The following is a 234377-nucleotide window of genomic DNA, read 5'->3' on the forward strand; positions in this document are numbered from 1 at the left end:
TTTATTGCCAAGAGTTGCTGAATTTACATCTGTTTTAGTTTATGTTTGAACTGTGTTATTTTTCTGCTTAAAGCTACAATATGTTTGACTTCTTTTAGGCACGTTATGTTCTTGATTACCCACATAATTGTCTTGGTTTCTTGTCTTCTGTTTTTTTTTTTTTTTTTTCAAAAGAGTTCAAAATCAAAAGCATTCACAAACCACATTTCCATATGAGTTGGGACACTGTGTAAATACAAATAGGAAGAGAGTGCAATGATTTGCAAATAATTGGATTAACTTTTAATTGTAAAAATCTAAATCAACATTTCAAAAGGTCAAAAATTTCAAATGTTACTTGCTCTATTTGAATATGATGTCAGCAGCATCTTTGAAAAAAGCTGGGACAGGATCATAAACACCACTGTGATGTACTGCATTTCTACAGTTTCATTTCAGTACTACGACACTCGTAAGCGTTTGAGAACTGAGGAGACAATTGCTTTAATTTTGATGGCGATTGATATAAGAGGTCAGCTGTGTAACGGTTTGGTGCTTTTCACTATAATCTATCAAATGTTTTGAATGGGTGACAAGACTTGATTACTGAGCCATTTGGTCGTAAAATGTGCAGAATGCATCACCACTTGTTGCTCCAAAACTTATATTACTAACTTATTATATACTGTATATATTTGTCTAAATTGTGCATTGACACTCAGGCTCAGAGAAAGTCATTTGCTTCAAGTTCGACCCGATGTTTTTATGCAACTTTTCAGTTTTGTTGCCCCTGTCCCAAAGTTTTTGAAACATGTTCCTTGCATAAAATTTAAAATGAGCATATTGAAAAAAACAACCCCAAATCATTCTCAAATAATTTTCTTTTCATTTCTTCACATTTTATACATCTCATTCTTTTTTAAAGGACAAACTATCACAAAGCAACAATTAAATACAACAGACAGCAAGGGGGGGTTATGTGATGAAGTGTGGGTGAGAGAGAAATATATCTACCTTTGTTCAGTCCTTGCTGCCAACAGGACACACAAAGACTTGCATTGTCCTTGCACAATAAAAGAGCTGTGGTCACGAAGATCAGTTCTTAATCCAGTGGAGGTGAAGTCATCTCGTTTCTAGAGGTGTTGTTCTCCTGGAAGCAACAGAAAGATGAGGCACAGATGACCTGCTGCTCAAAGATAAATCCTAAAACATGGATGTGTATTGATTTTGGTGTGAATGACGATCAGCGTTACATCTCACCGTGAAGCTGTGAGAGCTGGCTGAACTGCCAACAAGAAAACTCAGATAAAAACAAGAGAGGACAAAAGTTCAGGTGACAGATGAGATATGAACAGCAAGTGGCAAGAAACAGCAGGAAAGGAGGAACAGGAGAGAAAATTATAGTGGTTATACTGTCTGTGGTCGCAGTATGGGGCCATGGGATCGGGCACATCCACGCAAACACACACCCAGAGACCGATGTTCCTTCTCCACAGTCGCTCACAGCAAAGGTCTCTTTCACACATAGTGGTGCATTAAATGGGACTTTCTGAATGCGGCCTACAGCATGCAATCTATAAACCGAACAGCAAGACAATGTCCCGGAAATGTGTTTGGGACTTTGCGAAGAAGGCTCCCGAGTCTCATCTAGCAGCAGAGGAGCGACTGCGAACAGTCAGTGTGGGGGCTAAGGTAATAAGCTCTTTATTAAAATGCATCAAAATATTGTGGTTACACAAGAGAGGCTCTGAGGCTGCAGGCCGTTTGGAATGTATTATTGACGAGGCAGTCAGCCTAGGATTTCTTCTCAACTCTTCCTTGCTGTTTATTTCATCTTTAAATAGATAGGAGTGAACGGCGTCTGCGTACAGCACCGACTGTTACCGCTACGGCTTCAAGTTCAAAACAAAAATCTGTGTGAGGTGCAAGTTGGTGCTTTGCTGAGGTGCATGGCTGATGCAGAGATGGAAATGGAGAAGTAATAAAGTGCTGGCAAGTTTATGTTAGGAGCATAGAAATGCATCCTCTCCAGACGATAAATCGTTTCTATTGCAGACACTTTTTGACTTTGTCCTTACCAACACTGAGTGGTCAAAATCTGAGACAGTGAATCTCATAATCTAATAGCCAGACGACTATGAAATTAGCTGAGAAAGTTCTTGCTCATAGAGGATAAGTAGGACTTGGTTGCTCGTTTTCCAAAACGTTCTCTCTGTGGTGTGTAATGGACCATGCTTCCTCTTGGAGCTGCCATTGGGAGCTTTAAACATTTAATAAAGTGCCTCAATTACTTTCTGTGAAGAGTTTAGTTAATGAACGGTTTAGTTTATTAGTTTCTGTTTAGTTTAAGTTTTTTAAATAGGCATAGTTTTCATTTTATTTTAGTCAAAAACCTTTGTGTAGGGGTACAAAGCACAATAGGTTCCACTGGGACTAACAGCTCGCTTTGTTCTCCAGAACTGGATTCATGTCTTCAAATCACAGTTTTAATTCTTCCAGGTATATAAAAATATTTTGTAACTTCTTTGTAGTCTATTTAGCCTCAGGTAGAGAATCCGACACTGTACATCAGAGGTATGGAACTTTGTGAGTGTGAATGTACAGGTCTTGCACGGAGCCACCGGAAAACTGTTGCCCTTCTTGTTATTAGTTTTTTCCAAAATCTGTTGCTTACTATTGGACTGAAATTTCTCCAGATATATTCTCATTTCTTCCCACTTCCCATCTCCATACCTGGTTTGGTTAAACCAGTTTCATGCTTTATTGTTTTTCTCACTTGTTCCCTCTTCATGGTAGGGGGCAGTTCTCCAGCCATGCCACTTGGCCTCCACTCCCCACCTGCTCCACCTGCACAGTTTTTCCTCCAATTCCACCCCCTTACTCTGCCCACCACTTTGAACTCAATTCCCCCTCATTATTCACATTATATATGTCTGCCAGTATCCTCAGCTCTCAGCCAGGTTGGTGGTGTTTGTTCAGACCTGTATCTGGGCCTCAAGAAGTTGACATTCTGTACTTGCTTGAATCCTGTTTATCCTGGCTGTTCTGGACTCTGCCCTTGTTTGATTCTCTTGGATTTGGTCACTGATTATTCATACCACCTGCTTGTTACACACTGCTTCATGGACTCTGTTCTTGCCTGTGGATTTTCTCTCAGTATTGGGCCTTCTCTGTGGACCATGTGTTGGACTGTTTGACAGAGGGAGACCACCATCCAATGGCTGAAAACAACACCTGTTGTTCCGTACACCTTATTAGTATTTTCACATTTTTATGTTAAAAATATTAAGGTCCATTTTAAATCTTATGCCGAAATGTAACTTTCTGCTTTGTTGGGTCATTGCAGAGTGTTACTTACCCTAATGGGATCCATGATTTGACTGTTTGGCTTCGGCTTCACGCCTCAAATCCCTCTCATCAGCAGTGCCCGAGGCGAAATACAGTCAAACACAAATTGCTGATGGACACAGAATATGAGGAGGAGAGGGATGATGCTTTATTTGGGGATGTTAGGGAAGACAGATGGGTTACATCAAGCAGATGTGTCCAGAGTACTAACATACTGTATTCCCCTGAACTTAAAAAAAGAGGATTTATGTCTTTCAAAGTAAAAGTGGTGCTTCTAGGAAAACTCATCCATATTCTATTCAGCTGCCTTGGTCCATAGGTGAGGATATTGTGAATATGAATATTTTAAAAATGAGCAGATGGCCTTAAATCCTTTCCAATTATTCCATTGTGGATTTTGCTTGAAATGCACACTGCAGCCAATGAAATGCAAAACAGTCTATGTAGGGCGGATATGTATATTTTCCCACAGCTGTTAAAAGCTGCATAGTAAACCGCAGCATTATCTGATGTGTGTGCGTGTGTGTGTGTGTGTGTGGATGGAGGAGTAGTAAGGAGCGCATTGGACGGTGGGAGTGGCCACGTGACAGTGACAGCATGTGCGATTTAAAAGAAAGGAAAAGAAGGACTTGAGCATCAGATGCGTCCGATACTGTGCCGTATCTGAGCGATCCTGAACGGGGACAGCGGGAATCCGTTTTTACCAGTCGCTGTTCGGGTTACTGTTCCACCCATGCGTCAATGATGTTCCCCCTTTAGCTTCTGCAGAGTTAAAAACATTTACCACCCACCTTTTCACGCGTTCATCTTCATCCTAACAGCGAGGGAACGCGTCCAGCCAGAACCCCCCCCCTCATCGATCTCCGAAAAGGTAAGAGGGTCTTAACTTTTTACTCCATCATTGACCCATAACTGTTGTTGCTTCTGTCTGTAGCTGTAATGCATCACACCCAATATCTAATGGATTCGCAGAGGAGTTGGTGCTTGTTGCAATAATTTATATAAAAAAAAAAAAAAAAAAAAAGACACAACCCGTTGCTCCCTGACAAAGAGAGATACAGCTTAGTCCAACATGTAATGTAATAATTGTGCATTTGTCAGTAAATCCAACATTCCCATTTCCAAATCCTCAAATGAGTAACTATGGGACTCGTTGCTTTAACATTGCATGGTACTCGTATAACAAGAAGATTTTTCTAGTCTGTAGTGAGATTAAAATTCAGGACAAGTCTGCTTGTTGCGGAGATTCTTAGAAAAAAACATCACACTTTCTTTTTAGGATTTTAATTTTATGACAAACGTCACCACTGCTCTGTGAACCTGACAGTATTGCCTCTCTGAGCAAGGCAGTCAACAGCTGGTGAAGAGCTGTGACATGAGGCACTGTGAATATGTTTAACTGTGTGGATGTCTGAAATCTGGGTTGTGGAAGGCATTGTCACATAACAGCGTGGCCATCGAGCACATCTCTTGTCTCATCAGCACAGCCCCTTTTCATCTCATGTTCCCCGCAGCAGTTACTTCACTGATTGGCTGGACACCATCGGCCAGTGAAGGAAAGTGTGTAGTGGATGTGTCTCTCTGCATCCTGATGATGACCTGGGAGGTCCAACATTCACTCTTTGTGTCCCCCGCTTTAACATTGTTACACTCTGGATGGTGAAGTTCATCACCTTTGCACGATGTCAAACCTGCTCTGTTTTCTCAGGGCACGAAAAGACAGGAAAAGTTGTGTATCGTGACTGTGTTTCGAAATAGCATGGCAATTTTTTAAAAAAGTTAAGATTGGGCCACATTCATCACTCTGTGAAACAGTTCGTGGGTAAACAGCTCAACAATTTAAGAATAATCTTAAAATTGCAAATTTGGGGATATCGCCAGCTTTTACATTACATAACCATTAAAAGATTTTGAGAAATTAAGAATCCTCTGTGCATCCTGTAAAGGACAAGGCCAAAAACTAACAGTGAGTGACCATGATCTTTTGGTCCTCAGGCAGCACTGCAATAACAACATTCTGTAGTGGAAGTCACTGCGTCGGCTCAGAAACACCTTAGTGAGCACACTTTGTTGCTGCACTACCACGCAAAGAAATAACCAAGATCCAGACATGTCAACATGCAACATATCAAATGTTAAAACAAATTAGATTTTTTTTTGTTTGTTTGTTTTTTGAAACAATGTGCTCATTTTATATGTCATGCCAGGACCATTGATGGGGGGGCCACGAAAAACTGGTGGACCATCCGAAGAAAACCTGCACGTCTTACGATAACTGCAATGGCTCCATAGAAAAAGAGGTCCAGTACTTAACTGGCCTGCCAGCAGTTCAGGTCTGTCGCCCAGTGAAAACGTGTGATGAGACGGAGAAAACCCAAAGAGCCACAGTGTTGTGGGAATAGAGTAGTATATGAAGTGTAGTATATGGGCGCATACAGTATATATAACCCAGTTTAAGAACAGTTGAGAATCTATTACCTGTGTGTGACTCTGCCAAGTATTGATAAATGTTTCTTTCCATATGTCGACGCTAACGGAAACTGTTGCATACGGACATTGTTATTTTTAGTAGCAGAGAAATATGTTCTCTCCTCAAACTCAAAATGTGTCTAAATTACACACTTGAATTCTTGAATCATGTTTTTCGGGAATTACAATATCTTGCAAGTAGATGGTGTGTTTGGCAAAAAAAAATTAATTTCTCACCTTCATTTGTATATATACTGTAGAAAAACAACTTTGATATTAAACAGGTAATTGTCAAACCAATGATATCATGGACTCGAGGACAGTGATAGATTTTTGTTTCGTGGTACATGTTTGGAATCCACAGATCCACATGGAAGAAATTAACTTAACGTGGTGTAACATCAAACCCAGGACTGTGTTCCTGCAGGGAGCAATGCAATCATTTGTAGGGGATGTTGTTTAAAAAAAAAAAAAACATGGACGCGTAGGAGCCTATTTATTTTTCTCCATTTTCTCTATTTTGCCCTGTAGTTTCTGCTCATCCAGGACTCCACTGAAACCAAATTGACCTTACAACCAGAAGATTATATAGCATTAAATGATTTTAATCATGCAGCTCAGAAAATGCCATCGGTCTGCCCAGTAGCTCCTGTGGCCTAAAATCCAATGATGAAACGTAACGCCAGCATTGGGTTTAAATCAATTAACACTGACAGGAGTCATTGTCATTTTCATTCTCATTCTGTGGCACGAAACAGGACGACATTCACAGCAAACAATTTTCCACTGTGAAAACAAGTGGATTCATTTGTCAGAAACCTTTTTGTTTCAGTGGAAGCTCACATTCCTCCTGCTGTCTGTAGCTTCTTGTTAACGTTGCAGTTTCCTCTCTATTGACACGTCTTTATAATAGGTGGTATAATAAGTGACTACTGACTGTAATAAATAAAATCAAATTATAAAGTTTCTACATAGTGCAGATCTTCTGACAGTGTTATATACATAACAGCAATAGGACTTTCTGTATAAATTGTGAACAGTAAAAAGGTGCCAAAATACTGCGACAGTACAGAAATACTACTGAGCTGCTCGGAAAGAACTGGGATGTTAAAGGGTGTTGTCCTGTCAAAATGGATATTTCTCACTTGAAAGATGTGGAAAATCAAGGCACTGTCACTGTACTCTGGCATTTACATTTTAAAAACAACACAGATTGGTGGGTTAAGGTTGCGGTTCTGAATGTGAGACTCTTAGAGGCTGGAACTGACACCACGGGTCTGATTCTTGATGAATTGGAAAGAAAAGGTGGCTGTTGTCACTGACCGGCTGAAGGTTTTCCTGCATTATTCATGAGTGATACTACATTTTCTGTTAGTTTTGTTATAGTATTTATAATGTCACAGAAGTGGACGACGTGCCAGAGATGATCTGGGATTTTTATCCTTGCATTTAACTTTAATTAGACAATCAGATGTTCAATCAATTTAACAATTTGTGTCAAAAAAAAAATAAAATAAAAAATCAACACTCTGTCTAACTGATGGAAGCTCTACGATGTTGCAGGTGTCTCTCAACACAAGTCTGTTTGTGTAATCAGGTATAGTGATCTGGCTCTTATCACATGTTCATACACACACACACACACACACACGGCTCATGTTACAGCATGTTGCATCAAACAAATCTCAGTGTGCTTCATTCTGTCGGCTGACATTGATTTTCACCAAGGATGAAAAGACGAAAGGGACATTTTAGTATGTTAAGCCTTTAAGCCGTAGACGGGAGACAGTCGAAATGGAGGAACGATGCACAGCTGCTATTGCAAAGTTCCTGTAAATTCTTTAATGTTGCACCACTGCTGCTGAGACCCCGAACTCGTGTTGTCCTCAGTTTATTCTTGGTCCGCTATTGCCATCATCTCTGGGTTTAATGTTGCCTGACGATAAACAAAATGGTGAACAAAAGTTAGACAAAGCACTGTTTACATTAGAGTAATGATTAATGAGTTCCCACATTAATTCCCCTGCATGAAGCTCCCGCTGAAGGGGGATCGATTCCCCTGTCTCACAGCAGGAAATCCATTGCTTAACAGCAGTCTGCTAAAAAGAATTCCACAGGCCGGTTTATGCCTTTCCTGCTACAAGCACCATATGTCATAGGGTAAACCTACAGGACTCGTCTGTGCCGGGAAAAGCCATTGCTTTTGTGCCAGACTTACAGATTTGCTGGGATTTCTCCCTTGTAGAATGACAGCTCCGAACAATAAACAGCCCCTTATTTTCACATTCGTATGTAAAGTTCTCAGAGAAGCACAAACATGTTTTGAATACATGGATGGATAGTTTGGCACCAGCATGTACACAAGCTGACATTTGTCAGTTGTCCCCACTTTGGATAAACAGCTTGAACGTAGCTCAAAGTGTTGGGTAAATGATTTTACCAGAAAAATGACCGGAGTGACTTATTAGCCTCACGATCTGCACCGGCACAAACGTCACGAGCCAAAAGATGATGCACTATGATCCTTCTGTCTTAGTATGAACAAACGTAACTGTACTTTCCCGCCTTTTTTAGACATTCTGACGTACAGGAGGGAAACGCGGGCGTTGCTAACATTAGCAATGTGCCAGTACCAGTGAGAATAACAGACTTGGCTGTTATTTACTGTTCGTACTGTGTCATAGTGCGTTAAGTGAAAATACACCTATGATGAACTATTAATTCGAAGTTAAAAGTGCTGAATACTGCTGTTGAAGATTGGCTAAAACACGAAAGTCTGTAGGTTACAGCAGTGAGCTATGTGTCCCGAAAAGGCTAGTTTTGTCTTAGCTAGTAGCTAACTGTGGGTCGTCGGGTTTTGTAATTTGCAGTTTAAAGGTTTTGCTTTGGTTATGAACAGAATTCGATAAAGGCACGTTGGGAAATTCCTCGACGGTCACAACGGTCAAATTTGAACAATCTTGGTTGAACATTAGGCCAAGAAAGCTAAGTTTTTCGATAAATGCGTGCGTATTGCGTTGGCTGAATGTGTAGCTAGAAAGATACAACGTTGCCAACCTGTTAATAATTGTATAGTTTAGCATTTAGAGTATTCAGCTGTGAAACAGGAAATGTGGCCTCTGTAACAGTGCATAAGAACGTTTGACAATAAGTAAAAAAATATCACTAACAGACATTTGAAATGTTAATGTGAGAGTGCAGCACTTTGCGATGGAAAGTTAACAATTTTTCTCTGATGCAAATGAGTTATGCTAACAAATTCAGGGGGTGCAGCGTTGACAAACTGTTGCCCACCAGCCTGTATAATTAGAGACACGTACGTGTAGGCTAATTGACCTAATTGGGTATCTCAGTGTGTGACTCCATTACTGCGTGCTGGCCAGCTGCAGCTCTGGTTCCTGAAGATGCGTCTTCATAAATTGCTAATTTTAAACCTGGAATTGTTAGACCACAGACAGCGGGTCCCGTAAAGCTATAGCTTCTTTTGTCCTGATTCTCACACAGCGTTTTCCTTATCTTGGTTATGTAATTTATTTCAGAAACCTACAGTGGGAAATGAAATGCTTACAACATAATGGCTGTATTGTGTTAATGTTATGCATTTCTGTTTTGAGTGTTTTGCTGTTTTGCTGTTTTGACGGATTGTACAATGTCATAATTAATTTTTTCTGTGCTCTATATATAATGCCAGCAGACGACCTATAAGAAAGAGAAGGTTTAAAGCTACCAACATTTAGCAGCAGTAGTAGTAACTGTAGTGCAGTCTTCAGCTTTGTGTCCGGCTGCAACATCACCAAGGACAAAATGTGTTAATAAAATACTCACCTAAAGAAAAAAAAAAACTATAGAACTGTAATGTCCTCTTTTTTATCTGTAATGCCTGCTGGTGTTGGAGACATGGGGGCACTCCGAGCTGGGAAACTCGTTTGGTATTCTCCTGTTTCCTGTAACGGCTTTATTGTCAGATAGAGGCACTAGATGGGTCTGGTCAGTTCTCTGTTTTGATAAGAGTAAAGCTGTTTTTGTCTGCATGCGTAATTAATGCCTACCAGCCAACTTTGCAGTCACTCAAAGACAGGTCTGAGATAAGCGTTTTACCGAAGGACACTATATTAGTTTTTCCTTGTGCCACCTGTTTGTTCTTTGCTTGCCTTTGCCACTGTACTTGACATGGAACAAGAGAATCCATTATCCTTCAAGTGTCAGCAGCCTAGTAGAAACGGAGCATGTTCTAAAAAAATCCACTCCACTTTCATAACATTCCTGTTTACAAGGACAAGGCATCATACGCCACATTAACACACTTTCATATTTTTCTGAGTTCAACAAATCCCTCAGTGTTCACAGTCTCATCACGAAAACGCTTAGATATGAGGTTTTATCCTGAAATACAGGATTGTCATATCCTCTGTCCTCCCCTGACAAACCTCAGCCACGATGCTGAGGGAGAGAACCAGATTCTAATTTCTGAGATACATTTTCTGGCGACGTTTCGAGGAGCAGCAATTCATTAATTTAATAGCTAAGATCCTCGGGCACAATGTTAACTGGGCGAAAGCAAGTTTTTGTAAAGGCTCAGTCTGGGGCACTGGTCCTATGAAAACTCGTTCATTCTCTGTTGACAATTCAGAATAAAAAAAATCTACATATAAAACTGTGTAGCTCATCATCCAATGGTTGTGCAGCAAATATTACATTCAGATTTGAGCAATTTAAGGAAAACAAAATATACACATTTTCTAAACATAATTGTGAGATTGCCTCTATTGCTGTTATTGTTACCCGTCAATCAACACGTGAACAAAAAGGGATTTTTAAGACACACTACAATTTCTCTGTGGAGAATTTAGTTAATTTAGTACCTACAACCAACCCTAATGTCTTTGTGCCGAGCACCATCCAAGCTGCTATGTTGTAACCCACTATTTCTGAATGTTTACGGCAATAAATGGTGTTACATTGTTTTGGTGCCATCGCGAGTTTCAGCAGCTGCAAACAAACAGGCTTGTTACTGCTTAACTGTTCTGAACCCAAGAGGTCTCAATTCAGAATTTTTTTTTTTTTTTTAAGGTGATCACTTTAAACCGACAATATGATTTACTTAAAAGTTTCACTGGAAGATTCCAACAGCGCTGTCCACCAGCTGGTGGTCCTTTACGATTACATTGTTATATATAGTGGCTAGGTCCAATCTGAAGATTTTAGCTCCTGCCTGACAGGTTGCTGTCCACTTTCGAGTGATATATTTCATTTGATAAACTTTTGTGCCAAACGATTTGTGTGCTTCAGCATGTACATTACGTCTAACCAAGTCAAATTTACTTTACCAGTAAATGTTAGCTTAAATAGCTGAGAGGGTGCATGTGACTTGGTTCTATCAGTGAAGTCATGACATGCTTTGTTAATATGTAAATTATCTTCACCCTAAGGGCCATGACCCTCCAAACCAACGTCAGCCAAAGTCGGTCCATCACGTCTGTCGGCCAAGTTTTTGCAGTGTGTTTTGAACCGTTGCCACTATAGTAGAACCCTCGGGAACATTTTATTTTTCAGGCCATTCAGCATGTGGACTCTGCTGTGGTCCCGTGAGCGAGACAGACTACTCTGATTGACTGTTCAGCTCTGCCAGTTGGTGCATGATGCTTTCCATCTTGACTGTGAGGATCATATGAAACTTTAGCAGCCACACTAAACAACATTGAGTTCCAGAAACCTCCTATAATATAGAGAAGCAGTGTCTTGACTTTCTAACAGCTAAATACTGCACTGGCTAGTTGCAAATTTTGTCTGCTGTTTGGTGCATGGTAGATCTGCAGTTCATCTATTTAGACCAAAGGATTTCGCACTGAAATACGATAGATAGATAGAAGCTGAAATATGCTAACCCAACCGATCAATGTAGGGTCTGAGGAGAATTCTCTGTGGGCGCGTCAGTGGGAAAACTACTGTATGACAAAACATTGCACTTTGCACTGCAAAAGACTAAGGCCACAAGAATTTCATCTTGAATTTGCACTAGAGTGGTTCGCTCTCTTCTGAAAACTGCTCAGTGTTCATTGATTCAAGCAGTATCTCTGAGCAAAATTCTCTGGGCCAGTTATGAAAAGGAAGAATAGTGGCTTGTGCTGTATGTCTGTGGAAGGGCAGAAAGGGTAATGGATGACTCTGGAACTGCTGAAAGGTCAGGATGCAGGAATGGCTACCGATAAGAGTCATCATGTGCTCTAGGGCTGACAGGCAATGGTGTCTGCCCAGTTTCTTCCATTACTCATGCAACAGGAAGCTCATGGCTTTCTCACCTCTGTAATTAAAGTACCATAATGACAGCGACCTGCTGCTACTGCTGGGTCACATAGGTGCTTACCTGCTAGCCATCAATTCCACTATTGTTATTTTTTTATTGTTATTGTATGGAGTATGACAGGGTTTTGCATCATTCATGAATTTAACCTCCTGATTTAGAAGCTTCGGCTTTGTACATATTGAACATCACTGGTAAAGGCTGCTGCACTAATTTAAAACCAACTGAAAAGCACTCACTAAACTTTTGTAAGAGCATTCAATCTACACCTCATACATTTCACATGTGCTGGGGGAACTGTTATGAAACAAAATCGCATCAACAGAGAAAAAAGAAGTCCCCGAATTCTGATTGGAACTTGGCCACAATGAGTAATTTTTTTTCTGTTACTAAGGCCTGAAGTCAGATTTTATTACTTCTGACAGTGTTCCTAATACATACAGGGTTTATAGCAGCATGTCACCTTAATTCAAGAATTGCTAAAATCAGGAGAAATTACAGCATTTTCATTAAATTTTATATTATTTTGACTTTGAATTGCCCGTAGGAGTGAATATGAGTGTGAATGGTTGTCTGTCTGTGTACGTCTCTCTGTGTTGGCCCTGAGATTGACTAGCAGCCTCTCCAGAGTGCACCATGCCTCTTGCATAATGAAAGCTGGGATAGGTTCCAGCCCCCCACCCCACCCCTGAACACGATAAAGGGTTGATAATGGAGAATAATGGATCGATGCATCTGTATTATTGTTTCTCTTAAGGAACAACGATCAGTGGCACGACATCAATAGCAAACAGCGAGAGGCACATAGTATGAGTTAAACCATAATCCAGTAAAAGCATTGGTAACGAGATGAGGACATTAAGACTTGCATTCTTCTTATGGATGTTCACACGTTCAAATTCAAAATGCTGGGCCTGGGACAGCTGTCATTCATTGTCAGTGAAACCTGGCTTCGCACCCACGTGCCTCTTACTGAGTGTGACACTTTCAAGAGGAACCTAGCTACGCTGCAGGGGAAAATTGGGAAAGACTCAACATTAAATTATGCAAATATCCACTTACACAGTGGGAGCTACAGCGGCACACGGGCGAATTTTAAACATAACAGACGAAAAACTGATTGTCACAGTCTAGATTTACTAATGCTTTCAAATATGTTTTTGACACGTTGGTTATGGTAATTAACTGGAACAGAAAAACCGCCATTGTTGGCAGATACGTCAGAAAACAATTAGTGGAGACTATGTAAATTATACTAAACTGGGTCGTTATCAGGCGGTAGGAACAAACAACCTACAGTACTTCTTAGGTTGGAGGACTTGTTGACAATGAACCTATCAAAATCTCTTTTTAAAGCAAACTGACATAACACCTATATCTTATGCAGGGTTTACTTCTGGTGGAGCCATCATAGTGCAGTGATTGTTGGACACAAAAGATTAAAGAGAAGCCATGGGTGTAACTCCAAACCATATTTTTTTGTAAACCCTCAGCCTGTCAGATGCAATAATATGAATGGGTGCCTCATCTAGACCAGGGCCAGAATAGTAATGTTGATGATGTAATAAGAAATTTTGAAGAGCCTGCGCACTGCTTACAAGCCTGCTGGAGACATGAGTCACACCTCATGACAATGATGGCTTGCTTGCCTTTATCTTCCTGCATCCACGCAAACATCTCTAAGTTCCTAGCTGCTCTCCTGTTACTGTTTACTGTAACGAGAAAATGTTGAATTAGGAAATGTGACAAAGTGTGCAAGGTTTTTAAAGTAGGGGTCTTTACATTAAACAAAAGTTGAACATCCACGGTGAGAAATTGGTTTAAAAAGACAAGAAGCAAATTTACGATGCTGTAGAATGACTGAATTGTAAAAATTAACCCGCCAATCAGGATGTTTGCATTGGTATTTGTTTGTAAAGCCACCGTTTACTTGTGACAGAATTATGTGCATATTATTCTCTAGTAAAAAAAACTTAAAAATCGCAACATGCAAAAAAGTATCAGTACTCTGGTTATTTTGTGGATGTATTTAAAAATAACTGTTGTACCAAACTTACAATTTAAAGGTTTTGAGGGCACTCTACAGAGATAGACATGCAGCAGTTGGACGCGCAGTTCAAATCAGCAAATGTGCACTAAATTGCAAATAGGGATGCAATTTGGACAGTCATTGTAACTTCTTGTGCTCACTTACACGCAGTCCTGCAGAGAGCTGTTCCTGTGAAATGTGAGATAAGCAGCATTGCCTTGCTGCTCCCCAGAGCGCAAAGAGAGGAGGAAAACACAATTACACTGAAGAGGAGTTGGTGCTCTCTGCAATGAATCCTCCTCACAGAAGCTAGTCCTCTACCTACAATGGCAAGGGACATAATTTACTGTACATGGGGAAGCTGCTAGTTAGGGGACCAGAGCTCAATGCCTGCAATTTAAAAAAAAAAAGTATTTTTCTCCTAATTGTCATTCATAACTGTATGTAGCACACGGGGAGCCTCAGGTCAATTGCTCAGTTGCCTACTCAGAAGTTAAAATACCACAATAACAAATGCGATGCTCTGTGTACGTATCAAATAGATTGGAAATGCCTGTTCAATCACAAGTTTTTAACAATTAGATTTTGCTTTGGTGTTAGAAATAAAATACATTATTCATTATTCAACAATTCAGCCTCTCTCTCTTAAACAGCTATGTATAGTATGCACAGCTTTAAAAAGATCTAATTTGAATACATTCAAAGTAATACATACATAATTGATTGAACTGATTTCAATAGATTTGGTATAAACTCAACACTTCCTCAAATTACCTCTCAAATGGTTATCCTTTTAGCTCAGCATAAGGGAAACAGGTATTTCAGTGAGTGAAATGAACTGAAGTTCACCTCTCACCACACTGAGAGTCTGAGTACGTTATACACAGTGAATTTTAAATTTGAACACATTGCTGCATTTAATCGGCATGCGTATGGGCCGAGGAAACAGCACTGAGAAACCAAATTTAGGAAACCATGTTAGCAACAGACAAAGGATTGCATGCAGATAGACTCAGGTTCTGATACAGATATGGATGCTGGTGAATAATTACAAGTCTACAGCATGAAAGGCGGGACAGGTGGCGAGCATTTGGAAACCGTAAATACTGGGGAAAGTAGGAAACAGGTGGGCAGAACTGGAGGGAAGGTCTGGGGGCATCTGGTGATCAAGTGGGAAATGACAGGGAGTGGAGGGGTCAAGGCCTGGGGTTGTGCAAATGTGGCTGAAGGCCCAGGCAAAATAAACAGGACGTGAAAATAAACAGTGCAATTGAGCTGAAGGTTTTGAATATGCAGTGCAAATATGCATTTAAATATAAAAAAGCATGTTAGTTTTCTTTATTATTATTGTCAAACTCACCTTTTAAAGTGAAACTTTAACTTAACGTGAGTCTTATTTTCATAGTTTAGACCAATACTAATACACTTTAAAATAAATAACAATGTCTTGTTCTCTGATGGTTTCTGACCCATCCAACAAGGACAACTTCCATCGTATACAAGCTAAGTCATGCTAATATATAAATTAAAGTAAAAGGATTTTTGCACTTGAATTGAAGAACATGATGTTCAGGTTGATGCTGTTGCTCTTGTTGAAAAGTCTTAAAATGCTAATCTTTGTTTTTTTTTAAAAAAGGAAGGAAAAGCATTTTCCTTAAATGCCTGAGTATAAAAGCATTTTTAATTCTCTATAAAATGTCCTACTGTCATTTGTTTTGTGAATTAGTACTCCACAAAGCTTATCCCTCAGGTCCTGTATTCTGCAAAAATGAGCACATAATTGTAAAGAGTTTGTTTACTTCACCATGTTCTGTGTTTTAATTTCCTACCTTCTGGCAACTCATGGTTTCCTCCTCTCATCCTCAAAATGTTTTTAATGCCTGTAGCGCTCAGGGACATTTGCCCTTGCCAACCCTGTTTTCATCGTGTTTTTATTTCTCCCATTGTAACATCTTTTCAAACCTCAGGGGATGTTAGACAGAGTACAGTATCAACAAGTCCTAGAAAATATCATTTAGCTGCAGCACATATCCTGTAATTTAGCATTTGGTGACACATGTAGGTCTGTGGATGGTTTTATTTTGTTCTCGCCCGTGTCAGATCAAAAGCTGATGGTTTCCTTGTCAGAGGGAGAGGGTTGCACACATACGGTGCCGTGTTATGTTTACCTTGTAATTGCGTAGGAGTTGGGTTGTTTTGGGATGCTGTTCTGATTCCCACTCCCTCTCCTGCTTCGATCCGTGAAGATGTTGCTGTGTGTGAGGGATGAGAGCAGCTTTCTGCTAAGCTACTCTGAGTGACTGGTGCTACCTAAGAGCTTTACTCTTTAGTGTAGACGGATTTATTGTAGAGTGGTTTACAACTGGGTTTTTACGTCGATCTGGTGTATGAACCCTTTTTGAACAACAATGGCCCTGCTGTCTAGTCACACCTGGTAGACGCCTTATTTTTATGGCAGCAGTGACCAAGAGCATTTGCAGTGTTTAATCTCAAGACAATCAAACTGGCATTACAGCGAAAGACACTGAACATAGTAAACAATTCTGAGACACCCCCCAAATGTCCCTCTTGCCAAACACCTGATAGTGTGTGTCTAGAGTAAATTGAGCAAGGCTTTACACCAATTCATTCCTGGCACCACTGCCTGCCTTGGGCTTTTTTGACAAAAATGATAAGAACATGTCCAAGTAATACATTTACTAAAAATATAACACAGAACAGAAGTGACGGCACAAGTGTTCACTTCAGTTGGTTTTAAATGAATATCACCTGATTGCAGTAAATGTGAACCCACATTTAACAGTAAACAAGTGACTGTTTTATATCCTGTCCAAAATGTACACCATGAAGATGGAGGATTATTGAAAAGCAGAAGTTTGATGTGAGGGATGGATACAGAACATTTCCCATTCACTTAGTATCTTTTGGATTACAGTTAAATCCATCGGTTAGATAGAGAATGAATGTGGTACAGATAATAATCTGCATAGACTGTCATCACAAACTGAGCAAGTATACAACAAGAGGACGGGGGAGAAAGGCCACTAAGTCAGCTATGACTCCCTTGAAGAACTTACAAGCTTCTGCAGCTTAGATGAGAGACTGTACACACAAATGTGGCCCAGTTTACTCACCAGCGGCTGAATGCTTATGCAATCATTTATGTTCTGTTTTAAATTTCATTTAATTTAGATTACTTTGTGAAGCTCTGTTTAGACTTTGATTTTTTTTTTACATCTTTTTTCCTCAAAGAAGTTAAATTAACCATGATTTAATGTTGTAAATTTAAAACAAAATGGGAACACTTCCAAGAGGGTTGAATACATTTTACTGTCAGATCCCCCTGTGAGCATGAATGTTCTTCTCTTTGAGTCTTAATAATCCTTTCAGATGTGTTTATCAAAGGAAATATCTCACAGCCACTGCTTGGATGTTCACTCTTTTTCCTCTTTCAATCAATGTAAAGAATTAAAATATGCCAGTGGAAAAGACTGAAAAAAGGTTCTATCTGTTAGGCAAGATACTTGGATTTAGATGTTTGTGCAGATGCATTGATTTCCGCACATTTCTTTTTCATGTCAGAGCCAAGGGTGAAATCCAATACAAACAAGTTACTTTAACACCCTGTGGAGATGAGCAGCTTATCCAAGCAGCCTCTGTGCACCAGATGTATGCAGAGGTGTAGGTAGAAAAACAAAATATTGTTGTCACTCCTTCCCAGCTGTAACTGCACAGTGGGATACGTGTTTTTTGGTCTGCAAGCTGCTTGATGGCAGGGTTATTATGGAGCCGACAGCGTGAACAAAATACAAGTAAACTGAGATTTATGAATCATTTTATCCAGTCTGAAGCTACCCAAGAATCTCTTTAAACTAGTCAGGCATCCGGGTTTAGTTTGCCATTATTACTCAGTTCTTTTCTCTGCTATTTCTATTCATACAATTTGTATTTAAATCCGTTGTTTTGCTCTTCCTGCACCTGAGAGAACATTGTATCAGAGATGGTTGTCCCATTTCTTCCGCTGAGACATTGTGATCACAGTTGTGGATGCCTCAATCACATCCATTTGCTACTAAGCGCAACAGGTAAATTAAAGTAACTGCACTGGCTGATTAACATCACTGCTTACAGTTAATTAGGATTAGTGCCCCCATGTTGTTGATGGTGGCAATAATAATAATGGTTCAGCTGTCTGACATTAGGCCTAGTGGGGGAGCCATTGTTATCTGTGATAAACTAGCACTTTCTGATAATGTGGTTTGTTTGCGAAGTGTGGGTTCATCATAAAATTTCCCTATAAGCATCACTTTTAAGGACTGTTGTTTTCTTGAGTCAGTATGGAAATCTAAACTACAACAGCAGTCAACAGAAGCCAGACCACTCAGAAAACAGTGTCCCCAGAGCTGTCTTTACTACCTTGTGGGTTTAGGTAATGATGTGACTTGCCACCTCATAAAACTCTCAAACTGTAAATGTCGAAATAAAAGCCTCTTTATTGGCCACGTCTGAAACGACTGCTGCGAGACAAACCTATTTCACGTACCTATTTCTGGGTGTCTGTTTTGGAGGATAAAGCGGGTGTTCCTCTGTATTTTCAAGTTGTCAAAAAATGTTATGTAAAAAGCCCAAAACCAACCAGTTTTATTCAAACAGGTCTCATTTGCATTTGTTATGTTTTCAGTAGTAGGTATTTACAGTATGTGGAGTGGACAGTATGTGGGATTGTGCCATGTTTATGATACCTTACACCTTAGAAACTTTTTTACTTTTTTAAACTTTAAAAAAAAAAATTATACACTGAGAAAACAAAGAAGAACAGAAAATATTGCTAGCCGGCCACGGATGACGGTCAATACAGTGATAGGACCACTGGACGGGTTTACCATCCAGTTGTTCCAGATGTGTAGAAATTGAATTAACAATAGAAAGCACCAATTTCACCTAGCAACCAGGAACAAATTGAAACCTATAGGAAGAATCCTAATAAAATCTTATGTAATATACTGTATATAATACATTTCTTTGTCCCCAAGATTGGATTTTTATCTACACTATATTGATTTAAGAGTAACTGTACCTCATAGTCTAGATGTAATATAGAGTGTTTGTTTTTCTTTAAGTTATATAAGTGATTCATATGTAATTTCAAAACAAAACAACAAGTTTAAAAGTTTTTGAGAAAAATAATTAGTACTCTTGTCCTTATTTACTTGTTTTCTTTTCTCCCTTTTAATAAATCCAACACTTTATGCATGTTGCAAACCAATCAAATGGGCCCACACACTTTTTCAATTTATTACTCAAGCTCAAGGACCGAATTTTCACGATGGCTTAGTAATGGCATTAACCCCGCAGTCAAATGCCTTTTTGAGTTTCCATTAACATAAACAACTGAACCGCCCCCCTAATCTTCCCAGCTTTACTTTACCATTAATTGATATTAGTGATGTGTGTTCTTGCAGCTGCCAGTTAAATTCAGTGCACACACACCCAGGGGCGGTGGGTGGTTTAGTCTGCTTGGGGATTTGTGTCATATTCGAGTCAACAAATTAGTCAAACCATATCCACACGAGATAAATTATTGCAAAGCTTTAAATGGAGTGCATAGTAAGTAATTTACTGTATATCATGCTTACAAATCGGTTTACCATATTTTGTTATTAACTGGGTTGTTTCAGCCATTAAATCTCCGTGAAATCGTGGCTGCTAGTTTGGCTACCTGTGCTTCCTTGTAAAATGCAAATCCTAGATCTCTCGCTTTATCTCACTGGTCTCAATAACAACTTACAGCTTCAGTTCGAATTTAGATTATTTCCATTTCATTCTAATTTCATTTATTCCACAGCGACAACTGGCAGGAGAGGCATGCAGATTAGCAAACATACAGGCAGGCCGACGACCATTATCGTTACCCTGGATCACATCACACCATTTTACTGACAGCGATGGTAAAATTGAATTCACCCAAGCTATTGACACCTGCTGTCTGCTGAAGGACGCCATTCAAAAAACTGAAGCGAAGAGAAAAGCCAAATGGTGTTGCATTATCACTTAGCGTATGAGGGGCTTCCGTGTAGTGGGAGCACTCCACCTCACTGCCTGTGGTGTTCGAGATGGCCGAGAGACTGTGCACATATTATTGGCTCTGCATGGTGCCACCCACAGCAGAGGGCTGAATGCAGCAAACAGCATTCAGCCCTTTAACCCCTGCTGCCTTTTATACAGACTCTGTGCTTCAGTACAGAAACTATCTTGACACAGATTCTAATTACAGACGTGTTAAGAGGTTAATTGGGGGAAAAAAAGTGCTCTAAACCTCTTTGCGCCCTTTAATCGCATACACTTTATTCTCTTTCTGAAGGGGAGATTGTTCATTGAGACACTACTGTTGGGAAGATATTTAGAAAGTGCATTAGCTCCAAACTCCTTTTTGTGTTTTTATCATCAAGTAGCAAAGCCTATTTACAATGCAGCTGAACTTATGTGACCACACTCTCCGCATCTCATTTCTGGCTCTCTCCCTGCCTTCTTTGTATTTCTCAGTGTGTTATTTTCTCGTTTTTCCATATTCAGTGTGAAAATAAATCACATTTCCTGAAGATCATGTGGCTGGATTGTTAGTGAAATGTTTTTAAAAAGATGAAGAAAAAATGTAAAGATGAAAGAGATGAGAAGGGCACAATGGATTATTTTGCAGCTTTACTCAAGATGAGTGTTGTATTTGATCTGATCTGTTGATTCAGAGCTTGCATTGACTTTTAAAAATTCTGCTGGTTCTCCTATTTCTATTGTAGTAGTCTAAATCTTTTTTGTATCACATTGTAAGCAGTTTGAGTATCATACAAGCTTTTTTTCCATTTAAATGGTGCATAAAATTACATTTAAAGAAAGTTATTGTCCAAACGCAGTCTTTTATTTTTATCTTTCCTTAATGTCTTAATGTTTTTTTTATTGTATTATTATTTTTGCAGGTGTAGGTTTTAAAGTGGGATCTGTGGTTGCCCAAGGGCCCTTCAAGGGGCACTGGGGTACAAGATGGGTACCCAAACCCAGCCCAACAAGACCTATTGATACCAAAGGCTCCAGGCTCCTCAACTGTCTATAATGTGATGAATGAGGGCTAAACTGGAAGAACACTGCATCACACAAGGATCCGGTTCAAACTAAAATATGTCGCCTGATCCATACTCTATACCAGAGAGGTCTCAACAATTTTTGTACATATTTGTTGTAACAGTGTCAATGGGTTTGGAAGACATCCTAAAAATAGGGTTACAATGATAAAAATGTGACGTTCAGAAGAGCAAGGAAAAAGAGAACAGGAGGAATAAACTGGAAAACAGAGGGAAAGTTTTGTCCGTGCTTTACTGAATACTAACCCTAACAGTCGGCTGTTGACATCAGAAAAACCTTAACGAGCCTACTAGGGAGGATACAACTGGGTTCCCTACCCACTTCATGCAGACTGAAGAAGCTGCTTGGATAAGTAGCATAAATGTTCCTAACCAAGAAGAAATACGACCAGTTTTCACGATTCAATCTTCTGATAGCCAAACTTGGATGAATGAGCATCTTCAACGACATTCGCAGTGTTGACGTGCAGCCAGAATCCACATTTGTTAAATTGGCCCACTATTGCCATATATCTAACGCTCCACAAGTGAAGCTGTAACTTTATCTGAAGTGGACTTAAAAACTTATTGAAAGAGCAGCAAGGGTCAGCAAAGCTTCGGAAAATGGTTGTACTCTCAATAGAGAACAGCCGAGCTATGAATTTGAATGTGGGCATTGATGTTTATGACTTTGCTGAGCAAAGGGCCGTGAGGATAAAAGCTTCTTCTAATGGGTGAGCACAGAGCTTTGACGAGTTTTCATTTTGACTTTAATTCTAGTAGTACAGTTAAGTGCCTCTCTGTTTTTATCAGACACTTCAGCAAACAACAAAGCAACCTACATTGGCCGCTTGTGTACGCAAAATGAATAATTCATTCATGGCTTCGACTACTGTCAGCTCAGGTTAGTTAACGTTATTACAAAACCCGGACCCTGTTACAATAAAAATATACCTTTCGTGTTTATTCCTATAATCGTGTCACTATTAACAGGAAGAAAGAGACTTTTTCGCCAATGTAGCATTTGTCTGTAAAATCATTATTGACCTCAGAAAAAATAAATCCAACACTAGCTCGGTCAGGTAAAAGCAGGACAACACAGAAACATTTCTTGTGTAGATTGTGTTTATCTATTTAATTAAGTGTAGTTCTAAAGTTTCATTGCAGCAGCACCAATATTCTTGCTGCAACATATCTTTTTCAATAAATCAAATTCCGGAATCCTGTAAAACATAAAAGTTAGTCGGGTGTGATGAGTTTAGAAAATAGAAACAGAATATACATCTGAACACTTATGTGAAGAAGTACTTATATTTTAGGTTTCCAAACAGAAACTTCATAAGCATTGTACTTGTGCACTTGCTTTTGCTCTCTGATTGAAAAAGCTTTTCACAATTGACAGATGTGGCCACTGACCAGAGTGCTTACAATACATGGCAATCAGGTGAACTGGCTTTGGAAATGCATCTACGTTTTCTTTCCAGCACATTATTGTAATACTTTTTTGGCACATTTGGATAAAATGAATCTTTAGAATATTGGGGTTGGACCTGCAGAGAAAGCAGTTCTTTCACACTCATGGTTGGTGTTATCGTTAGAGCTTCTGCACACAGGGTTATGTCTCTATCAGCTATACAATTCATTGAGCATCTTCTTTCTTTCTGTATTATTTAACTGACTTTTTTTCTTTGTGTTCTTCTTTCTCCTCATCTGTCTACTTTTACCAGCTGACTCAAACCTCAGCTGTGAGGAACTCAAGGTCCCTGAACCTTGGGTCAGGAAATGATGCAGTACGTAGTAGCAGAAGTTTAGTTTATAGCTTAAAATGATAGATGAGCCTGTCAAGAAAAGCTTGTTGTAGGTTCTGGGGTATAGTTCTCGGTGCAAAGTCACCTTCATGGCCTGCATTTTTCACAGAGCTCAATGTGGCACCATTGTCTGACTGAAGCAATAGTTCATATCACTAAAGAAGTAAGATTTCTGTATCACATCATTCCTAACTCTGAATACTGGATATTAGAGCCCAGTGAGTCTCTTCACTGTGCATAAGTCACTATTCCAGGATGTGGGTGCATCCTGTGCTGTATGTTTTCGCATTGAGCCAATGGTTGGTAGTTCACCTTTTGTAAATGACTCTTGCTGCAGACTCTTCGAGGCCACATGGAAAGTCTACTACCTTTTTAGTCAATGATTCTGTCCCTCAGCTCAAAGAAAATGCATTATCCTTGCTTCACAGCTTCTTATAGCACCATTAGTTTGAACACATTGTACTCGATTACATTTTTATTATTTGGAGTGAACATTTGCTGTAGGTAGATGATTAGCTCTCTGTCGTTGTGGTTGTGCTGCTTTGTTGTCACGAGGTTAGTAATGTCTGTAATCAGATGTTCCATTGGGGAATGTTGGTGACGGATGCAACAGGTGTGCTTCTTGGTTTAGGCTGGCGCCTTCTTTTAATTTCTGTCAGGTTTTGCTTTCTGCCACATACATTATTTTCAAACCTTCTGTCTACATACTGTCTACTAGTCCTGAGCAATAAAAGCATCAGTTTATTGAATCACCATCTCCACTATGTTAATAGATAACTCATTCCACTTGTCCACAGTTTTATTTGACGCACTGTGAAGTGAGTTACATAAATGTGTGATCAATCCTGGCTCCACCACCACTTAGGGGAGTCTTTTGAAAGTAATATAAAACGGTTTGTAATTATTAAAAAAAAGTCACTAGAAATATAAACATAAATTACTATAAGTCACTATCACTATAAATAAGCAAATAAAGCACCATTGTGCTTTATTTGCACTATTGTGCTTTATTTGCACAACTACAAAAGTCACTATAAATTTTCAGTTCCAATACCACCATTCTACCACCATGCTCACTTCACTTCAGCCATAACAAAAAAAAAAAAATAAACAGATTGATTTATTGTTGTCTCTGATCAGTGCATGTCTATAGTGCAACTCCTTTGGATAAATAACTGGAAAATCAAATAGGATTTTGGCTTAAGGAGAACTGGTTGTACATTTTCTCTAGTAAAGTAACTGTACTTATATCAGTTTGGCATAGTGCTGTGACTACAAAAGGTGTTTAGAAATGTTCAGAACAGATGAAATGTTTGTATTTCAGTTTTTCTTGGCTATTTCTATTGATTTTGTCTTAGTGTTCAAACAAACATTGGTAATGGTTTTTAGTAGTCTCCTTAATAATTAAAAGCATCACCCATATTTTGTGCATTACACAATTCCCATGTCGGTGGTAAACTAAGCTACCGGTTGGAAATACTGCTGCCACACATCAGCTGAACAGATTTTCTGTCTTTAAATGAAAGGCAATTGTGACAAATCCCTTATGCAAATTTAGCCAAAAGCTGTCATATTTTAACCAAAATTTGACCATTGTGCCCATGACAATAAAATTAAATTTTTAATGTTTAATGGAGCCTTGGGATGGTAAATGGGTTGAAGCTGATAATTCATTAGTATTGCCGACAGCTCAGAGGCCCTCATTGACTCTGAGTTAAAGTCATTATAGGCTTCGCTATGCAGTGTTATGGCCTCTCTGAGGAATATTGTCTGCTCCAAAATTACCTACTCATCTTTGTTTTATGAATTCCCATCTTTTAGTACTTTCCTGATAGGCAGGTGGCAGAACCTTGCATCATCACAAAAACCGGAAGCTAATAAGAAATGGAGAAAAAAAAGTAGATACACTCACTTCTAAAATTGGAGACAGTCATAGTTATAATTTAAATGCAGCAATGCTCCAGCTTCTTAAAAGTTTCAATTTTAATCATGTTTGGGAAGTAAAGAGGACTTGTGAGTGCAAGTCCTTCCCTTTAACTTTGAATAAAGTCTCCACTCTGCTGAAATGTTCTTGAACAAGAAATCAGATATGTTTAGTGACATGCAGGATGTACAATTCCTGGTGAAAAGTGGAACTGTACTGTGCATTACACAAGTGACCAATTATGTAGTGCCACGGCAGTAATCCAAATGGAGAGTGGGGAATTTTAATTCAATGCATATGTGTGAAGGTAATTCTTAGTCAATATTATGCTGTCAAAAAAATACATATTTGAGAACAAAACTTTGCTACTTGCAGTAAAAGAAAAAATTTTCAACCAAGTCGAAACAAGGCAAAAACTTTTGCAGATTAAAATCTTTTGCTTGTGAGTTCAAACGTTTTGAAAGTTGATATCAATGGTGCATCTCTATTGGCTAATCAAGCAGCCAATCACAGTGGATGCTGGTCTCTGACTCCAGAGCCCAATTCATTCATCTTCGAGGGGGCCAGACCAAACTTTTTAACCCAAAGAGGATTAAAATATTTAAAGGTGAGTTCACACAGAACACATTGAGTGCTGAGAGGAGACTGTGTATATCAGCTGTACTTTTAAGCGCTCGTTGTGTTTACTACTATGCTATGCAGTCAGTGAAAGCTGTTGTGTCCCACAGCTCAGTGCTACTAATGCTAACAGCTAGCGGTTAGCAGTTAGCACCGACACAGACCTGGTGCCAGAGGACAATAAGTTGTTCCGGAGTTTGACTTCAGGCACAATAGTTATGCTGAAACTAGAATTAATCAAGGAAAACTGATGTTATGCTGCCAAGTATCTGTAAGGTATTTAATACCTTGTGATGTCATACAGTTAATCATGATCCTACTCAGATTATATCCAGTGTTATCTATAACTCCAGGATTATTCTTGTAAGATAAACATCCTTATCCAATTGGAAATTATTAAATATCTGTTTTTAGGCAACTGCAGCTTCCACTTTGCAGTGGAATACAATGCCTCAGAGATCTGCAGTTAAGCGGAGCCAAGGTCCAAAGATGGCTGAAGCACACAGACCATGTACCTCAGAGTTCCTCATATAGTCTGTCAAAACAACAAAGTCTTTTTGGTGTTTGATTTTACCATGTTTGTTTAAAGCTGAGATGCACTGATCCAAACCAAACTACTATAACAATCACATTCAATTTAAACAGAGAAGAAGATTTAAAATAATAATAAAAAGAAAAATATTATCTTCTTTTGAAAGGTGTTAACGGGAGGCCATGTAATCCCATCTGGTAAATTCTCCAGGGTTAAGATCTAGTAGCAAAGTAACAGTAATTGTACTTGTGAACAATTCTGAGATCATTGTTTCTGAATAAATAATTCAGATCACCGATTTAATAAATGTGAAGGAATGACATATAGCCCATTTATCTAATATTTATGGCATTAAAAAAGTTATGTTTCATTTATGTTTTCACTGTATCATGATTACCTATTCTTACTTACGTCTAAATATGGTTGACAAGTCAACAACTAGTGGTGGTGTTCCACCACCAGGCTCCAGCACAGCTTTAGTGGTTCTTATGATTGATTCTCTTCCCTGAACACCAGTTTTACATTATTTATTCCAATACAGGGATCTCAAAATTTTCCTTTTTTTTAAGTAAACACTGACCATAGGGTCGGAGGTTCGCGCCCCGATCTTCCTGACTGCATGACTACATGTCGAAGTGTCCCAACAGCCAACAGCCCATCCCCATCCCCAGCTGCACAGTGCCGGTGTCAATACCGGTACAAATTGGGGAGGGTTGCATCAGGAAGGGCATCTGGCATAAAACCCCCCTAGATAACACCCTTAAAGCAGGAAATAATTTTTGTCTTATGTATCTGATTAATGTTTTATTGTTGTCGGTTCAAACTATCAAAACATGATAAGCTGAAACATGAAAGCCTACAATACTTGCAAATGCTAATAACAACAATATAGATTTTGTTTTTGACTGACTGACAACTATAGAGTACATGCAGTTTCCTTTGCCATATATGGTTAGTGCAATTATACACATCAGTTTTGGTTGTGTCGATCAGTGGTGGAGAGTTTTGTTAACTGGTGTGAAAACAATCATCTCCAGCTTAAGATCAGTAGAACCAATGAACTGGTGGTGGAGTTCAGGTAGTCTGGAAATTATGTCATTCCTCTCTCCATACGGGGAAAGGAGGTGGATGTAGTTTCAGAGTACAATTACCTGGGTGTCCAACCGGACAATAAACTGGACTGGTCCGTTAATGCAGCATCAATATAGAGGAAAACACCGAGCAGGCTGTATTTTCTAAGGAGAGTAAGGTTCTTATGGGATCAATAAAGTTGTTTGAATTTTGAATCTTGTTTTCCCACTATCCTTGCATGACCGACTGTTGATTACCTGGATCAGCTGTGTTTGGTAAATCAGAGGCTATGAATATGAGGGTTGTGCAGGGATAGTTGGCCCTCCAGGCCAGGGGGTAGGCAGCTGTGATTTAGACAATTTAGTTTATTTTATGATGACCCCTGGCCTTTTGTTTGTTCTACCTTGGAGGTACAGAAGTGAGTGGGTGGACCATCATTTGGGTGAGCAGGAGCACCTGGGCCACGATGCTCCTGAGCATCCACAAAAAAGTTGCTTCACATATTCCCGGGTAGCTGCTGGATCTATTTTGCACTTTTGCTTATCTCCACAAAACCTCTACACCAAATCTGCCCTGCAGACACTCACACATCTCTCTGATTTACACACCTAATGTTTTTTGGTGATCTAGTTTTATAAATATTTTACATATAATTATTTAAGTAAATTAATATTTAGATATTTAAGTAAATCTTCACTTCTCCCCAACTATGTCATGGCATGACCCAGTCATGTTATGATGTTCTAGATCAGAAAAAAAATAGTGTAGACATCATGAAACATACAAGTAAAACATGTGCACATGGTGCCGTTACACTGTGGAACCTGTACCAAGGCATAAAATGCATGTTTAACAGCAGTGTGACATTGGTTTTAGAATAAATGATGATCTCATCATCTAACACTGTATTTCCTTTTCTATTCCAATAAGATGGTTCTATGAGCTCATATTTGTAAAAAAAAATAAAAAGCTATACGCTGTACAAATAATTCTGGCACACCTTCCTTCTGCCTCTGTGCAGGTGAAACATTACATAGCTCCGTGTTTATAACTACGTGTAGTTTTAGTTTATGATGTGGTCACTAACAGCTTGTCTTGTTAGGCCTGTGGTAGTCAGGGTAAAACCTGCAAGCTGCAGTTGCCTAAGAACTACTGGATAAAGATGTTTATCATCCAAGAATAATCCAAACTTTAAAGATGACAGTGGATATACTCTGAGTACGATCATAATTAATTGAATGATAATGTTAAACTTTACAAGGCTTTTCAAAACTAATATTTTCTTCTGTACCTTACATATATTTGGCAGCATAACATTAGTTTTCCTTGAATAATTTTAGTTTCAACATAACCATTATGCCTGAAGTTAGATTACCGAAGAAATTATTGTTGAGTCTCAAAACGGTTTTTGGTTGAAAAAAATTATTATTTTTTGATTGCAAGTAGCAGAGCTGTGCTCTCAATTATGTTTTCCTTCTTCCATTTTGAATAAGAATGATCCTAATACATATGCAAAATCAATAATATTTTAGTGTTCTACCACGATAAGGTAATGAACAGGAAATCACAAATAAAACAGTGTATAAAAATATGAAGTTGCTGAATCATAGCCATGTATGTGTGAGCACTGCCCTGATTGGAATAGCAGGAGAAAAGAGGAGTTCGGAGTCAAAGTTTGCTCTCTTTAAAATCCATGTAAAAGTACATTTATTAAAAGCATAAGAATTACAAAATTCCCTTTATTATTTTTTACAGAAGTCTTGATATTAAAGTCTTTGGGTGTCAGGGTCTCAGGGTGTTAAACTTGCATTTCTTTCGCAATGACGGATGCTTGGTACTATCTACATGTCAAGATGAGATTCATCACTGAGGTAGAAGAAGACAACTTGTACAATATGGTGGAGGAAACCGATTTAAATCTGGTTTTCTTTATGAAAAAAAAGGAAGCTACAGTAAAAAACAATGTGGTCCTAACACAGAGCATTTCCTACAAAGCAAGTATGAAATAAACCATGTCAGCATTTATACACCCAGCAGGATTTAGTGTTTATCAGCAAACTGCAGAATTCATCTCAGCTAACGTACATATTTTTTCTCTTAGTGATGCTCAGTACTATACTCTATAGTACTATATTTCTCAAACATGCAGTTACTTTGATTTGCATGAAGCTTCTTTGGTCAAATGGGAACACTGTTGCTCTCTGTCTGCTGATTCAGTGGTCTTATATCCTGTTCTGTTATTTGGGGATGTAGTATCCAAGGATATGCTGAATGTCACTTTAATTTAATTATTCATTTCCCCTCTCTTCATCTGTGATGTGACCTAGAGTCACATGATTCCAAAACACAGATGCCCTGAATAGATTGATTTGTTTTTTGTTTTTTGTTTTTGTAAGGTGGGAGAGAGAGAATTGGTTTTGAATTCCTGGGTGGAATAATGCTTACAAAGAAATGGAAAATCTTCGTCCTCCTCTGTACACTTTTGTATCAAAAACAAGGGCACTTTTGTATTTGATTGTATTAAAGAATGCTAGCATCAGAGCAGGAAAGCTGGTATTATTATAGAGAAATTGATAATGCAAGATACTGTAGATGGTAAAGTGAGTGTAAGGACAGAAACACTACTTTATCATACAGAGTCCAAATAGACATCTGCATTTCTGTGCACTGAACCCTGTTGTATGTTACATTTAAGTTTTTTTTATTATTTATTGATCAATATGACACTTGTTTGTGAAATAAAGTAGATTTCAGATTTAATTTGTATGCACCCATTTTGCTAAAATAAGATTAAATTATATTATGAAAAAATACTATGATTAAACTGTTTTATTCACCTCAAGGCTTTGATTTCTAAAATTTTCAGACTATCAGAATAATAGGTGCCACATTTTGATGCCCAGATGCCCACCAGAAATGCATTTTGGAGCCTACAGTGTTCGGCCCCAACATTAACACCACCCGATGGTTTTATTGTTGTGGTAGACAGGAGTAAGCTTGGGCACTTTGACGGATCTGCCTCATTTGCAGAAAGCTGTGTTGCACTTTATGTTCTGAAATCTATCTGACACGTGTCCACCAGGTGTCTTTAAAGTTGTGGCTGATTGGTGTAAATTACTTGAACAGTTCTGTGTTGCATTAGGCTTATAAGCATTTGGCTTATAAAAGGCTTCCTGGAGGCATCGAAAACAAAAGTCAGGGATATTCGAGTTTCGGGTGAAATCAATGGAAAGTGTAAAAAGTTCATAATACAGTATTATGAAAATAGGGCATTTAAACAGAAGCACCCAATTTCTTCATCAGTCAAGCAATTTATTGAAACAAAAGCTAACAACAGTGGTGGGTATACCACAAAACACAAAATGTCAATAATTAGGTGTCGTCTCATGATGTCAAAAATGTGAACTGCTCGACGAGAGAGAACTGTTTAAATACAAATTGTCATTGCACCAGAATGTTTAGTTGTCGATTCAATGAGCCGACATGATTTTTTCAGCTAATCACCACCACAGTGGAGATTGGACTGTGGCAGCGCTGTCAGATTTGGTAAAATGCCATATTGTGAACAAAGACAAATGAAAGAACGGCTTTTTTTTCCTTTAATGACTTAACAGAAATGTAATGCTGTTGCCGAAAGGCATAGAGGCTTGTAAACACATGATCACATTGCAGGCTGTGACTGTGCGGCACAATGCACATTCCGGTACCTTTAGCGGCTGAATTTTTGGAAATGCTGTTGTTGTTTGATGACAATGATGACAGCTGATACTGTGTCATGCAAATGTGTTGCCCTGGGTCGATTTCGACTATAGTGCTGCAGCTAGCTTGATTCCCTAAAGTTGTAAATTGTAGCTTTTGCAAGAGATTTTGCAAGGAGTTGTTTTTTTAATTAGCTTTGTGTAGATCAAATTGAAGTTGCTGTGTTTCTGCCTATCTACCCTCTTTTATGAACCGTTTCAGATTAACACATCACACAAATTAGATCTGATCATCTTAAGGACTCTTCATTTGAACCAAACTCTAGCTGGAAACATCCACTGAGGTAAATCTGTGAGTTTACCTAAAACAATTTCAATTATCTATTTATTTACAGGTTGGCCTTTCTTATTAATTCAAAAATTCCCCTTTAAACTAAAATTGCATTTAGCAAACCAATTAAAACAATTATCTTCTCTTGAACTGCAGTATACTAAATACTAAAAACTGGTATTTTTTACATGTGTTAAATATACCATCTAGTATAATAAATACCACAGACTTGTATACTATCATATAAGGTAAAGAAATTCTGTGCCTATTCCTAGCTACTTTTTGATTGATATTCATTTTATTAATTAAAAACACTAGATGTTTTTTGCAATTATTTACTAATGTAATATACACTGGGATTCTTAGTATTTGCCTAAATAATATTTACATGATTGAATCCTTCATCACAGCGTGCAACTGCTGCTGTCCATGGTGCTGGAAGCTGCAAACATTCTACAGTAAATGCACAAAACAGCTCCGTGTTTTAGGAGTTCTGTGTTGCTGAGAGACAGCGCTGACCACATTTTCAGGTACACTGTATGAGGTAGCGTTTTGAAAGCAGGCTGCTCCCATAATGATTTCTTCAAATAGAGACGTTGCTGATTTATTCGATTTACTGGCTTTCCTATATCTCTTGAGGACAGCAAAGGGTAACGAAACATCCTAAACAAATAAAATCTAATCTTGTCCTAAGCGGCGTGGCTGCACCTTTATTTCACAATTCACTGTCATTAGGATACAACCGCCAAAAGCGACACATTTTAAAGGGCATTTCTATTTGTCTATTTGCCTATTTCTCTTTACCATACTGCACACCAGGTGACCCCTTTTAGTGGGGCGCCAACCGAAGAGTAGAGAGAACGAATTCACTCATGTATTGTTATGCAATCTGGGACCTAAATTATAGTCATTGTGTGAAAATGACAGTACTAACGACAGTACCAAGCTAATTCATGTCTATTACAACATTAGCAACAGGTGGTCATATTGGGTGGGCATAAGAAATGAAAAATAAAAAAGTAAATAAAAGCCAATTGAAAGCATTTAAAATGATAAGAAATAGACACAACACTGCATATTCAGTTGCACACTGCCCAGTGTTAGTTAGTGAAAAAAAATAAATGGTCTGCACTTATACTGTACAATGTTTAGTGTACTGCTATAAACACAAAAGTATGTATTTTTTATTTTAAATAAGTTTTAGTATTCATGACACTCGCAACTAATCTGTATATAATAAATATGTAATTTGACATTTTACATTTTTACAATCACAGATGTAAAGAAAAGAAAACTCTTATTTCATTGACAACTTTAACATCTTCCTTTTTTTATCCACAATCACCCACTATTCAACTGTAGCCATTTGCTTCTGCTTCTTCACGCTCATTCTGTGTGGATGCTTTTTGAGGCGCAAGAAATTTGAATCAGATGGCAGATACCAAGAAGGGGGGGCTCCAAACAGCCGGTGCAGGTCGTGTCAAGGATGTTGACAGTGGACAGGCCTTGAGGTCTAAATGAGGATCTTGACGAGGCAGCATGATCAGAAATCACTGCCTGTGCCCTCTGGTGTGGATAAATCAAAGTAGGCCCCTAAGTGACTCTCTGTTGCTCCTGTCCGCAAAATCATTAATCCAAGGATGTGGCCCAGAGGCTTCTCTCCTCCTTCTTTACTCCTGAGTTTCTCTCTCCTTTGCTTTTCATTCACCTTCCACATCTTTTATTTGCTCAAATGGCCTTCTGCTCCGTGTTCTCGCCGCAGAGAGTGAGTTACGTGTCCTGCTGGAGCTTTTCAGTTGAGTTGTGCGTGTTCGGTGACACTGTAAATTGCCAAGATGTGACCTCACTCTACTTTGCTCTGAGGCCACATTCACAGAATCTCCCACGCTGTTGGTGTGATTTGTGACCTTTTTATTTTATCTTTGACTTAGCTCCAGCAGACTACTCATTTGTGTAAATGGGTTGTATAAGGGAAGATAAAAGAGAATTAAAGGCTTCTTGACCCTGTCATGCCCAATTATGCTATAGACATATGTTTCCATACTCCTCTTGCCAATTGCAGTTTCCCTAAGATCTCCCTAAGTTTTCCTGTTACGCCTCCATATCTCTCCCCCTCCTCTGTTATCGTGGCCTGGAGACGACTTGTGAAATTCATGACATTTAGATCTAGAGGGGCTGGGTGATGGAGGACAAGAATAGTCTCCCAAGCTTCTGCTGGAATCTGTCTTTGATGAGCGAGTTATACAATGTCAGCACCCTAGATAATCTCGCTTTTGCAATTTTTGGCAGAGAGAAAGAATTGCATTTGTTGAATTTGGTTATGGAACAGTGGCTTCCTCTACAGTGCCTGTTTCTGCTTGATAACCTCATAACTGTACTGGCCATTACTGTGTGCACAACCTGAAATGGAATAATAGACAGTGTGATGACGATAAAAGTAGATCAAATCTTAATGCTTTCTTTGTGCTAGTGTGCCTGCTCTCTTTTCTGTCTGCTGGGAAACTCATCGTGCTCAGTACTCTCTGTTGCTCAAAAGGCAGAGGAGGCTATATGCTTAAAATTCAAACTTGTCTGTGTCCAACGGAGCTCTGAAACATCCTTTGAGACACTCAGCAGCTTGAGAGGAAGAAAAGTAGTTCCTCTGGCTAACAGCGAGGGGTAGTGTTGTTCCAAGACAATTTCATTAGTCTGTCCTCCTTTTGCATCTGGCTCTATCCTTCCTAGGTGTGAATATTAAATACAACTGACATCAGTGAGCATGTTGATTTTTTTGTTAGTTTTCTTAATGAGTTGTAATAGTTTAAATTTTTATTTACTACTGATGATTATCCTTCGTTTGCCTTAACTTCTTGTAGCCTTATAAATAGGTATCATAAACAATATAATATTGCTTTTGAAGTGAATTTTACTTTGCAAAAAAAAGAAATGGTTAGATGACCTAGGGATATTTAAGGCCATTGCGGGAGAGCTTGTTGTCCTTGCCATCTTGCGAATAGCTAGTAAAAATTTAATAAGACTGTGTCCCGCTTTGCTGTTCCCACTGGGGAGGAACTGTTCTGTGTCTATGTAATACTGTAGCTTCTGAGCTCACAAGAACAATATAAGAAAAACTGTTTACTGACTATTACTGTATCACCTGGAGAGAGGACAGTTAGAAGAATGTGTTTGTGCTCGACCATATCAGCTACTGTGTATTCAAGTTGTGAATCAAGGGAGAGTGCAATGTCAACTGCAGTCTGAACGCAACAAAATTGTACGCTTATTGTGTATTTTTGTGTATTTTCCAATGTTATTAGGCAAAGTCAGTCGGTTTGATGGTCAGTTCACGACTTTAGTCAACACTAAAACATCTCAACTATTAGATGGGTTAAATATAGTGAAGACATTTGCAATACCCTGAGGATGACTCCTACTGAAATGAATTTGTTTTGACAGATTGGGACAAGATTGTAAAATTTGGTACAGACATTCATTGTACCTAGACAATGTATCACTGATGACTTTGGTGACCTTCAAACATTTCTTCCAGCTCCACTATCTGGTCAAAATTTCAATTTTTGTTTGCTTTAGATTTGACTAAATATTTTACATGTTAATTTTACATAGATGTGTTAAATCTAGGTGAACATATGCAGTAAAGATCCCATCTCATTATTAGCTCAAAGCACATGATACCTTTAGTTCCTTTCCTTTGCAGTTGCTTTAATTATTTTTCATTTCTCTTTTCATTTCAAATGTCCTTCTCTTCTTCTGGCAGGGTACATGTATTTACCTTTTCTCTTAGATTCAGTGTCTCGATAACAGGATTTTTTGCTTTGCTTGCTAGCAAAATAATTATCTACCAATGCAGCGGAAAGGCATTCAGGGTGGACTATACCCCATCGCACCAAGGGCAGCTAATTATCACTATCCCTCTCATCCAGTTGTCAGTCAAGCTCTTAAAGTCAAGGTTGCCCTGCTTTAGTAGAGCCCTACAGTCAGCTTGCCACAGCTAGTGAATGAAAGCAACAGACGCAGACTATCACTGCACACTGCCCTTTCCTTTTTTACCTGCCTCCCACAAATCACTCTGGGTGCTTACTTTCTCTACCCCCATCCTCATGAAGGACATTGTTTGAGTAAGACAAGGGGAACAGTGCCATTGAAAAGAGATCTTGTAGTTGTATCACTGCAGTGACAACAATGAGTTTGTCAGCAGAAGTCTGACTCTGGAGAATCATCCTGTTAGAGACTTGATATGTTACATTTCATACCCACTCTAAATAAGTGGGTCTGACTGAAGGTATATGCACAATTGTTCCTTTGAACCATACTATGAAGGAACATTTGATGCCTTTTTTGAATGGAACCTCATTGGATGATATTCCTGCGCAGTATTTAGTTTGAAAAAATAGGCTACATTTCTGAACTAAAACCTAGTTACAGGTGGTTGGGGTGGATACTGTGCTAAGGTTGGTTAGGGTTCGAGAAAGAACGTAAATGAATAAAAACGTTATATAAAAAGTGCCTGGTAAATGTTTCTCTATATTAAGCCAGACCACAATGTTTTCTAAACTTTACCAAAGTAAAGTGCATGCCTGAACATAATACCGTATGATGAATATGTATTGCTGAAAAATCCAATATGTTTGCAGAGAAAAATAAATTCTCTAGGAACATTTTATTTACATGGTCAGTATAAACATTTCTGACTTGTGTCATTGCTTGCAACCAATGAGAATAATAATTTACTTATTGTTACAGTTTAGTTGCATAGGAATGCAAATCTTAGGACAAAGGGGTGTAAAATAAAATTGTACTTAGTAAAGTCACATTATACAAAGATTTAAATATTGACATTTTCAAATAATTTGGCAAACTATTCAAATTTCTGAAAGCCTGAATCATCTCTCCTGGGAGTAGGCTAAAAATATTCAGGCTAAAAATGCTCTTTTTCTAGAACAACATCCCTTCAGTTTAGATTCACGACAAGGCAGCTGTTTTCATAGTACACAATTAATTATGTATATGACAGAATAGTGGCAATAATGGCAACCATTATTATTATTATTAGTAGTATTATTATTGATGTGATTAATAACCTGTCTCTGGCTGGTCCAGTCAGTCCCATTAGAATCACGAAAGGTTGACTGGGGAGTCATCAAGACATACCAACGTTAGTACTGATGCACAGGGGGACAAGAGGACAACACGTGTACTTGGACAAGATAGAGCAGGGAACTATATGTTTTCCCATCATTGCATAAAAACATAATAATTTAACTGAATAAACAGAAAAGAGACAGGCAGAAGAAAAGGCAGCCACATGCCCGTAAATGACATAAACAAAGAAAAGGGCAAAGGAGAGGATGGAGAGAGAGTGAGAGAGAGAGAATGTCAGAAGAATCTTCAGGTTGTTATCTTTCATTTGACTGTAAGCAGCTATGTGCTCTGCCAGCAGATGGATTGAAGATATCACTTTCCACATACTCTGATGTCAGCGTCACTGTGACGTGACTTTCTGTTTGATGTATGCATCTAGTTCAAATACTGTATGTTGATTTGTTGATTTCCGTCGTAAATATACGTTGAGAAGAGTGATCACTGTAAATGTTTGAATGGCTGCCAATTTGTCGTTGGTGAAACAGAGCAATCTGATTGGCTGTTCAGCTTAGCGAATCAGTCCACCAGAGGAGACGACACCAGTACAGTGGTAACTTCTCAGTTTTATCTCAAATTGAAGTAGTTATAGTTATCTGTGGCGAGCCAGAATGGTATAAAAAATACTAAGTTGATGCTGTTTCATTTGCACAGTCCCACTTTCACTTCCCCTCGCTCAAGTGCAGAACGTGCAGCGCAACATGCTGGTTGGCCTTTTGTTTGTATGTGGTGTTTTAGCGCCACCTTCCGGCCAAGACAAAGCCAATGTGTTGGCCTTAATTGGTACTGGTTCTTTGACATTGGCTTGATTGGGTCACCAATTTGCGGGTGGCTGTAGCTCAGTAGCTCAGTTGGTAAAGGCAGTCGTCCATGGACAACAGGGTCAGTGGTTCAATTATGTCGACAACATAACAGCCCATTCCCCTCCACAGCTGGGAAGCGTTGCGTCAGGAAGGGCATCCGGAATAAAAACTGTGCCAAATCAACATGCGAATAATGATCCACTATGGCGACCCTGAACTCATGGGATAAGCCAAAAGGACAAAACAAAAAAAACTGCCAATTTTATTTGCCTCACTCTTTTGGTGCCCTAAACATGGCAGCAGGCCGTCTCAGGTTGTTTTTAAAGTTCCTTATTATTTTAAATGTTATTGCGTCTACATGAGCTAGGTATGTAAATGAGCTCGGTAAATTTTTATTTCAGTTGCAATTATGGCTTTTAAAGGATTATAAAGTCAAAATAACACAACCCTTATGCTTCATCTTCTAGCTAAGCCTATTAGCATCCTGTAACACAGTCAGGCAGTTTTATTACAACACAAGAAGAGACAAAAGAGTGAACTATAATAATAATAATAATAATAATAATAATAATAATAATAATAATAATAATAATAATAATAATAATAATACATTTTATTTATAAAGTACTTTACATTTGTTAAAAAAAAATCTCAAAGTGCTTGACAATAATTACATTGGGGATTCTTTAGGCCTCTGGTAAGCAAGTACGGCCTGTATAGAGCGATGTGTCTTATTTTGAAGAGATAGTTGAAGTGTGGCCATTTTGACAGAAATGTGTGGGGGTTTATGCTGCTGAGTTTTATTCACTCAATCCGGTAGAGAGCAGGGTATTAGACAAACATTATGTTGAACGTGTGAACGAGTGAGCTAACTATGTTAAGGTTATTTCAGATTATGATGAGGGGGAATCAATGGGAAAAAACTCTAGAGTCTCGGGATCCAACGCTGACTATAAAGTGCCTAAAAATCAGCGGGGACACAGATATGCCTTTACACACCCTACAACTAACCACAGCCACAGAATAAATGCAACAAAAACCAACAAAAACATGAGACTCGGTCTCCCATATGCTGTAATATCCATCCCTCCATTAATTTGGACCCAGAGGAAACCCACGCAAGCACGGGGAGAACATGCAAATGCTGTAATATTTATTAATTTATTTACTTTTTTTGGTTGTTGATTTAAAGCTCAAGAACAATTAATAAATGCATGATGTTTTGGAAGTCAGTAAGGAATCAAGTCGAATAATAACTGTGAAAATTGGTGACTGAATTGCCTGTAGGTGTAAAGTCTTAGCGTGTGTCTGTACGTTAGAAAATTCTAACTGATAGTTTTTTCACATAGTGGACAAAATAACATATTTATTAAGAGAAAATTATTTGTTGATTTCAACTCCAAAATACAGCAATGACCAAGACAGAAAATGTCTCTTCCTAACCCTCAAGTAAATTGTGTGTAGACAACTAGGCACTTCTTCCCCACGTTAACTGTTCTTGAGTGAAGAACTTTCGTAATGAGAGTAGCTTACCAGAGTAGCAAAGTTCAGTATTTTTTGCTCTTTGCATGCTAGACACAAGAAAGAATTAGTTTTTTGGAGTCAGAGAAATCATGCTCTTTGTTTCCAGGACAACAGAATAACAGGACAGCTGGATGCACCTTTCTTTTAATCTGGCAGAGATAGGAGCTGCTACTTGGAGCACAAGGAGGGAGGGCCAGGGTGTGTTCGCACATACAGCACTCGCAAACAAAACACACAATCGATGAGTGCTGAGAAAAGAGGAGGTGTTGAAAGAAGAGAGAGCTACATAGAGGAACCAACAGAGATAGGCAATAACAGAGGTATGCCTATCATTGTATAGCATTGTGTCATAAAGCTCACTGTTAACCTGCACACCCCTGGGACGCCCCTTCAGCTGTTCAGCAGGATGCCTCAGAGGAAAAGGAGTTACACATTTGGAGCTTACGGAGGGTAAGTTAATACAGGGCTGATTTTACATTTTGCAGCATTATTTAATGTAGTTAAACGACATGACGGCGTTAGTGTACCTGTTGCGTTGTCTTACCAACCCACCTGTGCATGCCACAGAGGAGTAGTGAGAAGAAAGTGTGAGACTGCTCAGGGAGTTGCACTTGCACCTGCTCCACTGCTGCAGAATTAGATGACTGACAAGGACATCAATTGTCAGCACTGCACCCTCCTCACTTACAGATTCACCCATTCATTGTGAATAGCTGCTGAGAAGCTAAATAAAATGCGATTAGTGTATTAATGCGTGAAGCCTTAAACGCAGAGGTTAAAGAGATTGCTTCTGGGAAAGTGAGTGGCTCATCAGAAAGATGAGTGATTGTCTCAGTCAGGCTGACCTGCTCCAGCATGTTATTTTTAAGACTTGGCAGACATTGCTATCAGACAGTGCAGAATACTCAGGAGAATATCCTACAGTAAATGCATCATATGAAATAATAAAAAAAAAAAGGTTTTTTTAATCACAACTACTGTGGATTGCTGTCTATTTCTCCTTTAGAAAAAAACCATAAAAAAAAAGGTGGCATGTCATTCTCTGAAAACCTGTTCAAAGTTCTTAATATTAAGTCACTGTCAGATAAGAGATTAAATTGTAGAAAGAAGTAGTGTTTGTCACCCCGGGAAGCAGTTGCAAAGTGAGCAATTAGCTGCATGTTCACCTTACAAAAGAGTAAGTGAGCCGTTTTGTGTAGTCTGAACCTTGGTTGTATGATAGTGATGATTTTAGTGATCACTTTTATTGTATTTTGCTGCTCAGTCTGCTCAGGAAACACAGGTTTTGAGTTATATTGAAAATCCACCTGAGTGCACATCCCTCAGCAGCAACAAAAGCTTTGTACCAAGATGTACACTGTTAAATCGTAATGGGCTACTTGTCTTGTAAACTAAGAATCTAGTGGCTGTAGTAAAAGTGACACGGTCATGTGGTATTCAGACTCACAGTCTTCTATTATTGTGATCATGAGGACATTGCGTCTGCAACATTACCTGACGTACATTATGCATATGACACAATGATACTAATGTGTCATATGCTGTATACCATGTTTGTGTGCTCTTTAAAGAAATACTTTTGAGGGAAGGGACAAACAACACACATGGGCATTTAGGTTGGAGGACTTGGCTGAGAGAGAGTCGAGCTGAGGGGGGCTTTTCCTCATCTAGTTGAAGCTGGACATTAAAGGCCAATTCATAGTAGCTTCGTCCACCACATAAACTGTTCTGCGCTTATGTTGTTATGTTATGTTGGAAAGTAAATCTGCTGCTGGCTTCATACATGAAGCATATTTAACCTTTATTTTAAAGTCATTGACACTGTTCGTTTTGACATGTTTAAATACCCAACTTGATTTTTTTCACATTGTTCAGTCAAATACAATAAACAAAAAAGTGCTTTGTCTCATGGTTGCTGCTGTCCAGATTTAAAATTCTGTTGGATGTCAGACAAAGTCTGACCAGATGTGAGTCTGTTTAATTGTAAGTACTTCTAATGAAAGCCCAGTGGACTACACATAATTGCTATATCTGTGCAATTAGGTGCAGCAAAAGCCATTGAGACTCCTTTTAACTGCCATTAATTTAATTACATCAGGTGTTCTTAAGTAAAAGAAAAGTCTCAGACAAGATGTATTAATACTTGCGTATGCTACTAGACTCTGTTAATGTTTGTTTTCGAACAATATATAGGTAATGTAGTTTCATCCATAGTGATTTCAGATGTATTATTGCTACATTATTATTGGTTTTGTCAGATTATGTTTCCCTTTTTTGACATCTTCAGAATAAAATATCTGTACTGTAACTAAAATTAAAGTTTTTCAAGCTACATTTACCATATACAATATCTGCGTGTGCAATAATTTAATAATAACAAAAGAATAATGTAAAATAAAAGGCATAGACTGAACGCACTGAGAATAATCACCCAACTTTGCGGGAGCCTTCATCTGTCATCTTTTGTCTTACTCTCACTGCTCTCATCAACCCGTTTTCAACAGCAGTAGTTATTTACAGAAAACAAGCTGTAAAGAGAACATGCGCAGCATCAAGCAGAGCACAGACAAAGTTAGTGGCAGATCATCAATTGGTCAGCTAATCCTAAATCAGTTGCTTGCTGATGAACCTAGACTTTAGGAAGAGCTAAAGAGGTATCTGTCAGAAATCTCAGGAGGTCAAAAAACAAAAAAACAAACGTACAACCTAAAAGAACTGTGATAAGGGGACATACATTTTTCAGCTCACTGGGGCTGCTATTGTTGTTCTCCGAAAGCTGAGTAAGCAGCATGTTATCCATCTGAGTAAGCAGTATGTTAGCCATGTCAGCTTTAAATGGCTAAAGTTATCAGTGTTATGTTTACAGCTTGTTTCACACCAGCCGGGTGACCCAAAGGTCAGCCATGTTGATGACCTTTGTGTGACTGGGTGTTGATACTCGTGCTGAGAGAACAGAACATAAACAACATAGATTAAATCTCTCATGTATGATATTTTTTTTTAAGGTTAGTCTGGCAGTAAATTGCATCTTTGCACCCTGGCTCACACAGTCCTGTGTACTGCAGGAGCAACACCATACACCTTCAGTAATATGAGAGTTTAAGAGGTTGGCTGTTAAGAGATTGTATTGTGTATTAATTTACATTCTCAGGAGCAGTCACAGGCCTGCTCCTCTAATCTCTTTGCGACAGAATTGTTCGAATGCATGTAATGTTTGACATAAATTAGCATCTGACTCAAGAAATCAAACGAGCTTTTTATGTTTTCACCTCATTTGGTTTGTTTGCTCTTGAGCTGAAGCTTAATAAATAACAAGGAAAGGATTTTTAAACAGATGGATGAAGCCTAGACCAGGGGCCATCAAATTACCGGTCTGTTTGTTTCAGGACCTGTGTTTGAAGAAGTTATTGTTGTTGCTGTATTATTTCCGCATGCTGTTTGATGGAAATTGCAGTTAGCATATAATGTGTTTCTTCTAAATGCTGGTAAACAACTCCGAGCAAAAAAACAATCAGCTAATAAAATAAAATAAAATACAGCCAGAAATTGTGCCCCATAGAGCACCAATGTTCCTGTCTCCCGGATGTGACTGTTTTTGCAGTATGCAGAGTCAAAGTGGGTAATTTTGTGAAGCAGGAAAAACAATTTAAAACAGTAGATAGCAGAGGACTGTGTGGGTGAACATCTATTTTAACGATGTGGATATTCAATAAACTTTTGTTTCAAACCTCCCACTTGTATTTAAACTTCTGAAACATGCAGTCGAGAATGTCAGTGCCCCCTCATAAACACTCATAGACATGTTTGAAGTGCACGTTTAATGTTTTCTCGTTGTGAGATTTGCAGTTGTGATGGTAAAGTGAAGATTTAGCATCACCAACCTAGTTGGTGCTTTAAAATTACAGATAGCTGGTTCACTGCTCATGAGTGAAGTCAGCTTTAAGCCTGAAGACAACTGGCAATGCTCAGCCGAGTAAAAGATTAGAGGATTCTGCACAGAACTCACTGCTCTCTTACAGTTTTCCTCACATGCATTATGCCTTCCTGATGATAGTGTTGAGGAGGAGGATGGTGTGATTGTACAACTGTTTAAGTTTACTTTCAGGCATTTTAGCTGTTGCTCCCCTTTTTTTGTCCTGAGCCATTTGAGTCGTCGTTGACAGCTACATGTCAATACAAATGTAGTGCAAGCTTCACATTTTCCGCCTAAAGTAGCCAAATTTTATGCTTTTATAACAATAATATTTCAAATGACAATTAGCAAATGTGTAAAAGGGGTCATTCAGAGCAATGAACCTGCAGAGAATGATGTCCCAAATCTGCAGGGTCTAGCACAGTACTTTTTAACTGAAACTTGTTTTGGATCAGTCTGTCAAGTCTATCAATGTACAATGAAGAGACTGTAGGACATTATTTGTTGTACTGCAAGGTGGTGACGTTGATCTTGTTGTCCTCTGCATCTGTGGTCAGCTGGGTTAGGAGTGTCTGTGTCATGTAGCTGTACAATTGTGCGACCATTTAGTAATGTAGTGGCAGCTTTACAATTCTCTATTTGTGCGCATTAGTTGAACTGTGGTGATACTATTAAGAATATAGACAAATTGTGTTTCTCTGTAAATGTATCTTTTTTGGTATTGATATATAGTCCAACAAAGAATATTGGGGATTTATTGTGTTGGCTAAAAAGCCTACTGTTTGCGTTATCCGGATGATGCCAAGTTTGATGGCGGCTCGAAAATTTAATTAGGGTTCACTTCAGCCTCAGTAGATGCACGTAAAACCCAGTTGGCGAGAGATTCCAGAAAAATATATATATTAAAAAAAAAAGACTTCAAGTCAGTCATAGTTTATTATAACATTTACTACTGCATATGTTGGAACCCAACAAAGCATTTGACACCAGTCCTTATTTATCACATCTAGCAGAGGAAAAGTGCTGATGTCGGATAATTATTGAAGTGCTCTTAACAATCTTAAGGGAACACTTCCAAGTACTTCCACTCAAAATAGGTTATACACATAGCTGCTTCTCATATTGATTTCCCACACGTAATGCAATTCAGAGAAATTTGTGTCAAAATTGGATAAATCTATTATCTCTTTCCTCGTAGAGAAGAGAGCATGCTGTGGTTTATCTTTCATTCCCTCAGCCGTCTGTGGAATTTGTGCAAAGCTTTATCAAAAGAAATTTAGGGTTTTTAAAATATAACAATATCGCGTATAATCAAATGGTCTGGCTTTACTGGGAGTAATTTAGCTCATTATCGACATTTTACATCAGAAACAGACTCTAGAATGTAACCCATTTGTTTTTATGTCTTCCAAGGATCAACCAATCTTAATTTTAATGTCTTGAAAGTAGAAGTGAAAAGATTAGTCAGTTGATTAGTTAATTGATAGACAACAAAATTAATCTGCAACAGCTTTGAGAACTGAATCATTTTATCATCTGCAAAAACACCAAATGTAGATCCCGCTTATCAATTGTGCTAATTTTCTGCTTCCTTTTTTATTCCTATCTGCTAAAAAAGTATTGTAAAAATGTTCTGGTTTAAGACAAATGATATGTTACCATGGGCCCTTGGGACCCTGTGACGGCCATTTTTCATTAGTTTCTGTCATTTAATAGGCCCAACAATGAGTCTGCTAATTAAAAATATCATTCAAAGAGTATATGATGACTACAGTATAATCTTTATTTGAAGCTATATATGGTGGAAGCTCACAATGGCTATAAATATTAACAAGTACAGTGCATGTGGGTCCTTCCTTTAGTGAGTGTCACAGTAGATGGAGGTGTAGGTGTTTATGTGATGCTCTTGTTCCCACTGCTGGCTGTTGAGACAAAAACATTGTGTTGCCCGTGTCAGCAGGGGTATAATCAGCAACCATATCACTGACTGGCAAATTAATATTTCCATTCTCGACACCAGGCAACAAACACAGTAAAAGAGCAGGGCCCTCGCCAGCAGCTTGCATAATGTCAGTGTTTGCATGTCAAATACATTTTGTACCATGGTGAAGTGAATCCAATGGCTGAACCCATGTGCTAGTGTCTGTGTTGTATGAACTTTATGAAATAACCTTTTTGATGTCATACATATTGCAGTGATAGTGTTTCAGTTTCTTACATCATCCCGACCGTTCACATACTATTTGATCAAATATGTTGACAACAGACACAAGTACTAAATTCGGAGAGAGAGGAGTAGGACAGAGAGAGAGACAGAGAGACAGAGAGAGAGGAGGGTAGTCAGCAAGGCAGTAGCAGATATTGTAACAGGCAAGTGGGCTGTGGAGCTGGAAGAAGCACAAGACAAAGTCATCAGTGTGAAAATGCTCAGATGCACAGATAAGATGTGTTCTCTTAGCTGATCTCGGCACCCAGAGCCTTCTGCCACCCAGTGGTTTGGGCCTGCTATTGACAATTTACCTATTGCTCTTTAAACACAAGCTTCATACAGTATGTTCCAGTCCATTGTTACTTCTGCAATTCTGTAGTTTGCATAGGGACTTTTTTCCAATCTTTCATAGCTAGAGTTACTACTGTAGTTAATGCAGCATCATACAAAACACATCACAATCTAAAAGAATACATAAATAAACTAGAGTGACCGAATACTTACAGTTAGCTCCACCTCAACCAGCCACTGTACGAAGATGCTACATTAACGTAGCATTATTCATTGACAAATGATGACACAATGGACTCCTGCCTGATCCAGCACAGAGAATCCCTGTCCTGCATCATTTGTATGGATGGTAAAGGGAAAGAAAGTCACAAAACCACAACACTTTTGTGATGCATCACTGGGGCAAACAGCCAAACCACTTTGTTCTTTCCCTTTGCTGGCTGCCTTTTATCTGCTATTCCTCATTGTTCTCTTCCAAGCACTTAATTTTCCCTATCAACACAAGCACATTCTATTACTTTGTATTACTTTGTGTTATTACTCATATCCACCTATCTTTCTGTGTAAGAGCAACACATCACAATTCTGGTAATCCATTCCTTTTATATATTCTTTCCTTTGTCAGTTTTCTCTTTTTTTTTTTTTTTTATAATTTGTACCAAAGGAGATTTTTTTACTTTTTAAAAAAATGAAACCTGCACTACTCGCTCATAACCCTGTTCAGACGTAGGCTCAAGCCTGTCCGTCAGCCTGCAGGCATGTACACCAAGAACCTCTTCCCATCTTAGACACAACCCCACTCTAAGTATGTGCTTTCCCAGTAGCTGGCAGAAGAAGAGTCAATAAAGTAAGGTATGAAGGTAAAGGGAGGGAGGATGTGTCGACCATATCCATCAGACTTCATGGAGACGCACTGTGTTATAAATTGTTGAAACCAATGTTTGTATAAGTGATTGATTAAAACATCACATGTAATTTGAAAGGGGTTGAGTACAAATTTGCAACAATCCTTACTCAGTTCCGCTGTTCAACTCAATGAGCAAGATATTTTCTAAATATCTCTAAATATGAGTAGGATTCAGGTTTCGCTCTGTTACAAACAGGTAAATGGCACCTCAGCGTTGGGCTGAGCACTTGCTATCTATCTACAGTGCAGCCGTTTGATTATAATCACCGAGTCATTTTGCCATTTGAGTATTTCATCAGTCTCAGGCTGAACTTAGACTAAACAGCCTAACAACAACATACTTGCTGATTACTGATTTATTTGTTTTGGCTCAGAGTTCCTACTTACTTTATATACTTCTTACTTTTTCTTATACAGAAAAATGTTTTATGACTTAATTTAGGATTAATCAGTGGTGTAGTTCTGTCAGCCTCTGGTACTTTTTATCAACAGTCTGTGAGATTCAAACAAAAGCGTCTGCCACTAAAACTGTCTTTCCTCAGCCAGCCAGGTGTGCATGCATGTAGGTGTGTGGGTACAAACAAAACTTTTCTCCCACTCTCATTAGATGATCCCCTTTCATCATTTCACTGTAGGACAAATCACTTGAACAAGTAGATGCTTTTCACGAAAGGTGTGAATATACTTGTTTAACTGTGCCAAGCAGCTTACAGAACAGTGTTCCCAATTAAACGCTCATTAATTTGATTGCTCTCGATAATAGCAGTACTTATCTGCCTCAGTGTAAAGCTCCTGCTGTGCTGCAATAAGAAGGCCAGAGTAAATGGTCATGACATTTCTGCACAAATTGTCATTTTGGATATAGAAATTTCTCTAACAACTTAATTCTGCAGTAATGGGGGAAAGCATTAGAACGGTATATTATAATAAACGGTATATTGCAATTGAAATGACTTTCTTGCCTAAAGATGCAGCAAATTAAGCAACACAATGTGATTAGCATTTCTATTGTAATAACTCCAAATTAAAATAATTGTAATTAACTTGTTTGGTTAGGGACACTCCTCCAGAGTCTGCAATTTAAAATATTATTTATGTGCACAGCTGGAGACATGTCTATTGCCTTGTAGCCGTTTCCTCCGAACTGCACCAGTGCCTGAGCAACCCTTGACTGACACGAGGGGCTGGGTGGTAATGAAGTGGTCCTTAACGCTGAAAGATGAGAGAGTGACGCGAAGTGGCTTAATTGGGCATCTGTGCCACTTTAGATTGCTGTTTAAGGCCAGTCTCCTTCTAATATTGTGTCACAAGGACAAAGCAAACAGGATAAGAGAGTTGCCACCTGCAGCTGAATGGGCAGATGAGCCTGGGTATAGCAATCAGGAAGAAGACTCCTTATGGAGGAAAAGAGACCGTTTGTAATATTAGACAGTCAAGAGGGAGGCTTACACTAACCGGCATCCACACTATATAAATAAAATATAAAAAGAGGCATCCTTATTTTTTATTTTAACCCAGCACTGCTTCCTGAACCACCCAGCTCGGTCCATCTCATCTCACAGGTGCTCAGCTGGACTGAGGTCAGATGGCTGAGCAGGCTACGGCATCAAACAGAATTCTTTGTAATGGTCATTGAACCACTGTTGGACAGCCTTGGCCTTGTGGTAAACCCTTCAGCCAGGAGATGCTGGGTGTTCTGTTTTAGTATCATTGTCACTCACTGGGCCCGGTGGCCTTGTGGTAGGGCATCGGGTTGGGATGCAGAAGGCTGCAGTATGGAAATCGACCCCCTCCAGGTGTGGCCCCACCTTTGCTGCAGTGAAATCCAACAGGATAAAACAAACGAGAGAGAGAGAGAGAGAGAGATGTTTACTTGCATGTTTTTGCCTGTTTTTGTTTTTAAGTTTAAAATGCCTTAGCAGAATCTTTTATTGTTAAAAACAAATGAAACCTACTATACGGTTTTTCTAACTTGAGTTTCTTGTACTGTATGTCTGTACTAAAGTATTGGCACTTGTAAGAACCTTTTTTTGTAGTTTGGGGTGGTGACAGTAGTGGAAACACTTCACTGAGCCAGAGCAGCTGAGTTTTATTATTTATCGTGGGTAAAAAGCACGGTGGCTTATTTTATTTTTTTTTATTCATGTCAGTGGACTGTTGTTTTATCTACATCAAAACCAAGCAGTGAAGAGACCCCTGCTGCGACCCAGACGGGTGTGTCCAGTCCTCAGTGAGTTCACGAAAGAAAACAGAATGATCCGATGCAGTTGCAGTGTGCTGTGCTTATGCTGGTTGTGCAGAGGGCACAGTTGAGAATGCACTAGGGTGATGTTTATTTGAGCAGATGGGGTTCGCCTGTTACTCAGTGCAGCTCTTCAGTGAAATGCTTGCTAGACCCTAGCTGCCATGGTAGATGAGAAAGAAAGGGCTGTTTGTATGTGCAGTAGTGTCCACCCTTATAAAAGTATTGCATGCTCTGCATCTACCTACACATCACTACAAACACCAATTATAATGCTACTCACGTACTTTCCTACTCTGCTTCATTACCCTCCCAGCTTAGTATAGACATATTCATCTAATTAAATGAAAGGCACAGAGTTATTAAGGGGGTAATGTTGCTTGCAGTTGTAGTCATTTAACATTATCAGGAGGCAAACTCCAAGCACTCTAGCCAAACAACTGTACATCTCAGTTTGGAAGATGCTTTATTTGGGACCTCACTGAGCGAAATTACAGGGAGCAAAGGACAACGACAATAGATGAAACAATGAATCACTCTTACAGTGCAATTGTTTCACCCATGCGGGTATATTTTGTGCCATTTATGAACATTGATCGTAAACGGAACAACCCAACTCATTTTTCACATTGTACTGTCTAGGATGACATAAATACAGTCAGTGTCAACAACAGCAACCGTATATATTTCTACACCCATTCACAGGTTACGAGCCACAGATTGTCACAGAAGAAGAAATGGGGCATTTGTCTGAAAAATACTGATGAGATTTCCAATAGGAATTTAAAGCATTGGTCCTAACTACAGTACTTGGCATAGTCAGATATGCCAAATGGTTTTCCATAAACAAAATAAAATGTGTTAATCAAGCATATATACAGGTTTTATGCTCCAACATCACCATATTAACATTAATATTTCTGTTGGTCTTTAATTACATATCAGTATCTTATTATTTTCTCACTTTTGTCCCAGCTTGAGGGCAGCTGTGTTGTTTGCTGTTTTTCCTCTTCTTTTTTTTTTAATGCTCCTCACTCAGCACCCACTGTGCCCACCTGGAGCAGCTGCTGACAGCCCTGCATGTCCACATAATGACTCTAATCACCCAATTAGTCATTAGGACACTCGGAAGCGCTGCAGAGTAGTGTTAAGTTCAAGCTGCTGTCAATTCAGTCGATTCAGAATGAATAAATATCAGAACATCAAAATGTTGGTTTCAAGACCTGATGTTTTGGGAAATTTGCTTGTCTTGACTACCTGCTGAGAAATAACTGAGCATAGTTAATCAAAAAGACATAAAATGTTGTAAGAAGGTTTTGGATCCTTAAAGAAACGGCCACCAACAGGCACCAACGGGCAAGAGTTCCCTGTTGCCATAGGTATACAAGTGATGGTCTTTGTTTAAATGATGTACAAACCTGTGTAAATGTGGACACTGCCAAGTCCATATTGGGAAAGGGACCCGACCCCCTCCAATTGAATAAGATGAGTTTGACAGTTTATTATATTTATTGTTGCTACCAAGTTAAAACAAGAATGTGGTTTAAAAAAGGCCACACAGAATGGCACACTATTAAAAATCTATTTAAACGATAAATGTCATCAAGTGTAAAATGCGAGGACAACAGTCACTACATGTCCCTCTGATGGTCCTGTGGTTTCACGTTCGGACTTGGTCCAGTTTTATGACTGCCAAAAACAACAGACGTAGCCGCCCATAATGCAAGGTAATTATGAGAGCCAGTGGGGTTCTGGGAGTGTGGACAACACTGTTGTTGTGTTAAAGAACTACTTCCTTTCCCACCTTTAAAGCCCTGAGGGGAAGAAGGGCTGAAGGCAGGCTAAGGCTAATTAAAATTTGGATAGTTAATTTTACTCTCCTTTCTCTGCATGCGAGTTTAAAGGTGCCTGTGGAGGTTTCTTGGAAACAAACAGAAGTTATGTTTTGAGTATATTTTCTTCCCCACGAAATGAATCCTCTATCATTTATATTATATATGGTAGCGGTCACAAAATAATACCACTTAATGATTTTAATGTTGTGGTAGTGCTGCATGATAAACAGGTGTCAGAACAGTGCATTGCAGCTCGCTGTGGTCCGAGTGCCTCTGCTGACCCCTGTCCCCCACACCATTGAAATCGCTGGCTGGTACTAATGCTTTGGCCGATCTGTCTAAATTAAAACATTATCGTTGTCAACGCTCATAGCTGGAAACAAATTGCATGTTGTTAAATGCTCCACCTGACTGTTTGCATACACGCATTTGCTCCATTCTGCGTTTCCTTGACAAAACTTAACAGGAACCCAATTGTAAAAACATAACTGATAACTTGACTTTTTTTTTCCATTTTGTGTTTGTATGTATGTGTATTTTGTTCAGTACTGGCTAAAGCTGAAGTGAGCTTCAGGTTAAGGTAGCTAAAGAGAAAAACACATCAACAGTGAAGCACACTTCACACTGTGAATACAATGAAGATGGTGGTGTTGTTGCTGATTTTACAATTTTTCTTGCATCTTAGTCTTTGCAGTTTAATCCATTAACAGAGTCAGACGGCTTAAATTTTAAAGAACTGTTAACAGCAGTTTTACTTTTTGCAGTTCACGAACCGCATGGAGATTTGTACAAAGATTTTAGCTGTACCCTAGGTGTCACTAGAGTTTAAAATAATATTACTCAAATCTTACTCAAATCCACTTAAACAAGTGGAACTGAAGGACTTAAAACTGTAGACATCTAAAACACTTGGGGATTTCTTTGTTTTGTTGTGTTTAATCGGCATCACAGCGACAAAGTTCTTGAAAATTGAAGTGATACCAGTACCGTTTTCAGAAATATTTTCTGCGGTATGCTGTGCAAATGTTAAATTTAGTTAGGCTGCCTCTGGAGAGGACTGTGAACAGAGTAGGAAGCAGACCGTCACAGTGAGAGACAGAGAGAGGGTTGAAACTAATGAAATGAGAAATGGAGAAAAAAGAGAAAGTGTCTCAGCATGACCCACATGCAGTTGCACTTGTAATTGCACAAAGTCTGATTGACTTGACAATCTTTTACCCCTGTGCTCATTTAGAAAATAATAATTTGTTTAGTCAACCTCCTACGGAACTCCTTTGAGTCCCAACTATTTAAATTCCACTGAGGATACTGTTTCATCTTCAGCTCCACCCCACCTTGCAAATAGCTGTTGATTGCACTTAACCTGCTTGCATTATGCAAATCTTCTGTCTGTTTGAGATGATTACTATACTACCTGGCTAAGCACTATTTTCAATAGTGAAGTGGTTCCCAGCTTAACTGGAATCTACATTATGCTGGAAAACCACTATGCGGTTATGCGGTATAACCCAGAAACTACTGAGTAGTACAGTACATAAAAAGAATTTAGGTTAGGTTTAGGTTATGGGTAGGCATTTAGCTGTGACCGTTAGGGTAGGGGCTAGGCAATGCATTATGTCAGTGAGTGTCCTTAAAAGTATCGTGAGACCTGGGTGTGTTTCTGTGTGTGTGTGTGTGTGTGTGTGTTTGCACCTACACACACACATGTGTTTAGACCATAATACATGTGTATAAGCCAGCTCTGGGCTACCTGTAACATTAAGCTCACATGAGGGTGTGGACAGTTCAACAGGCTGCTACGAGGCCCGGCTCCCATTTCCTTATTGGTTTGTTTCAGGGCTTGCAGCCTGGCTTATTGACTCATGTTACTATTATTACATTTTCGGCAGCCAAGTACTGTAGTAGATGAAGCCCTAGCAGGCAGCTAAATGTGTCGTCACAGTTGATGCTTAAGACCAAATTTGAAGAAGTAGTAAAGACGGGCATACAGAGCATCAGCTTCTCTGGCACCGTTTTTTTTTTTTCGGAAAATGGAGCCTGCGTGAACTAAATTAAGGTGATATAAACTTTGTTTAACTTTTGTTTTCTTCCTGCGTGGGAATAACCTTTGTATAAAAATGCAGCGAGCGTTACAGAGCTGAGTCACTGCGAACACGTGTGTCTGACGCATATTGAATCATCATTTTAATCCGAAAACAGCTCCTGTTATGGATATAAGAGTATGCTTGACTGTGTGCATTTATATACTACACTGATAAAATGAAAAAAAAAAAGGTCTGTTTGGTGCAGAGAGGTGGGCATGAATAGGCGTCATGGTATTGAAATCCAGTGAATGCTATTTATGCAGGTCTACTTTGTTGTGACTATCCGTGTAATGTGTAATGATGTCTTCCACTGTCTTACACGTGGAGATTTAGCCTCCCACCAAACAGGAAAATGTGATTACTCAATAATACATTGGATAACACTGACCTGTGTTTATTCCATTGTGGACTGAGCGAGTGATTTTCTCCATTATGTATGAGTGTGCTATAAAATCTGCAGCATTTGAGAGCTTTGTGCCACTCATATGTCAAATGGACAATGGAATGGTTAGGCTAATTTCTGCAGGACATTATATTCTGATGCTGGGACAAACTGGGACAGAGCGAGGAAGATAAAACAACAGCCGGATCTAATGTCGCCTTGCAGATGAGGTAATGTCCCATTTTTTTAAAAACTTTGCTTTTAAGCCTACATCCGGCCACGGCATTTCGTTCTGTTGAATGAAGGGAGCCTGTTAATAACGAGCAGACTCACCGAGGCAAATGCTATGCCAAGCAACACCCACAGCTTGAATGGGCAGCTCACTGTCAACAACCGATCAAGAGGACTGAGGGGAGGTGGAGATGGAAAGCGAACAAAAGCAAGAGGTGCAGGAGCTGGAGAGAAGAGAGCGTTAGTGCTCGCCTCAGAATAAAAAAACGGACAGGAGACTGCACGCGCGTATGTGAGAAAGGTGGGGAGAGAGTGAGAGGAAAACAGGGAAGGTAGGACGGAAAGAGAGGGAAGAGGGAGGGCTCCTCTCAGCATCATCTGACAGGGGAGAGGCTGATCTCTGACAGCAGGTGTTAGAGGATAGAGAGACTGACTCAGGCTCACTGAGGGAGTGATACATCCCAAGTTGTTGAGGAGAAGAGAATGAGCTGCAAGTGAAGCAGCACTACAGACGGGTAAGCATGAATAGAGATACTGGAGTTCATTCCTTTTGTTGGGAGAGACTGTTGATTGATTAATTGAAAATAAATGAACTAATGTCAGTATAAGATAGGAAGAGAAACATACATTCGATTGAACCAACTAAAGAAAAGCGTGCATGTTGTTTATCTGTGTCCAGCTATGGCTGCTCTGCCCTGCTCTCCTCATTCTTCACTCGGAACTTTCTCTCCGTATTCCCTCTCCGAGTCCCTCTCCCCTTCTCTCTTGTCCACCCAGGAAGTGGCTGACTGGCATCTCGAGTAAACGACTCTGCTTTCATTGTGCATTAGCTGCTTTACTTGATTAGATTAGTTGCTCTCCACTAAGTGGACCTGCAAAGCTTGGGGGTTTATCTGTACTTGTCTCTCCCAGACTGTGTCTGTGTGAGTGTGTGTCTGTGTGAGTGTGCGTGCATGTGTTTTAATGTTTGTGTGTAGTTGTCTGTGTGATGCTGGAAGGACAAGATGCAGCCAAGAAAGACATTACTCTTAAAGCAAAAATATCTGATCCAAATAATTTTTGTTCAGTGTAAATCTCAGAAGAATTTAAAGCTTTAATACCCTGAAAGGCGAAACCTGGAGATGCTTCAAAGAGTATGATTTTGAAAATGTGCTAGAAAGGCTGCAAAGTTTGTGGTTTGCCAAAAGCAGAATTTAATTCAGTGGTATTGGAGAAACTCCAGCGTCTGCCTTTTGATGACATTAAGAGAGGAATGGACTGCTGCTGCTGCTGCTGCTGCTGCTGATGATGATGATGATGATCCTGCATAATATCAGTAAAGCACAGTGAACACCCAGTAAAGCTGTTGGAAGTGCAAGAAAACGAGAGTGATTTCTTCTTTTCAACAGTCTTCTGAGCAGCAGTGGGAGCCAACCAGCTGCAATCATGCTGACAGATTAGGGCATATCTCTTCAAAGTCTTCAGATTTACCTGTCGCTGACTGACTGGTGCTTAATAAGGCAGTGATGGGCAGTTTCTTTCTTATGTCACTGGTATAGTTTGTGTGGTGTTTGCATTCGAGCGCTCATTTACTGAAGCCGTGCATATAAGCATATGCATGGCCACTTGGATATCGCTTCATTATTGCACTAGGCCCCATAGTGTTCTTACTGACTAAGTCCTGTGTAAAACAAACTGACAAACTAAAACTGAAACCCATTTGGTAAGCTTTAATGGACAAAGTCACTATTAACAGACAAGGTTAATCTATCGTAGCAGCACTCTATCTGGTAATATCTGACTCTCCCCGCACTGCCTGTGGCTGTAGTTTCTTCGCCAAAGAAACCAATGTATCTGCTGAGCTGGCAAACATGCAATAGTTATGTTCAACCCACATTTAGCCTGAAATCAAGAGTATTTACTTGAAAAAACGCTGTAGTTTTGTGCCGGTGAACATTTGCAAAGACCCTTTAGATTAACCTCAGAATTATTTTATTATTTTACCTTTTTTACACATATCCTGTTTTTGGATTTATAGAAATGCAGATCTTTTTGTAAATGTTTCTGCTGCAGTGATCAATAGCATATAGACATTTAGACAGACTGAACAGTCTCAGTGAATAAGATTTTAATGCGTATAATACTTGGCTGAAAGCAGTGTTTGACGTCATAGTATTTTTATTGTGCATTATTTGAAAGATGTTACAAAGTTCAGACCACAGAGAAATGTCAGCGCTGAGAAGCTGAGAATGCTGCAGGAAAGATCTGACAACCTCATTCAGTCATTTCACTGGTTTCGCCAGAGATCAAAGGCAACAAAGAACAGCGTTCCTGCTATTTTACAAATAGATTTCCTAACCTCAGCTCCAGGTCATCAAAGTGTAGCTCTGTTTACTCAAACGTATGTACTGTAGTTAAGATCAAATGCCAAATTTGAATTGATTGCTGATTTCCTTTAAACAAATATTTCTGTTATACAGTGCAGTAGACTGATGTCTGTCGCTTGCCTGCTGCTCGGCATGCATTCACCGTAACTTACCCAAACCGCCCATGAGGGTCTACCCACCCATCATTAAAGACAAAGCACCAAGGTGCAAATCAATTTTGATTTAGGAGGAATTATTAGACAGAAAGATGAAGGGTGCCTGACGAGCCTTTAGCTGCCAATGGCCCACGTGGTGGCTCTCCTCACAGAAATGAATCTGTGTGTGTGTGTGTGTGTGTATGTGTTTAAATCACTAATGCACTAGGATGGATGAAAACAGGAATATATCCAGTGATGGGGTAAATGTTAATCTGACTTAAGGAAAGATTTCAGGTTGACATATTCTGATAATCACAGCAAGCACACATTATCAAATACCATCACCCTGACATGTGACACGGTGATACTGTTAGATATAAATTCATTAAGTCCTAAATCAAAGAGGAATATTCAGTATTTCATCATCTGCTGCTGGTTCAATTTATGCAAATGTACTGCAAATGAAATACTCTACTTTGTCCTAATGAGCTTTAGACCTGGTGAGTGGGACAGGTCACGCCTATGCACAGCAGCCAGGTGGCAGGGTGCCTGGTTCGGTCCGTTGATTGGCACAGTGGAGGCACTTCCCAGGTGGCATCTATCTAGTGCGCCTAAACAATCGCGAACTGCTGACACAAGATTCCAGGTGGAAGGGGTAGCTTTAGCCACATCTGGTCAACTATTTGCGAGCCCGGATGCAGGAGGCCGAGAGACAGCGGAAAGAAAAGAGAGTTACCACACTGTGCCTTTTTTCAAATTCTCTTTTGTCCAGTAAAACACAGCTCACGCCAGTGATATGGGCTGAGTATGTAATCACTACAACCATTATGCCTGGTAAAGGTTTTTCTATCTACACATTCATTTTGTAGGCCCTAGCCTTTTTGTCCACAGTACACAGACTGTGCAAAGCTCCTCATTTGAGCTTGATTTCTTGCTACAGCTGCAGCTGTGGAAATGTGTCACCTAGCAACATTACCTATTCCCTGAAACACTGTGCGACGTTCCATTCGGGCAACAAAACTAAAAATTTACAATAGACAATAAATGTTGGAATAAAATTCCAGACGATTACAGTATTAATAAACTAATGAGTCACCTTAACTGCAGTTTTCATAAGGAGTGACCAAGTTTTGTTACTTGCGTCAGTGATTTGAAGTGCTACCTGTATTAGACAATTTTTTTACGCCAGGGCTTGTACTTTTACTTAAGTACCTCTGCCACTTCTGCACATGGTGTATCATATTTTTTCCTCTACAACAATATTAATATTTGGCTGATCCATTGATTCCTAAACATTTAATGGATAACAGATATTCACTAAACAAATAAACTGTAAGGGCTTTTAATAAAAAAGTTCATTTAAAAAAATTCCCTTATTTCCCCTGAGGGGGGTCCTAATTTATCCTCTAGCTTGGGTCCCTTTATCAGTGGCCTGGCCACTTGAAGGACCTGTGCAGTATCTTAGCTGCTTCAAGGACTGCACTCTTCTGGACTCGCCCAACTTTTCTAACTTTTCTTTAGGTATCGTTATTTCTCAAGCTTCTCGTTTTCCTTCTTCCTGACATTGCTATTGCTTGGGATTGCTACATCTGCGACTACGACCTTCCTCCTCTCTTTGTGTACCACTACTATCAGTTTGTCAGTCTGTATGTGGAAGTCCCACAGGTGCTTGATCATTCTCAAACACCTTTAGAGGTGTGTCCCATTTTGGTCATTGGACCCCCAGCCTATACTCAGCACAGATGTTTCTGAATGTACATTATGCATTTATGCCCTGCCTGCCTGCATCTTGCACCTCAGTGGTATGTGCTGGGTTGTCTCAGGGGCTTTGCACATCCTCTATTGATCTTGTACTTAGAGCCTGTTCCTGTGTTGCCAGGATTTGTGCCTCTGTGCTTGTCTCTCAATTTAGCTCAGCCACTTCCTCTGTCTGTGGTACATACCTTGGTTTTTGATTTCTGTTATGGTTCCCACCCTCTCCTCTGGTTTCTGTCGCCTGAGGTATTTACCAAGTAAGTATGTCATTGCTTGGGCCCATCTTATGCACTCTGCATCTTTTTTGTTTCAACCTGGATAATGGCTTTGACACTCACTAGTTCTACGGGATCCCAAGGTAAATGCTCAGTGTAAGGTGATGCCAACTTAACTCTCAACCTAACATAATAACTGTGCTAATACTGATGCACATTCAGCCAGTGCAAATGTTTTTTTTTAACATCACAAGTTTTAAAAAAATTGTATTGTATTATTTTTTAATTAAAAAAATAAAATTACATCAGCGCATGTTTGCATTCCAGTTTATACAATAATTAAAAATGAACTTGAATTTTATTCTAAAGATAGAATATTTGTACTAGCCGAATGTGCATTAAATGTTTTATTGATAGAAATAAATTGTTTTTAATCTTTTTGACATAAAAAAAAACCTGTACCAAATTTCTCTAGCTTGATTTCAAAGTTCTTTCTGCAAAAATGATTTGTAAAATCACATTGTTTTGTATGCAAAGCTACAAGTTGTGCATTAAAACATTTCACACATTTTTAGAACAACTACACATTCCCATTTAAACACTGTGCAAAACACCAATATTGAGGGAATATTCTTGGTGCTTGTAGTGCCAGAGTAAATACTTTACAGGAATAGAGAAAAATGGTTAACTATGCCATTTATGTTGGGATGCAGAAGGCAGCGGGTTCGATTCCCACCCCACCAGGTGTTGCCCCGCCCAGCCACCAAAGGCTACCTTGGTGTCGGCCCCAAGCCCGGATAAAACGGGAGTGTTGAGGCAGGAAGGCGTCAAAATTCATGCCCCTGAAAGGACAAGCCAAAAAGGTGTTGATCTATGCAATTTATATTAGCAACACCAATGAGCAAGACTCCAAAAATGGACACACAGCATTCCAAGACCAAATCCACCAATTAATCCTATGTGTTGCCAGCAGCTGCCTCCACAGACTGCTGGGTCATGAGCTCTCATCAGAATTGCAGCTTTCTGTAGTCCAATCATTGTTCAGGCTGTGCAGCACCTGCAAACACAAATGAGTCAGGCCACAGACAGTTGTTAGAAAACTGGATCTAAAACAGAAGGACAGGTCTGTAATGTGTTTGCGCAGTGTGACGAGGATTATAGGAGGGTTAACATGTTTAGTCAGTGCATTAAATATACGAGTTGCTGTCTGATAAAACATGCATATTCTACAGTGGTTGTTGTAACCTTTGAACTTGGGTCACTGTGGCGCAGGACGGTAGAGCGATCGTCCTGCATTTGTGGGTTCGATCCCAGACTCCTCCGGTCACAAGTCGAAGTGCTCTGGAGCGAGACACTGAACCCCAACTTAGTTGCTCCCATTGAGTATTGGCCAGCTGTATAATAGCTCCCCCGTCGGTGTGTGATCTGTATCTCAGTGATTCATAGTCAGTTATTACCAACTGCTTGATAATCTTTATATGAAAGTATAATGATGAAATATGAATGTGATTATAATGTACGATGCATTGACAATAAAATAAGTGTAGAAATACTGTAGACACTTCTGAGCGATTATACGCCAGGAATTTTCAGCCAGAGAGATCTGTAATTTTCAATAAATAATATTATAATATTCAGTACATAATCTTTTTTCAGCCTCTCCACATTTAAACCCCTGTGGTTTGCCAAGATGGCACAATAGAGGGAATATGTGACTGTGGGTGTTTGTCACTCCACTCCCACCCAGAAATCCCATTGTACTATTGTCTTGTGTTTCTCCTGCTCCTAAGCCGTGTTTTGAGATGCCCTCTGCTTCAGGTTTGCGAACAGAAATGCGAGCACAGACGGGCTGCCAGCAACTGACTGTTGTGTGAGACAAAGTGTGAAGTAAGATGCTGTGACCACACTGCTGTTTAGACTGGTAATTTATTCCATTCAAATTGAAGACGCTGATAGAAAAAGAGGCGAGGGCAGTAGATTAAGTGATGAAAGCTTAGGGTCCTGTTTTTCTTATTTTGGATCAATTTTGGCTTTGTTCTGTTTCTGCACTTCCCTCAGTATTTCTCTTGACTCTTAATTTTCTTGATCTGTTTCACATTCATGCGTCTAATCCCACTCCTTATTGCCTTAGTTGTGTATGTGTAAAATATACACATACACAAATGACAAATGACTTTTTTTTTTTTTAAAGGAAATACACTCAGGACAGTGGAGTAATAATAGCTCCATTCTCATAAGTAAGAGCTGAAAGATCTCATTCAATGAGATGAGTCAATTGTGTTTCATTTTCCTGTGCTCTTATTGCTTCAATGTGAAACTCAGCTCAAGGCTAGACATAACCTCTCTCTTCCTCTCTCTCTCTCTCTCTCTCTCTCTGTCTCCCCACCCCTTCATCCTCTATGACTCACAGGAAACAAGACGGAAGAATTCCTCATGTCTTCGATGAAGTAGAGGCATCAAGAGTACGCTCCCACCCTCCATTTCCTCTTACACCATTTTCAAAGGTAACACAAGACTTTGACCTGCTGTTGCCCTTTTCTCTATACCTGAAAAGATAGAGAGTCAGAAACTGAGGCATTGCCAGAACATCCTGACCTGATAAATCTGACTTTAGAATTCTTACATGTCTAACACCAAACAATGATCCAAATGTTTCATTTAGTGGAACTTCATGTTACTAATGTCTTGACAAAATTCAACAAGAAAACTAAAAAATATTTTATTATTATTATATATATTGTGTCTTTATGACTTAACCACTTCTTGGCGTCTGAGCTAATACATTTGCTTTCTGGCATGTCTTTCTAGGACTCTTATCTATTAGCTTAACGTAGCTATTTTAATTTCAGTTTGTTACACCTGGGCCTTTGCTAAATGTCAAAAAGTCTGCTGCTAATAAAAAGGGCCCCTGTACCTGATCTATACCGGAAATGCAGAAATTTAAAAAGATGTTCAGTGAATTTCAATAAACTAAACATTAAATTTGCCTTCCTGATTGAACGTGTGCAAAAAACCACACATTCCCCTAATAGGATAAACATGAGCGATGTGGTTTTTTTCAATTCAGTTTTAAGATTTGCTGTGCACGTCAAATGTAGTTTAATGTGTGGTTTACATTTTTACCCCACAACTGTTTTACTTATCAGACGCCAACCTGAAAAGGTTTTGAAAAACAACATTTCAAAAAATAACTAGGCTTTTATTTAAGAATCAAACTACTGGAAAAGCCGTAGTTGTAGCCGGTTTAAAAGATGCATGTCACAGTTTGAATGTTGGGAAGATGTGACAGCTGGACAAACACATTGTTGGTTCTCCAGTCTAATCCTCTAAAGAAACATTTCAGATCAGTAACTGACATGTGTGATGGCTTATACAATGACAACAATTCAGCAGCAAGTGTCACGAGTCTGCTGCTGCCCCCAAAGCGTCTGTGCATTTTGATTACTTGTTGATTTCATATCATATCTTAGCTGTTAAACCCCGGTGAAATGTGCCTCTTATGTCAACCGGCCCCACTAGCATAGTTGGCAGGCTGTTGTGTTGCCTGACAGAGGAGTCTTCGCCCCCTGTCACATTTTTCATTGACAAATATAGATCTGCAGCAGTTGTCTCTCTCTAACATTTGCCTTAGGAGCCACATTGGTGGTATTTTTATCCCACATGAACTGGAATACAATTTGCAAGGTATTAATAATATGTATGTGGGTTTACAGTGAGCTATAAAGAACATACTTGCAGTGAGACACTGGGTTTGTGGTGTCCATGTCTTCATGTGACACGTTTACATATTTTGTGATATGTTATTATTTTACTAATAGTTTTGAGGTTAGATGGAAGCCAGTGAGGTTGCTAGCAAACTCTTTGTTGCAGGTGCCAAAATGTGTGTTTGTCTGTAGTGACAGTTTGTAATTTCTGTAGTACAGTATAAGTATGTGTGTATATAAATATGGCTATAGACTGAAAACACTGTGTGTTGGAACACACTGTGCAGTGTCGACATTATCAGACTGTTGCATCTGATGATTATACATTTAAAACCTAAAATATCTGGGATTGCAGAGCCTCAGAGAAGGTAGTGCTGTAAGCCTTTGAAGCCCACTCCTCGACTGTCCTTGAAGCTTGAGGCTCTAGTCAACATTGGCCACTGCTCTGTGGCAGTGTTGCGTGGGTTGTGGGTAATGTAGGCACCCGGTTTTTTTTTGTTTGTTTGTTTGTTTGTCTTTTTTAAGGAAGGGAGCATAAACTGAAAAATATGTCTCATACATCTGTGGTTCTGCTCTGATTTTGATTCTTTAAGTCTTCAGCGTTGTTTCTTTCCTACACCCTTGATGACACATTCAGGAATAATAATGCATCGCAGATACAAATTGCGAACAGATGTTAATTAAAATGCAAACAGTGCTCTGCGTGGAGAGATACAGTGTCTCTTTTTCTTAACTAATTGTTCACTTCTTTTTGCTGAGGGGTAACCAAAGGAGCAGCTCTTTTTCAGAATACAGAAAACTCAGGAGCAGTTCTGTAGATCTCAGCCTCTGTAGCAATCAACCCGCTCATCTGAGACGTTGATGGGGTGGAGAGGTCCATCTGTGCAAACTCGTTTGTGTTCCCCAGGCCTCAGTGGCCACGACAAGGTCACACTAGCCTCTGCAACCAGACCTGATGAATGGACCTGATGCATTTTCTCTGGCTGAAACGATCGGGATTCTTTGCCCACTGATTGACTCCCTTTGAAGCTTAGTTTTCCATTTTAATGCCTGTGAGGATGCAGCTAACCCTGAGAGTGCAAATGGAGTTGCGAGGGGATATTGCTGTGGACATAAATCACTCACAATTTGTCTAAGGAAATTTCAACAGGGCTCTGTATGTGAGGAGTTAATGATGCATCAGTGTCAGAGCTCTACTCCTCAGATGGCACATATGGAATATAAGATTCATGGATAGTATTGCCCCTAATGTGTATTCATTCACATGCTGCATTTTGAGCAACTGTGCCAAGTCAATCAGTGAATCGACTGACCAGTTTGTCGCTCACTCTCTCACTCCTCCACAGTGTCCCTCAGCGCACATACTGTAACGCGCACAGACACCAGAGTTGAAAATCAGCTGAGAGAAAAAGAGACGTGTTGCCCTCAACCTCTCAGACAAACAGTGATTGTGCATTCTCTGCACAGGCTCCTCATTGTCTCTGAGGCCAGGGGACAAAATGTGAGCAGCTTTAAAGACTTGAACAACATAAAGTGTGAACGTACAGCACAGACGCTTTTTGGTCAAATTTGTGATTTATTTCGCTTCTTTGTTTTCGGGCTTTGGTTACTTTGGCGCGTATTGTTCCATTAGTTCACGAGGCAGCATTGTACAACAGCCTGTCTAGACCAGAGTAAACACATAGCCAGTAATGAAATCAAGTCTCCGAGTGACACAGTACTTTAAAGGCAGAATGTTTTCTTAGACTAAAAAAGTTTGTCCACTTATTTTAATCCTGTAACCTCTCCTCCTTCCTTACCATTGATTTTCCTCAAGAGAAAATAATGCGCCAGTTAGTGTTTACGCTATATCACAAAATGAATAAAACTTAACCTACATGAGTACATTAACACAATCTTTCCTTTTGAAAGCGCTCAGTATTTATTTTTTTGCATTAGGTCAGTGTTCGTTGACATCTAATGTTAAAGTACATAGCTGATGAGTGCTGCATAATCCCACAGAGCTTTACTTACCTTTTTATCGCTCCTTTCTGCCTATGTTTGCCTGTGTCTCCAAGCTTTCATGTCAAATCCATGCTTAACTATGCACAGATGATTTAAGGGGTGCTGAAGCTGGCTGTGGCATCTGCACATTCAGGGAACTGGGATGCTGGCCTGTCTCACAGATCTCCCCTGCTGAAAGTGATAAGACTCTGAGCGTTTACAATGTTGTTTTCTTACCGTGGACACGATACTGTGAAAACTGCTTCATTCCAAGGATGCACCACCCATTTATTAACTATGGTCATTACTACTTAACATTGTTAAGAATTGATTGTAAACATATTTAAGCATGAACGGGATTAAAAATCAGTTCAAATGCTTGTACATTAATAGAAACAGACAGATCATAATCAGCACTTTGAATCTGTAAGAGCACTAGATAAATAGATGCTTCATTTATTCCCATGGGAAATTCACACTGCAGGTATAATTAACATATTTCTCAACATGCAGTCAAAAGCACACAAAGTGTAATATTTATGGAAATTTCTAGCTTTGTCAGATGTAAAAGAAATGCTTACACTGTTTTTATAACCTGCCTCTCTGTAGGGGATGAGAAGCTATTCTGAAGTGAAAGCTTGAGAAATGGGAGATGAAAGAAAAGAGGAAGAGAATTGTTTCATATTGTGATATACTGAAAAAGAGAACTGTATTTTTTTTTCTTTACATGCATGCAAGTGTTGGCGCTTGCATTAAAAGAGAGAAAAAAAGAGAAGACCAAACAGGGAGGGGAGACAGGTTCCTCCCTTCCGCCTACTTTCAACAGAACAGCTGTGTCTATGGGAGGGTGAGAAACATGAAAAGAGGAAGAAGGGGAAATGATATTCTCGCATTTCAGCACATGTGTGTACCTCACACATAGACGTATGTCTGAGAGACATGTATCAACGTTTCTCTATAAGTTTATTACCAGAGCAACAGGGAGTGTAAAGAATCACTGTCAATCTTGCCTTTCACCTTGTGGATGACTGTGACCTCAGCACACTTGCTCTTGTCAGCTTGCTCTCATCTGTACTTGTGGAATGATGACTGAGCATAGGATGGCCAAGAGTGCCTTACAGGGTGGGCTGCTTAACAGAACCCCTGGTAAGCCTTTCCCCAAGAGACGGTGCCTCAGTGATGTGAGTATTTCTTGTCTTGCTGGAAGTGAGAGATTCTATTAACTCTATTGATTGTTTAATTCTAAAGAAAACAGAGACAGAAAAAAAAAAGGTTTGGTGCTGTATAACAGTAGCTGTTGCATTTACTTAACCTAGATTAATGCTCCACACAAGATTTGGTTTTATCTTTCTTAGATGATACCTTGCAATATAAACTTGCATATGCTGTGTGGTTCCCTCTCCGCTACTACCAAGCACCTGCACAATGCAGTAGTCCATTGCTTTCCATCTTTCTCAACAGAAATTGAGCAGCGAGGTGGTTAGTGGGGAGTCTGTATGGTTCACTGATAATCTGGTCAGCATGGAACCAATGGTTGTTGTTTTGTCTCGCAGTCAGGAGAGCAGCATCTCTCTGAGTATCATATGGCACTGTTTATTCTCCCATGCAACAATAGACTGAGGAGATCCCTTTGGCTTTACTAGGTCAGGTGTGTATGTGAGATTGTGGCTCTTTGGGTAACGATGTGTGCGCTTTTAAGTTTTAAGCATATTTTGGTACGTGTGTTTCGATGCCTCTATGTCTGTGCTTTGTTGTGGTTTTGTGTGTGTGTGTGTGTTTGTGTGTGTGTGTTTAGCAAGCCCTACAGTGCCGCTTAGAAAATTTAAGCTGTCATGTGGAAACATCAGCTTGGCACTTCAGTCCACTTTTGTTACATGGTGAACAGAGGGGTCACCCCACAACAAACACTACTGTGATCCTTTCCTGTTTTATCTCAGGTTGGAGCTGCTTAAAATCCACGATGTAGATGAGAAATACATGCCTGAGGGTATTTTGTTATACTGTTATACTTTAACCTGTACTACTACACCTTCTTGTTGAACAAAACACTGAATAATATTCTGTAGCAGTACATAGTGTAAGGGTAATTATAAATACAATAACTGTATTGATGCTTCTTTGTCTAATAGGCAACACGGGTATCGGTACACCACCTGGGGACACCTTTATTCCAAAACATCAAGACCAAAGCACATTCGACATCAAACCTAGTTGTCATACCATATTTTATGTCCTGCATTGTAAACTTTATGTCTGTCAGTTACCTGGTAGGATGGTTGTGTCTCATTCACAGGTTAATGTGGCTTTGTGATTTAGAAACCAAAACTGAAGAGTGTCTTCCAGATAATCCGGCTGTTTCACACAGCCTGATGAGCTGTTGGCTGTGGCAACAGAGAGATGCACCATGGAGGCTTTGAGGTTTATTTTCCCCTAAGAGTTACTTGTTTACAGTCTGTTTGTCTTTGAGCGTGGAAGAACGATTCTCCTGGCGTTGAGTGTAGCCTCAGTGAGATTGGTGTCAAGTGGGATGGGGGATGCATTTGAGAGTGCCGCCGTAGTAAAATAGGAAATTGCGGGTTGTCAGAGAAATTCCAACATGAGGTCTCGCGCATTGCGACTGCTTTCCCATTGAGCAGAGATGAAGGACAAAGTGAAGACCACAGGAAAAGCATATCACAATTGCTCATCAAACCGATGTTTCTTTTTGGATCACTGTCATATCTCTCCCCCAGACCTCGGACCTGTTTGCCATGATCGAGAGGATGCAGGTACTGTAAGTGGTCTCCTGGCTCTGCCTTTTGTATGCTGTTTGAGCTTGTGCATTCCCAGTCTCGGACTTTAATCAAGCGCCCTTCTCTGCATCTCTGAATTCATTAATTTCTCTCGCTGTGGATATGAAACTGCCATTACTTCTATTTCGAGACTCACGTTTCGCTGCTTTTTCAGCTATTTTTGTCTTCCTCATCTCAGCCCTGTTACAGCAACACTTTGGTCTGTGCCCATGTAGCTCTCGCCTTGCCTTTAATGTATTTTTTAGCATTTTTAGCATTTTCAGCAGTGATGGACTCAGACTGTCATTAGATATCTGATGCTTCTGAATATGCTAACCCCAGCTTCACTGTTTACTCTTCACAAATGGCTAGTTTTCTTGGCATTCATTATTGGCATTAAATATATTTTGCTGATGTCTACAATGTTGCTGGGTTTTTCAATATGCAAAACAAGAAACATTGTGAAGATGTTAGCAGAGTTTAAGCATATAGGTCATGTTGCAGCTCACAAAAGTTTTTTTTTTCCTTACAGATATGCGAGGCTTACATAAGTGCTCAGTGATATCATTTGTGCATTGTAGTCAGTTTAACATTTAACACCATTTAGAGCCTACTATAAACAATATTTTGGGTGGAGACATAGTAAATACATAAAAATAAGAATGCATGTCACTAATGCATTTAAGTTAAACAAAAAGCTTTTCTTGAGAAATCTGAGTTTTGGCACATTCAGAGCCCTGATTGTTTAGCTAAATGTTGGTTGTTGAGCACGTCTGACTGGCAGTTATCTGTAGAATATTTTGTTATGAAGAAACTGCAAACATTAACGAGATTTTAGGAAGAGCTGGGAAAGAAGCAGCGGAGCAGTGACTTTAATGAAAGCATTTCCAATTTCAATTAATCAAATGGAAAATGGATTAATGAATTAATAGAGGTCTTAAAAATGTGCATCCAATTTGGTCTGTTTCAAGCCTTGCAGCAGGGTATCATACCCAAAGGGACCACTGAAATGGTTTATTATCAGTCTCTCTATATGCTTTGGGAACTGTCAGCAGATGAAGAATAGACTAGATCGAAAGTGGAAATGTGACTTAATAATTTAGCTGTATGGTTTAGCAAAAACATCTTCCTCATTTTCATGAGTCTTTGCTTTACCTTAATACATATAACTACTCTTTACTTCCTGTTTTTGTGGCCTAGGGGCAATTACCTGGTGATTTGAGCTTGTGTTATGTAAATATGAATTATTATCTAAAAAAATCATCTTGCACTTATGTTGCAGCTTTGCTTCGCTGCTTTCAGTAAAGAGCATATCAATGATTTGAAACCACCAACCCCAAAAAAGACAAAAGTTATGAATCCGAATCATGTCCTAAAAATTGAACTAAATTCAACCGTGGATTTCGTGAATTCTTACACCCCTGGTGTGAATCTCTTTGCGGATAATTTACATTCTCTGTCAGTATCCTACATGTATCCTTTTGTCTATCACTCTCCACAGGGTTGCAGAATGGATGAACAAAGATGCTCCCTCCCGCCACCCCTTAAAGTGAGTCGCAAACCCTCTCATCTCATAGATAGTCAGGTAAAGCATGCATAATGGTAAAGTCATAAGCCTTACCTTATCAGCTGTCAGACAGGCTTTAGGATGCTCACCAACTAGGCTAGGAGCTTGACTGCGACTAGGATTGCAAAATCCTCTTCTGTACTCTTACCTAGACAGGCTAATGCAGCTGGCATTGAACACTAGGAGAACATCTGAGCAGGATGTCTGAGGTCAAATCAGAAAGGTCGCGCAGTAGATTGTAATGATCAGAAAGAAGAATATAAAATCAGCTGACATTATGCAGTCTCATTCCAAAACCATTAGCATTAATATGTTGCAACAAAAGCCTTCACACCTATGAGACACACTGATATGTTTAAAACGTGTTTCACTGATTTGTTTCCAGTTGGTCACAAGTGCATTAGTGAGGTTAAGTACTGATGAGCAATGAGATCCGGCTCCCAGTTGGTGTGACAGTTCACCCCAAAGGTGCTGGATGGTGAGGGATCTGTGCTGAAGAGAAGAATTAAGTTATTTCACTTGTTCAACTCCTGCTGCAAAACCACGACAAGTGCAATACTTTTTTTTTCCCCCTGATCCAAAAAGTTTATGGTACCCGCAGCGGATCATTAGTCCGCATGCAGATTTGGCAAAGTTTTTACGTCACATACCTTTCCTGAAACAACCCTCCCCAATTTCTATTGGGCTCGAGACCAGCACTCTGCAGCTGAGAATGGGGATGGACTGTTGGGGGTTCAGTGTCTTGCCCAGGGACACTTTGACATGTGGTTGGGAAGAACGGGTCGCGTACTTCCAACCCTATGGGGAGCCACTCAAGCGCAAGTGCAATACTAAATATGTAAAATCTAATTGTGTCGTGTAGTAGTGCTGAAGGGCTTTGATCACACAATGATGGTCACAAAGAGCCAATTAAACATCCATATGTAAAACATCCAAATCAAGTATATGGGCAGACACGGACTTAAGCTATATGAGACGCACAACGCTACTCCAAACTATTTAACCCATTGACTTTAGTCATCCCCTGGTATTTTCTTTGGACTTTCCACCAGTGTCGCCTCAGTAATAACTGCAACTAGTAACAATGCAATATTATACAAAACAGTGTATCTCGTGCAAGAAACCGGGAATTTATTGAAAATATACCCCCCAAAAAAGTACTTTTGCACTTGTGAAATAAATTCAACTAAATAGTACTGTGTGCATGAACTGCCAGTAAGTAAATTTGACTTCTCTTACACCAACCAACACATTTTGGGAAGAGGAATCTTTCTTGTTCAAAGTGAAAGGTTATGTTGCGTGTCACGCAGTCACTTGAGTTTATAAAGAGATGAAAGCCTTATTTTAATGCCCAGCTTTACCAATTCTGACACACTGTTAAGTCTTGACCCACCAGGAGCTACTTGCGGTTAAGTGTCTTGCCCAAGATCACTTCAACATGTAGTCAGGGAGGACCGGGAGTCAAACCATGCACCCTGTGGTTCCTGGATGGCTGCTTTACCAACTGTCCACCATTAGAGAGCTATTGATAAGCAAGGAATATGAAGCATTTGTCAGTAGGACTGTGGATAAAGTCTCCGTCATGGTTGCGGGATAACAAGAGAAAAACAAGAGTAACTCAGGAAAATGGAGAACTACTGCACAATGCAGTAGTTAGGATTCTGTCGTTGTGTTTATGCTCATTGTTATTTCGCTCAGATAAAGAAAACTGAAAATATGACTAGAAGTGGCTGTTTGTCAGCTTGACTCATTTTAACTCCTCTCCCTGCAGACAGAAGAGGACTACATTCCTTATCCCAGCGTCCATGAGGTACCTAAAGTCCACTGTCTGCACAAACACCATACATTAACTTATGGATTACATTAATCCTATAGATGTCCTGATAAAGGTTTAAATGTAAAAAAAGGACATTTTCTTCTGCAACAATGAAACTAAAGCTTCTACCGTGACTCAAGATTGTTATTGTCCTTACTGTTGTCAGGTTCTTGGTCGCAGTAGCCCTTTTCCACTCATCCTGCTGCCTCAGTTTGGAGGGTACTGGATCGAGGGGACCAATCATGAACCTAAAGACCCTCCGGAATCCGATCAACCTCCTTGTCCTACCTCTCATATCAAGCTGGAGACAAACAGCACCGCCAAGATCTACAGGAAGCATTTCATGGGCAAGGTGATGATTTCAAAAGTGGGGTTTTTCTTTAAGGCAGATTACAAGCAGTTTCTCCTTCTTGTAAAATATATTTAGCATTGTGTAACACTTTAACATATAAACAGATTGGAGAAAATGTGTGTAAAAGTGTCGTGCCTGACAGTGGAGATCATTTTAATGATTTGTCATTATCATGCAATATTATGTGCTCCAAAGTCGTTTGGTGTAGGTCGTTTGGTTTAGACACAAAACGAGAAGTTCAGCGGTAGAGAAAAATCATGGGCTAGGTTAATTTGTCATCAAATGGCAGATGACCAAACAAACTCTAACTATGAGCTGATAATGACTAATTACTAGCCATTCAGTGTTGTGATAATGACTTTGGTGGTTAAACAAGTGAACCATTACTAAGTGACATTCATTCATCTTCCTAATTTTGAGGGGACATATTCAGAAGCAAACAGGTGGGTCCTGCACACAAGTAAGGACAAATACTTGTCCCCACTGTTTGCCTGTGAGATTAAAACCAGGTTCCGTTTTTCAATAGAAACACTTTTTCCATTATTGCTTCCCTGTACAAACTAAAAGGAAGTAAATTATGAAACACATCATCCGAGTGTAAAATCTGCAAATTTTCTGTATACTGGAGCAGCTTAACCTTTTGTTTAATATTTATAAAGTTTGCACATTGTACCTCATTTCAAAACGTCAAGTGTAATTTTGTAATAATCTTTACTCTGCACCATTTCCAACGTATTACAGCATTTTTATTTATTTTTTGTTCTTGTCAACCTCGGACAGTTGCTGGAGGAGCATTCTTCCTTGCATTAAAGTTTTATCTGCTTATCTGCCCCCAGGAACACTTTAATTATTACACGATGGATGCTGCCCTTGGCCATTTGGTCTTTTCCATGAAGTACGATGTCATTGGGGATCAAGAGCATCTGCGCTTGATGCTTCGGTACAGCTTCCTATTATCTTTATCTCTGACCTGTTTTCTCTTAGGTTTGTGCATATTCTTGTATTCTTGCTCGTTCTTTCTCGAACACAACCCTCTCCTCCAAATCCCTTACAATTGGCTTTTTTCCATCTTTGCTTTTCCTCTTTCTGCTTCTCTCTGTTTTTCTCTCCCCTGACCCTTTTCTCACATTGAACTTGCATCCACCCTGGCTTCAAGCATGCGAGTAATACAAGGACTGTTGGCTTTTAGGTCTCAAACAGAACCATTTAACATACCGCTAAAAATGCATTCTCTCACAGGTTACCTCAGTAGCAAATTTAGAGACTTTTTTATTTTATTTTTTTTTGCTTGATTGCTGATAGTTGGCAGAGCTGCTAGAGGACACATTTTCTCATCAATTTCATCTTCAATTAAATCTGAATTCAGACGTGTGCTACGTATTTCACACTCTCTGGCCATGTCTGAAGATCGTTAAAATGTATGAACGTCTCCTATATGAAATTGTGTTTATAAAAATGACTGTGAAATGAATTTAATGACCTTTACTAATATAAAACTAAGGCGTAAAATAATTACCCTTTCACCTTCACAAATAATTTTTCCTGGAATGTGAAGCTAAATAGGCTTAGTCTTGTATTTTATTTGGTAAAGCAATTTGTGTGAAAATTCCATTTGTTGAAATAATTATACATTGCAATTTTTTTAAGCTGCCACATTTGTGTAGTTTAAAACACAACAAAACCCATGGCAGATTTGTCAGTCCTTTATTTTGTGTTCTGTAACAGTGAGCGAGTATAAATAAAAGGAGTTGAAACACTCACTGTAACCATTGACATTAAAAACTTTGCCACAAAGGACTCTACAGTCAGCTCACTATTCATCGATGTTGTACAAGCCTCCCACCCACCATCAATCAAACTCCTGCTCACTCACTAAAATCCTCTCCTCCCTCACATTCTGCTAAACACGGACAAAAAGGAGAGAGGCGGAACTTAACGCCGCATATAACCTGCACGTTAATTTTAGCTCCAGAAACTCTCCTGTTCAGGTTTTAATAGCTGCATTCCTACTTCGATAATGGAGCTTCAGAGGGGATGAGTGTGTAGAAAGGTAAAAGTCCTCTGGCCCACTACATTTTTCACATGGTGATGTTTTCTAGTGGGTGGACACATCCCACAGTCCCCCAATCACCTCAGTCGATCTCAGTCCCCTTAGCTGACTGCAGCTGATTCACACTCCACATAATCAAAGCTGTAAGAAACCTGCCGGCTGACTGATACTTTGATACTGATACTGACTGAAAAATGTTTCACAGCACACAGTACCATTGGATTGTTGGTTTGCCTGTCAGCCTGTAATTAAGTTTGTTAAACTCCTGTCTCTAACTGATCCGTTTTACTTAGATTACTGCAAACTGTGATAGCGGCGTAACTGATTATTGTCCTAAATACCTAGGCCCTAAGCTCCGTGTCCTGAATTAAAAGGTTTAGCATCCTCACCAGCTCTTAGAAAAAATAAGAACTACTGTTTTTCTATCGCAGTTGTTTTCTTATAATATTAACAGCTTACACACAAAAATGCGTTTTCACTTTTAATATAACGAGAGAAATAGGTTGTTGCGGAAGTCACAAAGGTGTTTGGCCAGTATAAAAATTTTTGTTGCTGGTGTCTAACATTCCTACAAATCCAGAGACACATTAACTGCCTCTTGAATTGGCTTCCATTATCTCCACAATCTAACCTAAAACACTTAATGAAGTGCACCTTGCAGGGTCTCGACCAGACTTGCCCCTCACATATCGTGCTCTGTCAAATTAAAACATATTTACGCTGGGCCGACACTGCAGTAAAGCTATTACTGCACATGTTATGGCAGGGAAAACTATTAATCAATGTGTAAAGCACTAGAAAGAATTACTGTGCTTCCACTGAGAAAATGATATTTTAATTTGGCTGAAAATAAAAAATATCATGACAGCCCTAATGGTGCTGGACTAACCCTGTGCCTAATGTCACTGCACATTACCCGTTTGCTGTGGAGAAAATTATTTGGTTTAATAAATATACTCCACATTAAAGATGCAGTGTCTTGTCCCTCTCTCACACACACTGGAAACACACACATCCATCCCGCTGTGTTGTGACTACGACACACATAGGTTAAGGAAGCAGAGACAGACAGTGAGACAATGCCCAGTAGCCATTCTGTGGAGCTAAAGCAGACAGAGGTGCATGGTGCCATGTGGATGTCAGGACAGAGAGGCCCGCTGAGGACTGATAATGCATCTACCAATACACTCACACGAGTAATGAATAATGATGATATTGAATGATGTTAGTATGTTCAAACCATGTCCATGAAAAAAGTAGCAGATGCATACGAACGGATGTTTTTGCACTATATAAACTAAACTTGCACTAACAGATAAAACACTAGATATTCTTTACACGCTTCCTAATCTGTTTGTGGTTTTGAAAAGTCACTTTCAGTCACTTTTAACACCGTTGACACAGCCTATTGTTACTGACAGAGTCATCCTGGTTGTTTCGACTCATTTTGTTAAGCTAAACTATCAGTCGGCGTCATAACACACCTCAAGCCTTCGAATTATTGGACACACGTGAGAGCGTTGTAACCGTTGGTAAGAAGGTGGATAAGCATATTTTCCAAAATACAACAAATCCTCTTTCTACTAATACTCCCAGTACAATTATTTCACTTAAATTGAGCTACCCTGGACAAAGAAGTGACCCGTTAGAACTAAGAGACACATCAAATGTTAAGGCAGTTATATTCCCAGCTCAACACAGCATCTATAGCAAAGGTCCCTTTAAATTTTCTGATTCACTTGCATGAATGCAAATCATAATGGAAAGAAACCATTACATTATGAATACTGCTTTGGGTTAGAAATAGAACTTTGACTTTTGTTTTGCCTTTCAGCACAAAGCTAAAAACCTACCATGATGTTATTCCCATTTCCTGCCTTACTGAATTTCCCAATGTGGTTCAGATGGCCAAGGTAGGTGGTTATTATCCTGGTGAATATATTGTGTATTTATGTATGTATTTGAAAGGAAAAAACTAAATGTACTTTTTCACTTTTAGCTTGTTTGTGAAGACGTAAATGTGGATCGGTTTTACCCTGTCCTCTACCCGAAGGTAGGCACTGCTACTCGTTGCAACTGTGAAATAACACGTCTCTTGGTACCCGCTATCCACCGACACCCCGCAAACCTGACTGGTCCTGTTCTCTTGTCCTCAGGCATCAAGGCTCATTGTCACTTTTGATGAGCATGTGATCAGCAACAACTTTAAGTTTGGAGTTATTTATCAGAAGTTTGGCCAGGTAAGTGTGCTCCAGAGATACCGCTGCTTATCGTTGCTTTTGAAGTCGTGTGTTACACCACCTGAAAACGTGCTTTGCTTCCCCCTTCACAGACGTCAGAGGAGGAGCTGTTTGGCAATATGGAAGAAAGTCCAGCCTTTGTTGATTTCCTGGAGTTTCTGGGCCAGAAGATTGAGCTCTATGACTTCAAAGGGTTTGGATGGATACTTTACACTTCAATTTCTTTCTGTTTTCTTAGCATCTGATTTGAGCCCTTTTGGTTCATTCACAGAATTGCACTCCGTCTAATGTCTGTTAGAAGCAGGCTATCATTCACTTTGCACAGAGTCGGCTTTAAAAGAATCCCTGCAAAAGCGATTTAGACTGTCCTGGTATTTGTAGTGTTGCTGACATTGTGATTGAGTAGGCAGAAGAAGTGCTCTTGGCATTCCCTCAGTGATGGATGAGCACGGATAGACTGGGTGCTTTGACAGCATTCACCTATATTTCAGTCCTTATACTCCTTTTTTGTGCCTCTTCTTTCTTCCTTTCAACTGCACACCTGAAACCTTTTCTTTGTCTTTTCTTCTCATTCTTTATTACCGTCTTTCTCGTCTCTTTTTTCTTCCGCTTCCGCCCTCAACTCTCATCTCAAGGCGCCTTCTTTTTCTTTTCCAGGTTTCGAGGAGGACTCGATGTCTCTCATGGGCAGACAGGCACAGAATCTGTCTACACAAGTTTTCATAACAAGGAGATTATGTTCCATGTGTCCACCAAGCTGCCTTACACAGAGGGAGACTCACAGCAGGTAGAGTGACATCCCGTTCCAATTATCACTGTAAAAATTCATCTTTTCAGTGAGACTTTTGGTATCTTCAAGTCATTAATTGGTAAAAGGCATCTGCTTGTGACCCCACTAAATATGTACTGTACGTAGATTTGCAGGTTTTGTGTCCTTACTTAATCTGCTGTTCTAGCAACATATTATTTAGGGGGGTTTCGCTACTGTTGCAGTGGTTTGCAGAGGTTTGTTGTTCCGGACGTTTGTCTCATTCGCGTCATGTTGTACCAAGCTGTGTAAGTCCTCGGCATCTCTTCTCCGGGTCTTAGTGGTTTTAACTTTGTTACCGCAGTAACCCTGCACAGACAGTCCACACTCCCAAGGCATGAAAAGAAAAAGAGGATTTAAACACCACCCACTTGAGTCGAGGTGCACCCATAAAAACATAGCATTATTTCAGGAAGGAGAAAGCACAGTCGTCATGAAGCCAGATCTGACTGATAGGGAACTGATTTAAGCAGATGTAGCACTAACAGATGTCAGATGTCTTTAGTCCAACGTTGCATTTGTTGTCTGTTTTTAGGTGTCTCGCTCTCTGTGGTGACACTCAGGTTTGACATTTTATCTGCGCAGAGAATGTGAGATGAGAGTTATTTGGCTATTTGAGTTCGGGAGAACGCTGTGTGAGTGATATTAAAGTTGACAACTAATAAGCTCAGGGATGATGCAGAAGTAACCTGTACTCTGCGCCATGGTCGCATGTGTACCGTTTCCCTCTCAGCCTTCACTTTGTCAGAAATGCATTACACAAAAGATAAAACTAGAGTTGAATTAAGTCAGACATCTACAGAATTTTGTTATTGTTTTTCTCAACAAAGAACTTGACTTGCTACTCAATTTTCTCTCAAATTGTCACCAAATCATTCTTATTTTTGAATACCTTTCTTTGAGCCGAGCTGGAATTCTGAGACCTTTCGACACATTTGATAGTGTGGTGTCAGTCCTTCCCTTTGTCCTTTCGCTAAGCCATTTATTTAATATTTCTGTCACATTGATGACTGGAATGATGGCAGCAATTTCTGAAAACTATGAAGCAGATGGTTGTTGATTTTTCTCATGTGAATAAACAAACTGGCTGTAACAGACCAAGGCTGTAATTAGACTGCTAACTAAAACGGATGATCTGCGAACCACAGAGTAAATATTTGTTGCCCGCTGTTAGTCAATTTATGTTATTTTATAGAACCACTACCCAACACATAAATGCATGCTGCTACTCAGCAAGTGTGACACTGCAGCAATTTATTTACTGCAGAGAAAGCTTGGAGCTGGGTCTATTTTTGCCATGACCTTCTGCACTGAGAATAGTTTTGACTAAGCATTTCTGTTTGTCACCAAACACATTTTGACAAACAAAATTTTGAAGCTCTGCTTTCACTTACTTGCTGTAGCATGATGGGAATTATTTTTAATATCTTAATTGATCGTTTACATTGTAACATTCACTGGCGATTTACAGTAGTTTTAGTTTCTGAAAGAAATGCAAACACTTTGCGCCAATTACTTTTAACAAATTTGAATTAAACCTTTGGTATTTTTCATTTAAGGAATTTTTACACGGGAAAAAAATGTCTTGTGTGATATTGATGGGAGCTGGTGCCCGGTCTTTAGAGTTCCTATCAAAATGTAATGAGGTGACAACATAGGTCTATATTCCAGCAGACACAGAATGTGTCCCTGCTTGGCAACGCCAAACTTTTAAGGACAAATTTGTAGGGTAAAAACGTAATGCTTGTGCACAGTGGCTCTGCCCTCAAGTGCACAACTGTCCTTTTGCCACCCTCAAGTTTTTTGGCAACAAGGAAAACGCATTCATTCAGCAGCGATGATTCAGGTCACCATCTGCATAATATTGAACCTTTTTTTGTTTGAACTTGCAATGCCTCTAGTGGTACTCAGATTTATTCATTTTAAATTATTCTGCCCAAGTCATCACTACATTAAATGCGCAGGAACCTTTTACAATATACCAATAACAGAAACAGCACTGCATCACCATCAAAATTAGTCCTCTAGTAAGAGTTTAGAAAAACTGATACAACAAAATTAAACTGTTTTACAATATGCAACACATAAACCTTACTACCTTTTGAATATTACTTTTAATATTTATAAAATCAAATCTGATGAAATTTTGCTCTGTGTCAACAATACTGGCGCACTGCTGTTTTAAAACTAGGGTGTCATGCATCTCAGAGACTCGTCCTTGTGGCTTAAAGTGATGTCCACTTCTCTCCCGCTATTTACCCTCTGTCAATCTCAGTGTGATTCTGCCATGGGCTTCTCTAACTGCTTATTTGCGATGTTTCCGCTGTTGCTAGTTTTGTTTATCTGTGTCCTCCAGCTGCAGAGGAAGAGGCACATAGGCAATGACATTGTAGCCATCGTGTTCCAGGAGGAGAACACGCCCTTTGTACCAGACATGATCCAATCCAACTTCTTGCATGCGTACGTGGTGGTGCAGGTGGAGAATGCGTGCACGGACAATGTGACGTACAAGGTTGGTTTTCAGGACAGACTGTGCTGCATCAGGAAGCTTTGACAGTGACTTGTAGCCCCCCACACTCATTCATTATTGGCTCTGCTTACCTGCTTTTTCTTACAGGTGTCTGTGACAGCAAGAGATGATGTTCCTTTCTTTGGACCTGCTCTCCCTGACCCTGCCATCTTCAAAAAGGTCAGCAGTCGAACACATTCACATCCTTAGCTCCTCTTTACAAGCAGATGTCAAACACCTTCATTCACTCCGCTTTCCCTTCACTACACTTGTCTCCTTCAGGGCCTGGAGTTCCGCGAGTTCCTTTTCACCAAGCTCATTAATGCAGAGTATGCCTGTTACAAGGCTGAGAAGTTTGCCAAGCTGGAGGTGAGAAAGCTGCACCATAGAAGTGTGAATGCTTTTGTGTGTCTGCGTGTGTGCGTATGTGCACACAAGAGCACCTGTTGGCATAGGTATGCCTCCTTCTGGCTGTATTTTTGATGCAGCAGGAAGTCCTGTCAAGCGACACCTTCAATTAGCGAGGCTGTCTCTTTTTTTGAAACATGAGCCTGACAGAAAAGTGCCTCAATACGCCTTAATAAGTCACTTTCTGCTGTGGATGTTTTCAATTCAGATTTTTTTCTGTTGTGGATCCAGGGCACGGGTCTCCCCTCTCTCTTTTACTTTCTCTCCCCTTGCACTGGCCTTCTGCTCTGACACGAATACAAACAAAACAGAAAAGTCATTAAACAGCGCTTTCTGTCATAATGCAGTTAAAATCCGTGAACCTGAGGTGGAATAGAAATCAACTCTTCTGCTGTATGTATACGCAGATTTCCAGTAACCAGGTTTACTTAAGTGTATGTAACCTCGGTTACTTAACTTCATTAATTCTTTCACTCATGTGCATGCTTTGCCCTATTCACTAAGAGAAATTGTGATTGGCCTCCAGTCTTATTAGAGTAGATTAACAGACACCAGATTTATAAAAAATATCAGTCCAAAGAAATCCGTCCTTTAATTTGAAATGATGACCCCAACTTAAATTTTAGACGTCGTACCTATGCAAACTGGCTGTGTTGTTGTCACTGGCAGGAACGGACACGGTCAGCCCTGTTGGAGACCCTGTATGAGGAGCTGCACCTCAACAGTCAGTCCATGATGGGTCTGGGTGGAGACGAAGACAAGCTGGAGAATGGGGGCGGAGGAGGAGGAGGGGGCTTCTTTGAGTCTTTTAAGGTACAGCGACATCCCTCATTTGATGAAGTGCACGATTACTCTTCCATTCCACATGCATGAAAGAGAATGGTGTTGGATGGAGAACATGCTTTTTTTCCCTCCCTCGTGTTTTGGCTGGGATTCTGGGTATTCACACATGAAAAAACAGAAACAAAGCACAGAGAATTTGCAGTATCTCAAAGGACCAGTCCTGTGGCACTTCCTCAGCTGACTGTGACTGCGGCTGAGTTATGCTGTGTTTTTTCACGTGATGGTGTGGTTTTGTGGCTGGGGAGTGTCCTGTTGAGTATGAGAGACACTTTGCTCAGACTGAGTGCTCCATCAATGACCATTAGGGTGGTGGAGCATAGCCCAGCCGCTGAGTCACGGCAGTAGGAGCTGTGATCGTGTGTGCTTGATGAACAATTTAATGACCCCTGATTAGGGAGCTGATGATGCACTTCGCATGTCTCCTCATGGGCAGCGTTCCCTTGTTGTTTTTCTCTTTGCACTGCATTGCAGCCATCCTTTTTTTTTACAATTTCCCTGCAAGTTCAGACAAATTTTCACCTCTCCCTCAGTCTCTCTGTCTTTTAATCCGTCTTCCATATCTTCATACACTACCTCTATATAACTGTGCTCTTGCCTGCAAGTCCTGTCTCTCCCACTTTTTTTTTTTTTTTACCTGTCAAGAGCTGCCTTACTGATTCTCTTTCTCTCTTGCACTCCTCCACAAATTCTATCACCTCACTTTGTGTGCTGTGTCTCAGTATGTCGATTCTGCCGCTGCTGTCTCTCCTGCTTTATTTCGTCGTCCGAGACCTCATCTCCACTTCCCATGACTCAAAACCCCGGCACAGATTCTACGCTGTTAAATGGCGATTTAGAAGATAAGAAAGGCTGCTTCATCCTCCTCCACTTTAAAGCCTCCACTCTCCTCGACCTTCCATGAACCCGCACTTCTTCCATACAGCCTCTTCTCTTCTCTCCTTCCCGTTGAGCTGCACTGCCCCTAAGTGTTAAAAAAATAGTCCTGCATACAAACATAGAAACATTTAAGCCCTCTGATTCATCACATTGATTGAAAAATATTGACACAAGAAATCACAAGTTCACAAGTGATTGAATCCACATATTTAATTACAGTAGAAAATACTTGGAGCCAATTTAGCATCATCATTTGTTGGCCTGACACTGTATGAATTAAATATAAGTCAGTGTGTTGCGTTTCCACATAATATCGAAGTGGATCCACTGACAGTATCTCCTCGTTTCTCTCTGTAGCGGGTCATCCGCAGCAGAAGCCAGTCTATGGATGCCATGGGCCTCAGTAACAAGAAGTCACACACAGTCTCCACTAGTCACAGTGGCAGCTTTACCCACAATCCCGCAGAGAGCCCCAAAACCCCAGGGATTGTAAGTAGCCCCTTTTGGTTCACAGGATGCCCACCTAACACATACCTACAGTAATTCACAGCATAGTGGCAAAGCTCCACTTTGATGAACAGTTTGTAGCACTTGTGTCAGTGTTTTAACATATAAGCACTTGCTTTTGTTCCAGACATTTTCCCATTTTTTTACTGATTGCATTTTTTTGTTATTAACTAATGTTTCTTTCGGAAAACATGGGTATTGCTTTCTTGTCAGCCTATTGTTCGGTGTCTGTTAAGGGAATCGACACCATCACATAGCCGGTCAGTTCTACTCCGATAACGCTGAAAACAGAGTATTCATTGGGGAATGAATCAATTGATGCTCGGCCTAAAATGGATCTAGTTTAAGTCATGATTGTTGAAGTGAGCCCAGCATAGCCGCTGTTTGATTACCCAGACTCCCTCCCTTGGCCATTACTGTGCTTCTATTCCCCCTCCCCTGTAAATGTTATAACCTTTGTCTGCCGCATTTTGCATGTGTGGCTGAAAAAACGATGCATGGCACTGGCCCCAAAAGCAAGGAGCACACTGTCTTGTTTGTTTCTCTTTCAAATATGAGGTTTATTATACCCATGTCTTGTCACATTTGCTGCAGTTTTGGCACCAAAAATACCCCATTTAGGTTTTGTCAACTTTCTTTCCCCTTTTCTTGTTTCGAATGCATGACTAAACAGACCTGTATCCCTCAAGGTAGAGACCGCCAACATGCTTGCTCTCTCCATTTCCTGCTGTGACTTGCTGTGTTCAATTCCAGGCTGCTTCTGCTCTAAAAAAAGCTTTTTTAAGTATTTGCTCAATATCATGTCCAAACCATGCTACGCGCTCCTTATCAAGCTCTTTCGCACCTAGCTGTTTAAATTGTGCTGTGAGCATGAAATCTTATAATATGATCTTTTCTTTTCCTTCCCCCCTTATGCTTTTTTTCAATCTATCATCTCCTTTCTCTCTCTGCTTCCCTTGCTTTGTCTTGCGTGACTCAGTCATTGCTTGTCCCAGGAAAAAGTCCCAGTAAATATGGACGCCGAGGCAGTGCCATAGGGATAGGAACAATAGAAGAGGTTTATTTATTATTCTCCCTTCTTCTTTACGATCTTTACTTTGCTGTTATCTTTTTATGAGTGTACACTTCAACGTTTCTCTGTATTTGTTTTCAAATGTTCCTTTTCTTCTATGTTTTAGTCCTGTGTCTTTGATCCCGGCTTTCAGATATGCTGGTGTAATAAGTTATAATCACATTTGTTTACAATCATCGAACAGTAGCTAAATCGTTTTACCGTCAGCATGGGTAAGAGGAAATGATCCGTCATTGTTAGTATTGTACAATGGTTCATTTTATTTTAGTTAAGCATTGTGGAGTGTTTCATGTTTTGCAATCCTTTTAACCAATTTCAGCTTCCCCCGCGAATTCCTTCACTTTATTTAACTTTTAAAACTTTAAGGGGATTTCTACTTCTGTTCTCTAACACAGTCAATCGCTTAATCACACTATATCCCTATGTAGAATTGTGTGACCTACCATTAAAACAACTCAATTACGTGTCCTCATTACTTTGAATAAAAACCAATGGAACATCCAAGGGGAGGTTTCTAAGCCCCAAAAAACTTTTTGATAAAATAAAATCAAGTATAAACTAAGACAATATAAAATTTATTCATAAAAGTTGTTACACATGTTGCTAAATGTGTCATTACATTACCTCAGGATGTCCTTTGCTGCATGCTTTTAAATTTTGACAGTACATTTTACTTCAGTAGCCAATTATATCATGGTCTTTATACAGTGTAGCTGTGGCTGTGGGAAGGTCGTGCTGTTTCCATAGTGTCTCTAACTTTCTTCTCCCTACAACCTGTCAGTCATTAATCATTCCTGGGAAAAGCCCAACTAGGAAAAAGTCTGGGCCCTTCAGCTCGCGACGCAGCAGTGCCATTGGCATCGAGAACATCCAGGAGGTCCAAGAGAGGAGGTGAGAGGACAAAGCAGATCTGATCAGCAGGGAGTGGGCAGTGAAGAGAGAACAGTGTGGCAGCAGATGGACAAGGACATTAAAATTAGGAATTATGTTCTTAGCAAATACACTGTGTGGGATAGTTTTTGTTGTATCTTACACAGTGCATCTCGTTTATATTTTTTAGTATTTTGTAAGAAACCTTGAGTGCTTTAAAAGACACTTCATATATAACATGCATTATTAATATTAATATAATAGTATATTAATTTCTATATTTTCACTTTCTATTGCCAGAGTACTGAATTGTTAAAGTATAATATTTGAGACATAGCAGATGTTCATCAGATGTGTCACAAGGAAAAATGCTAACAACTGCAACTTGTTATTTGTGACAGTTAGGTTGTAAAAAGAAATATATATATAAATACTGCATTCAGGGGACATTAATGTCTTAAATCATTCAACAGAATGTTACAGTATGAAATAAATGCCTTGATGATGCTATCATTTCTCAATCTTCATCCATATCCTGAAGCCGGGAGGTGTCACCCTGCACCCAGAGAACGCCTGACAGCACCCACATGTCGCAGGAAAACAAATCCGAAAACTCCTCCAATCACAGTTCACCAGAGTTTGCTGCCGCCAAGAACAGGTAATCATTATTTAAGTTCAGTGTATAGCACACAGTTATTTGTGGGGATTGATTCCAGGTGGACGGAGAATTCCTTTATGCAGTTCAGAACAGTGACAGTTCTCTTTATAGTCAAAGTGTTTATAGCTTTTACAGCCATTGGTATGAAACAAGCCAGCAAATGTACAGTGTTTTTATTCTATTCGATCTAAAAGTGTGTGTGTGTGTGTGTGTGTGTGTGTGTGTGTGTGTGTGTGTGTGTGTGTGTGAATACATGACTTTTGGAAGAATTAATAGTGAAAACATGCTTAATGTGCTGCACAAATAATTTTACTGTATTGGGAATGAAAAACCGGGTTTATGTGTGGTCAGAGTGACCCAGGTGTGTAGTCTTGCAATGTGTTGCAGGGCAGCGTCCATCCCTGAGGCTCAGGACCTTTCCCGCTCCTCTTCCAATGCCAGCAGCTTTGCCAGCGTTGTTGAGGAGCACGAGGCTGAGGAGGAGTATGACACTGGACTGGTGGGTGGAGACAGACAGGGCTATAACATTAGAATACAAATGCATACAGGGTCAGTGCACAACTATCTATCACAATCCTGTGATCCAAACAGAACAAAACCTTCACAGTCAGTGAACCTCACGAATACTGTGGAGGAAAGTAATCTGTTAATGCTCATTTGCTTTTCTCTAAACAACATGATGCATTTCACTATAAACTAGTAATGATGAGAATCAAATGTTACTGTATAAAAAACACCCTTTTTCATCTAACATATAATAAAAACATAAATTCAAATGTAATCATATTGTTGGGCTGTGATTATGATTATGCTTTGTGCTTGTCAATAAATATTTCTATTCAATATTAATTATATTGATAATGTTATTACTCTACCTCCTACAGGACAGTGTTACGCCACTCAAAAGAGACTCATTTGGCTTTGGTTCTGAGCAGGAGTACAGCAGCATCAGTCATGGAAGCTTTCCAGGTGAGTGTATCAAAAAAAAGAAAAAAAGTTTTTATTTCTGGGACAGTAGTAGCCTGAAGGTGCGAGGGGCTAAGTTACTAAAAGGCTGACTGTTTGACATATCCGTGGAGTCTGCAGAAAGTCCAGAGAGGAAGGATGTGAGAATAACACTCTCTACTTCCTAAGCAGGTAATATGGAAGCACCCTCGAGCTTCACCTCAGCTGCACCAGCAGAGCTCACAGCCCAAAACACAAGATTTATAGTGTATAATATATATCAGAGAACTTTGCAAAATCTTATTTAAATGAATGAACTTCAGTATACTTTAAAAGTATAGCATTAATTTATGTGATCCCACACAAATTGTAATTCTTCAGTTTTGATTTGTTTTTATTCCTAATGATTCACACTGAACCATTGATTTTATGCAATCTGGAGTATCCTATTTTCAGCTAGAACAGCCGGCAGCATTATGCACCTGAGTTTATTATAAGAGTGACACGCACACATTTGTCACCTTCCTCCCAGCAGCGACTCGTCTTCAGCAGCAGCAGGACGGAGTGAAGACAGCGGAGCCAAAAGGGACAGACAGCCGCTCTAAGACAGAGCGCCCCCAGCAGGAGCACAAGTTCTTATAGGTGACATACAGTGTTTCTACCAAGTCCTTTCCCTCTGATGCATTTTGGTAAATTGTTATAGATCTTATTTTTTTTTGTTTTGCTTTATTTTTTGACATTATCAAGACGGAGACAACAAGAAGACAGATACATACATAAACGTGCTGTGACAATGCTGCTAATGTTTAACAGATATTATGTTTACAGCTTATCACTAATTCTTGTGTTCGCTTTCTTGTAAATGTTAACATGCTACCATTTGCTACAATTAGTGCTAAACATTGCGCTGATCATGCTGGTGAAAATGTCGGTAGGTTTGCAGGGGGTTGGGTCATAAACCGAACTATAGAACAAATTCAAATTCTGACATGGTGGGGACACTTTATGAATGGATGGCAACACGACCAACGTTATTGCGATTCGTCTCGAGGGCTACACCTATGGCCCTCCACCCGGTAGTTGAACATTTCACCTCAACCCACAAATATCAAAAGAAAAATTAAGGATCGCCAAAGTCAATAGACTTCATCCTGTGGGGATTATGATTTTTTGTAAAAAAAAAAAAAATCTCTGCAATCCAGCCAGTAGCTGTTTGGACATTTCGGTTCAGGAGCAAAGTTATAGATTGATTGATATTCCGACATTGCCAGCCCCATCACAATCATTAGCTGCAGTGGAATTGCGCTCCTGCAGGCCTTCTGGTATTGCTTTTGTTGATATTAACAATTTATTTACATCTCACGTTTTTGTATCCAGAACTGTTAGCCGAGTGAGAACAACATCTACATCCATTTTCAGGTTAGACGTTACTAATAATCTTGGACCTAATTCATAAACGTATGATCTTTGAAGCCATTGGCCTTTTGCTTCCTTAAGCTGGTTCATACAAACTACACATACAGCCGTTTCTGTTTTATGTCCTATGTAACCCTCTTTTTCTCCTCTGTCTCCCAGCATTCCCATCAGGCATCTTTTGCTAAAAGCGAGCCAAGGGCATGTGAACTCCACCAATGATAAGAAAAAGGGAAGCAGCATTAAAACCCGTATCAAAAGACTCACACATCGTTCTTCGTATGTTTGGAATGAATCAGCTGTCTGTCATGACAGACACCCAGCTTTGCTGACGTGCACCTATACATCACTCTCATTCCAGCTCCACGTGAATGCTCGGGGCAAAGGACAAGAGACCTCTGCCCCTGTGCACCCAGCATCACTACTGACCGTCACCTGGCAACTGGCTTCGCACAGCCATTTTGCTCACCTGCTCATTCAACAGGCCAGTAAGCTCTGAGACCTGATTCTTACTGTAAGCACTTCAATGTTGTGTGTCCTCTTCAACAGAGCAGGAATTAAATGGGTTTTGATCTTGTGAATGAAAGAGCAAGAAAAAGAGACCGATTAAACAACTGGTGTTTGTTTAGCTTGTCAAACAGTGGCTCTACAGAGAGGAGAGTTGCACTAGAGGGAATGTTTTTTTAAATGTCAGCCTCACGTCCCACTGTGATATTGTACATGGGTTTAACTTTGATGTACCCAGTGTGTGCAGCTGTCTGCCAGACTATGTTTTGTGTTTTATTGATGATCTATTCTTCCTCCTCTTGAGTATTCTGTAGTGTATATTTGTCACGTTTTATGATTGCTTCGGTAAATCCACCACGTCTTTAATGGAGGGCCCTGCTATGATGCTATTTTCGGAGGCTGTGAAAGCCTCATTCATCATTCTCCTAGGTGGGCCAAGGGGTCAAATATACCAGAGAAAATGTGTCTGCAGTTCTTACATTCAAAATGTAGTTGTACCACAGTGAATCTGTAGTAAGTAAAAAAAAAAAAAAAAAGGCTCTTTTGATGCTAGACAATTATACTTGAAAGAGCCCACACTTCCACATTGTCTCCAGTCTCCCTCTGTTATACACAACCTGTTGATTTGATGTCTGCATTTGGTAGTGGACGGTATAAATTTTGCTTGCCAAAATCCTCTCCTCCACACACTTGTGCCATGCTTGGCATAGGCGTTTTTCCCTGTGATTAATTTTATTGAAAACCAGCCAACATCTCCAGATACAGTGCACATTGCTAATAGGAAACTGTGGCAATCGGTGACATACGTACTGATCTAAGCACTACATTTTCAGAGTTACTCTGAAATGCTGACCTTTTGAAAAACCTTGTTGCTGAACATGAATTACACTGTGACTTTTCTTGAAGTTGCCTTTATGATTGTGTTGTGGGAGCTGCTTTTAAAAGGCTTTCTTGAATGTAAAACGTGGTAGACGTATTTATTTGTACATATCAGCACCAATGAGTCGTGAGACTGTATTGACTCCTGACTGCAGTAAGCTTGAGTCTGAAAAAGCTTGCATTTTCTTCAGTTTGTGAAGGAAGAAGTTAAGGAAATGTTTTTCCGGTGATATAACTTAACATGGGATTTATTGTCTGTAATTAATTAATGACAGCATTTACAGGTTGAGAGCGTACAGAACGTTTAGACACTGAACCAATTCCAAAACAGTCTATTGTATCCATTTAGCTGTTGTGTCATAGAAAAAAAAAAAAGACATTTTAGTAATAACCACGTGTATAACAGGCTTTTCGGTTGATTTAAGAAAAGTTCATTTTCCTCTGGAGTTGTGAAATGCTTGAGCAGATGAAGTGCGCCCTCTTGTGGCTCCGTATTTCCATTGCACATCACTATGTGGTAACGTTTCATCTAACTGTGCTTGCACTGTGTGTCAATCCAAACCACTATAAGACTGGGAGTGAAACTACTGTGTGCTCAATTCAAATGATTGTATTTCTGGTTGTCGATAGTCCGCTTAAGCCCTTGTTCAAAAGAATTGTTTTTAAATATTGCTTTTCATCCTTTTTTGTAAATTAATCCAACAAAAATGTTTAATAAAGATGAGGATACGTACAATAGATCTGACCTCAGGGGTATTTGTTGCTAAAACATATTTTCTTGAGTGTAACATTAGAGTGTAACTGATAGAAAATGTATCTTTCTACTTTTTAACAGATAATGAAAAGCTTTGAAAAAAAACATTATAAAAAGGTACTAAAGGAACCAGATAGAACTATGAGAGTGTAACAAACTATTTTACCATTGTGTGGAAAACACCATGTAATTAGAATGCTGCAATTATTACTGACTACTGATTACTGCATTTATGAATACATCAGGATTTTTGGCAAGCAAAAAAGCTGCTGTAGTATTAAATCACACTTGTCATTACGCCGGTAACCTTGGATGTGGCTACACCAAGCTGGAGTGAAATCGTATTTTAATTTCGACCAATCTTCACCCACTGGTCAGTTTCCATTCACATCTCCAGGTTCCACCACTTGAAGTCGAACGGCTCCCTGCGGACGTTCGAACCACAGTGCACCTCTCCCAGCAGCTTGTGGTAGGAGGAAAAGTCATCTATGAATGTGCAGCTGAGGCCCAGGCCCTCCATCAGGGAGCACATCTCAGCCTCCAAGACACAGCGTCCATTCACCCTGGGGCCAAAAGGTTTAGGGATGCCAAGGTTTTTCCCCAAAACTATCATGTTTACCTGGAAAAAGATGCGACAGATTATGAAATTCACAGTAGTGCCATCAGCTCAGACTACTTACATTTAACAGACATTGTCTGGTTAATTTGTTGAATTATAAATATGCATCTGAACATGCCATGTCAGGGTAGTAAGCCACTGCTCTGGACTCAGTCTCGTCCTCCTTCAACTTGAAGAGGATTGGCAGGTCTATGATGTCCTCATCGTCCAGGCCCAGCTCTCTCTTCAGTACATCCCGGTTCCAGTCGATGCAGCTCTGGGAGAGAGGAGGCATTTAAAAAGGCACCATGCATTTCAAGTGCTGTATGACAAATTTTTAAGCTGCGCTAATTTTCTGCTTTGATTTTCACTAGGAGGTCACAGTTTTCAAGATCTTTTTTTTTTTAACCACCCAATTGGTATATTTGTATTTTTTAAAGACATGAAATAACAGGAGAAATTATTATAGCGAGCAAAACATATTTTAAAGTTTATATGGACACCTGACTTGTTTCGGCGCAGACTTCAAAAATTGTGAACCTGTCCTTTCTGACAAGGGGCCAAGTGGGAACAAGCAAAACTTCAACAAAATATCAACAATTAAAGCTATGCAAAATGTTGTTTGATGGAATCACAGTTTGGCTGGATGCTTGAACAACACTGCTACCAAAATGCGGGGAGTCGAGTTCAGAGGAGAATGAAAAATAATCTGGGCCTGTTTTCCATGAATTAGGCTTAGTCACTTGGTTCCGATGAAGGGCAACCGACCGACATCAGTGCCAGCTCTCACTGATGCTCTTTTAGCTAAATAGGAGCAAATTTTATTCCCAGCGTTTTGGAATAAGATGTTTACTGACAGAACTGGTCCTAATTTATAGCCCCACTCACCTGTACGTAGTTATTTTCAGCTTGGAAATTCTCATCACTGAGTAACTCATTCACTGTTATTTGTTGCTCGTCTGTCAGACCTTTATCAAAGAATAGTACATATTGTGTTATAAGAATTACCGTATTTGAAGAATTCAATCTTGGCTACAATATACATTAAAACATTTACCGTCAAACATTTTGGCTTCTCCGTGACCATCGCTCTGTAAGCCTCTGAATAGTTTGTATGCAGCGTCTGGGCTGGCTAGCAGCAGCCGGAAGCCCTGTGAGCAGACAAACAAGAGACTAAGACAACACTGGCTGCAGTGTATCCTGAGAGCTTTTTCATTCCCACAGTGTACATAACATGTCCCCATGAAGCAGTAACGGCCAACTGCTTCTCACATTTCAGTTTAGCAGGTTGGCTTGGTTTACCTTTCTATCAGGTGCAGGAACGAATGTCATGAATTCGTCAACGTGGCCAACGTAGAGCCAGTCAGAAAACAAAGCGATGGGCTCCTGAACCTTCTGAGCCCACAGGAAGTCTTGAACTACTTTCGTCATGTTGCGTCCTTTCGTTGCACTTAAAGAAAAAGATGCAGGTGTGTTCGGAAAGCTTCTGCATAACAGTTGAGTTTAGAAATCATATGAAGAACTGTTTATACGCTCTGCTAAACTGCTGAAACTCACGTGGGGAAGGCCACGCCAATGATGATTCTGCCCAGAGGGTAGTTTTTCCCACTCACAGTAACAGGAGGACTAACCTCCAGATTACCGAAGGAGTCCAGACTGCTCACATCTTTTCTCTGTGCCACTCTCGTCACATAGCCGAAGTCTGGCCCCTAAGGACATGAAGATGATTTGAAACAAAACTGCGCCTTTGTCAGAGCTTTCCCCCCCCCCATTTCCAGAATGCATGTGATTCCATTTCTCACCAGCAGATCATTATATGGAAAGTCCACTAGATCTCCATCTCGAGGGGAATCCAGAACGACAGGGAACCGGTGGTGAGGTGAATCGATGTAACCGAACTCAAGCTCATCCTGAAATGAAGTTATGAGTTTTATTCATACTGGCCTTATATTGTGGTTCATATTACAGGTCTAATAAAAACAACCATTCATTTTTTCTTTTGTGTGCAGCTTTTCATGCAAACCTTTTGCCTGAGCACAATTTTCTTCCCCAGAATTTCTTCTGTCCTAATCCCTATAATTCTTTAAGTTTCATTTCATACAGTACCTATGGTACGGTGATTGTATCTGGGGTTTAAATAACAAGTTCTCCAAAGATACACTGAACTTTTTGTAATTACATTATATTTTACATGAAAAAACATAATTGGTGGTTCTCCAATGTTTCTCGCTCATTGATTCAAAGTTATTTCAGTCAGAAAGCATTTAGTCACACAGTCTCAGAGGGCTTCACACAGCCGTGCTGTAAACCAATAAAAAGTCAAGTTCTCCCACTTTCTTACCTGCATCCAACGATCTCCTCTGTTCTTATACTCAAAGCAAACCTTCAGCTTGTACCGGCTCTTCTCCACAAGCCCCGTCATTGCTTTCAGGAACTGGTAGTTGTCAGAGGTGCTGACAAGACAACCACAGACAGATAAGCAGTGGGGGTATTTCAGAATGCAAATTCATCTGCATTAAACTGCGAATGAATCATTGAAAAAAAAGAATGAAAACTGTCAAAAGTGCTGACAGAGTTAACTGAAAACCACAAGTCATTTACTTTTTTTTCTTGTTATTACGGGTAAAGCTTACTATTTATGGAATATATGACACTGTAACATCCCATGGTGACAAGTCTATTGTCACCATCATATTTATTATTCATCACTCTTCTCCTACCTGCACACAAACACCTCTATGGGCTTCAGGGTATTGGGTGTCATGATCCAGGGTGCCACTCTGAACACAACTCGGTCGGTGAAAATGGGCGTCTCAGGGATGGCCTGTCGAAACATAAGGCTACTGAGCAGAACCGGCTGCAGAAGTGTGTTTGTTATGTAATGTAAGAAAATAAGTTCAAATTCAGGCAAAGAAATCACAAGGTGGGTGGTGTTGTGCTGTATGGTTTTGGATATAGCTCCACAACAATAATACTTGAGTTAAGTCCCATTGTCCTAAATCAGCAAAAATCAAGAATTTTGACATGGCTGCATACCCGTAAACAGGACAAAAAAGTTGTATTGTTTATTTTATTTTATTTAATAATTAGACAGTACAACTGTACTGTACATTGTTCACAGTTTAGTTTAATCTAAAACACATTAAAATGATAAAGCTAATACAGAACACACAGAAGGAGGTTAAATATGTTTAGGTCTTACTTCACAGATGGGCTCTAATAGACTGAGGTTGATGGTGATAAGCCCATCGAAGTCTTTAGCAGGAAACCTGAGGCCTTCCACATAAAACTTCATTTCCCCTGCTCCTCCCAGGTAAGGCACCTCCTGTGACAGGACCTCATTGCTCAGCACCAGCGGATAGTCCTTCACAAAGTATTTGTAGTAGAGTGTCTTTACTGCAGGAAGAACAACATAAGCAAGGTTCAAATATGGAGGAGCCTTATTTGGGAAAATCCTTTAGGAAAAAGAAGTTTAAACAAACGGATTAAAAGACTATGCAAAGCTCTAACTACGCATCTGAATTACATCCACTGTTTTGCGGAGCGTTCAGCTTTACTCACACGGGGCATTATTCGCCACATCTGAGGATCTGGACCTGAAGACTCGGACGCTCTCTGCGTCGCTTTGAGAGATGTGCATGGTGAGCCTGTAGCCCGGTGGGAGCTTGGCAGGACCACTGGTCCTCAGCACCATGAGTGACATGTCCTTCAGATCTGCACACCCACAAAGACTTGAGTGAATGTGGCTGTTCGAGTCCAAATATACATGTGAAATTTTTTTCATTTCTGGAGTTTAAAGCTAAAACTTTCTGTAAGGAAAGAAGTGCAGTATGTACTACATCTGTTTTCACTGTCTACCTTTGCTGCAAGAGTCTGTACTGTTTACTGCAAAGTACTCTGACAGAGAAGTTTTATCAGCTCGCCTTCTAGCTGACCTCATAGAGCTGCTTTGATTTTATCAGACACATTTTTTTTCATGTCATTGCCAACTTTGCAAAAAGTAAATATGAGTGGCCTTTTAATGTTGACAACTAAGCTTGTGAGACAGAGGGCAGAATTAGACGCAGCCCTGATGCTGTTTTACCCGACACAGTAGAGATGTAGTCCTGCTCGCTGTCTGGTTTCTTATAATAGCGCCGCTCAGAGTCACAGTTGACCAGTACTATGGCTCCATGCCCATTAGGACCCCATTTCCAAGATCCCTAACAGCAGACCAGACGGGAATACATTTGATTCACAGACACTGACTTCAGGTTTTTTACTCATTAATATTGAATTGCCAGAACGCTAATCAAACAGAAATGATATGTATTTATATAACGGCTACACAGTGTAGAAATGTCTAGTGGACAAAGACAGCATGTTCAAGCTTGAACACAGATAGTATCTAATACAGAGAAGGTAGAATGACACAACAGGAAAGTACGCAGACACACTTTAAAGTTATCAAAACGCTTTGTTATTGTTTTTGACCAAAGCCTTTGTTAAGAATCAGGGTTTGCATTCGTAAAACGGACAAATCTGAGCTCACCTTATTAGGGTTGTTTTTCTCCACAACGCCGTCTCTGTCAGCATCAACATCCAGAGAGATCTCTGTGTGACAGGCATATTTGTTTTTCACTGCGTTTGCACGGCCACATCTACGCAGGTAGTGACTCTCTGTCTTTAATTTGTCTAAAATTTCACTTTTAAAATGTTTAACTTACCAACAGCTGTCAGGTGCAGAACTGCTTTCCCCATCACCTCTTTATTGTTTCCATAGTACTGGACAGACAGCTTATAAAACAAAATATACACTGATCAGCCACAACCCAAAAACCACCAACAGGGGATGCTAATAACAATAATCATCTCATTACAATGACACCTGTGAAGAGATGAGATGTAACCTCCTTGTAGATTATGTGCAGGAAAAATCACCTTGGACAAAGACCAAATAGTGACTCCCCGAACACTGGGTCAGAGCGTCTCCAAAATGACCATAAGTAGTCAAAGAAAGACAACCAGAGATCTGGTGAGAGCGTCGTGGGCCCCCCCAGACTCGATGTAAGGTAACCCACATCCTTTGATCCCACATCCTAAATTGCTTAAAAAAAATAAAAAACACCCTAAAAGCTGGTTATGACTGACAGGTGTCAGAGGACACAGTGCATCATGTGGGGCTGCGTAGCCACAGATCAGCCAGAGTGCCCATGGTGACCCTGGGCCACGGAGGAAAACACCTACAATAGGTATGTGCACTTCAGAATGGGACCATGCAATGGAGCACTAGAAGAAGGAGCCTGTGTGCACGTGCATCGTTTACCTAGCGAAGAAATGGCACCATTATAGGCTACGGGAGTCACAACTTACAGGCCTTAAAGGATACATCACTGATGTTCTGGTGCCAGGCACCAGAGGACACCTTCAGATGTCTTGTTGAGTCCATGCCTGGAGTAATCACAGCTATTTTGGTAATAGAAGGAGACCTCCATAGTATTAGGTAGGTGGCATGTCAGTGTATGTGCAAAGCATAAGAATAAACCTGTAATTGTATGATCATAAAGAGAAAGAAACTAAAACATTTTGGACATTTTAAACCAACAAGCACTTAAACTGTTATACATGCAGTAGCTCCTCTGGCTATTCAAAGTACAATAAAGACACAAATGCTGCACAGACAGAGTTCTCTTGTAAATGACGACAGTCTGGTACAAACATTTGTGTTACACTTAGTCATTTAGACACAAAAGTCATGACATTTGCTCATTTCCCGAAACTCATCTTGCAACACCACCTTCTTGTATTTCTGAATCACTTTACCTTGCTATCATTTTCAAATTGACTGGCATGGCTCATAGTGATGAGAAGCACTGAGTTCCCAGTGAGGGGGATAGGAGTGAGGTGGGATGTCTCCTGGGGTGGGGGGCTGATGGTGTAGTCAACATTGGACGTGCACTTGACTGAGAAAAACTTTGAAGCGGGAGGGGCGCTCCTAAGAAAAGGAGAAACAGAACATCCGATAATTGTCAGATTAGTCTCTACACTACAGTCATACTGTATCAAACATGCTATATGTGTGTGAGTGTGTAGGATACACGGAGAGCTCTGACGTATGTAGACAAGCGGCAAGCTCGTATTTCGTAACAGGTGCGAAACCAAAGTAGCAGCTGCACTGTAGCTATAATAAAAGTTAGTCTGCTATTTTGTGTATTGCTTAAGAAGCCGACTTAAAACGCAGATCTTTAAAAAAGGGAAGGAGCAACTGGTAAAACTTCTCCTATGTTTAACTTGCAGAGTGTGAGGGTTACAATAGCTCCAGGATTATATGAAATGTGAGGCTTTTTATGGCATGAGTCATGCCTGTATTCTGCCTGAGGACAAGGACTAAAGACAGTCCCACATGCCTCTTGGTCTCAGGTTTTACCTGTTGGCCCTAATGTAGGAATATAATTTGCCACTGGCCTTTGGACTCTGCACAAACTAGTCTCACTGTGGAAACATAAGGTGGAGGAGAGCTCCATTCTTTCAAAGATTGTCGTCATAAACAATACTGACACGTCCACGTTTTAAAGAAGAGATGCCTATTCGCTATCAATCTAATGTACGGGAAGACAAGAACAGGATTGTTTACTACAAACTTGGCAAAGTTACCAATAAACAGTAGATTTGTCAAACTCAGACTGCAGAAATCCATCTATGGGTCTGTGTATTTGGTGTGGCTGAACTTTAAAAACACATTATTTGCACATGAGAACTGTGGATTTTAACCCACAGATTTTGACCCTTAAACATTGGACTAGGTCTCTCCTTTAGGCCAGTATGTGCAGGAGGAAAAATAACAGCAGTAAATCATTTCTTCATTGTACACACAGTAAAAAGTTGTCTTTACAAAGACTGTGGACCTAATCTTAACCACTGCAAAAGTCCCCTTATATGAGAACCCCTCTAGACAGTGCATCCTTATTTTAGGATAGGCAACTCGAATATCCCCTGGTGGTGCAGGCTGGGAACAGGTCTCCCACTCTGTCCTATCACTATTCCAGCTTCGCTCTGCTTTGTTGTGGAGGCCGGCATTTGGCACAAAGCATAGCCTACATTTCTGCAGTACGACAAAGTCTCTCCTGTTGAAACACAAACAACAGGGGACTGTTGATTGTATCCACCGTACAAAACCAAACACTATGAGGTCCGCCACCACCAGTACCCACATTTAATTTACATCCTCCCTTCAGCTTTGTTGATATGGGTTAACAATGGAAATCTTTTATACACAGTCGGCAGTTTATTAGGTACTACTGTGTACTGCTTATTAGCAGAGTGCTTTGGAGTCTAATACTTTAACCCTGCAGGAAATAAATGCTCTAACATTTTGTCCACCTTTGTTAATATGAATGTGTAAACATTTATAGTAGAAAAAAAGAAGTAAATAAATGCAAACTTTCAGCTCTGGGTGCAAACTAGTGATCTGGTTGCGCTCGCTATTATCTGTAAATTATAAAAGTAGAAGAAAAACACTGGAAATAAGAGAATAAAAGACAGTGTATACGTTTACAGGAAAACATGACCGATTGTCAGCACCGCCCCAGTCTGTGGGCTGCACCTGTCTGCAGGTTGGTCAGGAGCATACCTGTTCAGGTTCACATTCAGTTCCGAGCCGACCACGTACAAGACGCTTGTGGTTTTGTCATAATCTACTCTCAGAGTCCTGGAGTGGCTCATGGTGGCAGACCTCCCGCTGTCAGACAGAGTGGTACTGAAGTACAGCAGATGCGACTGCTCCCGTCGTCAGGAGAGAAAGACACAAACTCGTCCTGGGTTGAGTGCAACAAGTGATTATGAAGGCTGCAGGTACTGGAGATTAAAGCCTCTGGATTCGCTTATTGGTCAGTCAACTGCCTGCCCAACCTCACCGCCTCCCACCCCCGTGTTGCTCACTACGCGTCTGTCCATTGTCTCTTTATTCTTTACCTCTGTGTCCCTTTCGTGCACAAGGTTCGACGCAGACGCAGAGACGCAGTTTTACTAATCATTCAGCACAACATAAATGCACCACACAGTGGCAATATTCGCCGTCGCTAAATTAGTGAAATATTAGTTCAACTTTCCTCCGTAGTCATGGACGCGCGCATGCGTAAAAGCGCAGGGTCGGAGTGTCGCCTTCCTGTGGTTGGAACAGCATTCAGCCCTTTTGCCCCTGCTGCCTTAAACCAGACTCTGAAGTTCACTACACAGATTTTAATTGAGGACGTGTTCTGGCTGTCTTTCTACCTTCTCTGTATTGCTCGGTGTGTTATTTCCTCCTTTTTAAAAACGTTTTACTGCGTCTGTCATTTCTATCATATCAGATGTGTTTTCTATCACACTGTAAACAGTTTGGGTATCAGACAATCTTATGAAAACCAGACAAACATATAAAAAGACATGTAAAGACAATATTGTTATTAGTTTACCTCCCGAATTCCACCAGGAGCCCACGTATAACTATGTTTTCTAAAATCGTGTACATTTTTGTTTGGGGGTGGGGGCTTCCATCGTACAGGGTGACACGTGTATATGTAGATGTGAATGCTCATGTTAAAGTAGGGGTCAGTCAGGGAGGTTTGTCAAAATAGGTGCAATGTTAAATATTTCTAACTATAAAATGGGCCACATGAATCCATGTTTCTTCTTTAATCTAATTTGAATTAATTTAAAAAAACATTTAAATTATGAGCTTTGATGCTGTTGCTTCAGGCCAAACAAGTACCAACATGCTCAACTGCGTCTTGCTTAATCAAGTAAGGACATGAAATACAACATGCTTGAGGTGCATGTGTCATTCAACCATTACGCTCTCTGGTTAGGTTTGGGTTTGGAAAATAATGTGTGTATATTATATACACACCGTTTCTTTTTCTCAGGAGTTATGAATAACAATCCATGCTGGGAAATGCTCATGTATTTGCTCGCTCCCCGTCATTTGTAGGACACAGAGCCACCTGGTGACACGATAACTTGCACGACAACAACAACCTCTCTCTCTCTTAAGGGTTCTGCCTTTTATCAACAAATATCTGGCAGCAATAATTTTTTTAACCACATGTAAACAAAGGAGTGGTGCCCACGAGATGAAGTGCAAACCGCTAAACCACAACTTTTTCCACGCTTCAGTGAAAGCTAACATTAGTTAGTAATGTTGAGATGCAACTGTAGACTAACATTAGTTGACCTTGGCATCTACCTAGTTCCACAAGTAAAGCTGCGACTTTATCTGAAGTTGATAAAGACTTATTTAAGGAGCGGCATGGGACAGAAAAGACTGAGAGGACTTTGTCTCTAATAGCCGACCCATGAATCTGAAATTGAACAGAGATTAATATCCTGACTGCTCAGCAGTTCCCAGGTGGATGAACTTTTCTTCTAATGGGTGATGACAGGTGACTCTAGGAAGTAGGATCAGGTATTTAGAGGACGACTTCACCAATTTTAAACTTGCTTTCTATGGCTTTAATTTAGGGCACAAATGTACATATGCTTTTAAGCTTCCCTCTGACTTCCCTGTATTAAAATATTTTTCTGCTTCTAGCTGAAAAACTCCTCCAGATGACATCAGCCAGAGGAGTTTTTCCATAAATAGGAGTTCAGATTATGTCATCTAAGGGACCTGATTAAAAACTCCATAGTGTGAGCAACAACATGGCATAATCTTAAATAAAGGTTCCTCCAGGTGATGTCATCTGGAGGCATTTTTCAGCTAGAGAGATATTTTGATATAGGGAAATCAGAGGGATGTTTCATTGCATTCAGTTACATGTACTATTCATACTAGACCCAAAAGAAGCAAGTCCATTTATCAGTGACAGCGTCCTTTAAATCTAAAATCCCAAGTCTTTCTATACGTGTTATATAATGTAAAATATGCATCGATCCATTCATACCCTGTGATGCCATGACGAGCTGCTGTGCTTTTCGTGAAAAAGAAAAAAGACTTTCACGAGGACAATCAAAGTCATAGTATGCCACTGCTCTATGCAAAGCTTTGACAACTTTTCAAACTCTACAGTATTTCTAGTACTACATTTGAACTCCTCTGTCTTTGAGTTATTATCAGACAACAAGAAAACAACCTATATTGGTGCTTTCGGTAGGTCAGTTTCTATTCTATGGTTTCTATTACAATCAGCTCAGTTCAAAGGACAAACAATGACTCTGTGTCGAATGAAGACACAGAGTCTTTATTTTCATGGAATGAAAATAAATCTTCACTCTTAACAAAATGAAAGATACATTTGGATGTATGTGGAATCCATCCAGTACCAAAAAAATCCCAAACTAGCTCAGCTGGTTGAAAAGTCAGTTGTGTGTTTAGCAAGTGAAAAGGGACAAACCAGCTGAATTTTTAAAGTAGACTTTGTTTCTACTCGGTTTAGGTGAGTTAAGGTCAATAGTTTCTTCTTTCTTCTTTCTGCATGAAAAACTAATTGGTGCAATCAGTTTGAGCCTAAACTGAAACCCCCTTCTTTCTAAAATCGCTTCATCATTTAAAGCATGAAATACATACGCTGGAGCCTGTCTCTACTTAACCACTGCACTTACCTGTTCAGGTTTACTTTCAAAACGGTGCCAACCACATACAGAACACTCTGCAGACTCTGCGGGTCAATTCGACATGTTCGCAGGTGTTCTGGGTTCTCCTGACTCTTCTTCTGCAAGAAAGAAGGTGCATTTGGTGTTGCGCTTTGTTGAAACATGGTCGTTGTTTGCGTGGACTGATGGAGTGGTTCTGCTGAAGTTGTCTGTTGTTTTGGAATGCGTTTTCAGTTTGTAATTTGGGAGGAGTGACGACGCTACTCTGCCTTCGAGGTTCTTCAGAGGCAGCTTATTATGGGGGGGGGGGTAAAGAAAGCTCATGGATAAATGAAAGGGTGCAGGGAGTGGCTGCTGACTGACAAGGTGATGCCTCTGTTTTGCGGAGTGCGGAGCGGAGCCTCCGCAAGGTGTTCGCCCAGTGACAGTGACTTGAAACTTTTTTTTTAACACAGAGAAGAGAAATAAAACATTGTTTTAATTTAATTTAGCACATGGGTAATTTCTAGAATAGTACAACATCATATTTGATTCAGTAACGAATGAAATGGCAAGCCACATCTTCTAAAAAACAAACTCTAATATATCTTTTTTTAAAATATGTTTAGGCCTTATCCGTTTTTATTTCGCCTGCTTTTACTTTTATCGTAATGCATTTTTATTAATGTTCATTTTATGTACTGTATGTGACTGATTTTATTTAGTTGTTAGGCTAAACTGATGTAAAGTCTTCCCACCATGAGCAATGTTACTTTGTGTTTCGGTATTTGCTCTACTTAGTATCATTTTCACTTCTAAGACTGATAAACTCAAAGCCTCCAGGCACGATCTTTTTGTATACTACTGCTTTTCAGGCTTGTAGTAATCTGGATTGTAGATCAGGATTGTGGGTTTGCTGTCTTAAATGGGGATTAAAATAGAAACGCTTTCTGATGTGAAATTAACCTGACATAGCCATATGTAGGCAATATAATACAAAATATTAAAATACATATTGACACTCAATAGACATCAAATGAAAGACACCTGTATTAATCTCACTAAAGTGAAATACTAAATCATACTAGAGCAGTTCTACACAGAACTTTTCATTGTGTACAGTAGAGACCACATAAATCCCTTGGACTGATATCCAATCAAATTTGAGCATATATTTGACAGGCTGGAATCTCGACCAATAGAATAACGTTGAACTTGCTGGAAAGGGGCGGGTTCTAGAGGGATCCTATGTCATCAACTCCACTCGCTTTGTTGTTCTTTCAGGACAGAAAGACGGAGATCATTGTTTTGTGTTTTAAACTCTCCGGGTTACGTGACGATAACATTTCACTTAGTTCACTGTATCTAAACCCCTGCACAACGTGGGTTTAACCTGATGTCGGCCGCTGAAAAGTGGCGTATTTCTGGACTAAATCTGCTCAGCGGTGAGCTAGCATTAGCCGCTCTAGGACGGTGTCCAGATTGAAGCGGAAGGAATTCCAGGCACTGGGAAGAAGGGGACAAACCTTTGCTGAGATGCTTCACGCAAGTTGGAAAACAAACGATTTTACACTTCCCCCTGGAATCATGACACTATAAACCCGAAGCATGTGGTTGTTTGACTGATATCAAATTGCATGAACATTTTGACGGTGATTTCGTAACTGTTAACGTACCACTTTAGCGAGTTAGCCACGTAGCTACGTAGCCTTCAGTAGGAAGACATTTAAAATGGCGGAGGGTTGGCCCATTCCTTCGGCCCTTGTCTTCATGCTGCTGAGTTTGAGTGCCTGGGCCCTTGAGTCTTGTCCTGCTCCGTGCTCGTGTACAAAAGGACAGGATGGGGTCCAAATTCTGGACTGCAACAGGAAAAGGCTGTCGACGGCTCCCCTCGACCTACCTGATGGGATAACCCAAGTGTGAGTACACAAGCAGTAAGACGTAAACGTGTTTAACCTACACTGAATCCACAGCCCTGATTTGGTCCTCAACCAAAGGGGACACAGCATCATACTACAAAGTCCCATTTAGAGTTAGACTTTAGCCACTGGACCTTTTATTTTTCTTCTTTATTTTCTTTTATCTTTCTTTCCAGCTGTATTATAGGACATAGACAAATTCCATATTGTCCTTGTTTTAATATTGAACACAATCGTAGGAATGTAGAACGACGATCACACGCCAAAATATTAACCTATTCACAGTGTAAACTTTGACATGGTATATGAATAACAGAATTTCTGTTTAGTTGCCAGCTTCTTGGATACACCTGCATCAGCTAAGCTAATAAAACTGTCCCTGTTGTCCTAGCTTTAAGAGGGTTATACTGTTTATGGCTTTGTTAAAACGGTTTTAGTGTCAAGTGACATTTGTGCTCAATCTGTAGGTTTCAGTTTGTGGTGCCAAAACTTTGTATTTCCATTATTTATATCTTAATGTATTTATACAGCACAGTAACACAAAATTGCCTCCAGGGGCTTTAGAACACAATATGCAAAATGTAACTCCATCCCTCTTTAAACTAATTTACTGGATAAAAACCCCTAAATAGGGTTTAAAAAAAGAAACCTCAGGTAGCGCAACTGAGGACGGATCCCTTCTCCAGGATTTACAGATATGCAGTAGATTTGATGTGTACATAGCACATCGAAAGTATGGACAGTGAGAATAACAACAATTCAGAAGCAGAGATTATGATCTAGGTTTTCAGTATCATAATATTTAGAAAAGAGGTCAATATCATTCAAATTTATGTCACCACAAATAATAAGAAGCTCATTCTAATTTCTCTAAGACTGTTTAAACAAACGTGAATATTATAGCCTCCTTTCATGAAGATCGCATTTAATGCTTTGCTGGACTGCAATAGCTTTGGTTAATGTATCTAATAAACTGGCATCATAATGGAATTATCAAGGCATGGTGGACCTGAGTAAATTGCGTAAAAAAATCTATCCATTTACTTTGTCGTTACTTAGTTTATTCCTTCATCTGAGGCATTGCAAGTTAGCCTTTATGCATTTCTATCATGTTACAGCAGATGTTTTTAAAACACAATCATTTTCCATTAAATTTTATTCCAGAAACATGAATCACAATGAACTTGCTGTTGTTCCCTTTCTTGGAGATGTTTCCTCAAACATCACCTCATTGTCATTGTAAGTACTCAATTCCCTCTTGTTATCACAAAAACAATAGTAGAAATAAACCAATATTGTTTTATTAATAAACACTTCTTTAATATTAAAAATATACAATTTTAACATTTTGGAACATTTTGCATTTTTATTTTTCACAGCATGTCATTTTTTTACTTGCTACATCCAAGAAAATAATGAGTGTTAAACAATTCAGTAACAAAAGTGACAAGGCTTTATTTTAAGCATTCAATCTATTATGTGTTTTATATGGATATACTGATGCTCAAACATTGGTAAGGTACTATTTTTACATTATCATTTGTTTATCATAAGGGTTCACAGTAACAAGCCAACAGTCTTGAGTGTTTTCTCATGTTAATATGCTCTAAATTTACCATAAACATAGCTTGTCTTTGTAGTCAGTGTCATTATGACTTTGAAGACTAATCCAGATAATGTGTTTATGTTTAAGAGTCCACAATCGGATCTCCGAGCTGTTGATGCATCACCTGCATCCTTACACTTCCTTGGAAACCCTAGATCTGACATCTAACTACATCTCCGAGCTCAAGGTTGGATCTTTCCCCTCCATGCAGCTGAAATATTTGTAAGCATAAAATCCCCCTCTTGTTTTCATAAAGAAAGGTAATTATAAAATATCAACTATGGTGTGAGAAGACGGAAGATGTTCTGTTCACAATGAAGCATCGTGTTAGAGTTTGCTATCCATTCTCCGTTGAATATTTATGTACACAGTAGTAGGTGTAGGTATGAAGCAAAAATCACTCTCTCTCTTCATATTGGCTCTACTTTTTCTGCTCCTTTATCTCACAGGAATTTGAGTAATAACAAGATCAGCGTCTTTGAGCCTGGCTGCTTTGACAACATCTCCAGCTCCCTGCTGGTGCTGAAGCTGAACAGGAACAGATTAGCTGTGCTACCAACCAAAGTCTTCAAACTTCCACAACTTCAGTTCCTGTAAGTAGAGTGTGATACATTTTGAGTGCAAAGCTGAAAATAGTCAGAAAAGCTTAGAATTTAGCAGTTGAAAGACAAACCTGTGGATTTTAATTCAGTTTAAACAACTCTTTAGTTGCTGGGCTGGATTTACAGTAAATAAATTAGAACTATGAATTATTTTGCTTGTTTATTTTTCTAGTGAAATGAAGCGTAACAAGATCAAGATAGTGGACAGTCTGACATTCAAAGGGATGGACTCGCTGAAGTCACTAAAGATGCAAAGGAATGGCATCACTAAGCTCATGGATGGGGCCTTTTTTGGACTTAACAATATGGAAGAGCTGTGAGTACAGAATTATTGATGCTTCTTTAAAGTGACATTTAATAGTGTGTCCATTAGCACTTGTGAAAATCTTTTAAAGTTAGCTACAAAGACATCTTTAAATACACAAACACAGGCAGAGTTGGGTACAGAAATCTTATCCTATGTATTTTTCAAACTTCTTTATATGTCTGGAGACTTTGTGAATGCTTATGGTGCAATCCTGGACAGTTAAGTTGTTGTTGTTATGAAGAAATCCATTTACACATTGAAATTCTTATTATTAATGCCATCTTTTTGCCACATCTGTGTCCCAGAGAGCTAGAACACAACAACCTAACTGAGGTCAACAAAGGATGGTTGTATGGCCTTCGCATGCTGCGTATCCTGCGGGTCAGCCAGAATGCTGTTGGCATCATCCGGCCAGATGCCTGGGAGTTTTGCCAAAAGCTGGAGGAATTGTGCGTGTGTTCGCTTCATAACTAAGTCCCACTACAGCTAAGAATCCCCATTTTCTTTCTTAAGCCCCAGGCTGTAAAACCCATTCTGTGTACTCTGAAGAATTGTTGCTATCTTGCTACAGGACTGTGGGGTATCTAGACCTGATTTCGAATTGTATTGCCTCTGGTGAAAGTATTGTATACTTTTGTAAAACAACAAAAAAGGTCATTTTGAAGTTTTGTTGTTCAATGTGAAGTTACATTAACATACAAGACTATTGAATAAGGAGATGGTATGAACTAATCATAATTTGGTTGTTTTGTGCAGGGACTTGTCATCCAATCATCTGACTAGACTTGAAGAGACAGCTTTCCAAGGATTAGGTTTCCTGGAGAGCCTGAACCTGGCCGAGAACTCAATCAGCCATCTGGCAGAGGGAGTCTTCAGTGGCCTGGCAAGTCTTCGTACACTGTAAGTGCCAGGCCTTATAGAAATTAGTCATAAGTATGTTCTTTTTTGCTCGAACAAGTGTAATAAAGCCAAGCATCCAAAATATGACCAATGTCTTTACTTGTTCTTGGCTCTGTGCATTCTCATGAAGGCTGCTGACTACAGTAGGTCTGTGTTTGTTTCACTCTCCCTGCGTAGTTCTAGTCTTGCCATGAGCACATTCCCAGAGTAATCCTAACTAGTTCTAAGAAGTAATTGTAGAAATTGCCAGAGTTTTAAGTCTGCATCCTCTATTACTGAGTAGTCTTTATTGCAATGCATTACTGTTCTTTATTAATTACCTGTTTAGCCTTAGATTAACCCACTCAGTTTGTTACCTTTTAGCATTCTGTTGTCTTGTTTTGTTTCCCTCTGCTGTTCGCTGCCGACTTCAAAACAGCTGAAATAAGGAATTATCTATAAAAAAAAGTTGTATTACCTTAATGGAGAAGAAGTCTCCATGCTCTACTTGAGTGGACTGTAAGAACTGAGTTCATGTAATTTAAAACAGAGGTACATTTGAAACAGATTTGAAGGTTGTTGGGATCTTTGTCATTTTGGGTGAGGCAACATTCCTATTGTGCTACGATTTGATTTGTTTACTTTTTAATATTTCATCAAGCAGGGATTAAAAGTATCAACATACAATATGCTCAACACTGTCTGCTGAGCTCTGAACAAATAACAAAGCAGCTTTGACTTAGTTGGGAACAGTCTTTGGAGGTTGAATTCCACTACATTATTAAGCACTATTCTGTTTGTGAGTCATATGTTTGTCATATCCTTTATGCCATGTATGCCACAAACATATCTTCCACACTAAATGCACAAGTGTGTTCATATCTGGTAAAACTAAGGTGCTTTCATCCATTTCCAATGGATATGTGCTATATGTGCTTTCGGTAAATATAGATTAGCAAAGATCCAGAATATCAGTCTAATTAGGCAAGTGTGTCTTTTTCATCACACATTTATTTGTGAGGTATGTTGAGAGGAGAGGAAGCTGTGAACTCATTATTTGCCACACTGAATTCAGCTTAAACCACTGAGCTGCAACAAGAAAGGGGTCATATTTGGGAGGTTGATCATCCTGGGAGCTTTCATGGGAGAGGGGAATTGGAGAGTGCCAAAGTCCTTTCAGAGGTGGCGAGGCATGATGAAGAGAAACAAAAGAGCCCATGACCCATCCTGTAAACACAAGGTCTCTCTGGTTTTCCAAGGGACCCATGAACTGTCCCATTGCTAAACAGAGCCAATTAATTTTCCCTCCTCAGAACAGCAGGGGCTGTGAACTGTGACACTGTGGAAGTATTGTGTCTCAGATTGTTAGTCTCTTAACTGAGAGTCAGCTCCACTGACAATCGTAGTGGAGATAATGTGCCATCTTTGTGGACTCGACAGTAAAATGCTTTAGATGTTTAGGCTGTATGGAGTGTATTGAGCCTAATATCTGTGACTCTTTGTTTTTCAGAGATATCTGCAATAATGAAATTTCCTGGGCCATTGAAGACTCCGTTGGTTTGTTTGTGGGAATGAAGAAACTCAACACACTGTGAGAACACGTTAAGTTATTATATGTCAGTTTTATGCAAAATGAGTCATCTAGCACACTTGGACATTAAAGTTAAATTCTGCATCAGTGTTCTTAATGAAGATTTTTGTCAGATGTTTCAATATAGCCTAACAAAAGCTGCCAACAAACTGTGCAGCAAAATGTGAGCCAGGAGCAGATCTTGTGACAACTGTTTTACTGAACAATATGTAAAATATTTTCCAGAATTCTGCAGCAGAACAAAATCAAATCAATCACTAAAAAAGCATTTGAGGGCCTGGAGGAGCTGGAGCACTTGTGAGTAAAGCCACAGCCCGATCCATTTTCTCCACAAAACTGTACTTGTCTCAGTGGGCTTTGTATTATTGTTTAACGATTAAAGATAGCAGAAAGGTTTATTACCACTGTGCTATGTTGTTGTCTTGTGCTTGTGAATTGGAGTGCGATTTTGATCAAATCACATCACAGGTGTGTGTAATCCACATTTTGTCCCTCTGCAGGGACCTCAGCAAGAATGGCATCATGTCGATACACCCTGAAGCGTTGTCCCATTTGAAGCTGAAAGTTTTGTGAGTACACACAAAAAAATCTTACAGTACTCATAAGATCATTTGGAAGCCAGCTTTTACCTGTGTTATTATTGTTAACATCTTCTTGCCCAAACATACTGGTGCAATGTGACAATATTTCTAAATAAGCTTTTGAGTTGTTGCAACATGCCTTTAGTACTGACAGCTCCAATCCATTTTTCCTGCCCGTCAGGAAACACTTGAATATGTTAAGTCCTTAGCATTTCTGAAGTTTTGATCAGCCCATCTTAGGAATGTTTCTCAAGCAGTGTTTATCAAATACACCAGCAGCTTTCAAACCCAGATAATAACAGTATTCCTATCCTTGTAGGGGGCCTGGTGGATCAGTGCTAGAGCATTGGGTTGGGTTCCAGAAGGCAGTGGGTTCGAATCCCAACGCGCCACGTGTGGCCCCGCCCAGCCACCAAGGGCCACCTTGGCACCAGTCCCTAGCCCAGATAGAAATTGCATCCATTGAAAAAACTCATACCAAACTCATGCTGCTTTAATAGTATAGAGCATCATTTGCTTGTTGTGGGAATGAAGTGGCTTTGACTGATGCGTTAGCTAGTGGAACATGTGGGCAACACCCTTGACACTTAGATTTATTTTAGGAGAAAATACATTAAACAGGCTTCTGGGGATAGTTTTTAAAGCAGTGAGTCATGTTTCCTGTCATCACAACACTGGTTTAAGACTTGTATAGTGGTTATGCCTTGAAGACTGCTAAATGAAAATAATTAAATAATCATAACAATTACGATTAACTATATATTGGGCCTCTTTAAACCAATTAAGGTCAATTGAACCTTTTATTTTAAACACGTAAAACAGGTTAGTGTTTCTAAAAGGTGAAATCATAAACTAATTTCCTAACTGTTAGGTCTAAATTTTGCTAAGCCAACATTTTAGGTTCATTTGGTAAGGTATGCTCATTGCTTCCATATTTATCCGTACAGTACTTTTAATGATTACAACTAATGACTGTCATGCTTTATTTAATTAACTAAATTTTTCTCGTCAGTGTCCTGAACACTAGCAGTCTCCTGTGTGACTGCCACATGCAGTGGTTGGGGCCTTGGCTGAATGACAACCAATTCCATGAATCTGTCTCTGCTGTGTGTGCTCATCCAACCAGTCTACTTGGTCGCCACGTCCAGTCCATCAACCTGGGAGAGTTTGTTTGTGGTCAGTTCCTTTTTTTTTAAATTTTATTTATTTATTTTTTATGTTCCCAATCCCTAGACCCTATCCCCTAACGTAGATACTATTTAGATGGCACAGAGCTGTGAAAATTGTGGCTAGTGTAATCCATGAAATGGTCTTTATCTTTTTTTTACTTAAATTTCATGAACAGTGATAAAAAAAAGTCCTAATAGATTTCTGTGTCACGACAGTATTTTTCTTGGATTTGCACACATCATATTGAACTCTTGACTGTTAAAATTCAGCTAAGATGTCCTCGGAACAAATACAAAACACAAACAGAAAATGCTAAGTTTTTAACTTTCTGTTTTGCCCCCCACAACTTACAGATGATTTCCCCAAGCCTCAGATCACAACTCACCCAGAGACATCTGTAGCTCTGCGGGGAAACAATGTGACTCTAAACTGCATTGCCTCCAGTAGCAGTGATTCACCAATGACTACAGCTTGGCGGAAGGATGGGGAAGTGCTGTATGATGCAGAAGTGCAAAACTACGCCCAGTACCAGGAAGGAGAGCTGATCTACACCACTATGCTTCACCTTCTCAATGTCAACTTCACTGATGAGGGGCGGTACCAGTGTGTGGTCTCCAATCACTTTGGCTCCAATTACTCCAACAGGGCAAGGCTTACTGTAAATGGTAAGGATGTTTCCCCTTTTTAAAGGAATACGATTATTTTGAGTAGTGTTTGCTACTGCTGTTTGATCACAGCCTGACACAGTTCTGTCTCTACTTCTCTGTCCCACCCACTTTCTGTGTTTTATCTTTTAGAACTGCCATCTTTTCTTAAGACTCCCATGGATCTAACAATCCGCACTGGGACTATGGCCAGGCTGGAGTGTGCTGCTGAGGGCCATCCATCACCCCAGATTGCTTGGCAGAAGGATGGAGGCACGGACTTCCCTGCTGCACGGGAGCGCAGGATGCATGTGATGGCAGAAGACGACATCTTTTTTATTGCTAATGTGAAGCCAGAAGACATGGGAGTATACAGCTGCACGGCTCAAAATGCAGCTGGTAGCCTGTCTGCAAATGCTACTCTCACAGTCCTGGGTGAGTCAATCACCTGATAAGAGGAACTGATCACTGATGTTGTGTTACTGGTTCATTTTGTCTGATTAATTCTGCTTGAATTGATTCATTATGTGGTTCATTAAACAAACGGGTGTATCATCTTATGACTAAATACACGTAAGCCATATTACCTGGCCATGGAGGATAAGTAAATATCTCTTCTTAATGAATATTCTTCTGAGGTTTGAATTAAGCTATGACCTGGTATGTGATCAGTGACTAAGCTAAAAAGGGAGTTTGAGATTAAAGTTTCCACATTAGTACTAAAGAGAGATTGTTTTTCTATCAACCTGTTGTCATAGACGTCCATCTACACAGTTTTGCCTAAATGCTACTGGGCTATTTTTGTATTTATTATTTAAAAAAAACAATTAATCCTCTTGCAGAAACTCCCTCCTTTATTCGGCCACTGGAAGACAGAACAGTGGCAAGTGGTGAAACCGCTGTGCTTCAGTGTATTGCCGGAGGAAGCCCAGCACCCAGACTCAACTGGACCAAAGATGATGGCCCTCTAGTGCTCACAGAACGCCACTTCTTTGCTGCTGCAAACCAGCTCCTTATTATTGTAGATGCTGGTCCTGCTGATGCTGGCAAATACACATGCGTCATGTCTAATACTCTGGGAACAGAGCGAGGCCACATCTATCTGAGCGTGTCACCATCACCAAACTGTGATACTGGTGCAGGGTATGACCAGGATGGCTGGACTACTGTGGGCATTGTGGTAATTGTGGTTGTGTGCTGTGTGGTTGGAACCTCACTGGTGTGGGTCTTTGTCATCTATCACATGCGCAGGAAGAGTGAGGACTACAGTATTACCAACACGGGTAAGTTGTTTAGACACACAAAACAATCTGTGATATGAAATGTCATCTTGTAAGGTTTACTGACAACAGATGAGTGTTTGGAATTGTCTGTGTGGACAACACTTAGCCTGTTTCAAAGAACTCATGTCACAAAATATTTGTGTCTGTTACAGATGAGCTGAATTTGCCAGCAGACATCCCTAGCTACCTGTCCTCCCAGGGAACTTTGTCTGAGCCTCAGGAAGGCTACAGTAACTCTGAGGCAGGCAGCCACCAGCAGCTCATGCCACCTCTGTCCAATGGATACATCCATAAAGGTACAGACGGTGGGTGATTTTAGTTTTACACGTTTCCCATGTGTGGTTAATCAGTATTCTTAGGGTAAAAAGGGAAATATAAGCAGACCCATTATCATTATCCGAAGCTACGTGTCGTATAACAAGCTTTGGATTTGTCGTGTGATGGAAGCACCAAAGATTCGTATAAATGAACTCCAAAGTAAGTTAATCTCTGCAATTATCAGCATAAAACTGCATAAAACAACATGTCCCTTGAAGCTTAAACCCATTAAAAAGGTCCAGTAAAAAGGTCTTTCACTAATCATACCACAAAGTATATTGTGCCTTGTACTGGGAAATCCTTTGTCTTTCTGCGATTTGATTAGCGTCTTAGAAACATCTCTCATACAGTGGATAAGGAAATAACACCAGCAGCTGTCAAACCAGAAAATGTGTCATGGTAGTAGGCATATGCTTTTATAATTAGTTTTCTGTTTTAATAGAATATAGCACTATTTGCTCGGTGAGTGGATAAAGTAGCTTTGACTGACAACTCGGCTGGAACATATTTGCAACACACTTGTCTCAGTGTGTTTTAGCAAAACTTTTCCAGTGTCCTGTCATCACAACACTGTTTTAAGACTCGGATGTTAGTTATGCCTTGAAGGCCATTAAATTACCGTCTTCCTACATAGTCTGGAAGTTTGGATCACAGAGACTCATGTGATCAGAAAATCAGATGTGCAGAGATTTGCTATAGCTCGTCCTACATTTGATACAAATCACTTTTGATATGACATTTTCATGAGTGTTTTTTTCTCCCCAATGAAATAAGACAGACTAATTATTATGTGTGTCTTAGGTATGTGTTATGGAGACACGAGCAGTGAGGTGGAAGCTGAGGGCAATGGCATGCTGCACTGCAGGGTGGGCTCTCTGTTCTCCGGTCATAGCAGCTTCCACCCCGGAGAGCCCCATGAGGGACTGGCTGGACTCCCACCAGGTTAGTGTCATCTACACACAAGCATGTTGAGTTTGTTGTACTTTTCTAGTAGTCAGCCTATATTTTTTTCTTTTTTAGCATTTTTTTCTATTGTCTTTGAGACATATGGAACTCAACTCTCAACTAATCTTGTTAAAATTCATTTTTAGTCGCAGTGCTTTAACAGTTACAGTTTGGAAACATACAACTAATGAGGATATTTATATAGCATGAACATGAAAAGTAGCTCTACGTGCTCTACAGGGTGAAGAATATATACATGACAACTGTGATATTGCTTAAAAAGCAAGAGAGAGTAAAATTACTAATCTATAAAAATAGTTCCTATGATAAAAAAACTAAAAATGAGTTTAGGTCTCAAATAGTTCTCTGAAAAATAGATAAAAAGAAAAAGATTTTTTTTAAATTCATGCTCCTCAATCTGTAAATATATGGCGTTTTTGTAATTTGTTTTGACAATAATAATTAGCAATGAGCTAATTACAGCAGATGAACCATAACAAACATCACACGGAACAAATGTCTCGGTGGAGGTATGGCTTTAAAAATCCAACATGTGGACAGCAACATGTGTCAAGATGCTTGTCTTCCCTTGCCAGGGGGTGCAGGTCCACTGGTCATCTGCTCCGACTGCTACGACAATGCCAACATCTACTCTCGCACAAGGGAGTACTGCCCCTACACCTATCTCGGGGAGGATGACCCACTGGACAAGACACTGCCAGGTCTGAGGGAGAGCTTCAGGGAGCGTTCCCAGCACAGGGACAGGGCACTGGAAAGCCTCATTAGCAGCCATGACTCCTCTGTGTTTCTCACCTCTCATGACAAAAGGTTGAACAGCCACACCCCCCGGGAGCACTACACTAATGGTGAGACTTGGGAACAGAAATTAGTTTTACCGTTTTAAATCCAGATGATGACACCATTCTTAGTCTAAGTGCAAACTATCATGACCTACCTGCTGAGGGGTTTTGGTACATTTAACAGTCTTGCAGCTGATAAGACGGAAAATGCAAGTTATCCGTAAACAGCTCTCCCCTTTGTGGCTGTTAGAAACCTGCCAAATGCTCAGACAGATTTGCTCTTGCCCTGCATTTATCAACAGTATATAACACTGAGGTCAAATATTGATCTTCCAGATGTGGTGTGTTTGAATGCATAGAGACTGGTGATCAGGTTATCAGTGTATTTGCAGGCTATAGCTAAAATGATATGATATTCTCTGTTGAGAATAGGACAGACAAAAATGTGTAGAAGCATGGCAAGAACTGTTTTTAATTATTTATTTTTTCTTCCAGCCTTCAATCCAAAATCCAAAGGTAAACAAATTAAAAGCATCCAATCAACAAATCAGTATATCCTCAAATTCCAGAAGCTGGAATCAAATTTGGTCAAATTGCTTGATAAATGACAGGGGGGAAAAAAATCAATTGTCTGAGTAAGGGTTAAATGTGGTTGGGAATCAATTAGTGGAGATTAAAGTGAAGTATTGTGTCTCTTCCCATCTTCTGCAGACTCCGTTAGCAGGTCATTCTGGGGTGAAGAGGAACATCTTTCTTCAAATCCCCAACTGGGAACATCCCAGCACCAAGTGACTATACACAGGACACCTCTTCTGACTTCCACTGCCAACGGGGCAGAGGACCAGAGTAAAGCAGAGCTGGACTGTTTATCCAGCCAATGTGCACAGCACCACAGAAGTGCCTCTTCTAGGACTAACCCTCTGCAGCCTCCTGCTCCCACATAGGTCCTAATACTCCACCCGCGTTTTGCCGTTTGTTGCTGCATCACTCCACCCTCCACCCACTACCTCCAAAGAAACTCCTCACATTCTGCCAAAGATGCTCTCTTGTATGTTTACATTCCCCTTTCACTCAAGAGGACATGCTAACATTATCCAGTATGGAAAGACTGCCGTGTCCGGCTGGAGAATTAGACCAGTGATAAAAGTGACCTCCATCTCTGCAGGACCCCTCTCTATCACATCTGCCACTCTTCTTTGTTCTCTGTCTAGAGAAATATATGAATGTATGCTTTAAAGAGCCATGTCAGATGCTGCCGTGAGAGAACGCCAACGCACAGTTGGGTCTCCACAAGCTCTCTCCTTTGTCCCTGCTGCTACGGGGCTGAAATTGTATGTCGGTGCACTGCACACTGGCAGTGTTGTCTCATCGTTCCAGGTTGGAGCAGCCTACATGACTTTGAAAAACAATTGGAAGGCACCTCTCCCCACGTGGGGAGAAGGGTTTTAAGTGAGTGGCAAGTGTAGTACCATGACCAGCAGATTGGAGGTGGTACGTCTCACATTACCACAGCTATTCTGACTGACTCTATACTACGTAGTATCCTGTTATGCAAATTGCAGAGACTGTGGTGTATATTATGAATATATATGAATATATCCTATATCTTTATTCAATTTTCTTTATTCAATTCAATTTTCTTTACTCAATATTCAAGTCTAAAACAATTGATAATTCCTTCATTTTCTGTCTTTGTACAGATGAGCAGTTTGGGGAGAATTCAATTCTTTGCACATGTGACAATCATAGTTTTGCTGGCTATCTTCTGATGGCTGTCTATTTGACGGCCTTGTCAACAAGCATTCTCAGTAACCTCAATCAGGTGACATTAGTTTAGATATACAGTATGCACTGATTAGTTTCTACTTGTATCTTTCAGGCACTTAATTTAATGGTGGGAAACTGTATTATGCAGTTTGCATGTTGTTTCACATTGTGAGGAATTATCAGCACGGTTTTCCTCTCAAAAAGTTCACAATCCATCTGTAGATAATAATTAAGCCTAGGTTTTCACTTGGGACTGTGAAAAACGAGAATGTATTATTTTATGTGTGTATGTGTACATAAGGCTAGTTAGCAATTAAATTCAATGTCCTACTAGTCTGTTTGCAAGGAGGTTTGGGACGTAAGCTGCAGTAATTTAAAAAAACACGACTTATTTATTTTAAGCTCTTATAGCCCCAGTGTTGTTTAGACATTTTTTCCGTGTTGGTTAAGGAACAAAATAATATTGCTTTGAGGATTTGAACAAGCCTCTCATGTAAGAGCATCGATTCATTGTTCTTAAAAATCCTCTGCATTATTGCACTTCAAAGAAGCTCAGATGTGGTTGGCTTTGTTTTCACCTTCAGAGCTTTTGTGTGCTCAGCATATTTAGCAAATTACAATTACTTATGGTTTATTTGGTACACCTGACTACAGCAGTGTAAGTGTTATACAACAGCACTGCAATAAATCCATCATTTCTATACACACTTTGTGGCCACTTTATTAGGTACACCTGTTCAATTTAATGCGATCCAATACAGCAGCTCCACCACCAATTCTACTTTTATAAGGTTAGAATTTCTCAGATCTTAAATGAAACTGTAAGAACTATTTAGGTCATAGTGGGTTGTGGAGCAGGGCTAGACCGCATTATGTGAAGAGGTTCTCATGTTTTGGCCATCCTATTTAAAATGAGTGTGTGTGTGTGTGTGTGTGTGTGTGTAATATGAAGCTATGATAAATAACTTTATGTATAATGCAGCATAGTCTTGCTGCATCACAGTCTCACAAATCATTTTAAACCTGAATCAACACCTCTTTAAAATAGAACAATATAAACTTGTTGTATAAGACAGATTTTGTTGTAGCTAGGTGTATCGAAAACTGGCAAATTTGTGTATATTAGTCATTCTTCATGGATATGGAGACTAACAACAGATTGCTTCCCATATTGGAAAGTGTTCTTTTGTTTTCTGTTTTTTTATTTTTATTTTTTCTTCACTTAAGATAATCATTACTGCTACTTGCTGCTTTTTATTTTTGACCAAGAAACTATTTGTTCCCCCCTATTTTGTAGCGATACACTGTGTTTGAGGGTACTGTGTTCAGACACTAACATTCAATAATGCCGAGAAGTTAATGTACATGTGTGATGGTGTAGCTTGATGCCGCCCTTCCCTTGTAATGCCACAAAAGAAGTCAAGTTATTGATAGTTTTCATCATTTAGATTACCCATAAGAAATGTATATGTCAAATGGTGTCGCTACATCTCCAATTCCTCATTAGTAACTCGTATTTCTCTACTTTTATTTCCTTTTAACTTATCAAATCAGCACATTCCCAAACCGGTTTCTCCGACCAAGTGATAATGTTTCCAAAGCTTAATCTGAAAGCAACTCGTCTTTCTGTAGCCTTCTGTATTTTGACACACTTTTTTGCCGTTTTCTGACTGTTGCCCAGGGGCAATTTTACGCCCCTCCCAAGTGATAAAGAAATTAGAATGAAAAAACATACTGTGATAAATCATACTAATGGAGCTGTATGTCCTGGGGGCATGCATTGATTTAATGTTCAATATTTTTTTTACCATCACAGCGCAATATAATGTGCATTTTTATTGTTTTATTCTCTGAACGGCCTTTATGACCTGTCATACCAAAGTTAAGCAGTAACTTCTCTGGAAATACCCAATGCTGCTTTCATTTTTGTATTGTTGGTTTGCATTTTGTTTTTCAATGGTATTTGGTTTACCTGTACATTCTGTAAAGCATGTCTATATAGTCTTTTTGTTATGTAGCAATTACTCAAATAGTAAAAAAAAACAAAACAAGAAAAAAAAATGGATTCTGATCATTTGGTTGGGATTTAGATTGTACCTCTCAACACTTCTCTAAGGGACAAATGGTGCGTTTCCATTCGATTTAATCTGCTTCCTTGATTAGTTTTTTTTTTTTTTTTAAATCTGTTAAATTTCAGGGGAAAAAAGCTTGTTGCGATTTTCAATATGCTTATGTGACATATTTAAATTGTTTGTTTTTTGCCAAAAAATTGCTAAACACAAATATATTAAAGTTGCAGTGATGTATAACAAAGTAAGGCACTAAAAACCCATATTTTAAAACATGGAACAAGCAGATGTTTGACATATTTACTTACTAAATTGACTGAAATGATGAAGGAAGCACTAACTTTTCTGCTAATTAATCAAGAAGTTGAGGTTTTTCTGTACTAACTGCAACAAAAAAAGATTGTTCTTCTAGGATTACATTAATAAGTTTATATGAGATTTGTGTGCATGTAATGTCACGATTTAAACAGTCAGCCATCTGTAATCTGGATTTACTCATATCAACCTATCACACAGCCAGCTAATATCAGCCTTAAACTGTAAGTCCATCAGCACTCTGGACTTTCAAGTAAAATAAAACTAAACCTATTTTTTTTTTCTTTTTAAGTTCTCTCTTCGTAAATCCAGTTGAATTCTTTTGGAACACTGAATGTGAGTTGAATCCGACAGTGCTTCCGCCTTTTAAAGCCTGCAGTTTGTTTGCCTCTCCGCTCCCCTCTCACGTCCTCATCAAAGACATGATAGCATTGTTAATCATCCTCTACAAGCTGATGAATAATTCAGCACAGTGTTCATGGTGGCAACTCTGTATTTGAACACAGACTTCTACTGCATCACACCCAGAGAGCAGAAACTACTGCTGCTTCATAAATACTGCAGAAGGTGTGTTCTCTGCTTCCAGTTATAAACTCAATTAAGTCAACTACATGGTGCTGACATATCACTGTCATGTGAGTCAGCGTGCCCAAATTGTCAAAATCCACCACAGTGTGCTGGAGATGTTTTGGCCAAAACAAGCTGTGCATCATTTATAACAAGCTGTGAAATGCGGCCACATATCCCCGGAGATAAAGTGACATTTACAAAGTTCAATTAACTTCCACAGCTACACTTAAACACCACGTCATAACACTTAATATCACGTTGATCTTTTTTTATTACGTTGTAGCAACCGTGGTCTCATTCACAGATGATAATAATAATAATGATAAAAATAATGAGTAAACAAACAGTGTTCAGGCCATGAGTAAGCTTTGCATGTAGATGGGAGAACAGTTTCCTCTAAACAGCATGTCAGATTTACAGCTCTAGACCCAATTACAGGGTAATAATGTATGTATGAGCACAGTGCTATAGACAGAAACAAAGGCTACTGGATGTCCTGTAGCCCGTAAACACTCGGGGACCATGCTGCACATAACAATGGGATGAATAATAACGACTGACTCGAATCGATCGTGGTTTTAAATACAGTAGATCATGCGTGGATAGATGCATCTCGACGCGGCCATGCGTAATGGTATGTAGGTAAGCAATCAAAGACCCCAGGGACGAATGAACTGGAGCAGGAAATTGTGCGAAGCGCACTGATAATGTCAGTAGGTGGCGCTGTGGGGACATTAATTATGATCAGCCGGAATTTCCTTACTCTTTACAAATTAAACTTACAGACTCTTAATTAGTTGTTAAATTATCAGGCATAATATTCACATTTACGACTTCTGAATATATATTGTCTGTGCGTTGTCTCTTCTGATGCACTCACCCCGGTTTATGTGCAAGACACGTCTTGCAAATTTTAAAAGACACACAATATCACATCGGTGATATTTTAGACATCAACTAAAAATACAGTGAACATAATTGCACTCGTCGGTTCTAAATTTTAATACTTAGTTCCACAGGCCACCGGAGGATGGAGCCAGCGTGAGCACCTAAACCCCCGCTGAGCGTAAAAGGGGCGTTTCGCGTCTTGGCAACATCTCTCTTGGCGGAGCCAGGTGTGTTCAAACCTGTAGCAGACAAACGCTCGCAGATGTCTCTCAGACCAGTCATCGTCGGCTGGAACGTAACTGCATAAACCGCCCACCGCTGATCGCTGCTGCTCGTTTATTTCCAGCCAGCTCAGATCTATGAGGGATTTCTCGTTGACGCACTACATTTCAGCGACAGACACTCCGAAACCTGCCGCCGAGTGAGTGCAATTCTCTATTTACGTTTTGTTTTTCAATACTTGGCATCGGGAGGCTCATCCAGAGACGAAGTAATGCGCAGTTGTGGCTCCAGAGTAGCGGTAAAACCTTAATTGTTCCCTTTTTAACCATCGCGCCGCTGTCAACTCTACTGTTTTTACGCACAGGGAGCGCTCGGAATTATTGCAACCAAGGCAACTGTGCGTACACAGGAGCACAAACCCGTGGGATGACGGATCTCGGCGGAGGATTCGCGGGTGAAATCGGGCTCATAAGTGTCAAGAAGATGAAATCCCCAGCAGGTCGGGAGAATAACTCAGGAGGGTTTATTAGGCCGCGCCACTTCGCGCTCGTTTAACAACAAGCAAACCGAGGCGACTGCAAGCAGCTGGATCGTTAGTTCTTCGAAAAGGGAGTAGCCATGTCCAGAACCCTGAAGAAGAAGAAACACTGGTCCAGTAAAGTGGTGGAATGCGCGGTGTCATGGGGGAACCTGGGGGACTTTGGCTCCGTGGTGGAGATCCTGGGGGGAGCAGAGATGGGGCAGTTCCCCTACCTGGGTCAGATGAAGCTGGACGTGCTGGTGTGCCATGTCGGGAAGCTCCCCTACTACGGGGACGTTTTGCTGGAGGTGAACGGGACGCCCGTCAGTGGACTTACAAACCGCGACACGCTGGCTGTCATACGGCACTTTCGGGAGCCGATTCGTCTGAAGACTGTGAAACCAGGTGCGTCCCCCACTTTTCTGTTTACCCTACTGCTGCTGCTGCTCTGTCAGCTGAGCTCTGTGTTTCCGATGGACGTTTTTCATATGTGCCATAAACGCAGCAGCCCTTACAAGTGTAAACACAGCCAGTAGTATAGGAATAAACAGAAATACTGGCCCATTACCATCACTCTGGGCTCATCACAAGACACATGCAACAAAACACTAAGTTATCAATCCATCCATGACATTGGGTGTATGTCTCCTTGTAATACATACATTTTAGTTAAAGTTTCCTAAACCTTTGCAAAACAGAATAAAAAGAAGAATTTAACAGAATACTTTAACAATGTCCACCCACCACTACGTGTCTGCACACTTTCTAAAGGACATCCCATACGTTTGCTGTAAACCTCCTACAGCCCCCTGACATCTAATTGGCCAATTCTCTCACCACTTTCTCGGGGAGATCGAATAGTGATAATGGTAACAGTGGCACATAGCCCAGTTGGAGCCTTCAAGGCTAAGTGCACTTACATGCATAGAAATAAGGCCTAATCACATCCTCCATAATTCAGGTTACTCTGCTGCCCATGGGCCACAGTGGCTGGAAGGGCTCGCTGTGTTATATCCTCTCATCCCATCATTCCACATCCAGCTCTCCAAGGATGCTGCTGGCTGCAACATCTAAACACTCTCATAATGAGGTTTAATAGCTTCAATGGCTTTAAGCTGCTGCTGCTGCTACTGCTGCTGTGCTGGTTTGGACCCAACCTGTCCCCCTCATGTTAAGCCTTCGGAGGCAAATTAATGAAAGTTTTGTGTTTATTGGAGAGAATATGCTGGAGCTGGAATGCCTAAATGACAACTGAGCCTGTTCAAAAGGTTACATCAGGAGCAGCAGCAGCAGCAGCAGCAGCTGAGTCCCAGGACCTCAGGCCAGGATCCCTGAACATCAGCTGTAGTTGTGCCCATTTGTACTCGCAGAGTGTCTGTTTGTGTGCATGTGGTGTAGTCATTCCTAAAAGCTTTCCATATATTTCAGTATTATTGTATTGATTTTAATCTTTACAAGCAAAAAACAGACCTGAAATGATTTATTTTTTTGAGTGCAGCACCTATTAGTGTGTGTGTGTGCTTGCGTGTATTTCATGGCTCTAAACTCCCTAGAGCTCTTAACACCATGGTCTGTGCCCCACTAACCAAGGATGATTAATAAAGGGCAGAGAGAGGGAGAGAGAACGAATCATGGGGGGACAGACATGAAGAAAGATGGGGAGAATATCGGCTCTGCTTCTGGCTCCGGTCTCGACTCCCACGAGATGGCTGTTTTTGCTCTTTAAGGCTCACGGGCAACTAATATGTCGCAACGATGGCAAAGTTGCTCCCCACCTGTTTATTCACTATTTCATTGTCACTAGACTGGCCTCAAGGTCAATATTCCGTTTCAGTCATAAGGCTGCAACCAGCATGGATCTGCTCTTCAGTGTACTGCTGGAAAAAGCCCTCAAAGCCCCCAGCATACAGATAGCCTTGTTATGTTGTATGGTTAAATATTTTGCGTGAGTGTGTATACATCCCTGTGTGGTAGCCTCATGGTTAATTCACACCTCTTGCATAATTAAGTTTAGGGAGTGGATTTTCTCCACTCTGATAGAGGCAGTGGGCCTAGAGCACCAGCTGTGACCAGGAAGCCCCGATAGCTTCGTTGACAGGATGGAGGCCGCCAGCGATGGACAGGCTCTCTGGGTCTTCCACACGTTACCCTGTGCTTTCCCAAAATCCTCTTGTGCTCTGTCGTATGGAGCCGGAGGGAGGGGAGAGTGTGCAGAGATGGGGATTTGAGGTGGGTGTAGGGAGAGACAGGATATAAGATGCAAGTCTCTGTGGAGGCTATTATCCATCTCAGCCATTGATTGAATGAGCTGAAAGAGCTGCACACAGCACTTCACTTACTCCTCTATACCTGCTTTTATATATATATATATATATATATATATATATATATATATATATATATATATATATATATATATATATATATATATATATATATATATATATATATATATATATATATATATATATATATATATATATATATATATATATATATATATATATATATATATATATATATATATATATATATATATATATATATATATATATATATATATATATATATATATATATATATATATATATATATATATATATGACACACAAACACACACACATGCTCTAGGACCTGCCAGAAGGCTTCTCTCATTTACATATGTTGTCACATACAAACCCTTTAACTGCTTTGAAATGAAGAAGTTCACACTAACTCTACGCCAAGACTTCACAGTGTAGCATGAGGTGGATGTGCCCCGTTTCCCTGGTATCTTTGATTAAGCTCAGAGATGCCTCTATTAAAAGCTCTGTGCTTGGTACAGGAATCTATTTCTGCCGGTACCCCCAGCTAAAGATTGGAAAAGACGCCTGATGAAAAGCTTCGTGAATGACATCCCAAAATTCTCTTTCCGCTGTGCACTTATTTTCTGCTCTGCCTTCCTATATGATTGCTGTGTCAATTATTGTGCAATCAAAACATATGCACAACCTGTAGCTGTTGATATGCCACTGAATGGGTGATGATTCTGACATCTGAGTGATGTCACTTGCTGCAATTAAAAGAGGCCCTAATCGATGCAACCTGCTTCCACAGCTCTTAGAGGAATTGGTTTTATAATTAAATATACAAATATATGAAACTAAATAGTCACTGGATTCCAAATATGTTTAAATAAAACGGTTATTATTGACTCAAACACCTTTGCTGTGTGGGAATAACAGCGTTTTGATTTCAAGAAGATAGTCACTTTATCTTAATGGTTGATGGTTGTGAGCATGGTAATAAGAACAAATTACGTCTGCAGAATGGATCAATTCATCTGTGTCTGCAAGCTACCAAGTTTTAGGGGCTAATTTGGTTCATATTAATTTCAATTCTGACATCAAATTGCATAATTGAGTTAATTAGTACCTGCTTCCACTGCTTCAGAATACCGTATTTTCCAATACCTGCTCGTCATGCCGTTAGAAATGAATGCAGAGTGACATGAACCCTTAAGACCCTGTATCAAACAGCAATAGTTAGCGTGGGTTAATCAGATTAATGTGCTTCTCATAGCAGGAAGTGCCTCTCAATGGAATCATCCTCTTGACAGGCAATGCTTTGTCACAGTAGAGAGATTTGTAATCGGCTGCAAAAAAAAATAATAAAAAAAAGTGCGAATGGATAATGGATACAGCTGCCCAGAGAGCCTGGTCAGATAACTAGAGACATCTGCTTTCGCCTTAGAGATGGTTCTGACAGTCGGCTGAATGAAGCAGGAGAGCCATCACGTACGTTGCTTCTTTGGCACCGAACTCCTAACAAAGTAATTTTATAGCTGAATGAGCTCTTTCCTAGTAAGTTTAAAGTGATTACAAATGCTTTTATGCAGATTTAAGTAAGAAGTCAGCTTGGTTTTGTTTTGCTAAGATCTTCTTCGGTTTGGGCACAGATCCCACTGATCCGCTGTTGGATTGTGACTGTTTGGTGCTAATGTAGCCGCCTGTGCACCTCCGTGTGATTTTTTTAATTGCACTGTTGTCTAGTGTGAATGTTACTGTATGTTGCCTGCAATCGTGTTGGTAGTACTTTCTAGGCCAGATGTCCCTCGGGAATAAAAAAATCTTAGCCTCGCTGATGCCAACTGGCCCAGATAAATGCTGGACGCAGATGTAGATATGTAGATAAAATGATTACTGTGCACAATGTAAACTAGAGATGGTGGTGAAATGCTGGATCATTGGACTCATTAATAATTTAAAGTGTAGCAATATGAAAAAAACTTGGCAAACCTCTGCTAGACACTTATATGAAATCTAAGCAGAATATTGCACTGACCATTATAATGATTCTGTGTTTACTGAAACACAGCAGCACTGATATTCTTCGGTGGTGGATCTTAAAGGACCATACCAGTGTTTTTGCTTGAATATATTTATAATACTGCTGACAAGGTACGCGGGAGTGTTTCCGATACCCAATTATATTTTTCCAGTCTTCAAATGTTTTAATATAATTTCACTTTAATTTACAATATGAAAACCACACAGCAGAAATGTAGGTTGGGGCGAAGAAAGAATGGTGAAGAAACACGCAAAGCTAATAAAACGTTTTTTGTTGAGCCATTCAACTTTAAACTTTTTTAATAGCACTTTCATATGTATTTACTTTTATTATCGGTTTGATTTGCTTAGTTGTCATGGAGACAGATCTGTTTGATTCGGTTTAAAGAAGTGATTCCCACTTCGTGTGTGTGTGTGTGTGTGTGTGTGTGTGTGTGTGTGTGTAGGCCTACCTTAGGGAGGAGATCTACTGTTGCTAGTAGGCCTGTGCAAATGTGTGGGAGTAGTTCAGCTAATTAGCAAAACAGTAATTAAAATTTAGGGGACCAAAAAAAAATGTTCTTCTAAAGACGTCTGCTTGCGTCCCTCTGTGCACTGTGACTGAAAGTTCATCAAAAACTGCATGGCAAGTGAGTAAGATGAGAGGATGAAGCATCCACCCGGGCCACTGGCATGTCACCATGCTCGTTTCGTTTACGCCGCACACAGGGACACTTGAGTAAGACTCAACGGCACAGTAAATGTAAGTCAGTTGCCGCAGCACCACAGTATGACAATTAACAGGAGTCTTGTTCCATCGTTTCCATGTTCTCAACCTTTTTAACTGCACCTCATTAATGTCTTACCAACTTTCCCGGGTGTCTCTCTAAGGCTCCCATTAGAGCAGACGGATCTGTTGCTCTGCCAATGACGGTGATTTTGATCTTCGTTTAAAAATACAGTTCTTATAATGTCCGTACTCTACTCTGTGAGGCCCTCAACCAGGAATGTATTTTAATGTGTCATGAGAAATGTGCTTTCATTAGAGATGCGTGATCTGACAGGAAGTGTCTGTATCGGTGCAGATGCAAGCATATTGGAAAGGGCGGCTACTGTGGAAAACAAAGCCTGTCCAGTTCCAATCCTTCATTAGTTGTGTTATATTTCAGTGGATTACAGCTGGATTGATGGTCATTTTGGAAGGTGTGGCAAAACCCTACGTGCCCCACAATTACATCAACTTATCTGGGGTGAGAGCAGATAATTATTATTTTTTTTGTTTGTCCTTTGCATCTGACATTTAAACTGATATGCAGGATGAACAGCAGGATGTGCAGGTTAGATAGAACAGCATTCATTCATTCATTAACTCATTTTTTCACCTTTTAACCTTTGAAACTTAATTCCTTACTTAAATACAGCGTGTCAGATTGTGCTGAATATCAGATGCATTTTAAGCAGCATTGACAGAATCGGACCAAATGATAAATTAGATCAGAACATCCCTAGTATTTCTCATTATTCAGTATAAAATGATAATAATAAAGTTATTTAAAGAGGGACATTAGCACAAATAGTCCACTAAAAATCTAGTAGAAAACGTCCGGCCTCAAACCTGAGTCACTTGCACTCTGTTATTATTTGTATTAAACTCTAATGGGCAGAAAGGATGACGGGTCTATTTTCCTGGCTTTTTCCTTCTTTCTTTGTAACCACGCAGTGCTTTCTGCATCTGTTTGGCCTTTTGCTATATCATCCTACAAAGCATTTTGTTGATATACAGCTTGTTTGTCCTCTGTGACTCGCATCAAGCATCTCCCGTATATGCCTAAGGCAGCTGTCATGCTTTTAGACAAGTGCTGCTGTCTCACAGCGCGCGCACACACACACACACACACACACACACACACACACACACACACACACACATAGAAATGGATCTAAAAGCACAAAATGCCCATCGTGACATTAACTTAAATTGATACTGAGACCTAAAATCATAAGACCGGCCTGACTGGTGTCTACATACATGGATTCAAAGGAAAAACGGTGACCGGATAGGATGAAGACATGGGATAAAATTTGGTCTGTGTTGAGCGATTTACAGCAATTAATAAGGAAGAAGAAATTAATGTAGATTCAGAATTAAGGAACAATGATTTACATGTGTTGCACAGTTATAGGTCATTCAAAAACTTGAACATATTTGACAAATTACGAGTAATTAGAAGCAAGTCATGCTTTTATTTTTAGGAACTAAAATATCACTAAGTAGACTGATTAATGATTAGTTTTCTTGCAGTACAGTACTGCAGTTTTCCCCCAGTTGTACTTGTGATTCCCCCCCCCCCCCCCTTCTTTTTTTTTTTTTTAAATTTCATGGAGAGTGTTATGCAATGTGTATTTGTGGGGGTGGGGAAGGGGGTAGTTGATGGAGGCCGGTGGAAGGAGGTGTAACACAACTACTGTACAAAACAAACAAGCGTGAACTTTCTCCCAACCCTACTCCACGTCCTCAATAATTCATCCATACTAGAGCCAGATCCTCCACTGATGTAAGCGTGACAACTGGAGTAAAGTGGGAGGCTACAGTCAAGAAGCGTAGCACAACTCTTAGTCCCCAGCTCTCTCTCATTATTCCCACTCTAATCAAATTGCTGCTGCTCTCGTCTCACACTCCACTTGCACCTGCAACACAATCACAACATAAACAACATGCTTGATGAGACAGGTTGGCGTTGGATCAGTGCATTTGACGACATGATGATGATGATGATAAGTGTGTTTGGCGATGATTGCCTGGTCGATGTGATATGCATGTGTGGTTTTACTTGTTGATGAGACTTCAGTGATATAGAGGTGGGTAGAGCTTTACAGCTGGTAAATTATGATCTCTGATTTTAGCTCATTTCTGTGCATTACAAAAGAAAAATCACCATAAGTAATTGTAATATGATTTGCAGATAAGAATAAAATTAGAAATAACTTTTCATTATAAGTCTGGTCTCTACGGAGAACAGGAAGGCTGTTATCTTCACTTCTTATCCTGTTTAAGTTCACGGGGCTGGGGCCTATCCAAGCTGACATTGGGTGACAGGCAGGGTCCACCCTGGATAGGTCTCCAGTCTATCTCAGGGAGACACGGCGTCACACAAACACTCACATTCACAGCAGGTAGCCCAACATGCGTGTCTTTGGACTGTGGGAGGACACTGGAGTATCCAGAGAGAACCCACACATGCACGGGGAGAACATGCAAACTCCACCCAGAAAGGCCTCAGCCGACGGGTGGATCGGACCTCCACTGTTCCACTCCACCTGGAAGTAAAATTGATAACCTTTTTATTTATTTTTTTTGGCATCATAAATTTCTTTGTCATTGTAAGACGCCTGGTCAGAGCTCAGGAAATATAGATGTGAGCAAAATTGTTGGTAACCTGCCATGACCACAATAAAACTAGATTTTTCTCTTAAACAATTTCATTTCATTTTATCTGGAGAAAAGTCACTCAATTGTTTAGTTTGGCCTTTGTTGTGTTATTTAGAAAAGCAACTTCTGACTTTATAGCTATATATTTTTTAAAATTTCTTTCATTACTTCTGTCCATTTCAGAGAAAATTTGTGTGAAACAACTATTGCTTCTGTCTGAATCACAGTGGTCAAATGACCCCGAAGCTGTGAGTGGTGGAAACAGATCATAGTGGCAGTATTTAATAAGGTGTGTGTGTGTGTGTGTGTGTGTGTGTGTGTGTGTGTGTGTGTGTGTGTGTGTGTGTGTGTGTGTGTGTGTGTGTGTGTGTGTGTGTGTGTGTGTGTGTGTGTGTGTGTGTGTGTGTGTGTGTGTGTGTGTGTGTGTGTGTGTGTGTGTGTGTGTGTGTGTGTGTGTGTGTGTGTGTGTGTGTGTGTGTGTGTGTGTGTGTGTGTGTGTGTGAGCAGGGGGGTAGTAACACCAGTACAAGGAAACAAAATAATCTCCCAAACTTTACCGCTATAGGAAAATGAATCTTCAACATGAATAATCACTGGGTGCATTGTCTGCAGTTCCTTCCAAAAGAATACAAATGGAATTTGCGTGTTTATAGTATGTGCAATTTCCTGTGGGACTTGTTTTTTTTTTTTCTTTGGTGCAAGGTTGCGGGGGATTTCAGCTCCTTTGCGCCTTCAGTCCCTGTTCCAATTAAAGAGCCTGTTGTCATTTTAAACGCCTGTTAGCACTCACACCGTGATATAATGACTAATTCTAATCCTGGCCCTGTAAATATGTATTCATTGAAGGGCCATAAAATCATTTGCTGCGTTTTAGCTGTGTATTTAGGGCTATAACAGTGGAGGTGAAACTGTCGTTCGGGGTGGGCTTCACTCCTGACGGAAGAGATGAGGAGTAGTGGCTGTTAAAATTTTTTTTTTTTTTTGCTTTGACCTGTGTGCTATTGGCCCTCATTACCCACTGTTGCTTCTACCTGTTTGTGGAGAATTGTGCTTTTTCTCTGCTTGAATCTGCACTATGGCTTGGAAATAGTTCATTTTCTACCTGTGGCAAAAAACCAAAACAAAACATTATAACTCTTTTCTAAATGTATTGCACAGTTTATGTGTGTCCCTACAGTAAACATCCAGACACTTGTTGTGCAGGCTTTGTGTACCTGATAGTACCATAAACTTTGTTCATTATTCATACCATGACTTTATTCCTTTTAATCATCCTGGAACCTGCAGAAACCCCTAAATATGAGTTTGTTAAAATAGGATCATAAAGGGCTCAGAAATCCTCCGAAGTTGTTTATAATGAATATAAGTCTAAACGTGCATCCCCAGTGTGATTTTCTCCTTTCTGCTTTCTTCTGTTGCCTTGCTCCTCGGAGTGGTCTGATCAGTCACATCCTGTGAACCCCCCCCCCCCCCCATAACAACAAAGGCATGGATCTGAGTGCGGTGTTGGTCGTCCTTTGGTTGAGCGTCGTCTATGTCAACGTCTGAGAGCAGATCGGACGGATGGGGGAGAAGAGTCACTCCTCGGTCTGAGGACCTTGTTTATTTTACCAGAGGCGCGGCAGCCATACGGTGGCTGCCTGACCCGGCGCTGTCATGAAGGACGTTATCTTTATGCAACGATGATTGCTACACGCCATAGTCCCTCCGCTCCCCTTCAGCTGCGTTCAGTGATTGCACATTTGGCCTGAGTTTCACTTGCCACTTTCCTTTTATGCAGATGTGCGTTATCCTCCAACTGGTGTTTATCTCTGCAAGATATGGGGGCTCAGGTCACCTCTAGACAGCTCACAGGTAATGGGGCTTGACATCTGAATTAGTCTGCTCTTTCAAAGGGTGATTAGCAAGCAGCTTAGGATTCTGGTGGGATGTTGATCGGCAGACATAAACAGGCGGAGTGAATGGGCTGGTGGGGTGCTGTCTCTTTGTGGTTCATGATGGGAGGCTTGCCAGTAATAGGGCTCATCATGAAGTGGTCACGGTGTGGTTTTGCAGATGACAGAGGGTGGGATGGAGTGGGTGACTGGGGTCAGTGAGATTATGCATTTGCACTGGTGGCTTACCCACTTGACGTATATAATTTTCATTAGCCGATGCTGCAGTGTGGACAGCGACCCAAGCTGCTGCCCACATAAACTTTCTGAATAGCAAAGCTTTGAAATGAACTACTGAAATCTTTCTCCTCGCTCTGTGTCTTGGCTGTGTGACTGGCTGGCCCAGCTGTTATGCTCGTCCCTTCCCCAGCTCTTTTATTATTCCTTGGCTGTGCGATTCGCTGTGTGCTTGTGGCGGCAGGGGAACGGCTGGCTTTGTAGAATCTTAATAGCGGTGAACTAGCGCCAAGCTTTCTATTTGCCGTTTGCTGGAGGCGTGTGACTGAATGCCAATGAGACATTAAGTGTTGAGGCAGGAGGGATCAGGCCAAGCTGTAGCAGGCAGGATCCGAGTGGCTCTAGAGCCCCTTACCAGGTGAGGAGCGCGCAACTGCTCCCAGACGCTGCACAGCAAGAGGTGCTTTGTGTCTCAGGGTTATCTCAGCACACCTAATCATCAGGATGTGCCCTCTCTTGCACTTCTCTGTCAAGAGGGAGATAATCTTAGTGCATTCAGTTAAGGCTTTGACTTTGCACCGCTTCCTCTGGAACATGCAGCCGCGTAAAGAGAGGCTGCTAGATTAGACCTGTTGTCACTAATAATACAATGATACTATGATGAATGAAACTAGGGGCAGTGCTTCTCCTCTCTTCTCTTCTCTTTGACATTCTATAATCTGCTCTTTTCCCTTTGGTCATGGTGGATAATCACAGTTAATTTCCAGTGTGTAACAGTATCTGATGATATTTGTACAGCAGCTTCTATTATAACCTCTAACCTCTCAATTGGTTATCACATGGATTTATTATTATCTCTCTTTAATTTTAAAATGACCGAATACACCCACTGCGGTAATGCGGAATTACTTTTTCGTGTCTCGTATCATTTGCTCCCCAGCCTCGCTCCTCGGTGTCTCTTTGCAGCACAGCATTGTACCCTGTAAACCTACAGTGGCAAAGGCCTGAAGTGTGACCGTGGTGGTTAAGATGTGTGTTTTGTGTCACATCGTCAACACTAAGTCTCTTCCATTTTGCAGGGGGACACAGAGAAGTTAAGCTGTTAAGAACACAGGGCCTGTTAACGTCTCCTGCTATAAAGCACTTTTTTTATCTTTTACAAACGTTGCTCTTTCTATGGTTGGGAGCAATAGCCCCTTACTTTAACCAAGGCTGAAATGTCCTCACAGTGATGGCACTGAATTAAAATGTGTCCACACAACTGTAGAAAGACACACGCACTCACACATACACGCGTCGGCACATTAATCTGTCTCTTTCGCAGCATGCACATGGTTCTCCACATGATGCAGATGTTGCTAACAGTGGGATGGAATGATGGTTGGATGGAGAAGCCCCAGTCACCCAGTCATTGCCTAATCTGATTACAGATGCTTCACACAGTCGTCCCAACTGATGGAGGGTGGGCATCAGGCAAGGGACAGATGGACGAAACGTGGTTGTTAACAGCTGGGGTTAACTCTCTTGTGTAATATACAGTTGTGTTTAGAAAGTGGACGATATGTGACAGCGTTTCACTGCATTATTTGCACTACTTGTCCTCGTGTGTCTTTTAAGGCGTAAAACTTCTGCATTACTGAGCTACACTTTATTTTGATCCTCAGTCTTAATTTCCCACACAGCACCCAGAGCAAAGTAGGAAGAATGAAGTATGTTAATATCAGCTCATGTATAGCACATTTCACTACTGGTTAATTAGACCAAACTAAATCAAGAAACAGAATGGCTGATTAGCATCGCATTCATTAGGTTTTTCAGCCCCTCTCACCCAAAGAGCAAATTTGCAGCAGTATGGAAGCGTAGCAACCAGAGCTGAGAGGCGGCAGCTGGGGCTGGAGGAGCTCTCTGTCATATGTGCAGCCTACTTAGGGGAAAAATCAAGAGTGTTTTCAGTTTTAGTCCTACATGTCAAACACATGTACTATGTAATGCGTACTGATAGGAACATATACAATAAACACAACTAAGTTGCATTGCATCATGTGCTGCTACACCCCTACGCCCTGCTTACGTACTAACTCTGCTGCAATCCTGAACAACTTTAACTCACCTGCCATCGGCTCAGTCCTGTCATCAGCGCCGTTTTTATTTGTTTAGGGGATTTATTTTTATTTAAAAAAACCAATTTGTTATTATGTATGAATGTATGTATTTATGTTTTTTTTTTTTTTTTGGTCCCGCTGTTGGCAAGTTTCAATCACAGCATGTTTTTTCAAAGGGTTTATGTCATTGACAGTAGAGAAGCCAGGAATAAAGACTTCATCAAATTACTAATATTTGCTGCTCATTCTTATATACATAATTAGAGACGGTGCCTGAGCTTTGTTCCGTTAGTGACTGTTTGCTTTGCAATATGAATAAACTAACGTTACAAGGTTGGTCGATGGCTATTTCAGGGCTCTGCTGCAGATTTCATGTCTGCTAATTTCTTCTCATGCTGTTGCTAGTGAACTGCAGTTAATTTGCAGTGACAGTAATTATGAATTTTTTTTTTTGTGGCTTGGCTTGTTTTTGTTTGTTTTGATGTTTGTATGCTGTTTTGTTAGATAATAATGTGAAGTATATACACTGTATGTACTGTATGATTGAGTATTGTGGGGGCTAAGCTGGTTTAAAGCATATTTCTTTCTATAGCTTGTTATGCTTTCTGATTATTTTGCTGTAAACTCTGGTCTGTCGCAGTTCAACCTTTAAAAAGTACTTTTTTTTCCTTTTTCATTGTTGTTTTCAGTGTTGAGGTCAATTCCCTGCAGTCTATTTAAAATGGGATGTTAATCTGCTTTTCGTTCCTTATGTATAATACATTCATTTTTTATTGTTTGGTTATGAGGATGAACTTCATTAGAACTTTTGCTTAGGTTGTGAATTTGTAGTAGATTTCTTTTTATGAAGTTAAGTTCACAACATTGTCATAATGCTGCTCATATTTCCTCAATGAATCTAACAGCACGACAGCTCTGCTGAATTTTTTATGCTGAGCAGCAGGTAGTGCATAAAAATATTATACAACAACTATAAAAAGTACAACTTAAAGTGCAAAATGTTGATTGAAAAAGATGCATTTAAAGCCCAAAAATTTCTCCTACTACACTTCATTAGATGTTATATGTATATGTGTCCGTTTAGTTGAGGATTCTGAAAGCTTTCTAACTCTGTTTAAGCTTTAAAGACTCTTAGCAACAATGAATCATGGGGCTCAGACTGTCCTGAGTTCCACTTTTCTGACTAATTTAGACTCATAAATATGAAGGATGCTTTCCCAAAGTGGCCTTTATAAATAATGATATAGAAGTGACTAAGCCTACGTATGTCCAGAGAAGCAGACTGGCTTCAGCATGCGAGGTACAATGATGAGTCAGGTATTTACAATATTTGAAAACTGTATCTCAGAGCACAGAGATAAACAAAGGCTGACCTCCACAAGATCTGAGCTGATGCAAACAAATTCCTAAAATCAAGTAAAAATGGGTTTAAAAAAACCTACAATTTTTTTATGTTAGTTTCTCAACTCAAATATAAGAGAAACCAACATAAAACGTTTATTTCGAAAGCAAATCGCTGCAACAAGCCTTTGAAAAAGTTTTCATATTGTTGATGATCTAAAGGTAAAAGGAATCAATTAAAACCCAGCTCGACACCAGTCTGCTGCTGTTGTTGCTTCTCTTCTGTGTGTTTAGAGCTTTGAAGACTTGTTTCTCACACTGCATACAGCGTCTCCGTTACATCTGAATTTCAAACGAGCGTGAGATCATATAGATTCAGTTGCAGGAAATATAAGATGTCATGGCATGTATGCATTGACTGTGAATGCAGGCGGTGATGTCAGCATCACCTATCTCTACAGTCAATTAAAACACATCTCTGCGCTCGTGTGAGCAGGTGTTGCTGACACGCTTTTATCCCGCCCGTGCTCCAAGTGTGTAAAATTTAACAAACACTCTCCTCTGTCAACTTTTCTTCCATTGTTCAAGAACTTGCTGTCTCTGCTTAGATGCACTTTGGTCTGTGCCCACATTCATTTCCTATGCAGCTGCAGTGAAGCGATCACAAATGGTGGGTTTACCTCTGAAATTTTGATAAAGATCTGTTCTGTATCTTTGTTTTTCAAGTCTGACCTCATGTCATCTGCACAAGTCGAGGCCTGTTGTTGCTGGTGCTGCAGAACAATTCACTGAGATGTGAAGCTGTCTTGTAGAACTACTATTTATTGAGCAATGAACTCACTTTTAAAGACAACAAAGGACCTTATTGTAGAAAGTCATGGTGTTTACCAAAGCTACAATTACCTGTTATTTCCTTCATCAGTTAGTCTCTTATCTCCCAAGTCATTTTTTCCCCCATTAAATTATTAATCATTTGTGCCGCTGTGTCTCAATTTAGTGACCGCCTCCTTAGACTGACACGGTCTAGATGACCTATGAAAACACAGCCTTTGAAAACTCCATAGGCCGAAATGGGACAGTCTGGTCTACGTATGAGGTGGCAAGCAGCTGAATGACATGGTACATAATACATATGTTTTTCATAATAATAATTTGTCTGTGAAGGACGTACCAGTTGGAGCCTTCGTTGCCTGGGGAAAGAGAGCTGGATTTTAAGGGAGCCTTTAGAATGGGTCAGGCTTGTTGTGGCACTATGATGCAACCAGTCTTCGAAGGATGTAGCGGCCCCTCCTTTGAGACGCAATTACAGTTTCCTAAAACTAACAATGCAACATCCTTAGGTTGTTTTTTTTTGGGGGGGTGGGGGGGGGGGTGGTTTGTGGTTTGTGGTTTGTGGAACCAAACTAGCCTCTCAACAGATTGATTAGTTTTTCCAAAACTGTGCTTTGGTGCTTCAGGGCAGATGATGCAGTGTGGCATCACGATCTCTCCTCTGATTCATTACAGACTAAGCCAGTATGTGTTTTGACATGGCTGCCTCTGACCCCGAGCCCCAGTCTGTCTGTCTGTCTGTCTGTCAGGCAGTTTTCTTTTTTTTAATACCTGGATGAGCAGCTCTGCCACTGGCATTCACCCACACACGAATGTACCTGCACACATCTGAAAAGACACACTCATGTGAGCACACACAGACACACAATGCACAAAAGCTGCTGGGTTGGACTGGGTGAAGGTGGAAGTCAGTGAAAAGCAGTACAGCCATCCATCATGCAAAGGTTTATTTCTGGGTAATTTGTGTAGGATGATAAGTGTTTTTACTTTGAAATTACCATCAAAGTCTGACACTAGCAATATTAATTTTGTTATGGTGTGTGTGTGTGATTGTGGCTGTCTGAAAGCTGACATTTGAACAGTTAATAAAAAAGTAAAGGCTTTCTCTGGATAGACTAATGCGGAGGCCAGCAGAGGCAGTGCTTCTAAAAGTTAATTTAAAATATGGATGATGAAAATGACATTTTTAGCTCCCTCCAATATTGTGAAATGAATGTTCATACTCATCCTTTCCTTGTTTGGTGCTGTCATCTTCAATAATGCACTGAATCACTTATGAGGATGCATTTATGCACATTATTAAATTAAGGGGAATAGAATCTTGCATGCTAGTGAATCATGAATTACAGACTCTCTCCTCTGTTGTGTTTTACACTTCATATGATATCCAATTAACAAAAAAGAATGAGTTTGAAAGCTTATATTGTTTCCCCGCTCCCCAAAACACAGCAGCAGCCTTGGTTGAGGAATCCTGCTGTCGATTGTCTGACAGTGTCGTTCTCATGAACGCACTTAAATTTACACCATTGTTGTCTGTGTCTGTGCAGAGAAAATTCATTACATACTTCCACCCTTAAAAAAAAAACAAATTGTTTTATGCTTCCCGAGTTGCAAGTTGATGCTGCAAAATGCACAGACTTTAAAGTGTACATCTGACTTTTAGATTTCAAGCACACATTATTTTAATTTCGTACTTCTGAAGCAGTAACAACATATTTTTCTTTACTGCAGACATTTGTGAAGAAATAAAAACATATCCACCTTTTTATATTGGTAAAAATCCCATTTATGGTCCAGCAGTGCAGAGATGTGTTTCTCTATTTGTGAGTCAAATGCTGTGGAAAAACCTCTGCTTGTTTGAATTTTTAGATTGTATTAACAGCAAAATGATGCAAGATTGAAAGAACAATGCAGCCAAGGAAAATAGTCATTTGGCAAGCTGTCTCACACAGTGTCCCAGGCTCAGAGCCATGTACCAAACCAATTTTGTTACTCTGCCACATAGAAACAGAAATTCATCTGTGTAAATAGACTGGATTACTGTGGCACTGCAGAGGCCTAACAGAGGAACACAGACAAATATATCCACTTATCCGTCCATCGCTTCATCCATCCATCTGTCCGTTCACCCATCCAGCCACACAGTGGTTTCCCTGACAGGAAGGTTGCTCACTGTGACAGGCTTATTGACAGGCCGGAGAGGAGCTCAGGATTATGGGGCTTGAAGACGACACGAGTGCTTGTCAGACTGATGTGGAGGGTAAGGCCTTCATTCTGTGAATGGTCTGAACACACCTCTGTGGCATGTGTGGAATCCATGCAGCTGCACCTAAAGGGGGGAAGAATGTTTTTTTTTTCTTTTTTTTTTCCTTTGCTTCTTTTTGATAAAACCAGTTGATCCAGTAGCACCTTTGAATGTGCACGTTTTTATTTTTCTGTCTCGCTCTGGAGATTCAAAGATGAATGGCAGTTCATTTAATTGCACTGCTGACCTTTTTAAAGTTGAAAGAGAAAAGCTATTAAATAAATTTATTTTATGGTCTTGCCACTGATGGAAAAACAAACCTTTTGATGTACATAAAGTATTTTTTTGTGTATTCATCTGCAAAGCATCATTGCAAAGCATCAAGCTCTTTACTTTTCACTTAACAAAACAAGAAGCCGTTTGTCTGCTGCTCCCCAGTCTCTCAGTCGCTACTGTCTCCTCTGCTGATGTGATGCTACCCGGGGCAGTATCTTAACATTGGTTTATGATACATAACAAACGTTTGTGTTTAATTATTGATAAATTTTTTTTTTTATTTGGATTCCTTTTTTTTTTTTTTTTTTTGAGCAGGGAATTGTTTTTTAAAAATCCGTAGCCCTAAGACGCTTTGAAACACATACTTTAAATCATGTTGTTGACCAAACATGGATGAGCGATCACAATGCTTCATTTTCCCTTTAGGACATGAATTCAAACCTGACACTTCACATAAACTGTAACATTCAGGAAAGAGTTGGCCTTGGGTTGTTTGTCAATTCTAATGTTTAATGTGTGAGGAAATATCTGTATTTGTATGTGCAGTATGTGACAGCTTTGAGATAAACCCTGATGTCTGTACAGAGTTTTTACAGGATTTATACTGTTTTAATTCATGACACAAACGGGTATAATTCCTCAAGCAACGTCGTTTGAAACGAGCAAGATGGAGGAGCAGTTGTGTGCAAAAACACTGGATGTTTTTAATTGTTTATTCTGATAGTTGAAGTCCATTATTGTGTCTGAACCACAGGTGTAGGCAGAAACAAGCTACTACCAGGCCCCGCTTGCCTCTGTGCACAAAATGGCCTGAATCATGCCGCTTTATAAGGCCTTGGTATTCACACCAACGACGTTCCCCAGCTTCATGTTTGAACAGCACCTTCCCTAACGGCTTTAAATCCCTTCACAGACGTCTTCCTCTCTAACATAAACATGTTAAAAGCCTCTAAACAAGCTAGTATCCCAAAACAACATAATTGAATCGATGTATTTGGGGGGCTGTTCAGCAGGATGTGTATTTGTAAAGCTAATTTTACAGTCACATTGTAGTGGTGGATTTCACACTGTGAGGCTTCCGATGCGATAGAGCTGGATTTCATTTTCCAGCAGCAGTCAATGCACTCTTATCGCTCCTTTCACTTTGACGCCTATTATAATAGCTTTACATAGACATGGGAAGAATCCCAGCAGCCTATTACCCCTGCCTGCATTCAATTTACGTAAGCTCTGCCTGAAACGCTAACCCCACCTTGTACCACACAGCATTGCACCGCTCCCCCCCAACCCCTTTTTTTTTTTATCAGAGGGGAATGAGAGAGTAAAAGAGAAAACCCATCAGTAAAGCGCAGAGGTGTAGATGCGCACACGTATACATTTTACTTAAGATAACGTCAAATATCTTCACCCAAACCAGTAAATACTACAAATAGCATTTATTGAAATGCAATATTGAAACGTTTCCAATGCCAATATTAAGCTTTGGCAAGATTGCAGTACTACAAACACGTTATAAGGCTCTGTGTGTAGGAAGAGCTACTTGCATAGTATACAAAGTATTATATAGCATATCATAACAGAGCATCAAAGGAAATCCGTGATGTAGGTCATATTTTTCAGAAAGCGTGTTTGTTTGACCACAAAGACAATGCTTTTTGATCTGTGAACAGTACAGCTGCCTATAACTGTGCAGGGCACCTTAAGGCGGAGCTATTCTCATGTCATATCCTGATTTTAATTGCTTTGCCAATTTAATGAAGCTTTCTGTCTTTTAATTACACACTGTGCAGCTGTATTACAGTATGTAGGACTAAACCTTTAAAGAAGATCTAGTTACGATGAGTTCTGCTCGGCGAGTAATTATGCAAACGTTCATCAGAAATGTATTTGTGGCACATTTTCTTTGTCATGCCTGACAGCTCTCTAACACAGCACTAGGGTTGTTGGTGTCTTATAAATTCATACTCTGTGCTTGACACAATAACTAATGAAACTAACTAATACACAAATATGTAATGAAAATACAGTAACCGTTGGATTTGTCAGCATAATGACACACTGCGTGGCTTGGATGGAGTTTAGGGGCAAAAACAAGTGACTTTAGGGATATCCAGACCCCTCAAATGTTGGGAATGGGTTGGTAAGGCCTTAATCATTGCTTCCCCTCAGGTGTCTAGATATTAATACCATAAAATGTTGTCACTATTGTGATGTAGTAGGACGCGCTTTCCTTTAAAAGACGCTTTGCTAGCGTGGCCTTGTCAACTTCTGTCACTTCATCTTAGGAGCACTTTGCCTTTGACCCTTAGCAGTTGAATCAGCAACACATTTAGAAACCAAGCAGGAGCATGATAAAAGAACAAGCTAAATGGGTAAAATTAGCCACCTTGCATAATAAGTCTAGGCTTAAGGTAGGTACAGGTTTCCATGGTAACAGCATTGAAGTGTGCTCGGTGAAAGTTAACCAGTCCTACGGACATAAATCAGAGTTATGCAGGTTTTTACTTGGCGCTCCGAGTTTGCGTCGTCCTCTCCGTCGTCGAGGCGGCTGACCCCTGGCTTCCCCCTGCCATTCTTACGCGTCGGCTCGCATGCGGGAGCTCGTCCCCTTCAACCGGGCATTTATTACTGAGCATTTCTATTATTGGGCTCTCCTGCATTTATCTGTCAGTGGATGCTCCATGATATGAGGTGGCAGGCTGCAGAGGCACTGAAGCATTTCCGCTCCAAGTGCCCTCTCTCCCCATTTCCCCTCTTCTTCTTCTTCTTCTTCTTCTCTTTTCTCTGCTATCATCCTTTTTTATTTGGCTCTGTTCTTCTCTTTTGCCCATCTGGCCCCTCCACAGACAAGTGCATGCAGACACACAGGATGCACACACATGTGTTCTCATATAATCCCAGTCAGGCACACACACGTTTGTGCATTTCCATAGGGAGCTGTGCAGAGGTACGTGTCTGTTTCGAACCGCTTGCCCTGAAGTCAAAGAGTGGATCACTCAAGCATTGCTTGCAAAGGGGATAATAGTATTTCTTTTTTTTTACTTTAACCCTTAATGTGGGTTTGCTTGCATAGATGGATTCAGAACTTTGTGTGTGTGTGCGTGTATGCATGTGTTTGTGTGTGTGTGTGTGAACTTGGTTTTTGCATTAGGATTAGATTTAGATTAGGGTTAGGCATTTAGTTGGGATGGTTAAGGGTTACTCTATGTCCATAAATGTCCTCCGTTTGTTGGCTGTACAGTCGTGTGGGTGGGTGAATGAACAGGCCCACATGTGCTGGGAGCTGACAAGAATGAGAGGGTTGAGATAAATTTGTCCATTGTGCGCTGTAGAGCTCGATGGGAGTGCACTGCTCTTACTGAGGGAGTAAAAAGCAGAGGTGGATAACTGAATGTGCCTGCCCTACTGTTGACTTAGAGCCAACCTGCGATTCACCTCTGGCTAGTTTCTCCTCCTCTCCGAGCCTGTCTTTCCTGATTCAAGGTGTGTCCTTTACCAGAACGTGTTAGCTCCCATGTGTGCTTTTGTGTATCTGTTTGTAAGGGCTGCAGTGAGAGACGCATTCAGAGCCTTTAGTCAAAGAAGCAATGCAATAAAAGGCTTTAATGAAAAATATAGCCTCGATTTAAAAGGTTAATCATGAAGTACAGCAAGTTTATCAGGAGGAACTAAAAGATTGTTGCCATTTTTGCTTTAACAACTACTAAATATTAATCATCATGATCATCGTCATCATAAACATTTTAGAGTAGCTGCTATCAAATAAATGCAGTGAAAGCAATAAAAGTTGCACAAAATAAGTGTTTGTTGGATGGCCAGAAGTGTGAGGACTGATTTGAATATTGCTGTTAGAGTGAGGAGGAAGGTGAAGGTTGCCCTCACTATCTCACACCCCTTCGCAGGGCTGTTTGAGGGTTAAAACTTGGCATTACGGTTAAGGTAAGGGGATTGTGTCGGTCAATGTAGTCACACTGATGGTGTGTGTGTGTGGGTGTGCGTGGGTGTGTTGCCTCTGGCACAGAGAGATATTCCATTTGAAAGGGTTACATGCGGCCTTGATGTATGACAGCGATGGAGATGACTCCATCACAGGCATGTTCAGGTCAGTATTCAGGGGCATTGCTGCCGCGCTGTCTGAGCTTATACGTTAAATAATCAAATCAGCTCACTTAGTCAGGACTTAAGTGAAATTGTATTTGAAAATAGACTTTGTGAGTCTTTGTGCTCAACAGAAGTGTTCTCATTATTAAAGAAATGGTTTTACTTTAGGCAAAGAACATCACACAATAATCAATTCGATTGATCTTCAGAGTGATACATACACTATTTAAATGGGTGATGTTCATCAAACCAGTATCTAGCAGCGATGCAAATGTATTTAATCTCTTCAAATCTCTCATCACATCTGTTTAGAAAAAAACTCTTAAAACAACTGAAAGGCTTTGAAAGAAGAGAGAGGACTTTAGTTACATGCAGAGATAAACAAATGCAGCCAACTTGGACCCGAATCCAAAAACCCGTCTTTGTAATACTTTACTTTTAGTTTCATAGTTTTACCTGTCTGTTTTTAATCTGCATCTGACTTCCATTCCCAGCAAAAGTACTTTGAAACATTTTAAATGTATGATCCATTTTCGATGCATTCATTATAACATGCGGCCTCAAATGGCAGTCTCAGCAGAGTTTATCACAAAGTTTGATACTTATCAGTTATATCCTTCAGTGATGAAAATCGCATCTCCATCTGCTCCGTTGCTGCTGCTAAGATCCTGCTGTAGATTTCACATCACGTACCGTCAGTATGCTTTGAGCCACCGGCTCACATTCGGTCTTTGAAGTAGTCTGCTGGTCCCCTCTCCCATGCCAATACTTTATCTCCCTCAAAGCTGTGTTCCCATCAGTCCATGCTTATAACTGGGTCATAGCTGCAATTATTGTGCGGCTTTTTCTACTGAGTAGTAGAGTTTTGTGATAAATACATCAGAATTTCCTCTTATGTATGCAGTTTCGAATCTTGCCATGATGGGGGGCAGAACGGAGAACAATATTAATACTCACACACGCAACTAACACCCCCTCCACACACACACACACACACACACACACACACACACACTGAACTGCTCATGCTCCACAAGAAGATCTGAGTTGTTAATTTGCATGTAGTGTTGAGCGATGCTTGGCAGACTGTGTGTATAATCTACATGTGAGGTGCCTTGTGATTTGTCTTTGGGCTTCTCTCGTGAAGTGCTTAAATGCAGAATTGATCTGTTTACTTCGCTCTCAAACACAGGAGTGGTTCATTTGGGGCTTGATCTGATGGGAGATCTGCAGTCAATTGGATCAACCTGAAAAGCTCTAACCAGTTACTGTGCTCATTCACTATGGATGATTAAATGTCTTCAGTCAACAAGATTTAATGTTAAATCATTTCCCTTGCACATCATTCAGTGATATTTTATATTTATATATTTTATATTCCCACCCCACCAGAAAGGGCGAAAGGGCATCCGGCGTAAAAACACTTGCCAAACCAACGTGGCGACCCCCGAAGATCAATGATCACGCATACAGTATATTGATCAGAAGTGTACTGTGAGCGAGAGCATCGACTCACTGCAGCGACACACAAAAGTCTATTCTCAATCAGACCCGTTTTAAGGTTTTACCATTGTAATCTGTAAATCCCAGCTGGCCCTTTAGGACTGCTCATCCTTCCTGGTGGACGCTCTGCTTAGAGTGAGACTCAGTACATGACTCGCATAGCATACGTGTCTAATAGATTTGCAAGGGATCATTTCCAGCTTCGGCTGAAATAATTAAGTTGACATTCTCTCACCAATGCAATTAACGATGAGCGCGGTCCAACCTGTGACCCGGTAGATGTTTGATTTCATGGATTGTGTCTTTTGTTGCCCCCCCAAGACGTACAGTAGAACACTTTTTTAGCAGCAGGCAGCATGTGAATCATGAGGGATACATGGTGTTAAGAGCACGCTGCCTGTGAGGCATATCTGGTTCACTTGGCTAATATTCTTGAGGTGTTGTGAGGTCTGCTTGCTTGTGTACAAATTACTGTCATGTTGCTGTGCTGTTGGCCTAAATTAGCGAACTTGCACAATAGATTGTACCTTAGCTCGAAGAATGAGTGAATGTTAGACAACTTTTTATATTCATTATTGCAAAAATGTCATTGTGTGAGTGTTTCTTCACTAGTTCCTGCTTTGTTCCTCTGATTAAATGTATCCACATCTCTTTGTGCAGCTGTGACATTTTATGCTTGTGTGTCTGCGTGCGCAAATGCGTTACCTTGATGTACAGTAGATCAAGCAGCTCCTCAGATCAGATTGAGCGGCGGAGAGCAGAATGCTGTGAAATTCAGATGCACCATGTGCTGGGAGGGAGGCAGCCTCTGATGTATTTTTAGACTGGCTAAATAATGAATGCCTGAAAACTCCACTAGGACCCCAGCTGCCAAACCTTCCCCTTACTTTGTGCTCACCTGTTCTACATGTACTTGCATTTAGAAGGAGAGTAAGGGGGGGGGGGGGGGGGGACCTGCTGCCTCTGCTGCCTCTGCTGCCTCTGCTGCCTCTGCTGCATCTGCTGCTGGCTGTCACTGGGAATGACAAAAAAAAAAATCACTGACATGTCTCATCTGGATTCAGTTTTAGACTATTGCTGATCTTCAAGAAGTGAGAATTGGGTAACATTACTGTATGTCACCTGCTTTTTCAGCAACTTCAGCTCTTTTTGTTTTATAATCCTCTGGCATTTACTAAATTGGGGCAATTTCACCATCTGGTCCAACTGACTGCCTTCAAGAAAATTCCCTGTGTAAGCTTAGTTTTATAGGAACCTGGTAAAGTTATTGCATTTTTTTGTATATTCAAACAGAAGAGAAAACGATAGATAGTAGTGGTGATGATGATGACGATGAACAGATTTTTACACAAAATATACAATGTGATTATAAAGAGCTTTTGTGCTGCATTTATTTAACGCATTTATTAGTCAATCAACAAATATTTTTTTAACCAATAAAATGCTAAACATTGGTAGATTTGACCTTCTTAAATGTGACTCTTACTAATGTGTTTGACATTGCAAATAAAATGTCTTCAGGCTTTAGACTGTTGATGGCACAAATCCTATCAATGGAAGATGTTTCCCTGGGCTATGGGAAATTTGATTCCCATTTTGCCATCTACTCTGACATTTTATCCTCTAATTACTTAATCTAATGAGCAAAGACATAAGATAAAATAAAGAATAAAGTTAATAATAATTCAGAGATAACCCCGTAATGAGAATAGTCATTTGATGCTGCTCTGTTTTTACAGAACGGATGCAGTGAATACTTTGCCTCGTGCATTGACTGTGCAGATTTGTTCCTCTTTTTCCTTCTCCCCCGTCTTTTATTCAATATTCAATTTAAACAACCCTGGAAGGGATAAAATGTTATTTACTGAATAATTGTGATGTCTTTTATGTGTTTCCTTCCTACAAGGATTTGACTAGATTTTCTGTGTCAGCAGAGCTATTTTAAAATACAAAATTGTCAAGTAATTCCAATCAATCAAGCCTCAGCAGCCCCTCGTTCACAGACCAGCCACGGAGTGATGGAACGTCAGATTATAAAGATGCCATGAGGCCTCCGGGCAATGTGAGGGAAAATCCATGAAGAGCAATGATTAAGGAAGAATGGATGTAGGAATGGCAGACACAGTGCAGTGTGTGTGTGTGTGTGTGTGTGTGTTAGTGCAAGTTGCAAAAGTAGGTTCTCAGAAAGGAACCCGTCTGAGCTTCTTCACACACTAAATGACTTAAATTTCATTCCATAAATGATGTAGGGAAGATTAAAGGGATGATTACACATGCAGCAGGGCACTCATTAAAATGTACCTTGGATAACAATTGTACTGTCACTATCTATATTTCCAGCGCTATATATTTCACCCCCAATTTAAAGATGGAAAATGTGAACCTGCTGGCTTATGAAAACAGGTTGATAATCTTTTTTGTAGCATGACATCACCACAGAATGGTGTTTTTCTCCACCCCCCCTTCACTGACTTCTTCAGCAATGTGTATAGGGCTGTAAAAACTCCTGGTTGGGGTCCCACCCTGATTTGTCGGCTGTGAAAGACAAGCTGAGAGTTGGTAAATTACTCATCATGAGCTCATTAGTCAGTGTTGGAGAAGAAAGATCAGAGACTGTTTTACTGGCACTGTGGGAGGTCCTGGAGGGGTGTGTGTGTGTGTGTGTGTGTGTGTGAGTGAGGGAGAGAAACGGAGAGAGAACCATTTTCAATAGACAGATGACATTTTTTCCCCTTGCTTTCACCTCCAGAGGTGAAGGTGTTTCAGGGTGAGAACTTGATTTCCGGTTAAAATGAGGTTAGGTTTAAGGTTGTGTTTGGGGTCACTTGTTAAGTTGTGTGTGCGTCTTTGTCCTCATATTCTTCTAGGTGGCTACTTTAGTAGTTTGATGGATTTGTCATTGTTACCATGGCACCAAGGAACCAATGAGTTCAGTCAGACATGCAGAGTCTTCCCACACCTTCATACTGCAACTGTGGGTTATTTAAGTTTATGGGTTCACAAATCATAATATGAGATTTAATGTTCATTTGTTATGTGGTATTTTAATAAAAATGAGTTTAGAGGGAAAACAACTGGTCAAATATCTTCATTACTCAGTCAACCAAACTAATTAAAAAGAATGTGATCATCAGTACATCATCCCTGTAATATTCAATCCAACATCAGCCTTTTTTTTTTTAAGATTTACTGGCAATTAGAAGATGTCAGCTACCAGCTTTATGCAATTGTGGTACTTTAAATATGAAACAATTATTCAAGAACAATTATTACCTTGTTTGTTTTACTCATTACCCATGTATTTTCTGTTTTTCAATCTTATAATTTTACTGCTGAATTTATTGCTTTCAAAATGTAGTAAAGCATTATTACTCTGGTTTCTCATTTGTATAAATCCATTGTTTATCTGTGCAGAATGTTGTTTTGATTTCGTGTTATTTTGAATATGCAAAACCTGAGAGAGCTTATTATGTCACCCTGAGGTCTACGGGAGAAGCCTCTAAATATTTAGCTTAACAATACATAAAAACAAATTAGTCTAAAAATATGGATACATATCACCACTTTATCAGGGAGTTTTCACACAACTCCCACATTGGGAATGTTTAAAAAAAAAACATTTTTAAATCTACAAAACAGACTTGACAAAATGCTAATTAATAATAATATTATTATTATGCAACACATCTCCACACCCTAGCAGTGTACTTGCTCAATCATAAGAGCACAAAAACAAGGTACCTATCTCCGACTAAAGTGACATGAAACAGTTCAGCTAACGTGAACGTTCGAAGGCAAATATACAGTACAGTAAGGCACTTTTTTATTTATTTTTTTTTTACATATTATATAACTGTTTGGAAAGCTGCTGAAAAAACAGAAAATTAAAAAGCTACCTTGCATTAAACTGAAATGAGACTAATGGGAGCCATAAAGTAAAGATCTCACTCAGATGGGAGACGGCACATTCAGCGTGTTGACAGAGAAGCTCCAGGGAACGTTCCGTCCTCAGTCTGGTGCAGCCACTGCCATGAGTTTTCTGCTGCTAATAAACACACTCATCAGCTGCTTTTTCCTTTTATACTCTTTTGTCAATATGACTCATGTGATGTTTTTTTTATTTTTATTTTTTATTTTTTTGGGAAGCCACATCTCTGAGGTCAGCCTGTCTCCTTATTATCTCTGTGTCAGCACTTGGCCTGTACTGTACGTTTCCTGAGGGCTCTGTCCAAGTTTTGAGCCTCACTAGTCAAAGCTAAACACCTGTCACTTCGACATCCGACTTCCATTCCCTTGTCACCGGCAGCACAGGGGATTTTGATGGGCCTTGTCCTGGCTGTTTAGTGTCAAAGTATATGACATGGGGAAGACTTTGTTCATCCGTTTTCCTTTAACACACGGACACACAATGAATCAGGCAATCTGAGATGTTTTTCTTTTTCGCTGTGTCAACTCGTATCAAGCTCACTTAAGGAGCTCTTCAGTTAAGATGCCTTTGTGTGCTGACTGATTTAAAGATTATTTTACTATTTGTTTGGCAGGAAAATTGGGAAAGCTCTCTCTCTCTCAACTAATAAACGTTTGGAAATTAGGCTTAAATGAGCAGAATCGCTCTTCTCCTCATCAGAGAGTTGAGGGCTCTACAGCTGTGCTTCAATGATTGGCCTGATGACAGTTTCAGCGGTAAGAAAATGCATCGTGAAAATAACAACCTTGTATGGTGCTTCCTTTAATGAAAATAAGGATATTTGGGGCTATAATCTGCTTATCCTATGATAACACTCCAGAGTCTCTGGCTACTAAGTTAACGTCTTAATACCATAAGAGGAGATTTGCTCTGCTTGGTTACAGTGACCAGCTTTAAGCTTGAAAACCTCTTTGCTCTGGCTGCAGTATCTTACGAGTGAGGAGGGGAAAACATTTTGTTTGTGCTAAATATTACTGCATGTCTCCGTGGTATTTGACTTAGTGGAGGAGCGTCAGAGCTTGAAGCCAAAATATTGTACTACGGGTAAATTCAAAAGGACAGAAGCAGGAACTTTTTAAATGGGAGACCAAATTATTAATATCCAGGAACAAGGGTTGTTTACGTTCAACAAACAGCTGAGAAACAAACACAGACACACATACGCGCAGACAAATGGAAAACATCCCATAATCTCCTCTTGATGCCATAACACAGAGCAAGTGGAGTACAGAAAAGTGCGGTTGTCTCTTTGTTTTAAGGGATACGGCTCCTTTAACGGTGTCCTTAAATTTAGCTGAAAATGCTGTGCTCTTGTCCCTTTCTGCAGTTGCCATAGATACCCAACGTGCCCTACAGGACAGAGACAACACTCACAGAAATGTTTAGACACAAGACTGGTTCCATAAGAGCAACACAACGGCTCCATCATACGGACGGCACACGGCTAAAAACGCCAAAGGAGCAGTGAAGTACAGGGAGCGCAATCACCTAAACTGAGAGGCTCTCCAACATGTATTGCATCATATTTTGCCATCGGGAGCAGCAAAAAGTGCTCACAGCTCGGCCAGCTCGAAACACTGCCGTTAGGAGCAAACAGTATGCAGGAGTAGGCTTCATTAGATGGAAGCAAACATAACCAAGCATGCAATCCATTGTGGATACAGTTCTGTTTGTCTGTTCTGTCTATTGAACAACTCCAATTTCCGCTCGTCATGAAAGTCCAACTGAAATGAGAAAAAGGCAACAGCTAATGCGTTCAGCATTGTTTGGTTCAAATGTAGTGTTTACAGGGGCGGATCTACAAGGTGGAATCACATACTGGATCCTGAAGAAACAGTTTCTACATATAGAGACTTAAAGTTTTCATCGAAACCAGTGGTTCGTGGCCTCCTGCCCTGCTTGATTTCTACTATCCTTACCCAGCTAGTGCCCTACGTAGCGCTGACTACATGGATCAGGAGTGTTACAATTGCTTATGAATATACCAATGCAATTTTTCCCCACGCCCCGGCCCACCTTTATCGAAGATGGTCTTCCAGCTTCTGATTGACTCAACACACCTGATCTAGTGGGTAGTGCAGGCATAGTAGAAAATGAGCAGGTCAGAAGTCGCTGAGGACCAAGGTTGGGAAACTGTGGTCTAACAAAACCGAGCCCTCAGCCACAACGTTGGGTGCACCTTTTTTGTCCACCATATTTAAAATGAGTGAGGGGGCCGAAACATTAGAATCACCACATAATAAAATGCACTCTGGCAGGACTCCAACGCCCACTTCGACCTCAATAACAAACGCATAGTAGATTTATCACTTTCTTTATAGTTACACCTAAAAACTAAAATATTATAATGTCTAGAAAAGTTTCCTGGTGAATATTTGTTAATGAAATTTATTCAATAGCCCAGTGTTTAGTGCAAAACCTGTGTCCATGTAGGTAAAAACATTCAACGTTATAGTGAGTGCTGTAGAAGGCATCTAGCAGAACAGCGATCTTACTGCTTTCTGCAAATACAATTTAATTTTTTTTTTTTTTTTTAAATGAAAAGAGTTTTTATAGTGAAATATCTTTTGTCTACAGAAACACTGACTCATTCACTCGTCTTTTTGGTACTTGTTCTTTTGTTAATGTTTGCAGCTTTGCCGTTTAATTGCAGTTGGATTCCAAGTAATAAATATATAATTGATAGTATACATATGCCCTCTGGAATGTATTAGGACAAAACAATGTATTCTATGCTATAATCAATATAATGTTGTGTCTGGATTGTTTTCACCCACGTTCTGAGAGAATCTGAATGACTGATGGGTTCAGTCGACTTTGACTTTTGCAATTCATATTCGAGCATCTCTTCCCTCATGTACGTCAGGCAGCAGCAGCAGCAGCGGCAGTGGCGGCAGTGTTGTGTCAGGCTATCTGTCTCGTCCAGACAGACTAGCCTTGCATGCGTCTCAGAATAGAGCAGCTGGGCTGGCTCTCAGTCCGGGGCAGGGAGTGCTGTCTGTGGTCAAACAAGAGCGGGCAGAGATATGCCCTGTTAAGCTGAAGCCAGACTCGGCCCTGCTGAGAGCCTGTATCAGCTCTTCAGCAAAGCCTGGGCTGTGAGCAGTGGAGAGGCACTGAAGTAATAAGACACAGTCACAGACAGAGACGGCCACAAGAAAGCCAAACGTGGAGGATGAAGAACACGACTGTCTGGGCTCTGGATACATCCTGGTGGCTTTGCTTCTTTCAATCAATTGTGTAATCCCATAAACAAGGAGACTTCTGGGAAACACATGCAAAAAGTGTATACACACCCTCAATCAAAAATAATGTTCCCCAGACATGCACAAACACACACTCATCATACCCCTGATGGTTATTGTAGATTTCACATCCAGGCAGAGGAGGCACAGGGTTGAGTTTGAAATACTGCTGAAGCCTGGACGTGCTCGCCGCAACAGGGCGCAGGGCTGCAGGTGTCCTGACAACCACACAGGCTGATCGATTAATTAGGAGAATAAATAATACACTTTGAAGTCTGTCCGAGCTCGAGATCGTTCATTTTCTGATTGATTCTCCACAAGCTACTAATGTTTAAGACTGCTAATTGTCTGATTATTTGTAGAGCCACAACCTTCTGTTCCACAAATCTTCTAAAATCCAGCACTTTTTCCTAAGTAGCATGTACATCACTGGGGATGTAATTCAGTTTGAATGACTTACAGTGCCTCGCAAAAGTATTCACACCCCTTTAACTTTTCCACATATTGGCACGTTAAAACCACAAACATAAATGTGTTTAATTGGGATTTTATGTGATAGACGACACAAAGAGTCAAGTAATTGTGAAGTGAAAGGAAAATAATAAATGGTTTTTAAAATCTTGTACAAATAAATATCTGAAAAGTGGGACGTGCATTAGTATTCAGCCCCGTTTACTCTGACACCACTAAGTAAAATCCAGTGGCACCAATTGCCCTCGGAAATCAACATTTTAGAAAACAGTCCACCCTTGTGTAATTTAATCTCAGTATAAAGACACCTGTTCTGTGAAGCCCTCAAAGGTTTGTTAGACAACATTAGTCAACAAACAGCATCATGAAGTCCAAGGAACACACCACGCAGGTCAGGGATAAAGTTGTGGAGAAGTTTAAAGCAGGGCTAGGTTATAAAAAATATCCCAAGCTTTGATCATCTCATGGAGCAATGTAGAATCAATGATCTGATAATGGAAAGAGTGTGGCACAACTGCAAACCTACCAAGACATGGCCGTCGCAAACTGACTAGGGGAGCATTAATCAGAGAAGCAGCCAAGAGCCCCTTGGTCATTTTTGAGGAGCTGCAGAGACCCACAGCCTCAGATGGGAGAATCTCAATACAAATGCACGCCACGCTTTTCAGATATTTGTAAAAAATGTTGAAAACCATTTATCATTTTCCTTTCACTTCACAATTATGTACCACTTTGTATTTTATTGGGATTTTATGTGATAGACCAACACAATTACAGTTTTGTTTGTAACGTGACAAAATGTAGAAAATTTCAAGGGGTATGAATACTTTTGCAAGGCCAAGAGTAAGGCCAATATTCACCTCCGGCCTTACTCTATTGTCTCCAGTAGTGGAAAAACTATACCTAAAAGTAAAGGCACAATGCACAAAAATGTACTCTATTAAAAGTACAAATACCACACTTACCAGGACCTGTATTTCAACGTAAGTAAATGTAACTACATGATTTAAAACATTGTAAATAAAAACACTAGAAGCACCTGTGTAACAAAAATAAAGTCCACCTGTAGTAATTGCATATTGAGCTCTGAATGCTTCCAACAAACATGTGACATAATCTCTGTAATTTCCTTGGACACAACAGCACATAGTCTCACAGTAACTGCTGCCCACGTGTGGCCCAAGTCTTTGTTTTATTGTGACGCACGTGCACAGAGATGAGTGAAAAAGAGAGAAGGTGAGATTTCTAACATATCGCTGAAACATTTGGACGCACCGTGATTCCTGAATTAGAGCGATCACGTCAAAGCTGCAATCGTTTTGCTGGCACCAGATAGTGAGATGTGTAGGATGCACCCTCCCCTGTACTAATTTCTAAAGCATCCTTCCTGAGAGCGTTACCACCTGCTATCCAGGTGCCCTGGTCTCGCTCAAGGGCATAGGATGCCTGAGCTGATTGGTTTAGTAAGGAACTTCCTGTCAAAAAAAATTTTAAATAATAAATTAAGTTTATTAATAGAGCACTTTAAAACAACATCCTGTTGACCAAAATACTTTACATACAGGGAAAAATAAAATGGGAAATAAAATCCCAAATAAATAGAAGTTAAATAGGATTATTACAACAGATAAAATGCGGAGGAAGTTAAAACCATAATTTAAAAGATTTAAGTATCAAGCTACATTATTTATTAAAAGCCAAGGAAAATAAATAGGTCTTTACCAGTGATGTAAAGGCTGCCGTAATAACCCCGGGATTTGTATCTGACCCTTCAAAACAAACCGACTTGATCATCTGAAGTTTATTGTCTTCATTCATTGTCATTAAAACAATTGTAAATCACAGAACATTTACAGCAACATCATTAAAACGTTTAAATAGAAATGTAGTGGAGTAGAACACGTAGAGATTAGACACAGCTGAGTAAAAGTCAAAGTAGCCATAATTTAATCTACTTAAAGAACAAATACTACACATGAAAAATGTATTTACTGTATGTGCGGAGACAAATTACTTTTACGTCATTACTTTCCACCACTGATTGTCTCCACAAATGCCTTTTCTTTGTTCTGTCCATTCTGTTTCTGTTTTGAGTTTTAGTTACTTGAAAAAGCTGCTCAGTGTTTCTCCTAAACCATTTGAATACCTTAAACAGGAGCTTATCTCCGTGAAAATGCCGCCCACATCTGTCTTTGTCACAGTCAAATGGCGGGGATAGGGGGAGACTTTAAAAAGTTTTTCAATTACTGAATTGATTGGTGCTACCTATTTGATTCAAAATGCTCACTGACTCACTAGTTGCCATTAAAGGGATGGGGCTTTGCTTGTGTGAGGCTTCAATCTGCACAAATGCGAGCCAAATTATACGATTCGGAGATGTAATAAAAATGCATTTACTGGATTGAAATACGTATTTAAAAAAAAAAAACACATACACATTAAAGAGTACAGGTGAGGTAAACTGCTCACAAAGATATAGACGCAGCAGCTGTACGTTTTCTCCCCAATGCTGATTTCAGAATCGTCTTATAATTAAAGGTTGTATTTTTGCAGGATCAGGAAAACTCGAGGCAAAGGAAGCATTCTACTCATGCATAAACGACAATCTTCTGGGTCAAGACAGCTCGGGCTTTAGCTCATTTGTTTGTCAAAATATTATCCAGGGCCACATTTTCTTATTGCTTTGAATGTCCTGCATGTCAAAACAGATGAGACTCTCCTACTTTGTGAGGCGACATTTGCTTTTGGGGGGGGTAGGGGTCCATGCTTATTTTCTTTCTTTCTACAGTTCAATGCCACTACTTGTTGGTATCATGCCCATAACTATGCTTCAGTAAGGGGAAGAAGCCAGGAGAAGCATCATCAGTGGTACATGTTGTAACTAATAGTAGCTGTAGTTTGACAAGAGCAAAACACCACACTGACCAATCACGTTATGACTGAGCTCTCACCTTTTTTAGGCATGTTTGGTCTTGTTTTGTAGGCTGACCCACTCAAGTAAGAACAGACTTATGCTAAGATGATGTTGGGTTTGGAGGCGGGATGAATCTCGAAGAGTTGTGAGGAATGTGGAACTAAAAAGCTATTTTTACACATCGACTGGGGCCTGTGACGTAATGCTGCAAGCTTACCTCCCTATCCTCTATCCTCTCATAACCTAGGTCACACAGACTATTCCGTTTAACCTCACTCTTTTTATACCCTACATGAGTGTGCTTTAAAGTTGTGGGGGATCTGTGAATAGAAGCAGTGTTTTCTTAATTACTTTCCCCCCTAAACTCCTGCAAAGGGAGCTTGAAATGCAGCCTTCTCCGGACTAGGTTTTGCTCGCCTATTTCAAAGAAAAACTAAAAGACCACTATGGTATAAGAGTGGGCTGAGCAACGATTGATTTAAGAAAGCAAAAAGTGAATGTATTTAGCAAAAAAAAACTTATATAATCTCAGTTGTTTCTAACCTAAGCTAGGCTCTGGGGGGAGGGGAGGCTGAAAATCAAAAGACACATTTGACAAGTTGATGAAAAGACAGCAGGCAGCCGCCAGCCAGCTTTCTTTTCCCCTTTACTTACACATTTTATATACCGTTCACAGGGGTGAAGGGATCAGTGAAAAAGCGGCTACAGTCTTGTGCGAGAGCATGCGTGTGTCCCAACAGCAGAAGTTCACGCAGTCTTTCACACTCAAATAATAAACGTTAAACAAGGCTACAATGTAAGTGAGGAAAAAGTCACATTATAGTTCATGCACAACAATCCTTATCTCACATGGGCGAACTATCTCCTGTCAGCTTATCAGTAAACCCTGTATCACTGCGCAGCGTCTTCACTTGATTTCCACTTGCCCTTGGATGGATGCGTATACTACAATGGGGTATGCACATCCAGATATGTTTCCCTCGTGTGCACTAAAGAAACATGATTAGCCACCTCTGACACTAAATGACGGCAAGAAGACGAGCTCCTTTGTTTTGTTGTATTTAGCTGAACAACATAAAAAAAAGATGGAACATTAATGCACAACCATATGATAAGAACAGTGACAGAGTGCGTGAAATGAGCATCGAGTTTACTTGGCTCGGTAGCTGTGTTTATTTTATTTCTTTACATTGCCTGACCCCAGCTCCTCACTTGGCGTTCAGCCACAAAGGCAATATCTAATTCTCATCTAACACAAAACAAAACGAATAACCATTTTCCAAAAATATCAGTTTGTTGCGTGCAGGCGTTCAGCCAAATGCTCACGTACTCAGATTTTAAACCCCTCCTATTGACATTTAGCCAGGGTCGTCCATGACCGATTGATGCTTTGTGCTTGAGCACTGGCTGGTGCAGACATAGTTGCAGGTAGAACTTCTGCACCGAACATTTGACCTAGTGTCGGCTCACTGCCCCCAACTATCATCAGGCTCATGGAGGATACTGAGTGTCTCTGAAAATCCACCTTAAATCTTCTTTGGGCAGTAGCCTGGTTACTCAAGAATTACATGCATTCAGTGACTTCTTGTTACTAACTTGTCAGGGCAGAATTGGTAAAACTGGACCCCCTGATTTACAAAATAGCTAACCAGTTTGAATGCTGGCCCCCCACCCCAACCCTGTCCCCCCACACACACACATTTATAGACCAAATGGCTCTGCCACTGTTTATTCTTCTTGACTCAGCTCAACAGTGGAGTTTCTTCATTACATCAACAAAATCTCTCTCTCTCTCTATCTCTCTCTCGTAACCTTGACCATACTGACCAGTCACAACGTAAACAAGCTCTCTCCTTTTTTTTTAATTTTTTTATTTTAGTCATGTTTGTTATTACTTTGGAGGCTGACACACTTGAGTAATAACATCAGAGCCATGGTGATTGTCTCTCTTTGGGGCAGACAGCAGACTAATTGGTCCCATCTCCTCTTGAGTAGATGTTCCAGGAGCTGGGCATAATCTCATTAGGCTGAGGCGAGCAGCGGCTGCCGGGCTGTGTGGGGAGAAAAAGGAAGTCCTCTCGTCCACGCTGAGCTGGCCAGAGGCAAAAATCCTCCTATGGAGACTGCTATGCATATGGAATCTGTCTGCAAGGAATTGTCAGCCTGACAGCTCCTTGTGTGTGTTTGTGTGTGTGTGTGTGTGTGTGTGTGTGTGTGTGTGTGTGTGAAAACCAATGATGTTGTTCTTTCTAGTCAAATGCAGGTCTGCTGTTGCCATTAACTTTAAGTATTTTCTTCTCTGGTGAAAATACACGTACTCGAAGGCTGAGTGGTGCGCACCGTGTCTGAGAAACTATTTGTGAAGAGGCCATCCAAAGGTTAGCCCCTCAGCTTAGCCAAATTTCCCCTTACCATAATTGTACTTGAAAAACAACCTGCTAAAAAGCCCATTTACTTGGCAACGTTTTAGCTGGAGCTGTTCATTAGAATTTAGATGTGATGTCTATTTTGGTCAGCAAGTTTAATTAAGGCAGAGAGTTTTTCAGGGGGATATTAAAGGAGAAGTTTAACTTCTGTTGAAGAAAATAAATTCTTCATGTGTGGGTCGGGGGGGGGGGGGGTCAACTTTCTAAGCACTAAGTGATGCCGGAAAAGTGGTACAGTAGGAACACTGAAATATAACTGTCTGTGCTGCCACTAGAAGCAGACAGTATGACAACTGAAGTTGACACCACCCGATTTCTCACGTTAAACTCATTCTGGACATGAATTATGTCTATAAAAATGATAGATGCTTGTGCTGTCACGTACGTCTTTGCTGCTTCTTCTACTCGTAAGTGCAGGAGACAAAGCTGAAATAGACTTGAGTTGCAAATACCTTCACCACTGAGACGTCTGTGAGAACAGACCATGCTGCCCCACCCCCACCCCCACCCCCACAGTGTAAAGATACAGGAGAGCTGCTTTGCACAAATCCCTTTCCTAATCATCAATTATTGACAACTGTTTTGCAAAGAGCATGCTCTACGATTCCAGCTCAAAGGTCCTGTTGCCACCAATCATTTAGATACGTAGTGTGATCTGCACTTCTCATTTATAACAAAAGCTCCTTTGCAAGTTATTGCAGTGTCATCATCATCATCATCATCATCATCACTAATCATTCTCAGCTAGCAGGTCGGACTAAGTACTCAGTTGAGGCTATTAAGGCACTTGTCAACAGCACTTTATGGAGCGCACTGCCTTTGGATCTCAATCTAATCAGGCCTGATAGGAGCCTGCCAACACTGCACCGGATGTCTCCCCTTCACCTCCAGCCCATCGTCATCACCTACCATTAGGCATCTTTTAAATTTTTTTTATTTTAATTGATTAGGCTCCTAGAGGAGGAGGAGGTGTTAATAACCCGATACTTTTTTGCTCAGGCACTGAAGAGCTCCAGCTATTTGGCTTCATTACAGGAACCAAAGGACTCTGCCAGGGAGTTATCTACCTTATTAAACTTCTGTCCATCTGACAACAAGGAATAACTGGTAGCTCTGAAACTAGCATCGAATTACGAACAGGATTTCACTTCTTTTTACCTGGCCTTCCCTCAGAGCTCCTGCCAAATTGATGCCATCTTATCAGCATCATAGTAAACAATAGTCAGGTTCACAGTCAGGCCCACGCATTGCTGTTACCTCTTCACTCCCTGGTTTCATCTCTTTGAATACTTATTAATTCTTTGTGATACCTCTTAGTACTGGCAGATACTGTAACTATGTGTGAATGCAGATTTGGTGGAAGAAGACACTTACTGGGATCATTAAAGAAACAGAACAGAGTCAAGACAGCACGTTGCCAGCGGTAACTGCCAGACACATCTTATGTGTCTCTTAGAGAAGATAAACTAAAATGCCAGCAATGCTTTTTTACCGGATTCCAACTTTTATATTAAGAAGGACACAAGGACACAATGAGTTTCTTTTACCCTGCATAGATTATTTATTTATTTATTTATTTTTGGCCTGTTACATTTTTTAAAAATTTCAAACGACAGCCTTTGCACTTTATTTAACTTTAATTTTTCTTCTTTAATTATAACAGGGCCTCCCAGATTTATACCTTATCATTCTGATCCTGTTGATTTGAAAGTCAGATCAATTGATAAGCCTTGTGATTCCCTTTTGCCACACACATATATGTAGGTTTGGATCATTTTCTTTAGTAAGTGAATGAACAAGAGTAGCCACATCGGTTTGATCTGATCCTGGTTTTAGGAAAATCTGATTATGTCTTAAGTCATATTTATGCAGAATTTCACAAACTTTCATGTGCCACTGCTTATTTAATGAGCCAAATACATATACCCAATATAACTGACAAATTCATAACCTTTGCATTAATGTTTTACTGCATGTTAAACCCGCCACACTGTTTCTTTAGCCAAACTAAAATCATTATAATAAGGTCAGTCTCCCGGATTTGTGTGTCACACATTGTCCACACACATTAATTAAGATGTCAGCAGTATTAAACCTCTCTATATTAGCTGTGATTCTTATACCATAGGAGCCTATCGCCATCATACCCTGGGACGTGCCTCTTCCTTCCGTTCCACATCTGAAGAAGTGTGCTGTTACCATGGAAACCAGAGTCTTATCACACTTATATGAGCATAATTTAAGCTGCCAACTTTTATTAGAAAAGTGTGGAGTTTAAAAGTGCAAGTGTAAGTCAGAGGTAACTTGTTGAGGTATGTTATATGTTTCTTAACTGCTAATTACTTGTCTGCATAATTATGTCTGTGGACATCCACCTCCTTGTTCTGACAAAGAGAATTGGATGTCCAATTTATGGGAGGAATATTTCTATCTGACTCAAAGCTTTTTCAAAATTAGGTCGCCAGGTGAACAGAAACGCAGGGGGATTTACTTTACAGAAATGATGTAAGTGCTTTTAGATGTTTGACATATATATTTATTATCACAAAACAAAACACCTTGGGGTGATAATGCAGATGCCATTGCTGAAACTGCGGCTTTATAGACAGAGAATGGTGTACAATCTGATGGCTGATGGCACATAAACACTTGGACACCCCTGTATTGCACTTTGAATAATACAGAGAGTCTGCTTCAGTGAACTGTAGGGTTCACTGGATGTGTTGTCAGGATGAAGTTAAGTCCTCGCCTCTAGACCATATGATATACTGTAGTAATTTTCACTAGTTTATTTATCCTGCCTGGTGCCTCGGCCTGGCTGCTGCTCATGGAGTTCTACACACACACACCAAATTGATCACATACAGTACATGTATGCAGCTGCAGAGGTTGGGAGACCTCCACCATAAGATGAATATTTGAGTGCTTCTTTGTTATGAGGTGCAGGTGTTTGTGGATCTTTACTCTGCTCGGCGACAGGTGTCAGTGGTTTTATGCACTTTGACAAATGCAGCAGCTGTCCTCCCACCTCGCCAAAGCTTGGTAATTGCAACATCCAGCTAAGGTCTTTTACCTCCTCAGCTGTCTCATTTGTATTTGTGTAATAGGCACACAGGTTATTATCATCTTTACCACACAAACAGTTATTGATTAGAACTAATTTCATGTTTTGCATCATTATTGCATCATATCAGTGAGCAGAGATGCGTAGATATTAAGAATTATACTTTATATGATCACACATAGTTATGATCACAGTGCTTCTCTACCCAGATTGGCCCTGTAGAGAAAATAAATCCTTGAAAGCAACTTTTTTTTTTTTGGCAGTGATGATGATGTCTCAGATCTTTTGTGCGGCTTAGGAGTTTCAAGCAATTCAAATATTAAAATTATTTGAAGTGGAATTAAGAATAATTATACTACATAACTGAAATATGAAATTATTCATCCACTGAGGTAACTCCACTGAGACCTTGTACAATAATACAAAGATGGCCCTTCCTGCTGGCGAGCCAAGAGAGCTGATGGTTATTATTTCCTATTATTGTTAGAATTAATAATCGTAATTATTTTGAGAGCGGGTCTTTTCCAGTTTAGTAATTTCATTTTCAGGCACAAGAAAAATGTTCAGTTTTGCTTCACACACATTTACTACTACTGCACGCAGCGCAAGGGAAAAAGAAAGTTAAATAAACTTGGTGAATTGATAAATGGCAGGAATAATAGATTTGGAGTTAATATGAACATTTGGCAGCTGGAATGAACTTTATCTGAGCAGCACTAATTTAAATAAACAGCAATGAAATAAAAGGATTGATTGCCAATTTAGGTGACAAGTTGCTGAAAGCTTCATTAGAGAGCGTTATTAGAGGGCATCTGCTCCCTGAAGAGCCCTTTAGTTAAAGTGTTGGAAGAGAAATCCTGGGGAGGTCAACTCAACTAATATAAGTTACCACTTTCTCCAGTTATTAAAAGTGTTTGGACGTTACTGCTGCACAGAGTTTGTTTTTGGGGAGAGAGGCGTTATAGTTATAAAGCTGGATTCATGTTCACTGCCCCACAGTTGCATCATCCTAACGTCGAATTTCTGCATTGCCTCCATGTTGATTATTGGCCCACTGGTTGGAGGGAGCTTCTTTCCAAGGCGCAATGATAATAGTATAGTAAATGTGTCCCAAAAAAAAAAAGACCAAAAACAACATGAAAGCAAGTAGATCTCAGCACATGTGTTCACAGCATTTACATCTTGTGTGGTTCTGCAGACTCGTCCATAGACCACATTACTCTGCCCGAAAGGCAACAAAACAAACGAGCAGGGTTTTGCACACAGTATGAAGAGATTGTGCTTGTGCAAGATCCTCCGCAGCAACCATGTGCACGCGCTAATGTTCTTTACTGTCTTTTGCTTATATCTCTGTTTGTTCATGCACAGAGCAGGAATAGCAGTGTGTTAAAAAGCTTTGACTTAATAACACAAAGAAACCACGTTTGTCTCTCTGTTATACTGAAACTTGTTGTTTTCTAGTGCTTGTGTTGCTTTTTGTACTTGACTAGTAAACTTGACTAATTGTTTTCTGATCTCCAAATTGCACTGACACATAATTGATAATCAAGGTTTTAAATACTGGCAACGGCTTGAGTTGGTAAAAGCAAATTATTAATGTGGTGTTTCAGTAGGTTACAATGACCAACTCACAATCTGAGGTGAATTGGATTGTTTGAGGTGCCCAATTTCCCCTTGACTTGTGTTCCGGACAAGCGGACTCTTTATATGTTTGTCTTGACTCCTGGTGGCTGGTGTTGGATGGGCTCTTACAAAATACTGGCTGATGATGAGGTGTGAAAACTGTCTAAAACTGTGAGATGACTTGGTCTTACACCTGGATTCAGAGTTTTTAGAAAAGAGGTTGTATTTTTTTTTTATCATCAGCAGTCAGCCAATGTTAAAACGTCTTTGAATGTTGAAACGTCCTATAATATATATGATCGAATGCTACATTACTTAAGGTTATGCTATTTTTAATTAAACTTTAAAAGTTCCATGTCATTTTTAATGGGTAAACAAAATCTAAAATCTAAACTTTTTTTTTTTTTACAACTAAATTGCTAAACTACAGCAACAAACTGTAAAATACTTAACATTTACAGCTGGGACACTTTGATTGATGGCTCTCATAAGAGTGGAATACAGTGCAACAATGAACATTCAAAACCTTTTGCCATATTGTCACATCAATATAAGACAATACAAAAGTCGCCAAGGAGTTTGAGAGGGATTCATGAAGTGCGTTCCCTTTTTATATTAGCTTCAAGATCCCCTGGTCCCCCTCTGGGGCTGTGTGAGTGCCTTGTCAGGCATCCATTTTAGCTGCTTGTTGGACCAATTTGTGGCCAGCATTAGGCTTTCATTACAGGCCTCCCAGTGCCTACACACCTTGTAAGATGGGACTTAATTAAGTTTATGCTTTCCCTGGCAGACCCAGGGGCTGGCTGCTTGCTTCTGCTGCCGATTGTTGATTTATGTTGAGTCCTCAAGGACAATCTGCTTCCTCTGCCACAGAGTAGAACAGAAAACAAACAGTAGTTCATTGCCAGCTGTTTAGGGATCAAGTCTCCCAAACTCTCTCATTTTTTTTTCTTTTTATCTTATCCTGGTCTCTTTAATGAGGGGGAAAAAAAACTGAAGTTCCAAACACTTGATCCTTCAGTCACTGTTAAACATTCCACTCCTTTTCTCTCGGAAGCGTTTTTAGACCTGTTAAAAGGTACTGGTGTAAGCCACTTCCTGGTATTATTTATGCATTCTTTTCATGTATATCAAGTGAATAGGTAGTGTGAAATGCAGTCTGTGTCTCAGTTTAAATGTTCTCATTTTTATGGCTATATGAGTCCACCACACAAAGAAGGCTTCCAGCGTTCCCCACAAACCCGGAGGCCACTGACTCTTAAGGATGGAAACACAACCTGATCTTGACCACGGCTTTCACACGGTAGAATCTGTAGTGTCAGAGTCTGGGGAAATTTGACAACATTGCAGTGAAAGGCTGTGGTGTCATTTTGATTGACAGAAAGCTTCACATCAGTGACCCCCACACTCAAGGTGCACAGTGTTCTTGTGTCTGTACAGCTGCAGTTCATCGGTTCTTTCACTTCCTACTGGGGAAAAAATAATAATAATAAATAGGATCTCAATCAGTGAAATGCCTCTTAATGCGATTGATTTGTCGGTTTTTGCATTATATCTGTTTGGTTTCAGCATTTCCATGAGAGGACCTGCTTCTCGTTCATTAAAAAGAAAGACATTTTGTCTGTGCTGGGCTTCTCTTTGATGTGAACTTCCCTTGCTGTCAGCCACAATAAATGAGATTCATCTGAGTAGCTGAGCAAGACAAATAAATCCAATAAGGTTTTGTCACTCACTTTGCGTGTCCTTTAGTGACATCCTCTCCCCCTCTTTACCCCTGCGCTCTCTCTCTCTCTCTCTGTCTCTCTCACTCCCTTTTCACTTTATATGTGCTTCTGTTTTCTTTTCCTCCCTAAAGACGCATAGCAATTCTTTACCTTTTCACATGGAAAAAAAACAGTGCTTGGTTTATTAAACAAATGTATCCCTCCACCTCCCTGCCCCCTGGGGCAGTCTTAAAGAGAGCTTGACTGCTTAGCATTTTTATCTATTTAAAAGGTGTTTGTGTAGTGCAGAGCCCCAAAGAGTGACAGGATAGCAGGATAGGGTCTGCCAGATGCCACATGCCTGAAACAAAAGCACATCCATCAGCTGTCTTCGTGACGCGTCTGCTGTGCCCGAGTTCTTGCTCTAAATCCTGACAGGCTTTGTTGATGTGCCACATGACGCTGGGCGCGCGTACAAAAGACGTCGGCTAGCTTTAAATGCATAGCTCCTTCCAATTCAAGTGCGACACGCTCTCGCCGGGGCCCAGCACAACCTTGGCATTGCTTCAAGGAGCAGGAACAAACCTGCAGAAACCTGCACTAATAAGGACAGAGTTGGGTCCCTGCCCAGAAGACTGTTTGTTCATGTCACAGAGTCACTTGTGCAACATGTTCTTACACACACAACAGAGACTTGGAGAGAGAGTGTGACAGGATACAAGCATTGGTGTGCAAACTTTGAGCCGATCTGGGATTAAACTGCTTTTTGACACTAATTAGATGTGCTGATGATAACACAGCTGGGACATGACTTGACCTGTCGCTCCTCTGAAGTGCATTACATACCATAAAACAATCTGCCTACGTCTATCTGGCCTGTGTCCTCCTCAGCAGAGAAATTTCATCTTACTAATTGCCTTTGACGCTCGGGCATAGTGTAAGAGACGCTTTTTTTAGCTAATTGCTGCTGTTTGGTGTCACTGGGCCAGAATACAAAGCCAGCGCGCACATTTTTGTTTTGGAAATGGTGTCATTATTCTGGCTTTCTCATCTGTGACTAACAGTTTTCATTCCATTACTGACAATGACAATGCAAGTGTTACAACATGGGGGCATACTGGCTGCTTAGTCAATGTGGCTGCTTAAAAACCAAGCAAAACACAACATGTTGTAGACTGGCTTGAGAGAGTGAACAAATTGCATCTTACATCTAGTACGTTGGTGTAGAACCTACGTTTCTTTTTTTTTAATGCTTTTTAAAAAAAAAAAAGTAAACATTGTAACTCCTTCATATGTGGAGCCTGGTTTACAGATATAATTAGTAAAACACAGGTGTAATAATATATGTATTAATGGGAGTTATAATTGCTGATAATACTAAATATTAATAGACTCTCTATGCCTGCCTAGTATGATATTACAGTGTGTTATAAATGTTATTCACTGTTTATAATCTGCTCATAAATGCTGTGAATAGGGAACAAATAAAACTACACATACAGTATAGAGACTCAAATTAAAGTGTTAGCAAACCATTTTAACCTTTGCAAAACATTGCCAAAAATCACATCTTAGTTTAATATCCAAAAAGTTTTTCACAAAATATTATTAGCAATATCATCCAAACGCCTCAAAAAGCAATGTTGTGTGCGAGGCATTAAAATTAAGCCAAGGCTCTGGTGTTGTGTGTTCACTGGGAGCTTTTGTGAAACTTGGTGTAATAAGCCTAAGTAGGTTTTCTTTGAGGTGAAATGACTGCAGGCTATAATGATATTAGACTTATAAATAATCTTAACTGGAATTGTAGAAAGTTCTTCAAGCGTGTTTGCACAGGAAAACCACATTGATTTCGTGATTAGCTGCGAGTGTAGGATGTGGGTTTAGCGGCCTGTCCCCACTGAATGAACACAGTGCACATTCGTGCACCTCAGGAGAACAGTTAAAAAAAATTAAAAACAAAAGTCTCTAGAAAGGCAACATCCACAGAACTAAAACCCATTAATCAGACTGAATGAATATGCAAAAGGGGCTGCTGGGATGCAGCCCGCTGCCTGTTTGGCTAACAAGGCTGGCATCCTGCAGTTTCCCTCTGAAACAGAGACATATCTTTTTCAATGGACTGAGCTCGGAGCAGCGGGCGTTTTTTGCTGTCGCTCCCCATTAACTTTCCCCTTCACTTGCTTCTGCCTGCTCCTCTCATTCCTCCTCTGCATCTAATGCTGATGCCTGCACTTGATCATTCATTCATCCACTCCCACTCTTACTCCACCAGCAGCATCGCTGACTATCAATAGTGAACTATTGTGCAGAAGAACTGCTGCATGAACACAATGTGATTCTTGGTCTTTAATAAAAGTATTGCAGGACAGGAATAGTTCGTGTTTTCATTACAAAAAATTAATTACTCTAGGGGGGTGTAACTTGCTTGAGTTGTATAACCTGGCACAGTGAAGCTGAAGTTGTGTTATGGTAATTATCCTTGAACTTCACACACCATGTATATTTTTCTTCCAGGCAATCACCGCAAACATTTCAGTTAATTAGTGCTTTGGTAACCACTCCATCATTATGTTATTTGGCAACTTTGCCAATTTTCAACTTGCTTTCTATGGCTTTAGTTTAGGATGTAAATGTGCAATAATGCTTTTCATCATTAGGAGTTCAGATAATGTCATCTGGGGGGGCTCTGGAAAAGCAGGTCGACCATGATTACAAACTCCATAGTGTGAGCAACAGGATGACATAATCTGAACTAAATGTTCCTCCAAGTGATGTCAGCTGGAGGCATTTTTCAGCCAGTAGTAGAGAGATATTTGAATGTAGGGAAGCCAGGGGGAACTTTTGATGGCATTCAGTCACATGTACTACTCAAGCTGGAACTGAAAGAAGCAAGTTCAACATTAGTGAAGGAGTCCTTTAAATGATAAGCGTTTTTGAGCCACAGTAAAGCTAACAATACTGTGGTCCTTTAAGCTTTAAGTAAAATTCCTCCCCTCTTTGTTCCACTTGTTATAGATTTCAAATAAAAACGAACAAATTCACATTGACTACATTCTAGCCTTAGCTGAAGTCAATTTAACGGAACGGCACCTCAGTACGAGAGGGTCTGGCTTCGTTCAAAGGTCTGTTGCAGCCCTTCCTCCAGGCTACAGTGTGCGGATGATGCTTCTGCAGATGCCAGTGACCTCTCCGTCTTTAATGCGCTAGTTGTCCAGACGGATAACAGTCATTCTACATCGGTAACTTCTGTTGGAGCAGTACTGAATCACAGATGTGACGTTGAGAGGGCCAGGGAGAGGTCACCGCTGTATGATAATAAATGTTACATATGGCTTTAATTGCTAGCATCAGTCAAGGTGGCATTAATCTGGTCAGAGGGAGCAGTCAAAAAGCAGATTCTGAACTTTTTTCTTACGCCAGCCAACGAGGACTCCTTTCCTCTGGGTGCTCAGAGGAATGCTTTTTCCCTGCTGCAGGGCTTTTCTGTTGAGGACTCTTAAAACCTGTGTTTTGGAAAGCACTATCATCCTTCCTCTGCCTCTGGCATCTGAGTCACGTGAAAACACATAAGCCGGGCTTTTCCATGTCAGTCACTGAGGATTACATTAAAAGTGACACAGAGGGATGATCAATATGCCCGTGTTCTCCTCTTCCCAACTACCACATAACATGGATTTTATAAGTTCATCGTATTCATATTCTCTAGAAAAAAAAAAAACTGACCTGCTTAAAGTTGCCTCTGTGTTTTTTCTTGCTCTTTCTGTGGGGAGGAAGAAGGGGAATCTGGGGGTGGGCAACTACAGAGCTCATCTCCGATGCATTTGTGTTTCATATGCAGCCTCAAACTTGTAACTGGCACAAATTTCTAATGTGCACATGTCTCCAAATGAAATGAATCCTAGTTAAACCATCTGGTACTTTTCCATAATGCTTCCTGTTACTTTTTAGACGAACACTAGCTAATTTCCTTCATCTTTGACCACAGTCTCTTTGAAAATGTGACAGGGGAACTAGTTTCTATCTTTGAATGGATGCGATTCTCTTTGGGGTTAACTGGAGTTGATTTTGATCTATGCTAGCATTGTCTTATCACGTTCACCAGACGGGCTACGGCAGACAACTGACAGATTCTAAGAGCACATTCTGCTAGTATAAAATAGTAGAGCCTGTCCATGTATATTTCCATATGCATACACGGCATATGCACACAGTCATTCATCACTACAATATTTCCTATTTACTGTGGCAGATGGAGCAGATCTCTATCTGCACAGACATCTGCTATACAGAGGAACCTTGTGCACTGTGTGAAATCCATCCTCTGGCTGTGATGAATCTGTCGGTGAAGAATGTGTTGGTCAATTCAGAGACTGCAGGTTTTAACCCTGCCCCGCAACACAACCACCACAGGGACAATGAGCCATCGATCTACGTCATGTCGCAACCACCACGTGTGACTGCTGAAGCCAGCGTGGAAATGCCCTAAACTGCTGCTGCACTAATCATTGGCTCCTGGAAAAATGAGTGTTGCTGTGAGTAATGGCACTTGGATTTAATTTGTGTTTTTGGAGATTTTAAGACTAGTTATCTAATGCAGCTCGACAAATTTTGTTATCACTGGTAACACTTGGATTTTGATCAGAAGATAAAGTAATTCAATTCAATTCAACTTTATTTATAAAGCACCAATTCACAACAAAGTCATCTCAAAGCACTTTACAGAATAAAGTCAAGACTATAAAGATGTATAGAGAGAACCCACCAATTCCCCCTTGAGCAAGCGCTTCTTCACAGTGGAGAAGAAAAACTCCCTTTAACGGAAGAAACCTCCAGCTCTGCTGGAGGTTTCCAGGCTCAGTGTGGGTGGTCATCTGCCTTGACCGGTTGGGGTGAGTGGAAAGTGAAGAGAAAAAGAAAAGAGCAGCAAAAAAACATCGGGCAGGTTGGTAGGACGATTAGCTGCACACTGGAAAACACACAGCTTCATATATTGAAGAATTAAAGTAATATGTTGTATGGTTTTTGCATTGGGCCCTCTTTTAGGCTCAGGAGGACAAGCTGAATTGGATTTCGTGGAACTGACAGCTGTGTCACCCTATCACACTCAGCTGTGGTGTTTTCCCCTGCGTCTCTCGCACCAGGTCTGCCAACTCTGCTTTCCTATTTTCCTGCCTCTCTGGCAGACAGCAGTAAATCTAAATTCAGGCTTATAAATATTTCTTCAAAAAAATCATGTACCTGGACGGCTGCTTTCTCCACAGAGATCACTCCCTTGACCATTACCCAGTTTGAGGTCGGCTTCAGTCAACATACCTCACATCGAGATCTGTCAGCCCCATAGCTGGCAGATAACGTTATTTATTCTACCGATGTGAAAGTTTAGAAGTTTTTCTGGGCCTAGTCAGTGGGAATGACCTTTGGCCTGCTGTCAGTTGACCTTGACTTTATACTTGCATTGTCATTCCTCCTGATGAAGCAGTAAAAATACACAGACCTGAAAGTACTGGCAATTTTGTGAATTTCTAGGGTTCATTGCTTGTTAGTTATGAGGTGACTGTGTGAGGTGCTGTCTCAGTTTAGTCGACCATGTCACTACTCCCTCCCCTTTTATTTTTATATTTTTTAAATAGACACCACACATTTTGGACTTGTCATTTCTCCATTTGTAGAAGATATTCAGCAAAAAAGTAATGGAGTCCCTGTGGAGAAAGGCAGCTGATATGGTTCCCCTGTGGGGAGAGTTGTACTGGATGGATAATGTCACGGACCGCTGCTTAGAGAGAGGGAGGAGGGGGATATGAATGGCTGTGGAGGTGGAGGCAGTGAAAAAGGAGATAGGAGGAAATGAGATGGTGCAGGAGAGTTGGACTGCAGGTAGCAATCAAAAAAAAAGTGTGGAGCATAAGTGCCATATTGCATACAGCACATACTGTACTTTCACACAAACTCTCACTGTGTTTTACTTTACCATTAAACTAAACAGAGCTGTCAGATGTCACATGCACAGAATGTACCTGTTAACCTCACTGACTATTAATTGTCCTCTAGAAAGAATTTTCTGTTGAATCTGTGACAAATGATGAATAACCTGCAGATTGAAATATTAAATTTAATTAAAGAGCTGATCCAGAAAAGTCTCTCTTATGTTTGGTGTTGTCCTATATCAGGCGTCTTCCACTGGTAGATTTAGTTGCTTGCTATTGCAATTTGATTTCTCTTTCTTTTTCTTCCTCTTCATCTCTTCCCATCTCCAACACATTCGAAAACAAATGAAAGACCGTTTAGTCAAACCGAAGTTATGCAGCTAACTCATTCTAAGCACGAGAGCAGACGTGGGTAACAATTACCACGCTGTAAATGTAACTTCATATTCTCTGTTACGGCCTCGCGAGACGATGTGCAGAACTCTTTCATGTTGTTATTGGTTGGATTCAGGTGCAGAAACTTTATCTGATTTAAACTTGTTAAAACAAATGTTGCAGAGCGGGCTTTGTGGCTTGTGTTTGTCGTGGGGAGAATGAAATTGGTCCTTGAGTGTCCATCTGTGTCCAGACTTTCTAGGTCAACTTTCCAGAATTTTGAACAAGCCTTTTTCCATTCACTCGCCGTGTTGTGTGTTATGGTTAGCATTAGAGGCCCGGGGGCAGATTCTGTCAGAAGTGGGGCCTGTTTTCCCATAGGTGTATTATGACCCTATCAGTTACCTCCGCCTGCTCCTGCGTCCGGCAATATACTGTAACATTTACCGTCATGTTACATGCCTCAGCTTGTCTGCTCAGTGGTGTGCTCTCCTGCTCTCATGACCGACTGGATAAGACGCAGCAGTCTTATTATTTTACATTTCAAACCGAAGCCACTTCCAGTCCAGAATTGGACCAGAGTCCAACATTTGGTGACCACTGTGCTAACACAGCTGCATGTTGGGCTGGTGTTCATCTTGGATTGTGGAATATTAACTTCATCGCCTCCTTTTTCTCTTCTTTGTTATCCTGTTCTTTGCCACTCATAAGAGTTAATTTACTGCCCTGAATTCATCATAATGATTTTTGGTGAGTGAAGGAAAATGTGCATGACAGACAAGTAAGAGAGCTTTGATGAGAATATTCAGGGCTCCTTTTGCACTGTTATGTGTTTGTGAGTGTGTGTGTGTGTGTGTGTGTGTGTGTGTGATAGTCCCAGGAGAGGTCTTGCAGTAGCTACACACCTCCCAGGGAACACAGTGAAATGGGGGCGGCTTGCATGTACTTGTTCTCTCTTTTCACAGAAGGGAAAACATCGTTCTACAGGTGACACACACACACACACACACACATACACACACACACACACACACACACACACACACACAGAAGCTACACAGCAATGCTCCGCCTTACTGTAGTGGCAGTTAGTAGGGCTGTGTGAGTAAGTAGGTCACGCATTCTGAGTGAGAAAATAATATATTCGTATTCAACTTAAGTCACAGAAAATGATGGGATTCTATCCCCACTACACGAAATGTTTTTCAATTACCACAAAGAGCTGCACCACTCGCTCAATGGGATCGCTTTAGGGTCGTGCATTTGTCTGTGTGCGGATGCGCGCAGGTTTTTGTGTGTATCGCTATTATGTTTGCTAAATGAGCCTGCTGTCCTTACCGATGGCTGGAGCTTGCATTTTGGTTTCCAGGCACAGTTTCAGATCCTCGGGGAGTAGAGGGAGGAGAGGGTATGAAGCTCTGATTTGACAGGCTCCATTTTCACATGAAATGAGTTGCTGGAAATCAGGGATATACAGGGCACAGTGAGGGAGACATCATAGGGTAGACATTACCTTTTAAGGCACTGGTGGAGATGAGGACCAGAGCATATTGCAGCCTCCATCTGTCTGTGTCTGTACGAAAGAGAGAAAGAGTTTATTACTGGGCCCAATAACAATATCAAGATTATTGATTATTACATCAATGAAAAATTTTAACATTCATCCAGAACAAATCCTGTGATTTTTTAAAAAATTTAATTTATTAATTTTCATGATAGCAGAACTTTTGATCATTTTTGTTCCTTCTACTGATGAAAGAACATCAGTACTAGCTGAATTAACAGTGTTATTACGTTAGGTTCCGGGTTTGTTTGGACACATAACACTGAAATGGCATGTAGGAGGACGCAAAATGAAACCTAAACATTCTTTCCCTTCAAGTCTTTTGTTTGCTGGCGGTTCAGCTCATTGACAGTACTAACATTTCTGTTTTGACACTTGAATTATGAGATTTTAATGTTGCCTTGTGGCATATTAGCTTTCTGTTTCCTTACAGTAAATATTGGAGTAAATATCAGTGTTTTTTTTTTGTTTTTTTTTAAGTTTAGAATGGATTTAAATTCCATGTTTAATCCAGAAGCAGAAACTACAATGTGTAGATAGTGTTATGATTGAACTTTGCTATCTAGTGTTTCCAGTCTCCTGCTGAACTTGGCTAACTTGTTATGGTAACATAGTGAAAGAGCATTTGAGTTTCTTTTTTTTTTTTTGCCAAATAAAGGTCTTGTGTAGTCTGGTCTCTTCTGGTCAGGAAGAAAGCAGAAAGACCTTGGCAGTAAATTTTCAAATAAAACAGGCAAATTGTCATAAACGAATTACAGATGATTTTGAAGCCAAAACATTAAACTGTTAATCCAATTTTACTTAAAATCGCTTAAAAGTAATTGCCTCTGGTGATTACAGACTGTTCCCAGTCTGTTGCGTGAACTTCTGCCCCTCTAGATGAAAAACAGTTGCGCTGTTCCTAGATTTGCAACGTACCATAGCAGTAACAACACAGAAAAATCAATATTCCATTCACATACGCAAATAGTCTTATTCAATGCGAATAAACACTAGCACCTGTGACGCAACATGCAGGTTTTTTTGCAGATCCACGTACAAATAACCAACAGGTCTGCGCAACAACTTCAATAATGTGGTTCTGAATTCTTTGAAGCGGAGCATAACAGTGCAGCTATTTTCCAGAGAATCCAAATTTGGTTCCTCAGACTAAATAATTCCAGTGCAAATCTCTCGTATACACTACGTTATCATGTGCATAAAATACACAATAACTTTTGGGTTTTACCATAAAATGTGCGAGCACTTTATATCATCAAAAACCAATGAACACATTTAACTTAACTCACCTTAAGTTTCCATGATTTGGAAACAATTTCCTCCAAGTATTCATACGCTTTTTTTTTTGTTTGTTTGTTTTTTTTGGGGGGGTTGGTCCACATTTTGTTGCCCCTGCCAAACTGCTGTCGTAGGCAGTTGCCTAGTTTGATTATATGGACGTGCCAGCAGTGTTTCCACATAAATAGAGCAGTTTACTTCAAGAGTTAATTGATATTTCTGTTATGTGAGCTTGGGTGTGGTCAGGCGTGCACTCTGCTACAGCTGTAACAGTCATCGTACTGGCACAGTCTTGTCCGCATTGCTACATCACCACAGCAAGGTGAGCAGTGAAACCGCTGGAGTTCAGGACAAACTAGATTTGCTGCCTTTGTTAAGCTCCTGTTTAAATGGTTCCTTGAACACCTACAGTACATCTTTCATTGGGAAACCAACATTGGTAAAAGAAGAACGCAGTCACCAGCACAAACGGTCTGCATTGCCACTCCTCGAGTTCAGTGTCACAACTAAACTAACTACACCCTGTGATAAATGCCTACTTTAAAAAGTAACTACAATAAGGCTGAGACTCATTTACAATAATACACCACACCACAGCTGGGTGGGGTCAGAAGGCTTCATTTCAGCCTCGCAACAGTGTTTTCTTATACCAAACATTAGGAATTGTGTGTTTGGGCTCCACACGCTGATCCTCACCAACACTGCTGAACGGCTCGATTTAAATCTTACTGAGAGAGACAGCTCCTAAGACTTTGCAGAGGGGCATGACACACCTAATATTGTGTGATCAGCAGAATGAGACATTCAGCTCCTTATGAAGCCTGAAAAATTCTTTAAGTGACCCCGAAACGAGTGTCAAAGAGGAGACCCTCTCAGTTGAAGTTCTCAGTGTAGTTTTCTGGCCCACGATTTTCACAGATTCATACACAAATGATGGGAGAGCCGTCCTTGTCCATAAAGGAATAGATTCTTCTCTTAAACATCATTATGGGAAGTGGTGGAGAGTGTAAAAGACAGCTCACTTGACAGTACACTGCAAAATGAGTTTTGTCTGTCAAAACAGTTGATAATATTGTTAGAAAATGCCTTTAGGCACTGCTGAATATATTCTCTGTGATTTTCATGCAGTTCTTTTTGTCAGGTTCACCCAGCAGCTATTTTACCTTAACAAGAAGCTGTTCGTGTTGACACAGAATCTGTTGTAGCTATACCTGCTCACAATTTATTAAAATGCAGAAGGATTTGACAAATAACTGTGTAACTTGTTTTGTTGTATAGTGTAGGCGAGGAATTCAATTAAAATGCACCTAATAACGGCCTGCATAGCAATAGCGGAAAATCAAATGACTGAAGGAAAAAAAAAAGTGTGTGGGAGACTGTTAAAAAGTCTTTCTATAGCGGGGTATAAAAGCTTGGCTTCGTTGGCGACGTTCTGGGATTGTTAAAAAATAAAACAAGGAAAGTTGAACAGTGACATTTATCCTCCACCTGCTGCTGTGACTGCTGGTTTAAGATTCATAAACGTTGCTTATATTTTCCATTTTATTGCAGATATGGTTCGAGTTTTTCAGGTGCTTGTTTTAACTTATGAACTGCCTTTGCCAGTTGAACCGGCCCATATATCATGATTACGAAAAATAGACACTTTCTACATTCATTTCTTATTTGTAGTCATTTTCAATCTCTGAAGATTTCTTTGCTTAGAGAAGCTCTTGAGTTGCTTTGTCACTGTTCATCTACAGTATGAAATTACCATCCAGTAAGTTTGCAGCATTTGGCTGAAGCTGCACAGAGAGAATAGTCCTATGCTGCCGCTTTATTGATAATGTGACTGCTCATAAAACACACTTTCTTTTTATAATGGCATGAAAACTATCAAACCGTTAATTTGGTCACCGGGTGCAACTAAGTCATGGTTCAGTGTCCTACTCGAGGACACTTTGACATGTGACCGGAGGAGCCGGGAATCAAACCAATAGCTGTGGGATAGATGGACGACCGCTCTACTTCCTGCGCCATGATCGCTTCATCCACTTGCAACTTTTTCTGACCTCATTATGAATATGAGGTCAGACTTTTCATCTGCTTGATTAGTTATAAAATAACCCGTGAGCGGGCCACACCTGTCCATGAAAGTCCTTGTCATTAATTGTCCGATTACCTCCTAATGTGGCTGTAATTCCTAAATGCTTAGTTGAATACTTTTGATAAACCCTTTGAATCAAAGTGAAAATCGACACTTTAAATACATCTTGATTGCTTTACTTTACTGACAATACTCTTACTGTATCTTACTGTACTGTATAGTTTACCGAGGATGTTCAGAATTACAGTGGCTCTGAAGAATTGCAGAATTCAAACTATTGTTGTAAAAACTGGGTTGTTTTAGTTTGGCTCTATTCACTGAAAACAGAAATCTCGAGGCAACTGAGGTGTGTTATTGAGAACACATTACCTAGAGCTTTTTATGTCTTCCTGAGTCAATTTAATTAGAAAGAAAATCACACAGTGGTATCGGTTCCCTTTGTTTAAGTTAGATTCTCGCTGAGTTATGATAAATGTTGTTTTGAGTGAGTCAATACCTCTACTGTGAGCCAGATCAGCATGTTCTAGCAGAGATGTTTTTTTGGGTGGAAAAAGATTTTCTCTCAGCTTTTATCTACGCCGTCCTCTGTGTTCTTATGCAGACAGGTGTAATTGAGTGAGAGCTCTGTGTAGTGGGCAGAAGCTGCATGTATAGTACTATAAAGGCATCTTTAAAAATGTAGTCACTTCATGCTGAAATGATGGACTGTCTAGACAGAGCAATGTAGCACTGTTCAGTTTTATATTGTGAGCAGCATGAAACCTGAAGTAAGTAGCTGTTGTTTTTCTGGCTTGTGACACAGGTAACTTTTTTTTTTTTCATCTTCTGTTGAATAGCTGTTATTTTCTCCACTGCCAAATGTCATGTGGAGCGAGCAGGCGGTGGGTCCTGGCCCATTTCAGCCAGTATCAGCCAGTTAACACCTTAGTCGAACTTAAAGGTCACCTCCCTTACAAATCTCCTCATACATATTCATCCGTGCTCCTCTTGGAGACTTTGCTAAGCGAGAGCTTAAGCACCTCTTTTATCCCCTCATTCCTCTCCCTTAACTGGAGGAAACCAGCCTCTAGTTCACATCCTCCTTCTTGGGGGCGTCTGCTCTCATCTCAGCTCCTCAGCCTGCCAGTTCCTCTGAGGAGGCTGAATAGCACCCATGGATAGTAAAACCTTGTTTGGCCTTCAGGAAGAGCAGAGTGAGGAAGATGGAACTCCTCTCTCTGTCCTTAACATTGCTTTATCACCAGCGTACTATCCCCTAATTAGCACCTAATCTATTATGGATGAACCTCTAATGGATCTGTAGAAATAACTACATGGCTGTACCTGCATGGGTGTTTGTGGCTTTATGTGCAGATGCTTGATTATGCTGCATTAACTATACATGCACTGGATGCATGTTGGTTGGTTACGTGGATACATTTATATTCCTACAGCCATCATACAAGTTTGCATGCATGTGGTATCAAGCTGTTGAACATTGCCATCAGCATTAGTATCCGGTGCTGCCCAACTCATTAAAAGCACCCTGCACTCAAACTACAGTCAAAAACAGAACAGTAGCGGATAATCTCATGAAAAATGTAGGGAAGCAGCAGCCTTATCTCTCGGGCCGTGTGCTGGGGTGGTTTGTGTGCTGCTACAGCTCTTTGATGTAGTCCATTGATCTCCCTTTGCTGACATGTTCTCCCCGGCCCGTGGCTCCACTAGCCGGAGAGGTGATTAGCCTTATTAGTGTAAGGGAGGGGAGTAAAGGGCTTTAGAGGTGGAAAGGATGGAGGAGAAAGTGAGGGAATAGGAGGAGAAAGGGGGAGGAGGGATGTTTGGCTGTTGCAGAAGATGGTGATCAAGCTCTACCCCATAAGTTGCTCTGCCTGTAATCAACGTGAGTGAGCTAGAGAAAAAGGAGGAGGCCAGCTGCAGCAGCACGAGCTGCTTTGTGACTGGGTTGGGTTAAAGTGCAGCACTGCAGTGCTTTGTTGTACTGCATGCTTCACCGCCATGATTTATCGTCTGTCTCGCAGGATGAGTGCTACTGTAGAATGCAGAATTGGTTTGGACTTTCAAGAAGCTCGCTGAGGGGATTTATGCTGAAAACTATGATAAACACTGGAGCTTTGTGAGTTTTGGCTTCGCTGCCAGCTGGTGGTTCTGAGAGTTGTGTGTTACAGCAAGCATCATTTCAAAAGAGGAGATAGGTCAGCAAACTAAATGAATGACACCACGGGGGCTTGCAAGTGGACCCACGATGACATCGGTGTTGACAACAGTGTTGGCAGTGCTGTGTTGAGTTCTGTTAAGCCATATGGAGGTAAATATATGTTAGTATATATAGAATTCATATTTTTCTTTTTATATTGCAGTGTGACATCTACTGTAAGTTGCGCATATTGCAGGGGGAAGCTGTTAACTGCCAATCTAGAAAGATAATTTAATCTTAAATCTCAACGCATGCTTTTCTGTTTTTACGCTGGAACCCAATTTGAGCCCAGTAATATCCTCTCTGCCATGACAAGGCTGACCACTCTTTCCCATCATTCATTGCACAAGTATGTAGACAATGAATGTGATTTACTGCCATGCATTACACTGGCAATCCAGCCAGAGTGGCTGGTCTCAGTGAATCCCATTAAAGCGCTTTGGTTACAGTGAGGAAGCCGAGCGGTTCAATATCCCTGCTTTCCAGACGCTGCACTATCGCACAGAGACGCTCCACCAGCCACTGTGAAACTACACATCTGCCTCGCTGTGGAGACCGTGGCCACAGAGAGAAGGCCGTGGTGGAGAGGAAGAGCAGAAGCAGGATTAGGGTGGGGGGGGGTGTGAATAAACAGTCTGGAGGGTGTGGGAGGGTGCAGAAATTTGACAGATAATTGAGGAGGAGCCATGACGTCTTTTTACGCCTTTCTTCTACTGTCATCTGCTTCTTCATCCCCATCTCCATGTTTTTTTGGCAGCTGCTTGGGGCGTGTGTGTGTGTGTGTGTGTGTGTGTGTGTGTGTGTGTGTGTGTGTGTGTGTGTGTGTGTGTGTGTGTGTGTGTGTGTGTGTGTGTGTGTGTGTGTGTGTGTGTGTGTGTGTGTGTGTGTGTGTGTGTGTGTGTGTGTGTGTTCCTCCCTATCCTACAAGCACACAGGGCTATGCTGGGAGGGTGGAATGAAGGTTGGGGTGCAGGTAGAGGAGAGTCCGAGTTCGTGTCTGTAAGAGTAACGTAGCTTGTCTCTCACGCTTTCAGCTTCCTCACTACAGTCAGCCTCCTGCAGGATCAACCTCACAGTCCAGCTTGGCACGAACCTGACACCTCTGTCAAAACATTTGAATCGTTGCACTAGTGTGAACAAAGCCATCACTACTTGTAACATCAAAACCTACAAGTGTGTAATTGTGTTTTGCAGGGCAAATCATGTTGTGAGGCATATGAGAGAAAATCATATCATGATAGCTTATCAATAAGAAAAGAATTTGATTTATATACAGGGTATAAGCAGGTACTACGTCTTAGAAGGCGAATTCTAATTGCGCTGTAACTTAGTCCCTCTGCCCCCTGTATCCTCAGTCCCTCTGTTTAATTTAATTTCAACAATTAATGAGCTAATTGCAGATTGTGTATCTTTTTAAATTATCCTGTTTTCTACTGTGTGTCTGCTGATAGTGAAAGGCTCCTGGTTACAGTTTCCTTTACACAAAATAAAGAACGTGAATTGAATCCCAAAGGTGCTATTCACTAGCAACTGGAACTGTGGTTCTTGATGTTCAGTTAGCCGTAGTGGTAGTTCTGCCATGAAGCTGTTAAATTGTTCAACACCTTGACGAACACACGTTGTTGATGTGAAAAGATGCAGAGAGAAAGGGTCTCGAAGAGATCGGCGAGGAGATGACCTGCTCCAATCAATACAAACTGCAGTGAAACATTTATAAGTCTACTCATTGAGGCTACTGTGCCACACACGTTAAAGTCGAGATTTGAAAGACTTAAACGCTGCACTTGATGTGATATTCAAATCAATAATTAAATACAAACATTGAAACTGCAACTCCGATGAACAGGGTGTTATTAGTTTTTTTTAGGTAAAAGCACAGAATTGATGGAAACAAACGCTCGTGCCTGTATGTAAAGTATCTTGAAGTGAATGGTTTACATATTGAATCACTTTATTGCCTTTGAGAGCATGTTGAGACTTCGACTTTCTGACACAAATGTAGTCTGTTAAATATATTATTGGTAAATAGAAGTAGAAAAATGGAATAAATAAGTAAAACAATAAAATTACTAACAAATAAAATTCATTTTCTTTATATTTCTGTTCTCGCGTTCAAAGCATCTTTTCTGCTTTTACATCTGCATTTTTCTCACAACCTCACACAGTGTGATAAGTTTTTTTTTTTTTCTTTTCCACAGTTTTCCTCTACCCAGTCCTGCCCCCCACCACAAGACACACACACACACACACCAAACACACTCTCTCTCTCCGCGTTGCTTTGTCACCAGCAGACCGTGAACACAGACCTTTTTTTAATGAACACAGTAAACACTAACTGGCGACAGTCTGTCACTGCTGGGGACCTTTTTGTTTTCCAGAAGGCTGTCAGCCCCTTGCTGTATCACACCTCAATAATCTCAGGTCAATTGCTTTGACCGCATCACCTGCCGGCTGCAAGATTGCCTGCTATCATTTTAATGGATCGCCACTCTAGATGCACTTTAATTATGTCCCATTCCTTACACACTACACAGATTGTCAGTTTTTTTTTTTTTTTTTAATGGTTAAAGTTCAAGGCATGATGAAAGTGAAAAACATGTTGAAAAGAAACACATCTTCTTCCTTTTCCAATTCAAATCTCCATGCGACTGAAATTGCAGGCAGTGAACATTTGCTAAACAATAACCTCTTAAGCAGCTATTTTCTCGGGGTGGTCAGGCTCTTGCAGTGACAGGATTACAAGCTCTTTCATGGCCCTGTAGCAGGTCCTCATTTGAAAATCCTGACACACACACACACACACACACACACACACACACACACACACACACACACACACACACACACACACACACACACACACACACACACACACACACACACACACACACAAACACCAGGACTGACCCAAATCTTTGCGTGTGTGACTCTTCAGCCCCCGAGCTCTAGACCCGCAACACGCACCAGTTTCCAAAACCACGCACCCACAAGTGTCTGTGACACACATCGGGCACCGTGGCGATCCCATCTGTCTGCCAGCATCAGCACCACGGTGGATGAAATGCGGGAGCTGTTTGCTCCAAACTCGGACAGTCTGTTCCCTCCTGTTTGTCCCCTGACCCAGTTGTAAAAGTGCTTGGAGATGTTTCAATCTACCAGTGTACATTCTCTCTGCCCAGGAACACTGACTCGTTGGGTTTTATTGTAAAGAAGTCTGTATTTGTTCCTGGAATCACAGCAGGGGAACATAAGTTCAAGTGCCAATAACGTTACTATCTTATTTATAAGCCTGGCAAATACAAGGGAAGAAGGTCTGGATATTAGATTTTAATAGTGGTGCCATTGTGTACAAGATCTACTACCACTTTCCCCGTTTATAGGGGGGTTTAGTGAATGTCTTTAATGCTGCACCATCAATGGTAAGTCAACTGTAAAGAGACAGAGGTCTGGTTTATTAGATGCGATGCCTAATGAATCCTCAAGCCATTTACATGCTGTCAAGTGGCGAATAGAACGGGCACGCTGGGAGAGCTCTCAAGTGTCGTAGCGGAAATTTACTGTTATGATATCGAAGACAGACACTGGCAGGGCATGATGTCTCGATAACAGCAGATCATCACTCCCCACGGAACAATGCTCTGGAATCATTCAGCCGTAGCCCAGTGACCAGTTTTTCCATGTGTTTGCGCGTCATTGGCAAAATTGTGTGAACATTGCCAAAGTTGAGTTTTTGTGTGGAGAGGAAGAGTTGACCTAAGGGAACAGTCTGCGTTTTGGTGATACGCTCTCACATCGGATTGTGCCTGCTTAAATGGCTTTCATCTGAGGGAGATCAGAAAGACTAATTCAAAGGGTTTACACGTGCTTAACAGCAGTCTGCTTGGTTTTAGAAATGTATTTACACAATGTATCTGTGTGTATAAAACTCTTTTTTCCCTTTTTCTAGTCAATCTTCATACTTGAAGTGGGGGTGTTGTGCACTCAGACAAAAATGGTTCTCAGAACCACTATGAATTTATTTCAGAAAGTGTAATTCATAGGGATGAGGTTGAAAAGGGACATTCATTTTTTAATTTACACTTACAATTACACTAAGTTTTCATCTAGAGTGATGAATGACCTGGTAGATTAAAGACCTCAAGATCTCAAGAACACATCAAACATGTCCATAGTGAAAATAAAAATTCTTTTTAGAATAGAAATATTTTTTATGATCTTACCATTGATGAATGCTGTTGAACAACAGCAATAGTCTTAACTTGTGCTCCCTTTTTACTGTCTCAATAAAAAATAAATCCAATAGTTCTCTAAATTTGTTTGCCTGCTCAGCAGTGCGGGTAAAGCTGCTAGTGTACAACTTTAAAAAAAAATTTTTCCCCATATTTCATATTAAAAAATATGCTCCAAAGCATATCGCAATATGGAGAGGTGCTGAAGACATTACCTGTCTGAGCTTGGTTTTTACTGTCCGACATTATTATTTCCTCCTCTTGTCCGTGCAATAACAAGTTGAAATTGAAAATTTTCACTTAACAATGTTCTGAAATTGAGATTTAAAGTTGCATGATTACTCATCAGTAGTGAAAATGTGTTCCTTTATCCCACACACCAAAAATACCAACATGGGGGCTGAATTGGAAGCACACGTTACATCTCCTCTTCATGACTGTGTGACCTTGAATATTTTAGGCCTGTGGAGCTTTCACAGTAAGTATGATAGATTCTGAAGGTGTGAATTGGAGTTTTGAAATGATTCTACACCAGGAAGTGATAAATGAGCCTGTATGAAATGCAACACCCCAGGGACAATCAGTTTCCTAATTGTAGAGAGGCATAGCTGTGCTGGCATGCTAAAACCCGAGTGGTGATGATTACACAATGCACCGCATGCAATCATGTGACACACAGATCATTATCTTAGTGTATTACTATTAATTAGAACTAGCAGAATTCATTATGATCCTGTCTAAGATGGCTAAATAACTGATATAAACCTAAAAAGCCAGAGCGTAATCCTTCTTGAGCTGTATTCACTCCACTGTGACCCTTGTTGACTTTCTAATTCTTTGTGTAGTGATGTCCTCTACTTGTCATTTCCCTTGAAATTGAAAGAAGCTGTGCTAATGCTCTGCTGGATGGACAAAAAGAGAAGGCAGCGGCAGCAGATAGAAGAGGAGGGGTTGTGGACAGAGAGTGCCCTGGCATGGGAGGATGGCGATTTGGCAACATCTGCGTTGATCTGCCTTCCTCTGATCCCCTCTCTCTAATTTTGTCTCCCCGCGACAGAACGCACCCAGCCCCAGTCTTGGATCTATTATGCATGGATGGGCTTTATTGCATTATGTTTTTTTAGGCTAACACACTTAGCAAGCTTGTAGCATGCACAGCCCCTCTCCACTAACTCTGTGAATAATTCAAGGCCAGGGCATTAGGCTTGGAATAGAGGAGCTTAATCAAAGGCTACAGCTTTCAGTGCAGCTCACTGCCACCCCATTGGCAGTGGTAACCTTGAGTTTGGCACAACTTAATTTTTAAATAGGAAGTTGAATCATCAGACTAGAGATGACCTTGTGAGATATATGCAAGCTTGAGAGTGTCAATCAACTCAGAAATCTTTCATTCAGCCCATCTCCTTAGTCTATATTATGGGATGTCCGGATCTCATAGATACTGCACAGTTTGAGGTAAAAGCTCACTTCAACCCCCCTTATTATTTCAACTTGAATCCAAGATTCTTTGTTATGCTGCAGTTTGGTTTTTCAATGATTATTCACTTGTAAGTACACTCTAGCTTCGTTCAATCACTTTTGGTTCATAAGATAAGAACGTTAGATTATCAAGACTTTCAAAGACCTGCCTAACTTTTAGATTATTAATAATTCTTTCGTTTTTTTTCCCCTATTCAACATGGTCTTATGAAAGGTTTTCCGATTTCCTCGGGCATCAAAATTCCCCACTTAGATGGGAAAACTAGTAGATCAAGTAAAAGCGCACCAAAACACTATTTGTGCCTTACCCAGCTTGGGCCATTGCACTGCTTTATAGCTTTCAGGCAGAAACACTCTTTCACACACATAAACAGCTGCAGTAGCTGACCTGTACAATTACAGTCTGCTGTGGGAGGTAAGAAGCTCTGTTGTCCAGTCAGGATTAAAATTAAGTAAGTAAGTATCTTATGGTCCCATAGTCTTTTACGTAATCGTTGATGTGTTTATTAATTTATCTACAGTATAATTGTGTTATTTTTCCAACCACATTTCTCCACCCCCGTACTATTAGCTCATCTCTCCCTCTATTCTTCCATCCATCCTCTCTGTTTTTAACACCCTCCACTTCCCTGTTCCTCTGTCTTCATTTCTCCATATATTTCATTTCTCTCCCTCTTGCTTTTCTCTCTCTTTCTCCCCCTGTAAAACACATCCAGGCTTCCCTCAGGGGCTAATCCTGTTGGAAACATTTCAGGGAAAGCGGATTATCTGTCGGAGCGGCATGATTTTTGGAGGAAGTTCACTCACACTTGATTAAATTAATCATTGTCCTCCAAAACCCCTTATGGTCTTTGCTTGTGGATATTGGTGGAGATAAATAACCATCCTCAAACAGCATAATTCAGCTCTAATTGATTTGGGGTTGGTGTGTTTTCTTTTTGGTGGAGTGTTGGGTCGTGGAGTCGGTTTGTTGCAGCTGAACTGAAGAAAGTGGGTAGCAGAGCTGTCTAGTGACTATCGGCAAAGCTTTTGTAGGCACAAAGACTATTTAAATCTGGCAGTTTGCAGTTAGATGCAAAATCTTTGACAGCTTGATTTATCCTTGCTTTTTAATTCACCGTTGGATTGCTTTTGTTAGAGCTAGACAGAGACTAATGTGTGATTTGGTCTCTGCTTCCATAATTTATATAGAGGTGTCAGCATGCGTCATGCTGCCACCACAGAGATTTTCAGGTGAACATTAGAGGCAAGACTAAGTGTGTAAATACAGGTGTGTGTGTGTGTGTGTGTGTGTGTGTGTAGCCAGCAGGCAATTGTTAGTTTGTTGTTTATAACCCATGAAGAGCAGTGTGGTCAATGAGGCTTCACAGGTGATAGGATACAGCATAACCTTGAGATGACGATAAACTTTACACTTCCTTGCCGACAGCCATCCCTCGCATCCTCCCGTCCTGTTCCCTTTTTTTCCTCTCTCTCACACATACAAACAGCCTTTCAAAGGAAAATCTGCAGAGGCTCCATTTAACAAGAAGATCCCCTCATTACACAACTAGAAAACCTTAAGTTACCATCCGCTAAGTGGTTTCATTGAAAGCAATGAAAAATTCCCTTTCAAAGAAAATAATTACAGCTAGTTCTTCAGGGGGGCATGTAGCAGCAGTGTTTATGGAGGATAATTACTATGCAGAGCAATTACTCCACAGCAACAATTGGTAGCTTTACTCCACATGAGTATGGGGATTAGAGCTGTGATCATCCTGGGTGTTGAGCTTTTGTCTGGGTGTGACTATTGGAAAGGTCCGAGGTTTGAAGTGAATCAGAAGTGAGAATTTTCTGTATGAGGTAGATGTTTGTATGTGTGTTTGCATCGTGTGAGGGTGCATCTTTAAACTGGTGTTTGTAGATTTACAAACATAAGCTTCAAAAATATAAGTTCACATTGTCTACTTGATTGATTTCCAGGGAATTTGATTGTGTTTGAAGTAATCATGTTCTAAAAAAGTTGGGATACATTATAACTTTTTCTCCAATATTCGGAAAATCTATAAAAAAGATAAACATATAGTATGTTTCTTACAATGATGTATGTATTATATAGTACTGTGTGCATAGCGTAAGTATAACTCTGTTGATTATTATATATATTTTTACTATGTAATTGAGGTGACTGGGGCCAGAGTAGGGCCTAGTGGGGCTTTAAATTAGCAATAGCTAATTAACAGGCAATAGAAAACATTAGAAGAGCGATGTGTCTGCTAACATCTGTGTGCAGCTGTGCTAAACGTCTTTTGAAAATACACTCCAATTAGAAAACGCTCATTGCATCAACCAAAAGCGAAATAAAACTATGGGTGCATTTTTGACGTGTGTGTGTGTGTGTGTGTGTGTTTGTGTGAGTCATCACCTAACACCATTAATTTGGATCTGTAGAGATTCATAACGTTACATCACGATCCACTTGCTCAGCGGACATCCTGCATGAAATGCCTTTCAGGTTTGACTCGTCAGGTCTGGCTACCAAAGTCTGTCTGTTACATAATTTGTCTGCAGGAAAGATGTGGTCTTCACCCATCCCCCTTCCCCACCCCAACCACCATATTCCACCCCACTGCTTTGAACTCACTGCACATACCTGAGGTTGTCTGTCTTCTAGAATCAATGTATCTGCTGCGGATTTCATTGGACTGCAGAGAAAGGATTTGCAAGCTTTTTGAACTCGGCCATGTGCAAATGGGCAAAGAAAGAATAGATTCTGGTCTGCTCAGCCAACAGTTCTGAGAGTTTATCATTGTTTCTACTTTACAGACCACTGTTGCAAACCTCCTTCTCTGTACTCTGTACTCTCTGTACTGTTTAGGAATTTTGTGTACAATGTTGCGTACTTGATTGCAAATATTTATACCCACGTGCTCACTAGTCCAGAATGTTTTAGTTTTTTTTTATTGCTTTTTATTCAACACATTGTGTGAAGTGCACAACTAAATCGTAAGAATATTTCCGTTTCTAAAATTGTTCACTGAAGATGAATTTTCCTTTGCAAATTTAAACCAGCCAAAACATGACATCTGTACTTTGTAGGCTTAAATGCGCAAACAGCAGAACGAGCATAATTTAAAAAACGTAGATCATTACTAATATAAAGAAACATCTCTCATACAGCTATGCAGAAACTGTCAATAGCAGATGCTTGAACTAATCACAGACATCCACTATAATGATCTATCTGAGCAGGGGACAAACTGAATGTCTGTTCACTAATTCATCAGACTGACATCTGCAGACAGCTGTTAGCTAGCATTAGCTCCCCTGCAGGAATAGGAATGAATAAGAAGAATTCAGACAATGTTCAATCATCGGCCATAACTTCATATAAGTCAGAGATAACAGTGTTTTAAAGAACACAAAGTGAGAACTCAGATCATGGTGCAATGTTTTTCATTCAATCTTACATGGGCACAATCTCAGCAAGTCTCAATGCAGCTATTATATAGCCAGCTATTGTTTATGTTACATTTTTGTGTCCGATTTAATAGGATGGATGGTGGATTCAGTTTCATACAATAGCACTGTTTTCTTTAAGACTTTATACTTTATTTTCTGTTTTCACACATCACCACTGTGATGGTGCATTGGGCAGGTGAACCACTGTCAGTGCTGCGCTCGTTGCTGCTCTGCTGACGTGCTGCTCATGTTAAACCATTCATGCAGACACGGTGTAGCTTCCCTCTCGTTGTGAGCTTCGCTACATGGTTGTTTGCATTGGAGCCCTGTTATCATTTAGTATGTCTCTCCCCCTCTTTGCTGTGAAGAACCTACTGTATGTGATATTATTAACAGGTAATGGCACACAGCTGAGCCAGGTTGTTAAGGGGTTGTCATAAGGACTGTCAACATCCCCAGCCACCACTAACAGCTTCTCCTCTATTGCCCTCCTCACGTGTTATTTCCTCTTCAGCGTGTGTGTGTGGGGGGGGGGTGGGGGGTGGAGGTGGGGTGAGCTAGCTAACTTTCCCCTAAGCCACAGAGCCACAGACATGTCAAAGCTTACCCTCCATGCCTTTCTCTATTGACTTCTCGCCCAGTAAGTGTCAACACACAACTGGCAGAAATTCCTCGGCCTCTGCAGCAGACTCCCTCCTTCCCTGGCCACTCTAACCCCTTTGTCCTTCCCCTCTCCTCCCCTCCTTCAAGCGCACATCTCTTTTCCCATGAAGTCTCTCTTACCGTGTTACTTGAGGTGAGGGTCAGCTCAAGAACATACAGTATAGCACAGAGATGAGGACAACCCTATGTTGTCAGTATTTTTTAAGCATGTGCATAAATACAGGATAGTAAAAAGCTAAATTGATTAAATTAAAAACTGGTGGTTCAAACTACTACAGTAAGTGCAAATGATATCAAGGATGCTGTTTTGAAAACACAATGCTGGAAACATTTCTGTTACTATAAAGTGTTTAATTTGGGTTTGATATCCAACCTCTTACACCAAAGCCTAACTCGTACTATTGCTCTGCACCTACCTTGGCATCAATAACTACATGCATTATAGCCACAGCAACGTTTCTGGCTGGAAGATTGGGCATAATCCGGCAGTTTCAGCTGTGTGGCAGCTTTTTAGTTCTCAGAATGTATTTTTCAGAGAGCCACCAACAGAGCCTTTATCCCTCAGCAGCCAAATCCTGCAATCCCTCAAACTCCCTCAACCTTTTGCCAATTAGGAGTGCAGCATGCATTCTGTTTCCAGCAGTTTCCCTGCAGACTTCCCAGCTGTAAGCAGCAGTTAAAGCCAATATGGCTTCATGATGGTGAGTGAGCAGTTAATCCCCAAATCAGGTGCACAAATACACTTCCAAAGTCTAATAAGAATAGGCTGTTGTTACCTGGGGTGAGAGTTATTTCCGACTTTCTTACTGTATATGTTTCATATCCTGGCAGGATGCTGACACATTGTTGAGGAATTCCCAGAGGTGAGAGAGGTGAGAGGTGGAGTCAAGGTAGACAAATGCTTCGTCACAGTCTGCAGTCACACCGATGGGTACTTTTTATCCCTGTGTACATAAACAACATACTCTGCTTATAACAAAGTAAACACACTGTTAAGGTCTTGAAACTCTAACAGCGAGTGTCTGTTTGAGGTAGCAAACAAACAGCAGTCTCCCATGTCAAAGCACTGTGTTTTGCAAACCCAACCATCCACCCCAACCACACCCTCGTCCGGCTGTAGAGTTTGCATTTTACAGCACATCACCTGACTTTCTCCTTTCATTTAGTTACTACAGCCACTAGAGGCTGCCAATAATGAAACACAAAATATGAGTCACAATGAGCTGCACTACCTATAGGATTGTTTTTTAGGGGTAAACAGTCACCAAATAGCTTCATTGCACTTTTCCCAGTGTCATAGCTGATGTAATCTGCGTGTCCTGTCATAAACACCTCAGGGATGTATTTTGTACTGTCTTCTTTATTACTTGCATTGTTATAAATGGCTCTCCGGGCCCTCTCAGTCAGCAGGATTAAAGCCCAGGATTAAGATCCGGCACAGTGAGTGAGTGGATGTGCGGTGAGTGAGGCGAATTATTGGAATTGCTATCATTATCCTCTGGATATCTCATCATGAACTTCTCACCCCAGTGCTTTCTCGCCCTCACTGTACGCTGCACTTGGTGAATGCACACAGCTGCACATTAAATGTGCAGATGTTCAAGAAGTTCCACTTTTGTGCAGCCCCTGTGCTTTTTCCTCTTCCTCTTTTGCTTATAATCTGAAACTTTTTCTTAAGCACGGCAAGGGCGTCTGGCTTTTTCCTTTTATTTCAAACATCTTTGACCTAAACTGTCTCACATACCTCAGAACACGTTGTGTCTGATAGATGTCAGTGTAGTTGTGGTTGTCATTGGATAGTGGTGTGTGTGTGTGTGTGTGTGGTGAGTTATATGTGTGTATTTTGCTTTCTTGGCACAATGCACTTTCATAAGATGCCCTGTTGCCCCCAGGATGCTCTCTGCTCACTCAACAATAAAATGCATGGTATTGGAGGCGATGGTCTGGCATTTTAGGCAGCACGAAAATGACAAACTTTGCCTTCCACAAGAAGCTGTGATGATAAAAGAGAAAGTGGAAGAAGAGTCTTAGCCTGCGGAGTTAAATTAGGCTGTGAGCCGCACCCTTTGTTCCACACTGACGACAAACACATCCAGATTGACTTGTCCTTTAGTCCAGACCTTGGGAAGTAACTTTTAATGATAGCACAACGTAATAATCTACAGAATAGTAGAGTAGAGAGTGCTGACTGACACACAAATTTGCACTCTCTGCTCTGCCACACACACACACACACACACACACACACGCCGCCTTGCTCTCTTTCATTTTCTTCCTCTGTAAAATCTGCCGAGGCGTCTGACAACTGGAGAGGTGTCTGTCTGAAAACAACGAGGCCAGCACATCTCTCATCGCTACAGCAACAATTACGGTTCTATTTCAAGCTTATCTTTGGCTCGTTGTGCGTGTGGGGGAATTAATAATACGAGTCTCCTCTGTCAATCTGTCAGTAACTTAAACACCTCATAGAGAGACAAACAGAGAAACAGTGAGCCAGAGATGTTTCTGATTCCCATCCCCTGCACTGCGATCACCGGCATTAATGGGCACTTTGTAGTTACACGGCTGTCCACAGTCATTGAGGAAGATGATTGTGATAGCCTGTATTTCTCTCATCATTCCCTGATGGCTGCCAGGATTATTGTCAAAAACCGCAGACTTTACTACTCGACAGCCATCTTGGGATAATAGTGACTCAGCCATTTTTGTTCTCCGTAGACTCATTGAACATCAAAAGGAAGACCCGAAGAGCTCGGTAGTTGCAATAATGCACAGAATTTGTTATGTACTGTTGAGTAAACACTATTTAAATGGGTCCTTCGTGGAGGCTTTTTCAGGTCTTGGTGCTGCATTGCCTGGTGCTGCATTTCCCACTTAGAGTATCTGCCAGCGTCTTTCCCAGTGCACAGTGCGAGGTAGTTGTGTTTACAGTGCCTGGCTGTGACATTTAAAGGAAAAAAAAACAGACTGTGCCATTAGGTCTGAGGCAGATGTAAGTGGTGGTGGGAGATTAGGAATCAGGCTTTTGTCTTGTGTTACTGACTGCCTGAGCATGTTGCTTGGCTTCTACCTCATTTCAGCAGCTAATACTTTCCCTTTCTTACTGGTTTCTTTTGCTCTGAATAATTGAATAAGTCTAGGGTTGTTGCTCCACAAAAAACACACATTCACTTTTATGAAGACACGATTTGGCAACAAGATTGGGATTAGATGGACCCTCCCACAAGCAGAGAACAACACAGCTCACTTGAGTCACACTTGTTTTTTGAATATACCTCGAAAACTCATTTTCCACTAGCAGAAACTGTGTTTACATGCATTTGTGCTGAATGTAGTTTTGCACATGGAAAAGGTAAAAGTGGAGATGTGAATAAGAAATGCACATCAGTTGCGCTAGCGCTCTCCAAATTGATGGCGCAGGGCTGGAAGGAGAAGCAGAGTAAAAATTGTGAATTGGACCAAAAGCTGAATGAAAATTAAACGACAATTGCTGCTTGGACGCAAGTCAGGTTCAATTTAGCAAGACTCATTTAAAAATCAAAATATGACCAATATTAGGTCAAATCTGACTTTCTAGGAAACCTATTACAGGGCAGCAAACAAAATGGTAATTAAAGTAATATAAGGTGATTATCACCTTAATAACCAAGAAATACTTATATACAGATTTAAATACAGATTTAACAATTACTTTCATGGGGTCAGAAGTGCAGGCTGCTTGATGTGTGTAATAACAAAAAGTCTGCATTAGGTTGCTTCTCACGCCCCACTACAATGTCATGTGTGTTAAAGCTCAAAATGCAGGAATTGTCATCATAAAAATTATGGCAAAGGAAAGTTGTGGCAATTCATTAGAAGTTACATAGAAACAAACGGCACGAGCTGATTTTAACCACTTTGTTGAGAGGTGGTTATCATCATTTGTTAGTCAATTGGAGTAACTTTCAGTTAAAAAGAATAACTAGTATTAAAGCTGTAAAATACAGTAAATGTAGTGACGTTTACGGTTGCGTAGTTGCTCAACGGATAGAGCCTCGGGTTGGGATACAGAAGGCTACAGGATGGAATCAAATCAATGTGTGGAACACGTTTCGCTGTGGCGACCCCGGAAGGGACAAACCGAAAGCTTTTGATCTAGTGAAGTAAAAATCACCTACATTTGACAGGGAGGCTTGCAATGTGTGTGTAACTGACGGATTGGAGGCTTCGGATTTTTGTTTTCAACAATGCGGCGCAAACTTTGGATCGTGCTCTTTTATTATGAGGTTTTGGAGATACTGTATGTTGTGTGAGGCAGATGCTAAATGAGGACTCACATGGGATGTAGAAAGTGTGTGTCTGTGTGCCTGTGAATTAATTCTCCAGCTGTTTCATTCTGCACAGATCACATTAATGATAGAACAGAGGCATGGGCCCATAGTCTGCTCATCAAAGAAAGAGTAGAAGAAGAACTGCAACACGGCCACGCTGTAAAAACTATGAGTCGGAAAAAAGGGAGAGATCTAGAACTGGAGTCTGAAGATTTGAGAAAGAAAAAAGCAAGCATACGCAAAAACTGTGCAAAATACAGCAACAACATGAGTCAGCACCTGCAGGGCAACGCTCCTTCCTCTCATCACCTCTTCTCACTCTCTCTTCTTCCTTCCTTTGTCTTTCCTCTCCCATCATCTCTGTGTCTCTCTGGGACCAGGACCTCTCCGCCTCCTCTCACATTATCACCGGTGCTCTGGCACTCCTGCTGTCGAAGCTGTTGTTGCTTTGCACAGACCCCTACGTACCCCCACCCCGACTTTACAGGATGAAGGTGATCCCTCCATCTCCTCTGTGGGGATGGACAGAGAAGAGGTGGCGGGCAGAGGACAGGAGAACATATGGTTACTTAACCTTAATGCGAAGGCAGATGTTTCTCTGTGCTCGTGAGTTCAGTGAGCTGGAAATGTTTCATTCTATGATCACATGAGGGGAATATTTGTAGTCGTTGTCAGGGGGGGAGGGTTTCCAGGGTTGGTAAAGAAAAAAGTATATATTATTATAAAGGACTGCATAATATGCAGTATGTATGTGATGCAACACTTACTGTACACAGATCTGTAAACTACATACTGGCATCATGTTGTGTCATTCTAACACGGAGATGCGTAGAAAAATTCAACATGGCCTCAGAATACTTTAATTTGCTGAGGTCATGCCAACATAAAAAAACACAAATCTAATCACCTTGCTGGATTTTTATTCTTTCTTGTCGTTTTTGTCTCCCGCTTTTCAGTTTATCCTTTTAAGCGGCTTATGCCAGACCTCTGTCCTTGTGTGGGCCCACTGCTAAAATGAGGTGAAATGAAGTGTGCAGAAAGAGGTTTGGGCGTGTGAGACCACTGCCTGTTTAACTTTGCATAGGTCTGTAGCCAGCCGCCAGCCAAGCAGACACACACAGCTACGCAGTGGCTCATCAGGCAAGCTGCTCCGCTCCTCCAATGCAGAATCCTCCAGCCGTAGTAACGCTCCACATGCCAGTTATATAAGTGAAGAGAATTCATCTGACAGTACTGCGTGAGGTGTGAGATTATAAGCCAGGTTTATGGCACAGCACTCACACTCTGCTTCTCTCAGCAGAGTGAGCGAGATGCCCCTTGATCCCAGTCTCACGTACAGCTGTCTGAAAAATTGGACAGAGCCCCCGCTGCAAACTTACGGCTCAAAAGTAGCTAGAGGCAATTCTGTCCCGTAAAGTGGCCACAGGAAGCTGCAGGGTTACAGCAGGAAGGAGGAGATAGGTGGGTGGGTCAGTGCTGTCAGGCCAGGAGGATGATGGAAGGAGCCAAAGAAGAGGGCTGGCAGGTGCTGGTGTCTTAGCAGGCCAGGTTTGACGTGAGAGCCCGATGGGGAGGACTTGGCGACCTGTCACACATCAAATGATGAATGGGGAGAGAGGTCAGGATTGGGCGGGGAGGCTACATTTGCTTCTGCCTGCCTGAGAGTATAGGTGAAGCAAAGCATTAGAGAGAGGGATTCAAAAGAAACACCTCAGGATAAACGTCTCAGAATGTAGAGAATCCAAAACTATTTAAAGTGTAGCAGCCTTTTTCTTTTAAGTAGTTTTCAGGGTTTTTTTTTGAGTTTTTAATGTGTAAAATGGCAATATAGACACATATATTGCCATTTTACACATTAAAAACTCAAAATTTACAGCCTTCATCAATATATTGTTTTTATTTCTGGACAAATAACCAAATAAACAAAGCAGATTAGTCTGACAAACTGCATGATTCTCTACATCTCTATACAGTATATACCTGTATATCAAAATATTTACATATGTCATGATATAAGTTTTTTTTCTGGGAAAGCTATAAAGATAAAACTGTTCCTGGATAAAATAATCAGAAGGGAATGTGTGTCTTTGCTCTAATCCAGCTAATTAAATAGATGACATATGAAAGTAATTCATCACACTGAGGCCAAAAATTCAACATCATAATAAATTAGTCCATCTTATTGATTTGCAACATTTTATATGGTGGTCAAATAAACTGAAATGGAAATATCTAAAGAGATATTATCAGTAGATAATTATGTTATTTTGATCACCTCTAATTGAAGCTATTTGATGTGGACATTAAGCATTCAGATCATTTGCATTTGCCCCTTTTCATCAAACTCAAACACTGTAGATATCATTTACTCATTTCCCTAGTAAAATGAAATGTTTACATTCAAGTAACAAACCCCTCTGCAGTATAAAAACCATTTTATTTTTTGCAGGGGTAATTTGTAATAGTTTCTGAAGTCATTTAAAATTTATGTCATTCTTTCAAAATGATGATATAATCTAGTACCGTGTTACTTTACAGCTAGTATTTGAAAGTCCCATGTGGAGCAGAGATGCAGCCTAATAAATCTTACATTTGAGAAACGGAAGTTTTTGCAAGCTTTCAGTTTTCCACATGCATATCCTTATATCTTTTCAAATATCTTTGGGGGAAATGGTGTAGAATTCCTGCACATTGTCTCTGAAGGAAAAGACCCAGAGCACTGAATAAGGTGTCAGGGAACAACTCCACCTGATGACAAATTCTCTTTCAGAGGACTGTTAATTAAGTGACAGAAAACTGAGATAATGACCTCCCAGCGGACCACCCACATTGCACTGGGAGAAGGCACCCGAATGAAAATGTCGCAATAGTCAGCAGGCATTTGCTCACTTTCCACTGTGTTTGGTGGGAAACAACTAATTTCTTTACAGAGCCATGACCCTAAGAGGAATAATTCAACATTTTGGGAAATATGCTTATTTACTTCCTTGCTGAGTGTCTGCATGGTAAATACAATAGTGGGGGGCAGCCGGTTGGCTTAGCGTAACAAAAAGACAGGAAACATGGGAAGTGATTGCTTCGGGGCAGGAAATTATTCAAGCCACAACACGTACTATTGTATGTTTTCCGATGGCGTTGGGTTTGTATGTTGAGCCTTTGGTGCTGATGTGATCTGCAGCCGGCAGTTTCATCTCTGTTGAGCTTGTTCAGTGTCCACGTTTAAGGCAGTAAGGCTAAAACCCATGCAGCATTTTCTAAAATGTCAAGTAATTTCTTTTCGACTCGTCTCCCACTAAGCATCCTGTTGGTATATTTAATTTGTCTCATCAGAAAACTTTCAATTAATTGATTGCATCGAAATTAAATAAATTGTGAGAAACTGCAGTCTTAATGGACAAAATAAAATGTGTTTTTTTTTTTTTTTTTGCATTTATTCATCGCTCTATTATCTGAAGTGCTTTTCCTGTGTAGGGTCATGGTGAGGCTGGAACCAAAATTGATTTTTAATATCACAAATTAAAAACAGCAAATTTAAACCTCTCCCTTGTGATTTCTAAGAAATTTAGAAAATAACTGTCTGATGATGTAGTATCTCTGGTAGAATGAGACAGTTGGAGTATAAATTCACTTCATTATAAAGTGGCCCTGTGGAATGCGACAAACATGCCTAAAGCAACTGATGGTAGATTTTATTCTTTCTTCATTGCTTGTAATGATCTCAGCACTTCAGTTTAGAAATGACGTGAGGTCAGCAGTGTCAGTCATTCATAATCATTTTCACTGTGCGCCTGCATTTTCTTATATCAACATGTTGGATTTTGCAATTCAGAGAACAACTCTCCTCCAACAGATGCTTGACATGTGTTTGTGTGTGAGAGTTATGTCTTGAGCTTGGAGTGTTAATCTAATTCTGTGGCTTCTGAGTGAGGTGTTGCTCTAAGTGAGGATGTTAACAGTCTGTCGCTTCACGGTGCCAGGCACCGCTTCCATGGCTGCAGATATTTTCTCTGAGCCTCCAGTTTTTTAAGAGGAAGAGTCCTGGTGATGCTGGGCACTGAAAGATTCCCGTTGGTGACCATTGTGGTCATTAGAATATTTTTCCCTAATTTAGAGGACGCCTGAGAATACAGCTCATAATATACTGTACAATAAATGGCAGGCAATAAATTGGGGCCCATTTCTGCCAGCCAAAAAAAATTGTGAACGCTGAGAAAGTAAAAACAATTTGACAAAACCTCTACCCCTTATGATTTTCTTTTGTTACTAGATAATTACTATACAGTGTGTTCATATTCTTGGCTGGCTGTAGAGAAATAGCCTACAAGTGAGTGGATGTGTGGTGGGGCACAATAGAACCCACTGAACCCCTGTCACTGAGAAATGAGGCCTTCTACAATAACAGTGTTATCTGCAGGGAGAAGGAATGAGGAACTTCTGTGATCTGACAGTCTCACTAACAGCCTCTGACAGGACCCAGGAAGCCACAAAGACCGCACTGAGCGCTGTACTCGTATCAGAATGAACAGATCAGAGCAGCGTTTGTGAGTGTGTGTGTGTTTGCATACTTACTTTCTTTTATTTATCCAGTGTCTAACCGTACTTGCTCTGCAGTCTACAGTCAGACACATTCACACCTGGTAGCTTCACTGTAGAACTACCACACGTCTACTGCTGAGGACTGCAGGCTCGAAGCAGCTGAATGTCTAAATACTGTCAGAAGATGTTACATCATTCTCACGAATCAGACCAAAAAAAACCACCACCCAAAAAAGCGGTTCATTATCGAGAATAATACTTTTAACTTGTGCTTTATTTGTTGCACACTTTAAAACAACTAGGTTGACCAAAGTGCTGTATGAGGGACAGATAAAAAATAATGGCAACAGCTCAGATTGTGTCTGTGATGCCACAACCTTGGTAACACCCTAAGTTTGTTTGCCAATTTTTTCTTGGTAATGCTTTCACCTTCACCTTTTAATTTTACCTTAAGTTTAGTTCTTTCCATTATTAAGTTTAAGTTGTATTAATTTATATTTCTCTTTTTCTTGAGTTACCATTCTGCTCGTCCAGGGGCCGTTGGCCGTACAAATAAAAGATTGGATTGAAGCCCTTATCAACTTTAAATACTTTCTACTGGGACCAGACTGTACTAAGTCCCTAGTTTGTTTGAAAAGAGGGGAAAATATGGGGGACATTATTCTCTAGTTTTTATAGGTCATTATTTTGTTATTGCTTTTGCATATTTCAGAAATTGGATAATGTTACTAAACTGTTTGTCTAGTGTGTGTTTATAATCTGCTTAGTTACAGTAATGTCTACCCCTTGTGTGTCATATTGGTTTGGCCGGCCAGTATATTCGTTGCCCCTTGTGTGTCGCAGGTTAGGTCAGTTTTGTGTCTGTTGTGGTTGTAATTTCAGTTTGATAGTTTGATTTCTTTTAGGGCCCACATTTTGGTAGTAATTCCAATTTCTTTGTATATGTTATCTTTGGCTAAATAAAACCCATTTTCCTTTGAGACTTTATTACTGCGTCCTACTCGGTCCCTGACAGTGTCAAAGTCCAGTGAAAACAAGCGGGTTTTAAGAAAGAATTTAAAAACGGGCAAGGATGAGGCCTGTCTAATGTTTTTGAAGCTGCCACCGCAAAAAGCTCGGTCCCATCTGAGGTTACGCAGGGCAGCACCAGTTAAACAATAATATTTGATGGAATTATCTAACTGAGCCATTCCAAGTATAGGTTTACCAGCTAACATGCCAAATTTGTAGTCCAACCTCGAGCCTCTGTGCTTTGTCACAGCTTAGAATTTGCTCTTGCCTAAGTTGGCTACAGGACTTATGTCTAAGGCTTAAGTGTCTGCATCAGTCCAAACAAGAGGTCATGAAAGAAGAAGAAAAAAATAACCTTCAATTCAATGAAGCTGCAATTATAAAATACTCGGTGAAAAGGCAATTTTACTTATTTGAAGTAACTTTGAATCCTTTGGATACTTTGATGCACCACTAGCTCTAAGAAACAAATAGAGCACATGTCGTTTCTTTAAATGCCCATGTTTCCATTTGAATTCCCCCCCATTTTTTTGTTTTTGAGCTGAAACTGAACAAAAATTGTATTCTGGGACAGTTTTGAGATTTAAGTTGCCAGATTGGATGTCGGTTTCCCCAGTCTCCGTCTGTCTGTCTGCGTGCTGGACCAGCTGTGATGCAGCCCTCTTTGGAGAGGCAGGCAGAGCACGTGCAACCTTTATTCTGAAAAGCCAGGCCCACGGGGATGACGGCTCCTGAAAAGGCGTCAGATGGCAGCGAGGCCTTTGGACACGAGGGGCATCTTGATGTGAGTCAACAACAGACTCCAAAACTTGAAGAGAGTTTAGAACACAAAATAATAAGATCTTGTTGCCGTCACAATAATGGCCTGTGTTGGTTTCTGTCACAAGCCGAGCAGGAAAAAGAGGATTTGAGGGTTGAGGAAGCTTGCTGAAATATTCCCAGAGCTCATTATTATTCTATCAGCCCTCCCTAGTCAAGTACATCTCCCCTCTCTATTAGCACATACAGTACGTCTACAGTAGCAAGATCTCATCTTTAGTCCTGCTCATTGGTATTCATAGCAATGCAGAGAGGAATCATGCCGAGCAGAATATGGTCTGTGTGTGCAGCAGAGAGAGAGAATAGGGAAGAGAAATGGGAAAAAGTGATTACTTCTCTGTAGTCAAACAGTTTCAAAGCCTACTCTCCCTCTTCTGTCAAGAGATGAGGCTCACGCTGAAGCTGAGGGCAGACAGACACCGAAGATTTCTTCCTGTTTTCCAAACTCCTCATCATGTTCTTTCAGAGAAAAACTTTTTTCCCGGCTTGTGTATGACGACTCTGAAGTCTTCCGCTCCCCCAAACTTTGCATGAACTTCCTTTGTTTTTACAAAGGCTTCTGGGAGTTGAGAGCAAAGGCGAAATTTTTTTCTGATTTTCCTATGAAAATCTCTAGCGCCTCGCTTTTGACGCTGTGGCATCGCACATCTTTGGTGAAAAGTTTTTGAGGCTTGTGTGAGATGGTTGAAACTGTAAAGACAGTCGAACATGAACGTGGCATCCATCATCTGTCACTTAGCAGTTTGGATTTCAGATTTGTTGCTTTAGATGAATGAAGGCATTGCAATGAATTTAGTTTCACTCTGGGTTGTTCTTGGTGTTTTTAACAAGCAAACTTCAGTCAGTATCCAAATAATCAGAAACCACTGGAGAACAGCGTTTCACTGCTTTTTACATTAGATGTTTTTAAGTTTATCTTGGACAAATTTCCTTCTTTAACATCGCTATATACACTTATTGAGAGGAGACAAAATCAGAGTTCAAACATTTACCTTGTCATCGTCCCCCGCAGCTACAATTTCCCCCTTGGTGATTAAACTGGAATCAACAAGGCATTAAGCTCTTAACTGGAAAGAACAAGTTACAAATTGTACATACAGGCATGAAAATGCAGCGTACAGTATTGCTATATGAGTTAAAACCCCGGATGCCGAAAATATATTCTGTTCAATAGTTAAAACATAAGCCACCATCTTATTTTTAACTTTCTCTAAAAAGAAAGTTTAATAAGTTCTTTTCAAATGAGAAACTTGCTAATGACTAACCCAGTGACACACAACCAATGCAACCAACTAATTGCTGACTTCTACAGTCACATGACTAAACTTCAAATGGCAACTCAAACATGTTTGTACCATATGGGATATGTTGCCTGAGTTTTAATACAGATGTATTTTTAATGCTGTTGGTTCCTTCTTCGAATGTAATTCCATCACAACCAAAATATGAAATTGTTATTGTGTTGAACTGAACTCATCTGAATATAATTTGCACTTATTTAAAGATTTAGTTAAACCCCTTATCGAGGAATCAATTTTATGATACTATGGCCAGTATCTCTCAAAGTAAATATAACCCTAGTAGAAAATTAAAGATCAATGCTACTGTTTTCTCAAGAAGGTACATGTCACTCGTATAGATTTCCGTTTAGACGTAAACCTTTAGAGAGAGTCTCACTTTGTTTTATTGACCCCTCATGTCTTTGCTCCTGTTGTTCCAGGTAAAGTATTGAACACAGACCTGCGCCACTACCTCAGCCTGCAGTTTCAGAAGGGCTCGTACGACCACAAGCTCCAACAAATCATACGGGACAACCTCTACCTACGCACCATCCCCTGTAAGTACATCACGCAGGACTGCGTACTGTATGTGACTGCCACTCGCTGCAGGTACACGTGCAACACTTGCATGCACAATGCAAACCAGGAACACACACCGTAACCTACTTTCAGCGCACATATGCTTTTACCTGAAGCATCTGATGTTTGTGTATCACACAGCTGGAAATCCATCTTTTTATTGGGTTCCTTTTCTATTAAGCCACACAGAATTGTGTACACACCACACAGTGACAACACACACATACAATACTTATTGCACTCACTCGTCATCTCTCACAGCTCCATGTCACACACTGTACAAAACGCACACACACACTTCAGTGTCACCATAGCAACCTGACCAAGGACATCTCTCTAACCCCTGTGTAACTTATTTACTTTTGTGCGGTATCATCACACTGATCAAAGTCATATTCTTTCTATAATAACCCTGCGTTTTCCCTCTGCTGCTGTGCTTTCCCTCACTGACATTCTGCTTTTTCTGTCACCAACTATTATTCTTTGCTGAAAGTCAGTAATGGAGTGGCAAATAAAAATGTTGGTTCTCTGTACTGCCAAAAACCACTGAACTGTATATGTTTTCAGAGCAATTCATATATAAATGAAATGTCTATTGATTGCACTTATTTAAATCACAATGTACCATTGCAAAATGGCTGTTAATCTAAAAGACTCTAAAATTGCTGCATAAAATGTGTCTATATATGATGGTAAAGAGTGGAAATGTTTTCTGCTGTCACCAGTATTTGGGGTACATAAGTAGAGTATAATTTGCTTTTGGCAGTGGAGACAAAAACCTTGCGCAGTATGTGTGAAATGTCACTTTCCAGAAGCTAAGAGAAAAAAAACATATTTTGTTCTTTTTTCTTGGGTTATTTAATGGTTTTAAAAGCTCAAATTCTGCAATTTTTTTTTCAAGGTAAGCATGAAAACTACTACAATTGGAGTGGCAAGGCTGTACAAAAAAAGCACAAATTAATATCGTGATTAGGGATTGTGTGGGTTGCGGAATATCAGGTTCCCATGATGGTGCAAATCTAAAACTTCAAACTTCTTCTTTTCTTTAAAACTGCACCTGTCTGTCAGCTATTTTTACACCCTAGATTTCCATTATTATAAGAGTGAATTATTTCCCTTTCAATTATTGTAAAGGGCTGAACAGTTTAAGATCTCTGCTCACTGTCAAGATCATATGTAAGTGTTTGCAAAGCATTAGATGAGATGTGCAATTGAAATTGTGACAGATGTGATGCAGTATCTGTCGTCCTGCAACTGCGATGATGGCCACGCATATATATATTAGCCTAAATATTTGAGCCATTTGAGCCATTAGCCATCATCAAGGTTTTAGCCCCATACAATGCAAATGCTCTTGAGGTGATAACAGACACGCAGTGTCACAAACCAGCACCATCTCTAGCCCCCCACTCCCTAACGCACAGGAGGATGCCCAGTCTTCTTCAGAGTGTGGAGTAGGACGTAAGCTGCTTACCCTTCGTGTGTATTTAATTATCTTTTTTCTTTCATCTCAGAGATTGAGGAATATCCTTCTCACAGCCCTCCACCTTTCACTTCTTCTTTTCCTTCTTCCTTCTCTGTCTGTATAGTCACTGTCCGCTATCCCATCTCTCCTTCATTCACTCATTCATCTCTTTCTTTCATATCATGTTCAGAGTTTTGGTGCAGCTGTTAAGTTCAGCTTGAATTGTTATTGATTTTCTTTTCATAGCTCAGTAACACTGGGAGAATCTCAGGTCAGTTACAGTGGATGGACAAAGTAACTATATAGTTTTTAAAAACCAAATCATTTGCTCTTTCCTCCGCACACACCCACACACACAGCTTTCTGTTTGCCACATACAGCTGTACTCATGTCCTGACATTAACTACCACTGTGAACAAAGTGTTGTATTTTTTTCCACGTACAATAGCGGTTTTACAGCCTGTAACCACCATTCGTCAGCAGCAGCCAGTCGGCTGTCTGCATGAGTCTGACTCTCTAATCCACTGCTTGAATTATGGTCTTAATGAGCAAGAGACCAGGACTTGCACAGTGATGGCACCTCCATCATTCACTCACTGGCTTTCACTCTCACATCCTTCACCCTCTCTGTGTCCCTTTTGCTCTCTCTCTCGGTTTCAATTACCCTGGCTTCCCTTTTTTGAACTGGATTGTTAGTGCATCTCCAAATGTATATGTTTTTATATTATTGGATTGACCAATACAATATGAAGATAATAATATTTGAATAGAATTGTTATTTACAGCATACAGCTTAAGAGGCATTTCCAGCCCCCCTTTGTTTGACACTTAAATCAGCAGACAACTCGCTAAACTGACCCTAACCACTGTGGACCACAGTGCAATGCAGCCACCAAACAAGGTGCTTGTTGAGTAATGGGCTTGTCTGTTGCTTTTTTAGCAATTCCCCGAACTCACTCAATCTCCTGCTCCTACTGCAGTTATTTTGCTATAGCAGCCACAATCCTCTGAATGTGCAGCACAGGGCTCGAGTCCTCGTCTTTTTACATTGTCAACTGAAATTTGAGAAGTAATTTTTGCATTGAGGGGAAATCAATATTTAGGGTAGAAGAGGTACAGTGAGCAGTGGTACACCGCAAAACTGCAAATTACAGCACATCTGATAATTTATTTAATACGCTGAACATCACAAATTGCTATTAAATAGGCATATTTGAAAGTGGATTTATATCCAAAATGTGTGTGCTGTTCACATGAACAGCAAGCGGATTATCAGAGTGTTACTGTGCCACTGGTCCACTTACTGTACAGTACTACACTGCTGTACTTCACAGAACTGCAGCTGATCTGTGCTGTCCTATTTCTGTTCCCTACCAACAGCCTGGATACATTCTGAACACCAGCACTATGGATCCATAATGAAAGAATCTGTTTGTATTTAGGCCAGTTATGAACTCCAACAACTCAATTGTTAATTTTAGAAAGGAGGAGGAAAAACAGGCGGCGAGGAGTGGGAGAGACAAAGAGAGCAAGGTCTTTACTCTTTGCTGTGTGTGGCAAATCCCTGAGTCTCCTTAACTGGTTCTTGGGACGGGCTCCATCTCATTTGGACTCCTCAGAAAATGCTGCAGGATGCTCTCAGGAGCTCTGGAGAGGACAAAAGGAGGAGGGTTTTTCTAAGAGGACAGAGAGCTCAGGGTTGCCCTCAGCACTTGGACTCCCTAGTGAGATCAGAGATGGGGAGAAAGAGTTTGATCTCACACATACACACACACACACACACACACTACACTTGCTCAGGTACAAGTGCTCAGTAATTCAGGCATGAACTGGTACATGTCATAAACCCATACATCTGTACTCTGTAAGCTTTTTGCCTGCTTTGAGTTCATTTCCTCTTTTCATGCTCATTCTCCTCCCCCGTTGATTATTATTGTATTTAGCATAAAGGAGTATGGAGTTGTATTTCTTGTTAAATGGTAATACACTAACTGTAATTTGTATTTGAACATGACAACAGCACAGTGAGCTGGGTGGCAGAGCATGCCTGTCTTTTGTTAAAAGCGAATGCTCCACAAAAGCACCCAAAGGCTTTGTAATGATCCTCTTTCCTCTCTCACTCCCTCTTTCTTTCTTGCCATTTCAACAGCAAAGCCCTAAGCCATCTTTTTTTTTTTTTTTTGGTGCACCAACATAAAACTATGCTCGAAATCACCATGTTAAATTTATGGCCTGCCATTTCTTACTGACTACCTCTGATGTTCCCGTTGTGACATCCTCTCAGTCCGCTTCAAAAAATAGGTCTCTTCAGTTCACAGGCGTGAACGCTCGCATAAATAAGTAACAAATTGTTTCAGTCCAGGATAGACACATGTAAACACATGGCTTTAATCACTGCGCGTGGCCATAGAAATTAAAGGAATAGTTTGACACTGACATGAGAGGATTGGCAGCACTTTCATATCTGTCTAGTCCAAGCTACAGCAGCTGGTCAGCTTAGATTGGCAGCAGGACTGGGAAAAAAAGGGGAAGCTATCTCTGTCCACAGTTAACAAAATCTGTGTTTAATCTGTACTAAAAGTGTAAAAATGTGATGTTTTGGTTTATAAAGGGGGTTAATTATGTCTTGGCAGAGCACATAGTGACATCATTATGAAGTTGCCAGGCAACCAGAAAAAAAAACTATTTGTATGTTTTTAGTTTTTGGGTTGATAAGACATGTCTGTCCATGTCATTCCTATGGCCTTAAAATGAACATATTCACATTAGGTGCAAATGTCTACTAGGACTCAAAGATAACATAATTAGATTTAGAAGGGGGGGGGGTCAAAGGTCAATGTTTCTGTGACTTGCTGCTAGCTAGATATTTCCCCCATTATTAGTCTACTCGCTAACCAGCACTTACGTTAGCGAATACAACAACCTTGCTGTTGGTGTACAACATTTTATGAAGACAAAATAAATAAATAAACCTTCTTCCTTGATAAAGCCTCTATAAATCTAAACTACTCTTGCCTGGTTCAGTGTATCGCTTTTTTTGAAACATTGGAAAGTGAGAAGATAAAGATCTTGTAACAAGGGGGGGGGGGGGGGGGGGGAATAATCATTGCTCTAATACAACTGATGTCTTAAGACCACAAAAGTTTTTTTTTTTGTAATTACTACACAAAACATTTTCCTTCATATGCCAGATAAATACTTCAATGCGAGTTCTCAAAGCAATAAACAAACAAGAAGACTGAACAAACATTTAACATTAATTAACAAACATTTGTTGCCCATATAAATAAATTATTGTACTTATTCAGTACATTTTCTTAAACCCAATGAGTGTTTACACATTTTTAATTCATCCTTAAGTTTGTTCCATAGATTCACCACTCTGACTCATTCTATTCTTTGGTAGCATATTTCTTACTAGCTGTATAATATCTAGACAATTTTATAGGCCTAAAATGTCATAATCTGGGGTTTGAGGAAAAATATGTTTTTTAGTACATTTACAGGCATTTTCCCAGACCTCTATACAGTAGGTAAAGTATGAGAATTGAACAGTACAGTATATGCAAAGATTTCTTGTATAGAAGAGCTAGTTATGAATGATAACACCCAAAAACCTAATTTCTTTATGGTTTCAGTGTCACCACCATCCATATTTTATCATCTATAATGTTTGTTTTTGCACTATTCAAGGATAAATTGATATCAAAACCACTTTAGCAATCGCATTTTCCTTCACACTTCTTTCAGCACTCTATCCAAATGTTTTCCTGAAAATAAACTTGTATCATCATTCATTCATGGACAAATTAAATAACTTTGGTTACTTTGGTGATTCTAAGGTTAACCCCTGTAGCTCTCCACAATTCCTCATTGCCAGATCTGAACCACTATTTACCCAAACATATTGGTCAAGGAAACTCTGTAACCGTGCTTGTACGACACCTCCTATGCCATAAAACAGCATTTTACAATCTAATAATATTTACAATCTTTTTTTAAAGGTAAACAAACATTTCCACCCTACACTGTATATACATATTTTTATCCTTTACGTTTAATACTTTTACTCGTTCCTTTCGTGCAAATGCACTTTGTGGCCTCTCTCTTGACCTGACAACTGCGACAGAATGAACAACTGGGATGGGGGTTGGGTCATTTTCTACAGGTGAAAGTGACGGGATGACTGGACTGGGTCTTCTTCTGAAGAGACAAAGAGCGAGTGCAATGCCTCCAAGACTGATATTCTCAGGGGGGTGTGGAAACGCAAATGCAGTGCGTCTCAACAGCAGAGGTAGACTAGGAGGTTGTACTCACTAGTGCAGTTTTGGTGACAGTCTGAAAGGTACACAGCTGACAGGTGAGATCCCCGGCAGGTAATGGTGAAGACTGACGTCAGGAGCACAAGACTAAGACCTGTACGACAACAGCAGGCAGAAACAGGAAGTAGCTCGAAAGCAGAATCCAGGTTTAAAATATGGCAGGCTGGGTAGAACTGAGACAACAATCTGGCACTGAGTGAACTGTGGCTGAGGCCTAAACCGAGGAGATGGCCAGAGTAACTGACAACAGGTGAAAGTGATAACAAGCACAGGCAGGTGGAATCAACCCAGTGGTGGGCTGATCTGCTACTCGGAGGAGAGTGGTGGGTGAATGGCAAGAACCGGAACTGGATGATAACACGCTGAGCGTTTTGGTTAAAACACCAGCCCCCAACAGCTTATTGGAGGTGTATCTGAGCATCATACTGTTGAAAACAAAAGTACGTGATGCCACAGAGTTGTGTTTGTAAAGATCTGTTGTGAGCCCTCATTATATTTTCAGCCAATGATCCACAATAGGAAGCTTATGGTATATTGGGGTGACATCTAGGACGAGAGCTTGGGGAGATTCTTGGCAGGTACATAACTGTGGCTCAAGTAATTGGGCTACAGGGGACATTTTTGAGGGACCAAAGTCAGCGCCAGCAGGCAGACAAGTTGGTAATGAGAAGCAGCAGAGGCTGGCATTCCCACACACAAGGCAATGTCAACTGCTTTTGGTAACACAAACTGTGCTATCAAGGCTCACTGTGAGAGGAGGCTTCTCTGATAGTTTTTTTGTTTTTCAAACCGCGTTTTTACTCCTCTGCCCGGGTGCAGGGAGGCTGTCACACTCCAATTAGTCGGAAAATATAAGAGGGGAAAAACAAAAGGAAATGGCAACATAAAGTTACCTAATAGGCCATTGGGCTGCTGAGTGGCTTCACTGCTAATTGGCACAGACTCCACAAGTGTCAAGAAATACTTAGGAGATGCAACAACATATTGCAATGAGATTTCATCAAGTTCGGTGGAATATTCGTTTTGTGCTTGTTTTAAAGCATCATATGCTGTTATCAAACATCAGCATGCCCTTAATGTATAATTAATATTAAACAACGCTGTTGTTTGTTAATGCCATTGATGATGTCATTAAACTCTGATCCTGACACATACTCTGCTTCTGACTTATCTCACAGCATTGCCTTCCTGGCTTCAGTTGCTAATCTTGTCTTTGTGGAGTTTGTATTGTCTCCCTGTTTCCATCCCCTCCCTGTGCTACTGCAGGCTCCTCTGCATGCTCTGATTTTCTCCGACTCCGGTCATGTTGGGTTAAAACTTCATATTCAGAAAGCTGGTAATTTATTCATATCTATGTTCGCCCCCGTGGTCGACTTGCAGTCTGCCCAGTTTGTTTCCCGGGCCACGAATGAATGTATTTGCTCCATAACCAATGGGTGAAAGTACATTTGGGTGACACAAATCGCTATGGATTGTGCCACAGATGATGAATTCATGCTATGTGCCCCTTTTTTCAGCCTCCCATGCCAAAAATAACTACTGTCCTGGCTCCTTGAAACATAGAAGGTTTGGTGACGCACCACCTAATTAGCCTTGAGTGCAACAGTGGCATAGACCTACTTTTTCATTCATGGAATATGGTTTACATAATCCCAATGCTAATGTAATCATCTGGTGTCCATTTGTGTCTTGTGGATATTCATCCCGGCGAGGAAATAAACTAGTATTGTATCAGTGCTCACATAGACTGTGACTTCACCACAGGGACAGAAGTAGCCTTGTGTCAATTACATTGCTCTCTCTGAGGGAGTGAGTGAACCTTCTTAACCACCCCAGGAGGTTACACAACCCATTGCTTGCATCATATTTTATTCCCTTAATTTACACGGCTGTTTTCGGCGCTTTCTCAGCTGTCGCCGGAACATACATTTAGAACCTCCCCATGATAACTTGTTAGCAGAAGCTGCAGTTACTCATGGAAGATTAAATGAATTACGCCCCTCAGTGCACCACAGGCCTAGGTTTTCCTTTTTTAGGTTCCAGAATGAGATTCCCTCTCGTCCCTAAACTGTTCGACATTCCGTAGAGATCTCAAAGACAAAGTGGATCCTTTGTATCACATGAATCATTGATGAGGGATTGTCTCCAACATGTATACTGTATTTGTTGTATTCTAAAACTTTATTTACACTTTATGTATACTTTTTGTCCTCATTATGAAGCCTACCTTGTTGCAGCTCTGAAGGACAATAAGAATGTAATGAACTGAAGATGAATTGCTGTCTTTTGCTTTTTTCGTGTGAACGCCTTGAAAGGGTTTGTGTTTCAGCTGATGAATTCACTTGAGAACCTGTGAGCTGAGAAAAATCTCAGTTCTTTCAAAAGTGTTGCTGATGTTACATCATCGGCCTAAAAACAGCCTGTTATCTTGGAGTCTAAAAAGTTTTTTTCTCCACCCAACACCAATAGATTGTACATCGCTGTCATATCTGTACCTGTATGCACTTTTGTTGAGTGTCTACTAGCATATTTACCCAGTGTGATTTTCTTTGGCTTTTAAGGCACCACACGGCTTCCTCGAGAGGGGGAGGTGCCTGGTGTAGACTACAACTTCATCAGTGTTGGAGACTTCAGGATCCTGGAGGAGAGTGGACTTTTACTAGAGAGTGGGACCTATGATGGTAGGCATCACCACAGTGGTAAAATATTAGAAACCTGTAAGTGTGTGTCAGTGTGTGTGTGTGTGTGTGTCTGCGTGAGAGAGAGGGAGCTACTGCTTGCATTTTTGTACACAATTTATACTGGCAGCTCTCTATAATGGAATAAGTGTAAGCTCGATATTCTCATTCATTATGACCTACAGCCTGCCTCAGTGAAATTTGAGAAGTGGGTTGAAATGTATTGATCAGTGAAACATGATTAAAGGCTTGTTGGAAGTGACAGTCTGATTAGCAGCGAAACTCGCAGCCCCTGAGATGAACTCCAATATTCAGTTTCTTCACTGTGTGTAGAATGGCCCACTGAGGGATAAAATATGCCGCCCTAGCATTTAAATACTGTAAAACGGTGTAACTTCTTTTGTAGGTAGGGATTAATGTTAACCTTATTTGCCAGAGAGCAAATGTTCTACCTGCTTGCCTCTTAGGACCAGCATTCGATGATAGGTCCAGTATGCAGATATATTACACTCTGAGCATTGTTGGGGTCATACAAATGGGGTTATGGAGGATTTACTGTTTATTAAACATACAATACAAAAAAAAACTGCACATCATAATAAAAGAAAGAAAACTTGTTGATCATATCTCAATCAATAATCTAATTGCAGGAGAAATTATGAAGTCCTAATTTTGAATTTAACTGGGGTATTTGGAAAGGCAAAAATGCAAGTATAATATTTAAATATATTGTGTACATATGTAAATGTAAGTATTGAAAAATTGTTGACAGCATGTGCATGCATGTACCATACAGGAAAAGCAAAGAACAGGTTGTACTGTAATGGGCATGTTTTTCAATATCTATATACATGTAAAAACCCTTTTTCCAAAAGGTTGAGATGAAATGAAAAGGCCATGTTTCGCAAATCATTTGAAACAAATTCTTGATTTAAGGTAGTTCCAAGGTAGCATATGAAATGTGGAAACTAACTATAACTAACTTTTCCTTTTTGGGAAAAATACTTGCTCATGGTAAAATGTATGCATAACACACATGTTTGAAAAAGTTTTGTAACTGGGCCCCTTCGTTTCCAAGTGCTCAGAGGGTGTTGGTACAGTGAACGATGAGGTGATGCAACACAGTGGTAAACATGCCCCTGTCCCAATTTGTTTGAGATGTGTTGCGGGTATCCATTTTAAAAATGAGCAAATATTTTTCAAAAATTCAGCACATGATGTGTTTGTTTTTTGTCCAATTCACTAAAACAAATAGGTTTCAATTGATTTGAAAATCATTGCATTTTCTTTTCATTTATACATTTTATACAGCGTAGCATTTTCTGAAAATGAGGTTAGTGTTTACTGCTAGCTTACACTGTCAGTTCAAATGTACGTCCTTCTGTCCGTGTGTTCATACATCTGTTCATCTCTGCTCATTTATACAGTATGTACTCTCACTATAGTGTGTGTCCATGCAAGCAGCTGTAGCACCTGATGGTGACCTTATGTAAACCAGTCAGCCTCCTGATCCTATCGGCTGGCTGTGCAGTCACACATCAGGAGTTCCCGTTTGTGTTCGTTCTTACTCTCAAGTCATGCTTTATTCATGGGATAAACCAGCCTCCTCACTTGCCTCCCTTACTACTCTCTCAGACCCGACCGGTAAACGGTGGCTCCTTACACGCATCAAATACTGGAACCGGAAATTTTCGACATATTTCTGGTACTCTTCTTCTCTTCTGTTCTCACCCTTTTGAAATGTGAAATGTTTATTTCACAGCACCTGGCTGCAGCACAAAACACTTTACAACAAGGACACGCATACAGAAAAGTAGTGTTTCGGAGGAACATTTTGCACAAGGACAGATTTTTCGCTGACTGATCAGGTCCTGTGTATTTATCATGGGTAACATCTACAAGGGAGTGTAAGCAGTTGCCATGTTTTCTGAGATCTTGTAAAGTCAGATGGTCGTAGTGTATTTGTGTCACGAGGGGATTGCAATGGGAGCAATGATTATGGCAATAACACAATAATCCCCCTGGTCTCTTTAATCTCATTCTTTCTTACGGCAAATTCAGGCTGCTCTGAAATGGTTTGAGAGGATTTTTTTCCAATTTTGAGGGGCAACCTCTAGTAGGGTGAATGTACCTTTTCTGCACCATTCTCCAGTTCTGCCTCATCTCCTGCTTCCTACAATTTGTGCTGGAGAATTAAAGATAAAGTTAAATTCCCATTCAGAGAGTAAGCGCCTTAAGGCTAAAAGCAGCTACCTCCGCACAAAAGTGTTTATTTACAGGTGCACATACAAACTTCTACACATATTCCAGCACAAAGTGTGATCTGGACCTGATCTCTGTGAACCACAGTCTCACCCTTGTAGTATAGCGGCAGCTTTGACATTTGACACACACACACTATATGCACACATAGTCATGCATCTGTGCAAACGGAACAAATCCTGTGCTTCCTCGTGTAGGGATAACTCAAAGATCAGGTTTCAGGAGCTGCCAAGACGCCCACAAGCTGTCCTTCATCTGCGAACTGAAGGCAGGCAGGATTTACACCTTCATAAAGCGGTTGACTGTGGGTAGAAAAGGCAGACGGAGGAAGGGCATGTAGAAAACGTTGATATAAAGGTGTACTGAGCTCCTCAGCTCCCAGTGGAAATTCTCTTTGCCTTGGCTGCGTGCAGATGTGTGGATTAGTTTCTCAAAAGTTTGAAAGTTTCAGTAAACTGTCCCCGACAGCAGTGAGCACTCCGATTGTGGCTGTCCCCCTCCTCTCTTCTCCCTTCTTAAACCCAGTCAGCATAAGCACTGTATGGCTACTGTGGCAGAGTGTTGATCTCTCAGCAGCACAGTGACCTCAAAGAGGAGCTGGAAGTAATCGGCTCGAGAAATGGGATTTACTCCATTTAGTTGTGCTCTATGCACAGTCTATTTTTTTTCTATGAAAAGAGGAAAACAAACAAGGTCAGGCATCCTCTTGTATAGGGTGGCTTCCTTTAGTGAAGAGCTTATGAAATCACTTCAGTTTACACAGTAAGTGAGCTGTGCTCATTGTACTAAGTTAATGGGATTTTTAGCTAATCATAATGGTCTCACTAATAGGGTTAAATGGCTCCTGAATGTTCATTATGTTAATGGTTCACATATATAACATTTTTATCTACTTAGAAAACGTTTTATGGGAGTCGTTTAATGCTTAATTTTAACTTAAACACCCTCTCCTAGATTCCTTTATGAATCATCCTGCCATCCATGACCCTGTTAACTTTAAGATAGGCTAGTTGGAGGTTTGCACACATCACACAGGCCCACCCAGGCTGGGAGAAGGCTGTTTCTGTGGGCCCAGTCTGCTCTGTGATTGGTAGATTACGTGCTGCTGCTCCATGTTGGTCTAGAGGGTCCCAGGTTGCCTTTCGAGCTGACACATCAGCCATCTGCGCCAGGCCCTGAGAGCGAGCCATTCTGGCCTTTTGGTCCCCCCTCAGTCTCGATGCCTCAGAGGTTCAGATGTTGGTTTTCTGTCTTGGAGCAGAACAGAGCAGCCAGAAAAGACCTGAACAGTCAAGTGCAGTGAAGTGAAGACACTGGAGGGACAGCTGCTTGAAAAATGAAATTCCCCTCATTCTTTTTTTTTTCTCTTTCTAACAAATAACATCTCTAATTTGATATCAAGGAATGGAAAAATCTGCCATATTTAAATCCAGTTCAAACCTTTTTTCGGGACCCCCATTGTACAAAGTCCTGGATTTTAATACGAAAAGAAAAAGAGACCTAAGGATTTAATTCGGCGTGAGCAGGGCTGCAGAATTCAGGCATTAGTGCTGTGGCAAAGTGTGGTATATGTGTGGTAGAGTGGCAAGATGAAAGAGGGCTCATGACCTTGTAGCTTATGCATAGTGGCCTTGATAACAGGAGTCTTTTTATTACCACTAGCTGTTTCCACCACCATGAAATTGCTTGCACTTACTTTGAAAGAGGAGGCTCACTCTTCCCGGCTCATCAACCCTGTGACACTAGGATCACAAGTAACGCCTCACAAGCACCCCTGCTCATCAGCTTATGAGGCTTCCCTCCATTTATAATGGCAAATGGTGCCACAAATCTTTACTGACGCACTGCTTTCACACACCCCTATATCTGCGACAAACATTTATTAGGGGCCAAGAGACATGTTTGTAAGTAATTAATCACAGAGGTAGCATCTGGCTGATGAATGTCAGTGTGTGGCAGGAGACAGGGAGGCAGGGATTAGCAAGCAGCAACCCAATCTCTCCTTGCTATCGTCGTGCCACCCCTGTTAATGAAGCCATCTTTGACAAATGCGGATGAGTGTCGCTTAGTAAACATTGAGTCGAGTGACATGAAGGGAGGGGCAGGCTTACATCCAACCTCCTTCTCCTCCTCAACCTTCCCGCTGCTTTGAGGAAGATGAGCATAGCTGCATTAACCCAGTTTACTGTGTATTGTAGTTGGCTCGCCGGAGGAGATGAGGCCAGGCGCAACATGGGCTCACTTATCAAAAAAGCTGTTGTGGTGTTACTGTATTGAGCTGTAAAGCTGCTGGAATGACTGTGATGTTTTCCTCGGAGCCCTGTTCTTCCTGGCATGCACACTGCTGTCAGCTTTCCTTCTTTGTAGCAAACTATAAAAAGATCTGGGGTTGATAGCGGCTGCTGTTACGGCACAGTATTTGTGATGTCTGCATGTTCATGCTTAAGTACATCAAAGGTTCATAATACCATGGTCCCATACGCAGCTGGGTCCAAATGAAAATAAGATCAAGTTTATGGAGGCTAATTAAATTGCTGAAAATCCCTATTTCCCAGCGGTGTCTCTCCTCTTTCTTTAATTAATTTAATTATAAATCATGATTCAGCTTAGCAGACTCTATCTGGTGATTGCTTATTGTAAGAGCCGAGTCAATATTTGACCTCACAAATGAATTGACAAAACATTAATTTGATATTAATTGTGCAAACACATCCGTGAGAGCATGCAGCATTTAACAAACAAATAAACATAAGTGGTGGGGATAAAAATTAGTATGCACATTATTTACAATCCTAATAGAGGTTAAATAATTACTTATTCTGTGCCTAAATTGAGTTTCACATACTGCTCAGCAGCCATACATAGATTGATCAACCCCATGAGCTAAATTAGCAAATAATTTAACAAAGTTTTGCTCTCCCCCCCCCCCCCCCCCCCCCCCCGCTACTGTTCTAGGACTGCATATTTATAATGTGTAACACCAGGTTTTTCTTCATTAGGAAAAAAAAAGGGGGCAAGCTGAGAGTGAGATAATTGCTTTATTCACTGATCAGTGTAATTAGTTGCTGGCAAATTCCAAGTGAAGAGATTCTAATGTTACATGAGTCATGACAGCCCTACGGTGCAGCTTTGGAGGGAAAACAAAGCAGGGGGTTACGAGACGTGAAACTCAGCCAACGAAGCAGACCCCTGATACTTGCAAATAGTCAACCTTGAGTGCCGGTATGCGACATTCGGAGAATCAATTAATAAATCAGCTGAATTAGAGTGATGTAGATGTGGTGGATAATTTGTCTGTGTCTTCTTCCATCACAGAGAGGGATACTGTGCAGTTTATAAGCTCCTGTTTTCGTCTCTTAGGCTGGTCTGCACTGGAGCTTCCTTTTCTGTGGCGCCTCGTCTATTTGCAGCAGCATTGTTTCACGAATTCTCTTTCATTCTTGTCTTCCTCTCTCTTCTCTTTTCATCCCTTACCCTGTAAGGCAACTACTATGGGACCCCAAAACCCCCAGCAGAGCCCAGCCTGGTGCAGCCCGACCTGGTGGATCAGGTGCTGTTTGATGAAGACTACGGTGGCGAGGTCCCCAGGAAACGCACCACCTCAGTCAGTAAGATGGACAGGAAGGACAGCGCAGTGCCCGAGGAGGAAGATGATGATGAGAGGCCACCGCTTGTCAATGGTTTGCCGGGTCAGTAAATGTCAAAGCACAGACAGTCATATTAAATAACAGAGTTTGTGCCGTGCTCTGTTTGTCCTTTGGTTGTAGAATTGCCACATTAGTTCAATGTCAATGTCTGTTTATTAAGCATAAAGACTTTGGCTTGTTTCAGATTGTGTGTTGGTCCCATAGGTGTTGTGGACACCACAGGTCTGTGCACATCTCACTCCCTCACATAAAACAGCATTACCACAACAATCATCGCCCTTAAGCTCTCATCCTTTATATACACACACACAGGGGTCCTTAGTGAAAACGTAAAAAAATTGCTTATTATCCCTCATTTTTTTAAGAACCAACATGACAACAATGATTCGACCCAAATTGCTGATTGGTTCCCCCAAATAAGGAAATTGCTGACGAACACGTTTTTGTAGTTTTTAATTCTCTGCCACCACCTCTGAAAATAATGGACACATTTTTTTCCTTTTTTTTTTGTGGTGCTCAAAGTCTTTGGACATGATCCAAAAAAGAAAAAAGAATGATTGAAACTGAACAAAAATTAGTTTTAAATCTAAAAGACCTGTGCAACCAGTGGTTTGGTGTCACGGCCCATAGTCAAACGAAACCTTTGTAAATTGTGTTCTGAACTTTAGAGACTTGCAATGGACATTTTAAAACTCCAGTGTTTGCCAACAAAAATATATATCTCCTTCCTAGATCATTTTTTTGGGGGGTTGGGAGGGTAAACAAACACAATTTACATGGTACTAATACACATTGGTTTGCTAAACACAGTAGATTCTAGCTGTAAGCACAGGTCGCATTGAACCTGACACCGAGTATCTGATCAATCATGACAACTCCTCAGCTCTCTAAGGATCAAATCTGTCCTGGTGTTCACAAGGAGAAAAGCCCTGAACAGAAATAGAATACATACTGTGCACCATACCTGCGCTTTTATAGTAAGAGAATTGGGGTTAACACTAAGGCAAGTCCAAGCTGAAAAGCCTTTTTTTTTTTTTTTTTTTTTTTTCTTTCTTTACCCACAGAATGTAACAACATTTTGACAGTCCCCGCTCAAACACTGCTTGCCCAGCTGTACGAAGGATTCACAGAAATCCAAAGTGTATTTACCCAACTACTCTGTCATATTGAAATCAAACACAAAACAATACCCAGCCATTCAGGAGTTCTTTTTATGGGGAGAAACCAGTCACACATGACTGCGCCACTGCAGCCCACAGTTATGGCAGAGGAGTCTCAGACCAGCCATAGAAGTTATGGTCGAATGAAAAAAGAGGTTAATGGAAAATGTGAGCTTTAAGTCTCTGAACTCTTGACTGCAGCTTTGCCCATTTTTGCTCATACTGTCTTTACTACTGACCTTATTTTCTCTTGCCTTACTGATGACCTCAGTCTTTCTTCCGTCTTTGTGTGTGTTTTTTTGTTTGTTTTTTTAAATGAAGCACGTGTGTGTTTTTGTCGTGAGGGGCAAAAGTTATTAAGAAGCTGCAAATGATCAACTTTTTGATGTTGAAATTCAGCTCTAATGACCTTCAGGATTCATATAAAAACGTCACTCAGAAATGCGTCATTGTGGTGAGCGTGCCATCTTTGGGCATCCTCCTTTGTTGTGTGGAGGTTAGCCCCACATAAAACAAAAGGGATGAAAAGGACCCGTGTTTCATCCCTTTATATCCATCTTCTGAGGCATGAAGTGCTAACTAAATTAGAAAGGCCTTTGTTGTATGTTTCATGCTCAAAGTGGAGCAGTTTCTCATTAAAGGGAGTTTTGAAAAATGAAGAGGTTAGGTATTATGATACAGAAACTGCTTCAGGGCTGAAATGTCGCTTTCTAATGTGAATCTCACCTGTATCATCGCAACCCATAGGGATTGTACATAGGTTTAAGCAGTACACTGTGTGCACATGCAAATGTAATAGCCCTTTGGCGAACACACACACACACACCTTCACTCACATGCAAATCCTGTGAGTGGCATCACTCCCCTCGTCTGCAACCAGCGGGAAAACAGAAGGACAGAGGTGTTCCTGAGAGCTAACCTTTCGTTCTGTCTGCCCTGTTTTCCCCTTCTGATGTTCCCCTCCACTCCTCTCTGCAGAGCACAGAGAGGGGGCCGATTGGAGGAAAGCGGTCCCCAGCTACACACAGTCCAACAGCAACATGGATTTCCGCACGTGGACGTCGCTTCCCCGTGATGACAGCCTGGAGCCCTTACCTCTTAACTGGGAGATGGCTTACACTGAGACTGGCATGGTCTACTTCATAGAGTAAGTGAAAGACACAACCCACAGGTCACGATGACACAAAGAATAAACTCACTAAATGATGAGCATCAACTGAAATACATTTTTAGCAAACAATTTGTCATAAAAATGTCAGGTTTGTTGCAAACCTGACATTTACCTGGTTTGTAGTTATTTTTGGAGAATCAGGATTTATACAACATATTCTGTTTATGGGTTGTTGGACAGTATGTCTTATGCTAGAAATTATAAATCCTATCCCATATATGGAAAGTAATTCTTACAGCATATATGCTGTAAACTGAATGTACTAAATTTAAACTGTAGATAAAATTATGGCCATATTTTAAAATCATTTTTATTTAAATGAAAAAGATCAAAGATCAAATTAAAAATCGACTTTATTCTACTACCAAGAACTGTATTTGTAGCCAAAATATTGCACTTGATTTTATTTTACATGAATAAAATATTGGATTTTATTAATGTATTTATGAGTTTCTTTATTACACTGTTAGTAAAACCCAAACAGATTTGAGTCTTAATGACCAAAAAAAAAAAACAATAATGCAAGCTGTAACACAAAGAACAAGAGGAAGATACAGATGCTGGCCAATATATCAGGTGTAGTACTGTCTACATTCTGGATGATAAGTGTTGAAATTTAGGCCAACTGCTGACTTGAGTGTTGTTACTTATGTTAATTGTGTCATCTTACAACTGCAGTGGGGAATGTTGCACAGTGTAATATTAAAAATGAAGGTGACGTTTTGATATCGGATGTCATACAGTGTTGTGTTCCCTGCTAACTTCTTTATCCATAATGAAAACGTAGATAAATATTTGTCAGTATCTAATCAGCCTGACAGTTGGGTTAGGTTTAATCCTGCGTGTGTAATGATGGGTTTGTGATCTAAAAGTCACATCAGCTCAAAATTACAGAGTCATTTTCAAAAAATAGCAGCTCCACTGCAACACCTTCACATAAAAAAACAGTAGCACATGAACTGGGTAAAATATACATATAATCATCCTTTGTTGACAACAAACGTGACTAACAAACGTGCAGAGCTTTCATATTTCTAAGCTGTGTTTTTTAGTTTTTCATAAAGACCAATCAATACTTTCATTTTAGAAAAATCAAGTAAACAAACCTCTCTCAAAGGTCTACGCTGCCTATATGTGTGTTTGTGTGAGTAGATCCGTGCGTGTGTGTGCGCAAGCCGTGTGTGTTTTATTCATATTTGGCTCTAAGCTACTTGTCTCTGAAGATATCAGAAGACCATTGTGATTTTCCTCCTGATTACACACCCCAGTTGTTAAACACATTTGAGGATAAACAAGTTTGTCATGTTTCACATTCAGAGGGTTTATTTTCTCCCCTCTGAAAAGGCCACCTAACCATAAACACAGTAATGTGACAGCTGAATGCAAACCATTGGATCAGATGCTTGTCCGTGAATCCAGTAACCCTCCTTTTGCATAAGAGCGTATTACACAGAAGAGTGCGGTAGTTGTTTCTCTGTTGTGGCACATCCTTGTGTTGGCTACTTGTGCCTCAGCAGCCGTTTCCCTGCTGGCGCATGTCTTATGTTCCTATGCCCTGGCTGTGCTTTGTGCTCTGCAGTCACAATACTAAGACGACCACGTGGTTGGACCCCCGCTTGGCGAAGAAGGCTAAGCCCCCGGAGAAGTGTGAGGATGGAGGTATGCAGGCTTTACTCCTCAGCAGGTCTACTCAAGCACACAGTCATTCCATTAAGTACTACAGTATAACCCATGTACACATGGGAATAGCCCAATTGGATATGTCCTAAATTACACGATTCATCACATTTCCACACAGTTAATCAAATAACCAGCCAGGATATAAGTGTAATGTCTCTTTGAAATAACATGTCACCAAAGAGCAACTCCTCATCTTCCCAACTACGTGGCCTCATTTTTCTGATATCAAAAGCCCTGGTTTGCTTTAAGTAATTCCAGGCTTGCCTTTGTATGTCTCGATGCTAATGTGACCTTAAGTGCAGGCAGAGACAGAGCAGGACCACCGCTCAAAGAGTGGGACCCTTCCAGCCTGGTTTTAATGGATTTTTACAGGCAGACAGGAGGCTACAATAGTTGATGTGTTGCTTCTGAAAACAAACTCCAAAGCTCTCTCTTGCATGAAAAGCTCTTCCCTTTCTGACTCCCTTGGCCTGATATGTTCATCAGGGCATGACATACATCAGACATTCTAGCTGGCCTGCTTGTTGAAACGACAGAAATGTTCACAAAATTATTGTAGGCTATTTTTCATGACTGCTTTCTTATGCTAAGTGTCCCAGTCGTGGAGAAGAAAAAAAAACTACTACACTGGTACCTGCTGCTGTATCTCCCCACTTTGTTGAATAGGATACAAATCCCAGAGGATTGTCTAATAAATACTGTGGCTGATCTTCCTTTTCTTTCTTTTGCTCTGTTATCTTTGTGTTTGTCGCCTATTTGCATCCTTCCACAACACAATGGCACACTGTTTTCTTTTTTCAGAGTTACCTTACGGCTGGGAGGAGATTGACGATCCACAGTACGGCACATACTATGTTGAGTAAGTTTATTGAGTGTATAAATGTATATGTTTTCTGTGCACTGCAGCTCCCCTCCGCACCAACAATGTAAATGGTTTGAGGACACTTGTTCCTCACAGATATCAGCAGAGGGATCACAGCAGAAATACTTATTATACTGCTTGGTGTACATTAACAGTGGACCAGCATAAATCAATACAATGTAAGAATAAACAAATGGAACTTGCAAACAGTTCATTTTTGTTCCGATCGGGTGGGGATGCTCTGAGTTATGTAACATGCAGCAAGGAAACATTTACCTGGAGCAGTTGAAGATTGTGATCTGGATTTGCCTATTGTTGTAAGTGGGTGGTAAAAAAATAAATCTCCACAAGTGACATAGCAGTAACTTGTATGTGAACACAACACTCACTGTGCTCTCTGCCTGTGTTGTGTGTGTGTATATACAGTAGGCTTCGAGTCTGTGCATACATCTCTGCGTATTGTTTGCACAGTGCATTTGTCTGTGTGGAAAATGTGTTTTTGGTGTTCACTACCACAGCAGGAAATCGGTGAAAAACAGCCATTGTAACAGCAGTAAGGAGAAGTGGGGTGATTTTCAACTAGAATGCATTGAGGGAGAAGAGTGCTGGCTGGAAGGGGGGTTGGGGGGAAGCAATCTGTTGTGATGAGAACAAAATGACTCGCCTTGTTTTATTGCTCAGACTGTAGAAGAATCCCTCCTAGGTAGAAGTGACATGAGAAAGGAACTTGCACTTTTTTGGACAAGGAGAGTCAATGGCATATACATAGATGGAGCTTGTAGCTGCTAGTGTTTCAACTTGAAATGAGCTCGCTATGAAACAATGGCTGCAGTTTGTATGCCAGGGGGACAACAGGCTGTTTACCTTGTTGTAGAGGAACAGGATCTTGCTGGCTGGTGGGGGTTATTTCCTACGATATTAAATGGCTAAAAGCCATAGCAGTTTCCCCATATAAAGAGGAGGCAAGCTGGCCTTTACTGCACGTGTGCTGTGCTTGTGAATGTATTTATAATGGCGCCACTATAGTGAAGTGTCCCTCTATTAGAAAATCAAGATTCCTTTATGGGAAAGGTGCATACATAATTAATTGCAGAAAAATGGTGCAGTAAGCTCAATAAGTCTGAGGGCTGGTGTGTGCGTGTGTTTAGGTGTATTTGCTTCTTCTTGATGTTTCAGCCACATCAACCAGAAAACCCAGTTTGAGAACCCAGTCCTGGAGGCAAAGAAGAAGCTGAGCCAGGAGACGGCTATGATCCAAAAAGCCTCGGCACCACCTTCCCAAGGTAATAACAGCACAGCAGAACCTGTAGTCGTAGTTCAACTTTCTCTCCATATTAGTTCTTAGGAGAAACAAAAAACAATCTTGTGGGATGTCGTACTTGCGGAGGAGTTAAATAAATCACAGATAGAATTAGACGTTGCATACATGGAAACCTGAAACCACTGCACTAGCGCCTCAACACATGGGACAGTGACCTTTAAATACACCATGACACAATGCATCTTGACTTGTAAGGCTTTGACATCTCCCTCAGGTTTCTAAGACACCAGTGAAGACATGTATAGCTATAATTACTCCTACCAGCTTTCCAACTGGCACTGTCATGTCTGTCTGGAAAAAAACAAGAATTTCCAGTCAGACGCAGTTCTTATCTAAAATGAAGAAGGTCTCTGTTGCTGCCTTAATACCATCTCCACTTATTGACCCAGTGTTTATGCTACCTCACTATTATTTTATGCAATATCGAAGAACAGGACTAGGTTTGGCTTCATCGAAATCATGCAACATTCTCTCTTTACCTACTGCATTTCTGTCCTCGCTCCAAATCACTCCGGACATGAGCATCAGCTAATTGTGTAAAATTCTAATTATAGTTTAATTACTTTGGCTCATGTGCTACGTAGAGGCTGACCCTTTTACCTTGGTCAGCGTGTTGTGATAAAAATGTTTCCTGGGAACAGAAAGCAGTGGGTCCGTCATCATTTGATGCAAGGTCTACTGAATGTGTCAAACTTCAAGTAGCCTCAAACAATACCAGACTGTCAAACCTCCTGGTTTGCTCAGATACTATACTATAGGTTTTGTTTTAGTTGACAGGCCATTTTTCTCCTGCAATAAACACTATGAAATTAAGTATGTTTTCATTCCAACGAATGTATAAAAAAATTACAGTTTGGCAGTAGTGGTGATAGACAGGAGCACTGGGAGTGTTGGCAGAGATTCAGGGAGTGAGAGAGGGAAGGCGTGGGGAGGAGCGCGGCTTTTAGCGGTGCATGTGGAAACAGCTGGTGGAACAGCACGTCAGAGAGGCCAAGCATAATCAAACGTCTCTTTGCTCAGGTGTGTTGGGACTGAGGAAAGCACCATTTTGCCCCTGATTACTGATTACACAATTGAGTGAGCTGTCAGGCGGTTACTCTGATGAAACCAAAGCATCATCAGACAACGGTTACTCCTCAGGCCATAATTCAGTTTTACCGGTTTCCAAGGTATGAAATTTCCAGGGTGTTGTATTAGTACTGTTAAACATCATTTCTATAGATATCCATAAATGAACCAATGCATCGTGAAAGAATTCAATACATTTGCAAATTCATAAATATAACTTTATTTTTACATTTTATATAAATATTATATTTTATATATTTTATATTTTCTAAATGTAGCAATTTTGAGGTTCAGGACTACAGTGAGATGTTTTACATCTATCTAACATGCCTTTGTGTTTAATACCTGCTTGTTCTAATTGGTTGTCAGCTTACCACTGTTAATCAACACTAACATCAGTCATTTTTTAAATGCTGATGCGCAGGGTGCATTTGTGGACACAGCAGCAGCTGCAACTCCACTGATGTAGTAAGCTGGAGTTCCCAAGGAAGTAGTATGTCTCCCCAATTATTCTGAATAATGGGATTGAAATTTACAACGCAATTGAGTCACCCATGAAAAATCAAAAACCGTGGCTGTGTGATGTGGTGGATCTGATGGTTTTGTCTGCTTCTGGCTTTCAAAGTCTGCCCACAAACGCTGGCACAGAAACATGCCTTGGACTCTCCCACACAAGTACAGACTCGCACATGCCACATTCACTTCCTCCCTCTGTTCCTTTCTCTTTTTCCCTCCATCAGCTCTGTCTTTTTCCTCACACACAAATATGCAGTCACACTGTTATTTCAGCACCTCACTGGAAGGGGGCGGGAGTAAAAAAAAAAACAAAAAAAACATTCCATGTTAAGTATATCAAGCAATTTGAATGTGATTATGTAAATGAGCTTTGCTTGATCCATGCAACAGTGTGGACATCTGGAGTCTAGTCTGACTATGATAAGTTACACTCACTCAGTGGTTGATGTCTGTGGTGGATGTTTATGGCTCTTGAGTCATTTGATAGAGAGCTTGCTCTAAAATTCCTCTCACAGCCATTCACAGTTTTATAGTGTTTATGAAACTGAAGGAAACAAGAGGGAAAATGTGCCATGGTTACTTTCCAGCCATTCTAGAAACTTGCTGTCTTTATCCTAAAAACTATATGTGGGGACACCGTCATGTCAACTAGTGCAACAGAAGATGATCATGTGCGCAGCTTTAGGTTTACATACATAACACAGTCCTTTTTAGATGAGAGTCATAAACATACACAGATGCATTTTTCTAAAATCCAATTTTAGCAGCATAACTCATAAGTCGACTTAAAGTGGCAAGTGCAGGCATTGCTCATTCCTGTGAAAAATGCTTTTAGAATCCTACATACATACTTCTTTTGTTATTAGTCCTTCCTGGTGCACCAATCGTGGCTAAAGAATTGTGCCCAACAAATGCAGTATTTGCTACCGTATGTGTAATATTGTCTTTTTTAAAAAATGATCCCACAGTTTAAAGAAATAACATAACACTGGCCTGATGCTTTTACATGCTGTTGGTGAATTCTTTCAGCAACCTTAATTGACATATTAAGTTTTTTTTTTTTTTTACTGCATATTTGGGTTCCATGTACAGTAGGTTGTGTTACTCCGGTTCATTCATCTTAAGACATATCCTAGTACATTCTACAACAAAAATGACAGACAATTTCTAAACCTATAACGAGACTGTCAGCCACATCACATTCTCTCAATATACTGCACAGTTGCTGTAATGTGCACCATTTGTCACTTGCTAGCTCAAGTATTACTGTTTTTGAGTCGAAGTTACACGGCGGTCCATCAGGCAGCCAGAAAAAAAAAAATGGTGTGTCCGTGATCTAAAGTGCTGATACCACAGCAATCCCAGATAGGGACGCTGCTAAGTTTAATGCGGTGTGACCCTGACAGTAGGTTATCTACTGCGTTGCGTATGCCACGGCCAAGCTGCTGGTCCATATTGATGTTTCCACTGACCTTAGGTTTTTCCCCTCTCAAGTTATAAAAAGTCTATGCTGACAAACCTCTTCTGTTCTGAGTCACTGACTGAAGTTGGAAGGGTATAAGAAAGGACATCATGCTAAATTGGACGCTGTCAAAGTTGATATATCACTGTCCTCCTCTACTGTATAGCTTTGGAATAGAAGGAAGCAAGTAAATGAGCATCTAAAGATAACATTAATCTCATTTAGCTGTTTATCTAATTTAGGCATATATATCATGTTAATTAGAATTAAGATGAATAATTACTCTGTTGATCCGCAGCAACATGCATATAATTGACACTCAATGCAGGATTTTAACATCTTTCAAGGAGGATATGAATTCATTAATCACTGCTGATGCATTTTATGTTGAGCAACGTTTGCCAATTAATCACATGTGTACTTTGTGCACAGGTAAGGGAGGCCCGTATGGCTTCACTGCAGACCCCAGCCAACTGAAGGGGGAGATGTACCACACAGCTCTGAAGAAGAGCTCCCAGGGATTCGGGTTCACCATCATCGGAGGTGACCGCACAGATGAGTTTCTGCAGGTGAAAAATGTGCTCAGCGACGGCCCCGCTGCCCACGACAACAAGATGGCGTCTGGTGAGCAAACCTCTGGTCTCTCGCAATTTCAATATTGAGGAAAGGACAAGATAGAAAGGATGTTCCGGTCGAAATAAAGATTAGAATCTAATTTTACTGGCAGGAAGATTTATGAGTTTATAACAGCGAATTTTTGTGGTAGGGCAGAAAATTCCTTTGCAGCTTTCTTGGATAAATTATGATGCACCTGGAAGTATTAATTTTACCTCTCTGGTCACATGAATCCAACAAGGTAAAAACACACCTGTAGCTCTGTAAATGTGAAATAGTCTTAGAGCATGCATGATGGCTGTCTACACACAAACCAATATCTGAGTGTGTGTGTGTGGGTGTGAGTGTGATGGTTACATTTTTACAATGTGACAGAAATCTACAACTCCTGTTCAATAATGGAGGGAGTGAGGGAAAGGCAGGAATAAGGTAGAAATGAATGGCAGGCCGAAGAAGAAAGGAAAGGAAGGAGGTGGAGGGAGCTGCCAAAATGAAAAAAGAAGAGCAGTGAAGAAACGAGGGACATTTTGGAGGAAAGATCCATCTGACAACGGAATAAATGCGTTCCAAAGAAATGTAGAGAAGTGATGTCTCGATTAAATATCAGCCGAGAAACCTCCTGTCTCACTCGCTCTCTTTTCTCTCTCCGTCTCAGGTGATGTGATTGTTGAGATTAATGGGATGTGTGTGCTGGGGAAGACCCATCCGGAGGTGGTTCAGATGTTCCAGTCCATTCCCATCAACCAATATGTGGACATGGTTCTCTGCCGTGGGTACCCGCTCCCCCCAGATGTGGATCTAGACAGCGACGACCCCCTCCCACCTCCTCCTCCTCCTCCGGCTGCCCAGCCTAAGCAGGCCCTGCATGGTGGGGAGGTGGTGACAGCTGTGCCCCTCATCAATGGACAGCCGCTGCTCGTGAAAGGCGACGTCCTCCATGGGTCCTCTCAGGAGCTCCACTACGTCACTACGGATGCCAGCGGCCGGCCCGTTGTTGCAGCCATGCCTAATGGGAGGCAGGGGGAGCGGGGAGAGGTGGTCACGGGCATGCTGCAGCCAGACCTAGTGAGTGTGCCACTGGTGAAGGGGCCAGGAGGATTTGGATTTGCGATTGCTGACTGTCCGCTGGGCCAGAAAGTGAAGATGATCCTGGATGCCCAGTGGTGCTGTGGTCTGCAGAAAGGAGATGTCATTAAGGAGATCAACAGGCAAAATGTCCAACCTCTGAGCCACGCCCAAGTCGTGGACATCCTGAAAGACTTCCCTGTGGGCAGTGAAGTCAATGTCCTAGTGCTGCGAGGAGGTGAGATGCAACAAGAAATCTCTGTATTTGTCTTTCTGTCTCCCTACTTGTCTCTGTGTATCTATTCATTTCTCTATTTGGCAGACTGTGTATCTCTGTTGTTGTTTGTCTTCATCATTGTATCACATGTTTATTCTCACGCCCTGAGAATTGTATGTGCGACGCGATTTTCTGTTTGCTGTCAATACAACTTCAGCAGTGCCGTGAGATGTGAGGTCGGCGTGCTGACACTGACAGGAGGTGAGGTGGTGGTGTAGCTTGTTCGGGAGCATTGACTGACCACACACTGTTGTCTGCCTGGGTGATGCCACCGTGTCTGCGAGTTGTGTAAGGTCAAAACAATAGAGACTGCTGCCCTTTTTTAGCTGACTAGATCAACCTGCACCTGCATAGATGTGTGAAATACCAGACTCAATCCATTAGAGTCCTATATTTGCCATCAAATAGAGCTTCCTCATGTACACAAACGGTGCATCTCGAGCATTTTTCTCAGCCCGCCTCTGTTTATGACGACTCCCACTGAGGCGTAACACAGTCTGCTACAAGTCTGAGAGTGGGAATTATATAAGTAAAGGGATGTGGGAGGAGGGAAGGCACCCTTCAAATGTCTAATATATGCAACTCCAGCCACCCCAAGGGAATCCTTGCGCAAGTCAACGAATCCCCGATTGGCTTTGATCATCAGCGTGGCACTGGTGATTTCCGCATGACTCTCAAAGACCCACGGCTAAATGGCTACAGAAAGAAGGTCCCCAGGGGCCTCCTCCCTTTAGCCTTGCCCTAACCCTCCTCTACCAAACACCCACAATAGTCATCTTCACTGCCGTGCCACCATCACCATGTCCTGCTCCACCGACGCACTGCGCGACCCCACAGTCAAAGCAGAGCTGGGCTCAGTTTCATCGAGCCTGCCCAGCGGAGGAGCTAATGCCAGCTTTAAGTCCCATTAGACTCTCATTAGAAGAGGACCACTGTGTGTTAGAGTGGTGGGCATCACTGACCAGAAGGCGAGTGGAGCTCAGAGGAAAGGAATGGATGTTTTAGGTGTGTGCATACTGCACTTAGTTTATCCCTTTGATGGCTATGATGCTGGAGTGGAAATTTAGCAGTGAAGCAGAAAAATGCTGCTGCATATCCCCTTTTACATCAGGCTCCATTAACCCCATGTGTTGGTCCATCCCCACAGGGCTGTAGGCTCCAGAGATGTGGTTGCCAATCCAGTTAATGTGGGAAGTTTGAGCACTTGCGATGGAACATGTGGGTGGACTGTACTGGGACAAGAATCATTGGTCATTGGATTTTATGCATACTTTTCTATGGCTCTCACTTGCTTCTTCAGCCCTGCAGTGGGCTTGCACCATGGAGTCAGCACTTCAGCACATGTACTACTGTTACATTCACTACGTATCTTTAATCGCACATGGCTCTATATTCCCCAGTGGAGCATTCTATAATGAGTACACCTCTTAAGTTTAGAGCAGCTCACTGGTTTATTTTTATGCTCACTGCTGCTGTTTCTAAGTCAGAGAGGCAGTGCCACCTGGTGGATGGTGGGTCGGTGACACCTATTCCTCCAAATCGGCATTACTTACCATCTTTCTGTCGTCTGTCTGTCTCTCTCCATAGGTCAAACTTCCCCTGTGAAGAGTCTAAAGCCTGTGAGTAAAAACAAATCTTTTCTGTTTTCTCACTACTGCTTTTCCCTTTGGGGACTTATCCCTCAATTTAATTTCAAAGCTTTTTGTCCTTCAGCTTAACCAGTAAGCCTCAGTTGCATCAAATTAAATGATAGCGATAAATTTGAATATTGATTATGTTTCTGGGCGCCTCCTTTTGTTTGAACTGAAAAATGGTCTTAATTACTTCCTTTCAGTATTTGCATTCTAGGGGCTATTATCAAGGGGATTGCAATGTTAATGAATCATGGATGAGCCTCTTTAGATCTGGTGGTATTATTAATACAACAGTTTTAGATAAAGAAGTTGCCCTTTCTGCTTGAATAGGCCTGTCACAGCCACTGGGATGTCTTAAGTTTTTCCCATGGATTTCATATTAAATTCTAATATGATTGCTTAGCCCCATAACAATAGGAAGGATGTAAAGTGAAAACTGGCTATGTAAAAGAAAAGAGAACCAGTGAAGCGACCTTTAATGCGATTGGCAATATATCACCATTAGACGCTCAGCTGCTTGTCTGGAATAATGAGCCGCAGAGACTATCAATAAAATGTGTGATGTCCTTTATAGGTTAATACTGGAGGATGGATGATCTAATGAAAATCTGAAATTAAAGCTGTAATTATATGTTATAGAAAAATAATGATACTTACAGTAATATAGGTTGCTTGTATTTCTATAAAGAGACAGGAAATGACAGCCAGTACAGAGACTCTGGACAGTATCACAGACTCAGCTCCCCAGGCTTTGCCTTACCACTCCAACACAAGCACCCTGCGCTCCACCGCGTCCCCAAAAAGAGACTCCACAGAGATGTACCTGAAGTCCAAAGCCCTGCTGGAGAGCAGACGTAAGTGTAGATCGCGGGGTCCTGTTTACCTTCAACATCTTGATCTTTGACACGGTGGTGATAATAATAGTGAGTTTATTCACATCCACAGAGCCTCACACCAAAGACATAGATGTTTTTCTAAAGAGAGATATTGAGACAGGCTTTGGCTTTCGTGTTCTTGGAGGAGAAGGTCCACAACAGCCAGTAAGTAATAAGATCCTTGTTTGCATATTTTAATTACTGTATATTATTATTTATTAAAAGTGGTAGATTATGCCATGAAGATGTTGAAACTTTTCAGTAAAAGTTTTCATATGCTTTTATAATAATAATAATAATAATAATAATAATAATAATAATAATAATAATAATTTCTACTTTCTCAGAAGCCACTTTTCCATTATACTAAGCCCCCATCAGAATGTCTTTCCACAGGTGTACATTGGGGCCATTGTGCCCAGTGGAGCTGCAGAAAAGGACGGTCGCCTGAGGGCAGGAGATGAGCTCATTGGCATCGATGGTGTGATGGTTAAAGGTCGCTCACACAAGCAGGTGCTGGATCTGATGACCAATGCTGCCCGAAACGGTCAAGTCATGTTGACTGTACGCAGAAAGGTCATTTACAGAGGTGAGTAACAAGCAGAACAACACCCGACACTTCTGAAATATTTAATCTCACATTGATTTAGTATTAATGCTTTTCATATCGATAAATGTACACCCTGTTTACAGTAGTTGTTTTATGGTAAAAAAAAAAACACTGTTCTTGTCTAGAGTTATCCAGATGATGGAAACTTTGTCTTTATGAACACCTAGTGTCTCACAGGACTCTGCTGAGAAAAATACTGTGACACGCAGGAAGTGAGGCATTTTATATTTTGACAGAAACAACAGGTAATGATAGCTGTGCGCACTAAAAATAGATGGTGGACATGGTAGCTTGCCTCAGCAGGCAGCCAAGTAGAGCTGACCAAAGAGAAGTCAAAAACCTGTGCAGAATCCAGAGGAAGGGTTTCAGCTTGGGCACGCTGTTTACTTTATTACAAGTGAAATCTTGAAATGCTGGAGGATCATCACCTCGGGTTTCCATTGTTCAGAGTCAGTGATAGCCAATAGGATAACCCCCCCCCCCCCCTTTAGCATCCAGGTTGTGTTGATCCTACTGCTCCCCATGACTTTGCACAGAATCGCACAAGTACATTAGTGACTATATCATGTCATTTTAGATGCAACAGATGAAGAGGCTCAGGAAATGGCTCCTGTGCTGGTGAATGGTTCCCCTAAGCTACCTCGCCTGCCAATGCCTGCCGCTCTGGACCACGAGTCTTTTGACATCACACTCCACCGCAAGGAAACGGAGGGCTTTGGCTTCGTCATCCTCACGTCCAAGAGCAAACAGCCGCATGGAGGTGGGAGTCAAGTCTGCCATCAATATTTAGAGACTTTCCTCATCTAAAGTTTAGGCAGTGTTTTCTTCAATCTGATGTTTTTGATGGTAGTTGACCCAGTAATGCTGGCCTTCTACATATACCTGTACATTTTATAAAATGATCACTCCATGTGAACCTTTATGTCTCACATCTCTTATCTGCGTTTTCAGTTATCCCACACAAAATTGGCAGAATCATTGAAGGAAGTCCCACTGACCGCTGCGGCCTGTTGCATGTGGGAGATCGTATCTCAGCGGTCAACGGCCGCTCCATCATCGAGCTGTCGCACAATGACATTGTTCAGCTTATCAAGGATGCTGGCAATGTTGTCACCCTCACTGTAGTTCCTGAGGACGGTGAGTGTCTCTGCATGCTCATATCTGTGGTTATTATAGTTGTGTTTGTGTGTCTTGTGATCAATTTGCTTTAATCTAATTCTTAAACTTTATTGTCTTCAAGGCGGAAATTAGTTTTGCAGTCTGGTAATCAAAGCAATCAACTGTGCTCATAATAAGACGATATGAATATGTTAGTATCCGTGTTAAGAATTTTGTTCCAAATTTAGGTGTTCCAAAATTGAAAATATCAACGGGGTGAATGAGTGAAAATAAATCAGATGGCATCACTCTGTGATCTCCTGTTGATGAATTTAGTACGATATCTAAGTAGTTGTATTGGAAGTTCATCATTCAGACAATTGAATAAGGATTTTGTTCTTTTTATTTTTTTATTTGATAGAAAAGATTTGGTAAAAGGATTCTATATATTGGGTCATTTTATTCTGATTGCTGAAAAAAAAAATCCAAATTAATTTCAGAATACAAGGGCCCTCCATCTGGAGCAAGTTCCGCTAAACAAAGTCCCGCTCTTCAACACAGAGCCATGGGCCAAAGGTCAGCCCTTCAGGATGAACGGTAAGGATCTTATCAAACTCAAAGGAAAACATGTCCGTCCCCCGGGACATAAGGTGTTTTCGAACCGCCCAGACATGTTTTGCACACTGGTATATTTTCACTATAACTCTACTCTGATTACATTCCTGCTTGTTCTTACCCAGTGTACAGCTGTCATTTGGTCAGAAATCTGAAGAAGTTATTTAAGGCCCCTTTTTTTCCCATGTCAGGTTGCAAGTCACATGCACAAAAAATATAGTGCTTGCTTTGTAACGTGTTTTTTTTTTTTCTCTGTCTAAATGTGAAGGACAAACTGATTCACTTCTGCTGTTCCAAGTTACTGCTCTCTCACTCCCTCTTGGCCTGAGGGTGTAGACAAAGTGAGAAAAGAAATGCAAAATGAACCTCCGCTAAATATAATAAATAGCATGATTATGGTGATGTTAACACAAGGATGCTGCTACACACCCTGGCAAATTCTCATGAAACCATAAAAACCCTCTGTAATTAGAGTCAACATTTGTAGCTGAGCAAACAGCTAGAGAAAACAACAACAAGCAGAGACACTGGAGTAATAAAAATGTATGAGTGATAATAATGACTACTTTTAAAAAACATATAGAGTACAAATTAAAATATCCATATGTGAATAAGTGCCCCCCTCTTCCATTAAACATCCAATATTAAATTAGATTTTATGTTTTTCATAATAGCTTTTGCAGTTCGGGGCCCACGGTGTGCTGTTTGCAGCACGCATTAACCGAAGAAATGCATCTGTTGTTTGTTTCAGTTATAACCTCGACCAGGAGGAAAAAAGAGAGGGAGTCAACTGGTCGGACCAAAAAACTCTTTCACTTAGTGAGCAGGGCACGCTGTGTGTGACGGGACCTAACCAGGTAAAAATCCTGCTGTTAATGCTTCCACTGCACTGTGTCTTAGCAACTATATCTGAAGGTTCAAGCTGCTCAAGACAAACGCTTTTACATAGCAGGTACAAAAGCTGCAACCTTTAGGACTGGAACAAAATAATAGTGATGAAAGAAAAACCGTAATACAGTTTGTTGCTTGCTTACAATCAGCTGTTTTTTTGTTCCGTGCATTGCAGCCTTATGTTGATTTAATGCACACTGTGCTTGTTCTCGTTTCAAATGGGAGCAATATAGATGAAACTAAAGGTATTCAAATAAGAGCAGGGATCAATAGAGGACATCTTCAATGGAGAGAAAATGTTCTGACTTCAGTGATCTTGGGACAAACTTTGGTTGAAAAGCCAAAGATGACTAGAAAACAACCAATCCTTAAACAAGAGCGTGCCCTGCTTTTAAATATCTTATATTATAATTTGTACAGTATATGAGTTGTTGCTGCATTTCCTATTGTGTAGGGTTGTCTGACAGTGGAGCTAGAGAGGGGCCCCAGGGGCTTTGGCTTTAGTCTGCGAGGGGGCACAGAGTACAACATGGGCCTGTACATTCTGAGACTAGCTGAAGATGGACCTGCTCAGCTGGATGGAAGAATCCATGTGAGTGTTCCTGTTACTGTATAGCAGTTTAAATGTTTTTAAGGTAGACACAATATGATTTTAAACATATAAAAAACAAAATAATAATAGAATTTCTTGTGTGATGACCTCCTTGACCTGTGAATAGTTTTAATTGCCATTGTAGCTAGAACATGCAGACTCCAAATGTCCAAAGCATTGATAGTGGCCCGTAGAGGCCGCGGTATTCATTACATCCCACAGTACCCTGTTGGATGCAGAGCATTTAAGTAGGCTAGAAAAAAGGTCATTAGGTCATTAAAACTCGAAATCCATTATCTCATCGGGATGCTGATTCTTCATAGAGAAAATTAAATACGCTGAAATTTTAATACAGTATAACTTGGGTGAAATTCTGCCTGTCATCACAACCTTTAGGATTCATTCAGTCTAGGCTTTGAACATCCACACCAAATATTTAGCCTGTAATTGTTCACATGTGCCTCTATGGACCCAGAGAGAAAAAGAGACACTTTAACATCACCATCCTCTTGCCCTGCGTCTAATACGAAGCAGATAAAAAGCACTTCATACTTGGTGATGCTGGATTAAATAAAAGTCAGTGCATTCTTGGAAAACTAATTTAGTTTCACTCAAGATTGTTTGATACTGTTTAGTGAGCTATTATGTAAATGGCTACATTGCAGAAATCAAATTTTGCACATTTTTCGATGTTTGTGTAGCAGAGAGGTAAATCGGAGAAAGTATAATTTCTATTGCAGCTTGCTGAATGCACCGGAGATTAAACTAATGAATTGTGTTTCAACAACTGCCAGTTACAGCGTTTCAGGTGTAATGCAGTAAATGCTTCCAGCTATGATTTGTTTGCAGTGTTTTTTTTTTTTTTTTACTAAGCAAAGTATTTCCACCTTGTTACACAACACGCACTGGATATCATTGCTTCATGAACTGTCCTTGAGCAAGACACTGTCCATTTTCAGGAAGGTCAAACTGAAACTGAGCCTTTGCTCTTTTTTTTTTCCTGTGGAAAAGGTTCAGCAGAATTAGAATTTTCCCATGGGGATGAGAATTATTATAATTATTATTATTAGGATGAAAGGGGAGACGGTCCATTGAAGGGAAACACTAGAAGCTTCTAGCAGGCATCAATCTTAGGCTTGCCAGACTGTGATCCCTGGGCATGACTTTGCCTATCCAAGGGTGGAGAGAAATGTCAACACTGATTAGAGCCTAACAAGCTGACATGTTTACACGCTTTATCCTGACATACTTTGTCATCTCCAATAATAGTGGCTACCTCCAGGGTATTCCAGGGCTCTGTGCGTAGCATAAATTATAGATTCTTTAATTATGCATCCTTGTGTGTAAACATGCAGCTTCTGTACTGTATGTTTGAGTGTGTGTCTGCTCAACGGAGGAAACTAAGTGCTGATATGTGTGTTTGTTTGCTAATGGCATTTTCTGAATTACTGACAGGTTGGGGACGAGATAGTTGAGATTAATGGTGAGCCGGCACGTGGCATTTCCCATACTCGGGCTATCGAATTGATCCAGGCTGGAGGAAGTAAAGTAGCACTGCTGCTGAGACCTGGAGCGGGCCTAGGTCAAGATGGCAGTAAGTACTGTATTCAGACTATTAAATCAATTCTCCGTGAAATACAGAGACATCCTTCAACATTGTTGATTACCATTTGATATAGGATGCATGGCCTTTGTGCATCAAATGTTATAGTCAATCCTCAGTGTAAATTAAATTCAATTTTCCTAAATGTGTTTAATGCTTTACATTGGTGCTGACAATGGGTAAATATGAGCTGAGTCCATAAATCCACTTAAATACAGTAGCAAGTGATAATTACTTCATCTGTTTAATTGACTGTTTTTTAAGATGCATCCTTATTCATTTGTATGTAATTTCTTTTCTTGGCTCTTACTTACTCATGAAATCTCTAACCATCTGCTTCCTTTTGGCTCTTCTTTTGCTCCTGCTGCAGGTAGTACAGCTTCTTCCACTGTGTGTTACTACACTGAGCACCAACACTAACATCTTCACTTCTTTTACTGGCCTCTTCTCTTTTACCTTGGTAATTGTTTTTTTCTTTCACATGTGACCTCTTTTGACCTCTTTTAACCTCTAATATTCAAAATCTAGAACTTCTTTATTTTTTCATTCTAAATTTCCGTCTCTTGTGTTGAACTTAATATCTCATATTCTTCTGTGCATCTAAAATGGATTTTATCTCACAGGTCAACGTGAAAAACGCATTTCATCTACAAGCTATTCCGAAGAGGTGTTTCTCTCTGACACATCACCCCTGTCCTCTCCATATCCCATTGGGGCTTCCAGCTTTGTTTCCTCTCCCCTCTCCAGCAAACTGAAACATTCCCAAAGCTGGAACACCATATCCCCACAAGGCGTCAAATCCTGCAGCAGCAGGGGCTTTAGCTTAGTGGAGGACAGTGGTCAGTGGGCAGACAAGCAAGTAGAAAGGCTTTCTCCGGCCTCCCCTGAGCATATGAACTTCTACAAGAGGACCAGACCTACAAAAGACTTTAGAGAGCTAAGCAGCCCAAAGAAAACAGGGGAGACATTTTCTAAAGCCAAAGAGCAACATCACAGTCCCAAAAAGACTGAGAGTCAGGCCCAGGAAGCAACGGTGAGCAGGAACAGGATGTCTCAGACACAGACTAAAACTCAGTCCACAAGCCCTAGGAAGTCTCCTTCGGGTGGACAGCTAGTGGCTACATCGCTGCAGCAGGCAGAGCTTCAACAACGTCCTCAGAGGAGATTTAAGGACTTTTCCAGCAGAGAGATCTTAGATCATAAAAAGAAAAATGACAAAGGGGGAAATCCAGAGATCATAACACAGCGAAGGGTAATAGAAGAGAGAGGAGGAAGGGCCAGACCTGGCCTTGAGCAAGAAGGTTTTAAGAGGAGAGTAGTGGAAGAATCTCACAGGATGTGTCCTCAAATAGTCAGGGAGATTGAGAGAGCTAGAGTTAACGACTCAGGGCCGAGAGATGCAAATGGCAAGGGCAAATCTACTGAAGACAGGCGTGCAAGTAAACAGACCGTCAACAGACGAGAATCATTGTCGTTTAAGGAGATGTGGAGTAGAAAAGCACGAAGAGAGGACACATTTTGTCCTTCCAAAGACAGCAGTAGTAAGGAAGCCTTTGTGGCCTCTATGAACAACATTGCAGGGCCCCCACAGAGCCAAAAGGGACCCATTAGCCCCCAGTCTTGGAAAGTGCCCAGCTCAGTCAAAATCCTCTCCCTGCCAGAGGCCCTCCGTGACCCTTTGTGATAGAATATTGAATCCTCCAGACTTGAGCTGTGCAATGGAATATTTACCAGTCCCCTCAGTGGATTGTTTTCTTAGTTCTTCCATAAAAGAGAGCAGCGCAACGTGCTGCGATGTCTATTACCACTGGACTATGTCCGGATTTGTCTTCTGACAAGGTCTTGGAAGTCCTGTGACATCATGTGTGACATCACGTGTGGCATGTAGCCACTCCCCTCTGCCTTGTCCACTTCAGCAGCTCGATGTGGGACTTGAGCATGTGCCGTGTGCTCGGGGCCTTGCCGGACAAGACATTTTCAAATGTGAATATGTGCCAATCCTGGGAGCCTCCTGTGGATCAACTACTACTAACAGCGCTTCACCCATTACAATGCAATGACCCATATGCAATGAAGGGTGAAAGGCCCTCGCCTCTCGCCTGTAGTATACACCAAGTGTGATTGTCATCCAGGGTTTCATTTTTGCTCTCTGCCTCATTGTGGGATATTTTGTCTTTTTCTTCAAGGTTTGCTTATTTGCATGCAGTCAGCCCTTCTGTTTGCTTTACTGCACGTGTTCCGCACATCACCGAGGACGATCCTGTTTCTAGTTTATAATTGTCATTCTGAACACCAGGCAGATTTCAGATACAATCGAGCAAGCATTCACTCCCGGGAACTCTAGACTGTTTTGCGGTTATAGACATGGCTCTCCTTCATGCAAACAGTATCATTAAAAGACCAGAAACTTGTGGTTTGAGATCTTGTTTACCATGTGTATGATAACTAACCAGTGTGTAATTTATTGAGATAATAGATGAATATGTATATGTAGCTGTACGAAGCCATTCCACATTTTGATATAGACTTTAAAGGTTTGTCCCATGTTATTTGAGCTTTCACCTTATTTCCTATGTATTTCAGTGGTAGGATTTGCCATGGATCTTTGTAGTTCATGAAAATGTTTAGGTAATGTGCAAACCGCTGTACCAAATGTTTGCAAACGCTCTGAAAGTGTCTCATTGTGAAATATTATATATCTATATACATATTTGAATGTGTCATGTTTTGCAGATTCTAACTTAAAATATCTATTGAATTCCATTGCACTGCATCTGCCCTTGTAGCATAACAGAATGACCAGAGTTGTATTTAATTTGTGATGTTGACTTGCTACCAAGGCATTGCCATTTTTTTTAAAGCTTTTTTTTTTTTTCTCTGAAAAGTTGCCAATTTATACAATGCTGAGTCACGTCCCCATTGGTTTTATCTTTTTTGCCTACTGAGAAAACACAAATGAGGGATCAGTCCTGTGTGATTATGTACCAGGGTAGCTTGAAGGATGATAAAGATGCTAATAGACAGTGATGAGTTGATATACTGGAATACGGAGCATGCTATTGATGTAAAAGCAAGCATGCAGAGATCCCATGTTCTTACATTTAGGTTGTGGTTAATTGGTTCCAAAGGTGGGATCTGTGAAAACGAGAAATTACCTAATCTCACTGTTGCTTTGTTGAAAATTTCAAGCTTCTGCTGTACAATACAAGCAACGGAAATACACTCGGCATACCTCCTCATACAACTTATGAGATTAAGATATTCAGATGAGCTCAGGGAACACAGTATCGTAGCAAATGTGGGAATCAGTAGAGAGGTCAGTATCGGCAGGTTGACTGTGATCAGAGGCTTATTGTGTGAGGTTGTCTGAGGTTTTAAAAGAATCACTGGTGGATGCACTGTGGGCCAATCAGCGGTAGGTTTCTGTGCAATAGCTTGGTTGGTCAAATGAGTAAATCCTCCCCTGAGTATCAAGTACAGGGAGTTTGCTCTTGTCCAGAAACTGAAAATTTCCACCTTTTTATCGTCTGTCCCCTTCACGGTTGTACTGTTTTTACACTTTTATTTACAATTTTCTTTTTTTTTTGTATCTCATCTCTGTATCATACTGTGGCCTTGCATCGCGTCATTAGAAAATCAATCCTTGTGGTATCTTTTACATTCTGTAGAAAGAGTAGCTGTAAATGTTTGTACATTGTACAGCACCTTTATAAATACTTGCTGAGTGCTCTTTCGGGGAGAGAAAAAAAAAATAGAGGTATATTAAATTGCTCCATTATTTTTTTATGTAAAAAAAAAAAGAAAGAAAATAGAGAAAATATTTAAATGGATTGAAAAGGACAAGCTATGACCTTGCCATGGTGTTCCGTTCATGCACTGAAAAAATAAAGTTTTATTGGAAACACCTTCTGTATTTTTTTGTACTGAATAATCACAAAAGTATAAAAAAAAGCTTTATACAATACTGTTCTATTTTGCAACTGTATGCTTTTGTACTGCCAACACCGTCACTATTGTTGACAGAATAATCATTTAGGTGTCATATGTGGATTAATTTGTTGCACATTGCAGTCCAAAAATATTGTCCTTTCATTTAACAAAGCAGCATAAGCCACTGTTACTATGGCAGATTCCCAGTTGTCATGGTAGCTGACTGCTTTTCACTATAGAGGAAAAAAAACAGAAAGGGAGTGCTTGACTGCGTGGAGCAGATGCTTTTCAATTACAAGAGCTAACTAAGAGGCATCTTGTGCCGCACATACATTGTGTCTATTAAACTGCCATATTTCTAAAGCATGCATACTAAATCACCAGGCTGTGTTTGGAAAAGGATTATAAATGAGGTCTGCTCAGAGCCCCAGTGGTTTCAATTCAATTGTGAGTGGTATAAATGACTAGTATTGTATAAGATATGGATCTGGTAAATACATAACTTTATATTTTAATGCACTGATCAGCCACGTCATTAACACTGATGGTCAGCATGGACACTCTGAGCACTGTGCAGCTACACAGGCCTATACACAGTAACATGAGATACACTGTGTGCAGAGGTCGAAGAAGTATACTTTTACTTGAGTACTCGATACTCAAGTAAAAGTGCAAGTATTGGCTAAAAAAAAAAAAGGTAAAGGTGGATCTGATTTAAACACTTTATGTGCTGACAGGTGGTTAGCACATTATGAAAGAACAGCATTTATTAGTTCTTAATACTTTCTTAAACATACATTTATGTTAAAACCAACAGGTGCTATGAATGTTGTGGCTGATAGGTGTAACTCCGACACACATTGGCATATGAGAAATTACGAAATACTGCGAACAACTGCAACATATATAATTTAGTCCCCGGCCAATTCATTAGGTACACCTATACAATCCAGTACAGCAGCTCTGTATGCATGTACAGTTTTACAATGTAAAAGGGGTTTGTCTACAACTCCACCACCCACTATGACCTCAATAATAAACAGAGAGTAAAATTATAAACTTTCTGACAGTTTCAACTTAAAAACCAAGAAAATATAACCTTGTAAAAGTAGAATTCATGGCAGAGCTGCTGTCATGGATTACATTGGATTGTACTGGTGTACCTAATAAAGTGACCAGTGAGTGCACTTGTCAAGTGCTCTAAAGTGCATTTTTGTACCTATTGCTCGTGTGCAAGATCTTTTAACCATTTGTGAATTAAAATCGGATGACCTGGAGGGAACGATTCCATGTCCCTGAATGACTGACTCGTCTCTGACCATTTCCTGTTCAATTTATGAATCTATTCCGATCTGCTGCGAGGGAACGGAACAAGTATTCATGTTAACTTTTTCTTAATGAAGGTACTGAATGAAAAATGATTGGTGCTCCTCTGCGATACTTTCTGTCAAATCAACTCTGTTAGAGATTGGCGTCTAAAATGTCTCATGTCATCATCTATGCCCTCCTGCCAATTACTGACCAGCTCCATCAATGCAGTTAAGGCCGTCTTTTAGTTAAGGACATGCCTTGTTGCTGCTGGAGTACAATCCATTTGTGAATAACTGTGGTAGTAGGAACCTCTGTACTTCCATTATGTAGGTGACACTAACCCTGGTTTGGATGAGGCCTGCTCAGTCATTCAGAACCTGATAGCAGACGAGCAGCTTTAATGGCTACAGAACAATTGGTAATTGCAGGTGGGGTGATGAGGGACCCAAACTGATTTAAAATGGCTGACATGTCCTGTGCTCTCTTTCAGCTACAAGACGTGCAGAACTCCTGGTACACTATTCACCAACTAATTGTTCTGCAAAGATTCCATTATGGTTACTTTATTGCCTTTTCCTAAAACAATTAATTCTGCTAGTTTAATGTGGGATCAAAAGATCAGACATGAGTGTAGTTTAGTAGGACAAAGATGTTTTTCGGACTTTCAGTCTATGCAGTCTAGGATCTCAATACCTCATATGGATAGTTTTAGTTTAAAGAGTTGGGCATATGTTTCCCGTATCTTGTGCTAATATCTAGTACATTTTCACCTGCTTTTTATTCACTTACCATAAGATGCTTCAGAAGACACAAAATCTATACATTCAACTTTGTTTTAAGACTAATGTCAAGTAATTAAACGTGGGTGTGTGTGTGTTTCTGTCTACTTTCAGAGAGCAGGATTCACATCATAGATACCTGTCTACTTTTTTGGGTCTTTAAAATAATAACATCCGCATTGAAACATGGGCAGCACCGGAAGAAAACATCATCGCGTCATTTCTATATCGTTTATATTGTATTTTTCTATGTTAATTTTATTACCTAGAGCTGCTGCGTTACGATGCGGTTCGTGCTTTTTACCACAAGATGTCACTAATGTACGTCCGCTCCGATGTGGATAAATTCGAATCAACAGCAGTCAATTACCCCCCACCCAGACACACACACACACACACACACACGAACACACATACACATACACATCCCCGTATTCCCCCCCCCCCCCCCCCCCCGTTCTACAAGTGAACGAAATGATCACAGTTGCTGTTTTATTTTTTGTTAGTTTGTTGGAACTATTAAGTCTTTTG

At 40.4% G+C, this 234377-nt stretch overlaps 4 protein-coding genes across 21 annotated transcripts; 3 read left to right on the plus strand and 1 right to left on the minus strand.

Moving 5' to 3' along the window:
- Positions 1-52588: 52588 nt before the first annotated feature.
- On the plus strand, positions 52589-86769 carry rap1gapb (RAP1 GTPase activating protein b). Of its 10 annotated transcripts, none has more exons than XM_067504540.1 (25): positions 52589-52779; positions 59664-59757; positions 65673-65708; positions 67213-67260; positions 69050-69088; positions 69261-69446; positions 70283-70386; positions 73331-73409; positions 73496-73549; positions 73653-73736; positions 73829-73929; positions 74394-74523; positions 76901-77056; positions 77162-77233; positions 77336-77422; positions 78131-78274; positions 79538-79669; positions 80667-80744; positions 81541-81650; positions 82171-82287; positions 82657-82786; positions 83172-83256; positions 83765-83874; positions 84610-84651; positions 84808-86769. In XM_067504540.1, exons 1-23 carry the CDS (start codon positions 52775-52777, stop codon positions 83872-83874), a joined length of 2181 nt encoding a protein of 726 aa, XP_067360641.1. In that variant the 5' UTR covers positions 52589-52774; the 3' UTR covers positions 84610-84651; positions 84808-86769. The 10 variants fall into 10 exon arrangements, with proteins under 10 accessions (XP_067360641.1, XP_067360643.1, XP_067360644.1 ...); XM_067504542.1 differs by having other exon boundaries at positions 52590-52779; positions 83768-83874; XM_067504545.1 differs by lacking the exon at positions 52589-52779 and adding an exon at positions 52955-53295.
- padi2 (peptidyl arginine deiminase, type II) lies at positions 86705-98203 on the minus strand. Of its 2 annotated transcripts, none has more exons than XM_067504551.1 (16): positions 97941-98203; positions 93186-93357; positions 92090-92159; positions 91915-91976; positions 91468-91585; positions 90945-91097; positions 90586-90779; positions 90104-90207; positions 89725-89836; positions 89186-89293; positions 88941-89092; positions 88686-88833; positions 88441-88534; positions 88272-88351; positions 87523-87660; positions 86705-87404 (listed from the first exon to the last, which is right to left on the minus strand). In XM_067504551.1, the coding sequence occupies exons 1-16, from the start codon at positions 98093-98095 to the stop codon at positions 87171-87173; spliced, it is 2094 nt and encodes a 697-aa protein (XP_067360652.1). In that variant the 5' UTR covers positions 98096-98203; the 3' UTR covers positions 86705-87170. The 2 variants fall into 2 exon arrangements, with proteins under 2 accessions (XP_067360652.1, XP_067360653.1); XM_067504552.1 differs by lacking the exon at positions 97941-98203 and adding an exon at positions 94993-95427.
- A 937-nt stretch (positions 98204-99140) lies between these two features.
- lrig2 (leucine-rich repeats and immunoglobulin-like domains 2) lies at positions 99141-114383 on the plus strand. 3 transcript variants are annotated; one of them, XM_067503421.1, is made up of 19 exons: positions 99141-99829; positions 100994-101068; positions 101523-101657; positions 101885-102028; positions 102210-102353; positions 102650-102793; positions 103101-103244; positions 104734-104814; positions 105040-105111; positions 105315-105383; positions 106408-106571; positions 106919-107230; positions 107363-107644; positions 108052-108492; positions 108645-108797; positions 109612-109752; positions 110352-110621; positions 111051-111071; positions 111267-114383. In XM_067503421.1, the coding sequence occupies exons 1-19, from the start codon at positions 99642-99644 to the stop codon at positions 111497-111499; spliced, it is 3213 nt and encodes a 1070-aa protein (XP_067359522.1). In that variant the 5' UTR covers positions 99141-99641; the 3' UTR covers positions 111500-114383. The 3 variants fall into 3 exon arrangements, with proteins under 3 accessions (XP_067359522.1, XP_067359524.1, XP_067359525.1); XM_067503423.1 differs by having other exon boundaries at positions 108645-108788; XM_067503424.1 differs by lacking the exon at positions 111051-111071 and having other exon boundaries at positions 99142-99829.
- A 1250-nt stretch (positions 114384-115633) lies between these two features.
- Positions 115634-230147, plus strand: LOC137127056 (novel protein similar to human membrane-associated guanylate kinase-related (MAGI-3) (MAGI-3)). 6 transcript variants are annotated; one of them, XM_067503419.1, is made up of 22 exons: positions 115634-117311; positions 194199-194315; positions 202686-202805; positions 208547-208753; positions 210850-211018; positions 212622-212701; positions 213524-213581; positions 214761-214867; positions 218384-218575; positions 219222-219869; positions 221496-221527; positions 222210-222396; positions 222488-222582; positions 222799-223006; positions 223605-223787; positions 223979-224164; positions 224626-224722; positions 225492-225597; positions 226086-226223; positions 227679-227817; positions 228197-228286; positions 228450-228588. In XM_067503419.1, exons 1-21 carry the CDS (start codon positions 117005-117007, stop codon positions 228244-228246), a joined length of 3426 nt encoding a protein of 1141 aa, XP_067359520.1. In that variant the 5' UTR covers positions 115634-117004; the 3' UTR covers positions 228247-228286; positions 228450-228588. The 6 variants fall into 6 exon arrangements, with proteins under 6 accessions (XP_067359520.1, XP_067359521.1, XP_067359518.1 ...); XM_067503420.1 differs by having other exon boundaries at positions 115637-117311; positions 222231-222396; XM_067503415.1 differs by lacking the exon at positions 228197-228286 and having other exon boundaries at positions 115641-116585; positions 116751-117311; positions 228450-230147.
- The last annotated feature ends 4230 nt before the right edge of the window (positions 230148-234377 follow it).

The sequence above is a fragment of the Channa argus genome, chromosome 5 (assembly GCF_033026475.1).
Source record: "Channa argus isolate prfri chromosome 5, Channa argus male v1.0, whole genome shotgun sequence".
NCBI classification, from domain to species: Eukaryota; Metazoa; Chordata; class Actinopteri; order Anabantiformes; family Channidae; genus Channa; species Channa argus.

Excerpts from the sequence above, each read along its gene's own strand:
- lrig2 (XM_067503421.1), top strand. The coding sequence starts at position 99,642 with ATGGCGGAGGGTTGGCCCATTCCTTCGGCCCTTGTCTTCATGCTGCTG. Across the intron at positions 102,794-103,100 it reads TGCCAAAAGCTGGAGGAATT|GGACTTGTCATCCAATCATC; the intron begins GTGCGTGTGTTC and ends TGTTTTGTGCAG. Across the intron at positions 111,072-111,266 it reads CTTCAATCCAAAATCCAAAG|ACTCCGTTAGCAGGTCATTC; the intron begins GTAAACAAATTA and ends CATCTTCTGCAG.
- rap1gapb (XM_067504540.1), top strand. Across the intron at positions 69,447-70,282 it reads GGAAGCATTTCATGGGCAAG|GAACACTTTAATTATTACAC; the intron begins GTGATGATTTCA and ends ATCTGCCCCCAG. Across the intron at positions 78,275-79,537 it reads GCTTCTTTGAGTCTTTTAAG|CGGGTCATCCGCAGCAGAAG; the intron begins GTACAGCGACAT and ends TTCTCTCTGTAG.
- LOC137127056 (XM_067503415.1), top strand. The coding sequence starts at position 117,005 with ATGTCCAGAACCCTGAAGAAGAAGAAACACTGGTCCAGTAAAGTGGTG. Across the intron at positions 194,316-202,685 it reads CTACCTACGCACCATCCCCT|GCACCACACGGCTTCCTCGA; the intron begins GTAAGTACATCA and ends TTGGCTTTTAAG. Across the intron at positions 219,870-221,495 it reads TGTCCTAGTGCTGCGAGGAG|GTCAAACTTCCCCTGTGAAG; the intron begins GTGAGATGCAAC and ends CTCTCTCCATAG.
- padi2 (XM_067504551.1), bottom strand. The coding sequence starts at position 98,095 with ATGTTTCAACAAAGCGCAACACCAAATGCACCTTCTTTCTTGCAGAAG. Across the intron at positions 93,358-97,940 it reads TTGAAAGTAAACCTGAACAG|GAGCGCCCCTCCCGCTTCAA; the intron begins GTAAGTGCAGTG and ends TCCTTTTCTTAG. Across the intron at positions 91,586-91,914 it reads AGAAAAACAACCCTAATAAG|GGATCTTGGAAATGGGGTCC; the intron begins GTGAGCTCAGAT and ends GTCTGCTGTTAG.